We start from the raw sequence: 272,174 nt of genomic DNA on the forward strand, positions 1-272,174 counted from the left end.
CGATTGGACTCAACTTTTTAACTTGTACTAACAAATTTATACATTGGAGTTTATTGAACATATTAAATATGTGTGTGTGTTTTAGGCCAAGCATTCCTTAATAACAATATGCATTGCCCAATCACTCCATAACCAGCATTAACCACTCCCTCCACAGCGAAAACTCTTTTGCACTCAAACACCAATACACCACAAACCAATGCCACCAAAATACCCCTTTTCACCAAATTCAAATTCAGTTCAGTTTTCACATCTTTCTTTTCTTCCCTCAGCAATCCCTTGGTCCAAAAGCACCATTTTTGGGCACTCCAAAAGCTTTGAAAACTCGGGGATTTGAGCAAGTGGAGATAACAAGAGTTGGGTAGTGATTGGTTTTGGAAAAAAACTTTGATGAGTTCTTCAAGTTTTGATTTAGAAGCAGGAAAGACGAGAACTTTGTTGAATAAATGAAAGTGGGTCGGCTGAAAATTAAGGATTCAAGGGCCATTTATATCAATAAGAAGAATTCAATTTGAAAATCGATTTATCAACCAATTTAGGTAACAGCAGTGCCTCTGGAGTCTAAAGCCATGTCTTACTAGTTTTTTAACCCTTTCTTTCTTACACGAAACAGAAAAACAACAAAAAAACAGAGATAAAAACCTAAACAATCAGATTCAAAACAGCAAAACAACAGTCGATGGATTTTCAATCAGAAACAACAACAACAACAACAACAACAACAACAACAACAAACAGAGATGAAAATGGCACCCAAACAGAGATAAAGTCGATGGAATTTCAAAAACGCATGTTGCTGCAAAAATGGCACACAAATGGATGGTTTTGTATCACGAAAATGACAGAGTGCGAAGGAGAAGAGAGACATATATGTTGGTGTCTGGAAACAGCTGACAGCGGTAAAAACAAAAAATGGCAGAGTGCGATGGAAACGGGAAAACAAGGGTAGTTTAGCCCTTAACACATGGAATGAAATAATACCTAACGGGTGTGGGGGAATAACATTCCCAGGAATATTCACTGTTGGGAAATAAATATTACCTTTACTTGGGAAAGCATACTGAACCAAATATGGGTATCATTGGCCAGGAAAAAAATAATCCTACCGGGAATGTAAGATTACTCCATCCAAACGTACCCTAAAAGTGAAAAAAAATTGACTTAATCTGACATAAGTTTATTATAAAAAATTTATATATTTGAAAATAATAATAATAATAATAATAATAATAATAAATATTTATTTAATTTACTTTTCTTTTACCTATTAAAAATGAATATTTATAAAAGAAATGTTTATAGTATTCAATTTAAATTGATTGATTAATAAATATGATATTAATAATTGATAAAAGAAATGTGTATGAGATTAAATAAAAGTTATTAATTATTGTGTTTATTTAATTTTACAGTATAAATTAATAAAAAAACACATTTTACTCACAAGTATAATTAACAATTACCTTACTCAATAAACTTTAGTTGTTAAAAAAAATAAATTAACAACCTACAAAATCATGAAGTAAAAAAAAATGAATGAACCGGCTTATCTCACATCGCAATGGGCCTTGGACTGGGCAGACCCATAGTTGCAATCCTAGGGGAAAGATGGATTCTTGGACTGGGCCGGGGCGAAGGAATTGGGCCCAACAACTTCACCGTGCCCGGAACTACCCTCGGCGACAAGTTCACTTGCTCGAGTGCTTTCGATTGAAGCTCGCTCGGGTAGTCTCGGACGCACCCGATACGGGGTCCGACACCACTCGTCCACTTACACGACAGCCTATTCGCCATGTTGAACCTCGGTACTTCTCCCTTGGCACCTGCATCATTGGTGCTCATGTTACCATCTTTGTGATGGTTGTCTCTGCTTGTACATGTACTTGTCCCTCGGACACTGCCATCTTTGTCGTCGACATTGGGTTTTCGGGTTTCGTCGGGACCGGTTACTAATTCGGGTTCGGATTCTTTATCCGGGGTCTGCCCGTACGAGTTGTCATCATCAATGGAGAACCTCTGTAACACAAGCACCATGACCAACTGAGCAAGTTTATCAAATAAAAGTTTCGAAATATGCTGTTAGTCCCTGTATTTTGGTAATGTTTGAGATTTTACCTTGACATTTGTGAGATTAACGTGGTTTTCCTCAAGGAAGCTAATGAATTCCATGAAATTCTCTTCCGTTGGGTGATAGTGACCACTATATGGCCATATAGCCTGAAAAACAAAAACATTAAGGATTACATACGGACATCACATTATATGCATGCATGCATGCATGAAGTAATTTGTACCTCGAGAACCCCATCACGAGCAACTAATCTTCCGGCTGCCGTGGTGGCACCGCCGGCGAGAAAACTCGAGTGTTGGAATTTGCCCTTTCTCTTTTGACCAACATACAAGGCTCTACTTGTGCTAAGGACAAATATCCACTTGGATTCACCGGCCGTCGTATCCACCGGTGATCCGTTCTGCCTATAAACAAGCCGCCCCTTCTCAATTATTACCTCATATTCTTCCCTTTCTTTCTGCAAATCAATCATTTAAACGACATAAATATATAACCGAATATACATACATACATACATGCATACATACATATATTCAAACCTACCTGTCCAAGATAAGTGATGCATTGCTGGTGAAGCTTTTTCCTTGGACATTTGTCGAGATTCACCTCTTTCCCATCTCCAACATCCAACCTTTTCGAGATCAGAGAAGAGAATGATGAAAATCTTTCATTAGAATGCTATAAGACTGAAATTTTGAAAACTTTGAAGGGTATAATTAATGATTACCAGTAGAAGAAAGGCTGGGAGCTTTCACTCGAGAACCAAACATCATAATACATGTGTAAGTTGTGACCATATCTATGTCGTGGATCAATCTGTAAGAAATTAGAAATGTCTTGTTCTAGTTAGCAATGGAACCCTAGTTCGAGTTGCATGCAGGTAGGTAATATAGTTATAAAGAACTTACTGCTTCAAGCCAGTGTTGAAGGGCTAGTTTTTTAGCCTTTTCATCCTTAGACAACCCTTTTCCTACCTGCGATCAAGGAGGAAGACATGTGTATTAGTTGCATGCGGGTGATCCGTCGGAATAGGATCTAAAAACTGCCGAAAGATAGTTCCGACAAGAATAAAAGTGTCGGTATACGACTATTTGTTTGTAACTTGTTTGGCAAGGTACCTTTGCTGCTTTGGTCTTGGCTCTAACCCACCGTGCGGCGGCGGATTCCGGTTTCTTGACTTCGAAGAACGACACGGAGTTTTGTTTGAGCTCCGCAAGGTCTAACACCTTCCACCATAGCTCCTCGATCACCACCGCACAATCCGCGAGGTTTCTTCTAGTCCGGTAGCTCTTGTAGACCTTTTGAAGCTTCACGGCAGCCGCATCAAGCTCGGTTGCGGGTCTCGGAGAGAACAAAATCGTCGGTTCGGGTAGAGAAAGTGTAGGAATCGGCCTATGAGATAACCCAGTGGAACCTGCAGATGATGGTTTCCTTTGAACCAGACCCTTGAACGAAAGAGTCTTCTCAAGCAACATCCCATGATCATCATCACAGGTTTTCGAATAGATCACGGCCTCCGAATCCGTTCTCTTGAAACTATTCACCCGGAAAACAACCTCCCCATGTTTCGAATCTAGACTGATGTTACAGGCCAAATCAAAGAACCTGTGACTTACAATTTGTTTCCAGGCGGATTGAAGCAACGAAAGAGACAATCCCATAAGCCTTCGATCCTGCTCGTCAACATCATTCATAAACCAATTAAATCACAAGAAAAATCGAAAAACGCTGAAGCTAATGTTAAAAGGAAAAGCACTTGCAAGTTGCAAACTTATTAGCTCCAATAATTGAAGAGAAATAATCAGGTAAAACATTAAATCAATACCAAAATCTACCTGTATGCAGCCTGTTGAATAAAGTTCTCACAGAAAAAGATTAATTTCCAAAACAAAACCCTTTGGAGAAGATGATCAAATTCAGAAAGATGTTTATCCTCTGACCAAATCTTATTATATATGCACAGGGGAAGATAAGCTAATATGGAATCCAACTAATAAACCTTAAAAAATTCCCAACATTCCTGCATAGAAAGGGCAAGTAGGACTTTGAAATGTATGTATGTATATATATATATATGATGGGTATATTTCAACTGCTCTAAGGCTCATGTGGGTTAACGAGACCACGAGTGGATTTGATGAATTCAAAGGCCAGCTTTGAAAGTATTCTTTTTAAAGGGAGAAGGATACTTTACACGACACGGTTGGTCAAAGAAAGTAAGCTCTGGTGGATGTATAAAGTAAACACGAAAACGCTTTGGAATCTCAGTACACACTGGGATTTGGGAAATTTGATTGCTGTAGTTTTTGTTGTTTGTTTTCATGGCAGTCAAAGAGTGTTTGGCTCATGGCTTTGGTCATTCAAGAACGCGCCTTCTTCTTCTTCTTCTTCTGTTCTTACTGTGGTTGCACACTACTGTCGACATTAGCCATGCAAATATATATATATATATATATAGCCAATGGAGTTTTATGTCAACGCTATACTAAGCTAGAAAACGTTTTATGTCAATTTCACAAAGTCAAAATAGCGTAAGCAAAACATTTTTTTAAATAAAAATAGAAAACTTTGGGAAATTTAATTGGAGAATAAAAATAAAAAAACAAATTAATACTGTGGCACAAGGTAATAGATTTATTTATAGATATTTATAGTTTTTTATAAAATTAATAATTAGTAATATTACTTAATTAATTTTAATAGATATTAATTAATTTTAAAATTTAAATTATAATGTTATATTGTTATACATGAAATGAATCAAATTACAAAAATTATCTATAATATAGAATCTAAATTAATCAATAAATAAATTGAATATCGATAAATTATATAAAAACTTACTATTTTTAAAAGTACACGTACAAATAATTTAATTATATATAACTTAAACTGAGTTGTCAGGTTAAAAAAATTCAATAAAAGTTTATTAGAGTTTTATTATTTAATAATATTATTATTATCACGTTGAAAATATCACGAATTTGAGTATCGTAAAACATATAATAACTTATGATCCGTAGGATTTGGATATTATAAATAAATTTAAGTATTAAATAAATAAAAGTCTTAAATAAAATATAATAACTAGATGTCGTTGTTAAATAAAAACTCCAAATATATATTATTTTGTAATCACTTAAAACTAATAAAATTATTATTTTTTAAATCATTATTTGAACTTTTAATATTTGAAAAATATTTGATATTGTAGCATCTAAGACTATGATTAAGACCAAAACTTTATGCATAGCAGACATAATTGGTACGACGAAATTCCTAATCTGACTGCCCAACAAATCTGTCGACCCAAATCAAGGTGGAATTATATAATTAGTCCTTGTACTTTATATAAATTATAGATTTAATATCTATAATATTTAGCTTTCATCAAATTTAGTCTATGTACTTTCAGATTTTGGAATTTCAATATTGATCTACACGGTGTAGGAATGGTGTGACTAAATTATGTGGATTAAAATTGATAAATTATATAACACAAACTAAATCTACAATTTTTGCATAAGACGAGACTTAATAGATTTATCGATTATCTTTCGTATAAGATTAAAATTTTATTTTGAAATGTAAAAAGGAAGGGGACTAAAAAGACCAAATCAAAATATAAAGATTAAATCTATAACTTACTTATGATATAGGCACTAATAGTGAAATTCAACGACTTTTTTGTACTAGAATTGACGAACAAGTTAATGGAAAATATTTGGTTGACATGTTCTTACAAGCCGCCGTATAGAAGTCGATTAGTTGTTAAGCATAAACTACAAATGTTGGTTTGATGAACATTGAATCAATACCACTTAAGGACTTTGATTATTTTATAATTACTAATTTATTAATCGATTAATTTAGATTAAATATAATTAAAATTTATAATAAAAGTAATTATTTAAACATGATTTTCTTTAGGGTAAAATATACAAATGGTCCCTGATTATAGGGTATTATTTTATCAAGTCGCTCGATTATTATAAGTTACAAAATGATCATCGTACTATAGAGTGTTGTTTTGTTGAGTCCCTCTATTATTAAAAGTTACAAAATGATCACCCAACTGTTCATTATGTTCCAAACTCCTAATTTTTCGTTAAAGAATAGATGATATTTTGAGCTGAACGTTAGCATGTTGACCGTGATATAATAAAATCTGGTTTTAGAATTTCAAACGATTATCATACCTCAATCATCATGTTAATGTCCAGCTTAAACAACCACTAGTTTGGAACATAATGAATAGTCGAGTGACTATTTTATAACTTTTAATAGTCGAGAGACTTAACAAAGTAACATCCTACAGTCGAATGATCATTTTGTAACTTTTAATGGTTGAGGGACTTAATAAAACATTACCCTATAATCGAGTACCCCATAGTCGAGAACCATATGTTTACTTTACCCTTTTCTTTATTTATAACATTAAATTTTAAATTTCAAACATTATTTATATGACTCGGACCAATCAATAATTGATATTAACATTTTATTTAATCACAAAAAGATCGTTGTGGACATTTTTAAAATTTAAGATTAAATCTTAATGTATATATTAGTTGAATTCAAATTTATTTTAATGACTTAGTTTAATCAAATTTAATTATTTAATTTAATATTTTATAATCATTAATTTTGGTTAGATTTATAATCACAAAAATAATTTAATATTTTATAATCTCTCGTTTGTGATTTTCCTCTTTTTCTATATAATATTGAAATTCAACCCAACCAATTGCAATTTGGAATCTCTAAAATGTTTGGTGACCAAAATATTGAAAATTCCCCTCCCCCAACCAAAACAAATATTTTTTTTATTTTATCAAATTAAATTATTTTAGGGTTTAAAGTAAGGATGGTTATAGGTCGGATCAAATCAAATTAGATTTTGATCGGCCCAAATTCAATTTTAGATTTTTTTTCTATTCATCTATCATCTAATTTGATTTAGATTTAAGAAGGTTTTACGCAATTCAAAATCTAGTCTGATTTTTGAGTAAAAATCTACATTCGACTGACTCAACACACACATGCGCACACACGCGCGTTAAGTATATAACTGATATGATACCTAACTATTCGTAATTCCCTTAAATTGAGCTAAGACTACTGAAGATATTAAGAAAATGAATATTCGATTGATCATATTTAAATATCTTTTAAATTTATAAATTTAATACGTATTTTTATACGAATGTTTTGGAAGGGAATAATCGAAGGCAGTCTAAAAGTGAAGCATTGTAATCAGAGGAAGAGTTATGGTGATTGTAATCGTAGATGAAGAGGGTGAGAGCGACGAAAGAAAGGATGATGACAATGATTATGAGATAAATAAAAAAGAAGATAAGAAGAGGCGACGACAATGAGAGGAGGGAGAATGAAAGTTGGGAAATGAGAAAAGGTGAGGATGACAAAAGAGAGGATGATGACAACAACAGTGAGGGAAGTAATGAAGGAGATGGGGAGAGATAACGACTTTGAGATGGGGAGAAAGAAAATGATATACGAGTATAGACACCAAATTTCATCTCATTATAATATTTAATATAAAGCATATTATATATATATTATGTGTTATATTATTTATTTATTGTTTCATTACATGTTGCAGGTCCAATAAAGGACCATTACAAGACCAAAATATCAAACGGCCCAATGGTGTTCCATTGCCCAGCAAGTGGCCCAATAGGACAAGTGAACCAGAAACCCTAACGCCCCACGCCTCTCCTCGTTCTTCATGGCAACAGGCATCGTGAGTGTGTGGGTCTCTAACCCCGAATCATCCGGCGCAAGGACCTCGTGAGCGTCACCAACAAACCCTCGTCAACAACTAAATCCCTATGATCTCGGGATTTAGTGGAAGCAAACTCCTCCGGTGAAGCTTATAAATACCTGCAAAATGAAGAACAAAAGGGGGAGAGACGGACAGTACAGTAAACCAATGGGGGGACAGGATTCACAAATCGTTAATCATCAGCAAAAATCATCAGCAGTGCTTTGCATGTATTAGAATCGGAAGAGGAGATACGAAGAATAAGAAAACTTTTCTTACTTGTACGCAGTTGTTTCTGCCCTCGGTTGCTGGAAATTCTTTGGATTCCGCCGAAGCATCGATCAAAGCATTACCCACTCTCTGATGCTTATGGGTTCTAATGCTCGTCTCTCTGCCTCTGCCTGAAGCGATGAGTAATATGATTGAAACCCATGTCCTTTGCTAATTGGAGAGCATGACACACGACTATTGCTTCAGCGGCAAAATGGAAAAGTTATTCGCCAGCATCGAAATTTACCTTTGATTACATCTAAAGGATGAGGTTTCCAATTTGTTTTGATTGCCTGACTAGGGCCTGCAAGCTTGGTTGTAGTCACGTGGAAATCATTACACTGTTCATGAATTTGGGCTTATACAAAATGACCCCTCAATTCCTGGTTTTATTATTTTAGTCCTTTCTTTGTTTTGTTTTATATTATTTCATTTTTTTCATCATTTAATTGATACTTCTTTTATATTATATATATACTATTTATTTATTTATTTATTTTTAATTTTTTATTACTTATTTTTTTGTACTATATATATTTTATATTATTTTAATTTTTTTATTTCCTTTTTGTTTTATTTCCTTTTTTAAACTAACCTACTTTTTTTCTTCGTATTATTTTTTATTTTACCATTTAACATTTTTCAACATTTTCAGTGGTAATTTCAAACGATCAAAGGTAAGCAATTCGAATCGAATATTTTAAATTTTAATTTTAATTTTTAAATTTTTGCAATTAAAGACAACCGAAAAATTAATTGGTACCGAAAGGGCGGTTCAAGGGTGCTAATCCTTCCTTGACCGTAACCGATTCCCGAACCCGACACGTTTTTGGTACAACGCAGATCATGTAAGATGGTATCCGACCCGCCTAAATTTATTTTAAAGTGGTCGGTGGCGACTCCAATTCATTTAATCCAAGTCGAAGCCCAATTCTGGGCCCAACCGAAAAGACGGTTCCGACAACGAGAAATGATGAATCGTTGGTTGATGACGACGATGAACAATGAAGAACAAATAATTTGGGGGGAAAAGTAGTGACTAACATGATATTTTTTTAATATGAACGGTTAAATTTATTAAATTATTTTATAAGGTTAAATTGATATAATGATTAAGTTTTAAGGACTAAAATGATTATTAAACCAAGTCTCATTGTACATTCATTTAATTTATAACAAAGAATGACTTGATTGTAAGAAAATTTTATTTGAGTGTCCCAATTATAACTTTTGAAACTTTCTATTCATGGCAACGAAATCTCGTACAACAATATTACCAAGAATATTTCAAACTTAACTTTTTGGCACTCGCCATTTATAAAATTTCCAATAAAATATTATATCGTAATTTAAATTTAAACATCAATATTATATATCTTTAGTAATAAATCTTTAGTAATAATAATAAATCTTATATTGTGTTTACGTTATTTCTTACGTTAATTTAGTTATAAGAATGTTATCCTAATGATTATAATGTAACGAACATTAACGTATGAGTTTACGTCACGAGTGACGTTAATCGAATTAAATAAATTATTATAAAACAATTTGAAGTTATTAAACACTAGAAATCTCTGATTAACGTAACGGATGACGTAATCTCAATTGAAGAAATTATTAATTTAATTTTAAAATTATTATAATATTATAAATTATTAAGTATAAATGGGATTTTAATATATTTTAAATATAAATTTATTTAAAATTTATATTTAATTATCAAATTATGGATATTTTATTTTTTTAAAAATATTTTAAAATTTTGATAAGAGGATAGATTTGAGTCTTGATATGGTAATGGGGATAGGATTTGGTAATGACACCCCTCTTCTTCTCACCCAAAACCCCTTTAAATTCCCATCTTTTCTCCCCCAAATCGCATCTAGGGTTTTGGATTATCATATTCTTTATAAAATCATCCTCTCTTTTTTTATTGAAATTCTTTCTTCACAATGGCAAACAATGGAGGGATTAGCTTCAACTTGTCCGGTCTCAGGGATGGTAGTAATCTCTTGCTGTTCTCAATCTTCCACTTTTCACCGCTTCACTGTTATCACTTCCCTCACTGTTTTTTGGGTTTCTATTTTTGGTTGCAGCACTTGACGAGGAAGCTCGAACTGGTATCGTTAGCGCTCTCAAAGTCGGTGGCTTTCGGAATTTGTTTTTTGGTTTCATTGTGTAGTTTTTGAACTTTTTTTCTCTCCAGTTTTTTATGGCTTGGCTTTGCAGGATAAGCTTCAAATGCTTGCTGGTGATGATATTATGGAGAGCCTGTCACCGGTTGTCAGGCAGCGTGTTGATGATCTTAGAGTGATCCAGGCATGTGCTAAGCGTTTACTAAGATATCATTCATGTCAATGTGCTGAATTTTGATTGGATTTACTTTGATACGCTGGAAAGTTCAATTTTCATGATATGAAGCTACTTTCGATTGTCGTCTCGATGAATTTGATTGTTGTAATCTAATTTCTATTGAATGGAATGAATTTTTTGATAGTCTTGGAATTTATTTTTTGCAGAGCCAACACGATGAATTGGAGGCTAAGTTTTTCGAGGAAAGGGCAGCTCTAGAAGCTAAATATCAGAAACTATATCAACCCTTATATGCCAAGGTCTGCATTTTGGTTCCGTTTTGGTCCATTTGGTTATTGTTGTTTTCTTACCGGACTTATTATCATACTTCTTGTAGCGATACGACATTGTGAACGGTGTTGTCGAGGTTGAAGGGACAAAAACTGAAACAGCCTCGGAGGACCAAGGAGAGGATAAGGATGCTCAAGGTTTGATCTTATTCAATCAGACACCCCACTGTAACAGCTTTTTCTTTCTATGTGGATGGTATTTAGGAAATTATGCTTTACGCAGAGAAAGGGGTGCCCGACTTTTGGCTTATTGCGATGAAGAACAATGAAGTTGTTGCTGATGAGGTGAGTTTTGGTTATACTATCTGTCGCAGTGACCTTTTATTGGGTTGCAAATACTTGGGCTTGTCTTAACATCTTTCTGTGTTTGAAATCAGATTACCGAGCGTGATGAGGAAGCTCTCACATATCTCAAGGATATCAAGTGGTCTAAGGTTGAGGAACCCAAAGGATTCAAGCTCGAGTTCTACTTCGACACCAATCCTTATTTCAAGAACATTGTGTTGACGAAAACATATCACATGGTTGATGAGAATGAACCCATTCTTGAGAAAGCCACTGGGTAAATTCTATTTTCATGTTTTTAAAAAATGTCTTATTGGATTATTCGATATCCAAGGTTATCAGGTTTCTTAATTTGTTTTACTAAAACATTTTTGCCCCTAACATGTAGGACGGAAATTGAATGGTATCCTGGAAAATGCTTAACGCAAAAGCTTCTTAAAAAGAGGCCTAAGAAGGGATCAAAGAATGGCAAGCCAATGACCAAAACTGAAGAATGCGAGAGTTTCTTCAACTTCTTCGATCCTCCAGAAGTTCCCAAGGATCATGAAATCCTTGATAAAGATACTGTATGCCCAACATCACCATATCTATATAAACTTTGGTGATTGATTAATTACTTCTGCTATTCTTATGTTTTTTTTTTACTTTCTTGCACAGGCTGAGGAGTTAAAAAATCAAATGGAACAAGATTATGACGTAGGGTGTGTCCCTTTTCAGCATATTCTAGTCATTGGCTTATTTGACAGTTTGAACTACACCCGTGCTTTTAATGAGATGTCATTAAGCATTATTACATGTAGGAATGTTATGAAATGTGCTTTTTGCAGGTCAACCATTCGATACAAGATTATTCCACATGCTGTGTCATGGTTCACAGGGGAAGCTATTCAGGGTGGTGATTTTGATTTAGATGATGACGACACCGATGAAGATGATGGGCTTTATGATGACGACGACGATGAGGAGGAAGATGAAGAAGGGTCAAAAGCACAATGGGATGAGCAGCAGGGCGAGAGGCCTCAGGAATGCAAGAAGCAGTAGAATATAATCGCTGCAATCGGTGGATCCACAGATGCGTGTCGATGTTCGTATGTGTGTTCTATTAGATGTCACAGTTAGAAGAAAAGAAGGGGCAAAGGGAGGGTTTGCACAGTTTTGACGGGCTATTCATATTTTTACAATTTTCATGTTATACCATGAACATGAATTGGCTTGAAGAACCCTTCTTGGTCTGCTTCTAGTAATGGTAGCCACAGAAGATTTTTTTTTTTTTGAAGAATGTTATAGAATTTTATCAATTATTTGATGGCCAGTCTCTTTTAAATTCTTTTTGCATATTCCCTTTGACAGAGTGCATTGTCAATTAATGTTAAAAATATTAAATCAATTTTACTTCATCTTTTAAATTATAATTTAAATATATTATTTTTAAAACCAAACTGTCATATTATATGTAATGGTAAATTACACTGTTTCTCATTGAACTTTATTATCTATTCTATATTATTTATTGTATTTTTAATTTTTTTAATTTACTTACTGAATTTTACAGATCTAATCATTTTGCTCACTTTGTCTTTAATTTTTTAACGATCTTATGACATGGCAAAAACATTAAAACGACGTCGTTTTGAATTCTATTCTTTCTCCTCATTTTCTCTCTATTTTGCAAATAAAATGATTGGTTGTCGCCGTCGAACAACACGTCGTTTTTCATTCCAGTCGTCGTTTATCGTCGTTGATGGTGGTCGTTCGGTCTCAAAATTCATGAGTTGGTTCGTATCGACTGTTTGAGTCTGAATCTGGTGGTTGCTTCATCGAAAAATGTCCCAAAATCTGTTAATCTTATTTGAAACATTTTGGCTTCCTCACTTTCAATCTATAATTCGTGAACTTCAGAGTAAGTTCCAACAAAATGGAGGTTGGATTTGGACTCAAGGTATTGATACGAAGCGACATGTGAAATTTGGGACTGAAGTACCACCATCTAAGTGGCTGGCGGTGGTATCCGACCACCTTTTGTTTTATTTTATAGTTGGGTGAGCAAAATAGGTAAGGGAGTAAAATTCAGTGAAGAACAATATAATTTACTATTTATATTTTCAATTATTTTATATTAAATAAGAAAAAACATGTCATCACAACATTAGTGAAATAACGACAGAGTGAACAAAATGATTTAATCTGTAAATTTCAATGAGTAAATTAGAAAAATTAAAAATATAATGAATAAAATAAAAGAGAGAGTAGTAACGGTGTAATTTACCTTATATTTAACTATATAATATATATATATATATATATGATATGGTTCTTGAAGTTGCAAATCTGAATTAATAATTATTTCTTCAGATTAGATCTGACTTCTGAATCAATAATTGGACAAGTTGCATGCAGTAAATTGTAATGCAATATATTTACCCAACAAATGCCCAAAAGATCTTGTGGATTCAATCTCAAAGATTGAACATGATTGGGGACTTAAAATAGTAATAGAGCATTGTTTAGGTATTTCTTTTGATTATAAATAGTTAAATGTTTGAGTAAATTATGCGTTTAGTGTCTAAACTATCAGTTTTAATCTATTTTAGTACTTAAACTTTCAATTATTTCAAAACCATACTTAAAGTTTAGTTTTTGCTTCATTTTAATACTTCATTCAAAATTTAACGTTAAGTTTTGAAAAAATTGAAAGATTAGTACTAAAACGGACCGAAACTAATAGTTTAGGTACTAAAACGAATCGAAACTGATAGTTTAGGTACTAAAACATACCGAAACTAATAGTTAAGGTACTAAACACGTTAAGTTTTTAACTGAAGATACTAAAATGAAATGAAATGAAAACGTTAAGTATGATTTTGAAAAAATTAAAAGTTTAAGTATCAAAACAAACTAAAATTGATAGTTTAGGTACTAAATATATAGTTTACCTAAATATTTAAATAAAAAATATGATAAATCATATTACTAGTCGATAAAATTTTAATGTATTTTCGTTTTGATCACCAAGTTTTTAAAACTGATATTATAATCATCAAACTTTTGATTCACTTTATTATAATTACTATCATTAGATGTCGCTAAGAAAAACTAAGGTGACACGCTAAAATCTTATTGTTCTCAAATTTCTAAGACGACAATCGTCGTAAAAGGTCAAATTTTTTATAAATGAAAAGATTACGCTCACCTGTAAGATTTAACATAATTTGATTTCAAACTGACATCGAAAAGATTTAGTTTGAAATTTAAAAATATTAGAAGATTTTTCAATAAATTCGGATAATATTTTCGACCGGAGAAACCACTAAATCTAACACCAACTGGAATAACAACTGCATGTAATCAACCTGTATCAATTTGGCAACCCTTCCATGAAGATATCATTGAAGCTATTAACCGAGTCATGGGAAGCAAATCCCAACCCGAATTCGACACCGCCTTCCTCATCTCTGCTCTCCGATATACAAACCATGGAACGACGCCCAATTGATTGAAGCATTCCGACCTCCGTCTTTCTGGGTTTCCCCCATCCGAAATCCGTATCGTATAACCCGAATTTCGGAGACGAGACGAGCAAGACGATATCCTTTTCCGTTTTGTTTTTTTCAATCGTTTTTAGCAACGACTTCGTTGCATCTTTGAATGGTTGTTTCCGAAATTCCGTGATCTCTCTCTCGATTGCGATTGCAGCTACCGGAAATCCGTTTTCGCTTAACAGCTCGCTCCTCTTTGCCGATGTTAATCGTAGTGTAAGACAGTTGCCGAAGTATGTTTGGGGTAGGTTTAGGTGGGCTCTGCAATCTGCCGGGAAATGGAAGTAAGAAAGCTCATCGGAGTGTGTTGATGATCGGTGTAGTTTGGTCAAGCAAACCCAGATGTAAGCGCATGCTACTACAAATGTCGATCCGTTCAGTTCGTTGCACTTTGTTTTCACCTCGGTTTTCAGTGACTCGATTTGAGACCGTTTGATTTTGAATGTGACCCGGAGATTGTTGAAGGAACTGTTGGGTGAAATTGTGCCTTGGAGTGTCATCCCGATGTTGTTCATCAAAAGGGGTGCTAATCCGAGAGGATCGTCGATCGAATCCCGGTCGAAAATCGGTAAATGATCGTCCGGAGCCTTTCGATTCCGATGAATGGAAGCCCATGATTTCATGAAGTGAGCAAACGTCATCCCGTCGGCTACATTATGGGAGAAGCCGACGCCTATGGAAAACCCTGCATTGGGAAACACGGTGACTTGAACCGCCATGGCTGGCTCTTGCCTGCACCCGTCAACGGACATCCTTTCAATCGCGGGTGGCTTTCGGGGTACAAGAGAAAGAAACCCATCATGGTCACGCGCATGATCACCGACCAGATGATCAAAATCCACCGACGATTCCTTAACGACAAACAAGACAGAGTCTCCCTCCGCTAAGACAATGTAAGGCATCCGAGGCGGCGGAGGGAACACGACGATGCCGGCGAAAGGAAAGAACCGCTGCAGAGTGAGCGAAAGAGATGCTTTGAGACCGGGAAGAATGTTTCCGATGAAATCGGCGGCGGAGTGTTTGGATTCGTAGAAAAACAGGCGTTGCATCCAGTTGCAATCGACTGGTATAGTGACAAGGTAAATTATATCGAAGAAGGTGAGTGAGATAGAAGTTGCCGGAACTGAGCCTGGTGGAGGAGAAACATGGCTCTCGTCTTCAACTACTTCCACTGTACTTTCTGGTAGAATCGCCATTGATGAGATTAAAAAATGCTAAAATGAGTATCTTTAATATGCGGGAAGAGTGTAGATGTGAATTCAACTAAAACTTTCATATTTAGAAGCTACAAAAATATATTAACTTTTATATTTGTTTATACGACAAGGCAGCTGAAGTTGTGGATCGGACTTAATAAAATACTTGGACAAGTGGCGACTTCATTACATTCTACATTTTATTTTATTTTTTAGGTAAATTACACATATGGTTCTTTAATTATAAGATATTATTTTATTATATCTCTCAGATGATCGTTAATTATTTAATTTTTTAATTAAGATATAATAAAATTAACTGGGACAGAGTTACTCCTGTAATAAGTTAAATTTATCAATTTTGTCACTATTGTATTTCGCATTAATTTTATCATCGAAAATATTTAATTATATCATTTTATATGTTTACCATATTAACTAACAAAACCGTTAATTTTTTTACCTTAGATAACATTACTAACATGTTTACTTGATGACATGACAATTACCAAAAAAAATATATATATATTATTTTAATTTTAAGTTGAACCAAAAATCCTAAATTTGACAAGTGGAGTAGACTTGGATTACAAATGACGTGGAGCCTTTGTATGCAATGATCCACGGGAATGTTAAGTGATTTTAGGGTGTGTTTGATTCACGGAATGTAAGATTATCAGTGTGAATAAAATATTACCAGGGAAAATGATTACTGGGTGTAGACACCCGTTTTTGTCCGGGTCTTTCCTATCTAATTTAATTTTAATTTTATTATTATTATTATTATTATTTATTATTATTATTATGTTTATTAATTACATATTACAATTTTTGTAGGCCACTAAGCCCAGATTACAGAAGGTCCATTCCCGGAGCCTAACTAGCTAAACCTAATGGCCCAGTACCCTGAACCAACCCATCAGATTAGGGTTTCAAACCCTAAAATAGATTAGGGTTTCAAACCCTAAAACAAATTAGGGTTTTAACCCTAATCCCCTAATGGCAGCCGCCGACCTAACTCATCAGCAAGCCAGCCAGCCGCCTCTGGCTATTTAGCTTCCCCAGCCTTGCGTGGTTTTCACCGGTCACTCCCGAGCCGAGTGAGCCGCCGCTGGTGAGTTCTCGAGCCACTGCCAATCTCTCCAGTTCATCCGTCATCCACAGTGACCCTCAACAGTGAGATAGCAGAGAAATCAATTAAAAATTAGAAAAATCCAAGCAAATCTAATCAAATCCAAGAGATGACGGCATGAGTATAGGGATATCATTCCCTACGAACTCAACCATCCATCAGTTAGAAGATATCAACACATGCATCAATAAAAGAAAGAAACCGAAGAAAAAAGGGGGATGGATTCGAACCACAACCAAAAAAAAAGAAAAAGAAAAAAGAGGAGTAGGAGAGGATAATACCTTCATCGGAGGAGTGCCGGAAAGCCAAGTGGTCGCCGGAGTTCAAAGCTTTCGAGAGGTATAATCTTGGATCTAGGGTTGTTAGGTGGTTTTTAGAGGAAAATGGTTTAGGTTTCTGGTAAAGGAGGGTGAGGGGATGCTTTTGGGACCATCTGGTCCCTCCGGCCGCCGCGCCAGCAGTCGTGCGTCGCTGCTTGCTACCGCAAGCTCAGCCGGGTCCCTCTCTCCGATGAGAGGAGTTTAAGAGATTTTTGAATCTCTCTCTCCTCTCTATTTTGATAAGAGATGAGAAATGGGGATGAATGGGTAAGCAAGCCCGATCTTGGGCTTATATTATTCAATCAAAACGGCGCCGTTTCATCTGGGGACCTTATGCGTGTTTTCGGATTGTGGGTTAACTACATGTTTGGTCCCCCATATTTTGTAATCTGTTTATTTAATCATTAAACGAAATTTCTAATATTCTGTTTCAGACGTGTATTTTACAATATTTGTATTTCAGTCACTAGTTTGTTTACTTTGTCATGTTTATGTATGTTTTACTTTAGTATCAATGTTTTTAGTTATTTTATTTTAGTCACTGGTAGCTTGTGTTGTGTATTTTTGTTGACATTTGAATCTGGTCATATCATTTCTAAATATTTTATTTTTAGTCACTGCTTCACTTTTGGTTTAATTATTAGTCGGTCTTAATGTTTTGTTTTAATTCATTTTAGTCCTGTATTATGTCTTTTAAATGTTTATATATCTAGCTGTTAATTTCATGTAGTTTTCATTTTGGTCATCAATTAATGATTTATGTTTATTCTATTTTGGAGTTGATATTTTATACCTTTTCATTTTGATCCCTATTTGATCACTAGTGTGCTTTGGGCAAATACTTTTGTTTTGAGCCCTGATATGTGATTTATTTCATTTTAGTCACTAATTTTATATATGGTGTATTTTCTTTGATGTTTTAATTCGGCCATGTCTTTTGTAGGATTTTTATTTTAATCATTGTTGGGCTTTTGGTTTAAGTATAGTTTGATCCTTTATCTTTCTGTTTATCTCATTTTGGTCACTAACAATATTTATGGGCTATTTTCATTTTTAACACCTGTATTATTTAATATGTGCAATTTGAACTATGGTAATTACTTCTTAGCCCTGTTAGTTTATGCTTTTACTAATTTAATCCATTATGTTTATGTATTTCTATTTTAGCCCTATTAATGTATGTTATGTCATTTTGTGGATATTTGACTTTAGACCCAATGTTTGTAATAATTTCGTTTTAGTCTCTGATTTCATATGATAGGTATTTTGGTAGATGTTCGAATTTATCCCTGATCTTTGTGAATATTTTATTTCAGTCATTTATGTATGATTTTATTGTACTGGTTATTCGGTTATTTGTATTATGTAAATAATGTTTTTAATTTCATTTAATGTAAATATTTTTATTTTGTATTTCCAATTACATTTATTCTCATTATATTTGTATCTATGTATGAAATATTTGATTTTCGATTTTATTTTCAAGAATACATATGCGTAGAATGAGCGTGGAAAGTACCACTTGGTCGAAGTGGTGTGATCCGGTACGGCATTTTAACGACATAGAAACTTGAAATAAGTTGAGTATATTTTGCTAATTAATTTGTTCAAACGATGCAATGTGTGTTATTTTAAGTGACAATTTACTTTGTTTTATGTGAATGTAAATTCCAAAATTTTTAATTTGTATTCAATTCACGTTTTTAGTTAATCAATTTATTCGTATGTAAACATTGTTTTTAGTTATATTCGATTTGTATTTTTAACATAATCAATGGTAGAATATTCTTTTTACGAATGAGAAATAGTTGAAATAGCTTTCCCGACGGAGGATTGTAAATTTCAAGATTTCTGATTGAGTTAAAGGATTTTCTTTAAATAATTCGAGGCAAATTAAATAAATCTCAATAAATAGATCATAGGTTAATTTTATATTCGATTTATCATTTCCATCATCACGACGATATGTAAGCGATACAGTACCAATTTTGGGCGCTGTGGGGGTGCTAATCCTTCCCCGCACGTAACCGACTCCCGAACCCATCAAATCGATTTTCTGGTAAACGTAGACCCCTTTTGTCTTTAAAAATGATTTTTCTTAAAATTATTTTAAAAGACGTTTTTAGGTATTCGACCTGCCTAATCTAAAGATCGATGGCGACTCTTTTCAATTTTATTCAAATCAATTCAAAATCACCAAATTTTTCCAAAATAAAGTCGTAATCGTTTTTAAAATAATATTTAATTGTTTTACCTAAAAAAAATGGTTATGACAGCTTGGCGATTCTGCTGGGGACTTTTTTTTAGAGAGTCAGGCTGTATGTCGTTTACATATTGTCATCTTGGTGGAAATTATGATTTCTAGTTTTAGTTAATTTATGATCCGTTTATTGAAATTTTTAATTGTCGTTTTTTTGTCGTACTAACATTTTATTTTTGGCTTTCAGCTTTGTCAGGATTTTATCATTTTTCCTTGTTTTGTTTTCCTTTGGAGTCGAAGGTAAGTATGTTCCTCCTCACACACATCACTCGCATTGGCATAACATAAGCTCTAGACACGAGCTTCGATCCAAATTAGTTGGGGTGAGTGCTTTACTCTCGTAAGAATTTATTCTTCGTATGAGTTTTAGCAAATAACCCATGGGATACATACCTTATACCTTCGTTGGGATTTATTCCTCGTACGGGTATAAGATAGTGAATCCCCTCGAATTGAACTCGTTCCGTTGAAACCTGTAATGGGTGAGGATCGAGGGTCTGGCAGCCCAAGGGGGCACCGACATCAAGGACAATTCGAGTCCCTTTTTTCCGTTAGAACCGAAACCAAGCATATAGTGAACCGTCAAACGATCACCCTAGGTATAGTCATACCGAACCTTTGTCCGTCAGTAAGTACCCAAAATAGGTGTACACGAAAGAGGAACGATTCTAAACCTTAACCTTTTAAATTTGTAGAATATATTTTTTTTCCCAAATAAAGCATGCGAACTAGATACCATGCAGTTAGGACCAATTTCTTGAAAATAGATCATTTTGGGTAGATAGCATGTCTAGGTAGGAATGTTATTTATTGAAAGCATGTTTGGATAGATATCATAACGGGTAGGTGTCATATTCATCTCTGAATTTCGTTTTTATTTGTATCAATTATTTTACATGTACTAACTTATTTTTCTCTTTTGTTTGTGTATACTAACTTATTTCTTATCTTTTGTTTGTGTCATTTTGTCATTTGCATTGCATTGCATTGCATCATCATAATGCAAAAGTGTTGATCCGTAAGGGGATATTCGAGAGAAAATTTTCACAAGAAGAGATAAAAGTTTTCAATTAAGTGATCGCATACACGGACATGCATCGAGGGCTAAAAAGAAGTCCAGAGTACAAGAATGAGATTTTCTCGAAGATCGTGCATCATTCGAGACTGATATGATAATCCACTGATCTAAGGAGTAATCCAGCAGTAGATTCTCATCCACAATTATTCCATCGTTAACCATCAGGGAGTGAAGCACAAACTTCAGCATAGCCGAGGTATTAATGGAGTTAGTTTACAGAGCATTGAGGGGCATCGGTTCCAAGTACAAAGATCCGAGACGAAGCAGTGAGCTCGAAGATCGTGCATCATTCGATACTGAGATGATGATCCGCTGATTCAAGGAGTAATCTAGCAGTGGAGTCTTATCTACAATCATTTCATCGCTAGTTATCAAAGAGCGACACACCGACCTCACTACCACCGAGGCATTAACGGAGTAAGATTACAGAGCGCTTGAGGGGCATCGTTTTTTAGGACGAAGATCCGATATGAAGCAGTGATCCATTCCAGGCTCACCATCTAAGCGAAGACATGTCTGTAAAGTGGACTGTCTTGTAATGTGAAATTTTTTATCTCTGGTGGGAATTGTTCTACGGTATTTATCGTTGGGATCAATATTTTTGCATCTGCATTTGTATCATTGCATTTTATTCAACATTCATTTAAGCATTGTTACGTGCATTAATCATACCTTGTGGGAAACTTTGAGGAAGCGTTTCTAACTGTGCAACTGCATTCACACAGTATTGAAAATGGATGCAAAATTTGAGGAATTGAAGAAAGAGCTGAACGAGAGTTTGCAAAAGTTGCAAGCAGAGTGGGAGGTTAAAATGGAGCAGATGCAAAAGACCACCGTGGATCGTATCTTGCAAAACCAAAAAGACCTAGTTGACCAAATGGTAGCAAAGATGGCTGAGCTCAACCAAGAAAAAGGCAAAGAAAAGATTTCATTGACCCGTGAAACAGTTAAATGTGTGAAAGCACAGGCTAGTTCGTAACCAATTATCTCGCCCAACAGGATTCCTAGTCACCTAGCGACGAGAAGAGCCAAGAACGAGATCCCAGATAATTTGAAACAGTGGTGCAAAGAGACATTCCATGGAATGAGAGGACAAAACTCTCACAACGGGATGGATGCAACAGAACTAGTACTAGTTCCTAACCTGGTGCTTCCGCTCAAATTCAAGATGCCCGAGTTTGAAAAGTATAGTGGAACCAGTTGCCTTAATTCACATCTCCCGATGTTTATCCAAAGGATGACTGGATACACCAACAATGATCCGATGTTGATCCACTGCTTCCAAGATAGTTTGATGGGACCCGCTTCTAGGTGGTATAATCAACTGAGTCATACCCAAGTCCGCTCCTGGAGGGATTTGGCTAGTGCTTTTCTGGGCCAATACAAGCACGTGATTGATATGGCCCCCGATCAAACAATGCTTCAGAATATGAAGATGAAGAATTAGGAGAGTTTCCGACAATATGCTCAACGAGGGAGGGATGTCGCATCTCAAGTGCATCCACCAATGACTGAAAGAGAGTTCATCACTCTATTCATCGATACATTGAAGTCTCCATATATCGACTACATGATAGGGGTTGCCACTAAGAGTTTTTCTGACATTATCATGTATGGAGAAATGATCGAAAGAGCAGTCAAGAATGGCCAGATAGGAGGCACTAGTCATTCCGACAATGAGGAAAGAGATGATATTAACATTGAAGGATCTTATCTAGCTAATATGGGGACCAAACCTCATAAGGCATTCTGTCGCATCAATCCAATCCCAATGACATATGAAGAATTGATCCCAATGCTAGTTGAGAGGAACCTTGTGACTCCAGTTCAATCCAAACCAAGAGAGACCCCATATCCTGAAGGCCATAATATTAACGCCATATGCAGCTATCATGTTGGGAGCTCAGGGCTCCACTGAGAACTGCAAGACACTAAAGCACAAAATCCATAATATGATTTATTCAGGGGTATCCTAATACTAAGCCAGAGAAGTCATTGCATCAATCACTTGCATCCATAGAGATTGTTTTGTTTGAACTCGTTTTTGTTCTTTCTTCAATATTTGCTTAAATATTTTTAATCTTTGATGACTGAAATGATGCTACTTTCTAAGGTTAAATAATTGAACAAATTTTAATCTTTAGTTCTTTGAATATCGAATGAATTACATATTCTTTTAATTCTTCAAGAATTATAGATTTTTGACATATGGCAAGATTAGACCTATTTTATTCTGTCTAAACCCAAAATAAAATCTCTCGATTTTTTTTACCCGAAATAATTCCTGGTCACTACCAAATAACCAATTTTTGACATTCTATCTCTTTGAGACCTTGAAATATTCTTTTCGACCTTGAAACATTCCCTCTCTTTGAGACCTTGAAATATTCTTTCCACCTTGAAACACTGTATTTATTTTTTTGACACAAAAGTCATACCCATACCTTTCTTTGAGCCAATAAAGTCACCATCGTCTTCTTAGACGTAAAACCAACATTTTCTACCAATAAAACCTACAGACATTGAGTACAAGATGTTCACTTGAACATAAACCTTCCTACAAAGAAGACACAGTGTGGGGCATCTCGCATCAATTTTATGAAGACGAGCATGAGCAATTGAGACATGTTGAGAGCAAGAAGCGAAGAGAAAAAATGCAATTCATTCAAAATAATTCTATCATGCATTAATTATTGTTTTCATTTAAATAAAAATTAATCCTGAAAATCTATCCCCCTGGGGATACCTCTTCTGCAAGGACTGCTGTGTATGAGATGATGAACGGCTTTCTTTCTTTATCCCTTCACAAAAGGAGAAAATATATCCCTTGTGTCCCCTTTGAGCCTGAATGATATTTTCTTTTGATTCAACCCTAACCAAGGATCACCCTCCACACTGGGGGTCAATGTGAAGGAAATCTGAGTGAAGAAAATTGATCCAAATGAGATACCGAAAGGTGAACCAGACGCAGAGTGCAAAGATCAAACCAAAGAAAAAACAAAGAGCAAAGAGAAAAATCAAAGCAAAAATCAAAGAAAAAGCAAAGAACAAAAAGAGGACAAAGAACACAGACAAAGAGTCTCCTGACTCAAATGACGCATTGAGCTTCAAACCGTGAGATTAATCAAACACAATCACTCTAGAATCGCATAACTCGAAGATCATAAAACATCAAGAGAAGGACATGCGAGTAGATTCAAATTGAGCAAAACAAGATCGAAGGCCTCAGAGTTAATTGATCCTTGGTTCAAATACCCTTAAAACACATGTTGGGCCTTTTATCCCTTTCTTTCATAACCCTGAACTATGACCTACATTACGTGCCTTACAAGTCCCTTCTAATCATACATGGATTTCTAAGCGGAAGAGACTATCCTCATATTTCATCCCGCCTATCAGGATTAATATTTTACTTATAAAGATTTTCTAAAATCTTTAATGCATGATAGAAAAAAATAACAAAGGGGGGTTAAAGACGTAAAATTCTGAGTAACGTCTTGAAACCAAAGGAGGATTCGAGTTGAAAACCTGAAAGGGCGGCTCGAATATGAAGATTATTACATAGGAGACGATTGCTCAAATCTCTTGATGAGGCATCACACAACATGAATGAGAACATGAGAGTTGGGAGTCAGAGAACACTTCCAATAACTGAGTACAGAAGCTACTCCATCAGATCAGAGAACATCAAATAAATGAGAACACTATACTTTTGACCAAAATTAACCACTTGAGACTTTTTATCCTTCCTTACTTAACCATCTCTCAAAGATAGCATTGACCTTGACACTTGTCAAATAGCTATAATTTATTGAAGGATTAAAAGAGTAATTAATTCTTTGATATACAATGAACTCTTGTTTTATGATTTGTCAATTGTGAAACCTTGAAAGGAGCAATATTTTCAAAACTTTTGATTAAACATTTTTCAAAACTATTGATATTTTCAGACTTTTGAAAATAAAAGAAGAAGAAAAACATTTTTAAACAAGATAATCTCTCTGGAGGCGTATCTTGGAATTCAATAAATATCTCTCCGAAGCTCAGAACCGAAGCTGGGGCAAGAGAAAGCTAAATTTTAGGGCAAAATTTGATGGAATAAACAAATGGTCTCAGGTCAAGGTTTGTAAGAGTACACATTGGTGGAAATACGGACAAGTTAAATCAATGATAGAGTGAAAACTGCTCTCGCGATCATTCTCCTTCTAGATCGAGAAAAGTATACACATACATACATACATACATACGTACATACATACATACATACATATACATACATGATACATAAAATTTGTATCAAACATTTATCATCATGTGTATTAAAGACATTTTTCTCCTCACTTGAGGACAAATTCAATAAAAAATCAAATAAATTTCATATTGACATCTATCATAACATCCAAGATAGTTAGTCAAAAATGCATCATTCTGATCTTTTCAGGAAATAAGAGCTCGGAAATAACCAGATGTTTTCAACCTGAAAGAACAAATGCAATCCACATATTTGGCTTCCTGAAGTCAACAATCAGATCTTCTGAAGACGTTTCCTCAACATGCAGGAATCAATAGACAAACTTTGAGCTATTGAGATTATTTTCTTAAAAAAAATATAATAAATAAAGTGTCGTCTCACTAGAGATAGTTTTCTTAAAAACAAATTTTATTTTGTCTCGCTTGAGACAAATTTCTCTTTAAAACAAATTATGTCTCGCTTGAGACATTTTTCCACAAATTTTGAGAATTTTAAAACAAATTGCGTCTCGCTTGAGACATTTTTCCTTTGAGATACAAATTTTGAATCTGATTCACTAAAAACAAAATTAATCTCACCTTAGATTGTTGTTTCTTTCAAAACAAATTTCGTCTCGCTTGAGACCTTTTCCCTTTGAGATCCAAATTTCGGATTTGTTTCACATTAAACAAAGTTGATCTCACTTGAGATCGTTTCTCAAAAACAAACGTTGTCTCTCTTGAGACAATTTCTCTAAAAACAAATTTTGTCTCATTTGAGACTATATCTTAAAGCAAATTTCGTCTCGCTTGAGACATCATTTTCTCTCATAATACAAATTTCAGGTTTGTTGTACTTAAAGCAAAATTAATATCACTTGAGATTTTCAAAGCTGATTTGTCTCGCACGAGACAGTTTCCCCTTTTAACAAATCCTGAAATTGTTTTATTTGAAACAAAATAAACACTTTTGAAAACACCCTTGAGATTATTTCCATATAAACAAAATTGACAATATTTGAATCTTTTAAAACGGTTTTTTTTTGTCTCTCCTGAGACAGTTTCTCTTGAAAAAATCTTTGAGTTTGTTCCTTTTGAATAAAAATCTTGGAGTTTGTTCCTTTTGAATAAATATCTTTGAGTTGTTTCTTTTGAAAAATATTTGAGTCTATTTATTTTGAAACAAAGTTTTGTCTCTCTTGAGACAGTTTCTCTTGAAAAAATCTTTGAGTTTGTTCCTTTTGAATAAAAATCTTGGAGTTTGTTCCTTTTGAATAAATATCTTTGAGTTGTTTCTTTTGAAAAATCTTTGAGTCTATTTATTTTGAAACAAAGTTTTGTCTCTCTTGAGACAATTTCGTGAAAAATCTTTGAGTCTGAAACAAAGTTTTGTCTCTCTTGAGACAATTTTGTGAAAAAAATCTTTGAGATTGTTTCTTTTAAAAAAAAAATCTTTGAGTTTGTTTCTTTGGAAACAAAATTTTGTCTCTCTTAAGATAGTTTCTTTTGAAACAAAAATCTTTGAGTTTGTTTCTTTGGAAACAAAATTTTTTCTCTCTTAAAATAATTTCTTTTGAAAAAAATCTTTGAATCTGTTTCTCTTAAAATGAATGTTGTATCTCTTGAGACAGTTTCTCTTGAAGTAAATCTTTGAATATGTTCATTTTGAAAATCTTTGAGTTTGTTTCTCTTAACAAAATCATCTTTGAGTCTATTTCTTTAAAAACAAATGTTGTCTCTCTTGAGACAGTTTCTAATGAAAAACTAACTTTTGAGATTGTTTCATTTGAAACAAATTTGGTCTCACTTAAGATATGATTCATCTTTGAGTATGTTTCTTTTGAAACAAAATTTTATCTCTTAAAGACAATTTCTTTTGAAAAAAATCTTTGAGTTTGTTTCCTTTGAAACAAAATTTTGTCTCTCGAGACAACTTCTTTTGAAAACACCAACCTTTGAGATCGTTTTGACCATTTCTTTTAAAACTACCCACCTTTGAGATTGTTTTTATTAAAACAAATTTTGACTCCCTTGAGGCAGTTTCTCTAGAAATACAAAATCTTTGAGTTTGTTTCAATTGAAATAAAACCATTTTTTGAGTCGTTTCACTTGAAACATTGTCTCTTAAAACATTTTCTCTTAAAACAAGATCATCTTTGAGTTTGTTTCTCTGGAAACAAGGTTTTATCCCTTAAAACAGTTTCTTTTGAAGAAAAATCTGAGTCTGTTTCTTTGGAAACAAAATTTTGTCTCACTAAGATACAATTTTCTGAAAAACAAAGTTTTGTCTCTTATGACAATGTTTAAAAAAAAAAAATCATTGAATCTCTTCCTTTGGAAACGAAATTTTGTTTCTCTCGAGACAATTTCTTTTGAGAAAAATCTTTGAGTTTATTTCTTTGGAAACAAAATTTATCATCTTTGAATCTGTTTCCCTTGAAACAAACAAACATCTTTGAGATCGTTTCCCTTGAAATGAATTTTGTCTCATTTGAGACAATTTCCCATGAAACACCGATCTTTGAGAACGTTTCCCTTAAAAACAAATTTTGTCTCACTTAAGACAATTCCCTTTAAATGCCATCTTTGGGTTGTTTCCTTTGAAACGAATTTTGTCTCTTTCGAGACAGTTGCTTCTGAAAAAACTTATCTTGGAGTTTATTTCACTTGAAACAAAGCAAATATCTTTGAGATCGTTTCTCTTGAAACGAATTTTGTCTCCCTTGAGACAATTTTTATCAAAATCCAATTTTTGAGTTTGTTTCTATTGAAACACATCTTTGAGTTTGTCTCCCTTGAAATCATTATCCTTAGAGATGGCCAGTAGTCCTCATCTCATAGGAACCGTGTCATCCCCAGACCAGACCTCCTCATCACGTAGGAGCCGTGTCAACCATAGATAACCAGCAGTCCTCATCACGTAGGAACCAAGTTATCACCACTCCTAAAGATGGCCAGCCGTCCTCATCACGTAGGAACCGTGTCATCCCCTGACCAGACCTCCTCATCACGTAGGAGCCGTGTCACCCTTAGATAACCAGCCGTCCTCATCATGTAGGAACCGTGTTATCACCTTTAGATGGCCAAGAACTCTTCATCATGTATGAGCAGTGTCGTCCCCAACAACCAACATTATCCAATTTCTAAGTTTAAAAGGGAGAGAACCAGACAAAAACGTGATGTCTTGTCGTCTTTGCCCTATTCTTGTTAACACAAGAATGTGCAAAGAGGGGCAGCTGTAGACACCCGTTTTTGTCCGGGTCTTTCCTATCTAATTTAATTTTAATTTTATTATTATTATTATTATTATTATTATTATTTATTATTATTATTATGTTTATTAATTACATATTACAATTTTTGTAGGCCACTAAGCCCAGATTACAGAAGGTCCATTCCCGGAGCCCAACTAGCTAAACCTAATGGCCCAGTACCCTGAACCAAACCATCAGATTAGGGTTTCAAACCCTAAAATAGATTAGGGTTTCAAACCCTAAAACAAATTAGGGTTTTAACCCTAATCCCCTAATGGCAGCCGCCGACCTAACTCATCAGCAAGCCAGCCAGCCGCCTCTGGCTATTTAGCTTCCCCAGCCTTGCGTGGTCTTCACCGGTCACTCCCGAGCCGAGTGAGCCACCGCTGGTGAGTTCTCGAGCCACTGCCAATCTCTCCAGTTCATCTGTCATCCACAGTGACCCTCAACAGTGAGATAGCAGAGAAATCAATTAAAAATTAGAAAAATCCAAGCAAATCTAATCAAATCCAAGAGATGACGGCATGAGTATAGGGATATCATTCCCTACGAACTCAACCATCCATCAGTTAGAAGATATCAACACATGCATCAATAAAAGAAAGAAATCGAAGAAAAAAGGGGGATGGATTCGAACCACAACCAAAAAAAAAAAGAAAAAGAAAAAAGAGGAGTAGGAGAGGATAATACCTTCATCGGAGGAGTGCCGGAAAGCCAAGTGGTCGCCGGAGTTCAAAGCTTTCGAGAGGTATAATCTTGGATCTAGGGTTGTTAGGTGGTTTTTAGAGGAAAATGGTTTAGGTTTCTGGTAAAGGAGGGTGAGGGGATGCTTTTGGGACCATCTGGTCCCTCCGGCCGCCGCGCCAGCAGTCGTGCGTCGCTGCTTGCTACCGCAAGCTCAGCCGGTTCCCTCTCTCCGATGAGAGGAGTTTAAGAGATTTTTGAATCTCTCTCTCCTCTCTATTTTGATAAGAGATGAGAAATGGGGATGAATGGGTAAGCAAGCCCGATCTTGGGCTTATATTATTCAATCAAAACGGCGCCGTTTCATCTGGGGACCTTATGCGTGTTTTCGGATTGTGGGTTAACTACATGTTTGGTCCCCATTTTGTAATCTGTTTATTTAATCATTAAACGAAATTTCTAATATTCTGTTTCAGACGTGTATTTTACAATATTTGTATTTCAGTCACTAGTTTGTTTACTTTGTCATGTTTATGTATGTTTTACTTTAGTATCAATGTTTTTAGTTATTTTATTTTAGTCACTGGTAGCTTGTGTTGTGTATTTTTGTTGACATTTGAATCTGGTCATATCATTTCTAAATATTTTATTTTAGTCACTGCTTCACTTTTGGTTTAATTATTAGTCGGTCTTAATGTTTTGTTTTAATTCATTTTAGTCCTGTATTATGTCTTTTAAATGTTTATATATCTAGCTGTTAATTTCATGTAGTTTCATTTGGTCATCAATTAATGATTTATGTTTATTCTATTTTGGAGTTGATATTTTATACCTTTTCATTTTGATCCCTATTTGATCACTAGTGTGCTTTGGGCAAATACTTGTTTTGAGCCCTGATATGTGATTTATTTCATTTTAGTCACTAATTTTATATATGGTGTATTTTCTTTGATGTTTTAATTCGGCATGTCTTTTGTAGGATTTTTATTTTAATCATTGTTGGGCTTTTGGTTTAAGTATAGTTGATCCTTTATCTTTCTGTTTATCTCATTTTGGTCACTAACATATTTATGGGCTATTTTCATTTTTAACACCTATATTATTTAATATGTGCAATTTGAACTATGGTAATTACTTCTTAGCCCTGTTAGTTTATGCTTTTACTAATTTAATCCATTATGTTTATGTATTCTATTTTAGCCCTATTAATGTATGTTATGTCATTTTGTGGATATTGACTTTAGACCCAATGTTTGTAATAATTTCGTTTTAGTCTCTGATTTCATATGATAGGTATTTGGTAGATGTTCGAATTATCCCTGATCTTTGTGAATATTTTATTTCAGTCATTTATGTATGATTTTATTGTACTGGTTATTCGGTTATTTGTATTATGTAAATAATGTTTTTAATTTCATTTAATGTAAATTTTATTTTGTATTTCCAATTACATTTATTCTCATTATATTTGTATCTATGTATGAAATATTTGATTTTCGATTTATTTTCAAGAATACATATGCGTAGAATGAGCGTGGAAAGTACCACTTGGTCGAAGTGGTGTGATCCGGTACGGCATTTTAACGACATAGAAACTTGAAATAAGTGAGTATATTTTGCTAATTAATTTGTTCAAACGATGCAATGTGTGTTATTTTAAGTGACAATTTACTTGTTTTATGTGAATGTAAATTTCAAATTTTTAATTTGTATTCAATTCACGTTTTTAGTTAATCAATTTATTCGTATGTAAACATTGTTTTTAGTTATATTCGATTTGTATTTTTAACATAATCAATGGTAGAATATTCTTTTACGAATGAGAAATAGTTGAAATAGCTTTCCCGACGGAGGATTGTAAATTTCAAGATTTCTGATTGAGTTAAAGGATTTTCTTTAAATAATTCGAGGCAAATTAAAAATCTCAATAAATAGATCATAGGTTAATTTTATATCGATTTATCATTTCCATCATCACGACGATATGTAAGCGATACAGTACCAATTTTGGGCGCTGTGGGGGTGCTAATCCTTCCCCGCACGTAACCGACTCCCGAACCCATCAAATCGATTTTCTGGTAAACGTAGACCCCTTTTGTCTTTAAAAATGATTTTTCTTAAAATTATTTTAAAAGACGTTTTTAGGTATTCGACCTGCCTAATCTAAAGGTCGATGGCGACTCTTTTCAATTTTATTCAAATCAATTCAAAATCACCCATTTTTTCCAAAATAAAGTCGTAATCATTTTTAAAATAATATTTAATTGTTTTACCTAAAAAAATGGTTATGACACTGGGAATGTTGTATTTTGTGTTTGGTTGATTTAACAGGAATGTAAGATTACCGTATTTAGTTAAAGGAATAAAAGATTATTGGAATGTATATTTGACCAAATTGTTTTTATTATATATTTGTATAATATTACAAGTTGTAAAATATTTATATATTTTCTTAAAAAAATTAAATTCATAATATTTATATTTTTTTACAAAATTAAAAATATAAAAAAGGGTTAATGAAAGGGTAAAATTTATTTTAACCTCTGAACTTCATATAAAATTTTAATTATAGATTTTTTTGTAAATCTAAAATAATTTAAGGATAAATTTGTAATTTAACCTTCGTATAATTTTTATTATTCAATGACAGAAGAAGGATATTTTTGAAAAAAAATAAAAATTTAAGGGCATTTTAGTCCAAAAAGCCGGTAATGTTACAATACCTAATAGAAGGGAGGTAATGACATTCCCGATAATATACCCCAAAAAATCCACTATTGGTAATAAAACATTACCGGGAATGACATTCCCGACCAAACCAAACGGGGAATGTGGATTCCATTCCCGGGGAATCCCACATTCCCCCATCCAAACGCCCCCTTAGGGATTAAGAAAAAAAGTCAGAGATCGTGTAATAGGTGACTCAAAATTAAAATTATATATATATATTTATAATTATAACGTTAGTAAATTATCTGAGGTGAAAATAGTTGGCGTCCATGTCAACATAAATTTTAACGGTTATGTTATTAAACATGGTAAACAGTATAAAATGATGCAATTAAACAACTTCGATGGTAAAATTGATGTGAAAATACGGTATCAACGAAATTAATAAATTTGGCCTACTACAGGGGCAACTATGGCGTTTAAACTTGATAAAATTTGATTTCATAATCTTAAAGGATTATTATATCTCGGTCAATATATTAACGTTTAGCTCAAATAATCATTAATTTTTTAACAAAAACCCGAATTTATAACATAATGAATAGGTGAGTGACTATTTTAATAATTTTGAATAGCCGATGGACTTAACAAAATAACTCTTTATAATTAGAGGACTATTTGTAACTTTTAAAAATAGATAAACTCAATAAAATAATGTCCAATAATCAGGAATCATTTATATATTTTATCCTTTATTTTTAATTAATAGTATTTTTTTAAAAAAAATGAATTATTTTACCTGCTTTCAATAGTACGTTATTTCTTTTATTGATATTAATTGGACTTTTTTTCTTTATATTTGGTTGGATGTGTAATTTCAACAACCATATCAATATTTAAAAAGAGGACCAAATCTTATAAACAAAGTCAAAAGTTATCACTAATGGAAACGAAGATATATATCATAAAGGTTTAAATATATAAAGAATGTGTAATGTATGTCCGTTTTTCAAATTTGATGTCTAATATTTTATTTCGTAAATTAATAGTATAATATTTTTTTAAAAATAAAATATAATCAAACTTAATTAGAGAGTTTAAGATATATTCTTTTAGCATCTTATTGGATGCAATAAAAATAAATATAAGAGAAAAAAAATTAAATAATATGATAACAACAAAATTAATCTTAAGAAATTTATTTAAAAAAATAAGATTAATATATTTATATAATAAATATATAAAATATAAATCATTGACTATCGAATCATCTTTTAATATTAATAATATAAAACGATAAAGGGTAAATTACATCATTTCTCACAGAACTATATTTTCTGGTCTATTTTAATCATTGAACTATATTTTTGTCATATTTTACTTACTGAACTTTTGAATTGTTCATATTTTTATCACTATGAATTATTCTATTATTATTTTTTGTATGAGATGATATATATTTTTAATTTATATAAAATAATTTAAAATATAAAATAAAAACATAAGGTGGCCGGACACCACCGTCGGCCGCTGTCAATCGTCGTATATTGTGGTCGTTCGATCTCAAATTTCATGGGTCGCTTTGTCTGACATTGTGAGTCCGAATCCGAACTCTATTTTGTCGAAACTTGCTCGAAAGTCCACGAATTAGAGATTGAAAGTTAGGAATTCAAAATGTTTTAATCAAGATTCATGGGTTTTGGGACATTTTCCGGTGAAACAACAACTAGATTCGGACTCAGTGGTGGAGAAGAACCGACCCATGAAATTTAAGACCGAACGGTCACCATTTAAGGCGACGGTGGCATCCACCACCTTTTTTCTCTATTTTATATTAAATAATAAAAAATATAACGTCATACAAAAAATAATAAAATAATTCATAATGATTAAAACAAGATCAATTCGAAAGTTCATTGAGTAAATTAGAAAAATTAAAAGTATATTGAGTAAAATAGGAGAAAGAGTATTGTTAAATGAGAAATGATGTAATTTTCCCAAAAAATAAATTAGTAAATTTTACCGCGAAATGCACATTAATCGGTGCCGACACAAAAATCACATAGATATATGAAAAAAAGACATACAATACGACACAGATTTTTTCTGTTCTTTGGTTTGGACGTTAAGAAATTACAGATTGCGGCTTCGATGTAGGCCCCAAATTCTCCACATGCATCTTGTTTCTATTCAATAGGTAAGAGAATCATTGCTGTTCTTTCAAGAAAAGCTAAAGGGCCCAAAAAATGGTTCCTTTTTCTGTAACGAACCTCGATTCATTCTAAGTTGCCAAGAGAGCTAATGAAAATGACAATCTCATCTTATCCCTCAAACTTCCATTAAAGAACACATTTAGTTTACCCCTCTGTTTGCATTTATACCTCACTTTCATAATAAAGTTCATACCTTCAGCAGCTTCATGGCAATCTTGCTAACATTACAGGGTTTCAAGATCTGAACTTTTATCTCTCTTTTTTTTTCGTTTTTTAGTTGAACCCAAAGATGGGTTTCCAGATTTGGAAAATGGGTTTTTGTTTTGGTTTATTAAGCTGCAGCTTGCTTTTGGTAAGCTCACAAGCTGCTAAAGGAGATGATGATGATGATGATGATGATGATGCTGTTGAAGGAACTGTTTATATTGATGGGAAAGCTCCCATTGGCACAATAGATGATGATTTTGTGTGTGCTACTTTGGATTGCTGGCCTCCTGAGAAATGTGATTATGGGACATGCAGTTGGGGTCTTGCTGGTCTGCTCAATCTGGTTAGCCACTCACTCCTTTTGGTCTTATTTTCTGGGGAATCTGGGGTTCTGCTACTAAACAAGAACTTGCATTTCCTACTTTAATGATGCATTTGATACTTTAACCACTGCATGTCATAGAATACCACGCCAGTTATCAAGCTGCAGTCCGAGGATTCTCATTGCTTTAAGAGCAAACATGGCAGGCAAGTCGCTTTTCTTTGATGGGGTTCCATTGTCTAAGAGTGTTCAAGAGATGTCTGTGAATGGTGATTAGCCACCCCCAGAATTTCATGTCAAAGATAGCAGTTCAGGAGGCACGGATTCTTCCCATCTTTCGTCGACCGTCTATGTTCCGATCATCGATCTCAGTGTTCTGCTGTCTTCGAAAGATGAACTCGAAAAACTCAAATTGGCTCTCGAATCAGGAGGGTGTTTCCAGGTTCTATACTCTCTTAAAAACTAAGATTAGTTGTTCCCATTTACTAGATATCTTCTCTTGAAATTGTGTTGTGTGTCAGGCTATTGGCCATGGGATGTCGAGTTCATTTATCGACGACATCCGTCGAGTTGCAAAACAATTTTTCGGACTCCCACAGGAAGAGAAGCTGAAATACTCCAGAGAAGCTAACGGAGTCGAGGGTTATGCCACGATCTGGTGGTCTCAGACAAGCAAGTTCTTGACTGGAAAGCTTGTTCCTCAAGGTATTACCTGAAAACCAAAGAAAGCTCAATCTCTGGCCTGAAAAGCCAGATACTTTCAGGTACAAGAACAAAGAAGCTTGAAAATTGTGATAATTTATACTTTTATGAACTGTAAGCTGAATTGAGTTCTTGCAGAGAGTTCTTGCATGAATATTCCATCAAACTAAAGCAAATGATGGATCTTCTATTTAAGGCCATGGCAAAATCACTTGACTTAGAAGAGAGTAGCTTCTCGGGTCAGTTCGGAGGCAACCAGGCAATGCAAGTGAGGTTCAACTTCTATCCACCTTGTTCAAATCCGGACGAAGTTCTCGGTGTCAAGCCTCATTCGGATAGATCTGGCGTGGCGGTCTTATTGCAAGACAAAGAAGTCGAAGGCCTTCAAATTGTCAAAGATGAGAGAAGGATCACAGTTCCTGTCATTCCCCATGCTCTTGTTGTCAACCTTGGTGACCAAATGCAGGTAAAGTATTGAAGTTTGTGTCACATAACTCTGCATATCCAAAAATATGACCAAAGAAGTACTCGAATTTGTCTGATATGAATCAATCGATGCAGATAATGAGTAACGGGGTATTCAAGAGCCCGGTGAACAGGGTGGTCACAAACACGGACAAGCTGAGGATATCCGTGGCAATGTTTAATGTGGTGGAGCCCGAGAATGAGATAGGACCTGTGGAAGCCTTGATAGATGATAACAGGCCAAGATCATACAGGAATGTGAAAAATTATGCTTCTTTCAACTATGAGTGCTTTCAGAAAGGCACAGTGGCACTTGAGGAAGTAAAATTTCATGCATAGGATCATGCAAGGATTAAAGCTCTTCACTAGATTCTGATGCATCCCTTTGTGAAGTACCTTCATCTGCAAGAATGCTATATAGCAAGTTTTAGCGTACTGTCGTCTTGTTTCGAATATAATTTCATCAAGGCTTATTTGCTTATGAATATCCAGAATCTGAAAAATAAAGTTATAACTGCTACTAGAGGTTGAGGCAATGGTGATTACTAATCCATTAGCTAAATCAGTTCAGTAGATCTCTCTTATTATTATAATCACAATGAAACGTGGAACATTGTTTTGTACAGCTCCTACCATCAACAAAATGGAGTGCCATAAAAAGTTGCAGAAATATAAACGATACAACAATCGCCATCTCCCTTCCAAAGAATAAATAGAAAATCAAAGCAAATCGCTACCAACAATAACCTCCAAGAATGGGATAACTCGGAATCCGGTAATCAAATAAAGTCGACAAAATTTTGAGCGAAACATCGCATTCCTGGGGCTACCGCTCGATTGGAATGAGATCACCGTCGTTTATTTCATTATTATGATCCGTCACCAATACTTCTTCTGACAATTCTTCTTGTCCTAATGTTCTGTATCTCAGTGCTTGTGTTCGTTTCCTAGTCTACGATTTCCTTCTATTTATTCAGAAACAGAACCTCTTGTAGGGGCATCATTCGCTCCCACAGAGTTCATTTGAAATAAATTAACAATAGAAAATGAATCTTGACTTTTGCAGCTACAATGGCATGCATGAAGGCTGGCAGACCTCTCGTTCCACAGTCAGCAGCAGGAGACTCGAGTAAAATCCTTCACGAGAAAAAGTAACATTGCCAAATCAGTATCAGAATGATATAACAAAAATATAGAAACATGCATACACATTGTATCCATCAGAATGATGCTAATTAAAAGCGGGGAGACAAGAAGAGATGAAGATTAATGGGGCTGAATTTGTTTCTTTTAGCGACACAGAGTATAGCCGAGAACAACAAACCAGAATCGACTGCAATGCTGCATAAAATATTTGCTTCCTGGTAAAAATCTATTATTTGCTAAGTTTACAACAAAGGGAAAAGGTTACACATTACAAGTATATGGAATGCAAATAGTTGCAGCAGTTACATATTACAATTTACAAGCGTAACATTTATCAATAGACACAAAAGCTTTGATAATTGATATCAGAAATTTTCGCTTCAAAAGCCTTTTGATCTTTTGGAAATGGGATAGATATTGAAATAGCCAATTGAATAAAGAGAGATTAACCATATAACTTACGGATAAAACAAAAACATGGAGCTAGCCGATTTTAACACTCTCTGGAGTAGATGAAAGTGCACCATTTTGCTTTACTGATTTCTCCTGCAATACCTTGAGCTTCTCCGAATTTCCAAACAGTTCCTTTCGAAGAACACCATGCAATCTACCAAAGAGCTGCTTCTTTAATGACTCAAAGGAAAAATCCATTCTCTCAAGCTGTTCCATTGCGTTTACATTGTACATGAACAACCCATAATAAAGATCGAAGCTATCTCCAGATGTATTCTCCACCAACTTCAACAAAGTCTCATAACCTTTGGTGTTAATTGGTGTCGAGCACAATTCTAGCTTCTCCAAAACCCTGCCCATAGTGTGGGTAATGAACTGAGAACCTGCTGCATGCCGGTCATGTTCAGCACAAGTCATCTCCACCATTTGGCATCCTTCTCAGGCAAAAATATCAAGGAAGCTGTTGCACCGAGCTATTTGCCTTTCATCATTTCCAATCCTCACCTTATCAAAAGCAAAAGGAAGCCCATTCCATCCATTTTTACCACTTTCAGGTCCAAACATGGGGTGTGTACATAGAATATCAAACTCAGGCGGTAAATTTTTGAATAAACAAATTCATTGGAAACTCTTTCACTGATAGTACATCAACAAACAGAGTACTTCTCTTCAATCTCTGAGAGGGCATCGACTTGAGAACTTTTTCAGTCGAAAGAATCGAGGTACAAAGAAGAACAACTTCTGGATGCTCTTCACACAGGTCATTAGCATCAGAAAAGAAAGAAACACCCAACTTCTCAGCTGCATCTCGGTAATCAGTTCGAGAATAGGCTAAAACTGAGTGACCCTGGCAAACCATAGTCTTCGCAAGGAACTGGCCAAAGTTTCCAAATCCAACAATCGCAATCTTTAGCTTTGAACTGTCATCAACACTTTCGGATATCTTTCCTTTGAATTCATAAGGTAAAAAATCTTGAGATCTGAAAGTTGCAGTAAAAGCCAGTAAATATATTATACAACTTACATCACAAGAATTCCCCACTTTCTCCCAAGCAGTTTTCACTCTTTTTTCATTTGGCATAGCTTTGCTAGTAAGACAAATATAATATCAAACCCTATACTGCATAATAATTGAACATTCAACAACAAACATTAATCATAAGGAAATTATGCCTATTGACCAATAAAAAATTACAAACATTCTATACTGATCGAAGGTGAATATAAGAAATCATAATGAATTTAGAATCTTTCTTCGTTTTATAGGCTGTTTACTATATCTGTTTAAATCTTAAATGTGTAGTATTTAGTTAGAAGTAGATGTTAAATAATTCTAACGTTTAGTGGTTGGAGTAAACATGGCTTTTAAGAGTACTCGTTATTAACGTTGTCAAGGGCAAAAGCACACTAGGGCATTTAAACCCTTATATTGCTTCAGGCGCAAGGAGCAAGTGAAGTAAAGTGCAACATATATATATATATATCATAATGTAATTTTTTATTGGTCAATAGGCATAATTTCCTTATGATTAATGTTTGTTATTGATTGTTCAATCATAATTTCCTTATGATATATATATATATATATATGTTGCACTTTACTTGACTTGCGCCTTGCGCTTGAAGCAATATAAGGGTTTAAATGCCCTAGAGTGTCTTGCACCCTTGACAACGTTAATAACGAGTACTCTTAAAGCTATGTTTAGGCCCACCACTAAACGTTAAAATTATTTAACATCTACTTCTAACTAATTCTACACATTTAAGATTTAAACAGATATAATAAACAGCCTGAAAAACGAAGAAAGATTCTAAATTCATTATGATTTCGTATATTCACCTTCGATAGATACAGAAACTCTTCAGTCTTTTAAAGCTAAATGAATATCTACCATCCCATTCATGCCATGCATGTTGAATTGAACCAACAACTAAAGAAACAAAAGTGAAATCCAAGAAATACCTCAAAGCAATTGAGCTTAAAGCTGATGATGCACCATTTGGGTAACTACTATAATTGAGATTCTTTACCTTCTCTCCTTGCTCAAACAACTGTTTCCTCACAACCTGATGCAGCCTGCCAAAAAGCTCATTCCTCAAACCATCAAAGGCCAAATCCAGCCTCTCCACCATCTACAAAGCACTCTTATTATACAAAAAACAACCCGTAATACAAATCAAAGCTATCCCCACAAGTATTCTCGATCAAATTCAACAAAGCCTCGTAACCCTTTGTGTTGATCGGGGTTGGCTCCAATCCCAACATGTTCAGCACTCTCCCGACCGTGTGTGTCATGAACTGAGAGCCCGCCGCAAACCTGTCGTGTTCCTGGCAGCTCATTTCCACCATCCTACACCCTTCACTTTGGAATATTCCAAGAAACTGTTCACATCTTTGAACACTGGAGGATTCGCTCCCGATTCTGACCTTCTCGTAGACAAAGAAGAGGTCTTTCCAGCTTTGTCGCGCGCTCTGCGGTCCGAACATGGGATGAGAACAAATGATATCGAAATCGGAAGGCAAGACGTCGAGAAGCAGATTCTTAGCCAACTCCTTGACGGATAAAACATAGACGAACAATGTGGAGCGTTTCAGTCTTTGTAAAGGAAGAGTATTTAGAACCCGTTCGGTGGATATAATCGAAGTACAGAGGAGAATAACTTCTGGGTGTTGCTCACATAAGTCGTGTGGGTTCGAGAAGAAGTAAACACCCATTTTTTTAGCTGTATGGGAATTGTCCGATCTCGAGTGGGCTAAAACTTTGTGTCCTTGAGAAACAAGAGTTTTAGCAAGGAATTGGCCGTAGTTTCCGAAACCAATGATGGCAATCTTGAGGGAGGAAACGGGTCGGGCACCGGATGGGTCGGATTCGGATACGGGAACGGTGGAGCAGCATTTGACACGGAATGGATCAGCTGAGTGGATAAGTATGGGTCTTGCAGGTCTTTTTGGAAGGAAACAGAGAGGTTGAAGAAGAGGCGAAGAAGAAGAAGAAGAAGGAGAAAGGAGGGAAAGAGAAGGTTTGGAAATGGAAGGATGGAGATGAAGAAGAGAAGTCATGGCTGCAGTTTGCTGCACGCGCCACCAAGGAGGAATCGGCAACCGCGAAAAATGGGGCTGAGAATCGAGGGGTGGATTTGGCCCTTCGGAGTTTGGGTAATCGAAAACGGCTATCTGCGTTTTGGTATTTAAAGCGGTGCCGTTTTAGCGGCCCTAAAGGAAAAAAAAACTGTTTTGCTTTTCAAAAGCTAATGAAATCCGGTAGGTGAAAAGCGAGACAAAGTTACTGGGAATTAAATATTAGGTAAATTTACAGAAATGGTACACATTTAAATTTTGTTAGGCAAATAAGTAAATAACATTAAAAAAGTTTAATTATTTAAACCCTAAACCCTAAAGCATAACTTATAACCTCTAAAGTATAAACCTTAAACTCAACTTAGGGTTTATAATTTAAGGTTTTACGTTAGGGGTAAGGTTAAAATTTCGTAATCGAGCAATTTCAAGGTTAATTTTTTACGAAAATACGATAGAAACAAAAATAATAATTTGGGTTTATTACAGGGATAAATGTGACCCTTAAGTCTTATATCTAATCACTTGAAAAAACATAATCTTTAAACATCGTGAGATTTGAAAATCTTATGATCAAAACCTGTTGAGTTTGAGCTGTTAACAATTGATTTAAATACTTGAGATTCCAATGTCCAAAATGTTCTTGGATTACCGTATTGATATGCGTCTGATCTAATTAGAGACCTATCTTTAACAACTCAAAATCAATAAGTTTCGACTACAAAATTCTCGAATCTTATATTATTTAGATATTTTAATTTTAAATTATACCAATATTAAAAAATTTACTCAAAAGGCTACAAAAACAAGAGATGTCTAAGGAAAAATATCATAATATAAGATTAAAAAAAGACACTAAGGGTCTGTTTGTTTACCTGTAATTGGTTTTCTGGAAAATGAATTACTAGAATTTGAATTACTGGAATTTGAATTCTGGAAAATAAATTACATTTCTGGAAAACGTTTTCCGGAAAATGTTTTCCTAAAAATGTTTTCCGTAAAATGAATTACATTTTTCTGAAAAAACATTGGAAAACGTTTTATGATGTTTGGAATATGTTATTTAATTTTTTTTCACTAGTTATAAATTATAAATTATTATTTATTTAAACATCCAAATATTTTAGTGAAATAAAAATATTATAAATTATATTAATTATTTATTAAAGTAATAGTGTTATATTATATTTTAAAAATATTAATTAGTATATTTTAAATATATTTATAAAAATATTATTAGATTATTATATTAAATATATAAATAATATTATTCATTATTAAATATATAAAAATATTATATATTTATTAAAATAAAAATATAATATCTTATATTATATTATTATAATATAATTGATTATTTTATTATAATATTAAAAATATAATATTATATTATTATAAATGTTAATAAATATATTTTAAATATTTTGATGAAAATTATATTAAAATATTTTATTAATATTAAATTCATAAAATAAAATTATTTTGAGTATTTATTCTTTGAAGTGAAAATTTTGTAAAATGACTTACGAAAAATCAAACAGTAAGTCAATTTCTAGAAAACACAAAGGAAATTATGTTGATCAGGAAAATGTTTTACGTTGACCAATCAGTTTTCCTCCAATCAAATACAGGAAAACATTTTTCGGAAAACGAATTACGTAAAACAACACGAGAAAACATTTTTCAGAAAACAAATTACATGAAATAAATACGAGATTTGGGATAAAACCAATTCCGTAATTCATTTTACGGCAAACAAACAGACCCTAACGTGCCTTTTGAAAAGCACAACGTATGTGGACGGTGGAGCGCTTTTGTCAAAAGATTTTATTTTCTCAAATAATTTGTTTTAGGTCAATTTTTAAAGTCATAAAAAAATTGTTATTTTTAAATGTTTCGGATTCAAATATCAACGATTACATTAAGAGTGATTAAATGTTTATTGTCAAATGATTAAAAATATTTAAAACAAATATTATTTTATAATCGTTTTAACTTAATAAAAAATATTTTAAATAGATATTATTCTAATAATATAGCCAAATTAGCAAGGGTTAATTTTGTAATTGAATAGCTTTCCAAGTGAGGCCATGCAACACTAGTTCCACTACCGCACGATATTAGACTTGGAAGTTACATAAAAATACACATACAGCCTTAATTACGTGTGTGATTAACCATCTAATTTAATGGAGTATTAGCACATAACATTAGCATTACGTATTGAAACCCCAATACTAACATCATGAAAATTTACTATTATTATTATTATTATTATTATTATCACGGATAAAGTACACAAATGGTCCCCTAACAATAGGGTATTGCTTTATTTAATACTTTAACTTTTAAAAGTTACAAAATGATCTCCCGACTATAGGATACTTATTTATTAAGTCTTTCGACTTTTAAAAGTTACAAAATGGACCTTCGGCTATAGAGTATTTCTTTATTAAGTTATTCGACTATTAAAAGTTACAAAATAATTACCCGACTGTTCGTTATGTTTCAAAGTCATCTTTTTCCATTAAAAAATTAAAGTTGTCTAATCTGGATGTTAGTATGATGACTGAGATATGATAGTTATTTGAGATTTTAGGATCATATTTTACCATATCATTGTCAGCATGTTAATGTTCGGCTCAAGATATCGTCAATTTTTTAACGAAAAATGACTAGTTTGGAACATAATAAATAGTCGAGTGACCATTTTGTATCTTTTAATAGTCAATGGACTCAACAAAGTAATATTATATAGTCAGATGATCATTGTGTAACTTTTAAAAGTTAAAAGATTTAATAAAGTAATACCCATAACTAAGAGACCATTTGTGTACTTTACCCTCTCATTATTAACTCTCTTTTTTTATACCAACCCCCACACAATCGCAGAACACGATTCTCGTATGAAAGTATGCTTTAGAATTCAACTTGAGTTACGTGACCTAACAACCCTCTAAACCTAGTTACTCAATTACCTCACGAGGCTCGCAACTTTTGACTTTTTTATTAAACATGGAATCATTAAGAGATGGAATGTATCTAGAGGTCACGTATTAAAACAGACTAAAGTTGATAATTTTGGTATTAGATAAATTTTTATCGGTTTAATATTAAAATGAAATGAAAATTAAATGTTAGATATAATTTTGAAAAATTAAAAGTTTAGGTCTTAAAATAGACTAAAACCGATAGTTTATATACTAAAAATTAAATGTTAGATATAATTTTGAAAAAAATTAAAGTTGATAGTTTGAGGAAGGTTTGAAGGTCTGATCATATTTTTTAAATGTTTTAAATCATTATATAATCAAAATATTTTTATTGATTATTCAATTTCGTAATCTTAAAATTTTAATATAATTTTCTGAATTTGTACCTCTTGAATTATGTAATTTCGTACCTTTTTAAATTTTTAATATAACTTATTAAGTTTATATATATCTCACATGAAATTTTATATTTATCCTTGAATGTATCTAACCATGGTTATCAAAATCGGATCGGACAAGCCGGTTGAACCGGTTGAACCGTGAACCGGTGGCCTATCCGGTCCGGTTACCTCACAAAACCGGTCTGACAATGAACCGGCTGAAAACCGGCAAAACCGGTTTGAACCGCCGGTTCACTTTTTTTCTTTTAAAAAAATTAAACCAAACGACGCCGTTTGTTCAACGAGCCAAGTCAAATTCGAGTATTGTTGAGCTCGACTTGAACTCGAAAACTTTAAAAGTAAGCTTAACTCGACTCAAAAACTCACGAGCTAAAAATTATCAAGTTCAACTCGAACTCGAAATATAATATTAAAACTTGAACTCGAAAAGGCTCGAACTCAAAAAAAAATTAGAAGTTCGATTGAAGCCTAAAATTTGAGCTCAATTGAAGCGAAATAATATTTCGCTCTGTGCTCACCAAAAGGCTTTATGATTTTGAATGTCAAATTAATCTCTATTATTTATAGAAGTAAGTTGGGATGCTCTTCAGCTCTTATATGTTTCTTAGCCATGTGAGATTATTTTGTTCTCATATTTTTACTCTTTAAAATTTTGGGATGCTCTTCTATGTTTCTTAGCCATGTGAGATTATTTAAAAAAAATAAACCAAATGACATCATTTGTTATAATTTTTTAAGCCCTAATTTTATTTTTTTGATTATAGTTATATAATTATATTTATTATTTAATATGTTTTACCTTAAATATTATGTTGTAGTTGATTTGAATCATTTTGTTTCACTTGATTTTATGGTTTTTAATTTATATATGTTATGACTTGTGATATTTTTATACCTTTTAATATTGTAAACTTAAAAAAATTGTTACATATATATTAATATTGCTTTGAATATTATGTAAAATTAAAAAAATATTATTTTATATAAAATCCGGTTCAACCGCGGTTGAACCAGTGAATCAATATCTTCACCGGTTCAATGTCCGGTCCGACTTTAAAAATATTGATCTAAACAAAATAGATCATTGAGTGTTGGGTATTAAGGCCATCTCCAACCCTCATCTCTATTGTACATCATCTCTATATCTACTATAAAGATGAAACAATAATTCATCTTCAGCACTATCTCCAACACTATCTTTACATATAATAAAAAAACCAAAATCAGAAAAATTAGAGAAAAAAAGTAGTGCAGCTACAGTACAACGCCAGTTGTAGCGTGAACTGTAGTTGTCGCCACAATGCAGCTATAAAGTGGCGATAGGTTGGAGCATAGAATCATTTCCAAAGTTGAGATTTTTGCCTCTCCAGCGATGCGCTGGAGATGGCTTAAGCGGAAGAGAAAATAACTTCAGTGACCAAAAATCCCAGATAATATATGATTTTGACCAATTTTTTTTGGATTTACGAAAATGACCAACAAAATCGCAATGCGATCTCTAATTCGCATTGCGATCTCCACTATCGCAAATTCGCGTTGCATTTTGCGTTGCGATAGTTGAAAATCGCGTTGCAATTTTCCATTTCGTGTTGCGACAGTTGAAAATCGCGTTGCGATTTTCCATTTCGCGTTGCGATAGTTGAAAATCGCGTTGCGATTTTCCATTTCGCGTTGCGATAGTCTACAATGCCGTTGCGATTTTCCAAATTCGTTGCGATAGTTAAAAAAAAGATTTTGTTTCTTAAGAATTTTCTCTAAAAAGATAGTATCCGCGCGGACGTGTCAAAGACACGTATTACCACTACCACTACCACTACCACGACCACGACCACGACCACGACCACGACCACGACCACGACCACGACCACGACCACGACCACGACCCCGACCCGACCCGAGACGGACGGCGGCGGCGGCGCGCGAGAGTCCCCCTTGTTCTCTATCACTCAACAAGGAAGTGGGAAAGCCAAGCCTTAAATACCATTCCCAATAGTGTTTCCAATACTATGTGGGATTTGAGCATTACCAACACTTGTTCCCAATACTATGTGGGATTGAGCCTTAAATAGTGATATTATTTTTGAATGTTTTGCTTAAAATTGCAATAATAGCGATTGATTGTAGATTGACTTTTAATTATGACATATTTAATCGTATAATACTAATGCAATTGGTTGCTGATTCAGTTGTTTTAAGGTGCATGATTGTTAATTGTTTCCTGAATAATCACATTGTATTGGAAACAAGTGTTGGTAATGCTCAATCCCACATAGTATTGGAAACACTATTGGGAATGGTATTTAAGGCTTGACTTTCCCACTTCCTTGTTGAGTGATAGAGAACAAGGGGGACTCTCGCGCGCCGCCGTCGTCCGTCTCAGGTCGTGGCCGTGGTCGTGGTAATACGTGTCTTCGACACGTCCGCGCGGATATTATCTTTTTAGAGAAAATTCTTAAGAAACAAAATCTTTTTTTTTTAACTATCGCAACGAATTTGGAAAATCGCAACGACAACTGTAGACTATCGCAACGCGAACTGGAAAATCGCAACGCGATTTTCAACTATCGCAACGCGATTTTCAATTATCGCAACGCGAAATGCAACGCGAATTTGCGATAGTGGAGATCACAATGCGAATTAGAGATCGCATTGCGATTTTGTTGGTCATTTTCGCAAATCCAAAAAAAGTTGATCAAAATCGTATATTATCTGGGATTTTTGGTCACTGAGGTTATTTTCTCTAAGCGGAATTATGATGCAATATGATAGGGTATGCAGGATTTTTCGAGGTCGTTCTGCATGTTGTCTGGGTCTAGTAGGCACTTTTGAGGGTGTTCATTCGGTTAAAATCGAACCGAACCGAAATACCCTTAACTGAATTAACTGATTTTTTTATTTAATCGTTAACTAAACCGAACTTTTTTATAAAAGTATTAACTGAACCGAATAAATTTCGATTAACTCGATTAATTTTCGAATTAACCGATTTTTTTTATAATTTTTGAATTTAATATTTTTTAATTAAAAAAACAATTTATCATATTAAACATACAAAATACTTCATCCGTCATCTTTAAACCCCATTATTCTATGCTAAAAAGCATGTTAAAAACTCAAGGTTGAATCTTGTCTCACCAGTAGCTTTATATACATATAAAAATTTTACTTTAAAAAATAATTTTAACATTTTGATCGATAAAGCGTGCGTGACATGCACCATAAACTAAAAAGTTGCACCAGAAAGACATAGAAGAACCCACTTGTCAGGCTGCCATCGAAGTTGATAAAAACAAAGCTGAAACCAAGAACAAGAGAAATGATAATAATTTACACTAACAGTGTTGCCTCACCCATGTTATGCCTACGCGTGAAACAATATTTAAGTGGGGGCATCATATTATGGGGGTGAAAAAAATATTAAAAAATATTTAAGGGTTAATTCGATTAATTAATCGATTTTGAATCGAATTAACCGTTAATCGAATATCTAAAAAAATATTAATCGTTAATCGACCGAATTAATCGAACTAATTCGATTCGGTCGATTAACCGAATTAGTTCGAAAATTAGAAGACCCCTAGGCACTGTGGTTCAGATATGTAGGAAAAAAACACAAGGTGTAAGATGTTTGTCCCATTGTTATCTCCACTATCCCGATGAGTAAATTAAAAAATTAAAATCTAATGATAAAATAAAATTAAAAAATTGAATGATGAAATTTATAATTTAATATTAATTTTATAAAAGATTCTATAATAGTTTAGTATAATTTAATATTAATGCCTAATATAAAAATAAGTGTATAAATTACTCAAAATTAATTTTGGTGTTTAAAGATTTTTTTGTTTAGAAATAGGTGTATAGTGTTTTATATGTTAGAATTTTAAGTGTTTACCGTTAAAAAAAACCGCTAATTATATATATTATGTTTATATATTTTTTAATTTTTTTAATAAAATATTATTTATAAATATTTTTACAAAAATCTTAATATAACACGTGTTACTTAACAATTTTTTAATGATAGAAACCTACCAGTGTAACGGAAAAAATATTAAGTATTTATTTCTAAATAAATTTTTTTAATTATCAATAATTAATGTCGTAAAAGTTTTTTTAAATGATTTATCTCGTCGAATATATAACCTAGGATCAATGGCGAAATTATCCAATACCATGCAGGCACGTGTAAAGTCTCTCCCAATCACAACCAATTTCTCTTAGCACCACGCAAACCACCGCGAGTGACGACAAAGCGATTGGCCTCTAACGTACGCCACCTCTGCCCATACTAATTCAACTAACGTACGCCTCCCAACTCGATCCAATTATTAAGCGAAGACAACAAAATTTCCCATCACTGAGTCCTCACCTCCAAAGGTACTTTCTCTTCTTTTTTATCTCTTTTATTATTATTATTATTATTTTTTAATCAAATGTTGGCGCTTTGAATTCGTTCTTGTTTCCAATCTCCTTTTTTTTGGTGATCTTTTCTGATATGGTGTTTTCTTTTAATTGCATTCGTGTGATTCAACCTAGTAGATATCGTATAGATTCAGAAATTTATTAATGAGATCTTTTTCGTGTCTCAACGATGGAATGGAAATAACACCGTATCAGTACTTATCTGTTCATGTATGTTGCGATGGTTTGCTTTTGATTGTATTTTGAGATGATATTCTTCTTTTCAAAGTGCATGTGGCAGTTTTTTTGTTTTTTATGCTGAATATTATTAGGTTATATGTGAAATGAAGATAAGATCTATGTTAGATGGATCTGTTAGTGGGATCTTTGAACATTGAAGTTGATGGTTTGAACTTCGACATCGGTCATATGTTAGTGGGATCTTCCTTATCTAACAATCAAAGTTCGATGATGCAGAGATGTTAGCATTGGTTGTCTTTATGTAGCATTATCTCCTATTAGAATAATTTTGAGTTTACTCTCTCTCATTTGATGGTTTTGTTTCTTGTGTTGTCCACTGTTTGATTGGAACTATGTTGAAATTTTTATGTGATAATGCTCACTCTTTGTAGATTGTATCTTGTATTTAAATCTAAATTGGTGTTTAATCTTGGTTGCAGTGAATCACATGGTTGTTGGTTGATTTCTCAAGAGTCATAGCAGGGGTCACTAAGATGAAGTCTTTGCTGTTTCAACTCATATTGACTTCCTTTGTTCTCTTGAACTCTGACAACAATGTGAATGCCGGTGTCACTAGTGACTTCATTAGGAAGGAATATCCATCGGAAGACATCCCGCTTGATAATGAAGTATTTGCAGTTCCAACAGGACATAATGCACCACAACAAGTAAGACCTTTTATTTTATTAACTTCACTTTTTCGCCTAGCTACACAATGTTCATAGGCATATGCACTTGTCAGTCCTATTTTTGTTATCAATGATCGTTATCAGTGCTTGGATAAGAACTATATTATGCGACAATGAAGACAATATTTCTAAGTATCAAGTTGTTTCATATTCCCTTCTGAGAATACTAGGGAACTTCCATTTAGGAAAAAATAGGTGAACACATTTTTGGAACATGCAAATACTTGATACTATTCTATGCATTATATCTGTCAAATTTATGTTGTTTGCTGAAAACTAATTAAATCTGCCCTTTTGAAGCATGTTTTCCAATTGCACAGCATCTTATCGTCTATTCATTGTTGGCTTCTATGACAAACCGTTACCAACATATACATAAGATGTTATTTAAACTATAGGTTCATATGACACAAGGGGACTATGAAGGAAAAGCGGTAATTATCTCATGGGTCACTGCTGATGAACCTGAGGCCAGCAAAGTACAATATGGGACGTCAAAGGGAAAATCTGAATTTATTGCAGAGGGGAAGACGACAAACTACACCCTTTATAAATACAAATCTGGCTATATTCATCATGTTCTTGTTGATAATCTTGAGGTAATACAGAATGGCTTATCTTCTTCAACGTAGTTGCCTGTTTTCATTAGAAGCCTATTCTACGTACTCCTAATATGGATTGTATTTGACTTTGAGTTCAGCTTTGTTTGAAGTTGTAATTGGCGCTTTATCTGAATCATGATGGGCACAAACTGGTTGCTTAACCATTTTATTTGCTTTTCTCAGTATGATACCAAGTACTATTACAAGATCGGGACTGGTCATTCGGCAAGAGAATTTTGGTTTCAAACACCTCCAAAAATCGGTCCAGATGTTCCTTACAAATTTGGAATCATTGGTGGGTGTTTTCCTCTGTAATCTAAACCGATGTTGGAATATTTTCTGTTACGTTAACCAAAGCTGTTCTGATGCTAGACAAGTTCCTGGTTTCAATTGAATGCCAGAGTTTATTCCTTTGGTCATATTAGAATCACTAATAATAGTACTATTTCAATTGAACCGCTGTTTACCGCTTAACCAAGTTCATCTCGTCTATCAACCATGTTTTACAACTTTTCTAGTGTTTCTCATGCATTGCAGAAAGATTCAACTCAATTAACATTAACCAGATCAGACTTTCTGTGCTTTCTGGATGCCATGTCTTTTCATTAACTCATATTGATGTGTTCCCTTTATATTTTTTTTCCTTTTTTTCTCATATTTATTTTGATTTAATTGAATACGTTACAGGTGATTTGGGTCAGACATATAATTCACTGTCCACCCTTGAGCATTACATGGAGAGTGGGGCAGAGACTGTCTTGTTTGTAGGAGATCTTGCTTATGCTGATAGATATGAGTATAATGATGTTGGTATAAGATGGGATTCATGGGGTCGCTTTGTGGAGAGAAGTACTGCATATCAGCCATGGATCTGGTCTGCTGGGAATCATGAAATAGAATACTTTCCTTACATGGTAAAATTATTGATCAAGCATTGCTATCACATTATTGCTCAAGGCATATGATACTTTTCTATACTATAAACTTTATTCCTTTTTCCCCTACTTGGGACGCACCCACTTGATGTGGCATAGCTGAAAATATTTGTTATTTGTTTTCGATGTTTACAAAAGCTACGAAACTGTATAAACTCACTCTTTTCAGCAGAACATTTAGAGTTATCTAGTTTAGTGCTTAACATTCTCAATTCTGGAAACATCTGCAGGATGAAGTTGTTCCTTTTAAGTCCTATCTCGAACGGTACCCTACACCTCATTTGGCTTGTAAAAGTAGCAGTCCTATGTGGTATGCAGTTAGACGTGCGTCTGCCCATATAATTGTGCTATCCAGCTACTCTCCATTTGGTACCTTTTTTTCACTTAAACTATTTTTATTCATCCTAATTAGCTATTTCCTATTGAGCATCCTTCGGCTTCTATTCTCGGAACTAATTTCACCTCGAACTTTTCCTTTTTCTTCTCGTCATTATATATCTTACCCTGAACTTGTTTTCAACTTGAATAGTGAAATACACACCTCAATGGGAGTGGCTTAGTGAAGAATTAAAGAGGGTTGACCGTGAGAAGACTCCTTGGCTCATTATCCTTATGCATATTCCTATCTACAACAGTAACGATGCTCATTTCATGGAGGGTGAAAGTATGCGAGCAGTTTTTGAAGAATGGTTCGTTCACCACAAAGTTGATGTAGTCTTTGCCGGTCATGTCCATGCATATGAAAGATCTGTATGGTTCTTTCCTTATCATTTCGCTTCCTTTTTTGTTAAGCACCACATTTTGGACTATCTGAAATGATGCAATTGGCTAAATGATAATTAGAGGCATCTATACTGAACTCTGCCATGCATAATATGTATGGGTCTATTTCGTTACCATTATTTATTTATTTTTATGAATTTGCAGTTCCGAATCTCAAATATAAGGTACAATGTATCAGACGGTGACCGTTACCCAGTACCAGACAAATCAGCTCCGGTTTACATCACTGTTGGAGATGGTGGAAATCAAGAAGGTCTAGCAGGAAGGTTAGTCTGAAGGCATGTCTAGCAAGAACATCAATGCCAATTCGCTACTAGTTTACAATTAAATCCGTAAGAACTTACACTAGTTAATGACTTGAGAAAATGTTTTTTTATGGTTCTGCAGCTTCAGAGATCCTCAACCAGAGTATTCTGCATTCCGAGAAGCCAGTTATGGTCATTCGACGCTGGAGATTCGAAATAGGACACATGCTTTGTACCATTGGAACCGCAATGATGATGGGAAAAAAGTGCCCACTGACTCGTTTGTATTACACAATCAGTACTGGTGAGAGTAACTAACCATCTCTTGCTCCAGTTTTGATGATGGGAAAAATCTAGTCTTTTAGCAATACTTATGTTTACATATTGTAGGGTTTTGGTCACAAATTTTGGCTCATGCTTATTGATGGGTTTGATGCATTTTTCTAACATTTGCATGATATTACCATGCAATGTATTGGATATGTTGAAGGAGAGTTTGATTCACTTCAAAAATGAGGTTGAACTGAATGGTTTTCTCGCAGGTCAAGCAGTCCGAGACGAAGAAAACTGAAGAAGATTCATTCGAGCAGCGCGCTTGGGTGGATTGCTTCTTACTAAGAAGAAGATGAAATTTCAACCAGAGCGGAATGAATCTGGTTGAGGAGACGAAAATGCCGACATTAATCAAATTGATTAAGCAAAGATGCTAATTACTTACAGGATGCTTTTACTTGCAGTGATCCTTTTCTTCTGATGAATGCTTGGAAATGAACACTTCAAATGGATCTTGAATTGTATGTTGTATCAAAATCTTTAGCATCATCACTGTTTGTGAATTGGGAACTGTTTTCTCTCTTTTTCTTCTGCTACACCCACATCTCCAGAACTGCAAAATAGTCCTTGGAAAAAAATATCAAAGAATAGATCCATGATATCGAAAAGGAAAGAATGGTCCCTCAATAAACAATATCTTTTTCGTTAAATTATAAATTACAAAATGATCTCTCAACTAAAAAAATTTACATTATTGAGTCATCTACTATTAAAAGTTACATTTACATCATCCGACGATTCATTTTATTCAAAATTTGTTTATTTTTGTTAAAAATAACCTCCAAATTTGTTTATTTTTGTTAAAAATAACTATAAGAGTTGTATGTAAGGATGGGCATGAGACATGAACCCGACAGATTTCGACTCCCGATCGAGTTGAGTTTTTTAAAAGAAATTCACGATCGGGTCGTATTTTTTAAGGATGATGTTCGGATCAGGTCGAATTTAAATTTAGGATGAAAAATATCCGACCCAAAAAAAATATAATTTTACTTGATATATTTAAGAATAATTATAATAATACCCCTTAATGTATTATTTGTTTCCAATTAAATCATTATTTTTATCGAATAAAAATAATATTTCTTATTATTTCGGATCAGATCAGATTAGATTCAGATTTTATTAATCGGGTCAGGTTCACGTCAGGTGGAGGGTATATATTTTTCGAGTCCGGCCCATCCATAGTTGTATGTACGTTAATCAACATGTGAACATACTAGTCAGTAGATTAACATTCAATTCAGATTACCATCTAAATCAAAGAATAGATCCATGATATCAAAAGGAAAGAATGGTGACCTACAATGATATTCAAAGGTGGATAGACAAAACAAAACCGGTGTTCATGGCGAGTCCCTATTTTCTCATGTAAAACTACCTCGTTTGTTCCAATCGGTAAAGTATCCCAAATTCAAACTTTACACGAATCATACGGTGCCTAAAATAAATTTATATACGGTTTTATGTACTAGGTGGTACCGGAGATCTTCTGCGGAGGAATGGTTCACCGGTACGAGATACAGAATATGGCCAAACCATTGAATTGGAATGAACTAGCAGCTTTGGCATACCTGAATTGCAAACTCGAATTTGCAAGGCCAAACCCGTCCTTGGGATCACTTAGGAATCGCGGAAAATGGGCTGCGGCATCCATTTAAGGTGCAGATTCAATTTTCCAGACTTAGCTCCCTCTAGCTGGAAGGTATCTTTGTATTCCCCTTCCAATATGACCCTAGTCAATGTCAAAATGCACCTCCCCATGTAGTCCTTCAAGATTGAAAACCAAAAAATTATTTAAGCATTTCTTACCATTGAACTTTAAAACGGACGAAACTGATGCAAACTAGGGGAAACAATGAAGATGGATCCTCCCACCATGTAACCTTCAACCCTATGTAACTGAAGGAAGTAGCTTAAAACTTCTTATTTTCTTGTCTAATTTGGAAACCGAACAGAATTAATATCAACTGTAAAGAAGACGATTTACCATTCCATAAGGGAAAAAAACAATTTACCTTCCCAAAAGTGTCATGGTCATAGACTTCAAGGATTAGCATATCATGCAACCCATCCTCTACAACGAAGTCAAACGTTTGATTCCAAACAGGATTCAAGCTGTCATTCACAACCTGACGGAGAAAACGACTTTAAAATTGACCATGAAATAGACAAAATAAATTAATAATGATAAAAACACCCTAAGGCAATCAAAATCTTACCCTAGTTTTGTTTTTTGCCTCTGATTTCTTCAATGTGAGCACAACATAGGGATCGGCCTTTCCCATTAAATCTGCAACAGGCAAATCTTCAGCAGATATCACTGTGACAGACAGTACTCCTCTAATAATAACCTCTTTTTTCTTATTTATGGCTGCTTCCTCATTTTCAATTGCATCTGTTCCATTTGCTCCACTTTTAATAACCTTCTCCAGGGAGGTCATTGAAACGTCAGAGGTAAAGGGGTTTGTAAAACCATTCTCCATGCCAATGGGACAATACAAGAGCTCCAAGTGCACCTAAAAAAACAACAAAACAATTTTAAGCAAAACATGAATATCGCCATTTCATACAAATAAAGCAACCCTTTTGGAGAATAAACAACATGATAAAAAGAACATAAGAAATAACTTAAAGAGTGAGAGAATGCGTACAACTTGGGGCCAACACATGCTGGTATAATCTGGTTTGGAACCAAGCCTTTCCATAGCATAGGTTCATGGGCTGGCTTTCTTGTTTTAGACAGGTAAGTACCCTTTCTCATTTTAAGAATTGGGGTTATAATCTTTATAAAACTATGCTAATTCTATGATGAGTGAGAAGTTATTGTAGATCGTATCGCCTTGACCTGCAGCTCTTCTAAAGTGGTTGGAGGATAATTTAGAGAAGATTCTTACGGTAAGGAAGTATGCTAAATGGCATACTGAGTTGGGTTGAATCATTGCATACCAAGGGTAGGACTTCTAAGGCTATCTTGCCAGGAAGAGCTTCGACAGGCATACCTTTACTACATTTGAAGAGAAGGGAACTAAGGAAATTTTGTTGTAATGTTGACAATATCTCGAGTTCCATAACATTTTCTGCATAAATTAGGCTGGATGACATTTTTAACATGGTTGAATCCCAGCAAAAGAATTCATGGAATAATGGGTTTCTTGGATAATGCAACGTTAGCTATCCCGAAAAGAAGAAAGGTGCATGAGAGAGAGGATATCGACTTTCAAAAAAGTGAGCTACCAAAGAAATTTTTTGCTAGATGTTAAAAGTATCCTTATATTAACCGTTCCAAAAGGAATTAGCACGTGTTAAATTGAAAGAAGGATATTCAAATTATTGTAGTTACCCTTGCATATACAACCCTGAAAAAAAACCTACTATGCATTCATCACAGTTTGAAAGAGTAAACAGATACCCTAGAAAATAATTACACATGAGTTTGATGAAAACATATATCAAGGCCAACGATGCACGACTCTTACTATATAACTAAAGGAAGTTACTCGATCTACTCACCTGCCCCCTGTACTTAGTATCTCTCTGGATCTCCAAGTCTTTAACCAGATTCAACCAGACATCCTTCACTTTACCAGGTTCAAGGTCCCTCAAAAGTACTTGAGCACATCCAATGAACTCAGATGCCTGAACTCCCTCATCATCATAGATTCTTACCACCAAGTGCTGAGTTGTGGCATCCTCAATAATAAATTCATAGTGCTCATTCCAAATAGGATTCAACTCATTGTTCTGCAGTTAAAACACAAATTTCTTTAAAACTGACTGGAGAAGTTTTTGAAACAGTTTTTCTTTTTCTTATGGAAGGAACAAAGAGGAAATAGAGAAGGCGAGGAAAACTTACGATTGTTTTACTTTTCTTTGTTTTGCTGGGTAAAGGACGCACATATAATACAGCATAGGGATCTGATTTCCCAATAATATCTTTGTTTGTCAAGTCCCGAGCCTGGACAAGCTTCACCTCTAGAATTCCAACTGGCTTTAACTCCAAATCACTGTAAATTGAAAGACATTAACTTCTTTTACCATCAGCTGTTTCACTGCTTAAGTATTCAGAGCGAGTGAATGACGCCACATCCTAAATATATCAACCACAGGTACTCACATCTTGTCTTTGGGATACACAAAGTATCTATGTTCAAGTGAAAGTACATTGGCATTACCAAGTCACCTCTCTTTAAAAAACAGTTTCAGATAAAATTCAGTAAAGTACTATGTTTTTGTTCGGATTCTTTAGCCTGACAGACGGGAGCAAAGCTCTTCATACCCTGTCCATATTCTTGGCCTAAGACCCTAGTTCCTTCTTTTCGATATTGCTCTATGTCATTATCCATTGAGAAAAAGGAGAGGAAAAGGACATACCTATAATCACCAGGCAAAATGGGTACAATTTTTCTCACAGGCCACGTGATAGAATCTTCAATAGCATCTCGTATCGTGCTCTGCATGGGAAACAATAGTACGCTAATCTCTTCAACATATGATCAACACTTTCCATCTCACAAAGTTCAATGACCACCACGTACCACAATCCATCATTATGTGAATCGCAAACACCACAAACCTCAATTCTAACTTGTATGCAAGCTATAAACACATTTAAAATTTAACGGAGGTTGTATTAATCATCTCATTGCTCACATAATGCTGCTAAAGGTAGCACGAGGTTTCAACTTTCAACTTTAAAAACGAAGTTTTAAGTCTCAAAATTCTCAGCAGCTCTCTCTCTAACTTATTTCAGCCACCATACTTCTGCCCTCTCTCATGACTTCAGTTTTCCGGATTAAGTGATTAGCAATGTTCCTCCATGTACTCAAAAGAACCCTTTACAATTTCATAACATGTCGAAGAAAATTACAAACTAAATCTCCAAGATGCACTGTTATGCTGAGCAGAAAACTAAAAGTAAATATCTCAAACTAAAATCTAAATTTCTCTCCAAAAGAAAAATGGTTTGTCTGTGGAAACAATGACGCAAAAATTAAGAACATAAGAAGAATCGGCAAAGTTGATTGATACAGTACAAAAAAAACTGAAGTAGTAAGGGTAATCCATTGTCAAAATTTGCACAAACCTCAATAGCATCAGAAAGTCCTGGAATAGTTGATATGTCACCACCAATGACTTTCAGGGTGAAATCCATTTGTTTCTGCAAGACAAAAATGCACATTAACCTAGTTACTATCAGAAAAGCGCATATGTCAGGGGCCTGTGTCTAGTGTACATGTGATGAACCTAAGTGATCACAAACCGAGCTAAATGATAAAATTAAATCCATTTGGATATCAGGGATATTATCTTCGACTGAAGCTACTAGTATTCATTAGTTTTTACTGAGATTTTACACACAACAATCTTTTTATTCCTATTTAGCAACCAAATCATGCAACAAAAAGGACACTAGAAACCACAGTGAAATCTGTCAGTTTTAAGTGTTAAAAGGAAACCAACATAATTATTTATCACAGGCTTATATCTTAGCTACTACAATTGATTTGGTAAGTGCTATCACCTTAATTAAAAACTTCAATAAATAGCAAAATAGAAGAAAATAAATTCATCCGCTCATCAGATTCCTTTTTCTCTTTGAACCAAAAATATTGCTACACATAAATATTATATGCTTTGACTGATACTGCCCTGGAACATTGTAATCCACAATGTATATAAGTACACTTGAATCTCAATCTCATTTCTTTCTGTTTCTACAACTTTTTCCATGGTAAGCATGTGTGCTAACACACATTAACTTGCAACATTGGAAGAAAATAACAAACCTTTTTTCTCAGAGAATAAGAAACAGCTCCAAAGCAAGGGAACTCATTCACCAGGGGCTTAAATATCAGCCTGAAAACTCCGGTGAATCCAATATCTTTCACCTAAGCCAAAGGAGAAAGGAATTACACATCATCAACTATCACTATGGAGAAAAAGCTTAACAAGTTGAGACACGAAGTTATATTAAATCCATTGCAAAGCGACATTTAGACAACAAGAAGGGAAAAAAATTGGTTTTCAACATTCATGTTGTTTACAAGTATAGTTTCTTATACAAAGTCAAAATGGTGGAACAGCCACATATAACAAAATTATGATGAAATATAGATCTAGGCAGGTAATTTGGCATTAACTAATCTAATATCTATAAGCCTGCTGCATGAAGTTTTTGAAAATTCCATCATACAAATTTTGCTAGATTGTATGCATAAATGATTTAGTTTCAATGTTGACTTCATTTCTTTGCTTTACCAGCCTTCAAACCTTGTTGGGATTGTGTGTCAAGACACTACCTAATCAACATGGTGTGCGAGAATGCCAGTATTGTCGGCATAAATGATGGTCAAAGAAAATTTGTGCTTGGTCATCATATTTTTTAATGATCAAACTCTTTTGATAACTACCCAGCAAATCCTCAGGACCTCAAGCATCCAAAGTTTCAATATCACTATTCAGTAAAACTACACCTTTAATCACATTTACAACCCTTAAACAATGTTGGCAAGCTGGAAGTTCGCCAGCAGAACATGTAGAACGATTTTGCAAAACAAGCATGAAATGAGCAAATTAGGCCGGATGATACCTGCACAGGCAGCGATACCCCAAGATAAGTCTTGATATCTAGTATTATACTTGAATTTGCATCCCACTGCATTTCCAACTCCATCGTAACACTATCAGCTTCATCTTCAATAATACTTACTCCTAAAAAATGACATTGCTTCATAAGGTTATCCAAAATTCTAAAGATTGAACCAAATTTTATAATCATTCACTCGAAAGCTCGCCCGAAAAAGTATCATTTTGTAAAATAAAAAGTTCATTTCGTTCATACCCAGCCTCATTTTGGGTTTTTAGAAGAAAAATAAAAAAATAATAATAATTTATAAGTCTGGTTGGATTCGTTTTTTTTCAAAGAAAGGAATATGAAATTAAAATAAAATAAGCTTCATGAATAACAATATACAATATTTAACTGTTAATATAGAACAATTATGTTTGGTTAATTACTGGCCTTCCATTTAAATTTAAAATGAAAACCAAAATTTTCAAATGAAGTCAAAATTATTTCCACAAACTAACCAGTAAACTGAGGTGCAACAGTGCCAAGAGTAAACCTAGAAAACTTTAAAGAAGACAATACGATCGGCCTATATTGTTCAAGCACCGGCTCCACCGAAGTCTTTATCAGATCAGAAGCTGCCTATAACACCAAAATTTCAACAAAATTTCTAAATGAAAAAAGAAGAAGAAATCAATTTGTTCTTCAGTTCCTCTGTTGATCCACCGAACAAAGCTTTTTACCTCATTAACGTAAGGCCATATCTTAGTAAGGTGCTGATTAAGCCATGTCAACTTCTGACGTTGCGAGAATACAACCCAAGATGGATAGAACTCTGCCGGCAAGATCTTTTTGGAATCCTCCACTGTCATTCTTGCAAAAGCAGCCACCGTAGTCGCCTGTAGCCAAAATGAAAATTTAGAGAGAAAAAAATCGATAAGGACGAAGGAGAAGGAAATAAAAAAAGAACTAACGAGCTCATTTCGAAGCTTGGATCGGGAGTTCTCGTTCCGAACAAAGAGAACGATTATAGCAAGGCCGACGATTAGCCCAGTCACAAGTCCGACGACAAATCCCATTTCCCGATACAGAGAATCGATTACTGTTAAGATCGGGATTCAAAAGGAGAAAAGAAAATCAGCAACAAAAGCAGAAAGGCGTGAGAAGGACAAAAACAGAAAGGTTAATTTAGTTTGAAGATTACACAGGGTAAAAAAGGCATCAGAGGTCCCTATATTTTTTAAAAATATTAATGTGGCCATAGTATTATTTTTTCCTCTCAATGTGGCCCTTCAACTCAGAAAATAAACTCAATGCGACCTTTTGATCAACGCTTTTCATAGTTAACCGTTACAGTGCTGATGTGATAGTTCACGGTGCTGACGTGACAATCTATTGGTTTGTTTCTTAAGTTTAAGAGTCACATTGAAAGAAAAATAATACGATGACTATATTGATTTTTTCTCTCTCAAAAGTACATAGACCTCTAATGTTTTTTGTCTTAAATGAATAAATAAAAGAGAAAATAACCTCAGTGACAAAAAATGTCTTATAATATACGATTTTAACTAATTTTTTTTGTATTTGCCAAAATGACCAACTAAATAGCAATGCGATCGATAATTCGCAACGCGATCTCCAGTATCGCAAATCAGTTTCCAGATTCGCAACGCGATAGTCCAAGTTCGCGTTACGATTTATTCCAAGTTCGTTGCGATAGTCGAAGTTCGCGTTGCGATTTATTCTAAATTCGTTGCGATAGTCCAAAATCGCAACGACTGGTGGTATTGCATTTGTTTCTTAAGAATTTTCTCTAAAAAAGATAATATTCGCGCAGACGTGTCGAAGACACGTATTACCACGACCACGACCACGATCACGACCACGACCCGAGACGAGACGGCGGCGGCGGCAGCGACTCGCGAGAGTCCCCCTTGTTCTCTATCACTCAACAAGGAAGTGGGAAAGCCAAGCATTAAATATCATTCCCAATAGTGTTTCCAATACTATGTGGGATTGAGCATTACCAACACTTGTTCCTAATACTATGTGGGATTGAGCCTTAAATAGTGATATTATTTGTGAATTATAGTTAATGACTTTAGTATTTGTGGTTCGTTTAGTTTTCATGCAATTCTAATTTATTTTCAATTGATTGTAATTGCACGATAACAATTTTTTTTATTATCGCGAGTGATGCAATTTTTTTTGAATGTTTTGCTTAAAATTGCAATAATCGCGATTGATTGTAGATTGACTTTTAATTATGACATATTTAATCGTATAATACTAATGCAATTGGTTGTTGATTTAGTTGTTTTAAGGTGCTTGATTGTTAATTGTTTCCTGAATAATCACATAGTATTGGAAACAAGTGTTGGTAATGCTCAATCCCACATAGTATTGGAAACACTATTGAGAATGGTATTTAAGACTTGGCTTTTCCACTTACTTGTTGAGTGATAGAGAATAAGGGGGACTCTCGCGCGTCTCGGGTCGGGTCGGGTCGTGGTCGTGGTCGTGATAATACGTGTCTTCGACACGTCCGCACGAATACTATATTTTTAGAGAAAAATCTTAAGAAACAAATGTAATACCACCAGTCATTGCGATTTTGGACTATCGCGGCGAATTTGGAATAAATCGCAACGCGAACTTGGACTATCGCAACAAATTTGGAAACTGATTTGCGATACCGGAGATCGCGTTGCGAATTATCGATCGCATTGCGATTTAGTTGGTCATTTTGGCAAATGCAAAAAAAGTTGGTTAAAATCGTATATTATAAGGCATTTTTGGTCACTGAGGTTATTTTCTCTAAATAAAAATAGTATTAAGATATTACTTTATTGAATCTCATAGCAATTAAAAGTTACAAAATAGTCTCTCGATTATAAAAAATTACTTTGTTGAGTCCATCGACTATTAAAAGTTATAAAATGATCACTCGATTATTCATTACGTTCTAAACTCATCCTTTCCATTAAAAAATTAAAGGTCATCTGAGTTAGAAGGTAACATGCTGATTGAGATATGATAGTCATTTGAGATTATGAGATCAAATTTTACCATATTTCAGTTAGCAAGTTAACATATAACTTAGAGCCTTAGATTGCCGTCGAATGTTTAATAGAAAATAACGAGTTTGAAACATAATGAATAATCTTGTGATTATTTTATAATTTTTAATAATCAATGGAGTCAAAAGAATAATTCTCTATAGTTAGAGGATTATTTAATAAATTTTAATGGTTCATGAACCTAATAAAATAATATTCCGGTGATCATTTATGTATTTTATCCATAAAAATATATTAAGAATATTTAATGAGATTATTAAGGCGGGTGGCGAGAAGAGAAGCGAAAGGTCGTTGACGAAAGGCACTTTTGGGATATAGCAAATGTTTTGGACACGTAGGATCTGGATTTTTCTATGGTGGGGTCCCCGTCGGCCTCGTGTCCTAAAGATTTCCTTTAAAGCGAGGAGAATCGACACGTTGCGAACGTCCAATCATATTCGTACTTGTACAACTTTTGTTAATGTACGAATTTGAATTATATATATATATATATATCTTTCACATTCTTATTTAATTACTTAAGTTTAAATTTTTTTAATTTGATCATTAAACTTTCAAATTATTTTTGTTTTGGTCACTATACTGTTCAATATTTGATGGTGTTACGACATGCCAACCTACATCGAAACAGTAACATTGTGGATCTCTACATAAAATTAAATTCAATCCAAATGATGATTTTTTTGAATAAATTGATTGTTTTATTATCCAAGAGAGCAGCCCTCACGTTACTACAAAGAATAACATATACCAGTTAAAACAACAACAACCCCTCCCCTTAAGGAGAATGGATGCCCAAGCTATACAAAGAGAACTATTAATCACATCCTGGTCAGTAGAAGACCTATGAACTCTCAACCTAATTATCTCTTTAATGAAATCAACAATATCCCTAACACTCCTATTAACCTCTCAAAATTGTCTATGGTTTTGTTCCTCCCAAATGCAGTAGATATAAGCACATCAAGCCAGCTTCAAAATGTAAACAATGAAGGACATACCTTTTAAGTAGGTAATTGCTCAACTAAGCTCCTCTTCCCAGCTTCCCACCGTCCTCTGAATCCTGCAAAGTCTAAGGACAACCTCTTAAACCCTATTAACAAAGAAACACTCAAAGAATAAATGATTATGAGCTTCCAGACTCCTCTTGTGATACCCTAAAATTTTGGTTAGTGACCATAAAGTAAATTTAAAAGTTTAGTGGCAAAATATAAGATTGGGAAAATTTTAAGTACCTAAATGGTAATTTCCCAAAAAAATTTATTCTATAAATGGATAGTTTATTCTTGAAAGTGAGGTTTTTATTGAAATCAGATTCTTGATCCGGAATTGGTGTTAAAAACTAGAAAGTGTTAAAGTCAGGTAAAAATTCTGTAAATCGGATCGAATAGAAATTTTGAGAAAATTCGAACGATGATAAATTAAACTTAGAAATATTATTTCAGCGTTTTAAAATGATGAAAAATAATATGGAGTATTGGATTTGAGAAATAATTTTCATGTTCAATTTGGACTGTTGGATGAAAAATGGCAAGATTGAAATTTTGGAAAAGTTGCATGGGCAAAGTTGTAAATGGAAAATTAATTTGTTTATATTTGACTTTATAAAGATGATAAGGGTTATGTGACTTTATATGGATGTAATTATCAAGTTTCATTAATAGTAAAATTGTCATTTCTCATTAAATGAATATTATATTCATTTAAGCTTAAATACATGATAAATTAACATGAAATTAACTAAAATTTAATGAAAACATAGTCCTTTTTCTCCTCCATTACGTGGCCTTCATAACCTAGGTAAGAGAATTTTTATTTTTCATTTTAAGCCAATTTATTAGGTTTTTGGATTAAGACGTGAAATAGAAAATTATTATATTTGATGAGTTCTATCATTTCATACCATTATTGCATGCTAATCTTGTTTGAGTTCAAAGATCCCAAATTCTAGGGTTTATGATCATATTAGGGTTTATGGAATTAATGTTGAATTTTAAGGTTTTTGAGGTTGTAGAATCATTTCCAAGCTTGTTTGATGATTAAATCATGATCAAACCTCCTAGAAATGCATTTGGCAGTTTCGGTTTAACCCTAAAAATTTGGGGAAGTTGTGATTGATGAAATTTGATTAGGGCTTTGATTATAAAGATTTTGTAAGGTTCAATAGAGGTTGATTTCATGCTCGAATCGAATCAAAACCAAGTGAAATCATGGAACCCTAGACTTGTACTATTCATCCTTGGCTTTTGAGGATGATAAAAATTATGTAGGGCTGGAAATGGTGTAGGACGTATTCTATAAGCCTTAGAAAAAATAAGGAACCATTTTGTAATTTTATGAAAGTTGGGAGACATATTCGATAATTATGGAAATCTATGGAATCTATGTGTAATGGTTCAATAGTTGACGTACTATGCTGAAATTAATGATAGAGTGTTGAAATTGATGTTAGCATGTGAAATTGGATCATTTTGGAAACTTGGTAAGTTTGGTGAGTAGTTTGAGAAGTTTGGAGGGTTTAAATGTAATTATGTAATTGTTAATGTACTAGATTGATTATGTTGATTCGATGCTGGAATTTTCAATAATGAATTTGAATTGAGCAAAGAGTAAAAGACCATTTCGAATGAAACAAAAAAGTTGAGATGAATTCTAAAAGAATTCATAATTTATGGTTAAAAATGCAAAGTTGAAAATGTTATGTGAAGTTTGATGAATTTAGATAAAAAGGGACTTGAATGGTCAATTTAAAGTGTTATGTTCAACAATTATGTTATGACATGGAATTAGTATCGAATGAGCATCGAAAGAATTTTTAGGAAATTATTTTCTATTGTGTGCCTATATTAGTAAGATTCTAACATGTGGTTTGAATTTGTAAATGTTTGTAATGATGCCCATTTAGATTGTGTGCTTGAAATCAAGACCAATCAATATCAAAGCTAAGGAAAAGCTTAAGGATTGAATGTAAATTTCTAAGGAAGATTTACAAGTTAAGGACACCAAATGAGTCTTAATTGTTATGTGTTTTATGGTTCATGCATGTTTGTTCATTTGGTGAGCTAATATAATTAGCGAATAAGCTGGAAATGTAAATTTGTGAAATTTGCCCAAAATTGTGATCGGAATAGTAAGTTTAGAAAATCATTGGAAATTATAAAGAAATAATTAGAGGATAAATCTTACACCGTTGGATACGTATATCAGTCTTGTTTTGTTTAAAACAAACAAATATTAAATCCGATGACTATATAAAATAATATGAATTTTTAATCGAGGATAGGTCAGAAAATAGGGTAGAAGATTCTGCTCAAAACAACTTCTGTAAGTCATTCTGAAAATTCATTATAAATTGTACAAATTAAACTAGAAGAAGTGCCTTATATTTTTAGATTTGTATTCAACTCCAGTTTTCAGTGGTATAAACAGAATAATTTTTAAGTGTGCATATTAATACAAAATAATATTTATTTAAAAGTAGTGCAAACTGTCATAGTAGTAATTTACGATAAATTTTGTAACCGAAGTAATCGAAAGAGAAGGAATAAACCTAGAGCTTAGTGAAACTTATATTTTGGACATAAAAATAAAGTGTCAAAATGAGTGCATTATTTATTTAAGTTATATCTCACTGAGGAAGACTTGTGATAAGTCAACATCGGATGACTTAAAAGAAAAGTTTGAATTAAATTATGGGATATTTCAATACTGATTAACGAAATGATTTATGATATATTTGGATATAAAATATCCAATATGTTTTTATATGATATTTTATTAAAATATATTTGAATGAAAATTCTAAAATGATTTTTGAGCAAGAACGGCTCAAAATATGTTATGTAATATATGTATTTTTAATTATGGATGATTTCGGGTATGAACTGCCTAATGCATTGGTTTTGATAAATTATATTGAAAAATGTTACTGATTGAAAATTTTGAATTATAAATGATATGAATTTAAAGTAAAGCCCATTGTATGTTGCATTGAGGGTCGTAGGTACAATTGACATGTCATGAGGTGACTGATTTTGATTCTGATCTGGTATATTTGCTACATCAGGCACACACATTTGACTCACATACCTTGCATTCTCATAAATATACATTTGGTTGTGAATCTGAAAGTAAAGTTATGAATCTGAAAATAAAGGTTCTGAAATATATCTGAATGAAAAGAATATGACATGATTATTATGTTTGATATTGATTATCATGGTTTTGACAAAATCACGAGATGATGATTTTCAGGTTTCTGATGAGGAATAACGACTTGAATAAGTCGATTTGAGTATTTAATGATTTTATTTAAATTCAAGTTTAAAGTTTTAAATTATTATAATATTATTAAGTTGTTTTATATATGATATTACTTTGGTTTGTTTATAATGTCTCACTAAGTGTATACTTAGCGTGTGATGATTTTCAAGCGTAAGTAAAGAAGAGCAAACGAAGTAAGGAGTTGAGCTTGGCATCAATCAACCAAGAATATTACATGTATCAATAATGACATCTCATTATTTTAATTTACTAGATGACATATATGCGAATAAGATATGCATGCTATATATAGTTATGAATATAAATATGAATCTAAGATATGTGAGTAAAAAATATATTTTTATCATAATAATAAACATTTTAAATTATATGATTATCGACAATTTGTTTTATGATAGGGAACAATATATAACTATCTAGTTAATGCCTAAAATTGTTATTGATTTTGGTGATCTAAATATTATATTATGATTTTAAGTGACTAATTTATTATATTGAAATGATTAAATTGGATAAGTTTTAAAGAAACAAATTTGTATCGATTTTTCAACTATAAAATGTCTGTAAATATTATGTGACATCTTTGACTCATATTCGGGTACATATACGAGTTAAGGGTATTCACCCTACCACAGATTTTGCAATCATCCTCAACATTAATCCCCATACTCTTCAAACGAACAACAGTTGGAAGCTTATCAAGGATTTACATCCATGCAATGAGAGAATGCTTAGGTATATTCATAGAAAAACAAATAGGCTTATTTCATCCAACTTTCAGCTTCTTATCCCTTATCTCATTCCACAATCAACGTGCAGAAACCTTAGACCCAACAACAGGATTATCCAGCAAAGGCCTAGCCTCCCCCCCTCAACTTCAGAATCTTCCTCAACACCCAGCTACAAGAGGAATTATTCTTCACTTGCCAGAAGCCCCTACCTTTAAAAACATACACCCTTACCCGAGTAACCCATAAGGAACCCTCAGAAGCAAGCAAAATTTTCATAAAAAAATAACACTTAAGCTTTATTCCAGCAAGCCAGATTCTTCACTCCTAAATATCTCTTAGCCTTGGGAACTCAAATACTAGCCTAATTCATCCTAGCACCCTTGGCAGACACATCACTTCCTTCTAGAAAAACCTAGAAATGAGCTACTCAACTTTCCTTTTCACAGATACAGACAAAACTAACTGCCTACACCAAAAATTGACTATACAATTTTCGAGTTACCAAAGGAACTTCTAAATACCTAACAGAAAGCCTCCAAGCTTTAAACCCGATAACATCATAAACAAAATCCACCAAAGCGTTAGACATACCAACAACAAAAATTTATGTCTCGGAAACATCAACTCTAAGACCAGAAAACTCATAGAATTGCTCCAAAACATTTTTGACCTTAAAACACACTACAAGAAATTTCTATTATTGTGACAAAATTAATTTCATCACTATTAATAGTTTTTTTGTGACAAAATAAATAATTATCGCATTAAATTAAAAAAATATATACAATTCTGAAAAAAACTAAAATTGTCATAATAATTTGTCACAAGTAACAAACATATGTAATATATGGTAACAAAATAAATTTTATTACAATTTTTTGTCACAAATGTTTCCCTCCAATTTTTTTGTGCCAAATTAAGATCATATAGTGACAAGTTTTGTAACTAAAAGTTTTCGTAATTATGACAGAAAATTTGTCACAACAAATAATGAGATTTATATTTGTTGCGACAAATTTTGTTTGTAATTATATATTTTAATTATAGTGACAAAATGTATAGTCATAAATGATTATCTCCAATTTTTGGTACAAAAACAAAATCATATAGTGACACGTTTTGTAACTATAAGCTATAATTATTGTTACGAAAAAAATTGTCAAAACAAATAATGAGATTCAAATTTTTAGTGAAAAAAATGTTTGTAGTTATATATTTTAATTATAGTGACAAAATATATTGTCATAAAGATTTACCTTCACATTTTTTGGCGCAAAAAAAGTCATATAGTGACAAATTTTGTAACGATAATTATTGATAATTATTACAAAAATCATTGTTACAAAAATAATGATATTCACATTTTTGTGACAAATTATATTTATAGTTATAAATTTTAATTATAGTGATAACATATATTGTCATAACTAGTTTTCTCCACTTTTTTGTTCCAAAATATTGACAAGTTTTGCAATTATAGTTTATAGTTATAGTTATAGAAAATGATCATATCAAATAATAAAATTCAAGTTTTTTTGTAATCAATTATTTTTGTAGTTATATAATTTAATCATTATGAAAAAATATAATATCAGAAATATTTCTCCCTATTTTATGGTGTCAAAAATGTTATATAGTGACAAGTTTTCTAACTATATATTATAGTTATTGTTATAAAAACATTATCACAATAAAAATTTCATGTTTTTTTAATTAATAAAATATTAAAGTTCTTTTTATGAAAAAATATATTTGTATTTATTAAAGTGGATGTATCTTGAGCTCTTGGCCTCGAATTATGATTCTATCATTCATTCTACCTCATTTTAAATTGAGTGAAATTCATTGAAAGAGAATTTTGATTTAGAAGATGATTCGATTCACTCGAATTTACAATATAATGGTATACATGAAGATAATAGTGCATGGGTAAAAATGAACAAATGCAAAATACAGTGAAAATGTAAAAATAGTTAGCAATATTCAAGGACTAAATTAAAATAAATATAAACATGCTTGTCAAATGAAGAAAATATTGCATGGCACAAAGGACTAAAATGAACAAATTTAGAAGTAGCATGCTCTAATTGAAAAGAAACAAATACATGTTTAAAACTAATACTAAGGACTAAATTGAGTCAAGCAAAAATGTCATGGCCGAAGTGCAAAGAAAATAACCACAGAAGATAAATAGACATGCACAAGGGATGAAAATGAACAATTACAAAGTTAAAAGTCAAAAATCATATGGAATTAACTAGAATAGGGTCCAAATTATAAATTTTAAGTTAAATATAGACTCTGGTGATTTTTTTTGAATAAAATTCAAAATACAAGGTTCATAAACTAAGGAAATGAAATGTTTACTGCCAAATTTGGCATTACATTATCTATGCAATAAACTTTTAATTACTTCAATTACAGTATTAAATCCTGATTTTGATTTTTATTATATAGCATGGTCGTTAAAATTAAAAAATGTATGATGATATAGACAAAACAACATCGTTTTAATTCGACTATTAATGCTCAAAATGACGTTATTTTAAGTGTTGAACCTTAAAAGTGTATCAAATTTGTCACTAAATTTTGAACGATTCACTTTTAGTCATTATACTTTTTCAGCCGTCATTGTCATTGTACTTTTTCAATTGTCACTGTCATTGAATCATCATCACCTATCACTGGTCGTCAATCATAATATCAATATCTAAACATTCGTATATCACTCTTCTTTCTTTTTTAAAGATCGATTTTTCATAAAATCCACTTAAGGTCGACGAAATTAAACAAAAAAAATCCACAACTTTAAGGGATTTGATTGAAGCATTATTTGAAGAAGACGAATATACCTTAAAACTAGTTTAAATCAAAGTATTAACATGTCAAACTTTTAGATAAATTTTCGTTAATTTTAAATAAATTTCAAAAAATCAATCCGACTGAAAGAAAGATATAAATAGTGAACATTTTGAAATATGAAAACATTTGTGCTAATGCTAGGCCTAGCGTTAATGGCTACAAAATTAATTCATTAGCAGGCTAGTGATTCATGATATGCATGTTCCGGTTGGGTCGAGTTTTTGGCTAACATGATTCAACCCGAAAATATATATAGTCTTCGCTTGAAACTTAATTCGAGTCGAGTTTAGGGATGGTTTCACTCGACTCAAACATGATTTGATTTTCTGAGATAAAATCTGAATCCGACCAAACACGAAATAAATATATTCATAAAAAATATTATTTTTCAATAAAAATAAGGATATAATTTAAAATAATAATATATAGAGAGTTATTATTGTAATTATCCCTAAATATATAAGGTAAATCTATATTATTTTTTGGGTTGAGTCATATATTTTTCTTCCTAAACTCGAACCTGACCCAACTCGAACCATTTTTTTTTAAAAAAAAACCTGACCCAATCAGGTCAAGTCGGATTGGAATCCATCGGATTTGGTCCCGTGCCCATCCCTATTAGTGATCAACTAAACTATCATCGGGCGTAAGGGCAAGAGTGATGGGCACAGGACTCGAACCCGATGGATTCCAACCCGAACGGGTCATATTTTTTTTAGAGGATATGTTTGGGTCAAGTTCGGGTGTATAATGAAAAATACCCAACTCAAAAAAATTAAATTTATTTTATATATTTAAAGATAATTACAATAATAACCTTTTATATATTTTTTCAATTAGATCACTACTTTTATTGAATAAAACTAATATATATATATATATATATATATATATATATATATATATATATATATATATTTCGAGTAGAATCGGGTTTGAGTTTTATATTAAAAAGTCGGATCAAATTCGAATCGAGTAAAATCACCTTTAAACTATGGTCAAGTAGGATTTCGGGTAGATGGTATATATTTTCGATTCGGGTCAGTTTAACCAAAAACCCGAACTGAAACCAACGCATGGCCATTCCTAGGTAAAGACCGAGTAAAAGAGTATTCCATTGTGCTTAGAAATGTATGAGTTTGAAAGAAAAGGTATTAAAGCTCATATTTAAGTCTACTATCTTTTATCTTATTCGGCTTTCCCAACTCCACCTAAGCAATCAAATGAACCAAACTAAAAGTACTTTGGAGTAGACTTTATTATTCGATTTTAACTGAATTAAAATTTAATACGATCAATCAAGTGAGTAATTAGATGTTAGATCAATTAATGATTAAAAATTACTCTCACACTCCTAACATCTATGGTGCTCGAATTCGAGTCTTCAAAAATAACAACAATTTATTTATCACAGTGGCCACTTAGTTCATGCAACAATTAAGATCTTTTAAAATTCAATTATTGATTAATTTTATTCTAAATCAATTTATTAATCTAAAATATTAAATATTATATATATATATATATAATAAACTCATTAAAAATTAAAACTCAATTATTTTTTAACCATATATCAATTAAACTTTCAATACCCGATTATCATATGTCCACAAAACATTACGGCTGGGAATGCCTGCCCATAATCAAGTATCCCCAAATTATGGATAAATTTCAAAATTACTCCTTATACTTCAATATGGTTTCAATTGAATCCTCAAAGCACAGTTCCAGTTAGATCTTTCCCTCATTCTAAGCCATGGTTATACATGTCAACTTGGATTTGCCATCAAAATCAATAGAATTGTTTTGAAGTCCAGGACTTAATTTAGAGTTTGACTCATAATTTAGGGACATCTGATGAATTTAACCCATGAAATAAAAGAAATGGCAGAACCTGTTGATGGAAATGGGAAAAAGCTCCAGTTTATTTTCCGTAACATTCAACTGATATTAATGTGGTCATAAGGTGAAGGTGAAAATAAAAGAAGAATAATGTAGATAATATATAGGTTCGAGCAAAACTTGATTCGACTTGTTTCGTCAACAAACCTAGACCAAAGAAGGTACTAAAAGTGAACCGCCAATTATAATCTATGGTTCAAATGGTTCTTTAAACATGGATTAAGAGAGCTCAGCACTAGCATTTGCCTTGTTCAACATTTGTTGATCACATAGGCTAAATGCATAGTGGCGTTGTTGAGTTCCTTGATCCTTTGACTTAGGATTAGTCGGTTCATTTGTTGACGGGGGCAGGGAAAAAATATAACTCAGCGATATAGTGTCACCTTGACGTGGTGGAAGTCATCGGTTAGTTATATCTACAAATTCCGAGTACAACCACGCAACCAAAGAATCCTTCTAGTGTGCATCTGTACTACCTGAAAAACCTATTGAGTTGAATGTTACCCAAGAAGAGCATCTAATTACTTAAGTGTGATCATCACACTACAAGGACAAGCATGTGACTGTAGCTCCCAACCGTGCTCCTGCCTTCTTGTAAACTATCTACGGTTCTCAGAACACTCAGACTCGGGTTCTTTTCGCCATCCTGATCCCTAAAACATGCGACTTAGCAAAGACTTGTCTCAATCACACAAGTGAAAAAATGTAATGGATAATCCCTCACCTGGCAGTGATGGCAAGCAGCAAATTGCACCAGAAAGTAAGGCTCAACCTAGCCTAACCTAATGTCAATAAGTAAAATGTGCCATCCAGTGGCTAACTTAAGAAGCATTCAATTCAACAAAGTTCTTGTACAAATATGCTAAAATCGATCCGTGCACGTTAAGGAGACAAGGAACATGAAATCTAGAAGCTGGATATATATAGTTCATGATCAACACTTCACTCTATGACAGCTAGGGGTATATATTTCACTACATTTCATAGTTTCAAATAGCTAATTAATTTGTCTAAAATACCTATAATTCTTTTCCTCTTTCATTTGTTTCCTGAGCTTTGTGCAAGTAGAAACCTACAAATCATTCCACATATGTTGAGAAGGTAAACATTCCTCATATGGCTCTCAACTGATCAAAAATTATTTATTAAAATGTTCGAGTAATTAGATGTGTCATCAGAATTAGATCATCCAACTATTAGATATCAATCATGTTAAAAAAATTATTTACATTTCACTCTCGGCTGCACTCCAAAAATGCAACTCGTGGTAAGCATTTAAATTTTACAAGCAAAACTACTAGAAAATAAAAATTGCGGGAGATTCACTAATACGCTCAAAAGACCACTAATTTTGAAGGACAGACTAAAATTTAAACTATCGTTTACAAACCTGACCCGTTTCTTCTATTATTAGTCGATGACCCTGGTTGCCAGCAAAATTGTTCATCTTCTGAGTTGCCTCCAAATGTTGCCTTACGTTTTCTCACTGCTGCCCCAAAATTGTGATCTTCACTTTCCATGAAGCACTTTCTTGAAGATGAGCCAAAGTGGTCATTAACAGTCCTCTCCGGGGAAAAACGGAAGCCTTTACTCGTTTGTTGAAAATCATCATTAAGTTTGCCCCCACAGCTTGGACTGACATCTTTGGCTTCACAAATTGAAGAAACTTGCATACAAGGGTCAGAAAATAGACCCAACCGCAAGGACAAATCACATTCTTTTGCAAATGACTTCTCGTGGTAGTGCCCGATGTGTTGTCCAATTCTCTTACTACCAACATCGACATCAGAAGGAAAAAAATTCTGCAAAGAACCCCTTTCAGCTGGCTCTAAAATAGATGTACCAATAGGTCTCCCAACAATTATCGTATCAGGCACTATATTTTCCTGAACCGGGCAACCTGTCTGGGACTCTGCATTTTGATAGTCAACTCCATAGTAAAGGGGGTAAACTTGACCCAAGCTCGGTGGGAAGTTAGTTTCTGTCCTCATCAATTGGTCATGGTCAGATGGACAATTTTCAGATAGAAATTGATAACCATGGCGGTTAGTTTGTGAAACCGAAACATTTGAATTCACGTTGGTTGTTATTCTTGCAAATTGACTGCCAGACTGAACCGGTGATAACTGAGAACACCGTTCCTCACTGCTTTTATCCAAAATACTAGGCGCTGCAGGAACAGGTTCGGGTGCTCTTGGCGTAAGATAAGTCCTAGGATTACAGAGTCTTTGGCTCCTTGAAGCTCTCACTGGATAGCACCCTAGATTAAGGGCAGCTAAAACAACATATGTACTACAATCTTTCAGTCCAACTGGTTATTGAAACTAGTTCCAATTTGAAAAGTTCATAAAGTTGCAGCTAATGTATATCGAAATGAGACAAACCGTTTATTAACAATAAACTCAATCCAAAAATATCCCAGAGTAGAACATGTACAATCCAAAAAGAAAAATCCAATAGTACCTTCAACACAAGGTGGCAAAAGCTCTCCTGTTTCGGTGCTCTCATCTCGACGGATAATCGTGTTGATGGCATCGTTAACACGGTCCCATAGGGTTTCCGGGTTCGTGTATTCACCCTAAAAACAACATTAAGAGAAGAGCAAAATTAAGTTCAAAAGTAAATACAGATAAAAGAAGGAAAAAAAATATCCACAAAACCGAAAAGAGAAAAGAACCTCATAATTGGCTTTGGAATACATAATCTCCTCGGCTTTGACGATGACAGTAATTATCTTATCTTGCCATTCCTTGTTCTTCTTAGTAGCCGTGCTATGAGTTCCCATAGCTAGCCTAAAAGTCAAACACATGGCGGGCATGGAATTAAACCACCAAAAAAGACCAAGTAATGCTGCTTAAAATGTAACGAGATTAAAGACCCTGAACCTTAAAATCTGCTGAATGATGGAACCTCTCATGGGTTGGTGTCTATCGCAATGCCAAGCTCTTCTTACACACTCGTAAGGTCTAGGGCCTGGCCTTGGCATCTTTGATCTCTCTTCTTCAATGGTAAAAATAAAAGAAAAATCTTGAACGGTAAAACAAGAGAGAAAGGGGAATGAGGAGAAAATTTGAAGCTTACCCAGAAGAAAGTATTGAAAAATGGCACTTTTACATGGAAAAGATTACCATTGTTTACACACTTCACTCAGCTTTGGGGTCATCATTTTGCAGTATAATAAAGGTTTATTTATAATTAATATCCTGTAATTATTTTTAGATTGACGGTTAAAAATATGTTTTTTAAACTTTGTAAATTGTTTTTTTACTTATTTAAAAAAAGTTGTTTTATGTTTGTTTCCCTGGAAAATTAGAAGAAAAGGAAATTAATGAATGTCACGTGACAAGTATTTATTGAATAATTTAATTAGCAGATTATTTAAAAATGAAAATAAAATATTTTTGGGTAAAGTATATAAATAGTCTTTGAACTCTTACGGCGCTTGCTTTTTGGTCATTCAATTTTTGAAACTTGTAATACAGTCATCAAACTTTTAGTTCGTTTTTATTTTGGTCCCGGTCGTTACCTTCCGTTAGTGTTTGATGATGTGGCACTTAATTGTCGTTAAAGCCCTTTCTTCTTCTTCTTCTTCTTCTTCTACTTTTCACAGACTGTATAAACAATCCACTTGTGGTCGGTGTTGCTCAACGTGTCGCGATCTTCTTCAATCGTTATGCATTTCATCGGGCCGGTGTGACCGGTTAGGATCGAGAGGCACATGTGGATGACGCCTTCTTCCCGCCTTCAGACGTATATGCTCTTATCAACGGAGCTGGTGAACACCAAGTTCCCGACGACAACCATGCAAAGAACAGCCATTTTATGGCCCCTTCAAACCCCACAGTGCAATAGGTATCTGCTCATGGCCAACGTCGTCACATCATTCTCTTGCTTCAACAACATTTGAACATTGAATGTTTTGTTCATTTCTCTAGAAACTCTCTATTCCAGGCCTTGACCGTCCTGTCGACGGAGTCGGTGAACACGACGTAATTGAAACCAACGACGACAAAGTTTATAGCGTCGTCATGAGCGTCTTCGACGAACTCCAAGCACTTGAAATTGGATATCCACCATACTTTCATGGTTTTATCCCATGAACCTGGATATAATAACCAGAATTCTTCATTCAAGCTCAAGAACGAAACAACATAGAAATGCTTGATCCGAAGAACACTTTTTTTCCTGAACTTCAACGTAGTTCTTCAGTTTAAAGGAGCCTTTGAGGAAATCGATGAAATTCGAGAAACTCTCGTGTCTTCTAATCACACTAGGGTTTGACGACAAAACTTTCCAGCAATGGATTTTACCGTCTTGATGATCGGTGAATACCAGATCATCCAACACGATAATGGCTTTTACCAACCCAATTTTAGTTTTGAAACCCGAAAACTCCTTCAAGTTCTTCCAGACGCGGATGGTCTTGTTATCGGTGCAGGTGTATAACACATCATCGAAGGCATCCAATGAATAAATATGGCCTTCTTCTTTGACGATAAATTCGATGAGTCCCATTTGGCCGAAATTGTTCTCGAGCACAGAAGAATAAAGGAAATGTCATGGAGAAGGTTGGATCCACGACAACGACATCATGCGAGGAGGAGAACCCTCGCTACTGGTCGAGGTGATGATGGAATACCTCAGACTGGCCATTGAAGCACTGCTTTCACGATGTGAGGAGTCGTTGTCTTCCTCGCCAACGCCGTTGTTTATTGGAAACGAATCGTGGTGTTGATGGAATACCTCAGATTACTTGGTCAGCCACGGTTTGTGAAATGTTGAAGAAGAAGAATAAGGGGCTTTAACGGCAGTTAAGTGTCACGACATGGACTAAAATGAAAACGAAAAAAAAATTGATGACCATATTGCAAGTTTCAAAAGTTGAGTGACCAAAATACAAGTATCCTAAACTCAATGACTATTTATATACTTTACCTTTTTTTAATACATCTATAATAGAAGGGGTATGGAGTTGTGAATAAAAAAAAGGCAAGTGTTGCGAGTCACCATTAACTATGTTGTCATCCCTCTCTTCATTTATTTCTTCAAAATCCCATACCTTGTTGGTTAATTTAATTATGAATAAGATTTTACCCATTAAAGGGTACTATTTTATTAAGTACCACAATTATAAAAAGTTATAAAATGGTCCTCCGACTATATAGTGTTGTTTTGTTGAGTCAATCGATTATCAAAAGTTACAAAACGATCACCCAACTATTCATTATGTTTCAAATTCGTCCGTTTCTGTTAAAAAATCGACGGTATTTTAAACTTTACATTAACTTGTTGATTTTGATATGATAAAATTTAATCCAAGAATCTCAAACAACTATCACATCTCAGTCATCATCTTAATGTTCGTCTTAGACAATCGTCAATTTTTTTAATGCAAAAGGACAAGTGTAAAACATAATGAATAGTCGAGTGATCATTTTGTAACTTTTGATAGTCAAATGACTCAACAAAATAACATTCTATAGTCGGATGATCATTTTATAACTTTTAATAGTCAGAGGTACTCGACCAGTACCTCAAGAAATAACAACGATTCTTTTATCACTGAAGTCGCTAGATTCGTCCAGGTAACTTAAAATTTTAAATCCGAACGTTGCATTCATACATTTAATTCAATAATTAACACATGATATCTTTATTCGAAAAACAAATACTCAAAAGAGTATACTAAATGAATTCATATAAAGTACATGTCTTGTTGGGTCCAAGATTAGCAAAACATTGAATCAAAAGCCTAATGAATTTCTTTAAAGTTGAAAAAACTCAGAGTCCGGGCTTGTTGAGTGAAAGGGCAAAGGGCAGTGACACTGACAGCAAGTAGTTGAGTGAATTTAAGTGGAAATTCTCCATTAATATGTCAGACTAATTTATGGAAAAACAAAATCGGAAATATTATAAAAAACATAATATTTTTGGTATAACATAATTTAAAATATTAATTTTTTTAATATTTTTGATTGAACAACAAAATATTATAAAGAAATTAATATTATAAGTAGTGTTAAACCGAAAATGTTATATTTTTTTATAATATTTTCAATCACACATAATCTTTACCGTTCTTTAACGTTAAATTATATTGTCGTTCATCAGACTCACCTATAAGAATGGCCTAACATATTAGCTTTTAGGGTAAGCATTTATACTTTCAAAAAAAAAAATCAAAAATATCATTATCAATTTTGATCTATTTTAATACTTATACTTTTAATTTTTTTCAAAATCATACTTAAAGTTTAATTTTTATTTCATTTTAGTACTACCGTTCAAATTTCAACGTTAGATTTTGAAAAAAAAATTAAAAGTTTAGATATTAAAACGGACCAAAACTAATAGTTTAGATACTAAATATGTTAAAATTTTAATAGCGAGATACTAAAATGAAAAAGCTAAACATTAGATATAAATTTAAAAAAATTAAAAATTTAAATACTAAATTAAATCAAAACTGATAGTTTAAATACTAAATGATCAATTTACCCTATCTTTTATCACGTCCCTAACATTTTGGTTTCCCCGCAGTTTTGTCAACTTCCCACTATTTGAATATTGATGTGCAAAAGTGAGGCAGTTCTTGACCTTTTCTCCATTTTTGGCACACACTATTTATATGTTTGTTATTTTGGTACCACATAATGAATGGTATGAAGAGATGAGCATAGAATTTTATGTTAGGGGACGGATTTTAACTTATAAAACTCTAGGACGACGAATTTTTTTTAATAAAATATACATAAAAGAATCTAAAAACATATAATAATTTTAAATTTTTAAGAAACGATCGCTCTCACCAGTCCCTCCTAGATACATCCATGATGGTAACCAATAAGCTCCATTAACCTAAAATACAAACTTGACACTCCACAAGGGAGCCCGGTAGGGTCAACATAAGGGGAAAAAATGGAAAGTCGGTTCAAACAGTGGTTGTCAGTCTGATTTCGATTTGAATACAACTTGACTCTTCAATAATTCATTCATCAGAAAATTAAAAAATAAGGAAAAAATGGTATTAAATAATTAATAGTTTTCTACCGCCAAGGTTCCTACATTTACACCAAAACCCTGAATAATGGAACCCTATCAAACACTAAATGGTCTGCAAAAAAAAAAAGGACCTCTTTGTAATTGTAATTTTAACATGGGACCAGCCAGCATGCACCAGATGTAATGTATCGTTTCTAAGGTCTAAGGGAGTACCTGCACATGGACTCGTCACCTCTGGGGTGCTTCTGAACCGGTTGCCCCGGATGTGGTACTTGGTCCTGCACCATTTTCGGCTGGAGGAGAGGTGCCCCATTTTCCTTCCGACTCCAAAGGCTCGACGATTTGGACTCCGCCGTCTGTTAGTCCCAATGCGAATTGATTCGGGTCGGACGGATGTGCCGCAATGACGAGTGGATAAACTCTCAAGCTGTTCAGGTGTGCGTTGTTAGAAACTTCGTTGAAAAACTAGCCACCCGTATCAGATGGAATTGGGAACTGATTTTTGTGATGAACTCATAAAATGTACCTTGGATTGGGAGGTAAATATGCAGCGGGACTAATTCGACATCTCAATCTGAGTGACGAAGCAGTAAGAACACCGACACCTCCATCTTCGAAGCTCACATATATCATTTGGCTGTCACAGGAGTATGTTGCATGGGTTATGGGACCGCTTGCTTCTCTAGGGACCCACTAGTTGAGAAAACAATTCCAGAAACAATATCAATAACCTTATAGAATGTTAGAATTAAACACCAAATAACATAATAGGTTCTATTGACAAATAGCAGTATACGGCAGCAAAGCGATTTCTAAAAGGTCAAATTCGGCATTGCCAGTACACTCCTTAGTCCTTACCACATGCATGAAAAAATTCGGAAGCAAATACCTCGTGAAGTGGAATTGAATTCAACATAAATTTAGGCTATAATAATCTAGGAAAAATAAAATTAGACGGCAAGTAAGCTTGGCACCTGCTTTAGGCATTCTAGTTTTGGTGCTTCAAATATTGCTATCTGTGATTCATGAACTGCCAGCAAATGTATCTGATCTTGGTGAAACTGAACACGAGTCTCAGCATGAGGTGATGCTGCCCGACCATTGGGTATTTGCAAGAACTTACTAGTTTGCTTTTCCCATCCGTCTGTGCTCCATACACAGAGCTGTAGAGAAAAACAAATGTAGAATAATTAGCACACATAAATGGGAAATTAATTCCATAACAAGTGACTAAAAATCATTTTATAAGATATGACAATACGTGGTAAGTCCTATCAAATTAGACGCGGTGATTAATATGATAACGAATCATCAAACCATGTAAGAAGAACCCCACATAAACATAATAAATTAATATTTTTTTACAAGCATAAATTCAAGTATTCCCTAGCCAAGCTTTCGATAAGGTACTTATCAAGATTAGCTCAGAATAAGCCAATGACTTCAAACTTCAGCTTTAATCATATCTCAAAGTATCAGGTATTCTAGCTTTTTCATAATGGGTTGTTAAACTGCTTTAGGATACAAGAAACATGCGTGGGAAAGCACTGATATTGTACCTGACTGTCGGCTCCAGAAGATACAAGCACGTTCAGAGTATGAGAGAAGGCAAGACCTGTTATTCTTTTCTGATGACCTTTTAACTTTGTTTTCACCTGTAAAAATAAAGCACATAGTTAATAAAAAATTCCCACTTATTTATCAACAACCATAAAAGTTTCAAGTCGATAAAAAGGACCTCATCCACCCGAACATTGTAAATTTGGATCGATGAATCATCCATGCCTATGGCAATGATATTATTGTCCTGAGGATGAAATGCAAGAAATGTAGCTGCTGGTGGTGGGGGCATGAACGTTGTCATTGTCTGCATATTAAGAAAGCACAAAGAAAAAAATACGAAATTAAATCCTACAAACTAAAGATCCTCAAAAAAAAAACTCAGTTTCAACCTGAAATTCTAACTAATAAAATACTCGATATTTTAATAAAAATTCCTTAAACTTCAGGGCTATAACGAAAGCTTATCCTTTTAAATGGCATATCTACATAAAAATTCAGAGCTTTCCTAAAAGTGTAGTCATGTCCAAAGAATGAAACAAGTGGAGAAAGGACCAACCTTAAATGTCATCATATTGAAGAGTGAGATTTTACCCCCTGATGCCGACATCACATAAGAATCATTCTTCGAAAGCGCAAAGCATGGAACAGCATCTTCAGGATTTGTATCACATATATCATTAGTCATTAATATTCCACTGGAAGGTTGCCATAATTGGGGTGCTACACTAGTTGTGGCCTACAAAAGACAGGACTGAGTTAATACCTAGCTTAAAATAACATTTAAAAAATTAAAAAATAATAATAAAAGTGGCATTAGGAAACCAAGCATGCAACATAGCAAAGAGTGGTTGTTAAAGAAATTAAAACACCTTCCAGGTTGAATTGCGATCACTCCTTGGCCATTTCCAGAGCTTGTGGACAGCATTAGATGCTAATGCCAATATGGCAACCCCAGAATTTGTATATATTAGTCTAGAAACCTGAAGTCAAACAAAAAAAATGATTATATACTTTTTCTGTTAGTTTTTAAATATATCTTATCAACAAATAATCGTTAAAGTTCAAATCACTAAACTGGCTAAAGACGACAATAGTCTCAGAGTATTTTAAGCGTCCACATTACTAAATAGAGCATTTCTTATGTTGATTATCATACTCTACACATAGAGTATAATCACAGCCATAGATAATCCGAACCGCTAATATTTCTATTGATATCTTAGGTCCCCAATTGTTAGCATAACCTGAAAAACACAATACTTGTCTACCACACAGCAGACAATAACATTTTTCATGAACAGCTGATTTTAGAAGGGAAACAAAAAAAGCGGTATTCAGGCACAATTATTACAACAGTTCTATAAAGTTATGCAGACAAACTGAGCTTTACCCTCATTGCTGTCAAACTATCAGGAAGCCTCAACGTGCGGCACTGCGATGGTTCATTGATTTCTGTAAGTTTCCATATCCTAGATTTTTCCACCGACTCATCTGTAATTCTGGGCTTTACATCAGCCAAAATTCGAGCATCATTATTCTGGAAAGAGACGGAACAAAAAAGGTCAGATCACAACAGATCGTAAATCTTTATCATGCATAAATTACAATCAAAAGATAATGTAGATTTCTGCCAAAAGCATTGGGGTATGATTATAAGAGGTAATTCACCGTTCCAACTATCGCAGCTACTGGAGCAGCCCGATCACCCATTGTTGTTACAATAGTTGTGTTGTTAGAGCCAAATGGACCAATATTAGGTGCCTGTTACAAAAATCAAGCACTTAGGAAACATATGAATATAGAATATATATATATATACATAAATGACAGTATAGTTGTATGTAAGTGTATGTTTTACCTTTACTATAGCAGCAGGAGCAACTCTAGAAGCATCAAGTGAACGATTCTCCACTGTCCGTAGCAACCTAACCCCATCTGAATTTGCTAGAATTTTAACTCCATTATCATCAGTTGAAACAGCTAACAATGTTCCTTCCTTGTTAAATCTAATGCAAGGGGAAGGCTGCAGTTTGTTATAAACGAAAAAAGTTAGTAGGGATAGCAAGCATCAAACAGCCTAACATGAAATAAGGCATAAGCTTATGTACCGGTAATCCACCATCAGCTGGAGTACTTGTTAATAGATTAAGATTGTCCATGTCCCAGAATTTGACAGTGAACTCATCACCAGCAGCCAAGAACCTATTCTTTGTCGTATCAAATTGAACAACTCCCACAGATCGCTTTCCGAGACCAAAATATGACCGCTTGACAGCTCCTTCACTTTCATTCCATTCAACCAAGAATGATTCCCCTTCTTTGTTAGTCCCACATGAGAACAACCTAAAAGTGGTCAATATAAATTAAAAGATTGCACTATTAATGAACAGAAAGATAGGAACCCCAAAAGGACCAGAATTATAGAATACAAATAAGGCATATGAACCTTGTTCCATCAGCACTGTATGCCATTGTTGAAGATGACTGACTAGGTGCATTATAGTCAACTCTTGAACCCATATTATCATACAACCATGCCTTTATTTTCCCATCAGTTGCTGTTGAGAAAATGAACTGAAAAACAAAAGAAAATGGAAGTCTTTAAGCATAACAGTAAAATAAACATGCAACTTACAAGATACCAATGATTAAAAATATATACTCTAATAATAATAATAAATAAATAAATAACATCACCAAAAGAAAAGGTACATAAATTCTTAATGAAAAAAAAAAAACTCAAGACGGGAGTTCGTGGTTCTATAGTTGAAAGAAATACTGCACCAAGTCCTAAACAGATTGTTCCATACTAGCTCAATATCCCAATATCTAAAATCTTCTTGTCATGTCCTATATTAATCTCCAGAGAAGATTTCTCTCAAATTATAATTTTCACACTGCCATTTATTTGAATATGACTTATGCAGAAAGAAGTGGTCATTGAAGGTAAAACTACAGCATTTACTAACATAAACAGCAGTTTTCATGATAGAGCTCAAGCAAGAAAATGTCACAAAGGAAGTTCTAGAACCTTGTAAGCCAAGCCACTCCAAAACAAGAAATCAAGGGAAAACTAAAAGCAGAATTGGAGTAAACATGACTCAGATGTCCAACGGTTGTGTTTTGGCATTAAATGCATAATTATCTAATTCTATGCATTCAATTTATTAAAATTCTGTGAATAAACTGGTTAAAACTTTCGAACTTAGTTTCCTAAACAAATAATTGGTTCTTTCCATAATCTACTTTTCCCTGACTGTTGAAATGGAAAAGAAATCTACAACACAAAGGAACATACGAGTATCAGTCTCCATGCTATTGTTTGTTACCTGAATATTTTCCTTGTGATGAGGGCATATAGAATAGACAGGTGCTTCATGACCCTCAAAAGTATGCAATTTAGCCCCAGAGACCGTGTCCCAAACCTACAAGATAGGAGACTGTTAGAAAGCGATATCAAACAGAAAAATAAAATGAGAGAGAGAGAGAGAGAAGACAAGCAACCTTAATAACTCTGTCCTCGCCACAAGTGATAACACACAATTGTTTGTTTGGGTAGGAAAATGCAAGATCATTAACACTTCCAACATGAGCCTCAATCTAAGATACAAAATAATTTAGTGAATATAATTAGGTCAAAAGCAAGGAAAAAAATCAGCTTAACACTAGATGAACCTAATTGAATTGACCAATCACACAAACCTCTAAGCGGTTACGTAGATCATCACCGCCATGGTAGGAGTATATGTGCACAATATGCTTGGAGTATGCAACACCTGAAAACAGGAGAAAAACTCAAATCTGGTGTTCAGTTTAGATAAATAACCTCTAGTACAGGAGTAGACTATCAGAAGTCCAATTACTATAGCTACAAGAACTACCAAAAAGAGCTCCATTGGGGCTCCACACCACACGGTTGACTGAGACTGAATAATCATTTGCCAAAGATGTCTGTGAGAATCAGAAGGCTAACATTAATTCAACTTTAAGATGCACTGAATAACAACTTCATGTTCAATAAATCTAGTTAGCAGTGAAACAAATCAATACCTGCAGAGGCATTGAACATGTTGAATGGTCCCAAACCCTAAATGTTTTATGAGCTATCCTTTCACCACTACCTACTTCCCACACCATGACATCACCAATGCTTGTTCCCACTGAATTTATAAAACAAAATACAGAGAACACAATTAGAACACAAATGAAAGAGTAGTCAAACCAGAATATGAAAACCTGCTCAATTCAGAGGAAAAGAAGTCTAATTATATGCCAGTGGGTTGGCTCACCAAGAAGTAGAATTTGTTGCACTGGATGAAAATCCATGCTCCTGACAGCAGACCCCTGACTTAGAGTCATAACAACAGTCTTGGGCAAGTCATCAGGAGTGTAAGAACTCTGACCATGGGTCTGGCCGGCAAATGGAACAGGCAAAATATTTACTGACAGATTATTGACCTGATGAATGAGCAGCTGATCAAGTACTCTTCATTATGAATATCATTTCAAAGAAAACAAGATAGATGATCTACACTACAAGATGCCAAGATGGAAGAGAACTCATGGTTCCCAGACTACCAGTCAGAAGCCTAATGGCAAAGAGACCTTCAAAGTGATATACAAGACGAATAAAACTCACAAAATTGTAAAAACTGTATATTTACCTTTATTCTCTTTTCAAGAGATATAGAGAAATCAATTGCAAGATGGCAGAAAAGTAAAGATATTTAAGAATGGCACTCAAAGACCAAACAAAGCAAATAAAATTTTTCGTTTTGCCTCAATGACACTGCTATACTACATTTCCTTCATTACCCACCATCTAGGTCGCAAAGGGGAAGCAGCGCAAGCCTTTTTCTATTAATTAACACAGATTTTAGAGTTAGTGATAAAATGGTTTATACAAATATAAATCGCTAACTTCATGAATTAATTAATGTCCTCTAAACCTCAATAAATGTGCATCACTAGCATCTTAAAGCAATACTATTTGACGGATATGGGAAATAAATATGCATATGTTACACAGAGGTTATGAGGTAACTCTAATTATAAACACGAACAAAGGGTATTATTAGTAAGCGATACCTCCTCTGGTATTCCGAAGGGCCTTGATCTCTTCAAAACATGTTCAGAATCTGCTGACTGATAGTCCAGAGCAGGGTTATTAGTTGGAGGAGTTCTAGGGCGTTTCAAGATTGCAGCTACCATGTGAAAGAAATATAGCAGGTAAGATGATAATCCATCAAGATACACATTTAACTAACAGAACTCAGCATATCCTAAAATGTTCATGCTCTAGAGAATTCTCAGTGTTTCTTGGTTTTATATCTTAATAACATGTTAGCAAAAAGTATATCTTTACCTAACAGGTTTCATGCAGTGTGTCCTGTTTGAGGCCACATATTTATTTCTAGATACAAATACAGCTTCACATCTATCCCCCCACATAAATGTTGCACTTACTAAAACAAAAACACTTTGAACTCAACAAAAAGATTCTGTAAATAACCACCTGCATTGTTAGGTGCAGCAAGTCCTAATGGTCCAGCAGAACCCACGGGGTGAGGCATAGGAGTTGGGTTAGCCATCCATCCCACAAGAGAGGTTGGAAGTGCAGCAGGTGTGTGCTGAAAGGGCTGCAAATACATGTATATGAAATCAAAGGAAATACTCACTCCAGAAACAGCTTAATTACTTATGACTTCTATTAACTTACACCATGAGCACCCAGTGGAGGAAAACCCCCTGCTTTTGGAACAGTACTCATTAAAGGATTAGTGACAGGGGATGGAGCTCGAGCATCATTTGTTTGTCCACAACTGTGGTCTACAAATAGGGTTTTTATATCCGGATTAGACCTTGGATTCTTACAAAGCTGATGCTGCCAGTTCAAACTGCATTATAATGACAATAAATAACTGTTAGGAAAATCACAAAAGGAACAAAGGAAGAATCAACTATAGAATCTACACAAGAATATTAGACCTCTGATTTATTAGCGTCCGCAATCTTGAATTCTTCAAGGTAGGAAACTGAAGCTTATCACGGAAAAGGGGATTAGCCTCTATTAACTTCTTTAATTCAGCAAGCATTATACCCCTAGCAGATTTTGTGTCTCCATATTTTGATAGTTGCTCATTTTCTCTGTGTATTAGCATAAACCATAAAATCTCATGAAGACATGTATAAAGGAGTCAAAAGTAATGCCACATTAGACAAGAATAAGCTGAGAACTAATATTTAATTCCTACCTGAAGTTGTCCAATGTCAACAGATGTGTAATTTCCTTAAAAAGTTCCTCATTAAATGCGGAAAACACTTTTAGGTCCTTAACTAAAATCTCCACGGCTTTGGTGCGATCCCTCCTGCATTTATTTTTGGGAAAATTCAGATGAGCTTACAATCATTCCCTTTATATGGCAATTAATTAACTTCCATATTTGATAAACCAACTCACAAGACCCGTCAAAAATAATGTTTAAGGAAAGAGCTTACTTGTCAAGAGCTTCAAGGTACTTCTGTTTTCGAAGCTCGAAGAAAATTTTCATGGAATATCTATTATCATCAACTTTTGTAAACCCTGAAAGATACTTCTCCACTTCATCCCATTCTCCATTTGTCACCATTTCCTCGAAATATCTCAAATTGAAGAAAAACCCTGACTCTTGTTCCAATCTATTAAAATATTAATCAACAAATACACAACATATATATGCATCGACACATTAATAAATTCAATTTGAAGTCAGGAAAAAGAATTTCAGTTATTAAAGAATACTTGTGAACAGTGTTTTTAAATTTCTCCTCCTCAAGGAATTGAAGTATAAGGAACACAAGTTCTCTGCTAAGCGAGGACATGATTGTAATTCTGTAAAGAGAAATCAACGAGACAATTAAAACACAAAGAGATCTGGGCTTCTCAGAATCAATTATACTTCAAAAAAAATAACCCCAAAAAACCCTAAACAAATTACAGTCCCACATCATAAAACTCAACAACTCGATAATATTATCCAAAACAAAAATAAAAAGCTACAAGAAAGCTACAGAAACGAAAATGAAAAATTACCCGATTAAGTGTACAGATCGGGATAAATTTTTGGAGAAATCGAAGAGAACGGCAGGTCACTGCTTTCTCTTTTTCTTCGTTTTTTTTAAGAGCTCTCTCTCTCTCTCTCTCCCCCCTTCTTCTTCGTTGCTGTTTCTGGTGAAGTATTTATACAGAGGAAGAAATAGGTTCGGATTTGAACGATAAAAGGAAAAATGAAAAGGAAAATAGCAAACAAACAAACAAAAATTAATTAAATAAATTACTTTAAATGTGCCAACATCAGACAAATTAATTAAATACCGTGAACGACACGATATGAGATGAGAATTTGATCTATTGATATGAATGATAAGTTGACTAGGTCGGATTGATAGAAAATTCTACCTAAAACTTTAAATTCCTATTAAATTTGAATTTATCCGAAAAATATGAGATATTATTACAATTATTTTTAAATATATAAGATAAAATTATATTTTTTGGGACGAATATTTTTCACCTTAAACCTAAACTCAACCAGATCCAAAAATAACTTTAAAAAACCCGACCCGGTCCGATCTGAACTTTATTTTTTTTAAATCGACCAAATCGAGTCGGGTCGAGTCAAAATCCGTCAGGTTCAGGTCTCATGTTCATCCCTATGCATAATAATTATTATTATTAACAATTTAGGATGATCATAATTGATATTATTTATCGTAAAGACTTTTAATTATTTAACAATTAATGTTTAAATTTTACGGGCGTTGATTCCCGAATCTGAAACTTCTAGAGATAATAATTATCTCTTAACCACTAAAATCGTTTGGTTGTTGTATAATTATTAAATTTAAATTATATCATCAATTGATTCTTAAGTAATATTTTCACGTTATTACTATATATATTATAATGTTTTTAATTTATCAACAATCAGTTGGTTTATTGGGATGAGACCCTAAATCACTTAAATAAGATCATATATTTGAATCGTTATATTTATTAATAGAGTAAATTAAGTTGGAAGGATTACTCTTACCTCTGAAGTACCCGATTTGAATTAGTAGATCAATAGATCAGATACACGTAATTATACTAAAAAATAATTCTTTTAATTTAGTTTTAATTTTATTAATATTTTCAAACTTAATAATACTCCGTATGTTATTAATCTTTTGAAACTTAATGAAAACTGTCCCAATAAACAATTATTTAATTATAAAATTATTTATTTTTAATTTTATGCGTTTTTTCAATTGTTGAGATAAAATTCATATTTGTAAGCACATATATATAATCTGCAATGTTATTATAAAGTATGACACAAAATTAAATAACTAATTATGTTATACGTGTTATATGTATCAAAGTGTATGTAATCAAAATGTAGATATCATAAGTTGTATTTATATTTTGATGAGGGATAAAATTATAAATACTTAAAAGATTGACTTAATATTCAATCTTTATAAAGACTAAAGAGGTAATGATCCCCAATAAATATATTAACTTGTACTACTCTTATCCCTATGAGAGTTTTACAGCAAAAATAAACATATTTTCTTGGAAGATCACAACGAAAGAAAGGCTCAAAGATTTTAAATCATCAATTAATTCGGATGCGGTTTCGTAAATCTAATTTTTTATTCTTAATCATTTATTAATTTTTCGTGTTTATTATGATTTGCTGATTTATTACGAGTTACATTGGTCAACTTTCTTTTTCACGTGCCTTGAAATTTTAGATTTATATAATAAATTGTAATTAATTATTTTTTATCAAATAAAATATGATTTTTAATTGCTAAAATATATGCTGATTTTTGGTATTAAATGTTTGCTCTAAAAAAATTATCCAAATAAGACATGCATGCAACTCACATGACGAGCGAGTACGTAGAACTCTTACCACACTAGAGCGCGTGAAGGACAATGAGAGAACTTTCGAGGGACACACGAATAGAATGGCAGAAAAATAGTAAAAAATGGAATGTTTTTTTCCTCTCAAAGTTTTAAATTAAGTGAGATATATATCGCGAGATGAGAGATTTTAAATTTTGTCCGATACATATTTTTTCCTCTTTCTCTTCAAAATCTCACCAATTTCTCTTGATGAACAAAAAAACAAAAACAAGCGCACGTCAATTCATTGTGACGCACAATTTTTTTTCTAAGAAAGTGATTTTTCTTATGGGTAAATTATATATTTAGGCATCCATGTATTCTCTAGTTTTTGTTTTGGTCACTTAATTGTATTTTTTTAAAAAGTTATATATGATAGTATGTTTCATTTTTGTTTTAGTCCCTCGTCGTTAGGTTTGTTCATTGACTTAATGAAAATAGTGATGTGATATAATATAACAATAGTTTTAGTCTTACAAAACTTACTCTTTTTTATCTTTTTTACCTATGGTTTCTAGGGTTTTGATTTTAGTTCTTAATAAAAGTTTAAGGTTTCAAGGAATTTTAGGCATGAATATTTAAGGTTTTAATTTGGGATTTTAAATCGATTTCAGGATTTTGATTGGTGGCTACACGATATAGGGGCTTGGGTTCAGTCAGAGGAGGTGTGCATGTTTAGTCGAGTTGTGGCGTACAATGAGGGGTTGTTGGGGTTCAAGTTGTTTGAAGGTACCGTGATTTAAAACCCTGATTGAGATAGCTTCGGCAATGGCATCATATGCCATCGACATTCTAATTTGATTGAGCACCGTATTCTAATGTCTTTCGAATTGCACATTCTTTTGTTTTGTTGCATTGCTAGCATGTTTTGTGTAATGGTAAAATATTATGTAATTTAGAACGTAGAACATAGTTCAGTTGGTTTATGCTATCATTTTTATGAGTTGGTATAGAGAAAGCTTCGAGCTTGAATCCTGACACCTGCAATCTTTCCTTTTTATCGTTTAAAACCGGTAGGTTAGCTCAGTTGGCTCACAAAACACAACCACTGGTAGAGTGATATGAGACCAAGATAACAATCAATTCAACTCGTATAACACAACGATGGGTGGAAGTGAACCTCCGAAGCGACGCTACAGATCTCCTAGTACACCTTTTATCCCATTTGATCAGGATCGATGCCGGCATGAAATTGCCAGAATGATCATCATGCATGAGTACCCTCTTCACATGGTTGAGCATCCTGGTTTCTTAGCTTTTGTTCAAAATCTTCAGCCTCGGTTCGATAAAATGAGTTTCAACACCGTTCAAGGGGATTGTGTGGCAACTTACCTGAGGGAAAAGCAAAGCCTCATGAAGTTTATTGAGGGTGTTCCTGGACGATTTTGTCTTACACTGGACATGTGGAGTTCAAATCAAACGCTTGGTGATGTGTTTATTACCGGACACTTCGTTGATATGGAGTGGAAGCTGCACAGGCGGGTTTTCAATGTCATAATGGAACCGTATCCGGATTCCCATTCTGCTCTAAGTCATGCCGTTACTGCTTGCCTTTCAGACTGGAGTTTGGAAGGCAAGTTATTTTCCCTCACCTTCGATCATCCACTAAGTGAAGCCGGGCGGGAAAATCTTAGACCTTTACTGTGCGTTACGAATGCCCTTATTCTTAATGGTCAGCTGCTAATTGGAAATTGTATAGCTCATACTATAAGCAGCATGGCAAAGGTTGTTCTTGGAGCCGGGCAAGGGATCATCAAGTAAATCCGTGATAGCGTAAAGTACGTGAAGATGTCAGAATCCCACAAGGAAAAATTCGTTCAAGTAAAAACACAGCTTCAGGTGCCCAGTGAAAAGAGCCTGTTTCTTGATGATCAAACTCGGTGGAACACAACATACCAAATGCTTGCAGCTGCTTCTGAATTGAAGGAACTATTCGATTGCCTGGATACTTATGATCCAGATTTTAAGCTAGCCCCATCAATGGAAGACTGGAAGCTGGCTGAGACTTTATGCAGATTCATGAAATCTCTCTTCGATGCAGCCAGCATCCTTACAGCTACAACTCAACCTACTGCAATCACATTCTTTCATGAAGTGTGGAGGATACACACGGACTTGTGTCGTTCTATCACGAGTGAGGATCCCTTTATCAGCAACCTTGCGAAATCAATGCATGAAAAGATATATTTTAATTTATTTTTTTATTTTTTATTAAAAATATATTTTTATTTATCTGAAGTTTTATAAAACTAAATTCATCCTAAAATTTTATAATCTCAAGTCGGTCGCAAATAAAATCTTATGTACGTGCATCAATTAAGCGGTTCTTCTTTCTTCTCTCAAACGAAAGGGCAGTCAGGTCTTTCCATGGTATTCCACACGCTTAAACAGCTATCAACTCCAACTACTTCAACAACATACAGCCATCTCTCTGTCACTTTCAGCTCTGCTGTTTCTTGTGAAGTTCTTTCCTTTTCGATCCTTTTTTAGGGTTTTAGATGTTTTTGCTCTCTGGGTTTGTTTCATTTTATGATTCAGTGAATTGGGTCGTTGCAATTATTTTGACTGATTATGGTTTCTGGGTTTTGAAGGGTTTGAATTTCTCTGTTAGTACTGTTCCAACCATGTTTTTTGTTGTTTTCTTCACACACACACACACACATACACATTGAGAATGGCTGCCTCGGTGTTTAGCCTACTTCTCTTTGTGCAATCATCAAGACTTTTTGCCTCCGGGATCGAAGGGAAATCGACGATATGCGGGGCTGATCGCATAGCATACTCGAATTCGGACAGCCATGAAGTGTTTTGTTTGAACGACAATCTAGTAGATAGGGTTTTGTTCTGTAAGGTCCTGCAGTTGCACTATGAAGATCACTGTGTGTTGGAAGGCTATACCGGCGCTGACTGTGGTTTTGACGTTTCCTTAGGTGACACGCTTCGTTTGAAGTTTCTAATATTTAGCTATGAAATTAATCAAATAGTATGAGTAAATTTCTTAGCTTTTGGCAGCTGATTTATCGACCGGAAGAGGACGGAAGTTATTGCACGAGCCAAAGAAAGATGAGATACCCGACAATAACCTGGAAGGGAGCAATAATCGAAAACTTTCGGTCTCGACTAAAGTAGGGATGGCAGCAGCTGCTGGAGTACTTCTAACCTGTGTTTTCATCTGCCACCGTCTTTACAGGAAAAAGAAAGCAGCTGACCAAACTGTTCTTTCCGAGGAAGTAAATACAAGTGAGCGTTACATTACCTTGGCTGTATAATGTGTTCATCCTGTTTTGGTTTCAAGTTATGAATGCACGGTTCCGTTTTCGCAGTTGATTCAGCTGGCCCTTCCGAAACGAGTGTTCGTTCCCTTCCTGAGAAGGTTCCGGCCAGCCCACTTAGGGTACCACCTAGTCCTTCAAGATTCTCGACGCCTCAGTCTCCTCAACTCAACAGACTTCCGGCCAGCCCACTTAGGGTACCACCTAGTCCTTCAAGATTCTCGATGTCTCAGTCTCCTCAACTCAACAGACTTCCGGCCAGCCCACTTAGGGTACCACCTAGTCCTTCAAGATTCTCGACGTCTCAGTCTCCTCAACTCAACAGACTTCCGGCCAGCCCACTTAGGGTACCACCTAGTCCTTCAAGATTCTCGACGTCTGAGTCTCCTCAACTCAACAGACTTGGGTCAGTGCATCTCAGTATGACACAGGTGACCAGAGCTACCCATAATTTCTCACCTGCACTAAAGATAGGCGAAGGAGGGTTCGGAACTGTTTACAAGGCCCAGCTTGATTCTGGCCAGGTGGTTGCGATTAAACGAGCAAAAAAGGTAAGTAAATCTGCTCATGTTGATCTTTTTCCGGCAACTTTTGCCCCAATGTTAAGAGTATCTTTGAAGCTTGTTTCCTGTTTTGTTGTCTAGGAACATTTTGAGAATCTGCAAACAAAATTCAGCAGTGAAGTTGAACTTCTATCCAAGATCGATCATAGGAACCTTGTGAAGCTACTCGGTTACATCGATCAAGGAAAGGAACGGCTTATCATTACGGAGTATGCACCAAATGGTACTCTAAGAGATCATTTGGATGGTAAATTCCCTTCCCAATGTAACTACCCAAATTTCCGGTAGACAATATTGATGAAGGCTTAAAAATATATATTTTGCTGGTAATCCTGGCAGGTCAGAATGGAAAAATCCTTGATTTCAATCAGCGTCTTGAAATTGCCATTGATGTTGCTCATGGCCTTACGTATCTCCATCTCTATGCAGGTAAACACACTGGTCTACAGTTTTTTTTTCTTCAAGACTATGCCTTCTCATAATGAGTTTTATCATGAACCAGAGAAGCAAATTATTCATCGGGATGTGAAGTCATCCAACATTCTTCTGACAGAAAGCATGAGAGCAAAAGTGGCTGATTTTGGGTTCGCAAGAGTTGGCCCGATGGACTCGGATCGAACTCATATTTCAACCAAAGTGAAAGGAACAGTTGGTTACCTTGATCCTGAGTACATGAGAACCTATCAACTCACAACCAAAAGTGATGTGTACTCTTTTGGGGTTTTACTTGTGGAAATTCTGACCGGCCGCCGTCCCGTGGAGCTTAGGAGACCGGTTGAAGAGCGTGTGACGCCTAGATGGGTAAGCTTTCCCTTTTTTCTCTTGTTTGTGATTGTTTCGGTAGGAGCACATGGAGTAGACATATTAGAGTCTAGCTAGTCCCAAGTTCACTGGTTTTTCTCATGTTTACGAAATAAGATTCTCATGCAAGGTAGTGAAGTTGGGTACTTGGGGTTTAAGTCACCCAAGGCCTAAGATATTCTGTCTTCAAAAACAATAACTCGGTGTTTGCACCTCGGAATTCATGGTTTTGGTGTCCAAACAGGCATTCCAGAAGTATAATGAAGGACAAGTAGTGGAGCTGGTGGATCCAAAGGTGGAAGAAGTTGTAGATGCAGTAATATTAAGGAAGATATTTGCCTTGGCATTTCAATGCGCAGCACCCATTAGAAATGACCGTCCGGAGATGAAATCCGTGGGAGAACAGTTATGGGTGATTAGAGCCGACTACGTTAAAACTTCGAGGCTAGGGTGAAACACAACATAATCCATCCTTTGGATTTAATCACTCTTGTATTATGTTATTGTTACATTTGGAAAAACCTTTAACCTCGATCAGGGAAATAAGTATTATACCGTGCTAGCAGTAATTACTACTTTATTAATGCTTGCATGCAAGAGACTAAATCAAAGAGTCGATAAAATTTTGACATACCTCGAATTCTACAGTAAGGGCAAAATACAGATTGCAGTAGTTCGTTCAATGTGATTCCCCCGCCGGATCTGAGTAGTCTTCGCCAATCACAAATGGAGGGAATCATCCTACAACTTAGTGCAGTTTGATTATAAGAGTACAAGACCATTTACAGTTCTAGTTTCAAGGGTAAGCCCCATACACAACGACCGAACATGATCGCCGCCGCCACCTATAATATTTTCAATAAACGGGGCAATTGAAGCCTCAATCTTTTCCACCTACTCCTTACCAACAATGGATGCAAACCGAATATGTGTTCCGGCATGAAATCGTGCCTTGTTAATATGCCCACCACAGGTGCTCTCTGCAGCCACATCAGCCATTTGAATAATGCAATTAGTAACAAGGGTTAAAATGATATCTAAAATGAAAACAGACGACATACAGAAAGGAAAGAAACTGATGGGGAAAAGAAGGATTGGAAGTTATGGTTGGATTAACTAGCACGGCCAAAGAAGTCCATGAAACTTTGAAATCCGAATGCAGAAACATGAAGAATCAGACAAAGAATGACGAAAAAAGTTTAAGGCAAATGCATATGATTGACAATGTTTCTTACGTTGGAGATCTTGGGTATGACGAGTAGGTGCCGCAGACCAACTTCACGGAAAAGCACGAGGGCCTTAGCTAGTGACATTGTCTCCACAACTGTATATGGTGAAGCGTTGGTAAAAGGGTGTAGATCCAGGAACATCTCCATCTCCTCATCAGTTAATTCAATGTCTTCTATCTTGTCAACGTTACCTAATCCCCTCTTTGCAAAATCATCTGCCGAAAAATGCTTAAAGGCATCACTGACACCTAACCGCATAGGGGTGGACAAGAATGCTTTCTTCTTTAGCAATGCAATAAGATGAGAACGGAGTATAGAACCATATAAAACCGAGGATTCAGAATCTGGAGATGTATCTATAACAGGGAACCCATGATGCCTTGTGGTTTTAAGGATGTGTACTATATTTCCGACCTTCTCGATTCCATGAAACAGCTGAAGTGGGCCAGAGACAACATCGGCAACAGTCAGCTGCCTCATATAAGGTTCAGCATGAGTTTCCAGGTAAGGAAAACCTTTTACTTTCATAATAAGGTCGTAAATGCTGCAGTTAAAAGCATCAGCTACAGTCTTGGAAATAAGGAGAACAATCATTATCAGCGGCAACAATAATAGGTTATTGGTCAATTCCAGAATTATAACACACAAGGAGACAGTCATCCTCATAGATCCACCAAGAAATGAAGCCGCGCCAAGCACTGCATAGAGACTGTGACTAAGATTTGTATGAGAACCAAGTAACATTCCAATGAAGCGCCCATAAGATGCACCAGTTACTATCACAGGTACAAATAGACCTGCCGGAGCAACAATCCCGTAGCTTAAAATACTAAGAATGAAGCAGGTGACGAAAAATATGAGCATAGATGAGAGCTGAAACTCAGAGTCAGTATCCTTGCTCAAAAGATTTCTGATCGCATCATCATTTGTGTTGAAAATGAGACTTGCAAGATCATTGTAGTGACCATGAGGGCATTGAAATCTCTTATAGTTACCGGATCGACCTATCGTGGGACAGGCTTCAGCTGCATCCAAGGGGCATGGTTGGCAAGATGCAAGCCATGGTAATCCAAAAAGCAGAACCGATGTGAAAATTGAGATTGTGCATGCAATAAAAATTTGATAAATAATGCCTTTCCTGAGATGAGAAAAAAGAGGGGTAATAAGCAAGGAGAAAAACCGGGTAAACTATATTATGCCAGACTCTGAAAATGGTAATTGGTGCAAACAACACAAATCTGAAAAATAGAACTTACTCGTAAATGAAATTGTAAACTCGGAGAACCCTGATTAAAAGGAAATTATACAAACTTCCTAATATGCCGCCAATTACTCCAAGAACAAGAACAGGAGGAACATCAGCTAGGTGATATGAAATATTTGCTGAATAGGCGTCGAACATTATCAAACCCCCTTTACCAAATAGCCCACATTTTCCACTAAAACAAACATCAATTAGGGCTCGAAGTATAATTGCAACTACAGCAGTTGTAAAGAAAGATCTCCAAAGAAGGGCACTTCTCCACCTGTAGAACAAAACCAGATAATATCTTAAGATGCCAACTTTTGGCTGTTTAGTCTTGTCAAAAGGACACCATGAACACCCTGTCCATGATGAGTAAAAGGCAGGCTGAACGAAGCTATTGCCTAATACAAATCTGTTTTTCGTTAAACAATAAAAAGAGAGAAAATGAGACGAACGTGAAACCGTAAAAGATATCAACTAAGAGCCCTATGCAGTAAACCCAGTACACTGATGAAAGGATGGTTAATAATATATCAAAATGGTGCTCCAAATGGATGTATCAATTCACGTACCAAGATGCCATTTCTTCAAGAGCAAACAGAACGCCTCCAACTGGGGCACTGAAAGCAGCAGCAATTCCAGCTGCCGATCCACATGTTACAAGATCTCGTCGGTCTCTGTCATTCTTAAAGAAACGAAGCCACTTCCATGTCAAACCATATTTTCTCGATCCACCCTGTCCAAACAATGATGCAATGCCTGAACCTATATGCACCATAGGCCCTGCCTTCCCAACCACCAGAGATGAAGACACTGCAGAAATGCTTCCCACAATCTGCACATTTAACACAATTATCAATCTCTACACTATGGAAGAAATGGAAAAGAAATATGAGTGGCTGTTCCTCCTTAATTCACAAAAAAGTAGGGGGATCATTCCCAATATAAATGTTGAACTCTGAAAGCACAGAAACCTATAATTCGATAACTAGATAGGTATCAACTCGATTTACTAGAATCAACAAACACAAACGTATTATAAAAATTTAGGGAAAAAGAGCTCTTCACTCTGCATCAAGCTCAACATCACAAAGGATCTTCTATACAGTAACAATTCATCGTTTGTAATTAAATTTTAAAAAAGATTAAGCAAATAACTACCTTAACCACTAAAGTTCGTGGTGAAAATATATCCGGAGCATCGACACCGTTCAAGTAAGCCTTCACTTCCGGTATACCTGAACCGGCAGCCGCTGGAGAAATAAAAGCAGTTATGATGGCGGCAAAGAGAGTTAGGACCAGATTTGATACAGAAAACACTGTAAATGCCATCCCGTACCTGCACATATAAATAAAGTAAAGGTTTATTTCAAAATTATTAGTATTTTTTAAAAGCGGGACAATAGTGGAGTATGTAAGAATTTCTAGCTGATAAAGTAGTTCGAATATTTGGCGCAAATTAGTTCGAATATATGAAATTCAACAGTTATTCAAAAAAAAAATTTGAATGAAGTGACCTTCCATCCAACATCATGTTTGAAGTGACGACGAATTTAACGCCGGCGATATTCTCAACGGCGAGATTATTGAAGAAACCAACGAGACTGACGAAACCGCCGATCAAGAAACAGAGGAGCCATTTCATGAAAATATATTGAAATTTCTGGATCTTGCCACGCGTCCTCCAGTCCTGTTTGAAGAAATCATTCTCCGCAATCCTTTAAACAAGAGAGCAACACCGAACCGATTTATATAAAAAAATTCAGCTGAAAAAGAAAAGAAAAATTATGTAAAATAAAAAGAGAGAGAAGTTTACTCGTAGTCAAGGCTTTCTATAGGGCAGACGTTGGCGCCAACGATGGCGACCTGAGAGGTGGAATTAATGGATCGTTGCTGGTGAGAGAGCAAAGAAACGGTGAGTGACTCATAGTCTTGGCTTTGGGTTTGGATTTGGTACGGTGGTGCATTCTCTGACATGGTCTCAAACGGCGCGGGGTTTTGGGGTTGCCGGTGGAGCTTCGGCGGAGACGTGGACCGGTACAGATCGACAGAGGAGTAAGAGGAGTCGAAGATAGAAGATAGAAGATAGAAGATAGAAGAATGAAGAATATCTGTTTATGAATTATTAAAATAAAGAATTGAAACATCTGGGGCCCAGCAGACTGTGGTGGACAAATGGCCAGGCACCTATGCCTGTTAATACAGACTGGAATTCAGCTGCTACTTCTCTATCCTTGTCAGCTTTCACTACAAAACAGATTCAGGTATCTCTAGACCCAGCAAATCACACGGCAGTGGCCGTGAATGGTGGCGGCGCTTCTAGCAACGATTAGACTAACGGTGGCCGGTGGGTTCTTTTAGATAATGCCGTACCATCCTGTACTAAATGATAGTATTATACATTTTTAAAATTATTTTATTTAAAATATTTTATTAAAATAATCAATAATAATATTTATATTTTTATGTTTATATGTTTTAATTTTTTATTCATATTAAAATAAATTTATCAATTATCTTTCAAAGATAATTCTATTAATTTTTTCAGTTAAATATATCTCCTAAAATTATATATATAATCAATATAAGACATAAATTATAGGACAAAGGAAGTGTAAGAAATGTTAGATTGTTGTTCTTTCAATAAGAATATAAACATGGATAGAGCTATTTATATAAAAAAAATTAAGGATTTAATAAATATATAAATTAAATATTAAATAAAAATTAGTTGACCCTTATTCCCATATGTAATGAGATAAGAGGAGGTAAGATAATAGGCTACCCCCAATTGATAGCAGTTTCCATAAGAGACCTCCGAATTATGAAATGCCATTCGTGTGACTCGATCATACGACCCCAAGATTAAAAACCTTGTGCTCTACCAACTAAATTGGATGATCATTTAAATATTAAATATATTATTTAATTAATATTTAAATTAAAAAATATAAATATTATACTAAATATATATATAAGACATCATACTCAAAGATGATAATAAGTTGGGTTAAGTTAATTCTTTTTATTGATTTGAATCTAAGTTGAGAATTATACTCTTAACACTAAATTTGATTTGGGTCTAAAAAAGTTTTGCTGACTCGAAATTCTATCTGAATTTTAAGATAAAAATCTGATTCAATTCGATCTAATTTGAGTATAAAAATATCTTATTTTTATTTAATTATTTCTAATCGAGACCAATTATTTAAAATTTTAATCTCTTTTCATGACCACTTGATAAAAAGGTTGATCTTTATAATTATATGAGTTCTAGTTTAAAAATTTTAATAAAAAAAAGTATTAAGTGAAAGAGAAATAATAGAATAAGGAGACATTTGTTTGATATCATCGATGATAAAGAAAGGGATGTGAAAAGAGATCAACCAGAACACGTCTGTGTGGTTGCTAGTGCCAAAGGGATAGATCAGAAAATGGTAGGGTTTAGATGATTAGGGTAATAATAGGTGGCGAATTTAGAAAATTTTTTAAAGGTAGACATAAATTTTAGGGTGGATACTCTGAATAAAATAGATAAAATAACTTCAGTGACCAAAAATGTCTTATAATATACGATTTTAATCAATTTTTTTGGATTTGTCAAAATGACCAACTAAATCGCAATGCAATCGATAATTCGCAACACGATCTCCGGTATCGCAATTTCTAAATTCACAACGTGAACTTCGACTATCGCATTGCGATTTACATATTCGCATTGCGATAGTCCAAGTTCGCGTTGCGATTTATTCCAAATTCGTTGCGATTGATTTATTCCAAGTTCGCGTTGCGATTTATTCCAAATTCGTTGCGATAGTCCAAAATCGCAACGACGGTATTGTATTTGTTTCTTAAGAATTTTATCTAACAAGATAATATTCGCGCGAACGTGTCGAAGACACATATTACCACGACCACGACCACGAGACGGCGGCGGCGGCGGCGCGCGAGAGTCCCCCTTGTTCTCTATCACTCAACAAGGAAGTGAAAAAGCCAAGCCTTAAATACCATTCCCAATAGTGTTTCTAATACTATGTGGGATTGAGCATTACCAACACTTGTTCCCAATATTATGTGGGATTGAGCCTTAAATAGTGATATTATTTTTGAATGTTTTTCTTAAAATTGCAATAATCGCGATTGATTGTAGATTGACATTTAATTATGACATATTTAATCGTATAATACTAATGCAATTGGTTGCTGATTCAGTTGTTTTAAGGTGCATGATTGTTAATTGTTTCCTGAATAATCACATTGTATTGGAAACAAGTGTTGGTAATGCTCAATCCCACATAGTATTGGAAACACTATTGGGAATGGTATTTAAGGCTTGGCTTTCCCACTTCCTTGTTGAGTGATAGAGAACAAGGGGGACTCTCGCGCGCCGCCGCCGTCCGTCTCAGGTCGTGGCCGTGGTCGTGGTAATACGTGTCTTCGACACGTCCGCACGAATACTATCTTTTTAGAGAAAATTCTTAAGAAACGAATGCAATACAACCAGTCGTTGTGATTTACATATTCGCATTGCGATAATCCAAGTTCGCATTGCGATAGTCGACTATCGCATTGCGATTTATATATTCGCATTGCGATAGCCGACTATCGCATTGCGATTTACATATTCGCATTGCGATAGTCCAAGTTCGTATTGCGATAGTCCAAGTTCGTATTGTGAATCTGGAAACTTATTTGCGATACCGGAGATCGCATTGCGAATTATCGATCGCATTGCGATTTAGTTGGTCATTTTGGCAAATCCAAAAAAAATTGGTTAAAATCGTATATTATAAGGCATTTTTGGTCACTGAGGTTATTTTCATAAACCACTAATATAAGGATATTTAGATTTTAGGGTAGATGCCAAATCCTACATCTGCCATTAGGGATTAGTATAAGTCGGGTTGGGTTTTTGGTCCACTTGACCTGAGAACAAGAAGTCTTCCGCCCGAGAGCCGACCCGACCCGACCAAAACAAGTTTTCACACGACCCGAACCCAACCCGATATATAACTTAAAAACTCAACCCGACCCGAAATAATAAAAAATTATTTTTATTCAATAAAAATAATGACTTAATTAAAAAATAATATATATAGGGATATTATTGTAATTATTCTTAAATATATAAGGTAAAATTATATATTTTTTTCGGATCGAGTATTTTCACCCTAAACTGACCCGACCCGAACATCACATTTAAAAAAAATCGACCGATCTGATTTTTTTTAAAGAATCCGACCCGATCGAATCGGGTCGAGTCTCATGCCCATCCCTATCCGCCACCAATAATAGTGACACTACTTATTAATATGGATTAGGGTTGCTAAGTACTATAGCTCAAAAAGTACTTTATTTTGACTCCATTAAATTTATTTCAGTCACTATTATTATCAAAATACGTAGAATTAAAAGAGTAAAGTACATAAATGATCTCTTAAATATATAATATTGTTTTGTTAATTTTTTTATTATTAAAAATTATAACATGACCTTCTGATTATAGGACGTCGTTTTGTTTAGTCTATTAACTATTAAAAGTTATAAAAATGATCGTTTAACTATTTATATGTTTCAAACTCGTCATTTTTCGTTAAAATTGATGATAGCCTAAGTTGGACGTTAACATATTGATTGGGATATGATAGTTATTTGATATCATATTTTAACATATCACATACATCATGTTAACGCCAAACTCATAATACCGTTATTTTTTTAACATAAAATGACGAGTTTAAAATATTTAAATAGTCGAATGGTCGTTTTATAACTTTTAATAGTCATGTGACTCAACAAAGCAATGCACTATAGTCAAGAGATCGTTTTGTAACTTTTAATAATCGGAAAACTTAACAAAGTAATATCTTATTGTCATGAGACCATTTGTGTACTTTACTCAAATTAAAAATATATTTTTTAATTACTTGATATTGATGATTCATAAAAAAATTATTGGAGTATCACTATTCCATTCACCGTTATAATTTAAGATAAACTACACGTTCAATATTTTAATTATTATTTTTTGTTCTGTTTTAATCATTCAATTATTTTTAAATCATATTTATTGTTACGTTTTGATTTAATTTAAATTACTTGATATTAAAAAAACTAATAGAAATACCGATTTGATATTTTTAAATAAAAATAAAAATAATATAATATTAATTTATATTGACACGTTAACATCACCGCTAATTCATATACTAAAAAGTGTAGTTTATCCTCCAAACTGCTAACGGTATATGGATGGTTATCATAAGCTGTTGGATTCAGCCTCAACAAGCCCAATATGCAACATGTTGCATGCCCAATATATTTATAGTCTTTGAAGTCTCTAAAATAATATAAGTATCTAAATATTATTATTTTTATTTAATATTTTTTTATTAAAATAGGTGCCAAATGTTATGTTTTGTTTTATTTTTAAGTTGGACTTTAAAAATTATTATCCTCTATAAATGATTTCTTTAAATTCTATAATTTTTTATTTAAATAGACAATTATAAATAAATGTAAATTATTTTGAAATGAGATTCTGATTTTAAAGTGAAATATATGAATTTACATGACCAAAATATTTGTAATTATTTTTTTTGAAACTTATTATTTTTATTTTCTCAAAAACATGAAAATGAAGAGAGAGAACTTGAATTTGAGACTAATTTAATTAAAATAATATCTTAACCGTTTTTATTAAATCGCATGAATTTTATTTAAAGAAATAACGTGCGTAATACGTGTTAGTATACATATTTACACGAACACATATTGATCAAATGATAAAGTGATATATATATATATTGTATTCAATCATTTAATAAGTACATGTTTATAAATTATATTTAAACACTTTAAGAAATTTATATATCGTTAAAAATATATAAACTTGTATTATTATTATTATTAGTTTTATGGGTAAGCTACCATTTAGTACTTAAACTATTAATTTTGGTTCATTTTAGTACCTAAACTTTTAATTTTTTCAAAATCATATTTAAAATTTAGTTTTTGTTTCATTTTAGTAAGATACCTTTAAAAACTTTAGTTTTTATTTCATTTTAGTACCAAGTTCAAAATTTAACGTTAAATTTTAAAAAATTGAAAGTTTAGGTATTAATATCAAACATATCCAAAATTGATAATTTAGGTACTAAGCGCATTAAGTTTTTAACGATAGATATTAAAATGAAACAAAAACTAAATTTTAGACATGATTTAAAAAACACTAAAAATTTAGTTACAAAAAACGAACTAAAACTGATAGTTTAGATAATAAATAAATAGTTTTCCTTAGTTTTATTTAGGGTAAAGTACATAAATAATCTGTAAACTTTTAGGGCATTTGCAATCTAATCACTCAACATTTGAAACTTGCAATACAATCATCGAGCTTTTAGTTCGTTTTCAATAAGGTATATGTCATTATCTCTCATTCATTTTTACTGACGTGACACTTAATTCCCATTAACGATATGACGTGACATCTTCTTCTTCTTCTTTCTTCCATTAAAGCAACTTCTTTCACTCTTTTACTTGTTTTCCATCTCTCCTTCCATTAACTCCTTTACCATCTCCATCAACACTTCTTATTTCATGAACCCTAACGCATATCTCAAGTAAAGGGCAAAGAGTAACTACTTTGAGCGTGTTTTTGAAGAAGTGAAAACTTGAGATAAGGGAAGAAACGATTTGGTTTGATTCAGTTTTTGAAGTGAAGTAAAAGAAAATGTGGGCTCTTATTAAAATGGTGGGTTACAGTGTTTTTTAATTTGTTATTTTACTTTTTGTAGAACTTAAACATCAGTGTTAAAAAGCATATAGATTATAAAATCAAGGTTCGTGAAATGAGAAGGGTTAATGAAGATGGTGAAAGAGCATATAGATTATAAAATCAAGGTTCGTGAAATGAGAAGGGTTTTTGAAGATGGTGAAAGAATTCATGGAAGAGAGATAGAAAAAACAAGCAAGTAAAAGAGTTAAATAAGTTGCTTTAATGGAAGAAGAAGAAAAATAAGAAGAAGCTATAACGTTAGAGAATTAACTAGAGTTAAGTGACATGTCAACAAAACTAACGGGAGGTAACGACAGGAATCTTATTGAAAACGAATTAAAAGATTCAAAAGTTGAGTGACTAAAATACAAACACCTTAAAAGTTCATAAACTATTTATATACTTTACCCTTTCATTTAACCAAGGTTGGATCTAACAGGATATTCCATTATAGGTCCAACAATTTCGACAAGCAACCCATAATATAACATTTTGCCCATGTCTGTCACCACTAATTTAAGCAACCCAAACTTTATTTTCACTCTCAAAATTATTTAATCTAATATTTATGAAAACTTTAAGACATGACTATTTGAATCTCAAATATTGAAAATTCCATTTCCTTTTTCATCATCATCTTCTTCCTCGCAGCTTCAACTAAAAACAATCCCATTTAAAACTTGGAAAAAAAAAGAAAATCCGTGTTTCAATGGCGTCTCTGACCCCAATTTCCCAATCCCATTCCTTTCTTAAAAGACCCAACCTTAAAACTCCTCCACCTCCCAATTTCTCTTCCAGTTTTATCATCAAGGATTTCCCATCTTCCAAGACTCCGTCTCTTAAACTTCCCATGAGGGTTTCTAGGAACGTCGTCGTATCGTCCACGACGGTGGAGAAGCCCAGGAAGAGGTACCCCGGAGAGGCTAAAGGTTTCGTGGAGGAGATTAGGTTAGTGGCCATGAAATTGCAAAGGAAGGAGAGAAGGAAGTAAAACAGCCTGAAGAACGTACCGTTAAGGTATGGGAGCCTTGTTGAAATTGTTTGGTGCAAGTTGCAGCAAAATTAATGCACCGAAAAAGTAGCTAGAAATTATTGATTTTTTAATAATGTTAAAATCTCACATTTAGTTATTATATTTTAGAGTATTTTTAAGATTAGTCTTTAAGTTTTAATTATAAATATCCTAGTTCTTTTAACTTCAAAACCATCCCAAAACATTATAGTTTTATTCTAATATTAGAGAATTTAGAGAGTTTCTTTAAAGTTGTTTTCTCATTTTTATCAAGAGAGAATTATCATTTTTTTCCCTTGGTATATCGAGAGAAATTGTAATTCTTATTTTCTCATAGTGAAATTCTTCTACCGTTGCCCATGATTTTTACCCTATATTATTTAGGGGGTTTCTATGTAAATTTATTTTGTGTCACTTTTATCTTCATTTTTATTTTTCTAAATTATCAGTTGTAATTTTACTTTGTTTGATAACCGTATTCCGCAACAATCCTACCGTTGATGGCTACTTTGTTTTCAGCTATACTTTTGGAAATTTGTAATTTATTTTAGAATCAAATCATCTTCGAGAAGATGGGTTTATTAAGGGAGAATAAGATTAGACTGAAGCTTGAAGTTTTTTATATGATGATATTTAGATGTTGTTATAGGATACCGTTGATGGGAACAATTTTTTGTCGTCCGTAGTTGGTGGTTCACCCTTGTAGTTGATTGGATTTTTTTTTGTCTCGTCGATCGTTGTCGGTTCATCCTTTTAGATTCCGGATTAAGCGAAGATCTATAGTAGGTGAGATGATGATCGTTGATCATTGTTTTTAGAAAGATAAAGGCATAAGGGACGGCGAAGGATTCAAATAGCCCTTCACTTGAAAACCGAAGCACTTTACCATTAACACAGATGATTGAATTGTAGCTGTTTAATCCTCGAAATGGATGCCTTTAAAAGTATCAGTGGTTTTTACTTTGTGTTAAACTCGGAGTTTCGTATGCTTTGTAAATTGTATTGCACCAACTAGTTCCTAGCTTTGCTCATATGTATAAGCTTTTATGTGCTTCTTGAGTGTGATGTTTAATGGTTTTACGATACTGCTAGAAAAAGTAAAGTGATAAGCCTGGTCTGGTCTGGTTCAGATGCTGAATTCAGAAACACTGGATTGGAAAGGTCGGAGAAGTTGGCGATGGATTTACAGTGGTTCAAAGAGCAAGGCTATGCCATTCCCGAACCATCTTCTCCCGGTGTTACATATTCCGAGTATCTTAAAGAATTATCCGAGAAGGATCCACAAGCATTCATATGCCATTTCTACAACATTTATTTTGCACACTCGGCTGGTGGCCGGATGATTGGGAAGAAGGTAAACACAATATTAGCTTCAAATGTGCCCATTTGGGTCAGTTCATGCATTTCACCAGCTTTTATCTAGCGGATATCCCATAGCCATAGCCATAATTGTAACATGTTGAATGCATACACTTGTAACATGTTAAACACAATATTAGCTTCAAATGTGTATCGAAAAGTAAATTTCTTGATCCTTATCTACACTTTCTAGAATTAAACTCATGTCGTTTTGCTTCGATCTATCCCTTTCAGTTACCCATTTGAGTTGCTTCATGCATTTCACCAGCTTCTATCTAGTGGATATCCCATAGCCATAGCCATAGCCATAGCCATAGCCATACTTGTAACATGTTGAATGCATACACTTCCCTCGATACCTCTGCTCCTAAAATGTCCTCACTTAGATAGGTATTAACTTGATTTACGAGATCGAGCACTCGAGCTCATTCAACCCCACTCTTTCTACCAGGTAGCTGAGAAGATACTTGACAACAAGGAGTTGGAATTTTACAAATGGGATGGTGACCTTTCCCAATTGTTACAAAACGTGAGGGACAAGCTGAACAAAGTAGCTGGGGTAATATTCATTGTATGATTGCAGAACTCTCTTGAAAACACCATCTCCATTCCGTTTCTTTACGACTAATACTGATTTCATGTTCTTCATCGTCGCTACCGAAGAGCTGGACTAGGGAGGAGAAGAACCATTGCTTGGAAGAAACCGAGAAATCGTTCAAATATTCAGGGGAGATTCTTAGATTGATACTGTCATAGGTATGCCAAGCATAACTGGCATAGTATGTTCGTGTTAATCGAATCTGGAATTGTTATGGGATTTCAAGTCAAATACTCAACACTGTGGACTGAACTTGTAAACATATTTATCAACTTTTACTCCCATTCCTTGATTTTTTTCTTCTTCTAATACTGTTCAGCTACTTGTAAAGTTCCTTTTATATTATATTATATTATATTATATTATATTATATTATATTATATTATATTATATTATATTATATTATATTATATATATTATATTATATATATTATATTATATTATATTATTATATTATATTATATTATATTATATTATATTATATTATATTATATTATATTATATTATATTATATTATATTATATTATATTATATTATATTATATTGATGAATACTGATTTAGGTTCAATATTTCATATGGACGAATGTTAGTTTAGGTATTATGAGGTGAAATTTTGTCATTAGTCACTGTACTATCCATAAATTATAAATTTAGTTTTTATTTTTCAATTGAGTTAATTGTGTCACATGTCCTCAAATTATGATCCTCATTCTATATTGGTCTATAAACTTTTGAACATTTTCATTTCATCCTTAAATTATGACTTCCATTCTAAATTAGTCTTCAAGCTTTTGAATGTTCTAATTTCATTCCTAAAACGTGACTCCAAATTTTTTAATCTTCCAATATCATTTCTAAATTCATTCAAATATGTAATTAGTTTTAGCCATAGTTTAGTTTAATCTTTTTCAAATATATAATAATATATCTTGGCTAACACATTAACCAGGTATGTGATTAGTATATATTGATAGTTTGGAATGAAATTGAAATATTCAAAACATTAAGGACCAGTTTTAAACGAGAGTTATAATTTGAAGATGAAATTGGAACATTCAAAAGTTTACGGATCAATTTAGAAAAGGTCACATATAGCATTATTACAATATTAAAATTATGAATCTTCTTATAGTTAACAAGAGCGCCTGTAGCTCAGTGGATAGAGCGTCTGTTTCCTAAGCAGAAGGTCGTAGGTTCGACCCCTATCTGGCGCGATTTCTTTTATTTTGTTGCTTTGTTCATATTTTTTCTGTCACACTGCATTTGGCGTTTTAGCATCTATATTTTTTTGGCTGACTAATTAATGTGGCTACATCAATGTGGAAAACTTGGTCCCCATCTTCTATTTCTACGAGTTTTAGGCCTCACAAATCACACGTGATTTTTTGATTGCATGAGCCAACTACCTTACTATGTTGGAAGCGTAGGTGGACACTCGAGTAATTTTTAACTCGAAATATTATTGATACGAGACAAAATATGTTACAACGATGTTACCCCAATATTATAATACTACATCACTAGTTGCGTCTAGTTTACAAATACAACCTATATATTCTAAGTTTTGCTAAGCTTCACCCTCTATCTCTAATAGCTTTGTTAAACTATCTCTCATTCTTTGCTTTTCTAAGTTTTTCCTCATATTCCTTCTCTCTTTAATAGCTTTGCTAAGCTATTAATCATTATGACTTTTCTAAGCCTTCATTTTTCTCTCTTTGCATTACATTTAAAGCTTATCTACACACATATTTATAGGTGTAGTAACCGACTTATTTTCAGCTCTGTGGATACTTCTCAATTTCTCTCTGCCTCCTTAATACTTGCTTGCCTTAATTAAATTTCATGCAATCTTGATTTTTTAAAGTCCATTCTTATTTGATAAGAATTGTTTGCTACTAACATTTGGTGTTGCCACGTTTTTTTACTTAATTATTAAGCATGCACTTTGCTTAATAATTAAGCATATTCTTTTAACAATTTTTTTTTTGACTTTTAATATTTAGAAATCAAGTTTGATTTCTAACACTCCCCCTCAAACTTGATTTTCCATTCTAAGCTTTTCTTTAAGTCGGTTGAATATATCTGCTATCAATGGTTTTGTGAAAATATCTGCTAATTGATCTTCAGTTCTGCAGTCAATTAGCTCCACAATTTTGTTTTTCGCATGCTCTCGTATAAAATGATACTTTGTATCGATATGCTTGCTTCGGCTATGGGAGACTAGATTCTTGGCAAGGGAAATTGTAGACTTGTTGTCGACATAAATTGTGATTGGTTCTTCTTGTGCCAAATTTAGCCCGCTCAAAATATTCCTTAACCACATTGCTTGGCAAGTGCACGCTGCTGCGGCTATATATTCTGCTTTGCTTTTTTGACACCTTGTAGAGATTTTTGCAAAATCTCTCATGCTTGTTTTACGGTCTTCGCATCAGAATTTTTTTTCAAAGGTAGATTCTTCTACTCCTTGAAAAATAAAGAACAACGCTCTTTTATCTTTTTTTGAGAATTCCTTTAATACCTTCTTTTCTTCATTGGTCAGGACTGCTTCTGCTACTGCATTTTCAAGCTCGGTGTAACCATTCTCGATGATATCCCAAAAATCTTGGGAGCCTAGTAACATCTTCATTTGAATGTTCCAGTTGTCATAATTTGTCTTTTTCAATCTCGGGATTTGTGGTTGAATCATGTTGGCCATCTTCTCCATCACGTTAAACTCGAACCAAGCTCTGATACCACTTGTTGGAAGCGTAGGTGGGCACTCGAGTAATTTTTAATTCGAACTATTATTGATACGAGGCAAAATACGTTATAACTACGTTACCCCAATATTACAATACTACAACACTAGCTGCGACTAGTTTACAAACACAACATCGCTATTCTAAGTTTTGCTAAGCTTCACCCTCTCTCTCTAATAGCTTTGTTAAGCTATCTCTCATTCTTTGCTTTTCTAAGCTTTTCCTCATATTCCTTCTCTCTTTAATAGTTTTGCTAAGCAATTAATCATTATGGCTTTTCTAAGCCTTCATTTTTCTCTCTTTACATTACATTTAAAGCTTATCTACACACATATTTATAGGTGTAGTAACCGACTTATTTTCAGCTATGTGGATGCTTCTCAATTTCTCTCTGCCGCCTTAATACTTGCTTGCCTTAATTAAATTCCATGCAATCTTGACTTTTCAAAGTCCATTCTTATTTGATAAGAATTGCTTGCTACTAACATTTGGTGTTGCCACGTTTTTTTCCTTAATTAAAGAAATTGTTATGAGATTCGGGGTAAATGTGATGCTGAGTAAAATTCATGGTTGAAGAATACTAGATCTCGAGTGCATGACCAATGTCAATTTCCTTGAAGCTAGTCTTCTTAATTCATCGAACTGAGGATTCTTGGGTGGAACAAAATGAAGTCATGCATGGCTAGGACCTTTTCTTTGGTTAAGCAAAGCAAAGCATTAGTTTGTTTATTTCGATGTTGTTGATTGTCTGGAGATTAGGACCTTTCTAAATATATGATCGAACCTGCATTCTGGTCTGTGAACAAGGCTGCGTTATAGTTGCACGAGTTTTGCACCGGTTTGCAAGCAATCTTTTAACGCCTCCCCTGTTCAGTGTTTGCTTCTTGACTATCGAAATAATTATCTCTTGATTGATCTTGTTCTTTAAAATAATGAATGCACAGCATGGTCTGCTGTTAATATGCTATTGTCTTCCCATCTTTCAAAGTTATATTCCGGAAAATTATTGATTGAAACAGATCTAGCTGGTGGATTAGCTTATACTGATAACCTATTATCAGCTGCACCTGTGGTCTACTTGGGGTTGCTTCTGTTGTTCCTGGTATCAATAACTAGAAATAGTTTACGTCATTGAGAAGAATCGAAATTGCCACCATCAGAAGAGCTTTAATCCTTTGATGAAATACAAAGCAGTTTATAAGATACCATTCTGATGAGATACACTAATCTCTGGCTTGTAGATCTATATCATTTTAGTTTCCATTTCGATATTTTAGCAGAAACCAGCTGACAGTTTGTTCTTGTAGACTACTCGAGTTAGATTTGTCTTCGATGACAAGTCACTGGTTAGTCCATTCTTGTATACTTCCTTCATTGTTGCGGATTTGGCGCTAGAATTCTCCACTTACGCATATGTGAACGGCGACGTTTGTGATTTTAGGAGGTGAAAGTAGGGGACCAGCTTCCGGATTCAGGTGAAAAATGTCTTTGTGGGTGGCAAAAACCGTTGGAAGTAAGACACCTTTCCAATTTCGATCCAAGTTCGAAAATGGTAAGCCACTTACCTATCTATTTTACCACAGGTACTCAACATTTGTGAATTGGGAACTTTGGTGGCCAAGTTTCCCCATTCTGGTGTATTTTAAGGAGACTCAGACAAAGCCTGAAGGACAGGTTCACTTTTTCCCAGTCATTTTTGTAAGTGTATCTTACTCATCTCTCTCGTGTCCGCGTATTTGGTTTTGACAAAACTCGAGAGACGAAAGAATACCTTTCTGTTACTCGAATATTATAAGCTGTAAATACATGTTAATACAATCCTTGATCTGTGATTATTTTTTCTTTGAATATATTCTTACAACTAGAACGGAAAACAACTCTACGACGACGTAATGGTAGAAAGAGCCTATCCTTCGAAAACTAGCGGTCCAAAATAATCGAGAAGATTTGGACTTATATGATGAGAGATTCCGAGATCAAACTTCAAAAGCATAAGGTTTGAGTTAGTCCCAATTCCAACAGGCAAATCTTGTAATGATTTTTACACTAATGTCTTAAACCTTGCTACTGCAGGTTAAAGCTTGCCATGCCTGTCATTTATTTGAAGCATCACGAAGTCTAGAATGCACCTGGTCTTCATCATCAGATCTATCATATACTAGTTCACAATTTGTACTGTATTCAACTATAAAAGAGAATGGTAACTGAAAGTGAGGCTCTCTCAGTACAACTCTATCATAAACATGAGGAAATGTGTACTTGGATAAACTGCATCCACTGTGGGCTGAGAGATGGCAAGCCAAAGAACAGATTTGCAGTTAGGTTGTCATCGACGGAAAATTTTGTGGTACTTGCATTAATTCTTGGTGCAGTGAGCATCTGTACCATGCAGGGTGCAATGAGTAAACCCAGACTACTTAAAGTCCCTTATCTCTTTCGCCGTAGTGTTACTTGCTTGCAACAGCCGTTCGTCTTCCTCGTAGATTAGATAGGGGGCTTCGCCTTTTTTCCGGGACAATAACTTTTCGGCTCCCTTCATTACATGATACTCCCATCCCTGAACATCGATTTTAAGTAGAAGCACTGGCTCTGACTCCGGGATTACTTCATCCAGAAGGATGGACCTCACTTGGACTGCTATTTCTTCATTGGACTTGAATGCCAGCTTCGCACCGACGGCAGAAACGGCACTGTTGTCAAGCCGGCCAACCAACTGGAGAAAAACGCAAAGGTTTTCACATGAGAAGCAAAAAGGAATGATAATACAGTAAAAGAAGGAAGCAGTATATGAGAATGGATAAACAATAAATCCAAACGACAAAATGACGACAACAGATAATCTATAAGGCAAAACCATATCAATTATCTTTTTTCTCTCAACCCAAATCCCCAAAGCTTACCATGTAACCTGCTCTCTCATTCGTCCATCAAAATTTACTAAGATTCGTAGAAAAGTGACTAGCAATTGTGAAATCATAATCAAATTATCACACCGGTTTATCTTCAAGCAATGAGCACAACGTCTGCATAATCGAAATTGAGGCTCTCAGTACCTAGGAACATCCAAGTTTGATCTTCTACTATCCTGAAACTATGACCCCCCCCCCCTTTGTACCAAAAGAGAAGAATCCAAGTTTTAGTATCCCAAAATTCCATTCTAAATTGAATTCATGAGCAATTGTCATTGATGATCTCAACCCAAGAGAGTTTATCTGGCCCTCACCAGCTATTGGATATAATCGATAGTAAGCTAACCATTGACTTGAAACATAAGGTAAAAAAATAAGGCAAGTTCTATAGGTAAAGACCGGAACAGGATTCATTGAGAGCAGCTGAAGCACCTAACCTACAAAGGAAAGGGCAGTTGCACAAGGAACAAAATGGAACTGTTCTCCATCCCAAATATCACATGGAACAACCAGGAGGTTCCTCATTTTCATAGAGCAGTTTTTTCCAAATAGTTTGGTTGATTACAAGGTAATATATGTTAAGAATTTTTATTAGCCAATGATAACTTTATACACACCCTGCAGCTACTTGAACCCGGATCCTCAATAGGTTCCATTTTCATAGAGCCTTAAGAACTCAAAATGCAGCAAATGAAAATTGTTTCCAAAGTATCAAACTTGCAAACAAGTTCAACAGTTTCACTAAGTTCCCATTTTTAACACCTCATAAGCCACCTCTATACTATCGTTCAGTTAACAAACATAAATATACATTATTTTGCTAAGCATAAATTAACACTAAATTATAAGCTCACTAATCTCAAAGCTTGGTGCATCAAATCGGCCTAAAGAAAGCCATGAATTAGAAGACTCGTACTTTATGGAAAGTAATATTTCCATTACGATCAGATGCGGCTGCTTCAAAAACAGTAATAAAATCCTCAATCCTATTAAACCAAATCCCATCACAGATCCTCTGCAAATTCTCCAGAACCGGCTCAAAAGCCAACACCCTGAACCCCATAACAGCTGCCGCGAAACTCGCCATCCCGACATTGGCCCCGACATCGACGAAAAACCCATCTTTGTTTTTCCCTTCCAGAAATTCCTGAACGGTGGCCGATATGTCAGGCTTGCGAAAGGGCTTACCTTTAAGAAGTCTCACGATGTTCTTATGAGGCTTGTCGGGGAGGGAACCTAAATCAGCTAGGGAGTAAATGAAAGGGTGTTTGAGATTTTCTACGTTGTTTGCAATGATGGGATGGGCTTGCGGTGAGTTACGGCAGTTAAAAGGAGGGATTGGGAAATTCTGGGCATATTTTTGGGCGCTATAAGAGGGAGTTGTGGGGATAAAGGTGGGGTTTTTAGGGGAAAGCAGAGAGAAACAGAGGTAGACGAAGAGGGTGAGAAGGAGGAGAGGAAGGAGGGTTTTGGGTGAGAGGAACTTCTGGGCTTTGCTGCTTTCTCTTTTCCATGCATTTGCCATGGGGATTTAGTAACTTTCTCTTCAATGCATTTTCCAGGAAAATTGTGGAGTTCGATAGATCGGATCTTTGGAACTGGGGAAAATCTAGCCTGGGCTTGTGAGCTTTTGGGTAAAGGTATTAACTCTTGTCTTGCTGCAGTAACATAGAAAAAAAAGGGTAAAATTACATTTAGTACTTATACTAGTAGTTTTGATCTATTTTAATACATTTTTTTAATTAATTTGGAGTAAATACAAGACAATATCTATTTAAATATAACTATCAACAATTGACATTGAACACTCAAATTCCTACATTTCTGGTACTCGAATTTGGGACCTCAAAGAATAACAACAATAGCTAAGGTTTATTTATTTTATTTTATTTTAGTATCCCACCATTAAAGTCTAGTATATAAACTACAAATTTTGATCCATTTTAGTACATAAACTTTTAATTTTTTCAAAACTTAACGTTAAATTTTGAACGAGAAAAACTAAAGTTTTTAACAGAGGGTACTAAAATGAAACACAAAGTAAATTTAAGGCATGATTTTGAAAAAATTGAAAGTGTAGGTACTAAAATAGACCAAAACATGTTTTAGGTACTAAACGTGTAATTTACCCTAGAAAAAAATTAGCCATGGAAATCGGAAAAAGAAAAGAGAATTTGGAAACGTTACTATGCTCTTCCTCTCTGGGGTTGCATTTTTCACATTCTACATTCCCTTGATTTCCATTTCTTTCATGATTCATCACACAAATTCAGGAGCAAATAAATGTAACTTCTTTGCTTCTGTTTTGTTTATCTTTGAAGCTTCCCAGAAATCATCAATCAAGCTCTTTAAACTCTTCTTTTTCTCTCTTGTAATGGCCAATCAACTCAACTTTAAAGTGCAGTTTCAGTTCATTACAAGGGACCATTTATGCAAATGGTGAGTTTTCATAACATCTTTAAATCTTCGAGATTAAATGCAAATGCTCTGACGTTGTTCTTTCTGAATCCATTTGCAGGCAACTTGTTTTGCCTTCATTGTTCTGAATCTTCTGAGATGTCTTGGATTTTGGTGCTGTCGGAGGTGGAACTGCTGATAGTTCTGAGGTAAATTCACTTCGTTTTAGTTCAGTTTTCACCCCAAATGAGAGTTCGAGTTCAACATGTTCATTTAATCATTTGTTTCAGGCATTTTCGAAGGCATGGAGTTTGGTATGTAGCAGGGAGGTTGAAGATGGTTAGTTCCAGAGAACCAAACGTTCTTGTTGCATCCACTCACTTTTAATGGTCCATGCAAAGCTAAAGAGATCAAGTTTCATGTATGGCCAAAATGAACATTTTCCCAGTTTTTTTCCCTGTAAAAGACGATGTGATTCTTACTGTAACTTATCAGATAATGGGGAGAATAATATCTCCGATTTCACCCCAGACATGGGAGGGATTCGATCGGGGACGATGGCTAATGTTTAACCGAGTTTCAGGGTTCGAAATCAAAGGTCGAAGCGAGATTGACGGACGAGGCTGGGGTTGGTGGAACCAATCATGCAGATATCATCCACACCTGGTAGTACTCTTTCAGTTGTGTCATCTCCTGAAGCAAAGTTCGTTTTCTGATTCGCACCAACAGTAAGTAGATTTCTGGATTTTCATTACGCTTCTCAACACCAGTGAAGCAATAAGATGATTCCTGAAGTTCAGCTCCCGTGTTTGATGCATTCGCAGGCGATGATTTTCGAGTCCTACCAAACCAGCAGTCTCAGCCAGGTTCGACTAATTAATAGTTCTCAAACGCATGTCCTGAAAAGAGGAACCAACGATTTTATCGTCGACAACGTGGTGATAACAGCTCCGGACACCAGCCCCAACACCGATAGAATTCATATCAGTTCAGCTAGCAATATATTCATCAGAAACAGTATAATTGGAACGTATAACAATCTTTTCATGCCAATACATGAGTTGTTTTACATAGTTCTTAAAAAGTTCATATCCGATGAAAAATCGAATCACTTTCCTCAACAGGGGACGATTGTGTCTCGATCGGAGATCACACTACTAATATCCATATCTCTCATGTAAAGTGTGAACCTGGCCATGGAATAAGGTGAAGCTTTTATATTATGAGATTTGAGCATTTAATCCCTTGGAACATGGGGATTGTCCTAGGATTTTTCAACTTTCTACTCACGTGGCTGCACATCTACTGTCGAGCAACGTAGTTTTCAAAGCACTTGTGACTCTACTGATATGTTTTTCTCTATTTTTTCTCTGTTAAAAAAAACAGCATTGGAAGCTTAGGAAGAGCAGGAAACTTCGTGCAAGTGCGGAACATTCGCGTAAACACGGTATCCTTCAAAGGAACCACGAATGGAGCTCGAATCAAGACATGGCAGGTAACTAAACACAACTCTCAAGTATGTCTGTATTGCTATCTTGTAATATTGACTGAAAGTTCTTGCAAGGTTGGGAAAGGTTATGTTCGAGGAGTTACATTCGAGAATCTATCCTTCGAGTCGGTGAAAAACCCGATAATCAGAGATCAAAACTACTGCAATGTTAGGGGTGCTTGCCGGGAACTGGTAATTCGAACGAGCCCTCGGGTCATTTTCGAACAAATTCAGAGATGAAAACTTACCAAAAGAGAACCGATTTTATGTTAGGAAACTAGTGTTAAGATAAGGGACGTGGTTTACAAGAATCTACGGGGAACATCAAGTACTGAAGTCATTACACTGAACTGCAGCCTGTCGGTTTCGTGCACCGGACTGTTACTGCAATCTGTGTTGCTTAAGTCTGCACTAACCGGGAAGAATGTTCTTGTTGCATTAATGCTCATGGTGCAACCATCGGAGTTGTTCAACTGGCTCCTTGCTTCCAAGATTTTGACCATTGAAGGGCCAGTTTTAAGGGTTTTTTTCCCGTTGTTTTATCATGTAATCCATCAACGATAGCAATTGATTTTGAAACTTGGGAAGAACTTCAAATAAACTCGAGAAAAATCTCGAACCATTTTCTACATCTAATTATATTGCTATGTTATGCTGTTTCTTCTTTAGCAGGAACATCAACAATGGCTTGTTTTGGTCCTTTCTAGGAGCGAATTCTCCTGGATTTGGCTTGTACATTTTGGCACACAGAAGAAATGACCCCAAGTTTATGAGGCTTAAAACAGCCAATCATGACCATCATTGATCCTACGAGCCAGCCAATCACGACCAGCTTTCATTCCGGTAACTTCCCTCGCTATTTCGACTAGCATAGTGCGTTCGACACCGATAATTTGCAATCCTAGAGTAGCCTAGCACTTGTCCTCACAAGAGGAGCCATTAACAATGGTGTCCATTTGAATGGCAGGTTTGAGTTTCCTGCGCTTGAAACAAGGAACAGAACAAAATTTATGACCCCCAAAACGGCTAAAAGTCCATAGAAGCAATCAAGCCTGCCATGGTTTATGTTATCAGCCAGCCAGCCATGGTCATCATTGCTGCTTCTCGTTACACTTTTCACCACCGCTACCAATAAACTGCTGACGAAGAAACCGAGCGATAACGTCGAGAGGAACAGACCAGTGCTCATGGTTTTCATCCCTTTGGGAGATTGCGTGATGAAGAAGTCAAGCTGGCCTGTGTAACTGAAAGCCTCACCAGCACCCACTAGGAAGAACTGTGGGATCAACAAGAAGTCAAAAACACAATCACAGGCAGGGTTCCGGTATTTGCATCGACCAATCGAGCCACTGCCAGTCTTTTCACCTCGGCTATCGCTGCAGCAGCCATTCCTAAAGTTGACAGTACTAAGCCTATGGCCATTCTCTGTAGGTGGCTGAAACCTGGTTTCCCTTTCAATTTCTTCCAAAATGGCATAACGAGATGATCGTAAACAGCCAGAGTGATCAAAATCGCTGCCACGAAGAAGACAGTGAGGGAACCAGCAGGGATTTGGAAACTTCTAATTGATCTTTCCATGGTGGAGGCTTGCTCAACCGAGAAGGTCATCATTTGTGCGTATGTGGTCCAAAATATGATGGTCGTGGCCGATATGGGAAGAAGCCCCACCATCATTTTCACTTCCTCAACTCTTGTGACCGAGCAAAGTTTCCAAGGATTCGGACCATATCTCTCAAAATCCCCTTCCCCAACAATGGCAGCCTTGTCCAAGAACCTATAATTCAGAAACCGTGAATGAAGCAAGGCCAACAAATCGTGTGAACAAAGAAAAACCGATTCGAAAACTCACCGGAATCGATCTGTATGAAGAATTCTCGACATTTTAATAATGTCTTCGTATAACAATTCAACACTGTAAGGCACTTCCATCTTCCTCTTATTCATTGCAGCAACAAGAACTTGGAAGATCTGAACTATTGGACTCCCCAAGCTTTTCTTATACCTGTATCTTTTGGTCCCAGATAAAAATATCAAGACGGCTACAAACATCGAAACCGAGCAAATTCCATAAGCTCAGCTTCGACCAACTTCATCTTGTATGTAAACAAGCACCGTGACAGCCATCAAGGTTCCATTATTGATGAAGAAGAAGAACCTGTTGAAAAAATAAGCCATCTGGGACCTCTCCTTCTCATCCTTTTCATCAAATTGATCGGTTCCGAAACCCGAAACACTTGATTTCAGACCACCAGTGCCTAGTTCAATTACATATATAGTCAGGTACAAAATTCCCATCTGAAATCCATTGGCCGGTTTGCATGCATGGGGAGCAGCAGATCTATTGCATGGTGCTGGGCGTAACTGTGGCAGCTTTGTAGCCGATGCTATGTGCCAGTCCCCTAAATCACCATAACATCATCACAGTCAAAAACTGAACAAATTAAGGATCGAAATCAACATTTTTGTTCGATTCTTTTTATGTTTATCGAAACTTTAAACTCCCACCAGTGGTTGTATAAGGGAAAATATAGCAATTGTCATGTATCGTCCGAGGAATGAATCAGCAAGGAAACCACCGAGCAAACACAAGAGGAAAGATGTGCCCATGGTTGAAAGCCTCCCGCAAATCTCAATCCCTGTGAAAATGGTTTCGACTCGATTTACTTCATTTACAATATAAAGATTCGAACCTAACAGAGTCATAGTCTAATTGATGTTAGTAAAAAGTGCATATATAATAATGTTGTAAAGGTGAAGTCATGTAATATGATGGTCTCAATAAGTAATTTCATGTATGAATGGCCCTACATATAGTATCATCCTTGTCCCATACTCCAAAAAGAAAATGACGTGAATTTATCACCATTGTTTTGTAAGTATCTATGAATTGCAGTTCTGATGGGTCCCACACATGTTACTCAAATTCTTGTTGGTGCTGAATTTACTTGAAAACTTAAGTTCATGTGAAAACCAGCTCAAGAAATGAACAAACAAACCTAGAATGAGTGCAGCCGGAATCCAACCACCGGTATTCGATCTGTCAGCCGGGAAACCCTTGTAGTCCAACGCATCCGCCACCGTCAAACTCATCTTCCCTTCCTGATAAAAGGAAAAAAAACCACCAACAAAGTATTTCAGAAAGAATTGAATCAAACAATCATGTTTATAAAACAAAGGAGAACAATGGGTTGTCAGCCATTATCATACTATATATATAGTCATGGAAACTCAAACTGACCGATTTTCTGAATGTTTCAACAGCTGAAGAAACGACCACAACAATGATGAAAAAGTAACTTCAACTCCAAACTTGGAAGTGTTGGAGAGTGGAGACTAGTTTCCCATTGAATAGGCAAGTTTGGAAGTTAAAACACCTATGAAGTGACCCTCCACAAAGTAAATAGGACAGATTATTGGTCTTGTTCTTGTTGGTGGATGGCTCTAAACCATTGATATTGTTGGCAGATATGTTTATATAGGGAAATTTCTAAAGGCGATGGTGATTGAAGACGGTACAAGAGGAGAAATGGAATCTGTAACATGCAGGATTTAGGAGTTTGTGAAGGTGGTGAACCACAGCACCGTGGCCATACGCTTTGTTTAGTGCGTTCTATACCCCACATCCCATGAAAACCTCACCGCCTGCACTATATGACGATAATGTCATACAAGAGAGGCCTACAAGGAGATAAAGCAAAGGCTTACCTGTTGATGTTTGACCCCTTTTTTTGACATATAAAGACTGTTGCAATAGATATATTTTACAGGCAAAGCGTCAGTTCTTTATGCTTTTTGAGTGTCGATTTTGATTAAAGAAGTGCTGCCGACTTACTTAATTGAGAGAAGACTCATCATGAAAAGCTTACAGGTGTTGGATCCCAGAAGTTTCCTTACCAAAAGTGTCTCTTTTTTCTTCTTGTTCACATTTTTGTATCATCTCAATTGCAGGTAATCTTCATAGATATTAATCATGGATAAGTCCATGTGCAGAGGCAATCAAACAAAGTGTCCTAAATCACACGTAAGGGGTGATAATAATCACAGAAACGCTTACAATGCAGCCTGCACACGTAGCAGCACATGCAGTACTCGAAAACCGATTCAATCAGACCACTTGGTTCATGAAAAAAGACTCCCATAGGGCCCCTTCTCTGTTCACCCTCTTCCGTTCGCCTGTTAAAAATTCGTTATTTTAATGGTTAAATAGCATCGACACCGCTTTATTAAGAGCCGGAATCTTGTCTCTTTCTCTGGTTATAAGAAGCAGCATGTGAAATCTTAAACTGTATCCAAAAGGCTTAATGTTCAGGCCTCAAAATTAACCTCCAAGAAGTTGAAACACATCATTTTGGTCTCTAGTCTTGCATGAAATTTTAGCTGCATTCTCAAATGACACGATCATATATGATTTAGTGGGCAGTAACTATTTCTCGCCGATAGTGACAAGTTTTTTTTTAATAATCTAAGGTGATTACAAGGTAAATTTACTCTAACCCAGAATTTCAAAAGAAAATACCGTTCGCTTTAACCATTGAGTCCACTAGATGGATTCAGTAGCACGTTTTTGTCAGCTGTGCTGTGGCACTTTGATATTGTACCGATGGCTGGTGTTGTTGGGACCAATGAGAGCCACAAGCTGAGAATAGCATGGTGTTGTTATCCAAAAAAGGCAGAAGAAGCTTGGTGAGAAGAAATGCCTCTCAGCCTCTAATCTTCTTCACCAGTTGCACACACACTGACATCATCATCATCACACAAATATCAAACGAGAGTGAAGTAGCTGTTGTATTAGGTGGTGCCACAGAGTGTGTGTATTTGTTAGCGTGTACGTATCAAAATGGAAGGATGTGGGGTAATTTTATGCAGAAGTGACAGTTTATCCCCAAATGTTTAGGAGGTGTTTTATATCAAGGATTGTGGCCGGGAATCTCATTCTCGGTAATGTTTTATTATTAATAGTAGATTTTTTTTGGTATATTACCAGGAATGTCATTACCTCCATTCCCTTAGGTATTATAATATTACCGGCGTTTTGGACTAAAATGCCCTTAAATTTTTATTTTTTTCAAAAATATCATTCATCTGTCATTGAATAATAAAAATTCTACGAAGGTTAAATTATAAATTTATCCTTAAATTATTTTAGATTTACAAAAAAAAAAATCTATAATTAAAATTTTATATAAAGTTCAATGGTTAAAAAAAATTTACCCTTTCATTAAACCTTTTTTATATTTTTAATTTTGTAAAAAGAAATTATATAAATATTATGAATTTAATTTTTTAAAGAAAATAATATATAAATATTTTACAATTTGTAATATTATACAAATATATAATAAGGACTATTTGGTCAAATATACATTCCAATAATCTTTTATTCATTTAACCAAACACGGTAATCTTACATTCTGCTAAACCAACCAAACACAAACTATTCCCTGATAATATTTTATTCCCACTGGTAATCTTATATTCTGTAAACCAAACGAGAGTGATTTGTTTTATGAGCATGTAAGGTTGAAAGAGCAGCAAAATGAAAAAAAGGGTCCCCCAGTCCCAAACCCCAACCACATTTCAGACCTGGTCCCAAAGAACATGAATAAAGAAACAGAGACGACAAAACGATCTCCCATCAACGTGAGCTGCAGGATTCGAACCTGCGCGGGCAGAGCCCACATGATTTCTAGTCATGCCCGATAACCACTCCGGCACGCCCACCAGGTTGAGACAATCGTCATGCTCAAACTATGCCTATTTTAGACATAATTTGAGATGAATAAGACTCATCTCTAGTCATGCTCGATAACCACTCCGGCACGTTACACTTTTTTTATAGGTAAATTGCATCATTCGTCACTCAATTATCTTCTCATTCCTATTTTGGTCACTCAAGTTTAATTTTTTTAATTTAATTACTTAACTTTTAAATTACTCCTAATTTAATCACTCTAATTTTCAAATTTATTTTTTATTTTTAATTATATCTTAATAAAATAATAATAAAAAATATCATGTCTCAAAACTATTAATAAAATAAATTAGAGTATTAAAATAGGAGCAATTTAAAAGTTGAGTAGTTAAATTGAAAATTTTTAAACTTTAATATTAAAATAGGAGTGAAAATAATTGAGTGATAAATAATATAATTTTACCCATAAAAATGTAGTCGATAAGTTTTAAAGACGATGTACTAAAATAAAATAAAAACTAAACACTAAACATAATTTTAAAAAAATTAAAAATTGAAGTACTAAAATAAATCAAAACTGATAATTTAAATACATGTTATACAATATCTATATAACTTTAATTCTTATTTTAACAATAACCTTTTTTTATAATGTAGTCTTTTAACTTTACATTTTATTTAATCCGAATTTTTATTATAAACAAATTTTACAAATTCTTTTTCCACGTATCAACATTTTGTACCCACGATATTCTCTTTAATAAAGAAAAATTATAAATATATTTTATAATATTAAATGATATTTAATTTATTAAATAACATTATAACATAAAAAAATATAAATATTTATATTTATATATATATATAAAGCCAATCCATATTGTCATCTTACATAAGTGAATTCGATCAAAAATTTGACTCAAATTTCTTAAAATTGACTCGAGACTAAAAAACTTATCATTTATCGACTCTAAATTTTGAGTTGACTCGATCAAATATTTCACCCTAGAGACGGACAACACCAAGAATCATCTAAAGTGGGAAATTCTTCAGCCAATAACCTTTCTCCAACAAAATTTTGCAAAAACAATTTCTTAATCCCATTGTAATGCAATTGCTTGTGTGTGTGTGACATAACAGAACATAAAAACATATGAACTGGCTACATTAAAAGACACAACTTTATCAGTTTCCTCAATTCATAGGAAAACATAAAAGACACAACAATCACATTTACGGTCAAATTATAAATTAGATGTTCACTTGTGGCACACCTTCATCAGTCAAAGCCTCTAAAGGACCGACAACCACAATCCGAGAGGCCCGTCGCACCGAAAATGAGTTTTCATAAGATTCTCTAGATCAAGAGCTTCTCGATAGCATCCTACATTACACAAACGAAAAAAAAACATAAGATGCAGAAGCATATTCAGCCCCAAAGGGTGCAAAATATCATAAACTTTGCAAGGTAACATGTTGTACTAGAAGGCCAAGTACCTTGAGTTGTTGTATTTGGGATTTCAATTGGCTTCCTTCGTTTGTTGTGACAGAACATGAAATTACAGGTCTTGTGACCCCACATGCTCGTCCAAGTGCTTTCTTTGAAGGAACAAACACATAGGGGACATTCTGCAAAAAAAAAATCAAATACAAACTTAACTATTGTGCTCAAAATCTAGGCGATGAATCAAGGTGTTGTAGCAAAGATTTTGGACATGGTATCTGCCCCCATTATTATGTGAGGTACACAATTCCAATGGCAAAATCCACGAGATAATGTTCTCTAAATTTTTATTTCACGGTATAATGCTTTGGAAATATTATTTGTTGAGATAGTGTGAATTCTACAGTGAAGCTGTAGTGCATGGCGACCTACGGCTTCACTGTAGAATTCACACTATCTCAGCAAATAATATGTCCAAAGCATTATATCGTGAAATAAAAATTTAGAGAGCATTATCTCGTTGATTTTGCCCAATTCCAATAGTGCAGAGCAAAGAAAATAAGCTAAATTCCGCGTTTAGTACCTAAACTAATCTGTTTTAGTACTAAACTTTCATTTTTTTCAAAAACATACATGACGTTCAGTTTTTATTTTATTTTAATACCCTTAAACCATTTTAGTTCCTAAACTTTCAAAACTCATGGGGTAGTCAAATGAAACAAAAACTAAAATTTAAGTATGGATTTGAAAATTTTGAAAGTTTAAGTACTAAAACGGACTAAAACTGATAGTTTAAATACTAAATCCGTAACTTAAACAAGAAAATATACATATTCCATAACGCAATTACCTTATCTTCAGCAAGCAAAGGAAGGTGGAGCAAAATCTCAAGGGGCTCGGTATCCGCAGCCATCACAACGAACTCTGAGATACCTCTGTTTAGGGTCTTGGTAGCTGAATCCCAAACAAACTCAATCAAAAAAGAAAAAGAAACAAAGAAGAAGATCAAGAGAAATAAAACCCATATCGGAAACGATAACAATGATTACAATAATCCAAAAAAAATATGGAAATGGATATTGTTTACTAACCTTCATTAGCTCCCTTTTTGAGCTGCTTGTAGTTGGCAGCTTGTTGAACAAGATCTAAAATCGTTGTTGTCAACTGAGCATCGGCTAGTGGGTATGCTTTGGGGTTCACAGGTTCTCCAGTCTACAAAAAATACCAGAGCCAATTGTAAGATATAATGCATAGATAAAACTACACGAGATTAAAGAAAGAGAGAACCATTATCATTCTTCTTTTTGAGAAAACAGAGGAAAAAGAGTAAACTAGGGTTTTTGCTCGATATATTAAAAATTGGCTCTAGGGTTTACGAGGGAAATTACGCAGATCTCTTATATTAATAGATAGAGTAAACTAAGCATTTAGTATCTAAACTTTTAATTATTTCAAAATCATAACAAATATTTAGTTTTTGTTTTATTTTAGTATCTCACCGGTAAAACTTTAGCTTTTGTTTTATTTTAATGTCCATGTTCTCGTGTTCAATATCTAAACTATCAGTTTTGATCCGTTTTAGTACCTAAACTTTTAATTTTTTTCAAACATTAACGTTAAATTTTGAACATAGATACTAAAATGACACAAAAACTAAAATTTTTAACGATATGTACTAAAATGAAATAAAAACTAAGTTTTAGGTATTATTTTGATAAAATTAAAAGTTTAGATATTAAAACGATCAAAATTGATAATTTAAGTTTTAAATGTATAATTTACCCTAATAGATGTTGCAACTCAAATTGAGTCCAACAATTATGAGTAGGGATTGGCATGGATCGGTTCGAATCGGGTTTTCGACCAACCTGACCCAACCCAAAAAATAGATCTTCTCTATCTGATCCAAGTTTAGAGTGACTTTCACCCGACCTGAAACCTGAATCTTATTTTTTAAGTGAAACTCGAATCCGATATGACCCGAAATAAATATATTTATAAAAAATATTAATTTTATTCGATAAAATAAAGATATAATTGAAAAATAATATGAAGATGAGTATTTTTACAATTATCTTTAAATATATAAAATAAAATAATATTATTTTTTAGATTAGAGCGAATATTTTTCACCCAAACTCCGAAATTAATCCGGCTCACTTTTATTCTAAAAACTTAATCCAACACGAACCCAAATTGTTTTAGAAAAATCAAACCCGATCGATCGAATAAGATCGAAATCCGCCGATTTCGGATCGCGTGCCTATCCCTGGGGATGAGCCTGGTACCCGAAGGTCAAGTCAAACACTCAAATTCCAAACTCATTCCTTTCTTTTTATTGTTTATTTTTCAATTCCATTCTTAATTTGCAGGGCGTTTCGTGAAGATCATCAATGGGTTGGCTTGAAGAAAACATGAAATCCACTCAAATTAGACATTCTCTCTCAAGCCATTAGCCTCGGCGCGTTTCCCCTTTCCTCTCAATTTCTCGAAACATTTAATAAAAAGGCTGGCTTTTTTTAGTTAAATCGTGTTAAGGAATGATTGTTTCATTGGCGCTGATGATGTGGAAAGGATTGATTTGCATTACCGGGAGCAAGTCGCCGGTCGTGGTTGTACTATCAGGGAGCATGGAACCTGGTTTCCAACGAGTGAGTCATTTTTTACATGCATTTTCTCCTTCTTTTTTCATTTAATTTTGATTAGTGATAGGTAAAGAATCTAATGTAAATTTGAATACTTTTGAAATGCAGGGAGATATCTTGTTCCTATACATGAATAAGGATCCTATTCGCACGGGACAAATCGTCGTCTTCAATGACGTACATCGTATACAAATTATACACCTGTTTTTTTCAACTATTTTCATGTTTGAAGCTTGTTTTGCTAATTCATATTTTCTTGTCTATACCGAGTAGGGGCCTGATATTCCGATTGTTCATCGGGTGATCGAGGTTAGATCCTGTTGAGATTTTATGTTTGGTTCTTTACTCTGCCTGTTTGCTTGTTTAAATGCAGAACAAAACTACATTAGTTCGGCTCGAGTGTGAGTGTTGGATACGAGTCCAACACGGATATGTTTAGTACTTAAATTATCAGTTTTTAATCCATTTTTGTATCTAAACTTTCAATTTTTTCAAAACCATACCAAATATTTAGTTTCTATTTCGTTTCAATACTCAATAGTTAAAATCTTAACGAGTTTAATACCTAAATTATTAATTTTGGTCCGATTTAGTAGCCAAACTTTCAATTTTTTCAAACACTTAATTTTCTTTAGGAAATTCAAAACTTAATGATAATTTTTTAAATAGGGTACTAAAATGAAACAAAACTAAATTTTATAATTAAAAAAATTATGTATAAAACAGACCAAAACTAAGTTAAATACTACGCACAAAATTTACCCATTTATATCAAAAGAATTTTAAATTTTGTAAATTATATTGTTAGTCACTGGGTTTTAGAATGCTTGTACTTTAGTCACTAAGCTTTTAAAAATTACATTACAGTCATTAAACTTTTAATTCACCTTCGTTAGTCACTGTTGTTAAAAAAAATACCAATATGCCATGTTAAAATACACTTAAAAGATCATAATTTTCTAAATTGACAGTCTTCACAAAGGTGGTTTCTAATGAACAAAGTGATCATTGATCCATCCTAATAGTAAGAAGATTTCATTTGACAAGAATCGTAACATAATTCGAGTTATTAACTACTACATGTAAAGTAGGTTAATCATGATCATCTTCAATATATGAAGCCATGATTCACACTTCGAATTTCACAATACCAACATCGCATCGTGTTTGAGAAAACAGAAGCCAAAAGAATCAGGTAACAAAACTGAATATTGAAAAGGAAGCATATAAAAGAAATTAATTATCATCCTAGCACAATCAAGAAAACTCAACACCTACAATGTAGAAGAAACCAAATTAGCTTAACCATATAGTGGCAATAAGAACTGACCACCAGAAAGTAACGAACTTCTTTCAGAGTCTCAACCCTGCACTTCTCCATCCACAACATCTCTTTCTTCAGCAGAAGCTGCCATTAATTCATCAAAGTTCTTCGTCTTCCCCAACAATATCTCAATCTGAGAAAGAACATAAAAGCATATCAATCAACACTAGATGCTAAAATGACAAACCGTGACATTACAGTGCCAATGACGTTATGCCTTTATGGTTAAATAAGCACCAATACCACAAAGTTCAGTGCATGAAAATTCTAATACTGAATTTTTCTATATCACTTCAGATTTTAACTTGGAGTGAACAAATGTATCTCAGCTTGCAAATATGTTTTTGAAAAACCACGGTTCATCCAGATGGAGGCACTGGGAGCTATTGAATTGATTTACCTTTGCTTTTTGGACAGGCCGCCCTCTCACGTCCTCCTTGTCAACTGTTGAGGTCATGATCTCTGCAAAGGTGCAAGTTGATTACGTAATTATCGGGACTTGATGACCATATTAACACATTTTTTAAAAAATATATAAACAAAAGAAAAAGGGAAGATATCTTACTCTTCTCAACAGCTAAGCCATGTTTTTCAGAATTTCAGCAATTGTAACAACAGTTGCAATAGCTGCACATTCAAAAAGACAAAAAAGAACGAGTTACTACAATTATCAAAACTTAGCATACAAAATTGACCATAATTTAGTATCTGTTCAGAATCTTTCCTAGCCACTGACAACGAGCACGCACCCTGCAGACACAACTAGTCAAACCTCGGAACCTCTAGAGAGAACAACACTCCATTTTATCACCAAGGCCACTCAAAGGGTTCATAATTAGCAAGTTAAAATGCTAAAATCACAGCTTCAAATTCAATTTTGGAGCAGCAGTACAAAAATCTAAAGATCAAACAACTACAGCAAGTAAAAATCATTACATTAACTCCCCCTCCCATATCCGTTCCTTTAGAAACTAAGCTATCAATGCGTCAAAACAAAAGTTGTGATGAGAAGACAAAAACAAACATAAATTCATATCTGAGAATAATTCTTTAATTATAAGATCTGAAAAAGTAGAAAAATGATACTAAAAGTAATGAAAACATAGAGCTGAAGAAGTAAAAGTACCCATGCCAAGGGCAGATAGCCCCACTTCATTGTGCTGTTGCATATACCTCTGCAAATAAAAACAAAAAAGGGTGTATCAGATACTGATTTAATTTAATGCATGAACAAAGAAATAAACCCTATGTTGCAAAATAATGATAGAAACTAATACCCAGAAATTCAGAAAGCGGCAAATACAGAAATAATCGGAAAACTGAAAAAGGAAAAACCTTGGCGAGATTAACATAGAAGAACAAGGGTTTTTTGGTATTTGAGACTTGAATCCGGTTCTTCTTATAGGAATCGGCGGTCAAATTGATGCTGTTGACACCTTGGATGATTTCTTCCATTTTGGGATTCCGCGATTAAAACCCTAACTTTCAAAATCTCTGTCTTTGACTCCTCGAATAGGATGAAATCTGCAGAGTAACAGTCAAGTGACACAAATCAATAGGAGTTTTTCCGAGCTCTGTTTTAAATTTGGTCGAATAGGCTGGTAATCACTGGCTAGGGTTTATCACTTTCTTTGTACAGACTTTTAAGGGAAAACTATATTCATGGCCACTACATTTTAATAGGTATTCACTTTGGTCATTAATGTTTCAAATATTATACAACTAAATTGATGATGTAACATATTAACAAAAACAATAATATCTAATTTATACCTAAACTATAATTATAACCAAAGTTTTGATTTAATCTTTAAACATTTTTTAATTATAATTTTAAAAAACGAGAAAAAAAACTTTCATATTCTACATAATATTTAGTTTAGATCTTTGATCTTTTAATATTGTATTATTTAAGGGTAAACTACACATATAGTTACTAAACTACTAGTTTTGGTACTTAGTACATAAACTTTTAATTTTAAAAATCATAACTAATGTTAGTTTTTGTTCATTTAATACCCACCATTAAAAATTAACATTTTTAGTGCCTAGACTATTAATTTTGGTCCTTTTTAGTACTTAAACTTTCAAATTTCTTAAAACTTAACGTTAAATTTTGAGCAGGAGTACTAAAATGAAATAAAAACTAAAATTTACATATGGTCTTAAAAAATTGAAAGTTTAGGTATTAAATCAAACTAAAACTGATGGTTTGGGTTATCGTTTCAATTGAAAGAAAGGATTCAATTTTTTAATGTAAATTTTATCTTTATTTTTCTTTAAATCTAAGACTAAAATATATAGTTTGTAAAAAGTTAAATTTGTTATTATATCAAATATGACCTTTTTTTTAGAATTTTTAAGTTTAAAATTATAGTAAAAAAATATGTTCAAGGATTAAATTGAAGTTTTAGTTATTGTTTATGTAGAACTTATATTTTTAAGTAATATGTTTGAAAAAGAGAAAATAACCTCAGTGACCAAAAATCCCAGATAATATACGATTTTGACCAACTTTTTTTGGATTTGCGAAAATGACCAACAAAATCGCAATGCGATCTCTTATTCGCATTGCGATCTCCACTATCGCAATTCGCGTTGCATTTCGCGTTGCGATAGTTGAAAATCGCGTTGCGATTTTCCATTTCGCGTTGCGATAGTTGAAAATCGCGTTGCGATTTTCCATTTCGCGTTGCGATAGTTGAAAATCGCAATTCGCGTTGCGATTTTCCATTTCGTGTTGCGATAGTTGAAATTCGCGTTTCGATTTTCCATTTCGCGTTGCGATAGTTGAAAATCGCGTTGCGATTTTCCATTTCGCGTTGCGATAGTCTACAGTCGCGTTGCGATTTTCCATTTCGCGTTGCGATAGTTGAAATTCGCGTAGCGATTTTCCATTTGCGATAGTCTACAGTTGTCGTTGCGATTTTCCAAATTCGTTGTGATAGTTAAAAAAAAAGATTTTGTTTCTTAAGAATTTTCTCTAAAAAGATAGTATCCGCGCGGACGTGTCGAAGACGTATGACCACGACCACGACCACCACGACACGACCCGACCGACCCGACCCGACGAGACGGACGGCGGCGGCAGCGCGCGAGAGTCCCCCTTGTTCTCTATCACTCAACAAGGAAGTGGGAAAGCCAAGCCTTAAATACCATTCCCAATAGTGTTTCCAATACTATGTGGGATTTGAGCATTACCAACACTTGTTCCCAATACTATGTGGGATTGAGCCTTAAATAGTGATATTATTTTTGAATGTTTTGCTTAAAATTGCAATAATCGCGATTGATTGTAGATTGACTTTTAATTATGACATATTTAATCGTATAATACTAATGTAATTGGTTGTTGATTCAGTTGTTTTAAGGTGCATGATTGTTAATTGTTTCCTGAATAATCACATTGTATTGGAAACAAGTATTGGTAATGCTCAATCCCACATTATATTGGAAACACTATTGGGAATGGTATTTAAGGCTTGGCTTTCCCACTTCCTTGTTGAGTGATAGAGAACAAGGGGGACCCTCGCGCACCGTCGCCGCCGTCCGTCTCGGGTCGTGGTCGTGGTCGTGTGGTCGTGGTCGTGGTCGTGGTCGTGGTCGTGGTCGTGGTCGTGGTAATACGTGTCTTCGACACGTCCGCGCGTATACTATCTTTTTAGAGAAATTTCTTAAGAAACAAAATCTTTTTTTTTCAACGAATTTGGAAAATCGCCACGACAACTGTAGACTATCGCAACGCGAAATGGAAAATCGCAACGCGAAATGCAATGCGAATTTGTGATGATGGAGATCGCGTTGCGATTTCAAAAATGGAAAATCGCAACGCGATCTCTAACTATCGCAACGCGAAATGGAAAAACTCAACGCGATTTTCAACTATCGCAATGCGAAATGCAACGTGAATTTGCGATAGTGGAGATCGCAATGCGAATTAGAGATCGCATTGCGATTTTGTTGGTCATTTTCGCAAATCCAAAAAAAGTTGGTCAAAATCGTATATTATCTAAGATTTTTGGTCACTGAGGTTATTTTCTCTTTGAAAAATTTAATTTCAAGAATGAAAAAAGGGGAGCTTTAATATTTTCCTAATAATTCTTTTTTTTATTAAATGTTTTAATAAGGAGGGGTTTTTTGTCAAAAACTATTTTTTAAAGGTTTTGATGGGAGATTGTAGAACTTATATTTTTGATATAACAAATAACGGAAAAATGTTTGTTGGACTAAATTGAATTTATTCAAAGTTTTCAAAAATAATTCAAAGTCCAATCAAAACCTTAAAATGAGTATTTTGACCAGAAGTTTCAAAACTTCTACAAGTGTTTCGAAACTTGAAGTTTCGAAACTTTCCAAGACAGTTTCCCAAAAAGTTTTAATACTTTTCAAGAGTTTCGAAACTATCTTAAGAGTTCCGAAACTTTCCTTAAAGTTTCAAAACTTTTGTGTGCAAAAAGTCTTCCAACAGCGTCAAACCTTCCCAAACAGCTAGAAACGATTAGTAATTAATTACAACATATAAAAATAAGTTCAAGACACTTGAAGAAGGTGAACAATACCTATCAAAGCAATCAAACACAAGAGAAAAATTCTTTAATCTTATTTTTCTTTCTTTTGTAAGTATTAGTGTTTTAGTGAGCTTAAACTTTGTAAACATCTTCCTTTTTAGAAGTTTTATTGTTTACAGTTCTTTTCTTTTGTAAAGGGGTTTAGTTCTAGCTAAGCATTTGAAAAGTTAGAGAGTTTGTAAATGTTATATTTTTATCATTGAAAAAGAAAGAACAAATTAGTAGATTTGTTAGAAAATCCTAAGTGAAGAGCTTAGGTAGTAGATGTAGAATTCATTGAGATAGTTGAACCACTATAAATCAGTGTGCAAATTTTCTTATCTTTATATTCCTTAATCTCTATACTTCAAAAAGTCAATTAACCCCATCTTGGCATATTTTCAGTTGATCGATCGAGGCTAACCGTTTAAAGGCCAATTTAGATATTAGCATTTTCTGTTAACGTTTCTATTCATCAAACAACAAAATAACCATTTTGTGATTTATTAATAATTTTAAGGACACGAACCAAGTGACTTCTAGGGTAAATGAATAGTTATTATTCTTTGAGGGCCCGGGTTCAAGCACCATAGATGGCAGAGGTGTGAGCTTTCAATGTTGAAAGGTTGAGAGTTTATCTTTGAACATATATTGCCTTGTATTTACCCTAGATTAATCAATAATAATAATTTTAAGGGTAAACTACGTATTTAGAACTTTTAATTTTTTCAAAATCATACTTAAAGTTTAATTTTTGTTTCATTTTAATGCCCTGCTGTTAAAAACTTAACACGTTTAATACTTAAACTATCAGTTTTGGTCCGTTTTAGTACTTAAACTTTTTTTTCCCCAAAACTTAATATTAAATTTTAAATGGGTACTAAAATGAAACAAGAGCTAAACTTTAAGTATAGTTTTGAAAAATTGAAAGTTAGTTATCAAAACATATTAAAATTGATAGTTAGATATCAAATCAGACAAAAATTGATAGTTTAGATACTAAACATGTTATTTACCCTTATTTTAATGACCATAACTTAAATATAATATCACTAGAACTTTAATGAATGTGAGGTGTAGATTACCCTACTGTTTTTTTATTAATCTAAGGTAAATATAAGACAATATTTGTTTTAAGATAACTCTTTACTACCTTTTGACATTGAACATTCACACTCTTGACATATATAATACTCGAACTTAGATCTTCAAGGAATAACAATTCTTTTACTACAGAGGCCAATTGGTTTAATTATGAGGCCCTCAATTTTTTTTAGAAAAACTCAATATGACCCTTAAATTTAGAAAAATATTAACTCTTCGATTGACGGAATCGAACGATGACCGTCACGCGCACGGAGGAACCCAATTCTCTTTTAGAAGTGAATACATGGAACAAATACGCCTTAGCAAAAAAAGATACATTTGAAACATATCTTGAAAAGCCTTCAACCATGTCGAAAAATATGTGCCTTAATGGTGAAAGAGCTGAAGAACAAGTGAGCAAGCTTTTTCAACTTTCTACATTTTAACAAGCAGTGTATTATAAAAATGTTTGTAACCCTCGCACTAATCTCCATTTCATACCTTTCAGTGTGTATCCGAATCCTTCAACATCGACATGCACCTACTACGATGGATTTTCCGAGAGTTACCGATAGGCATGAGGAAACAAAATTTACAGTCATCATGCTTGGAGAACCTGGCAGTGAACAATGTGGCTCTTCAGCCGGTTCCGGCCGGCGAGGCTAGACCAAAGGTTCGTAAACAAAGTCTTGAATTGACCCTTCCCTGCTATAGTTTCCCATAAATGTTCAACAGTGGCTCCCCTCAGATCATCGGATTTCAAAACATCGACCAGAGATACGCTCATATTATTCCGAATGATGCAGAGTTTACCGTTGAGTGGAAAGAGAGCTGCTGCTTCCAAAGCTCGAGAATTCCCCAAATGTATCCTACCGTCAATATGCTTACTCCAAGAATCAGTCACTTCGTCGTAAACCCTCAGCTTACAACCATCCTTACACTCCAAAGCATAAAGATGACCGCTTAAAGAAGTACAAGGGTTCCGCCAGCCTGCAACCATCCCGTTAAAGACGGGTTGCCAACTATTGGTTTCGGGTTGGTAGACTTCACTCATCACCTGTTGGTGAGATCCAAGCCCCTTCAAGAACCACTTCCCCTCGTATACAACCCCAATGAAGGGCAGCATTGCCGTGCTCATATCTGAAATATAAGACCATCTATTCTTGCTGGGATCATATACCTCGGCAGACCTCAATGACCGATGTACCCCTTCGTTCTCGCCACCAGCAACATACAAGCAATTGTTTATAACACATGAACCAAAGAAATGTCTTCGACGAAGCATATCTGGGGCACGGTGCCATTTGTTTGTCCTGGCACTGTAAAATATGACTCGTCGCATTGATCCCTTTAAGGGATCCTTACCACCGAATAGATAAAGGTGACAACCACTGAGGACAGCACATCCGAAGCCAAGGGCTTCGGAATATTCCTTGGGGACAGGAGGGAGTGGCTGCCAGAGCTGGTATACGGGATCAAAGGCATGCCAAGAAATTTTTCCATCTCGATCTCTGTTAATAATGTATATCCATTCTTCTGCAATTCCAAGGTTCTTACGGAGTGAATAAAAGAAGTTACCAGACAAAAGTCTATACCATCTTTTGCAGACCAGGCGGAGCTTACTGTGCTCAACTCGTGGGACACGTATTAGGCAAGCAATAGCGAGATCATCGGGGAGTCCAGGGAGCAGAGGAGATTGATAACGGCTCCTATCACCGCGTGTTGGCTTGCTCCTTGTTGGATGAATAGATGGTTTAATATCAGGTCGGAGACACATCTTTGTACCGGGTACATATCTTTTCGCTCCAGAAACAGTCTTGAACCCCGCATCTACTCTACATAAACAAGCCGTTGAATCAACCTGTCCAGAAACAGTCTTGAACCCCAATATTATAATACTACATCACTAGTTGCGTCTAGTTTACAAATACAACCTATATATTCTAAGTTTTGCTAAGCTTCACCCTCTATCTCTAATAGCTTTGTTAAACTATCTCTCATTCTTTGCTTTTCTAAGTTTTTCCTCATATTCCTTCTCTCTTTAATAGCTTTGCTAAGCTATTAATCATTATGACTTTTCTAAGCCTTCATTTTTCTCTCTTTGCATTACATTTAAAGCTTATCTACACACATATTTATAGGTGTAGTAACCGACTTATTTTCAGCTCTGTGGATACTTCTCAATTTCTCTCTGCCTCCTTAATACTTGCTTGCCTTAATTAAATTTCATGCAATCTTGATTTTTTAAAGTCCATTCTTATTTGATAAGAATTGTTTGCTACTAACATTTGGTGTTGCCACGTTTTTTTACTTAATTATTAAGCATGCACTTTGCTTAATAATTAAGCATATTCTTTTAACAATTTTTTTTTTGACTTTTAATATTTAGAAATCAAGTTTGATTTCTAACACTCCCCCTCAAACTTGATTTTCCATTCTAAGCTTTTCTTTAAGTCGGTTGAATATATCTGCTATCAATGGTTTTGTGAAAATATCTGCTAATTGATCTTCAGTTCTGCAGTCAATTAGCTCCACAATTTTGTTTTTCGCATGCTCTCGTATAAAATGATACTTTGTATCGATATGCTTGCTTCGGCTATGGGAGACTAGATTCTTGGCAAGGGAAATTGTAGACTTGTTGTCGACATAAATTGTGATTGGTTCTTCTTGTGCCAAATTTAGCCCGCTCAAAATATTCCTTAACCACATTGCTTGGCAAGTGCACGCTGCTGCGGCTATATATTCTGCTTTGCTTTTTTGACACCTTGTAGAGATTTTTGCAAAATCTCTCATGCTTGTTTTACGGTCTTCGCATCAGAATTTTTTTTCAAAGGTAGATTCTTCTACTCCTTGAAAAATAAAGAACAACGCTCTTTTATCTTTTTTTGAGAATTCCTTTAATACCTTCTTTTCTTCATTGGTCAGGACTGCTTCTGCTACTGCATTTTCAAGCTCGGTGTAACCATTCTCGATGATATCCCAAAAATCTTGGGAGCCTAGTAACATCTTCATTTGAATGTTCCAGTTGTCATAATTTGTCTTTTTCAATCTCGGGATTTGTGGTTGAATCATGTTGGCCATCTTCTCCATCACGTTAAACTCGAACCAAGCTCTGATACCACTTGTTGGAAGCGTAGGTGGGCACTCGAGTAATTTTTAATTCGAACTATTATTGATACGAGGCAAAATACGTTATAACTACGTTACCCCAATATTACAATACTACAACACTAGCTGCGACTAGTTTACAAACACAACATCGCTATTCTAAGTTTTGCTAAGCTTCACCCTCTCTCTCTAATAGCTTTGTTAAGCTATCTCTCATTCTTTGCTTTTCTAAGCTTTTCCTCATATTCCTTCTCTCTTTAATAGTTTTGCTAAGCAATTAATCATTATGGCTTTTCTAAGCCTTCATTTTTCTCTCTTTACATTACATTTAAAGCTTATCTACACACATATTTATAGGTGTAGTAACCGACTTATTTTCAGCTATGTGGATGCTTCTCAATTTCTCTCTGCCGCCTTAATACTTGCTTGCCTTAATTAAATTCCATGCAATCTTGACTTTTCAAAGTCCATTCTTATTTGATAAGAATTGCTTGCTACTAACATTTGGTGTTGCCACGTTTTTTTCCTTAATTAAAGAAATTGTTATGAGATTCGGGGTAAATGTGATGCTGATGTGAGTAAAATTCATGGTTGAAGAATACTAGATCTCGAGTGCATGACCAATGTCAATTTCCTTGAAGCTAGTCTTCTTAATTCATCGAACTGAGGATTCTTGGGTGGAACAAAATGAAGTCATGCATGGCTAGGACCTTTTCTTTGGTTAAGCAAAGCAAAGCATTAGTTTGTTTATTTCGATGTTGTTGATTGTCTGGAGATTAGGACCTTTCTAAATATATATGATCGAACCTGCATTCTGGTCTGTGAACAAGGCTGCGTTTATAGTTGCACGAGTTTTGCACCGGTTTGCAAGCAATCTTTTAACGCCTCCCCTGTTCAGTGTTTGCTTCTTGACTATCGAAATAATTATCTCTTGATTGATCTTGTTCTTTAAAATAATGAATGCACAGCATGGTCTGCTGTTAATATGCTATTGTCTTCCCATCTTTCAAAGTTATATTCCGGAAAATTATTGATTGAAACAGATCTAGCTGGTGGATTAGCTTATACTGATAACCTATTATCAGCTGCACCTGTGGTCTACTTGGGGTTGCTTCTGTTGTTCCTGGTATCAATAACTAGAAATAGTTTACGTCATTGAGAAGAATCGAAATTGCCACCATCAGAAGAGCTTTAATCCTTTGATGAAATACAAAGCAGTTTATAAGATACCATTCTGATGAGATACACTAATCTCTGGCTTGTAGATCTATATCATTTTAGTTTCCATTTCGATATTTTAGCAGAAACCAGCTGACAGTTTGTTCTTGTAGACTACTCGAGTTAGATTTGTCTTCGATGACAAGTCACTGGTTAGTCCATTCTTGTATACTTCCTTCATTGTTGCGGATTTGGCGCTAGAATTTCTCCACTTACGCATATGTGAACGGCGACGTTTGTGATTTTAGGAGGTGAAAGTAGGGGACCAGCTTCCGGATTCAGGTGAAAATGTCTTTGTGGGTGGCAAAAACCGTTGGAAGTAAGACACCTTTCCAATTTCGATCCAAGTTCGAAAATGGTAAGCCACTTACCTATCTATTTTACCACAGGTACTCAACATTTGTGAATTGGGAACTTTGGTGGCCAAGTTTCCCCATTCTGGTGTATTTTAAGGAGACTCAGACAAAGCCTGAAGGACAGGTTCACTTTTTCCCAGTCATTTTTGTAAGTGTATCTTACTCATCTCTCTCGTGTCCGCGTATTTGGTTTTGACAAAACTCGAGAGACGAAAGAATACCTTTCTGTTACTCGAATATTATAAGCTGTAAATACATGTTAATACAATCCTTGATCTGTGATTATTTTTTCTTTGAATATATTCTTACAACTAGAACGGAAAACAACTCTACGACGTAATGGTAGAAAGAGCCTATCCTTCGAAAACTAGCGGTCCAAAATAATCGAGAAGATTTGGACTTATATGATGAGAGATTCCGAGATCAAACTTCAAAAGCATAAGGTTTGAGTTAGTCCCAATTCCAACAGGCAAATCTTGTAATGATTTTTACACTAATGTCTTAAACCTTGCTACTGCAGGTTAAAGCTTGCCATGCCTGTCATTTATTTGAAGCATCACGAAGTCTAGAATGCACCTGGTCTTCATCATCAGATCTATCATATACTAGTTCACAATTTGTACTGTATTCAACTATAAAAAGAGAATGGTAACTGAAAGTGAGGCTCTCTCAGTACAACTCTATCATAAACATGAGGAAATGTGTACTTGGATAAACTGCATCCACTGTGGGCTGAGAGATGGCAAGCCAAAGAACAGATTTGCAGTTAGGTTGTCATCGACGGAAAATTTTGTGGTACTTGCATTAATTCTTGGTGCAGTGAGCATCTGTACCATGCAGGGTGCAATGAGTATAACCCAGACTACTTAGGAAGTCCCTTATCTCTTTCGCCGTAGTGTTACTTGCTTGCAACAGCCGTTCGTCTTCCTCGTAGATTAGATAGGGGGCTTCGCCTTTTTTCCGGGACAATAACTTTTCGGCTCCCTTCATTACATGATACTCCCATCCCTGAACATCGATTTTAAGTAGAAGCACTGGCTCTGACTCCGGGATTACTTCATCCAGAAGGATGGACCTCACTTGGACTGCTATTTCTTCATTGGACTTGAATGCCAGCTTCGCACCGACGGCAGAAACGGCACTGTTGTCAAGCCGGCCAACCAACTGGAGAAAAACGCAAAGGTTTTCACATGAGAAGCAAAAAGGAATGATAATACAGTAAAAGAAGGAAGCAGTATATGAGAATGGATAAACAATAAATCCAAACGACAAAATGACGACAACAGATAATCTATAAGGCAAAACCATATCAATTATCTTTTTTTCTCTCAACCCAAATCCCCAAAGCTTACCATGTAACCTGCTCTCTCATTCGTCCATCAAAATTTACTAAGATTCGTAGAAAAGTGACTAGCAATTGTGAAATCATAATCAAATTATCACACCGGTTTATCTTCAAGCAATGAGCACAACGTCTGCATAATCGAAATTGAGGCTCTCAGTACCTAGGAACATCCAAGTTTGATCTTCTACTATCCTGAAACTATGACCCCCCCCCCTTTGTACCAAAAGAGAAGAATCCAAGTTTTAGTATCCCAAAATTCCATTCTAAATTGAATTCATGAGCAATTGTCATTGATGATCTCAACCCAAGAGAGTTTATCTGGCCCTCACCAGCTATTGGATATAATCGATAGTAAGCTAACCATTGACTTGAAACATAAGGTAAAAAAATAAGGCAAGTTCTATAGGTAAAGACCGGAACAGGATTCATTGAGAGCAGCTGAAGCACCTAACCTACAAAGGAAAGGGCAGTTGCACAAGGAACAAAATGGAACTGTTCTCCATCCCAAATATCACATGGAACAACCAGGAGGTTCCTCATTTTCATAGAGCAGTTTTTTCCAAATAGTTTGGTTGATTACAAGGTAATATATGTTAAGAATTTTTTATTAGCCAATGATAACTTTATACACACCCTGCAGCTACTTGAACCCGGATCCTCAATAGGTTCCATTTTCATAGAGCCTTAAGAACTCAAAATGCAGCAAATGAAAATTGTTTCCAAAGTATCAAACTTGCAAACAAGTTCAACAGTTTCACTAAGTTCCCATTTTTAACACCTCATAAGCCACCTCTATACTATCGTTCAGTTAACAAACATAAATATACATTATTTTGCTAAGCATAAATTAACACTAAATTATAAGCTCACTAATCTCAAAGCTTGGTGCATCAAATCGGCCTAAAGAAAGCCATGAATTAGAAGACTCGTACTTTATGGAAAGTAATATTTCCATTACGATCAGATGCGGCTGCTTCAAAAACAGTAATAAAATCCTCAATCCTATTAAACCAAATCCCATCACAGATCCTCTGCAAATTCTCCAGAACCGGCTCAAAAGCCAACACCCTGAACCCCATAACAGCTGCCGCGAAACTCGCCATCCCGACATTGGCCCCGACATCGACGAAAAACCCATCTTTGTTTTTCCCTTCCAGAAATTCCTGAACGGTGGCCGATATGTCAGGCTTGCGAAAGGGCTTACCTTTAAGAAGTCTCACGATGTTCTTATGAGGCTTGTCGGGGAGGGAACCTAAATCAGCTAGGGAGTAAATGAAAGGGTGTTTGAGATTTTCTACGTTGTTTGCAATGATGGGATGGGCTTGCGGTGAGTTACGGCAGTTAAAAGGAGGGATTGGGAAATTCTGGGCATATTTTTGGGCGCTATAAGAGGGAGTTGTGGGGATAAAGGTGGGGTTTTTAGGGGAAAGCAGAGAGAAACAGAGGTAGACGAAGAGGGTGAGAAGGAGGAGAGGAAGGAGGGTTTTGGGTGAGAGGAACTTCTGGGCTTTGCTGCTTTCTCTTTTCCATGCATTTGCCATGGGGATTTAGTAACTTTCTCTTCAATGCATTTTCCAGGAAAATTGTGGAGTTCGATAGATCGGATCTTTGGAACTGGGGAAAATCTAGCCTGGGCTTGTGAGCTTTTGGGTAAAGGTATTAACTCTTGTCTTGCTGCAGTAACATAGAAAAAAGGGTAAAATTACATTTAGTACTTATACTAGTAGTTTTGATCCATTTTAATACATTTTTTTAATTATTTTGGAGTAAATACAAGACAATATCTATTCAAATATAACTATCAACAATTGACATTGAACACTCAAATTCCTACATTTCTGGTACTCGAATTTGGGACCTCAAAGAATAACAACAATAGCTAAGGTTTATTTATTTTATTTTATTTTAGTATCCCACCATTAAAGTCTAGTATATAAACTACCAATTTTGATCCATTTTAGTACATAAACTTTTAATTTTTTCAAAACTTAACGTTAAATTTTGAACGAGAAAAACTAAAGTTTTTAACAGAGGGTACTAAAATGAAACACAAAGTAAATTTAAGGCATGATTTTGAAAAAATTGAAAGTGTAGGTACTAAAATAGACCAAAACATGTTTTAGGTACTAAACGTGTAATTTACCCTAGAAAAAAATTAGCCATGGAAATCGGAAAAAAAAAAGAGAATTTGGAAACGTTACTATGCTCTTCCTCTCTGGGGTTGCATTTTTCACATTCTACATTCCCTTGATTTCCATTTCTTTCATGATTCATCACACAAATTCAGGAGCAAATAAATGTAACTTCTTTGCTTCTGTTTTGTTTATCTTTGAAGCTTCCCAGAAATCATCAATCAAGCTCTTTAAACTCTTCTTTTTCTCTCTTGTAATGGCCAATCAACTCAACTTTAAAGTGCAGTTTCAGTTCATTACAAGGGACCATTTATGCAAATGGTGAGTTTTCATAACATCTTTAAATCTTCGAGATTAAATGCAAATGCTCTGACGTTGTTCTTTCTGAATCCATTTGCAGGCAACTTGTTTTGCCTTCATTGTTCTGAATCTTCTGAGATGTCTTGGATTTTGGTGCTGTCGGAGGTGGAACTGCTGATAGTTCTGAGGTAAATTCACTTCGTTTTAGTTCAGTTTTCACCCCAAATGAGAGTTCGAGTTCAACATGTTCATTTAATCATTTGTTTCAGGCATTTTCGAAGGCATGGAGTTTGGTATGTAGCAGGGAGGTTGAAGATGGTTAGTTCCAGAGAACCAAACGTTCTTGTTGCATCCACTCACTTTTAATGGTCCATGCAAAGCTAAAGAGATCAAGTTTCATGTATGGCCAAAATGAACATTTTCCCAGTTTTTTTCCCTGTAAAAGACGATGTGATTCTTACTGTAACTTATCAGATAATGGGGAGAATAATATCTCCGATTTCACCCCAGACATGGGAGGGATTCGATCGGGGACGATGGCTAATGTTTAACCGAGTTTCAGGGTTCGAAATCAAAGGTCGAAGCGAGATTGACGGACGAGGCTGGGGTTGGTGGAACCAATCATGCAGATATCATCCACACCTGGTAGTACCAGTTGTGTCATCTCCTGAAGCAAAGTTCGTTTTCTGATTCGCACCAACAGTAAGTAGATTTCTGGATTTTCATTACGCTTCTCAACACCAGTGAAGCAATAAGATGATTCCTGAAGTTCAGCTCCCGTGTTTGATGCATTCGCAGGCGATGATTTTCGAGTCCTACCAAACCAGCAGTCTCAGCCAGGTTCGAGAAGATACTAATTTTTTACCCATATTATTATTATTATTATTATTATTATTATTATTATCATTATTATTATTATTATTAAATATATATTAAATAAATCTATATAAATAAATAATTACAGACCAATTACAACTGGACCGGCCCAGTTACAAACAAACCAGAACCGATCCAGATTAAACCAGAAACCCTAAACATCTGGGGTTTCAGTTAGGGTTTCCTAACCCTAATTTCCTCAGCCGCCATCTTCAATTCCAGCCGTTGGATCTGGTTTGATCCAACGGTCCACAGTTTGCCAGAGGAAACCCTAGGGTATCTATACCCTAGGGACACGTCCCAGCGCCGCCGCTGCTGCTTCCAGAAGCCTTCACCGCCACACCAACGTTCCAGCCTCCACCACGTCTACCGAAGAGTCCAGAAGGCTGGCCGTAGCCGCACACGTCTCCCCCAAACGGTGAGTCACCACTGGGAGTCCGGTGACTCACCAAAGAGCATTCTTCGGACCGGTCTGAGACGAACACTGGTGATGGCTATAAAGCCATCACCCCATATGCAAGCAGAAAAACCAGAGACAGAGGGAGAGATACAAAGAAACAGAAAAGAAAGAAAAGAAAAAGAAAGAAGAGAAACTTACTGTCATCGGAGAACCCCAACCGCCACCGGATCTCGCCAGAACCTTCGAAACGCCGAAGGTATTTTTGTAGATTCGCTCCTATTAGGAGCTTTTTAAGGGAAAAGAACACCGGGACCGTCCTAAGGACGGTCCGATCTATCTATTAGGGTGAAAATAAATTTTTCCGGCCACCAAATGCGGTGGCCGGCGGTTGCATTCACGGCGGCACACGGTGGCCGACCGGTGATCGGCTTCCCTCCGATGAGGGAAGCTAGAGAGAAGGCAGAGAAATTTGTTCTCTCTCAGTTAGAGAGAGAACAGAAATGAAAAAATGAAGGCTGGCCCTTCGGGCCAGCCGGTTTTGGACCATATATAGTCCTTCCCGAACGACGTCGTTTTGGGAAGGACTATGCGCGTAATTATAGAATAGTTAAACCACGTCCGCAGTCATCCCAATTTGTAAACTTTACATTTTAGTCACTAAATCAAATTTATAATCCTTTTAATTTGGTTCTTTAATTTTAATTTTATTCATTTTAGTCCTTTATATTAAAATAATATATTTAGGATAAATAACAGATTTAAACCCTTAATTTTAATAAATAATATTTTAATCCTTAGTTTATATTTTTAATTTATTTTATTATAATATCCGAATTTTAGATAATTTTATTTTAGTCACTAAATAAATAAAATAAAGAAATAGCATGTTTAATCCCTAATACTTTGATTAATATTGAATTAAGTTTTTAATTTTACTATAATTTAGTCATTTAATTTATAAGTTTTCATTTATTTTATTGCTTTTAAAATATATTGTTTTAGTGGTATTTTTATTGTTTTAATTTTATTTGTTTATATTTTTAAATATTTTTATGTATTCATAAATATATATATAATAAATCTGGAATAAATTTTTTAATGTTTATTTTTAATATCAAAGAAAAGGACAGTCTTAATACAACTGGATGTCCTATTCTGATATTTTTTAAACAATATTATTTAAATTAATATTTATCAATATCAAAGAAAAGAGCTGTCTTAAGGCACCTAGAAGTTCTTTTATGATATTTTAAATAAATAAATATTTTTTTATATATAATTTTGAAATAATAGGATTATAAATTAAATATATTTTTGAATTTTTATAATTTTAATAATAGAGACAATTTATAATTAAAAAGTACCAATTTTGGGCGTTGTAGGGGTGCTAATCCTTCCCTAAACGTAACCGACCACGAATCCCTTTTTATTATTAAGAACGAATTTTTGGTTATAAAACGCAGATCAGTTCATTTTTTTTAATTGATGTTTTTTTAAAAAAAAACTCTTTTAAAAGAAAATTTTTTAGGTATTCGACCTACCTGATCCAAAAGGTCGATGGCGACTCACAAATTATTTTCAAAATTATTTATTCACATCAATTTCCCCGCCAAAAATAATATTTCGTGCCCGGACGAAAACCGGTTACGACAGCTTGGCGACTCTGCTGGGGATCGGTCAAACTTTTAAAAATCAATTATAAATTGTCTCTATTAATTAAAAATTAAAAGTTAATATATTTAATTTTTAATTCTTTCTTTTCAAAATTTTTATATTTGCTTATTATTTTGATAATATTTGTATGTTTTATTTTATTTGTAAGTATTTTATTTCATTATTTATTTTTCTGTCAAAGGTTTGAGCATTTCTCCTCACACACAACACTTGCATTGCATAACATAAAGCTCTATAATTGAGTTGTCCCTTTTAAGTGGGAGTGAAAGCGACGTCTTCGTGAGAATTTATTCTCCGTGTCAGACCTAGCAAGTAACTTCCGGGGTTCATATGCTCTATGTCTTCGTGAGAATTTATTCTCCGTGTCAGGCATAGAGAAATGTATCCCCTCGAATTGAACTCGATACACTTTAGTCTGTGATGGACTAGTATTGAGGGTTAGCAACCCAAGGGGGCACTAACAAAGACAATTCGGGTACCTTGATTCTTAGATTTGAAACCCTGCATATAAAGAACCTTAGAAACTCTTCCGATCAGAAGTCATGCCGAAATTTTGTCCAAAATAGGTGTACACACAGGAGAAATGAATTCTGACTTTCCTGTTAATTTATTGTTTAAATTACATGTTTATTTAAATTATTTAAATTCAGAAAAGCATGTTTAAATAAAGAATATTTATGTAAATGTTATTATTGAATTTTTTATTATGTAAACTAATTTATTTTCTTGTTGTGTGTTCTTTATTTTTCTGTTTGCATATCATCATACAGGATAAAAGACATTGATCCTTGTGTTAATTGTCTCATTGGAAAGCCTTCATCCATGGATAAAAAGGGTTCAAATCAAGTAATTCTAAACTCAGAAGTAAGACAGTGGGCTGAGAATTTACAAAGACAAGAAGGAGACAGTCTGCAGGATGATTATGTATCTGACTTGGCCAGTTATGCTTCAATTTCACTAAAAAGAAATGATATGCAAGATTTGCGAAGCATTTGGGAAAGTTGGGATTCAAACAAAAAATTGCAGTTTTATCAGACTTACGGAGACATCCCATATTTGCTCTATGTAGAAGTTGATGATGAATTATTCCGAGCCCTAATTCAATTCTGGAATCCAGGGTACAATTGCTTCACTCTCAATAAGGAAGACTTGGTCCCTACTATTGAAGAATACACAACTTTGCTACATATCGAAGGGGCTTTGGATAATCGAATCTATTCAAAGTCAATTAAAACTCAACCCTTTCGAGTTAAATTAGCAAAGATTGCTGGGGTACGAGAAGAATGGGTGGTATCCCGTACAAAACAAAAAGGCGAAAGTGAAGGCATTGCTTGGACCAACATTAAAGAACTTATTCAGAGTCATCCAGATATTAAAGTACGATTCGATTTATTTGCTCTGGGTATATATGGTATGGTCATCTTCCCAAAAGTATTGGGATATGTTGAAGCTGCAGTGGTAGATTTGTTTGAACAGCTACCGAAAAAGATTAATCCTGCTTCTGCAATCCTAGCAGAGACCTTCAGATCGTTAAATGCTTGTAGAAGGCTAGGAGGTGGACGATTCTCAGGATGTACCCAGTTGTTATATGTTTGGATCCGTAGTCATTTCTGGAGGACAGAAAAAGTTTCATACCGACGCTTTAATACGGATTACTCACCATTAAAAGAATTTCTAGAGCAGGAATGGCCGAAAGAAATTAAGAAAGATATGTGGATTAATGCCTTTCGAAATCTGCAAAGCAATGACATTGTTTGGCGAGCCCCGTGGCAAATACAAAGGGAATTCATTTACAAATGTGGAAATTACAACTGGATAATGTTGCTCGGATTATGGGGAGGAATTGGATATGCACCACTTCTGGTCATAAGACAGTATGAAGGTCGTCAATTTGTACCTGTTACTGCTGGATTACAGTCATCTGAGTTCGCATTCCACAACAAAAATTATAAAAGAAGTATCATGGAAGCCGTTACAGCTTGGAAAACAACTTTTTGTATCCGAGCTAAAGCAGCAAAAGAAATGTTAACTCCTGATTATGAAGAATGGAGATCTGTCAGAAAAAATGAAAATATTCCTCTACCAGATCAAAATGAGGATATCTCTATGGAAGATCGCATTAAGGTGGTCCCGTCAGAGATTGAAATCTTGAGAGCTGAGTTTGAAGCAGAAAGAAAAGGCTGGTCGAAAGAATTAGAGCAAATGAGACAAGATAAAGCTATGTTGGGGGTTGACATTGAATTTCATTCATCACAATGTGCAATGTTGAGAAAAGATAAAGAAAAAGGTGAGGATGAGTACAGAGCCTTACAGAAAAATTACCAGGAGTTATATAAATCCCGGAAAGCATCAGGATCAAGCCAAGCAACAATACAGATGAATAAAGAGTTGAACATCGAGAAAAGACGAGTTGAAGATTTGAAAGGAAAGAATAGCCGTCTACTCAAAAACCTTGAGAAAGGAAAACAAAAAATGGAAGATTTTGAGGTTGACAGAAGAGAGCGAATTATAAAACACAAGGCTGAGCATCGCGAGATCATGAATGAAATACAAAGAGAAAGAGATCGAGCCAAAGATTTAGAAGAAATGAAGAATGACATTTTGAATAAGTTTGAAGGTGAGAAAAATAGCATGTTCAAGGGATTTGAATCTGAAATGAACCAGTTGATTGCTGAACTTGAAGTCAGAGGCCAAAAGATGGAAGAATCCAATATTGAAAAGGAAAAATGGGAATTAGAAAGAAAAAATTTCAACACCAGACTTGAGGTAGAACAAGAAGTGGCTAGCAATTGGATGCGAAGATGCAGAAACAAAGATGTTCAAATCCAGAAGCTTAATCAAAGAACGCAAGAAGCACGAACAAAACTGGAAGAAGATCTGGATCAGTCTAGAAACAAAAACTCAGAGTTTAATGCTTACATTTTGCAACTTGAAGAATCATTGTTTCAAGAAAAGGTTCGTCTAGGACCTAATGATCTCAAAGAAAGTAATGAAGAAAATGCTTCATTGCGAAGACGCATTAGAGATCTTGAAAAAAATTCTGCACAATTGTCAAGTCAGGATCACTGAGTTAGAGCAGACTCTTGAAGGAACAAATGAACAATGGCAAAAGTCAACTGAGTTCTATGTCGAAAGAAGTGAAGAAAGAAGCAATATGGTGTTCGAGGCCATGGTACAAATGAGCGAAGTTGCTAGATATGTTGGGGAACTAGCTGTTGAAGCCAAAATAATTGAGCATCATGTTGATCCAGTTTCTAAGTGCGGAAAGAAGATGTCATGGTTAATGAAAGAAATTATAGAGCTTAATAGGAAAGCTACGCCTTATCTGTAGTTATGAACTATTATAAAGAAACTTTTGTATGCCGATGAAAGTTGTTCTATGACAGTTAACTTTTTGGGATCAATGTTTTTACATACATGCATTTTGCATACATTCATCATTCATTTCATAATTTTCGCTATGAATTATTATTTATTAAGTTAAAATTCATTAATTAAAATTTGAAAAAATAATATTAAAAGATTTTTCAATCGCAGTTACTCTGGCCAAAAGAGAAATACTACATCACTACGGTACTAGACAAGCTACTAAGAGAATTATGGAGGATAAAATACAGCGTATTGAGGAACAACATCATAAAGAACAAGAAGAAATGAGAATGAAGTTGGAAAAAATTGAAGCTAGTATTGCAAATTCACAAGACAGTATGATGAAGAAAATAGAGGATATGTTTAAAAGGCAGGCTATTATTGGAAAAATGCCTGAAAATCCTGTATCTTTTGATCAAGAATCTATGTATCCTCTAGGTTTTCCACCAGAACCAATTTATCATTCTGGTACTACACCTATACAAATCAATGCTCGTACATCTGCATTACAAGAAGTCAAACCACATGAAGATCAACAAGTGGATCCTGCATCTTCAAGCAAAAATCCGCTTATATCCGATGTGAAAATAGGGGATCTTAATACTGAGCATTTGATCCCAGATTTGAATGAGCTGAATGAGAAACAAAAAGTAAATGAAGAGCTGACCAGACAGATCAAGAGCTTAGAAGAACGAGTGAAATCTGTGGAAATAACTGAATCATTCTATGGGTTTGACGCTAGTGAGTTGAGTTTGGTTCCAGACCTAATCCTTCCCATCAAGTTCAAAGCTCCTGAATTTGATAAATATGATGGTACTACATGCCCTTCATCCCACATTACTATGTTTTGTCGAAGAATGGCAGGATATGTGAAGGACGAGAAATTGTTAATTCACTGCTTCCAGGATAGTTTGACAGGACCGGCTTTAAAATGGTATACTCAATTGACCAAAGCCAGCATTAGATCCTGGAAAGATTTGGCTAAAGCATTTTTAGAGCAGTATCGCCATGTAACAGACATGGTTCCTGATAGATGGACTCTCCAAAATTTGGAGAAAAAGAATAATGAAACATTCAGACAGTATGCCCAGAGATGGCGTGACACTGCGGCTCAAGTTCAACCACCTTTGTCAGAAAAAGAGGCCACAGTAATATTTGTTCATACATTGAAGGCTCCTTATTTAAATCATCTAATGGGAAATGCAACCAGAAATTTTGCAGATTTAGTCATTTCTGGAGAACTAATTGAAAATGTATTGAAAAGCGGCAAGATTGAATCGAATGATGGGTCTAGTTCCAAAAGACCTACATACCGGAAAAAGGAGAATGAAGTCAACAATGCAAATTCTTACAGCAAAGATTCATCGAAAAGTGTTACAATAACCCAGCCAAGGGTTAAGAAAGAGGAAACAAACACTAATCGAGCAGATTCTAGAGGATCTCGAAAAGAAAATGAAAGGTTGTCTTTTACACCATTAAAAGTATCATATGCGGAGATCTATGATTCGCTGTTAAAAGCAGATGTTATACGGCCTTATCCCTTGGTTCCCATGCAACCACCATTCCCTCCTTGGTATGATACAAAGGCACACTGTGTTTATCATGAAGGAATTACGGGTCATTCCATTGAAAACTGTTTAGCATTCAAAAGGGTGGTTCAAAATTTGATCAACACTGGGAAGTTGGAATTCAATACATCATCTGCATCAAATCATCCATTACCAAATCATGGAAATAAAAACGTGAATGCAATTCAGGAAGAGAACAGAAAGAAAGCAAAAACTGACATTTCTGAAATTAAATCGCCGTTTGTTTGGGTATTCCAACAACTCTCTTTAGCCGGTATAATTCCACAACAATTCAGGCCAAAGCAGAATGAAGGCAAGAATTATTGTGAATATCATCAGGAGCAAGGGCATAAAATTCAACTATGTCCTGAGTTTAGGGATTTGGTGCAAAAATTGATGAACAACAGAGAAATAGAATTCTTTGAAGAAGAACCAGAAAAAAAAGAAGATGATGTTTGCTCATCAGAGGATTCTAAACCAAGTCAAAGAATAAATGATCCTGTGATCATTAATGTGAAATCATCTACGGCGGTTCCTGCACCAATAAGGCCGAAAGTAGTTATCACCACTCCTCTACCATTTCCATATAAAGATACCCGCAGGGTACCTTGGAATTATACTACCAATGTTTCAATGGTAGGAGGATCTGTTTCTCTAGAAAAACCAAAAGAGAAAATACTGAGTTTGGGTACAACATCGACGTCTGAAGCAGTGAGCGAGGTCGGTTTCTTTACAAGAAGTGGGAGATGTTACTCTCCCGAAACATCCAATGCTTCAGAACAAGTGAAAGCCAAAGGAAAAGCCATGGCAATACCTCAGAAGGTATTTGATGATGAATCCTCTCCAACATACAATGAGCCTGTGACAGAAAAACAAGCTCAAGAATTTTTGAAATTTTTGAAACACAGTGAGTATAGTGTGGTTGAACAATTACACAAACAACAAGCGAGAATTTCTATTCTTGATCTCTTGATGAATTCAGAGGCACATAGAAATGCTTTGATGAAAATTCTCAATCAAACATTCATCCCTGAAGATATATCCCTCAATAAACTTGACAGAATTGTGGGACATATAGCCGCTGACAATTACATAACGTTCACAGATGATGAAATACCGGAAGGCGGAATGGGGTCAGTAAAAGCTTTGAACATCACGACACATTGTCATGGTCATGTGTTGCCAGGAGTATTGATTGACAATGGATCCGCTCTCAACTTGATGCCTCTAGTCACACTTCAAAGAATACCTCTGGATCAATCACACATGAAGAGTTATCAGAATATAGTGCGAGCATTTGATGGTACTAAAAAAGAAGTGCTTGGAAAAATGGATATACCGTTGTTAATCGACCCAGTCGTGTACAATATTGACTTTGTGGTGATGGACATCCATCCCATATATAATTGTTTATTAGGGAGGCCATGGATTCATTCAGCAGGAGCCGTTCCTTCTTCATTACATCAGAAATTGAAATTTGTTGTTGATGGACAACTAATATGTGTTAGTGCTGAAGAAGAAATCATTGCGTCTGTAACAAGCGATGTTCCATATATCGACACCAATGATGAGGCTCTTGAATGCTCTTTTCGAGCTCTTGAATTTGTAAATGCAACCTTTATTGCAGAAGGAAGCAAAATTCCATATCCCAGATTGTCTGATTGCACCAAGATGACGGTACAACAAACTTTAGGCATTGGAGCTAAAGCTGGGAGAGGTCTAGGAAAGAATCTTCAAGGGATTTCAGTTCCTATCAGTATAAAGATGAAAAAGACCGTTTTGGGCTAGGGTTTAAGCCCAATCTTCAGCAAAAGAACAAAGAGATGAAAAGAAGATGTGAAGACAGAAAGGCAAAATTGAAAGGGGGAGAAATCCTTTGGAAATACATGTCTTTCCCACAGTTGAAGACAACATTCAGATCAGGGGGAACAATTAATGTGGAACAGCAGCTTGTTGAAGCCTTTAAAGAAGAAAAGTTGACGAAAGATCAAGACATAGTTGAAGAAGCTATGAATGGATTATTTATCAACATGATCATGAATGACAACAAAACTGGCCAATACTTGGATAGGATTCGACCATGTCTTCCTGGAGAAACACTCACCAATTGGACCACTGAAGATCTTCCTATAGTTTTTAATATTAATGCAGAGTAATATTCAGAACTAATCTTTATGTTTAGCTCAAAAATATGAAAACTTTTTGTTATCTTGTAAAAGAAATTATGTTAAATATAAGAAATTTTCTTTAAAATTTTCATATGGCAATCATTCTTTACATTTTCTTACATTTTTACATTTATTTAGTTCATAAATTTACTATATTCTTTCGGAAATATGTCCGACTTAAATTTGCAGGTTTCACCATGTTAATAGCATGTTTATTCCTAAATTTAATCCAGTGATAAATTTAGAGCAGCCCATATGTCTGGAAGAAATCAATGGGTGTGAGGATGAACTGGAATGTGATGTTCCTACTGAACTATTAAGATTGGTAGAAAAAGAAGACAAACAAATTCTACCCCACAAAGAAGAGGTTGAGATTGTGAATTTGGGAACAGATGAAGAAATGAAAGAGGTGAAAATTGGTACTACTCTGACAATCCAGATAAAACAAGAATTGATAAATCTCCTTCAAGAGTTCAAAGATATCTTTGCCTGGTCTTATCAAGATATGCCTGGTTTGAGCACAGATATAGTGATACACAAGCTTCCAATCAACCCAGAATATAAACCGGTCCAACAAAAGCTCAGACGAATGAGGCCAGAAATGTTGTTGCAAATCAAAGAAGAAGTGATGAAACAGATCAATGCAGGTTTCCTACAGGCAGCTAAATACCCAGAATGGGTAGCCAACATTGTTCCCGTACCAAAGAAAAATGGGAAAGTTCGAATGTGTGTGGATTACAGAGATCTCAACAAAGCTAGTCCGAAAGATAGCTTTCCCTTACCCCACATAGACACATTGGTGGACAATACTGCAGGGCATGCATGGTTTTCATTTATGGATGGCTTTTCAGGATATAATCAGATAAAAATGAATCCTGAAGACATGGAAAAAACAACATTTATAACCATGTGGGGCACATTCTGTTATAAAGTGATGCCATTTGGATTGAAAAATGCAGGGGCAACGTATCAAAGAGCCATGGTAACTTTGTTTCATGACATGATGCATAAAGAGATTGAAGTATATGTAGATGACATGATTGCCAAATCTCGAACTGAAGAAGAACATATTCAAAATCTGAGAAAGCTTTTCCAGAGATTGAGGAAATATCAATTAAAGCTCAACCCCGCAAAATGCACTTTTGGGGTAACTTCCGGGAAGCTTTTGGGATTTGTGGTCAGCAAAAAAGGAATCGAGATTGATCCAGATAAAGTCAAAGCAATTCAAGATCTTCCACCACCCAATACAAAAAAAGAAGTTCGAGGCTTTTTGGGAAGATTAAATTATATATCTCGGTTCATTTCTCAATTAACTGACAAATGTGATCCAATGTTCAAATTACTTCGAAAGAACAACCCTGAAGTCTGGAATGAAGAATGTCAAGAAGCTTTGGATATTATTAAGAAATACTTATCCAATGCTCCAATTTTAGTATCACCAATGCCTGATAGACCATTAATTCTCTACTTGACGGTCTTCGAAAATTCGATGGGATGTGTACTAGGACAACATGATGAATCTGGAAGAAAAGAAAAAGCTATTTATTATCTGAGCAAGAAATTTACTGATTGTGAAATTCGATATCCACCAATACAAAAATTATGTTGTGCCTTGGTGTGGACTACTCGAAGACTCAGACAATATATGTTATACCATACTACTTGGTTGATATCAAAACTTGATCCTTTGAAATTCTTAATGGAATCACCAGCTTTGACAGGCAGAATGGCTAGATGACAGATGTTATTATCTGAGTTTGATATTATATATGTCAACCAAAAAGCGATAAAAGGAAGTGTCATAGCTGATTTTCTGGCCAGTCGTGTATCAAATGATTATCAGCCTTTGAACTTCAATTTTCCCGATGAAGATTTGTTGTGCATATCCATGAATGAAGAAGTCAGAACAAATGATGAATTTGCAACTTGGAAGCTTTATTTTGACGGAGCATCTAATGCTTTGGGACGAGGAATCGGGGCAGTGTTGATTTCTCCAGAAAATGTTTATTATCCCTTTACAAGTAGACTGGAGTTCTTTTGCACCAATAACATGGCGGAATATGAAGCTTGTGTCATGGGATTGAAAGCAGCTATAGAATGAAAAATCAAATTTCTCAAGATATATGGAGATTCATCTTTGGTGGTGTATCAATTGCGAGGAGAATGGGAAACAAAAGATCCCAAATTGTTGGAATACAGAAATTTTACCCTTGAATTAGTGAAGGAATTTGAGAAAGTTACCTTCAATTATCTCCCTCGAGAAGAAAATCAAATGGCAGATGCTTTGGCTACATTAGCTGCTATGTTTCAAGCAACTAAGAAGGTTGATATGATGCCAATCAAAATGCAAGTATATGAAATTCCTGCACATTGTTATAGTGTGGAAGAAGAGGTAGATGGTAAACCATGGTATCATGATATTCTGCAATATATCAAAAATCAAAGTTATCCACCAAATGCATCGGAAATTGATAAAAGAACTTTGAGAAGAATGGCTGCTGGATATTTTCTTGATGGAGAGATTATGTATAGAAGAAGCAATGATCAAATGCTATTGAGATGTTTAAATACCAGCGAAGCTCGAAACGTCATTGAAGAAGTACACAGTGGAATATGTGGAACACATGCAAATGGTCTTTCCATGGCCAGAAAAATAATGAGATATGGATACTATTGGGCTACTATGTACACAGATTGCATTGATTATGCAAGGAAATGTCATAAATGCCAGATATATGCAGACAAGATTCATGTACCCCCATCTCCTTTACATGTAATGACAGCACCCTGGCCATTTTCTATGTGGGGAATAGATGTCATTGGAGCAATCACACCAAAAGCATCGAATGGACATTGTTTCATCCTTGTGGCAATTGATTATTTTACCAAATGGGTTGAAGCTGCTTCATATACCAATATTAAGAGGTCCACAGTCTGCAAATTCATAAAGAAAGAAATAGTTTGCCGGTATGGCCTACCAGAAAGGATCATTACAGATAATGCTCTGAACCTGAACAACAAAATGATGACTGAACTTTGTGCACAGTTTAAGATCAAACATGCAAACTCAGTGGCATATCGTCCAAAGATGAATGGGGCAGTTGAAGCAGCAAATAAGAATATCAAGAGAATCATTACAAAGACCACTGAAACTTACAAAGATTGGCACGAGAAGTTACCTTTTGCTTTATATGCATACCGAACTACTGTTCGAACATCTACTGGGGCAACACCGTTTTCTTTAGTCTATGGGATGGAAGCAGTATTACCAATTGAAGTTGAGATTCCATCGCTTCGAATATTGAGAGAAATAAAATTGGATGAATCTGAATGGATCCAAGCTAGATTTGATCAATTGAACCTTATTGAGGAGAAAAGATTGAAAGCTATTTGCCATGGACAGATGTATCAAAAACGGATGATGAAGTCTTATGACAAAAAAGTACATCCAAGAGAATTCCAAGAGGGTGATCTAGTACTAAAAAAGATTTTGCCTATACATAAAGATTTCCGTGGGAAATGGATGCCTAATTGGGAAGGGCCATACGTGGTGAAAAAGGCCTTTTCCGGAGGAGCATTGATCTTGGCAGAAATGGATGGAAAAATTCTGAGAAATCCAATAAACTCAGATTCTGTCAAGAAATATTATGCTTGAAGAAAAGAAAGAAAAAGAAAAAAAAAGAAAAAAAAGAAAAAAAAGAAAAAAAGAGAAAAAGAAGAAAAAAAAGGGGGTCAAGGTGAAAACCCGCAAAGGGCATCTTGTAACCAAAGGAAGGATTTGAGTTGAAAACCTGAAAAGGCGGCTCAAATGCAGGTTGATATTAGGCATCTGGCAATTGAACCCTCTTAAGATTTTGACAGTTTGGAAGAAACTTCACATCTACAAGCATTTCGACAACGTTTGAGATCTTCCAGACAAAAGCTTACATCATTACTCTAAATTGTATCAACTTGATTAATTTAGAAATACTTATGCTTATAATTTGTTGAGACATTTGAATTTTTATTATTCTTATGCTTGCCAAAATTTTGAATACAATTCTATTTATTTCAAGTTCAATTTATTTGAGAGTCAATTTATTTTTGGAAATTCAATTTAGTCTTTTCTATTGAATTAACATAATTTTGAAATAGTTTAAAGATTTCTGAATATCACTTTATGTTAATACTTTTAAATACATGGAATACAAAGTAGGCAAATCATCACTAGCTTAAAGCCATGAACATCAAGATTGTTACACGGGATGTTACCGACAACAAGGTCGAATCCGCCAAATTTACTCATCAATTGTTCCAACCGATCACCATTCAGTTCTTGCACATCTATTTTCAAAGATATACTAAGACAGTAGAAGGCGATCGTTGCAGCACTGATTATAGCAAAAAGAAACAAGATATTGATATCACTAGGAGACATGTCTCTAAACAGATCCTTGTGTATAGTTTTTAAGGAAACCTAGAAGCATTTCCACCTCATTAGGTTCAAGTGGAGCAACTTTATTCCTTCCAACCCATACTAGATTCCATTCTCAGCACTCATCAAGAACATACTTCTGGACACTTGAAGGTGGCTCATTGTCATAAGCTTCAAGAGCATTACAGATCCTTTCTGTCAATTTGGCACTTCCTGTACATGTTTATAAACAGTTTAACTTTATTCTTGGATCCCATGAAAGCCATCATTTCTTTGTCAATGGAAAAGCATCAGCACATGGAGGAAGCAGAATAAGAGAAACTCTGTTTTTAATTGGCAGAATTATATAGCCCTTTTCAGTGTAATAGCATGGAAATGCTTCGAATCTACAAATTCTGGCTCTACATCAAATAAGCATTATGATATCCTAGTCCAAACAATTAAATGAAAGATAAATTTGCCAATAGCATCTTCTGGAAGTGTTCTTTGAGTTATCTGATCTGGTTTGGCAGAACCAATCATTGAGTTTGGAAGATGAATGTGTTCATAGCATCTTCTGGAAGTGTTCTTTGAGTTATCTGATCTGGTTGGACAGAACAATCATTGAGTTTGGAAGATGAATGTGTTCATAGCATCTTCTGGAAGTGTTCTTTGAGTTATCTGATCTAGTTGGACAGAACAATCATTGAGTTTGGAAGATGAATGTGTTCATAGCATCTTCTGGAAGTGTTCTTTGAGTTATCTGATCTGGTTGGACAGAACAATCATTGAGTTTGGAAGATGAATGTGTTCATAGCATCTTCTGGAAGTGTTCTTTGAGTTATCTGATCTGGTTTGGCAGAACCAATCAGTGAATTTAGAAGATGAATTTGCCAATAGCATCTTCTGGAAGTGTTCTTTGAGTTATCTGATCTGGTTTGGCAGAACCAATCAGTGAATTTAGAAGATGAATTTGCCAATAGCATCTTCTGGAAGTGTTCTTTGAGTTATCTGATCTGGTTTGGCAGAACCAATCATTGAATTCAGAACATGAATGTGTTCATAGCATCTTCTGGAAGTGTTCTTTGAGTTATCTGATCTGATTCAGTAGGAACCCCAGAACCGATCGTTGGAATTGAAAGATGAACTGCATGATCATCTTCATTAAGAATCTTATTTTCAAGTTTCTTCTGCTTTTTCCTTTTCAAAAATCATAGCCCAAGTTTTGCCTTTGCTTGTAATTGGGATCATTGCATAATGACTTCCTATCTTTTACTAAAAGAAGTACATCAGCAGCCTTAGTCATACTATTGAGTTTATTCTCCTCATCAGAATCAGAATTCAAGATTTCTCGGTATTAAAAGAACTACCGATATCTGTGAAATCATCTTGAAAGGTCACTTCATAATCAGATGAGTTGTTATCAGAATCAACATGTTGCCTGAATGCAAGCTTTTCAAGAGTTTATACTATTGAGTTTTATTCTCAAGAGGTTTTGTGACATTATATCTACATCTACATTTGTCAAAGATGATAGATTCTTTGATTTGAAGAAGACAGATATATTGGGTTTTTACAATTGAAGAAATACTCAATTCACCAGTCTAAAATCAAACAACTTAATATTCATGCATCATATTTAGGCATTTGCAAAAATAGATGCATTTTCATTCATTTTTATTCTTGTTGAATTTCTAACAGGAATTTCAAAGATTTTAGCAAAGATTCAAATCTATCATTTGAAAGATCAGCTTTTCCAGAGAAAGTTCATAATGAGAAGAACTCATCTGAAGAAGGAAGAAGAAGTTCATAATGAGAAGAATTTGTTCAACCTTTTACCTGAATTCATCAAATTGATGGATTATCTTTTCCAGAGAAAGTTCATAATGAGAAGAACTCATCTGAAGAAGGAAGAAGAAGTTCATAATGAGAAGAATTTGTTCAACCTTTTACCTGAATCCATCAAATTGATGGATTATCTTTTCCAGAGAAGTTCATAATGAGAAGAACTCATCTGAAGAAGGAAGAAGAAGTTCATAATGAGAAGAACTTGTTCAACCTTTTACCTGAATCCATCATTTGATGGATCAGCTTTTCCAGAGAAAGTTCATAAATGAGAAGAACTCATCTGAAGAAGGAAGAAGAAGTTCATAATGAGAAGAATTTGTTCAACCTTTTTTCTGAATTCATCAAATTGATGGATTATCTTTTCCAGAGAAAGTTCATAATGAGAAGAACTCATCTGAAGAAGGAAGAAGAAGTTCATAATGAGAAGAATTTGTTCAACCTTTTTTTCTGAATTCATCAAATTGATGGATTATCTTTTCCAGAGAAGGTTCATAATGAGAAGAACTCATCTGAAGAAGGAAGAAGAAGTTCATAATGAGAAGAACTTGTTCAATCTTTTGCTTGAATTCATCATTGGATGGATCAACATTGCCAGGTAGAGTTCATAATGAGAAGAACTCGTCATCTGAAGAAGGAAGAAGAAGTTCATAATGAGAAGAACTTGTTCAATCTTTTGCTTGAATTCATCATTTGATGGATCATCATCCCCAGCAGAAAGTTCATAATGAGAAGAACTCATCTGAAGAAAGAGAAGAATTTATTCAATATCTCCATTATAATCAAGTGAAGCCAAATGGATAAAAAATTTTATTATCTTTTCATCTTTGCCCTATTCTTGTTAACACAAGAATGAGCAAAGAGGGGCAGCTGAAGATACTAATTTTTTACCCATATTATTATTATTATTATTATTATTATTATTATTATTATTATTATTATTATTATTATTAAATATATATTAAATAAATCTATATAAATAAATAATTACAGACCAATTACAACTGGACCGACCCAGTTACAAACAAACCAGAACCGGTCCAGATTAAACCAGAAACCCTAAACATCTGGGGTTCCAGTTAGGGTTTCCTAACCCTAATTTCCTCAGCCGCCATCTTCAATTCCAGCCGTTGGATCTGGTTTGATCCAACGGTCCACAGTTTGCCAGAGGAAACCCTAGGGTATCTATACCCTAGGGACACGTCCCAGCGCCGCCGTTGCTGCTTCCAGAAGCCTTCACCGCCACACCAACGTTCCAGCCTCCACCACGTCTACCGAAGAGTCCAGAAGGCTGGCCGTAGCCGCACACGTCTCCCCCAAACGGTGAGTCACCACTGGGAGTCCGGTGACTCACCAAAGAGCATTCTTCGGACCGGTCTGAGATGAACACCGGTGATGGCTATAAAGCCATCACCCCATCTGCAAGCAGAAAAACCAGAGACAGAGGGAGAGATACAAAGAAACAGAAAAGAAAGAAAAGAAAAAGAAAGAAGAGAAACTTACTGTCATCGGAGAACCCCAACCGCCACCGGATCTCGCCAGAACCTTCGAAACGCCGAAGGTATTTTTGTAGATTCGCTCCTATTAGGAGCTTTTTAAGGGAAAAGAACACCGGGACCGTCCTTAGGACGGTCCGATCTATCTATTAGGGTGAAAATAAATTTTTCCGGCCACCAAATGCGGTGGCCGGCGGTTGCATTCACGGCGGCACACGGTGGCCGACCGGTGACCGGCTTCCCTCCGATGAGGGAAGCTAGAGAGAAGGCAGAGAAATTTGTTCTCTCTCAGTTAGAGAGAGAACAGAAATGAAAAAATGAAGGCTGGCCCTTCGGGCCAGCCGGTTTTGGACCATATATAGTCCTTCCCGAACGACGTCGTTTTGGGAAGGACTATGCGCGTAATTATAGAATAGTTAAACCACGTCCGCAGTCATCCCAATTTGTAAACTTTACATTTTAGTCACTAAATCAAATTTATAATCCTTTTAATTTGGTTCTTTAATTTTAATTTTATTCATTTTAGTCCTTTATATTAAAATAATATATTTAGGATAAATAACAGATTTAAACCCTTAATTTTAATAAATAATATTTTAATCCTTAGTTTATATTTTTAATTTATTTTATTATAATATCCGAATTTTAGATAATTTTATTTTAGTCACTAAATAAATAAAATAAAGAAATAGCATGTTTAATCCCTAATACTTTGATTAATATTGAATTAAGTTTTTAATTTTACTATAATTTAGTCATTTAATTTATAAGTTTTCATTTATTTTATTGCTTTTAAAATATTGTTTTAGTGGTATTTTTATTGTTTTAATTTTATTTGTTTATATTTTTAAATATTTTTATGTATTCATAAATATATATATAATAAATCTGGAATAAATTTTTTAATGTTTATTTTTAATATCAAAGAAAAGGACAGTCTTAATACAACTGGATGTCCTATTCTGATATTTTTTAAACAATATTATTTAAATTAATATTTATCAATATCAAAGAAAAGAGCTGTCTTAAGGCACCTAGAAGTTCTTTTCTGATATTTTAAATAAATAAATATTTTTTTATATATAATTTTGAAATAATAGGATTATAAATTAAATATATTTTTGAATTTTTATAATTTTAATAATAGAGACAATTTATAATTAAAAAGTACCAATTTTGGGCGTTGTAGGGGTGCTAATCCTTCCCTAAACGTAACCGACCACGAATCCCTTTTTATTATTAAGAACGAATTTTTGGTTATAAAACGCAGATCAGTTCATTTTTTTTAATTGATGTTTTTTTTAAAAAAAACTCTTTTAAAAGAAAAATTTTTAGGTATTCGACCTACCTGATCCAAAAGGTCGATGGCGACTCACAAATTATTTTCAAAATTATTTATTCACATCAATTTCCCCGCCAAAAATAATATTTCGTGCCCGGACGAAAACCGATTACGACAAATAGTTCTCAAACGCATGTCCTGAAAAGAGGAACCAACGATTTTATCATCGACAACGTGGTGATAACAGCTCCGGACACCAGCCCCAACACCGATAGAATTCATATCAGTTCAGCTAGCAATATATTCATCAGAAACAGTATAATTGGAACGTATAACAATCTTTTCATGCCAATACATGAGTTGTTTTACATAGTTCTTAAAAAGTTCATATCCGATGAAAAATCAAATCACTTTCCTCAACAGGGGACGATTGTGTCTCGGAGATCACACTACTAATATCCATATCTCTCATGTAAAGTGTGAACCTGGCCATGGAATAAGGTGAAGCTTTTATATTATGAGATTTGAGCATTTAATCCCTTGGAACATGGTGATTGTTCTAGGATTTTTCAACTTTCTACTCACGTGGCTGCACATCTACTGTCGAGCAACGTAGTTTTCAAAGCACTTGTGACTCTACTGATATGTTTTTCTCTATTTTTTCTCTGTTAAAAAAAACAGCATTGGAAGCTTAGGAAGAGCAGGAAACTTCGTGCAAGTGCGGAACATTCGCGTAAACACGGTATCCTTCAAAGGAACTACGAATGGAGCTCGAATCAAGACATGGCAGGTAACTAAACACAACTCTCAAGTATGTCTGTATTGCTATCTTGTAATATTGACTGCAAGTTCTTGCAAGGTTGGGAAAGGTTATGTTCGAGGAGTTACATTCGAGAATCTATCCTTCGAGTCGGTGAAAAACCCGATAATCAGAGATCAAAACTACTGCAATGTTAGGGGTGCTTGCCGGGAACTGGTAATTCGAACGAGCCCTCGGGTCATTTTCGAACAAATTCAGAGATGAAAACTTACCAAAAGAGAACCGATTTTATGTTAGGAAACTGGTGTTAAGATAAGGGACGTGGTTTACAAGAATCTACGGGGAACATCAAGTACTGAAGTCATTACACTGAACTGCAGCCGGTCGGTTTCGTGCACCGGACTGTTACTGCAATCTGTGTTGCTTAAGTCTGCACTAACCGGGAAGAATGTTCTTGTTGCATTAATGCTCATGGTGCAACCATCGGAGTCGTTCAACTGGCTCCTTGCTTCCAAGATTTTGACCATTGAAGGGCCAGTTTTAAGGGTTTTTTCCCCGTTGTTTTATCATGTAATCCATCAACGATAGCAATTGATTTTGAAACTTGGGAAGAACTTCAAATAAACTCGAGAAAAATCTCGAACCATTTTCTACATCTAATTATATTGCTATGTTATGCTGTTTCTTCTTTAGCAGGAACATCAACAATGGCTTGTTTTGGTCCTTTCTAGGAGCGAATTCTCCTGGATTTGGCTTGTACATTTTGGCACACAGAAGAAATGACCCCAAGTTTATGAGGCTTAAAACAGCCAATCATGACCATCATTGATCCTACGAGCCAGCCAATCACGACCAGCTTTCATTCCGATAACTTCCCTCGCTATTTCGACTAGCATAGTGTGTTCGACACCGATAATTTGCAATCCTAGAGTAGCCTAGCACTTGTCCTCACAAGAGGAGCCATTAACAATGGTGTCCATTTGAATGGCAGGTTTGAGTTTCCTGCGCTTGAAACAAGGAACAGAACAAAATTTATGACCCCCAAAACGGCTAAAAGTCCATAGAAGCAATCAAGCCTGACATGGTTTATGTTATCAGCCAGCCAGCCATGGTCACCATTGCTGCTTCTCGTTACACTTTTCACCACCGCTACCAATAAACTGCTGACGAAGAAACCGAGCGATAACGTCGAGAGGAACAGACCAGTGCTCATGGTTTTCATCCCTTTGGGAGATTGCGTGATGAAGAAGTCAAGCTGGCCTGTGTAACTGAAAGCCTCACCAGCACCCACTAGGAAGAACTGTGGGATCAACAAGAAGTCAAGAACACAATCACAGGCAGGGTTCCGGTATTTGCATCGACCAATCGAGCCACTGCCAGTCTTTTCACCTCGGCTATCGCTGCAGCAGCCATTCCTAAAGTTGACAGTACTAAGCCTATGGCCATTCTCTGTAGGTGGCTGAAACCTGGTTTCCCTTTCAATTTCTTCCAAAATGGCATAACGAGACGATCGTAAACAGCCAGAGTGATCAAAATCGCTGCCACGAAGAAGACAGTGAGGGAACCAGCAGGGATTTGGAAACTTCTAATTGATCTTTCCATGGTGGAGGCTTGCTCAACCGAGAAGGTCATCATTTGTGCTTATGTGGTCCAAAATATGATGGTCGTGGCCGATATGGGAAGAAGCCCCACCATCATTTTCACTTCCTCAACTCTTGTGACCGAGCAAAGTTTCCAAGGATTCGGACCATATCTCTCAAAATCCCCTTCCCCAACAATGGCAGCCTTGTCCAAGAACCTATAATTCAGAAACCGTGAATGAAGCAAGGCCAACAAATCGTGTGAACAAAGAAAAACCGATTCGAAAACTCACCGGAATCGATCTGTATGAAGAATTCTCGACATTTTAATAATGTCTTCGTATAACAATTCAACACTGTAAGGCACTTCCATCTTCCTCTTATTCATTGCAGCAACAAGAACTTGGAAGATCTGAACTATTGGACTCCCCAAGCTTTTCTTATACCTGTATCTTTTGGTCCCAGATAAAAATATCAAGACGGCTACAAACATCGAAACCGAGGACCAACTTCATCTTGTATGTAAACAAGCACCGTGACAGCCATCAAGGTTCCATTATTGATGAAGAAGAAGAACCTGTTGAAAAAATAAGCCATCTGGGACCTCTCCTTCTCATCCTTTTCATCGAATTGATCTGTTCCGAAACCCGAAACACTTGATTTCAGACCACCAGTGCCTAGTTCAATTACATATAGAGTCAGGTACAAAATTCCCATCTGAAATCCATTGGCCGGTTTGCATGCATGGGGAGCAGCAGATCTATTGCATGGTGCTGGGCGTAACTGTGGCAGCTTTGTAGCCGATGCTATGTGCCAGTCCCCTAAATCACCATAACATCATCACAGTCAAAAACTGAACAAATTAAGGATCGAAATCAACATTTTTGTTCGATTCTTTTTATGTTTATCGAAACTTTAAACTCCCACCAGTGGTTGTATAAGGGAAAATATAGCAATTGTCATGTATCGTCCGAGGAATGAATCAGCAAGGAAACCACCGAGCAAACACAAGAGGAAAGATGTGCCCATGGTTGAAAGCCTCCCGCAAATCTCAATCCCTGTGAAAATGGTTTCGACTCGATTTACAATATAAAGATTCGAACCTAACAGAGTCATAGTCTAATTGATGTTAGTAAAAAGTGCATATATAATAATGTTGTAAAGGTGAAGTCATGTAATATGGTGGTCTCAATAAGTAAATTCATGTATGAATGGCCCTACATATAGTATCTTCCTTGTCCCATACTCCAAAAAGAAAATGAAATGAATTTTATCACCATTGTTTTGTAAGTATCTATGAATTGCAGTTCTGATGGGTCCCATACATGTTACTCAAATTCTTGTTGGTGCTGAATTTACTTGCAAACTTAAGTTCATGTGAAAACCAGATCAAGAAATGAACAAACAAACCTAGAATGAGTGCAGCCGGAATCCAACCACCGGTTTTCGATCTGTCAGCCGGGAAACCCTTGTAGTCCACCGCATCCGCCACCGTCAAACTCTGTTAGTGTATGTAAATGCATGGTATATAAGTTCACATGAACTGTGCATGATGGTTGTGCAGCTGAGAATTGATTCACTGCAGCTGATCAGTTGAAGTAGTTAGTTTGTTGAGTTAGTTACATCATCAGTTATAGCTATAGTATTAGCTATAAATACTCCCCTTGAGAGTTGTAATACACACGCATGATATAATGAATTTCAGAAGATTCATTTCTCTCGTTTACTTTCTTTCTTGTTTTTCATAGATTAGACATTTGTTTATAATCTTTACATGGTATCAGTTGCCAAAACGGTCCTGCAGTTTCTGTTTGCCTCTTTTCTTGGAGGTTCTTGGAGGTTCTTGCCCTTCTTTGACAATGGTGAACTTGCAACAAGCTGATGTTCAGTCTCCGGTGAATACCACAGTTACCTCAACGTCATATGGCTCTTCAGTCTCGTCCAGTGTGCAACATATACCCAAACAAGATGTCATAAAGCTTACCGAGTCAACATACCTTCTTTGGAAGCATCAGGTGACCCTTATAATTGATGGCTATGGGTTGATGGCTTACATCTCTGGTGATAATCCTGCTCCATCTCAGTTTGTTACAAATGAGTCTGGGCAGCTTGAGGAAAATCCAGTGTATCCTGTGCATAGGCAACAAGACAAGTTGCTTGCCTCGTGGTTGTTGACAACGGTTAGCATGGAGGTTTTGCCACATCTTATGGGGCTCACATCCTCTCGCACAATCTGGAATACAGTTTCAAGATTGTTTGGAGTTCGTTCTAGTGCCAAGATTTCTTCTCTCAGACACAGCTTGCACTCTCAGAGGAAAGCTGGCTTGACTGTGAGTGATTATTTAGCCAAGATCAAGACAATCTGTGATTTGTTGAATGATGTAGGTTGTGTTGTACCTGAACAAGAACAAGTAAGTGTGATTCTTGCTGGGTTGTCAATGGAATTTGAGTCCATTATTGCTATAGCATCTCGTGATGTAGTGTCACTGGATAGTCTCACTGAAATGCTCCTGGATTGTGAGGCTAGACAGAAAGTTTTTTTAAGCGATGGTATTACTGCGAATATGGTTGTGCAGCCAAAAGAAGAGAAAGGGACAAGGTCTCAGGCTGTCACTGAAACAGATGTAACAGAAAAGCAGTTTTATTCAGGAGGTCAACAGGGAAGTCAGCATGGAGGCTATCGTGGTCGTGGCAGAGGAAGGTTTAACAATTCAAATAGACCACAATGTCAGTTGTGTGGAAAGTTTGGGCACATTGTTCAGCGGTGTTATCGTCGTTTTGATCGAGATTTCACTGGAGTTGGCAGTGAAGATCAGTCTGCTGAGCAATGGAAGAAACCAGCTGAACAGATAGTTCCTGTGAATGGACATGGGTATAGTCACACGTTGCAATCTCCTGTCTTATACTATCCATCTACCTTCATGCCTGGTATGCCTTATGCTTTGACTCGTCCAGGACTGCCTTACTCCTCGAGTCAGGTAATGAATACCTTCCCTGGTGACTGTGGAACTCTTCCTGCAAAAACAGAAGGACAAGAGTCATTTGTTCATACTGCACCTACAGCTTTTGTATCCACTGTGCCTAGTATGCCAGCAGCTCACAGTGCTCCAAACCACTCCAATGCTCTGTGGTATCGAGACACTGGTGCCACTCATCACGTATCAAATGATCTTGTACCCTTCAATTCAGGTGTGTCATACAAAGGTAACAACACTCTTTTAATGGGAAATGGTGAAGGAATTAAAATTGATCATGTTGGTCAAGGCTTTCTGTCTTCTAGTCTTAGACCTCTGGTGTTACAGAATATGCTACATGTCCCACACATTAAGAAGAAGTTGTTGTCAGTATCTCAATTCACTCGTGATAACAATGTGTTTATTGAGTTTCACCCTTTTGAGTGCTTGGTGAAGGATGCACAGACTCGGAACATTCTGCTGAGAGGGAAGCTCACACATGAAGGTTTATACCAGCTGCTACCGTATGAAGAAAAGAAATCTTGTTGCATGGTGAATAATGTGACCAAGGCTTCAAACAGTCTGGAACTTTGGCATAGGCGCTTAGGACACTCCTGTGAGAAGACTGTCAAGAATGTTATGAAAATGTGTAATATTTGTAGTAGTGAAAACAAATTGAACAATGTTTGTTCTGCATGTTTACAAGGCAAGGCTCACAAGCTACCTTTTTGTAATTCGTTGACTGAATACAAAGAAATTTTTCAGCTGGTTGTGTCTGATGTGTGGGGACCTACTCCTGTAGTTTCGACTGAAGGTTACATATATTATGTATCATTTGTTGATGTGTTCAGCAGACATACCTGGGTGTATCTAATCAGAAAGAAATCTGAAGTTAGCTAATGCTTTCTTAATCTTGTAAAGATAGCAGAGGTTCAGTTTGGGAAGAAAATCAAAGCATTGCAGAGTGATGGTGGAGGTGAGTATCAGGCCCTGAAGAGTTGGTTTTTTACCAATGGTGTACAGCATCGAATCTCATGTCCCATCACGTCAGAACAGAATGGGAAGGCTGAACGAAAACATCGCCACATTGTTGAGATGGGACTAGCCATGTTGGCTCAAGCATCACTGCCGATAAAGTTCTGGAGTCATGCCTTTACTATGGCAATATATATCATAAATAGACTACCTTCTGAGGTCATTTCAGGCAAGACCCCGTTTGAGGTTCTCTATCAGAAAGCTCCTGACTACTCTGGAATGAGAGTGTTTGGGTGTGCTTGCTTTCCCTTCTTGAGACCATTTAATCAACATAAATTGGATTTTCGATCAAGGCAGTGTGTGTTTCTCGGGCCCAGCACTTCACATCATGGGTACAAATGTCTAGACGATAATGGCAGAGTTTTTGTATCTCGACATGTGAGGTTTGACGAACAAGTATTTCCTTTTGATAAGAATCAATTTGTGTGCAGGTGCCATAGACAAGAAATTGTCACTACTGGACAATTGCCTATATTATATAATAAGTGTGGAGCCACACTGCTTGGAAATCATCATAATGCACATCGGGTTGGAGCCATCTCGTCTTCTGCATATAATGATAACCTTGGGACCACACCGCTTGGAGCTATACAAGACAATGCTCATGAGACCACGCCGCTTGGAGCTATGCGAGGTGTTGTGCATGAACATGGGGCCACACCACTTGAATTAATAACCGTTCACCATGATGCGCATGATGGTGCGCAAAGTCCAAGTAATAATGCCCTTGGCGTGGTGCCCACTCGTGTTGAGACTTCAAGAAATGCATGCGTTGAAGAGTTAAATAGTTATGCTCATGGTGCGCCAAATTCAAATGTGCATGGGCTCCAAGGAAGTGCTCGTGGGGTCCAAGGCAATTCTCGTGTGGCAATTGTATATAAAAGGAGGAGTAATGCGCCTAATATAGTTAATGGAGGTTGTGTTGGCAATGCACATGGGGTCCAAGAAAACTATGAAGCAACTTTAAATAATGATAATGCGCCTATAACGAACAATGGTGTGTATGTGGTTCAAGGAGATTCTCGTGGTGCACATGTGGTCCAAGGAGATAGGAGTGCGGCAAACATAAATAATGGAAATAATAGTGGAAGTTATAATGGTGGCAACCCAACTTTTCGAGATAATGGTGCGCAAATTTCAAGCTATGGGACCGCCTCCCATGATAATGACGATAGTGCGAGCAATGGGACCATGCCGAATGTTGAAAGGAGCGCGAGCAAAGTTCAATTAAATATTAATGCGCATGATGGTGGCTCATTTGTTGAGTTGGCAAATTCACGTGGTGCACATAATTCAAGTCCTTTTGAGTTGGAAAATGCACATGGTGATGGGGCCATGCCGAATATTGAATGTGGTGGGGGCTCACATGGCAATCAAGGTACGGCAAACATTAATAATGAGAGTATTTTTAATGGTTGTTCACATGGAATCCAAGAAAGTCTCGATAATGGCAATTCTGGGAGTAGTTGTCGTGCACATGGGATCCATGAAGAGAATCACGATGATAGCAATTATCGTTGCAGTTCACGTGAGGTTCAAGAAGAAAATGGTACAACAGAGCCGTGCATTGAAGTTCAACAAAATGTGGAGAGTGGTGTACCACAAACAATCTCTAATGTTCATCCCATGATGACTAGGAGTAAGCATGGAATCTGGAAACCAAAAGTTTATAACGTTGCAGGTTCAGATCGAGAACCATCAAATATCACAGAGGCCTTGATGAGTCCTCATTGGAAAGAAGCTGCACAAGCCGAGTATGATGCCCTGGTAAGGAATGGCACGTGGACACTAGTTCCTCTTCCCAGAGATAGGAAGGCAGTGAACTGTAAATGGATCTTTCGAGTAAAGAGAAATGCTGATGGCTCGATTTCAAGGTACAAAGCACGCTTGGTGGCGAAAGGTTTTCTTCAAAAACCAGGGATCGATTTTGATGAAGTCTTCAGCCCGGTGGTTAAGCCTGCAACGATCAGGGTAATCATTTCCTTGGCATTGTCACGGGGGTGGAAGCTGAGACAGGTTGATGTCAATAATGCTTTTTTGAACGGGTTGCTCACTGAAGAAGTGTATATGTCTCAACCACCAGGGTATGAGCAAGGCAGTGGTGAGCTGGTGTGTAAGCTACACAAGGCAATTTATGGGCTGAAACAAGCACCGAGGGCCTGGTTTGAGCGACTGAAGGCATACCTGCAGTCTGAAGGTTTTTGCCTAGCTAAGTCGGATGCCTCTCTTTATGTTCGAAAGACCTCGGATAGCTTGGTGTACTTACTGGTGTACGTTGATGATATCATCTTAACAGGGGATAAAGAGGTGGTTGTTCAAAGTGTTATAGACAGACTGAATGCTCAGTTTTCGTTGAAGGATCTTGGACCATTGCACTTTTTCCTAGGAGTGGAAGTCAGTTATGAAGGTGGTGATGTTGTTTTGAGTCAACAAAAGTATATCCAAGACCTTTTACAGAAACATGGTTTTGGTGAAGTGAAAAGTCTGCCCACCCCTATGGTTTCTAACATAAAGCTGTCAGCCAAGGAAGGAACACCACTTGAAGATGCTGCACAATACAGAAGCATCGTAGGTGCTCTGCAGTACATCGTGATCACTCGACCTGATGTGGTATTTGCTGTGAACAGGGTGTGTCAATTTATGCAAGCCCCACTGGATGTTCATTTTCTGGCAGTCAAGCGAATACTTCGCTACCTACAAGGCACCATTGATTTTGGACTGCGTTTTACACCCTCCTCGAGAATGGCTCTGACTGGTTTTGTAGATGCCAATTGAGGTTCGGATGTTGATGATAGACGGTCAACCTCAGGGTTCTGTATATATTTTTGTGGGAACCTGGTCTCGTGGAGCTCTAGAAAGCAACAGGTTGTTGCACGTTCAACTGCTGAGGCTGAATACAGGAGTGTGGCTTGTGCAGCTGCTGAGATGGTGTGGCTTCAATCTTTGTTGGGGGAATTGCATGTAGTTTCACATGGCAATGCCACATTGCGGTGTGATAATACAAGTGCAGTTGCTGTATGTGTTAATCCTGTACTGCATTCCAAGTTCAAACATGTTGAGCTGGACTTGTTTTTTGTTCGAGAAATGGTGGCTATGAGACAGCTACAAGTGCATGAAGTTCCTGCAGTTGAGCAGGTTGTTGATGTGCTGACCAAGCCTTTATCAGCCCCTTGGTTTCTCAAACACAGACAAAGGTTGCTGGTGGTGCAACTTAAGAGCAGATCAGATTGAGTCTGAAGCAGGTTTGAAGTTGAAGGTTGCAAGGGGAATGTTAGTGTATGTAAATGCATGGTATATAAGTTCACGTGAACTGTGCATGATGGTTGTGCAGCTGAGAATTGATTTACTGCAGCTGATCAGTTGAAGTAGTTAGTTTGTTGAGTTAGTTACATCATCAGTTATAGCTATAGTATTAGCTATAAATACTCCCCTTGAGAGTTGTAATACACACGCATGATATAATGAATTTCAAAAAATTCATTTCTCTCGTTTACTTTCTTTCTTGTTTTTCATAGATTAGACATTTGTTTATAATCTTTACAAACTCATCTTCCCTTCCTGTTAAAAGGAAGAAAAAAAACCACCAACAAAGTATTTCAGAAAGCATTGAATCAAACAATCATGTTTATAAAACAAAGGAGAACAATGGGTTGTCAGCCATTATCACACTATATATATAGTCATGGAAACTCAAACTGACCCATTTTCTGAATGTTTCAACAGCTGAAGAAACGAGCTCAACAATGATGAAAAAGTATCTTCAACTCCAAACTTGGAAGTGTTGGAGAGTGGAGACTAGTTTCCCATTTTATAGGCAAGTTTGGAAGTTAAAACACCTATGAAGTGACCCTCCACAAAGTAAATAGGACAGATTATTGGTCTTGTTCTTGTTGGTGGATGGCTCTAAACCATTGATATTGTTGGCAGATATGTTTATATAGGGAAATTTCTAAAGACGATGGTGATTGAAGACGGTACAAGAGGAGAAATGGAATCTGTAACATGCAGGATTTGGGAGTTTGTGAAGGTGGTGAACCACAGCACCGTGGCCATACGCTTTGTTTAGTGCGTTCTATACCCCACATCCCATGAAAACCTCACCGCCTGCACTATATGACGATAATGTCATACAAGAGAGGCCTACAAGGAGATAAAGCAAAGGCTTACCTGTTGATGTTTGACCCCTTTTTTTGACATATAAAGACTGTTGCAATAGATATATTTTACAGGAAAAGTGGCAGTTCTTTATGCTTTTCCAGTGTCGATTTTGATTAAAGCAGTGCTGCCGACTTACTTAATTGAGAGAAGATTCATCATGAAAGCTTACAGGTGTTGGATCCCAGAAGTTTCCTTACCAAAAGTGTCTCTTTTTTCTTCTTGTTCACATTTTTGTATCATCTCAATTGCAGGTAATCTTCATAGATATTAATCATGGATAAGTCCATGTGCAGAAGCAATCAAACAAAATGTCCTAAAATCACACGTAAGGGGGTGATAATAATCACAGGAAAACGCTTACAATGCAGCCTGCACACGTAGCAGCACATGCAGTACTCGAAAACCGATTCAAATCAGACCACTTGGTTCATGAAAAAAGACTCCCATAGGGCCCCTTCTCTGTTCACCCTCTTCCGTTCGCCTGTTAAAAACTCGTTATTTTAATGGTTAAATAGCATCGACACCGCTTTATTAAGAGCCGGAATCTTGTCTCTTTCTCTAGTTATAAGAAGCAGCATGTGAAATCTTAAACTGTATCCAACAGGCTTAATGTTCAGGCCTCAAAATTAACCTCCAAGAAGTTGAAACGCATCATTTTGGTCTCTAGTCTTGCATGAAATTTTAGCTGCATTCTCAAATGACACGATCATATATGATTTAGTGGGCAGTAACTATTTCTCGCCGATAGTGACAAGTTTTTTTTATAATAATCTAAGGTGATTACAAGGTAAATTTACTCTAACCCAGAATTTCAAAAGAAAATACCGTTCGCTTTAACCATTGACTCCACTAGATGGATTCAGTAGCACGTTTTTGTCAGCTGTGCTGTGGCACTTTGATATTGTACCGATGGCTGGTGTTGTTGGGACCAATGAGAGCCACAAGCTGAGAATAACATGTTGTTGCTATCCAAAAAAGGCAGAAGAAGCTTGGTGAGAAGAAATGCCTCTCAGCCTCTAATCTTCTTCACCAGTTGCACACACACTGACATCATCATCATCACACAAATATCAAAACGAGAGTGAAGTAGCTGTTGTATTAGGTGGTGCCACAGAGTGTGTGTATTTGTTAGCGTGTACGTATCAAAATGGAAGGATGTGGGGTAATTTTATGCAGAAGTGACAGTTTATCCCCAAATGTTTAGGAGGCGTTTTATATCAAGGATTGTGACATTCCCATGTTTGGTGGGCCGGGAATCTCATTCCCGGTAATGTTTTATTATCAATAGTAGATTTTTTTGGGTATATTACCGGGAATGTCATTACCTCCATTTCCTTAGGTATTATAACATTACCGGCGTTTTGGACTAAAATGCCCTTAAATTTTTATTTTTTTCAAAAATATCATTCTTCTGTCATTGAATAATAAAAATTCTATTAAGGTTAAATTATAAATTTATCCTTAAATTATTTTAGATTTACAAAAAAATAATCTATAATTAAAATTTTATATGAAGTTCAGTGGTTAAAAATTTTTTACCCTTTCATTAAACCTTTTTTATATTTTTAATTTTGTAAAAAGAAATTATATAAATATTATGAATTTAATTTTTTAAAGAAAATATATAAATATTTTACGATTTGTAATATTATACAAATATATAATAAGGACTATTTGGTCAAATATACATTCCAATTATCTTTTATTCATTTAACCAAACACGGTAATCTTACATTCTGCTAAACCAACCAAACACAAACTATTCCCTGATAATCTTTTATTCCCACTGGTAATCTTATATTCTGGAAACCAAAGAGAGTGATTTGTTTTATGAGCATGTAAGGTTGAAAGAGCAGCAAAATGAAAAAAAGGGTCCCCCAGTCCCAAACCCCAACCACATTTCAGACCTGGTCCCAAAGAACATGAATAAAGAAACAGAGACGACAAAACGATCTCCCATCAACGTGAGCGGCAGGATTCGAACCTGCGCGGGCAGAGCCCACATGATTTCTAGTCATGCCCGATAACCACTCCGGCACGCCCACCAGGTTGAGACAATCGTCATGCTCAAACTATGCCTATTTAGACATAATTTGAGATGAATAAGACTCATTTCCATTCAAACAAATTAAACATAAGGATTTAAATATATATATAAGGCTAAATTCTGAATTTAGTACTTAAAATATTTTATTTTGTTTTAGCATCTCATCGTTTTAACGAGTAATTTGCACGTTACACTTTTTTTATAGGTAAATTGCATCATTCGTCACTCAATTATCTTCTCATTCCTATTTTGGTCACTCAAGTTTAATTTTTTTAATTTAATTACTTAACTTTTAAATTATTCCTAATTTAATCACTCTAATTTTCAAATTTATTTTTTATTTTTAATTATATCTTAATAAAATAATAATAAAAAATATCATGTCTCAAAACTATTAATAAAATAAATTAGAGTATTAAAATAGGAGCAATTTAAAAGTTGAGTAGTTAAATTGAAAAATTTTAAACTTTAATATTAAAATAGGAGTGAGAAAATAATTAAGTGATAAATAATATAATTTTACCCATAAAAATGTAGTCGTTAAGTTTTAAAGAAGATGTACTAAAATAAAACAAAAAACTAAACACTAAGCATAATTTTGAAAAAATTAAAAATTGAAATACTAAAATGAATCAAAACTGATAATTTAAATACATGTTATACAATATCTATATAACTTCAATTCTTATTTTAACAATTACCTTTTTTATAATGTAGTCTTTTAACTTTACATTTTATTTAATCCGAATTTTTATTATAAACAAATTTTACAAATTCTTTTTTCACGTATCAACATTTTGTACCCACGATATTCTCTTTAATAAAGAAAAATTATAAATATATTTTATAATATTAAATGATATTTAATTTATTAAATAACATTATAACATAAAAAATATATAAATAAATATATATATATATATATATAAAGTCAATCCATATTATCATCTTACATAAGTGAATTCGATCAAAATTTTGACTCAAATTTCATAAAATTGACTCAAGACTCAAAAACTTATCACTTATCGACTGTAAATTTTGAGTTGACTCAATCAAATATTCACCCTAGAGACAGACAACATCAAGAATCATCTACAGTGGGAAATTCTTCAGCCAAAAGCCTTTCTCGTTCAAAATTTTGCAAAAACAATTTCTCAATCCCATTGTAATGCAATTGCTTGTGTGTGTGTGTATGACATAACAGAGCAAAAAAAACATATTGAACTGGCTACATTAAAAGACATTACTTTATCAGCTTTCTCAATTCATAGGAAAACATAAAAGACACAACAATCACATTTATGGTCAAATTATAAATGAGATGTTCACTTGTGGCACACCTTCATCAGTCAAAGCCTCTAAAGGACCGACAACCACAATCCGAGAGGCCCGTCGCACCGAAAATGAGTTTTCATAAGATTCTCTAGATCAAGAGCTTCTCGATAGCATCCTACATTACACAAACGAAAAAAAACATAAGATGCAGAAGCATATTCAGCCCCAAAGGGTGTAAAATATCATAAACTTTGCAAGGTAACATGTTGTACTAGAAGGCCAAGTACCTTGAGTTGTTGTATTTGGGATTTCAATTGGCTTCCTTCGTTTGTTGTGACAGAACATGAAATTAGAGGTCTTGTGACCCCACATGCTCGTCCAAGTGCTTTCTTTGAAGGAACAAACACATAGGGGACATTCTGCAAAAAAAATCAAATACAAACTTAACTATTGTGCTCAAAATCTAGGCGATGAATCAAGGTGTTGTAGCAAAGATTTTGGTTCTACGATGAACTTTACATTGAGAAATCAAGATGGTGCATTATAGGAACAATCAACATTAAACAGAGTGGATAACCTTAAGTTAAAGATGCTTCAAATTCACAGCTAGTGAGTACACCATTGATTTGAAGCAATGGGACTGGACACTCCAAAAGACAATTATTCAAATCCTAAACCCTGACCCGAAAGCAAAGAAAATGGTAGCACAGAACAGCACATACCAATCATAGGTACTAAACAAAAAGGGAGAAAACTCCAAAACTGTTGAAGATCACATGCCCTTATATAGTCATGCAACTTGTAAGTTACAGTCGAGTTTGGCAATTAGAAGCAAGTGTGCAGCTTGACATGGTAGCTGCCCCCATTATTATGTGAGGTACACAATTTCAATAGTGCAGAGCAAAGAAAATAAGCTAAACTCCACGTTTAGTACCTAAACTAATCTGTTTTAGTATTAAACTTTCATTTTTTTCAAAAACATACATGACGTTCAGTTTTTATTTTATTTTAATACCCTTAAACCATTTTAGTTCCTAAACTTTCAAAACTCATGGGGAAGTAAAATGAAACAAGAACTAAAATTTAAGTATGGATTTGAAAATTTTGAAAATTTAAGTACTAAAACGGACTAAAACTGATAGTTTAAATACTAAATCCGTAACTTAACGCAGAATCTCAAGGGGCTCGGTATCCGCAACCATCACAACGAACTCCGAGATACCTCTGTTCAGGGTCTTGGTAGCTGAATCCCAAACAAACCCAATCAAAAAAGAAAAAGAAACAAAGAAGAAGATCAAGAGAAAGAAAACCCATATCGGAAACGATAACAATGATTACAATAAACCAAAAAAATATGGAAATGGATATTGTTTACTAACCTTCATTAGCTCCCTTTTTGAGCTGGTTGTAGTTGGCAGCTTGTTCAACAAGATCTAAAATCGTTGTTGTCAACTGAGCATCGGCTAGTGGGTATGCTTTGGGGTTTACAGGTTCTCCAGTATGCAAAAATATCAGAGCCAATTGTAAGATATAATGCAAGATAAAACTACACGAGATTAAAGAAAGAGAGAACCATTACCATTTTTCTCTTTGAGAAAACAGAGGAAAACGAGTAAACTAGGGTTTTTGTTCAATATATTAAAAGAGAAAATAACCTCAGTGACCAAAAATCCCATATAATATACGATTTTAACCAACTTTTTCCGGATTTGCCAAAATGACCAACAAAATTGCAATGCGATCGCTAATTCGCAACGCGATCTCCATTATCGCAAATTCGCGTTGCATTTCGCGCTGCGATAGTTGAAAATCGCATTGCGATGGTCTACAGTGTCGTTGCGATTTTCACAATTCGCAATGCGAATAAGTAAATCGCAACGCGAATTGGGAAAATCGTAATGCGATACTGACTATCGCAATGCGATAATACAAATCGCAACGAGATACTTACTTTCGCAACGCGATACTGACTTTCGCAACGCGATAATACATAATCGCAATGCGATTTTCAAAGCGCCATTAGTATCCTGGCCAAGTATTTTTTTTTTAAATTCCAAACACGAATATTAATATATTGGAACACTGAACCGTCCACAGTATATCCCGTAATCGCAACTCATAACCTAAAACTAAAATCACAACTCAGTCTCATCTCCATCTCTCACTCTCTCACTCTCTATCAGAAAGCTCCTGACTACTCTGGAATGAGAGTGTTTGGGTGTGCTTGCTTTCCCTTCTTGAGACCATTTAATCAACATAAATTGGATTTTCGATCAAGGCAGTGTGTGTTTCTCGGGCCCAGCACTTCACATCATGGGTACAAATGTCTAGACGATAATGGCAGAGTTTTTGTATCTCGACATGTGAGGTTTGACGAACAAGTATTTCCTTTTGATAAGAATCAATTTGTGTGCAGGTGCCATAGACAAGAAATTGTCACTACTGGACAATTGCCTATATTATATAATAAGTGTGGAGCCACACTGCTTGGAAATCATCATAATGCACATCGGGTTGGAGCCATCTCGTCTTCTGCATATAGTGATAACCTTGGGACCACACCGCTTGGAGCTATACAAGACAATGCTCATGAGACCACGCCGCTTGGAGCTATGCGAGGTGTTGTGCATGAACATGGGGCCACACCACTTGAATTAATAACCGTTCACCATGATGCGCATGATGGTGCGCAAAGTCCAAGTAATAATGCCCTTGGCGTGGTGCCCACTCGTGTTGAGACTTCAAGAAATGCATGCGTTGAAGAGTTAAATAGTTATGCTCATGGTGCGCCAAATTCAAATGTGCATGGGCTCCAAGGAAGTGCTCGTGGGGTCCAAGGCAATTCTCGTGTGGCAATTGTATATAAAAGGAGGAGTAATGCGCCTAATATAGTTAATGGAGGTTGTGTTGGCAATGCACATGGGGTCCAAGAAAACTATGAAGCAACTTTAAATAATGATAATGCGCCTATAACGAACAATGGTGTGTATGTGGTTCAAGGAGATTCTCGTGGTGCACATGTGGTCCAAGGAGATAGGAGTGCGGCAAACATAAATAATGGAAATAATAGTGGAAGTTATAATGGTGGCAACCCAACTTTTCGAGATAATGGTGCGCAAATTTCAAGCTATGGGACCGCCTCCCATGATAATGACGATAGTGCGAGCAATGGGACCATGCCGAATGTTGAAAGGAGCGCGAGCAAAGTTCAATTAAATATTAATGCGCATGATGGTGGCTCATTTGTTGAGTTGGCAAATTCACGTGGTGCACATAATTCAAGTCCTTTTGAGTTGGAAAATGCACATGGTGATGGGGCCATGCCGAATATTGAATGTGGTGGGGGCTCACATGGCAATCAAGGTACGGCAAACATTAATAATGAGAGTATTTTTAATGGTTGTTCACATGGAATCCAAGAAAGTCTCGATAATGGCAATTCTGGGAGTAGTTGTCGTGCACATGGGATCCATGAAGAGAATCACGATGATAGCAATTATCGTTGCAGTTCACGTGAGGTTCAAGAAGAAAATGGTACAACAGAGCCGTGCATTGAAGTTCAACAAAATGTGGAGAGTGGTGTACCACAAACAATCTCTAATGTTCATCCCATGATGACTAGGAGTAAGCATGGAATCTGGAAACCAAAAGTTTATAACGTTGCAGGTTCAGATCGAGAACCATCAAATATCACAGAGGCCTTGATGAGTCCTCATTGGAAAGAAGCTGCACAAGCCGAGTATGATGCCCTGGTAAGGAATGGCACGTGGACACTAGTTCCTCTTCCCAGAGATAGGAAGGCAGTGAACTGTAAATGGATCTTTCGAGTAAAGAGAAATGCTGATGGCTCGATTTCAAGGTACAAAGCACGCTTGGTGGCGAAAGGTTTTCTTCAAAAACCAGGGATCGATTTTGATGAAGTCTTCAGCCCGGTGGTTAAGCCTGCAACGATCAGGGTAATCATTTCCTTGGCATTGTCACGGGGGTGGAAGCTGAGACAGGTTGATGTCAATAATGCTTTTTTGAACGGGTTGCTCACTGAAGAAGTGTATATGTCTCAACCACCAGGGTATGAGCAAGGCAGTGGTGAGCTGGTGTGTAAGCTACACAAGGCAATTTATGGGCTGAAACAAGCACCGAGGGCCTGGTTTGAGCGACTGAAGGCATACCTGCAGTCTGAAGGTTTTTGCCTAGCTAAGTCGGATGCCTCTCTTTATGTTCGAAAGACCTCGGATAGCTTGGTGTACTTACTGGTGTACGTTGATGATATCATCTTAACAGGGGATAAAGAGGTGGTTGTTCAAAGTGTTATAGACAGACTGAATGCTCAGTTTTCGTTGAAGGATCTTGGACCATTGCACTTTTTCCTAGGAGTGGAAGTCAGTTATGAAGGTGGTGATGTTGTTTTGAGTCAACAAAAGTATATCCAAGACCTTTTACAGAAACATGGTTTTGGTGAAGTGAAAAGTCTGCCCACCCCTATGGTTTCTAACATAAAGCTGTCAGCCAAGGAAGGAACACCACTTGAAGATGCTGCACAATACAGAAGCATCGTAGGTGCTCTGCAGTACATCGTGATCACTCGACCTGATGTGGTATTTGCTGTGAACAGGGTGTGTCAATTTATGCAAGCCCCACTGGATGTTCATTTTCTGGCAGTCAAGCGAATACTTCGCTACCTACAAGGCACCATTGATTTTGGACTGCGTTTTACACCCTCCTCGAGAATGGCTCTGACTGGTTTTGTAGATGCCAATTGAGGTTCGGATGTTGATGATAGACGGTCAACCTCAGGGTTCTGTATATATTTTTGTGGGAACCTGGTCTCGTGGAGCTCTAGAAAGCAACAGGTTGTTGCACGTTCAACTGCTGAGGCTGAATACAGGAGTGTGGCTTGTGCAGCTGCTGAGATGGTGTGGCTTCAATCTTTGTTGGGGGAATTGCATGTAGTTTCACATGGCAATGCCACATTGCGGTGTGATAATACAAGTGCAGTTGCTGTATGTGTTAATCCTGTACTGCATTCCAAGTTCAAACATGTTGAGCTGGACTTGTTTTTTGTTCGAGAAATGGTGGCTATGAGACAGCTACAAGTGCATGAAGTTCCTGCAGTTGAGCAGGTTGTTGATGTGCTGACCAAGCCTTTATCAGCCCCTTGGTTTCTCAAACACAGACAAAGGTTGCTGGTGGTGCAACTTAAGAGCAGATCAGATTGAGTCTGAAGCAGGTTTGAAGTTGAAGGTTGCAAGGGGAATGTTAGTGTATGTAAATGCATGGTATATAAGTTCACGTGAACTGTGCATGATGGTTGTGCAGCTGAGAATTGATTTACTGCAGCTGATCAGTTGAAGTAGTTAGTTTGTTGAGTTAGTTACATCATCAGTTATAGCTATAGTATTAGCTATAAATACTCCCCTTGAGAGTTGTAATACACACGCATGATATAATGAATTTCAAAAAATTCATTTCTCTCGTTTACTTTCTTTCTTGTTTTTCATAGATTAGACATTTGTTTATAATCTTTACAAACTCATCTTCCCTTCCTGTTAAAAGGAAGAAAAAAAACCACCAACAAAGTATTTCAGAAAGCATTGAATCAAACAATCATGTTTATAAAACAAAGGAGAACAATGGGTTGTCAGCCATTATCACACTATATATATAGTCATGGAAACTCAAACTGACCCATTTTCTGAATGTTTCAACAGCTGAAGAAACGAGCTCAACAATGATGAAAAGTATCTTCAACTCCAAACTTGGAAGTGTTGGAGAGTGGAGACTAGTTTCCCATTTTATAGGCAAGTTTGGAAGTTAAAACACCTATGAAGTGACCCTCCACAAAGTAAATAGGACAGATTATTGGTCTTGTTCTTGTTGGTGGATGGCTCTAAACCATTGATATTGTTGGCAGATATGTTTATAGGGAAATTTCTAAAGACGATGGTGATTGAAGACGGTACAAGAGGAGAAATGGAATCTGTAACATGCAGGATTTGGGAGTTTGTGAAGGTGGTGAACCACAGCACCGTGGCCATACGCTTTGTTTAGTGCGTTCTATACCCCACATCCCATGAAAACCTCACCGCCTGCACTATATGACGATAATGTCATACAAGAGAGGCCTACAAGGAGATAAAGCAAAGGCTTACCTGTTGATGTTTGACCCCTTTTTTTGACATATAAAGACTGTTGCAATAGATATATTTTACAGGAAAAGTGGCAGTTCTTTATGCTTTTCCAGTGTCGATTTTGATTAAAGCAGTGCTGCCGACTTACTTAATTGAGAGAAGATTCATCATGAAAGCTTACAGGTGTTGGATCCCAGAAGTTTCCTTACCAAAAGTGTCTCTTTTTTCTTCTTGTTCACATTTTTGTATCATCTCAATTGCAGGTAATCTTCATAGATATTAATCATGGATAAGTCCATGTGCAGAAGCAATCAAACAAAATGTCCTAAAATCACACGTAAGGGGGTGATAATAATCACAGGAAAACGCTTACAACGCAGCCTGCACACGTAGCAGCACATGCAGTACTCGAAAACCGATTCAAATCAGACCACTTGGTTCATGAAAAAAGACTCCCATAGGGCCCCTTCTCTGTTCACCCTCTTCCGTTCGCCTGTTAAAAACTCGTTATTTTAATGGTTAAATAGCATCGACACCGCTTTATTAAGAGCCGGAATCTTGTCTCTTTCTCTAGTTATAAGAAGCAGCATGTGAAATCTTAAACTGTATCCAACAGGCTTAATGTTCAGGCCTCAAAATTAACCTCCAAGAAGTTGAAACGCATCATTTTGGTCTCTAGTCTTGCATGAAATTTTAGCTGCATTCTCAAATGACACGATCATATATGATTTAGTGGGCAGTAACTATTTCTCGCCGATAGTGACAAGTTTTTTTTTAATAATCTAAGATGATTACAAGGTAAATTTACTCGAACCCAGAATTTCAAAAGAAAATACCGTTCGCTTTAACAATTGAGTCCACTAGATGGATTCAGAAGCACGTTTTTGTCAGCTGTGCTGTGGCACTTTGATATTGTACCGATGGCTGGTGTTGTTGGGACCAATGAGAGCCACAAGCTGAGAATAGCATGTTGTTGCTATCCAAAAAAGGCAGAAGAAGCTTGGTGAGAAGAAATGCCTCTCAGCCTCTAATCTTCTTCACCAGTTGCACACACACTGACATCATCATCATCACACAAATATCAAAACGAGAGTGAAGTAGCTGTTGTATTAGGTGGTGCCACAGAGTGTGTGTATTTGTTAGCGTGTACGTATCAAAATGGGAGGATGTGGGGTAATTTTATGCAGAAGTGACAGTTTATCCCCCCAAATGTTTAGGGGGTGAATGGTTCAAGGATTGTGGGATTCTCATGTGATGGGAATCTCACATTCCCATATTTGATTGGCCGGGAATCTCATTCCCGGTAATGTTTTATTATCAATAGTAGATTTTTTTTGGGTATATTACCGGGAATGTCATTACCTCCCTTCCCTTAGGTATTATAACATTACCGGCGTTTTGGACTAAAATGCCCTTAAATTTTTATTTTTTTCAAAAATATCATTCTTCTGTCATTGAATAATAAAAATTCTACGAAGGTTAAATTATAAATTTATCCTTAAATTATTTTAGATTTACAAAATAAAATCTATAATTAAAATTTTATATGAAGTTCAGTGGTTAAAAAAATTTTACCCTTTCATTAAACCTTTTTTATATTTTTAATTTTGTAAAAAGAAATTATATAAATATTATGAATTTAATTTTTTAAAGAAAATATATAAATATTTTACAATTTGTAATATTATACAAATATATAATAACTATTTGGTCAATATACATTCCAATAATCTTTTATTCATTTAACCAAACACGGTAATCTTACATTCTGCTAAACCAACCAAACACAAATTATTCCTTGATAATCTTTTATTCCCACTGATAATCTTATATTCTGTAAACCAAACGAGAGTGATTTGTTTTATGAGCATGTAAGGTTGAAAGAGCAGCAAAATGAAAAAAAGGGTCCCCCAGTCCCAAACCCCAACCACATTTCAGACCTGGTCCCAAAGAACATGAATAAAGAAACAGAGACGACAAAACGATCTCCCATCAACGTGAGCGCCAGGATTCGAACCTGCGCGGGCAGAGCCCACATGATTTCTAGTCTTGCCCGATAACCACTCCGGCACGCCCACCAGGTTGAGACAATCGTCATGCTCAAACTATCCCTATTTTAGACATAATTTGAGATGAATAAGACTCATTTCCATTCAAACAAATTAAACATAAGGATTTAAATATATATATAAGGCTAAATTCTGAATTTAGTACTTAAAATATTTTATTTTGTTTTAGCATCTCATCGTTTTAACGAGTGATTTGCACGTTACACTTTTTTTATAGGTAAATTGCATCATTCGTCACTCAATTATCTTCTCATTCCTATTTTGGTCACTCAAGTTTAATTTTTTTAATTTAATTACTTAACTTTTAAATTATTCCTAATTTAATCACTCTAATTTTCAAATTTATTTTTTTATTTTTAATTATATCTTAATAAAATAATAATAAAAAATATCATGTCTCAAAACTATTAATAAAATAAATTAGAGTATTAAAATAGGAGCAATTTAAAAGTTGAGTAGTTAAATTGAAATTTTTTAAACTTTAATATTAAAATAGGAGTGAGAAAATAATTAAGTGATAAATAATATAATTTTACCCATAAAAATGTAGTCGTTAAGTTTTAAAGAAGATGTACTAAAATAAAACAAAAAACTAAACACTAAGCATAATTTTGAAAAAATTAAAAATTGAAATACTAAAATGAATAAAAAACTGATAATTTAAATACATGTTATACAATATCTATATAACTTCAATTCTTATTTTAACAATTACCTTTTTTATAATGTAGTCTTTTAACTTTACATTTTATTTAATCCGAATTTTTATTATAAACAAATTTTACAAATTCTTTTTCCACGTATCAACATTTTGTACCCACAATATTCTCTTTAATAAAGAAAAATTATAAATATATTTTATAATATTAAATGATATTTAATTTATTAAATAACATTATAACATAAAAAATATAAATATTTATATTTATATATATAAAGCCAATCCATATTGTCATCTTACATAAGTGAATTCGATCAAAAATTCGACTCAAATTTCTTAAAATTGACTCGAGACTAAAAAACTTATCATTTATCGACTCTAAATTTTGAGTTGACTCGATCAAATATTCACCCTAGAGACAGACAACACCAAGAATCATCTAAAGTGGGAAATTCTTCAGCCAATAACCTTTCTCCAACAAAATTTTGCAAAAACAATTTCTTAATCCCATTGTAATGCAATTGCTTGTGTGTGTGTGACATAACAGAACATAAAAAAACATATTGAACTGGCTACATTAAAAGACACAACTTTATCAGTTTTCTCAATTCATAAGAAAACATAAAAGACACAACAATCACATTTACGGTCAAATTATAAATTAGATGTTCACTTGTGGCACACCTTCATCAGTCAAAGGCTCTAAAAGACCGACAACCACAATTCGAGAGGCCCGTCGCACCGAAAATGAGTTTTCATAAGATTCTCTAGATCAAGAGCTTCTCGATAGCATCCTACATTACACAAACGAAAAAAAACATAAGAGGCATGTAACACCCCCAACCCGTATCCGACCCGGATACGAGTCCGAAGTGTCACATTGACTTTTCAAACCTTGACTCTTAAGAAAAATCCCGGGAAATTTAAAACTTTATTTAAAACAAAATACAGACTTTATCAGAGTGCTCGTACTTAATGACTTATTACATGCCAACACTTTATACATAACCAAAAACATACTTTATCAAATATTTCTGATCTGATCTTTTGGTAAGGAAAACTGACCTGTCTTGCTCCGCATCACTCCTTACTCTTCTCGAAACCTACGTGTGAAACAATCACACGCTAAGTCGAAGACTTAGTGAGGCATAACCACTTATAATGCACTTTAAAACCTATATTGATACATGTATGGGTTGTTCTATCATGTTACAGCAAGTTCATGCATTTTTCATATCGTATAAAATCATATCAGATTAATTGCAGTAAATACATGCATACACATAATTCATCATTAACAGTTTATCATATAATCACATACTATTTCAATCAAACACTATACACACACAACATCATATCATTTCTATAGCATTTATCATACCACTAACTTATATTGGTTCATATCTCTGGATTAGCCCATGTACATATGTGAGAACTATCGATATGTGAGTCTATAGAGGTTGTGCACTATGCTGTCACCACAGCTCGTATAAATGCACCGAAGTGCCCCGTAGAATTGCACCGAAGTGCCCGTAGAATTGCACCGTAGTGCCCGTAGAATGATGTCCATAAGGACCACGTAGAATTCCTTAAGAATCATATACATATACTATGGATCAAGTATGTGTCTTTCAAGACTTCACACAGGTTCCAAAGGATATACATATGTCCTAAAGAACCGAATAAACCCTCGACTCTTGGCATGCCAACTATACCCCTAGCTCTCATGACACATAACATGGGCGTTATCATTTATTTCATTTCAAATATACACATAAACTTGTAATTCACTTTCACATATCACGTATCACATAGCTTCTTTTCATATGATCACATAGTTACGTAGTTCACTTACCCGTAGATCATTTCCATATAATTCACATGTCACATATGTCATGTTTTCATATAATTTCTATCATTTCTCACCCAATCACCTTTATTCATATAAACATACTTATCATATCTTGTTCACATAAGATCATATACTTCATATAATATCGAAACACCTAGAACACTTTCACGTAGCTTATAGTCATAAGTTTTGTCTCGTACCATATACTTGTTTTCACATATATATTTCCTATCAATTCTTATACCATCACATAATTCCTTTAACATACATAACATATCATGTAACATTATAATAGAAATACTTATAAGTCATATCACTTAAAGCACATATACTTATAGTCACATTGCTTATATCTTAATCGTATGCCTTCTCTTAAACATATATATTCACATGTTCAGGTAATTCACCATTTCATCACATAATTGGGTATTCATATAACTCATTTCATTTCATTTCATATCTATCTATATATATATATCCTCAAGATTATCCTAATATAAATCATATAGCACTCTTATATTTCGTATTCATCTAGGGCAGACTTATAAACATATCTCACTTCTATTATTTCTATATATAATCTAATCTGTTACTTAATTCAATTTCTTATAGCTCTTATAATCTTCTCATATAACTTCACAAATTTCTATCATTCAACCCATGTGTTATAGTTTTATTTAAACCTATGACTCTTTCCCATCTAGCTTATCTTATACGTTCATCTTATCATTTATGTTCAAATCCCCTAGTTGGTGTACTATTTTCACTTCATCCTATAGATCAATATTATCCAGTTTATTTCACTTATCATGTAAAAATATAATTATATTTTACTATGATCACATAGTTTATATCTCATACTTTGCTTTCTCATGTTCACCTATATCATGTCATATGGCTCATATCTTTCTCATGCAGTCACATAGTTCAGTTTCACATATGTATATATATATATATACCTTATATAGCACATACTTCTCATAACATTACATTCAAAAGCATGTCAACACATATATTCATGCATACATACAATTCATGTCATTCATATACGTATAATCATATATTCATGCATTCTAACATAGGAAATAGACTTGTCGCAAGTCTTGTTTCCATTTAGCACCATCAACTAACTAATATGCACTCACCTGGCCTCACTAGCCAATTCCAATCTCTTATCTTTCCCTTGATCGATCTTACTTGCCAAACGTTCCGGAATTTCTTTATGCGTAGAATCTACATAAATGTACATTTCGTGACAATCATTAGATACCTACACCTTTTAATTGGATACTAGCAACTTAAACGAACTTATTAAACCCATATTCCCAATTTTCCTTTAGGGGGAATCGGTTCCCCCCTATGGGGGTATCGGTTCCCCCATGACATACTGGAAATTCTTGTTCGTTTGAAGGGGTATCGGTTCCCCTTGAATGGGTACCGATTCCCCTTGCCCAGAAATCATATTTTGAGCTCGAAAATCCTTCATTTTCAGCTCAACACATCATACTTCATTCCCTTTAATATTCCTAACTTTCATACACATACTTAAACTCATTTCTACTCCATAATCCCTTCTTTAAACTCAAAATTCTATCTTCCATATAAGATTCAAAAATCATACCAAATTTCCAATGTGTTCTAATTCCAATTCTAACACTTCCTACCTCTTAATTTAATCCTTGACAAGTCAAATTCAACTTCACAATCTATTAACTCCTTCCATATCAAAAATTCACTTAAAAACTCATTTTTCTTAATTTCTCATAACTTGTTAATCTTTGAGGTTTAAGCCCCCTAAAGCTTTCCTTAATCTTTCTTAAAATCCCAAGAATCAAAACAAGCTTTAAAACGAAAGAATTAACCAACTAAAGACTCACTTACCTTATACCAAGCTTCACGGTGGAGAGGAGGAAGAAGAAGACTGAAGAATGCTCTGGACTCTTCTTCATACGTGCTTATTACCCTTAAAAAAAATTATAAAAAATCTTTCTGGTCAAATGACCATAATACCCTTAATTTCCTTTAATAATTACCAAATAACCTTCAATATATATTCAAATAATCATTGAATTCTTTCATTCTTCTACTTTAGTCACCAAATTCTGAAACTTTACAATTTGGTCACTAACCCGATATTGCGGATGTTACAAGGCAGAAGCATATTCAGCCCCAAAGGGTGCAAAATATCATAAACTTTACAAGGTGACATGTTGTACTAGAAGGCCAAGTACCTTGAGTTGTTGTATTTGGGATTTCAATTGGCTTCCTTCGTTTGTTGTGACAGAACATGAAATTACAGGTCTTGTGACCCCACATGCTCGTCCAAGTGCTTTCTTTGAAGGAACAAACACACAGGGGACATTCTGCAAAAAAAAATCAAATACAAACTTAACTATTGTGCTCAAAATCTAGGCGATGAATCAAGGTGTTGTAGCAAAGATTTTGGACATGGTGCTAGATCAAGGTGCTAGATCAAATATTTTTCACCTTTAACTCTTAACCTAATCCGACTCACTTTTACTCTAAAAACTTAATCCAACACGAACCCAAATTGCTTTAAAAAAATCAAACCCGATCGATCGAAACAGATCAGAATCCGCCAATTTTGGATCGCGTGCCTATCCCTGGATATGAGCCTGAATGTAGGTACCCGAAGGTCAAGTCAAACACTCAAATTCCAAACTCATTCCTCTCTTTTTATTGTTTATTTTTCAATTCCATTCTTAATTTGCAGGGCGTTTCGTGAAGATCATCAATGGGTTGGCTTGAAGAAAACATGAAATCCACTCAAATTATACATTCTCTCTCAAGCCATTAGCCTCGGCGCGTTTCCCCTTTCCTCTCAATTTCTCGAAACATTTAATAAAAAGGCTGGCTTTTTTTAGTTAAATCGTGTTAAGGAATGATTGTTTCATTGGCGCTGATGATGTGGAAAGGATTGATTTGCATTACCGGGAGCAAGTCGCCGGTCGTGGTTGTACTATCAGGGAGCATGGAACCTGGTTTCCAACGAGTGAGTCATTTTTTACATGCATTTTCTCCTTTTTCATTTAATTTTGATTAGTGATAGGTAAAGAATCTAATGTAAATTTGAATACTTTTGAAATGCAGGGAGATATCTTGTTCCTATACATGAATAAGGATCCTATTCGCACGGGACAAATCGTCGTCTTCAATGACGTACATCGTATACAAATTATACACCTGTTTTTTTCAACTATTTTCATGTTTGAAGCTTGTTTTGCTAATTCATATTTTCTTGTCTATACCGAGTAGGGGCCTGATATTCCGATTGTTCATCGGGTGATCGAGGTTAGATCCTGTTGAGATTTTATGTTTGGTTCTTTACTCTGCCTGTTTGCTTGTTTAAATGCAGAACAAAACTACATTAGTTCGGCTCGAGTGTGAGTGTTGGATACGAGTCCAACACGGATATGTTTAGTACTTAAATTATCAGTTTTTAATCCATTTTTGTATCTAAACTTTCAATTTTTTCAAAACCATACCAAATATTTAGTTTCTATTTCGTTTCAATACTCAAATAGTTAAAATCTTAACGAGTTTAATACCTAAATTATTAATTTTGGTCCGATTTAGTAGCCAAACTTTCAATTTTTTCAAACACTTAATTTTTCTTTAGGAAATTCAAAACTTAATGATAATTTTTTAAATAGGGTACTAAAATGAAACAAAAACTAAATTTTACGTATAATTAAAAAAATTATGTATAAAAACAGACCAAAACTAAGTTAAATACTACGCACAAAATTTACCCATTTATATCAAAAGAATTTTAAATTTTGTATAAATTATATTGTTAGTCACTGGGTTTTAGAATGCTTGTACTTTAGTCACTAAGCTTTTAAAAATTACATTACAGTCATTAAACTTTTAATTCACCTTCGTTAGTCACTGTTGTTAAAAAAAATACCAATATGCCATGTTAAAATACACTTAAAAGATCATAATTTTCTAAATTGACAGTCTTCACAAAGGTTGGTTTTCTAATGAACAAAGTGATCATTGATCCATCCTAATAGTAAGAAGATTTCATTTGACAAGAATCGTAACATAATTCGAGTTATTAACTACTACATGTAAAGTAGGTTAAATCATGATCATCTTCAATATATGAAGCCATGATTCACACTTCGAATTTCACAATACCAACATCGCATCGATGTGTTTGAGAAAACAGAAGCCAAAAGAATCAGGTAACAAAACTGAATATTGAAAAGGAAGCATATAAAAGAAATTAATTATCATCCTAGCACAATCAAGAAAACTCAACACCTACAATGTAGAAGAAACCAAATTAGCTTAACCATATAGTGGCAATAAGAACTGACCACCAGAAAGTAACGAACTTCTTTCAGAGTCTCAACCCTGCACTTCTCCATCCACAACATCTCTTTCTTCAGCAGAAGCTGCCATTAATTCATCAAAGTTCTCCGTCTTCCCCAACAATATCTCAATCTGAGAAAGAACATAAAAGCATATCAATCAACACTAGATGCTAAAAATGACAAACCGTGACATTACAGTGCCAATGACGTTATGCCTTAATGGTTAAATAAGCACCAATACCACAAAGTTCAGTGCATGAAAATTCTAATACTGAATTTTTCTATATCACTTCAGATTTTAACTTGGAGTGAACAAATGTATCTCAGCTTGCAAATATGTTTTTTGAAAAACCACGGTTCATCCAGATGGAGGCACTGGGAGCTATTGAATTGATTTACCTTTGCTTTTTGGACAGGCCGCCCTCTCACGTCCTCCTTCATGTCAACTGTTGAGGTCATGATCTCTGCAAAGGTGCAAGCTGATTATCGTAATTATCGGGACTTGATGACCATATTAACACATTTTTTAAAAAAATATATAAACAAAAGAAAAAGTGGAAGATATCTTACTCTTCTCAACAGCTAAGCCATTGTTTTTCAGAATTTCAGCAATTGTAACAACAGTTGCAATAGCTGCACATTCAAAAAGACAAAAAAGAACGAGTTACTACAATTATCAAAACTTAGCATACAAAATTGACCATAATTTAGTATCTGTTCAGAATCTTTCCTCGCCACTGACATCGAGCACGCACCCCTGCAGACACAACTAGTCAAACCTCGGAACCTCTAGAGAGAACAACACTCCATTTTATCACCAAGGCCACTCAAAGGGTTCATAATTAGCAAGTTAAAATGCTAAAATCACAGCTTCAAATTCAATTTTGTGGAGCAGCAGTACAAAAATCTAAAGATCAAACAACTACAGCAAGTAAAAATCATTACATTAACTCCCCCTCCCATATCCGTTCCTTTAGAAACTAAGCTATCAATGCGTCAAAACAAAAGTTGTGATGAGAAGACAAAAACAAACATAAATTCATATCTGAGAATAATTCTTTAATTATAAGATCTGAAAAAGTAGAAAAATGATACTAAAAGTAATGAAAACATAGAGCTGAAGAAGTAAAAGTACCCATGCCAAGGGCAGATAGCTCCACTTCATTGTGCTGTTGCATATACCTCTGCAAATAAAAACAAAAAAGGGTGTATCAGATACTGATTTAATTTAATGCATGAACAAAGAAATAAACCCTATGTTGCAAAATAATGATAGAAACTAATACCCAGAAATTCAGAAAGCGGCAAATACAGAAATAATCGGAAAACTGAAAAAGGAAAAACCTTGGCGAGATTAACATAGAAGAACAAGGGTTTTTTGGTATTTGAGACTTGAATCCGGTTCTTCTTATAGGAATCGGCGGTCAAATTGATGCTGTTGACACCTTGGATGATTTCTTCCATTTTGGGATTCCGCGATTAAAACCCTAACTTTCAAAATCTCTGTCTTTGACTCCTCGAATAGGATGAAATCTGCAGAGTAACAGTCAAGTGACACAAATCAATAGGAGTTTTTCCGAGCTCTGTTTTAAATTTGGTCGAATAGGCTGGTAATCACTGGCTAGGGTTTATCACTTTCTTTGTACAGACTTTAAAGGGAAAACTATACTTATGGCCACTACATTTTAATAGGTATTCACTTTGCTCATTAATTTTTCAAATATTATACAACTAAATTGATGATGTAACATATTAACAAAAAATAATAATATCTAATTTATACCTAAACTATAATTATAACCAAAGTTTTGATTTAATCTTTAAACATTTATTAATTATAATTTTAAAAAACGAGAAAAAAAACTTTCATATTCTACATAATATTTAGTTTAGATCTTTAATCTTTTAATATTGTATTATTTAAGGGTAAACTACACATATAGTTACTAAACTACTAGTTTTGGTCTACTTTAGTACATAAACTTTTAATTTTTAAAAATTATAACTAATGTTTAGTTTTTGTTTCATTTTAATACCCACCATTAAAAATTAACATTTTTAGTACCTAGACTATTAATTTTGGTCCTTTTTAGTACCTAAACTTTCAAATTTCTTAAAACTTAATGTTAAATTTTGAGCAGGAGTACTAAAATTTACATATGGTCTTAAAAAATTGAAAGTTTAGGTATTAAATCAAACTAAAACTGATGGTTTGGGTTATCGTTTCAATTGAAAGAAAGGATTCAATTTTTTAATGTGAATTTTATCTTTATTTTTCTTTAAATCTAAGACTAAAATATATAGTTTGTAAAAAGTTAAATTTGTTATTATATCAATTATGACCTTTTTTTAGAATTTTTAAGTTTAAAATTATAGTAAAAAAATATGTTCAAGGATTAAATTGAAGTTTTAGTTATTGTTTATGTAGAACTTATATTTTTAAGTAATATGTTTGAAATATTTAATTTCAAGAATGAAAAAAGTGGAGCTTTAATATTTTCCTAATAATTCTTTTTTTTATTAAATGTTTTAATAAGGAGGGGTTTTTTGTCAAAAACTATTTTTCAAAGGTTTTGATGGGAGATTGTATAACTTATATTTTTGATATAACAAATAAGGGGAAAATGTTTGTTAGACTAAATTGAATTTATTCAAAGTTTTCAAAAATAATTCAAAGTCCAATCAAAACCTTAAAATGAGTATTTTGACCAGAAGTTTCAAAACCTAAACAAGTGTTTCGAAACTTCTACAAGTGTTTTGAAACTTTCCAATACAATTTCCCAAAAAGTTTCAATACTTTTCAAGAGTTTCGAAACTATCTCAAGAGTTCCGAAACTTTCCCTAAAGTTTCAAAACTTTTGTGTGCAGAAAGTCTTCCAACCGCTTCAAACCTTCCCAAGCATCTAAAAACGACTAGTGATTAATTCCAACATATAAAAACAAATTCAAGACACTTAAAGAAGGTGAACAACACCTATCAAAGCAATCAAACATAAGAGAAAAATTCTTTAATCTTATTTTTCTTTCTTTTGTAAGTATTAGTGTTTTAGTGAGCTTAAACTTTGTAAACATCTTCCTTTTTAGAAGTTTTATTGTTTACAGTTCTTTTCTTTTGTAAAGGAGCTTTAATTCTAGCTAAGCATTTGAAAAGCTAGAGAGTTTGTAAATGTTATATTTTTATCATTGAAAAAGAAAGAACAAATTAGTAGATTTGTTAGAAAATCCCAAGTGAGGAGCTTAGGTAGTGGTTGTAGACTTCATTGAGAGAGTTGAACCACTATAAATCATTGTGCAAATTTTCTTATCTTTAAATTTCTTATTCTCTAAACTTCAAAAAGCCAATTCACCCCCTCTTGGCATATTTTTGGTTGATCGATCGAAGCTAACAGTTTAAAGGTCAATTTAGATATTAGCATTTTCTGTTAACGTTTCTATTCATAAAACAACAAAATAATCATTTTGTGATTTATTAATAATTTTAAGGGCACGAACCAAGTGACCTCTAGGGTAAAGGAATAGTTATTATTCTTTGAGGGCCAAGGTTCGAGCACCATAGATGCCAGAGGTGTGAGCTTTCAATGTCGAAAGGTTGAGAGTTTACCCTAGATTAATAAAAAAAATAATTTTAAGGGTAAACTACGTATTTAGAACTTTCAATTTTTTAAAAATTCATACTTAAAGTTTGATTTTTGTTCATTTTAATGCACAGCCGTTAAAAACTTAACGTGTTTAATACATAAACTACTAATTTTAGTTTATTTTAGTATCTAAACTTTCTGTTTTTTTTTTTCCAAAACTTAACATTAAATTTTAAATGGAATATTAAAATGAAACAAAAACTTAACTTTAAGTATGATTTTAAAAAATTGAAAGTTAAATATCAAAACGGACCAAAACTAATAGTTTATGTATTAAACGTGTCATTTACCCTAATTTTAATGACCTTAACATAACTTTTGAAACTTTAGTAAGTAAAATATAATCTCACTAGAACTTTAATGAATGTGGGGGTGTAGTTTACCCTACTGTTTTTTGTAATCTAAAGTAAATAAAAAATAATATATGTTTAAAGATAACCCTCAACCACCTTTTAACATTGAATATTCACACTCATAGTATATATATAGTGCTCGATCCCCGATCTTCAAGAAATAACAATAATTCTTTTACCACGGAGATCACTTGATTCGTACGACTGTTAACTACAAAGAAAAAGTTGTAATATACCGAGTCAGGACACAATTCAAAATTGGTTTAATTATATACGAGGCCCTCAAATTTTTGTAGAAAAACTCAATATGACCCTTAAATTTAAAAAAAAAGATTAACCTAACTCTTTGATTGACGGAATCGAACGATGACCGTCACGCGCACGGAGGAACCCAATTCTCTTTTAGAAGTGAATACATGGAACAAATACGCCTTAGCAAAAAAAAGATACATTTGAAACATATCTTGAAAAGCCTTCAGCCATGTCGAAAAATATGTGCTTTAATGGTGAAAGTGCTGAAGAACAAGTGAGCAAGCTTTTTCAACTTTCTACATTTTAACAAGCAGTGTATTATAAAAATGTTTGTAACCCTCGCACTAATCTCCATTTCATACCTTTCAGTGTGTATCCGAATCCTTCGACATCGACAGGCACCTACTACGATGGATTTTCCGAGAGTTACCGATAGGCATGAGGAAACAAAATTTACAGTCATCATGCTTGGAGAACCTGGCAGTGAACAATGTGGCTCTTCAGCCGGTTCCGGCCGGCGAGGCTAGACCAAAGGTTCGTAAACAAAGTCTTGAATTGACCCTTCCCTGCTATAGTTTCCCATAAATGTTCAACAGTGGCTCCCCTCAGATCGTCGGATTTCAAAACGTCGACCAGAGATACGCTCATATTATTCCGAATGATGCAGAGTTTACCGTTGAGTGGAACGAGAGCTGCTGCTTCCAAAGCTCGAGAATTCCCCAAATGTATCCTACCGTCAATATGCTTACTCCAAGAATCAGTTACTTCGTCGTAAACCCTCAGCTTACAACCATCCTTGCACTCCAAAGCATAAAGATGACCGCTTAAAGAAGTACAAGGGTTCCGCCAGCCTGCAACCATCCCGTTAAAGACGGGGTACCAACTATCAGTTTCGGGTTGGTAGACTTCACTCATCACCTGTTGGTGAGATCCGAGCCCCTTCAAGAACCACTTCCCATCGTATACAACCCCAATGAAGGGCACCATTGCCGTGCTCATATCTGAAATATAAGACCATCTATTCTTGCTGGGATCATATACCTCGGCAGACCTCAATGACCGATGTACCCCTTCGTTCTCGCCACCAGCAACATACAAGCAATTGTTTATAACACATGAACCAAAGAAATGTCTTCGACGAAGCATATCTGGGGCACGGTGCCATTTGTTTGTCCTGGCACTGTAAAAATATGACTCGTCGCATTGATCCCTTTAAGGGATCCTTACCACCGAATAGATAAAGGTGACAACCACTGAGGACAGCACATCCGAAGCCAAGGGCTTCGGAATATTCCTTGGGGACAGGAGGGAGTGGCTGCCAGAGCTGGTATACGGGATCAAAGGCATGCCAAGAAATTTTTCCATCTCGATCTCTGTTAATAATGTATATCCATTCTTCTGCAATTCCAAGGTTCTTACGGAGTGAATAAAAGAAGTTACCAGACAAAAGTCTATACCATCTTTTGCAGACCAGGCGGAGCTTTCTGTGCTCAACTCGTGGGACACGTATTAGGCAAGCAATAGCGAGATCATCGGGGAGTCCAGGGAGCAGAGGAGATTGATAACGGCTCCTATCACCGCGTGTTGGCTTGCTCCTTGTTGGATGAATAGATGGTTTAATATCAGGTCGGAGACACATCTTTGTACCGGGTACATATCTTTTCGCTCCAGAAACAGTCTTGAACCCCGCATCTACTCTACATAAACAAGCCGTTGAATCAACCTGTCAAGAACATTCACAATTGATGAAGATTTTCTTTTACATTTTGTTTTTCCCTTTATACTTTCTTATCACAGTAACATGAAGCTGGTAAGATGCACTAGGCTGATAGCAACATCGACAACGACGACGATATCATCAATTTATGATAATATACAACAGTTCTAGCATGCACAAATACAATCTAAAGTGATGTTGAACTCTGTTTTCTTTAATCATTATAAAAGGGGGAAAAACAGTTGCAAGATCCAAGTAACAAACCGAACCATTAGGGAGTGAGCTAGCATCAAAATAGAGAACCAAAAACAATTCCACCGATACTCAAAGAACACGAGCCTCGAGCGGAAGCAGGATGTATTGAAAGCTCTTCAATTGAGAGCCACATGAATAGAATAAGACAATTAACTACACAAGCTTGAACCCCACAAAAGCGAGCAACAAAATTTGATAGAAAGCTCCTAAACACAAATGATATGCTGAAAGATAACATAACAGATTTCAACTTTAAAGCTAGTAACGAACTTTCGAAACTAATTCCACTCAATCCTTAAGGCATCTATTACTCAGCTCTTTGGTTTCACATTTTAAGAACTTGCCATCCTCAAGATCAAAAATGGAAGCTTTTAAGTTTCGAATTTGACAAAGCAATGAAAGATCCCACAAACATGTTTTCTATATGTTTCCAATGTTATTATGATCATCGCTTCGTCCAAGCACAAGCTAGCATAGTCAGACAACATGCCTTCAATAAGATAGCAAACGAGTCTACCGGATAATAAATTATCGACGGAGACTTAGGCTAAGAATCGTCGAACCATCAAATAACAACAGTTTAGTACAATCAATCCCAACAGTCTTAGAGAGAGCTAAGTTTCAAGCCTCTGACAAATTCGACGTCCATGTAGTTTGATAAATTGAAAAACTGAATGCAGAACGAATTGGACCACCTAGAAAGACAATAGAGTGGCAGATACGAGTATATTTTCATGGTTGATCGTGAAGGATAGAGCTGTTGAAATGCAAGCATGAGCAATTATCACCAAAAACACCATTAAAATAGCGTTTCTTCAAACAGATAATAAGCAGGAATGAGTTAATTAGCTTACCAATGGAGGTTGAATCATTCTATCCATGCTTTTCCTAGCTGAATAACTTGTAAAAAAAAACCAAATTTCACACAGAATCAAGCCCTATCTCTCAGTCATCGTTCTTCGACCCAACAAACATAAACTACAAATCACAAATTTCACTTTCGTCATCATTCAACATACAAAATTCTCCATTTTCAAAACGAAAAGCTCAGATATCTACACAGAACAAGAAACCAGAGTCAGCTTAAAAATGATCAGAATTTGCAGTATGAAGCGAGCTCAAAGCTGAAATTTCTTTTCAAAAACCAAACAAACCCAGCATATGAAACAAAAAATCCAGATACAAAAACCCCATAAAACAACCAGCCATGGTCTCAAAAGGGAGAAAACAGAAACCCCAGAATCTTAAAACCAAAGAAATGGCGAAAGAGAAGAAGAAGAAAAAAACTTAAAATGCGAGACAGCACGAAAAATGGGGGCAAAGAGAGCACTGAAAGAGGAGAAAGAGTCCCATTAAAATGCCTATCAGTGGAGTTGAGGGCCCATCTACCCTCAACTGCACAACCTACCAAGCAAAAGAGTTGATTCAACAGAGGAGAGAGACGAATATAAAAGATCAAAAGAAAGAAGAAAAAAAAAAGCAAACCTAAAAAAAACTTTGAAAGGCGGAGAGAAAGATGAGGCTTGAATGATGACACTTTGGTGGTGATGGTTTTGTTTTTGTGGGAAGAAGAAATGTAGAAACTTTAATGGCAAAATCGCATAAATATGAAAATATAGCTGTCGCCTTTGCCTGTTGTTGAAGAATCAACAAGCCCCACCTTTCTAGTTTTGGGACAAAGATTCAAAAACAAAACTAGAAAGGGTAAACTATGAGTTTAGTACCTAAACTATCAATTTAGTTCATTTTAGTACCATACCATTAAAAATTTAACGGACGAGCTCACCGGTCGCCGTGTCTATAGCCGTTGATCATTGCATCCATCGGCCAATGAAGCCCAAACTTTTTAGCCCACACCCTTTTGACCTCATTAACGTGATTCCGGCCTCCGTTTCACCATAAAATGTCTCGATCTTCCCAAATCAACGATGTACTCTTCGACTTCTACATCCTCTTATCTTCGTCGTCAACGTCCGATGGGCCTGAAACTGGACAATGTTGGTCAACTAATTATTCTCTTGTGGTCCACCATTCGGATTGATCTTCCTTCCATCGGAACTATGCTCCGTCAGCCCATCCATTAAGTTTTTAACGACAAAGTAATAAAATGAAATGAAAACTAAAATTTAAGTATGATTTTGAAAAAAATTAAATTTAAGTATTAAATGAGTAATTTACGGCAATAAAAGAACACTGTTCTCACACATCTTCCTCATCCAATTAGTTGTTTATAAACTACATAAAATTGACTACACATCTCCACAGATGAGCATTTGGTCATTTTATATTATTTTCCCACCTTCCAATTAAAAAAAATCTAAGTCCGACTCCGACTCTTTAACCAACATTATCCGTCATTGACCAATATTAGTGTAAGTCATTCGCTATTAATATGATCTAAGTCCACCATAAGTTTATGCAAAAGGTATCTTCATGGTTCTTTTTCTCCCCTTCAATAACTGCCCATGCAACTAGAAACTGATTATTTTCGTCTTTACCAACAGCCACGAGTAGTATTCCTGCGCAACAGATTTAAGAAAGTATCCACATCAACCGGAATTAACGGAGTGGTTCATCCCAGATGGAAGGTCAAGTATTGTGAGTAAAGGTAAAAGAAAGAAAAGTATGATTCACGTCGCCAAATGGGAGAAGCAATGCATTGGACAAAAGAGCATATAGATCCTTAATGAAAGGGAAAGGTCGTTGCCCTATCCATTACGCCTTGTAACTGTTGAATCTTCATTTTTCTACTTACAATAATGATAGGCATTGTGGACTTTAAGGTCTCCATCTCATAATTTTCCTCTCTAAACAAAACATCATAGTCGGATTCGGTTGACTAAAAATAATATGGGTAAACTACGTATTTAATACCTAAACTATTAGTTTTGATCTATTTTAGTACTTAAACTTTTAATGTTTTTCAAAAATTAACATTAAATTTTGAACGAGGTACTGAAATGAAACAAAAATTAATTTTTTTAATAGTGAGGTACTAAAATAAAACAAAAACTAAACTTTAGGTATGTTTAAAAAAATATTAAATTCGTAATTTACCCAAATATTATATTTTTTGTTATAAATTTGCGAGTGAAAATAAACAAATCTAGATTAATAAAAATATATATATCACATATAAAAGATGTTACTTTTTATTTCTATGCATGAGAAAATAAAAGCATTCTATCTAAAATAAATCTCAAAATTGGGTGTATATGTATCTCAAAATTATGAATATCATTACATTATTTTAGGTGTAATGTCAAAAAAAATTCTCCAAACATTTAATTAAATATTTTTTAAAATTTTTATGAAATATTTTGACCTATCGTTTCATTTTATAATAAAAATATCCCTAATATTTAATTAAATAGTCATTTTAGCTCTTATTTTTTTTCATGAAACATTTTCACCGTCAAACATTCTATTTTAGAGCAAAAAGTCTCATATTTTAGAACATTTATCGTTTGTTTACTAATAATTTTCATCCATTGAGAACTTTTTTATTAAAAATGAAATGTTAAGGGTCAAAGTGCTCCAAAAAGAATAAGAACTAAAATGACTACTTAATCAAACACCGAGAATATCTTTTAGGGTAAACTATGCATTCAGTACCTAAACTATCAGTTTTGGTCTATTTTAGCACCTAAACTTTCAAATATTTAAAACCATACCTAATATTTAGCTTTTGCTTTATTTTAGTATCTCATATTTATAACTTAACGCGATTAGTACCTAAACTATCAGTTTTGATCTGTTTTAGTATCTAAACTTTCATTTTTTCCCCAAAAAATTAATGTTAAATTTTGAACAAGGTACTAAAATGAAATAAAAACTAAACTTTAAGTACGGTTTTGAAAAAATTGAAAGTAGGTATTAAAATAGACCAAAACTGATAATTTAGATATTAAACGCATAATTTACCCTCTTTTTTTTTATCATTGTACCATTATTTTATCCCTTGAAGTTTGAACATTGCACTTGGTATATATAATGGCCATGTACCTGAACAGTTTGACCTAACTGAGGCTTGCATGACAGTGGCATAATGGGGAAAATATGTTCCATGACGCATAAAAAAGCAAAAGAGGAAAAGGGAAAAGGAAAGAAAAGCAAAGTTTGAAAGAATATGTTACACCACTTGGTTCAAAGTAAAATCTGGCTGCTGTTGTTTTATGCATGTATGAAAATGAATGTATTTGGATTTGATTGAGGTTATGGCTTGCAACCCGTGTCGGATCTAGAAATATTTTGTAGGGTGGGCACATATGTTTTAGTAACGAAAAAAATTCATATGGAATAGACAAATAATATTCAGGGTGAACACATTTAGTAAAATGAACAACTAACATAAAAATACTCGTATTCCAGGGTGGACATGTGCCCACCCTAGGTTCAATATAAATCCGCCACTGCTTACAACTAAATTTGTTGATCTTCGGACGTAAGATTTTATGTTAGGGGATGAATTTGAACTTTTAAAATTTTAAGTGGATGAACTTAAAAATCGAGTCAAACTTTGAATTCAACAAAATTTTCTTAAATCAAATTAGATGACAGGTGAAAGAGCGTTATACTCAAATCAGGATTGAGTGGGTCAAAAACTCAAACCGACCCGACCTATGATTATTTTTAATTGTAAGATGAAAATGCATAAAATGAAAATATCTTAAATATGGTTGGTATAGTACATTTTATATCCGAGATTTATAAATAAACTGGCGATGTAACTGTTTAAAGGAAATATTCAAAGCACTAAGGTTAAGAATTATAATGTTGTTGGAATGCTTTATTTGGCTTTATGGATCGTCCGAGACGTGAGATGTTGAAAGACATACCCTTCCCTGTTTGGGGAACAAAACATGGTTTGAATGTCTTTTTTAAGTCGCAACTAAAGTTATTTTTCCTCTCGTTTAATTTTTAACTCAGAAAATAAATTTAATGTGAATTTTTAATTAATATTTTTTCATCATTGATCATTACAATGCTAGCGTGACTATTTACGATGATGACACGACGTTTCACGATGTTGACCTGACATTTTATATGCTATGTTTGAGTTATTAATTTAGTTCATCTACCATGTTATTAACCATAATTGATTGTTATGTCAATATCGTGGACCGCCACGTCAATACAATAAACTACCACATCGTCATCATAACGGTCCACGACGAAAAATATGGGTTAAAGGGAACATTGAGTTTATTTTCGGAATTGAATGGTCATATTAAGAAATAAAATAACACGAATGTCACATTGATTTTTTCTTCTTAAAAAATATAGAGATATAATGATGTTTTTTGCCTTAATTTTTCTTAACATTTACAGTACGTAATTTAAAATATTAATTTTCTTAATATTTTCGGTTGAAGTAAAAATGTTACATTCTTTATAATAATGCGATTAAAATTATTTTTTTAAAAAGAAATTATTTTTTTAATTTTATCTCCCATATAATATTCAAATACAAATGAAAAAACAAAAATACAATGAGTGGGGATAAAGTGAGTACAGAATTATGCTCAGCACAGTTCATATATATATATATATATTATATAAGTTATTATATAATAACTTATGATAAAATTAAGCATAATGATAAAAAATATATTATACTCATAATTAAAGAATTTAAGTTTAAATATAAAACATAAATATTATTTCTCACATAAAACATAATTTTCTATCGTTGATGTGTTGTTTATCTTTTTTCTTTTTCGTCTTTGGGTCGACAACAACATCAACTTTAATGTTGGTTGTTGATCGTCGGTATTCTTTATCGCGTCTATATTTTCTTTTGTTTTTTGATTTCAATAAGTCTACGTGTATGACACGTTTTCATATGCCTGTATGATACGTTTTATTCTGTCTTTTGGCATATTTTTCTGTCGTTTGATCTTTTTTTAAGCGTTGATTTGATATCGCCACGACTAATTAAGATGATGCTCATCTGATATCTTGTTGATCTTCCCTGTTTTGTACCCTTTTATTAGATTTGGATACCCAATTTGCGTTCGTGAATAGTTTTTCACGCCGTTTGAGTCTAATTTGCGGTTTGCCAATGGTCTTTCAATAGTTTGATCCCTTATTATGGTTCGTTTACCAATCCAATTAGATCTGTTTGTACCTATCTTTGTTCGAGTTTCTTGGTTAGGTTTTTAATCTTCTTTGTATGACACTTATTTGATCTTAAGTTGTTAATTTTATTTCAATGATTATAGGAAAATGTCCTAATTATGTGTTTAATTTATGATTATGATTGTAAATCTTATTGTAATTTGAGATATTTTCTACTTTGAATAAAATTAGTTGCTTCTATAAAAAAAAGTACACAAATGGTCCCTTAACTATAGGTTACTGCTTTAATAATTCTCTTTACTATTAAAAGTTACAAAATAATCCTTTGACTATAGAGTGTTGATTTTGTTGAGTCTCTTGACTATCAAAAGTTACAAAATGCTCGCACGACTATTCATTATGTTTCAAACTTGTAATTTTCTGCTAAAAATTGACAGTTGTCTAAGCTGGACGTTAACATGATGAATGAGATGTGATAGTCATTTGAGATTCTAGGATCATATTTTATCATATCTCAAACATCACGTTAACGTCTAGCTTAGACAATTGTCAAATTTTAATATAAAATGACGAGTTTAGAACATAATGAATAGTCAGGTGACCATTTTGTAACTTTTGATTATCGAGGAACTTATTAAAGCAATACTCTAGTCGGGGGACCATTCTTATACTTTACCCAAAAAATAAAACATAAATGTTAACGGAAAAGACTATATTTATCATAAATCATAGCTAAACCAATTCCATTAAGATATTAAAGCTATGACAGGAAATTCATATTTATTATAAAATTCAGCGAAACACATGCTATTATGTAGCTTGTGCTCCCCTACACCATTCTCTCTCTTTATTTCTTTAAAAAAATGAAAATATATAATTAAAAGAAAGAAAAAAGGAAAAATTAAAAAATATATATAATTATTCACATATGCCTTATCTCATATTTCATTTACATATGATGAAGGCTTACGTTTGTTGAAAGTGCTTTTCTTGGGCGGTTTGCCAAGGCCACAGAAGCCACAGCCGGAAACCTCGGGAGAAGGCGGATCGATGACGGTCGATGCCGCCTCCACCATCCGTTGCATATGTGCATTGCCTCCGTCGGACCCGCTGCGTCTCATCATAGTGTCCGTTCCTCGATTTCTTTGAGCGTTACGCTTCATTAGGTCCAGGTCCCCTGATAGAAACTTGTCGTTCCATGTTAACCCGGACGAACCTTGCCTCCGGAACGACGTCGTCGACCTCTGTAATTTTGTCTCCATGATCTCGTTTTTTTCAATGAATGTGGTTGTTTTCACAGATTAATGATTTTGGGGATCATGCTGTTGTGTGTACATACGTGGTGTAACGAGAGGAAATGCCAGGCAAACGATGGGTTATTATTACCGTTCCATGCCATTTGCAGCCGTTGCGGACATATAATCGGATTTGATATATTTTTATAGCAAATTTAGAAAAAAAAAATACAAGAGAAAAATAAAATAAAAATACAATTAGATTATATTTTCCACTTTTCTTTTTATACTTAATTTAGATAATTACTATCGGGATGCGTTTGATTCATATAATGTAAGATTACCTTTGGAATAAGATTATCGGAATATAACATTATTCTGAGAATGTTATATTATCATATTTGATTTGCTTAACATGAATATAAGATTACAATATTTGGTTGGAGGAATTTAAGATTACTTGGATGTATATTTTACCAAATTATCCTTGTGATATATATATTTTTTAACAAGTAAAACTTTAATATTAAATTATAAATATTTATATAAAATTTTATAAAAATATTTTAATTATTACACTATCTAAGTTTAAATAAAAAAATACATTAAATGAGAACAAGAAACCACCACAATATTCAGTAAAGCAGGCAAAACCATGCTCAAAATAACCAACACACCCACTCCAACAACTGATGGCAGGGTAGTCGGTCATCATTTCATCGGTACAGGCCTTTGAAATGTATCATTTTACATTGTATGTCTCACTACAAATATTATTTTGATACCCCGATTTAGTGTTCTTTCAACAAACAATTTATTGCACAAAATTTATGTTAAAACCATCCTTGAATGCATGCCTCTCTATCATTCAAAATTTGTAGATCATTTGTTCGGTGTATCCGAGTTCTTGAGTATGCCTCTTAGCTGTGCATGTCAAGGAGGGTAAGTTTAGATACCAAAATTAGGATAACAATTAGGAATGGAGTAAAAAAAAAAACCAAACGTTTATTACCTCTCCTTGCGAAAAGTCTTTAGCCTTACCACCAGATATGTGTTCCATCATACCGGGTGGACCGCATACCTGCACAAACACATTGTTTAAGTGGGTGGATCTATTGAATGTTTATCAGTTGGATTGCTTAAGCGGGTGCTTTAAACTTGCAAAATGAAATCCTGGGATTATGGTCATTTTCCAAAGCCATGACCAGGTCTTCAACAACAAAAGTATCAGAATGTCAAGCACGGGTTGAGCTCTAAAATTCAAGAACATGACTACCTAAACAATGGTTCATTTAGACTAGTGTCGGAAAGGAGTTGGGATAACACATTGAAAGGTCAAGAACATGCATGATGTATGCTTATGAAAACTAACCCCACTTACAGTCTGCTCCTTGAGCCACTTAAATGGTACCCTCGGTTAGGTCTTAGTTTCACAATACCTCTTGTTTAAGGAAGCAAAAAACAAAATAAAAGCTTGAGCGTGCGTTTTGGGTTGTTTTAATTTTTTTTTCTATCTTTACAAATGGAGTAAAAAAATACTAGGCTTCTCGTTGCTGAATATGGATATCAGTACTTTGCCACGATTGAGCAAGAAACAGCAAAAGGGAACAAAAATGTATTTACAATTTTTTGAGGATGAAGCAGTGTTAAAGAAAAAAGGTTGAGAAACTTACAAGGATAAGAGTATCTTCAGCAGGAGAAGGTAAGCCTTTAGTGACCATATCCTTTGAAATGTACCCAGCACCTCCTTTCCAAGTTTTTGTTGGATTGTCTACAGTGTAGAATACCTGAGAAGAATGAAAAACGGAGAGAAGTAAAAGGAAAGAAGGAAGTTACTATTTGAACATGTTAAAAGTCGAGTAATTCACTGTAAAAACTTATCTTTATCCTGTAGGATTTATTACATATTTATACACGGACTGTAATCTTAACTTAGGAAACTCTTGAACTAGGAAAGTAACTAATTCTAGGGAAAGATACAATCCCTTAAAGTTAGGGATTATAACTATTAAAAGAATATTCACATAATCCTACATAATATTTCTAATTTAGAACTCTGTTTTCTGACAGAACAAAACATTTACCCATAGATAAACTATTTCATCATGAAAGAGTTCATACCTTAAGATTTGGTGGCTAGCAGCAAGTATATCAAGCTTCTGCTTGAGAAGTATATCATCAGGGGAGACATTGGCATAAAGAAGTGACACCTGATTGAATAAAAGTACAAACCACACTCATATATTATCCAAAACAAGCACTAAACAAATGGCATTCGACATAAAGCCGAAAGTTACGGTCGCAAATTTACAAATCAGAAAAGCGTACCTGAGTTTTGTCATCAGGGTTCTTCAGTATAGCCTCAATCACCTGAAGCATTGGAGTTATGCCCGTCCCACCTGCAATCTGGAACAACAGAACATAATTGAGTGCAAATGAAGATCATACTTCTTCAATAACCTTGGAAATTATGATACAGTAGTAATGATAACTAATACTATTCGGAACAATTAGCAAATGATTTGCCTAAACATGCAAAAATCAAAAGTGCACAAGTGATAATTGTAGAGAACACAAAATTAGGCATTGGATGAATTTTAGACATTAATTGTAAAGAACACAAGACATGCCATCAGCTATATAGCTGACATCAGGTTAAAAAGGAAAGTATATATATAAAATGTATTTCGAAAAACTGAATCTTTCAGCATAAAGTGTATTGATTCAATAGGGGTTATTGCTTCTTCTTTTTGTGGGGAAAAAAGTTAACAGGAAACTAGAAAACTAGATCTGACCATGCCAATGTGTTTCTTCATATTGGGAGAGTATCTAAGCTTTTCAATGGGCCTGAAAGTGATAAAAATATTCGATGTAAGATGGTTTTCAGCAAGATCTCTATAAAACTAGAATATATTGATATGTACCCTTTCACTTCAACTACATCGCCTGGTTTTAAGCTAGCAAAATGCGGACTCATTTTTCCTTCTGGATAAACCTGAAAATTTTAGTTCAAGTTGTGAAACACAATTCAACGTGTTCCATTGCATACATGAGGCATGTACACCTCCAAAGTGTAAGAATGAAAGAGAAAAAAAGAAGTTAAGGTATTTATCACTTCATACCTTCACTAACAAGTCAAAGTAGCCCTTAGCATCTGGGTCTGATATAGGAGTATACCTGATAATTCAAGTTATTGTAAAGCATATTTATGAATCAATATCTATTAAATTGAAGAACAAGTAGGCCGAAACATAATTTTGTATGCAAAAATAGTCAACTTAATCTTTTGTCTTCTGCATCAATGAATTTGGTGAAGAAATAGGCATAACAGGTTTAGTTTTGTTTAGAATGCCACAAGAAATTTTAATTTTAAACCATGCTAGGCTTGCACTACACCCAAGCTTCTCCACCTAACCGATTTAAAAGTTTTCAGCTATTTCCTTTGTTGATTAAAAGGATTACTTTAATAAAACTCCAGATAAGTAGTAACATCCATTATATGAATACTTGAAAATAAGCAATCATAAAGGTAATTTCGGTTTAAAAAAAACAGATGCAATAATCCCAGGATTTGGGGTATTTTCCTCTTTCTTATTTTGAAAATTTATGTAGACCGCTATAAATGTTACTGATTAGAAACTTTCATCTATTTCAATCTTATTCAAGACCTTATTTAGAAGTTTTCCCTCGCAGGAAAAAGATATTTACCACAACAAAAGTAAACTGAAATATGTAAGAAAATGAAATTGCACCATGGAATACAAGTAAAATAACCTAAAAATTTTAAATTAATAACAAATCACCATTTAGAATAATGTCCTTGAAAAGGGAGGTCCAAGTCAAACCACTAATGAGTTTAATAAGTAGTCTTACGGTCTTATGACATATTTGGTTTTCCTTCAGCATCTTGTCCTAATGGAGCCCTGCAGCAACAATAATGCATCATCATAGTGATGTATAGGCAGACTACTTCTTAATCTCATTTAGTAACTCCTCTTAAAGCAAGTTTCAAAATCGCTCACAAAAATAATGTTTCTCGTAAGCAATAAAGCACCTCTGCTTATATTCGAACATACCTTGTAAGGATGCACGAAGCAACATCCAAACCCAACTTTCATTGGGATCAAATGAAAACCTGCCAATTTTTGAAGAAAGTTAATAACAAAGGTACATGTTGCAGGACTGCTGGATGAGGAATTTAACAATGCAAAAGTTTAAGTTGTGATGCTGAATTTAAATTTAGATGAACAAGTTCTCTTTCAAGTTAGTGTCATATATATATATATATATATATATATATATATATTTGCTCTCAATAAGCAGGAAACAGTAGTTTTCTTGGTCTGGCAAAAATTCAATGAGAGAGATCCCAAAGATATTTAACTGCAAACAGAGGGTAGAACTTAAATTTTATCTACTTTTGTTCATAAAAGGTTCACACAAATGACCATGTCACTAATATAGCATAAATCAATCCATATATGAAACTGTTAATTAAAAGACAACTACCTGAACAAGTGAGTGTTATGACTAACTCTTGCAGTATCTTGCAACTTAAATTCAAGCCACTTATCAGGCTTCAAAGCTGCAAATCCCAAAACAAATATTCCGAGTTAAATACAACATAAAAAGGATAAAAAGAAACTGAAGCAATACATTATCATCTCTGCAACCACTTTCAGCATCATGATCGACTAATATTCGCCCTGGGGAGGGCTGAGGGCATGGGATTCATGAGGTAAACAGTTCAACAAAGTTGTGGAATTCAGTCATCTAATAATGATATAGTCTTCTAAAATTATGCTTACCAGCTTTTGGACCCGTTTCTTCATTGATTTGATCTAGATGAACCTGATCAGAAAGAATAACAAAACAATTACTAAATTTGGAATGTACAGAGTGCGTCAAAAAGTGGTAACACAAAAATGCTAAAAACTCAAACGAACTCGTATATGTAGGCCACATACAAATAGGTGAGCTTTTAAACATCAAATTTCTCAAGAAGACCAAATCACCTAGGTAACCTTTTCTGATTGAAAATTCAAAGCCCATAATAAGTATCAACATCCAACGCTCATTTCTACATCATAGCCTCCATATAACGCAACTTAAAAAAAATCCTATCTACACATTTCACCATTTACATAGCACATCAAAATGCAACCACAAGTAACCATTTCGATAATCAGAATCCCTTCGATTCCCAATCATCCCGCGTGCAACAAAGATCAAATGAGGTATATCCAATCCCTTCGATTTACTGAAAAACTCACCAAATTTGAATCGGAGAAGTAGTAAGTGCCCATCCCACCGGCAACGGCGGCGATGACCGCGAAGTGAAATCCAGCAAAACCCGACTTCGGTTGACTTACGAATGCGTGTTTAGAGCAGCAGGGAAGCTGTGGAGAGTCTCCTAAAGAAGGTAGCGGCCATTTTCGATCTTTTCAGCGCGGCGATCAAAGAACAATTGCCGAATTTTTTACGAGGGGAGGGTTTTAGGATTTTATATAGTGCGTAAAACAGCTTCGAAAAATTTCCAGTTTGCGGGAAGGAGGAATGATCTGGCGCTTGAGGTTGTTCGTTCGTAACGTGTTCATAACTATATGGTGCCACGTGTTTTTATATTGGGCTTTCAAACTGCTTCTACAAAAGCCCAAACTCAAGAGTCAATATTGTACTTTTTTTGCTTAAATCAAAGGCATAATGTCAAAACTAAAATAGTTGATCTAGTAAGATGAGACACTAAGTCCTTTAAGAAAGATCAGAGGTTTGAATTATGACGTTTACGAATGGAATAAACTGGGTTGAGAGGGTCGCCCTCTCTCTGCAATACCAGATCTAGATTAGTCGGTCAATAAATAAATAGAAGTGATTAATTTTAAAAAAAGGCATAATGCCAAAATTAGTCCTCCACATTTATAAAACTGGTCATTTTCTTTTATTTTATTTTTGGAGTATTTTGGCTCAACGTTTTATTTTAGGTCAAAAAGTCTTCTAACGTTAACAGAATAATCATTTTGTCATTTATTCTTTTTATTAGGGTATTTTATCTCTCAACGTTTCATTTTAGGTTAAAAAAATTCTATTTGAAGCGTTGATGCGTTAACTAATGATTTTCATCTGTAAACGAATTTTTGTCCCAAAGTGAAACGTTAGGGCCAAAATACTTAAAAATAAAATAAAAAAAAAAATCATTTTGATAAACGTTGAAATATGTTTTTGGTATTATGTCTAAATGTTAAGCATATTTAAAACATATACTTAAATATGTCAACTTGGATAATGTATTAAAAAATAATCCTATTAAATTTTAACGGTAGTCAATTTTTTGTTTACATGATAAATTTAAATTCTCCAAGTAATATAAGATCCAAATTGTTCGTTATTAAATTTAGGGTAAATTACACATTCAGTATCTAAACTATTAGTTTTGATCTATTTTAGTATTTAAACATTCATTTTTTTTCAAAATCATACTTAAAATTAGTTATTGTTTCATTTTAGTACCCACCGTTAAAAATTTAATGCGTTTAGTATCTAAACTATCAATTTTGGTCCTTTTTAGTACCTAAACTTTCAATTTATTTAAAATTTAACATTAAATTTTTAACAGTAGTACTAAAATGAAACAAACAACTAAACATTAGGTATGATTTAAAAAAATTGAAAGTTTAGGTACTAAAATGAAAAAAATTATAGTTTAGGTACTAAAGATGTAGTTTACCCTAAATTTTAATTAAGAAATTTTAAAATAAAAGGGTAAACTATAAGTTTAGTGTTTAAACTATCAGATTTTGTATGTTTTGTACCTAAAATTTAGTTTTATCTTATTTTAATACATTGCCATTAAAAACTTAATAGATTTAACACCTAAGATATTAGTTTTGGTCCGTGTAGAACCTAAACTATCAATTTGTTTTAAACTTAACGTTAAGTTTTTAATGAGCAGTAAAATGAAACAAAAACTAAAATATATATGGTTTTAAAAAATTAAAAATTATATACTAAAACAAACTAAGATTAATAATTTAAATACTAATACGTAATTTACCATACATAATCATTATTTCTAAATCATAAATTCCATTAAACACTTTTTGTAATTACAATTATTTTATAATATTTTCGTACCCACGCTATTACAATAGAACCTTTATACAATGAAAGAGGTTGTGCACTATTTAGAAATTAAAAATAGGAGTCCAAACTGTAATACTCTATTCTAAGAAAATTTGAGCATGCAATATATATATATATATATATATATATATATATATATTTATTATTATATTATCAAATTTAATTAATTTATTTTTTAAAATAATGGGTGTACAATAATTTATAAAGCCACGTATATCCATCCTGTGTGCAAGTGCAGGTAATGGCGTGGATACACCCGCCGCTATATCAGTCGATGCAGTTGCCTCCACCATAGCAGCAGCAGCAGCCGCCGCCGCAGGAAACAAAGAACAGTTGAAGAAGACCGACACGGGCGTGGCACCGGTCAACATCTGCGCAATGCGTAGAGGCTGCTGGGAAGAACGAACGTGATCATCTTGCTTCGTTGTGAGTTCCGCCGTTAATGTTCGTTTCACCTGATGAAACATGACTCTCACGGCTGCAGCAGCTACAGCTAGGATCTTCGTAATTTTATATATATTTTAATAAAAAATTCCCATATTTTTAACATTGAGCGGAACGGAGTGGCTCTGACATGAAACAAAGGGCGAAAGGAAGAAGATGATTGGATATCTATGCATTTAAAAGGAAAGAGCATCTGGTTCTTATCTTCTTACTCTTTATGTATAGTTCTACGTATTTGATGCTTAAAGTGATCTTAAATTATTGCTCCAAAAGAAGAAAAAAGAAAGAAACTCATGAAAACATAGTATTTTCCATGAATTTTTTATGAAACAAGGCTTTCATGTACCAAGAAACCTTTCTTTTTAGTGTCAGTGCTCAGTTACATGGGGAAAAAACTGACTCAGCGACATTGCAGAACAATCTTGTCATCAATTCCTAGGCATCCCCTGAAAATTCGAAAAAAATTAAGAAGAAAATGTCAGGAACAATGGGATTATGTTGGAGTTTGTTCGTTAATTGCCAAGATTTTCTTACCAAAGTCCCTTGGTGTCTTGCATTTGAAGCACTCCAGCCTGCTAGCATAGTTGTGGATCCACACCCATATCTGTGTGCACAAAATTTGCAGCCACGATTAACGTTTGGGGAGTGGGAAAATGAAGGAAAATATCAAGGGATTCATCAACAGAGACAATGCAGCTTTTCTGTTGCAAAACTCACCTAGTGCACATCCAATCACCAGTTTTCCACCCTGGGGGAACACTGCTTTCCGACCCCATCATACTATAACCTCCGTAATCGTTCTTAATGGTACCGCATCGATAACAGTTTGTTCGGCTAGCGTAGTTGTGAGCTCCACAACTCAGGGCAGTACAATACCAGTCGCCGCCATAACTTCGGTCCGGTTGTACAAGTAAGTCGATACATCGGGACCGCCGTACTTCGGGTACCCGCAGCGTTGGCAGGCTTCTCTCTTTTTGAAATTCTGGTGTTGGCATGCTGCACACATCCAATCTCCTCCAGACCAGCTCATTTCTTTTTAACTATATTCTACATACCAGGAAAAAATGAAATCAGCCCAGATTTTCATTAAAGCCTATGATAATTTCTGAAGAACACAAACATTTTAAAGGCAGAAAATAATTAACCTCTTGAAAACAAAAGGCCTGCAACTTTGATTTACTAAGTTCTTAGTGCAATTGTGCGATTCTGGTGTTTGGGGTGGAAGGGCCTATATATACATCATTTGTGGGGCCGTGGATGTTGCTTTGTCAACTATTTTTTTGTCTATAGGAAATATAGCTTAGCATTAATGCATGTTTTCAAATCACATGGTCCTATACATGCATGCATGCATGCATTCCAAATAGAATAACATAACTTGCCCCCTATAGCTCTTTATGTGATTCCCTATCATTATTGGTGTAAAACAATGTGGAACATTATTCTCTTCTCATCCATATTGCTACTAGCAACCAGGTGTTATGAGGGGATGTTATCTGGATACAGAGGCTGCTTCAACACGTCGCCGGAATCGTTCCTCCCACGTGCAAAGATGACGTATTCGTCCACGTGTGAAGATACATCGTGCTGACATGGACGGACACGTCATCAGATGCTAGAATGATTGTGGGTGGGGGGAGTTTGTGATCCAGCTAGCCAGATACACCTTCCTTGAGAAGGGTTAAGAAAAATGATGAAAATTTATGCTTCTTATTTGCATTTGGAATTTATTCTTTACAAATGCATATCCATTGCAAAACTTCCCTTTCGTTCCATGTTTCGTTTCCCTTTACCTGCAATAATTCAAAAGTCTTTGCAAGATTCACATTAATGGGACTCCTAGTGTAAGAGGAACAGATGTATGCATTCAATAAATAAATAAATAAATATAGTATTCGTTGACATAGTATCAGAAGTCTCTATACTTTAAAAAAAATCAATGTGTCTCTTGTATTATTTTTTCTTCCAATGTGACCTCCCAACTCAGAAAATAAACATAATGCGATCATTTGACCAACGTTTTTCGTCGTTAACTATTATGTTGCTGATGTGGCAATTCATGGTACTGATAAACCAAGGGACAGTAGGTGGGAGCAGTTGCCTCTGAAAATTTAAAATTGTCATATATTTTAGATTTTGTCTGTGTATTTTCTATTGAAAATTTATTTTCGTCCTCCTAGAATTTTAGTTCGCCCCTTAACATAAAATCATTCGTCCGTCCCTGGATGTGACGGTCCATGTTGCTGGCCTAGCAACCACAATGGTTGATAACGTGACGGATGACATGATAAATGGGCTAAATTAGTAACTCAAACATGACAGACGGGCTACCAAGTTAACATTGTGGACCGTCATGTTAATACTGTAAACTTCCACGTCAGCACCGTAACAGTCAACGATAGAAAATGTTGGTAAAAAAATCACATTAAACTTATTTTCCGAGTTGAAAGATCACGTTAGTAGATCTTGCTTATATATATACTTTTTTTCATAATATATTTTTATTTGAATATTGTATTTTAGTACCTACTTATATATCTCCCATATGTATCTTGCACCCTGACGCGTGTGGAATGTTCTGCTTCAGAATATGTCTGCGGCGAACCAACGCTGGAAGATTGATGGGTTTAGCTACTTATTATCCCCTATAATTTTATGCAATATTATACTTTTATATTTCTTTTCATATATTCGTGTTTGATATTTATATTTTATATATTTCTAATAAAAGTTTAAAATAATATATATATATATATATATATATATATATATATGATATTCGTCTTTGAATTATTTCGAATACAAAAGCATGCAGTGTGGTGAGCTGCATTACTTGACCGGCGGTAAAGTGTGTTTCAGTATTGGTACTGCCAAGATCCCTAAAGGCATGCCTTTTGCATGCAGCACGCCGAAGAAAGGCGTGCCAAAGGTATTGTCGTAATGGGAAATCAAGTTGACGTACAAACAATCACCCTTCCTTATTCCTTAACCACACTTGGCTTCATTCACGAATACATGAATTAGATTTAGACTTTCGAGTTAAATCGTATCGAATATTATACCTCTTCTGGATCTTCTCCGCAAGTTGTGCTTTCGTTGTTCCTTTTCAATTTTTCGAAGTCTTCTGAGGAACTCTACCGCTAATCGATAATCATTCTCTATGTGGATCGGAACTATTATCTATCGACATTATTACGTAATTTGTTAGAATCAAATCTATTATCTATCGGTTAAATCTATTTGACTTGTCAACCTACAAATAATCGTAGTGACTCTCACTCTTGACACCGCACTAAAGATTAATATATAAGTCATTGTTTGCGACTCTAAAAGGATCGGAACTTTCACCCCGTATCGTTTTCTTCAAGTCACTGAACTACCGACCGTAATTCTCCATTAAACAAAAAAAATGAAATTTCTATAACTATCACGACCACAATCCTCTCAACAAACATAGAATATGTTTTGACAAAAAAAAAATAGTTAATGACATCGGGCTTCTTCAAATTATGACAATCATTCTAAATTGATTCTTAAATTTTTAAATATTTTAATTTGATCACTAAATTATGACTATCATTCTAAATTTGTCCTTAAACTTTTAAATATTTCAGTTTATCCCTAAAGTATGATATTTATTATAAATTGATCCTTAAACTTTTTGAAAATTTCAATTTCCCAAATATATGTATATACTAATCACGTACATTGTTAATAAAATCGCTAGGCCATTTATATTATTATGTTTGAGAAAAAATTAGGTTGAACCAATTACATATTTGGAAATTTGGGGATGAAATTGGAAGATTCAATAGTTTGGGGACCAATTTTGAATGAGAATCATAGTTTGGGTATAAAATTGGAATTTTCAAAAGTTTAAGGATTAATTTAGAACGATAATCTTAGGTTGAGGATGAAATTAAAATATTCAAAAGTTTAAGGATCATTTTAGAATGAGGGTAATAATTTAAGGACATGTGATGCAAATAACTCGAAAAATAATAAACCATGGTTCACCCTAGCCATGGACAAGTCTTCATGGGATCTTTATTATCTTTATAAATTTCTCATTTCAAAGATTACAAACCACTTCTAATGTCCCATCTTGGCCTCATTGAACATGCCCTATGCTAGTTTAAGTCCACCGGCCAATAGAATATACTTCAACTTAAAATGTTTTTATGACCCAATTTGCAAGGTAAACCCCTCTCAAACTATATTACATAAAAATTAGTTGATCCTATTCTCATATGTAATGAGGGGAAGGTAAGATAGTAAGCTGCCCCCAATGCCAGGTGAGAGAAACTTCCGTAGAAGACCTCCGGTAGTTAAAATTATGAATTAACCACCGTGAGACTCGATCCCACGACCACAAGGTTAAGAGCCTTGCGCTCTACCAACTGAGCTAGACGGGCAACATATTCAACACCAAATGGGGCATAAATGCTTGATTGTTTAACAAATACATGTTTGATAAGAAGGAATCCTATAAAAAATGACCATTTCTTACCAGACAAGGTGAATATTCCTTTCAAGACAGGTCTATCTCCCCCCTCAATAATACTAGAGAGAATCTACATCCAATTAGGGGGTTAGCCGTTGCTTTTGAGCCTCGGATATTCTCTTCCATCTTTCGAGTGAATTGAGATTTTCTGTAATCGAATTCGGAACATCATTGGTTCGTTGACCCTTGTATAAGATGATTGACATTATCGTCTCGAAAAGTTTCGACTTTTCGATACTTGTTACGTGGCTATTATCCTTGGGGTTTCGAAGTGAGAAAATGACCTTGTGGCCCAGCATCTAACCGAGTTGGCACCAATATTGTACCGGATTAGCTAGTCGTTGTCGGACCATGTGGTGTAATCGTTGCACTGGACTCGGGTTCGTATTTCCCCCCCTTGATGGTGTTGTGGAATGAGCCACGGGTGCTTGGAAAATGTCTTCAATTTCATCATGGACATGAAGGTAAATGGATGGCCTTATGATGAGGCCCAATAAATGTATGACAATCGGTTAGTACCCAATGATGCAGTCAACATAGGGATGACAAACGAACCGTGCGGGTACGATACCCCTTCCTCTATTCTTATACAGTTCGTTTGAGAATGATTATGGAGTCATATTGGATTATAGTGTAAAGTACACAATGGTTTTCATGGTAGGAGGTTGTTTTATTAAATTTTTCGATTATACAAAGTTATAAATTGGTCCTCTAATTATAGATGTTTTTTGTTGAATTTTAACTATTAAAAGTTACAAATAGTCATTTTGACTATTCATTGTTCTAAACCATCTTTTTTGGGTTAAAAAATTGATGGTAGTTTAAGTTGGGGGTCAATTTGTTGACTGAGATATGATATAACATAATCATAGAATCTAAAACTATCATATCTCGGTCAGTAGGTTAACGTAACTTAAACTGTCGTCATTTTTTTAACGAAAAATGACAAGTCTAATACACAATGAATAGTCGGATGACAGTTTTGTAACTTTTAACAATCGAGGGACTTAATAAAGCAACATCCATAGTCAAGGGATCATTTTATAATTTTTAATAGTTGAGGGACTCAATAAAGAAATACCCTATAACCAATGGACCGTTTGTGTACTTTACCCAAGATTATATTGGAAATAGGAATAAAATCTTGAGCTTAATGATAACATATTTTATAATTAATATTTTTTATTTTTCTCTTTTAGAAAATTCGTAATATAAATAGCTGAAACTCCAATTACATAATCCCACGCGATGAAGTTCTCACTATATTTACCGCTCAACATTTCCCTTAGTTTTCGCCATTCTCACGGCGTTTTCATGGCGGAGCACCGCCGTAGCTCAGACACACGAACGGTTTCTTCGTTGCCTTTTCTCCATTCAAACGATTCATCTTCGATTTCTAAGCTCATTTACACTCGGAACGATCGTCCCTATTCATCGGTTTTGGAATCTTCGATTCAGAATCTGAGGTTCAACACAGCGGCGACACCGAAGCCACTACTTATCGTTACACCCTCCGATGCTTCCCATATTCAAGCAACGATTCACTGTTCGAAAATGAATGGTTTGCAAGTAAGAACTCGAAGCGGCGGCCATGATTTCGAGGGTCTTTCTTATGTTTCCGAAGCACCGTTGTTCTCATTGATTTGGTTAATCTCCGATTGGTCACACGACGTCGAAAACTGCGTCGCATGGGTTCAATCCGGTGCAACAGTAGGTGAACTGTATTACAAAATCAATGAGAAGAGTAAAACCTTTGCTTTTCCGGCCGCTTCCTGCCATACCGTCGGCATCGGTGGCTATATAAGCGGCGGAGGCTACGGTCCATTCTTCAGAAAAATACGGTCTAGCCGTTGACAACGTTATCGACGCTCACGTGATCGACGCAAACGGAAGAATCCTTGATCGAAAATCCATGGGAGAAGATTTGTTCTGGGCGATCCGAGGAGGCGCCGGAGGGAACTTCGGAATTGTCTCCGAATGGAAACTAAAGCTAGTTCCGGTTCCACCGACCGTCACCTTCTTCTACGTAACGAAAACCATGGAACAAAGAACAGCTCAACTGATACAACAATGGCAGTTCATCGCACACAAGTCCCCAAAGATATAATCTCCATCGTCAAATCTCAAAGGTAAACGAAACAATACAAGTTTCTTTCACCGGAATGTTTCTCGGAAAAGTTGAAGAACTCATCTCCCACATGGAATCAAAATTCCCAGAACTCGGATTAACGAAACAAAATTGCCTTGAAACAACCTGGATTCAAGGACTCTACAGGGCCAATTCCCAAACGATTCATTGAATATCTGTCACAGGACCGCGGCCAAAAGAGAAATGTTCAAAGTCAAATCAGATTGTCAAGAACCCATGCCAGAATCTGTATTCCATGAACTTGGCCAAAGTTCTTCAACGAAGAATTAGGACGATACGGTTCGCTTCTTCTTGTACCTTATGGAGGTATAATGGATGAGATACCAGAAACCAGACTCCATTTCCACACAGAGCTGGTAACCTGTACAAAATCGTGTACTATATCGGTCGAGAAGAAGACGAAAATCTGGTTTTCAAGGTACATAGATTGGATGAAGAGATTTTACGATAACATGACTCCATATGTATCGAAATCTCCGAGAGGAGTATGCGAATTACAGGGATTTGGATCTTGGGGTTAATAACAGGTCGGGGAAAACGAGTTATGCAGAAGCTAGGTTTGGGGTTTGAAGTACTTCAAGAACAATTTCGAAAGGTTGGTGAAGGTGACATTGGGGATCCTCAGAACTTCTTCAACCATGAACAAAGCATACCGTCTCTTTCATCTTTGTAGATGAAGGAGAGTTTACTATGGGATCTTAAATTTAAATAAAACCTTTGATGTTTACTTGTACAAAAAGTTACAAAGAAAAAATTATTATGGACACACATATATACATATATATATATATATATATTAAATTGGTCCTTAAATTTTTAAATATTCTAATTCATCTCTAAAATACCCTCATTTTAAATTAGTCCTTAATCTTTTGAATATTCCTCTTTCTAGAAAGGTACCCAAAGTTTTGAATATTCCAATTTGATCTCATATTCATCCATCTATATAATTAGCCTCAACCATAATTTAATCTAAGTTTTTTTCAAACATATAATAATATAATGTGGCCTATCGATTTTATTAACAATGGATGTGATTAGTATATAGGTATAGTTTGGGATGAAATTGGAATGTTCAACTAGTTTGGGGCCAATTTAGAATGAAGATTATAGTTTGAGATGAAATCGAAATGTTTAAAACTTTGAGGACTAATTTAAATTAATATTAATAGTCTATGGATGAAATTAGAACATTAAAAGTTAAGGACCAATTAAAAATGAAGGTCATACTTTAAATACATATGATGCAATTACTCTAAAAAAAATTACAAGAAGGATTATTTGGACATATATATATATATATATATATTATAATCATTTGTATCATAACTTAATTTACATAAAAACAAATTCAAGTTTTATAAATTTTACTTGATTCAAGAAAAATAATTAAAAAAATAATAAAATAAATGACTCAACTATTTAATTCAATCGAATACCCATCTTATCGGGTAAATTATGCGTTTAGTACCTAAATTTAATTTTTTTTCAAAATCATATTTAACGTTTAATTTTCATTTCATTTTTATACCCGTCGTCAAGAACTTAACGCTCTTAGTACTACTTAAACTATTAGTTTTTATCCATTTTAAAACCTAAACTTTAATTTTTTTTTTCTTCAAAACTTGTCGTTAAATTTTGAACGGGTATTAAATGAACAAAAACTAAAGTTTTTAACTGCAGGTACTAAAATGAAACAAAAATAAATTTTAAGTATGATATTGAAAAAATTGAAAGTTTAGGTACAAACCGACAAAAACTGATAATTTAAGTAATAAATTCATAATTCACCCATAATAATATTCCAAATTAACTACAAAAAAGTTTGAACAAAGGAGCTCTTGTTCTCATGTTCCATCACAGAATTCAAGCAAGGTCCATGCCATGGCCAATAATCAAAGCAAAATACACCAAGAGAAACTAACAATCCAGGTATGCAGATTATTCACTATACCATAACCACCTCCCAATTATGCAAAAACATTTTTTTCAGATTACATCCACGAGGCCGATTAACCCGCGAGTCCCAGTTTCGATGTGAACCAAGCGCAGACCTCGTCCATCTCCTCCGGGATCGTATAGTGGCCAAGCCTACATTGTTCATCGGACTCCGATAAAGTCGAGTTGTTGAAAATATACGAAAACAGGAAAGCTTTTCTGTTAGAATATGAAAATATGTACCCATTGTAGGATTTGAAGGTCGAGTTCTGAAATCCATTTGAACTTAGTGCCTGAGAAGATTTCTCACCAAATTTATATGGAACCACTTCATCTCCTGCAACCCAATCATGAAATCGTGACTAAAACGAGGGACAACTGATCGGTAACACGATCTAACCGCCGAACTAAATTAGCTAATTACCTAGTGTCTTAAATATGACCCAAAACCAGGTAAGGCCCTCGTATAAACTGAATGAACACAACATTAAGCTAGCAGTGGAAATACGGTGCTAGTACTGTTACTTGTACATTGATCCCTATGAAGCACTATTGTAGGTTACATCACTAGTTTTCGGGATTGCTTTCGAAACTATAAATACCTGACACCGTATCGGGCACGATCCCATGATAGCGTAAAGAAGGTGATATAAATACCTTTTCCATGGCATAGCAAAACGGGCAACGATGCAGCACGTCTTGCAGCTTCCTCATGTCCTCCCATTTTGCTTTTCAAAGTCCTACAAAAAAATAAGTTACAAAAAATAAACTAGACGAATTGCGGGGAAGCATAAGGTCATACGAGAAGGTGCAATGTCGGAGACCAACTTTGAGCACGGAAGCCATCCGCTAAGTCCTACAACTGCGCTCAAGTTGGCAGGATACGGATTGCCATTTCCATATTTTCCATGAATAAAACAGGTTGCGGAGTACAAAGCGGTGGCTGCACCCATACTGAAACCTCCAATACCAAGTTTAACTGTAATTGGGAAACGCTGCGATTAGAACAATGTCGAAAACAATTACAATAACTAAAACTTCCATGGCTAAAACCGAAAGATCAATGCAACATTGCATTGCCTGTAAGCCAAACTAATCAAGCAGCAACTTACTTAGCATCATAAAATCTAATAAAAGAGGTGCGAGGAAACATACTGTCAGCAGGCTCAGTTGACAACAAATTTGCAACATGTGCTGCAGCAGCATCCAAACCCTCTACATCATCCGCAGCATCTTCCGAAAGGTCTCCCACATCGAACCCTGATGAATGTCGTATTTCGAAGGACCGCCATCAAAGACAAAGGTCGAAGAGAGCAAAATTTAATTCGTCTAGTTCCCTTCATAAGCGATTGCATCAGTACAGAATTTTACAAATATACTTACAAGCAGTTGACGGAAAGCCACCAAATAAAGTTATTGGTCGAGTAGGTGCAGTTGGGCATATCCATTTAATCTGCACCAAAGAATCACAAGCACGAAAAATTATGATGTTATCAAGAAGAAACGAATCTATTAATTAATTGATGGAATATATTCTCCAAAACATCTTTGGCTACAATAATCATCCTTACATTCTGAAGAGGGAGGGTCTCCAAGAGCTGGGACCAGCTGACAACAAAACGAAACGATACATGGGGATGAGTATATATGTAAAAGACATCAAGCACTTTCTTTTTCACATCCTAGAGATTACAGATTATGAAGATAGGGAGACACGATAACTCGAGCAGAACCAATATAGTTTATAGGATGAAAAGATTCGCTGAAGACATTTATTAACATCTGAAGATATGAAACAGTGAAACATGAAGATGCAGTAACTTGCAATTTGAAGACTAGAACCACTTGGAAATCAACAGGTATTCATTTATTATCAGTGCAAATCGTAGTTTTGCACAAGCCTTATCGGCAAAAAGCAGCAATTCAAGACGAAAGCATAAAACAGATATGGATGAAAGAGGTTCTTTTGCATGCAAACAGTGCTATAATACAAGAACACAAATCGCATGGAGAAAGGAAACACCGTCTCATTAATATGCAAGATTACTAGACTAACAGAAAGGAAACACCTCAAACTTTCCGAAAGGAAGATAAACATAACATATTGAAGGTAATCACTTTGTCACTGCAAATAATAATCCATAGAAATAGTATCATGGCCCCAAGGGGCCAAATGATTTCTTGCTTCATCCAAAACAGACTGAAAAAGCAAGACACGGATGTTAAGCACATCTTAAATTCTAGGGACTATAGTAAACGGACGCAAGCTATCATCATTTTCCTTAAAAGATCTGCAAAATTGTTGAAGATAAGAACTAGAAATGATAATTCAACGCATAGAATCTATAAAACAGAATATACATGATATTTTGTCCTAAAATTGACAGTTAAGGAGAGATGAGGAATCCGAACGTTAAATCATCTTCTTTTCCTCGGGAAAACTAATTCAAATTACTGAAGGTATTGACAAATTAATCTCAAATTTATTAACAGAAAACTAGAATTAGAATCATAGAAAGCAATGGAAAGTTTATAATACCTTGAACCATTATCACCAAGGCCATGTAACCAAACTACGGTTGCTTCGTGCCTACCTTTGGGCCTAACCACATGGGTTTTTCCAAATTCAAATACCCCCCTTCTACCACCTGAAATTCGACAGGGCACAGTTATAATTAAACAAGAGGAGGCAAAACAGGCTTGTGAATATGTAGAAAATCTAATTCGCTCAACATAAACGGTAGATACCAATCTACCATGCCTACAACGACGAACCAATCGAATCAATTGCCTTGCAGACAATGTCAATACTTACACAAGCTTGCTGGTGAGCTATGATTACAGACATTACCCCTGTGAATAAAATGGAGCAAAGCAGATAAACTAACCAGAACCAACAGAAGAACCTGTGAAGCTCATATTATCCGACCGGAGTGGCACCAACTAGGCACTGATCCTGGAACGAAAGATATTTATTCAACATCTAGTGTCAGTTTAGCAAAGTGATTAATTTGCACTGCATTGAACTATAATAACAGAATCTACGGACAACAAAATCTTGTTTTAAAATGGGCAAATTACAACAAATCCATCATAGATTTTCTATCTGATCCTGATTACATATCTTTCAAAACCCTTGATGAAAATGGGGTTTGGCATCTAAATAAATGATGATATCCATTGCACATAATGAAACAGAAACAAAAACCTTAGCTGAAAATTCATAGGAAACTAAGATTATCAATAAGAATAAACCCCAAGATGGGAAAAGAATGAAACTTTAAAGGTCAGCTATTTTTAGGATTAACTGGTTGCAAAAATTAGAAAATTTAACTCCAAAAATTTCCCAAAATAAAAAGATGAAACTTTCAAAGAGAAGAGATCAAAAGGGAAGAAGGGGTTTCGAGTTTTAGGCAGTTTACCTTTCCACTGATACGGGATTTGAAGACTCCAATAGCAAAGCTTTAGACACCACCTAGGGGGGAAAAGATCTCTTCTTTGGTCCCAGTCCGAAGGCCAATTTTCTCCGATAATTTTGTTTGTAACTATTGGTGGGTAAATTCTCTATTTCATCCCTGAATTTGTTTTACTCTTATTTTGGTAAGTAAAGCTTAAACATTTAAATTTACTCATCGAACTTTGGTTTACTCTTATTTAGATCACTCGAGTGTTAAATCATAAATAAAACGATGACATCTAGTAACTTTCTATTTTTTATTTTATCTTTTTCATATCAGTGTTACAATTATTATTCTTTGATGTCTTCTCCAATCATTCAGATATCGACAAACATGTTTCATTGTCTCTACTACTCTATCAATTATATTTTATCTAATCACTTTAGAACCCATAAATCTCCCCAAAATTTAAATCTTGTGAACTTCAAGCCTCTTATTTGTAATATTCACCGATCAGTATGGAATCGAAATATACAACTCGCTTTCTTCTTCTCCGCCATTCACACTGTTGAGATTTAGAGGAAGATGCTTCATCATAGTGAAATTAAAGGGAATTCGAAACTAATTGTTTTTCACACACACAAAAATCTAACATTTAACGGTAGAGTGATCAAAATAAAGTAAATAAAAATCTTAAATATTAACTTTAAATTTTAGTGTCCAGAAAAAATGAGATAATAATTGAGTGATAAAATTTATAATTTAATCCAATTATTTTAAGTTTAGTTCTTCTCTGAAGTAAGGTTTGTCACATTATTTTTTTTTAGATTAAAATTTAATTTTAAAAGTTTAAATAAACTTTACTCTTTGTTTCTTTTAAAAAGCATTTAAGACAAATTTATTCATGTATTTAATTTATATTATCAACAAGATAGCATCGACAAAGTCGAATAACAACTTGATGACCATACCACATCAACGGATAAATCAAACGGAATCCGACAACTACAATGCTGATATTAACATACTTAACCACCTGCAACACTATGACATGTTGAAAATAAATTAAATCATGCATAAAGTTTATTTTTTACTATATTTTAATATTATGTTGTTAATTTTTGTTTTATTTTAACATCTCCTTCAAAATTTAACGTTAAATTTGAAAAAAATAAAACATTTAAGTACTAAAACGAATCAGAACTGATAATTTAGGTATAAACGTGTTAATTTTTTTAACGACGGAATACCAAAATGAAATAAAAACTAAACATTAAGTATAATTTTGAAAAAAAAAATTAAGTATTGAAACAAATAAAAATTAATAATTTAAATACTAAATGCGTAATTTATCCTTAAAAATAACACTATAACACATTGGGAAGAACACTAGAAAACCAATTTCTCGCAGGTAAGTGCAAAATTCGAGAGGATAAAGAGGAAGACAGGGTTGAATGTGAGACAATAAAAGATTCTCATAATTACAAGATTTTTTTTTCACGTATGTGTTATAGATATAATTATTTGAATTTAAATTCTTTAAAAAAAACATAACATTATCTTTTACCACTTACACCACTTAATGAATTCAGAGAACATATGCAAGGCCAACAGAGATGGTCTACAAGAGAAGACCGACCAAAAGGCGAACAAAACTAAGAAGCTAAACGGCATTTAGAACTTAGAAGGTATGCCAGAAGGACAAAAGGCAAAATCAAGCTGTGCACAACAGAAAAAGAGTAAATTATGTGTTTAATACCTAAACTGTTAATTTTGATCTGTTATATAAACTAAACTTTTAATTTTTCAAAATCATACCTAAGTTTATTTTTTGTTTCATTGCAATACTCGCCGTTAAAAACTTTAGTTTTTGTTTTATTATAGTACCCCATTCAAAATTTAATGTTAAATGTTAAATTTTTTGAAAGTTTAGGTACTAAAACGGACCAAAATTGATAGTTTAGGTATTAAACGGATTAAGTTTTTAACGACGGGTACTAAAATGAAATAAAAACTAAACTTTACGTATAGTTTTTGAAAAAATTAAAGTTTTGATATTAAAACTGACCAAACTGATAATTGGATACTAAATTCGTAGTTTATCCTAGAAAGAAAGAAGGAAAAAACTTAGTGCCGGCTAATCTGTCAACGGTAGTTGGGCTTATGATTCTTGCTTGTTTCTTGTCATTGTCACTAATAATCTTCCCACATAAAGCATCATTATGAACCTTGAGTACCTTGTTTTCGAGTTTTAACTTCGCGTTCCTCCTCCAACAGCCGTGGCACATCACTCTTAAGACGGCGCTCTTCCTTAATGAAGCGTTTTTCAGCCTTCAGCGTCTCGTTTTCGAGACGTAACGGATCAGCCTGCAATCAAAGCAACAGAGTAAAAGAATCTATACCAACACATGTACTTTAAAATGAGGATCTATACAACCTTATACCGAAGCCCAAATGGAATCAGTAATAACTATCATGAAATGCCAAGTAACAAATATGCAGTGATTTCTGCTGGGAACTAACAATTGTAGCAGTGGGTGTGATGTGATATGAAAAAGAAAAATATGCAATGTTGTAGGGTTACATTGTTTTGCTTAACCTTCAACTTTCTATATCCATTTTGTTCTCCCAGGCTGAACAAGGTAAAAAAAAAATTGATTACTTACACTATCTTAACTTTTGGATAAATTACGTGTTTAGTATATAAACTATCAGTTTTGGTCCGTTTTAGTACCTATACTTCAATTTTCAAATCATACCTAAAGTTAACTTTTGTTTCATTTTAGTACATGTTTCAAAATTTAACATTAAATTTTGAAGGGAAAAAACCAAAGTTAGGTACTGAAACGGATCAAACTAATAGTTTTAGATACTAAACACGTGAAGTTTTTAACGACGGATACTAAAATGAAACAAAAACTAAACATTATACTTGGTTTTGAAAAAATTAAAAGTTTAGGTATTAAAACGGATCAAAATTGATAGTTTATGTACTAAAAGCGTAGTTTACACTAACTTATTTAACCCGTTAAACTATGTTAATGGTTGCTTCTAAGATGGTTAGGCACCTATTTCAAACAAAAAAACACTTTAGGCAGCTAAAATATAGAAAAGGGTCACTTATTTTTTAATTAAGCTAAACTAAAAAAAAATACATTCATATGAAGAGCAACGAGAAAAGAGACATACAAGATACTGTGCAAGTGTTTCCAAAAGAACATTTTGTTTGTCATGGTTGTGCTTGAGCTGCAAAAGATCACTCCGCAGCTGATCAATCATTGCTGCTTGCTTTGTCAAGGTTTGATTCATTGAAGCATTATCCTTTCAATGACTGATTCTTCCTTTAAAGAATCATTTTCTCTAGCAAGGTTCTCCAAATTCAATTGCATTTGCACTTTGTTATTCTGTTTCCAAAGGAAAAGGAACATCATTAACTACACATCAATAGGAACAAAATCTTCATATGCATTGGGATTCCGCTTTTATTTAAATCTTCCTCTTATATTCTAACATTTTAAAACTGTGAATTTAGAACAGAATCAAAAAAGGCAAAATCCCAGAATGAAATTGAATCCTTTTCCCAAGGCATAATCCAAATTCTTTCAAGGGAAATGAGGCAAGAGACATCAGAAATAGGGCTGTAAATGAAAAACCGCACAGTTTGCAAGTTATTCAAGTTCAACTCACTCAACACTCGAATCGACGGGACTCGAGTTTTTAAAGAGTCGAAACGAACTAATTGATACCCTACTCGAAAAGAAATATATTAAATTTTAAATTAAATAATTAATAATATTAATATTTATATGTTTTTAAAATACAATATAAGGTTTTCATGTACTTAATGTTTATGTTCAAGTTTGAATTCGAGTTCGAGCTTCAATCAAACTAAGTCTGAGAATGTTTCGAATTCAAGTTCTTTCGAGCTCGAGTCGAAACTTCAGTTTTTTATTTTGAATTCGAGTCGAACTTGGTAATTTTAATCTGACCAATTTTCGAGTCAAGTCAAGCTTAGCTTTGAACTTTTCAGGTGGAGTGAAACTCGACCCGACTCATTTACAGCCACATTGAGATAGTATCCTAACCTTCACTCTTTCGCGATATGCCTGGTCAATTAGCCTTTTCCTCTCATTTCGATCAGTTACAGATAAATTCGATTGGCTTTTTCTCAAAGCTCTGGAACCAAAAGTGTTTGGAGACAGAGATGCTGGACTGTGCTGCTTCCATTAGTCTGGTTCAGGGAACACCACTGCTTCTCCGGGATGATTGTGTTGGTATTAAAGATCCTTGATTCCATGCTTGTAGCTGAAAAAAAAAGTTTGAAATCAAACCAAATTTGAATACAACCAAAATCTCTGAAACCTATCCAAACACTACAATTTCAGTATTCTAGCCATAAACCGGCGAGGTATCTTGATGAATTATCAGAAAAATTGAAGATCATTAAGTCAACGAAGCAATCTAAAACATATGAAGAAGAAGAAAAAACAAATGAAAATCTTACATTTTGTTCAACGTGATAAGATGAATCGGAGAGCAACTGGCTCCAAAAGTGATCCATGGAACGTATCGTCTCGTCAACAAAAAAAAATAGATAGATCGAAATACGAGTGCCGTATTTAAAGCGAGAGAGTGGTGACTTGCGACCTCGCCGTATGTTGTGTCGATGGCGTCGTTGACTTGCGATACATCGTGCATATAGCGTTGAATCGCGCGATTTTCTTTCGTGATCGGACCTTGGGGAAGAAGAAAGCTCTGGAGATTCCGTTTGACTGATCGACTAAAATTGAGATGCCATGGCCAATCCCACATTATCAAATCTGCTGGGCTTGGGCTGGTATTTAACTCTTATATGTTGCGCTTTAATTTGATTGTTTTCTAAATACAATAATGAGGCCGAAGTCAGTTTATACATTAAGCCCACATAAAGAAGATTATTAGAATCACGGAGTGATGAGAAATTATTTTCTATTCGGTTCACCACGTCATCTAGGGATGGGCATGATATTCGAACTTGACGGGTTCCCATCTAATCGGGTCAGTTTTTTATTAAAAATCGATTTCGGGTTCGGGTCGGTTCGGGTTTAGGGTAAAAAATCCAACCGACCCGAAAAAATATAATTTTACTTATATATTTAGGAATAATTAATAATAAATCTCTATATATTATTATTTTTTTCAATTAAGTCACTTTTTTTATTTAATAAAAATAATATTTTTTATTATTTCAGATTAGTTTTTTAAGTTATATATCGGGTCGGGTCGGGTCGGGTGGAATCTTGTTTTGGTCGGTCGGGTCGGGTCGGATCTCGGGTGGAGGATTTCTTGTTCTCGGGTCGGGTCCGGTGGACCAAAAAACCGATTCAGGCCCATCCCTAACGTCATCTATGGTTTCAGTGAATCATATTTATTAATTTTAAACAATTTCTAAATAATTGTCAACTCCTTAATTACACGTAAGAAAGAGGTGAAGGTTCACCTTAAAAAAATGAGATGAAAAAATGTTATTAGTTGGTACCACAAATAACTTGGTGAGCCGGATCCATCTAATAATTTTTCCGAAGTAAGAGTAAGAAAAGAGTTGTAGATTAATGTTTGAAAACTTAGATGGAAATTAGTTTCCCGTTTATTTTTTTATCGAAATTTCAAGTTCAATATCTCATCTTTAAAAATTTTAATACACAATTTTTATATCAGAAAGAAAAAAAATGACGTCATAAAATTTATTCACATCGATAAGATACATCTTATCAAACATGTTTTGAGAAAAAGATAATGACCTCATGACAAGTGATGCTCGAATAATTCTTTAACAATTTATTTTTACGCTAATCATTCTAGTGGGTGAAACAAAAAAGATAGATAATTACGATGATGACTTCTAACAAGAACATCACAAAATCGAATAAGGGAGAATGTCACTTATTAAAAAAGATGAAGGCATAAATTTCATATCAAAAAAGAAAAGAAAAATATTTTTTTGAATAACTTCTATCTAGGATGACGAAGGTTGAAAATTTTAACCACGTGTTTCAGAGATTGTTGAAAAAAAACCTCTTAAAATTTATAAATAATTAAGATACATATTCCGTCAATATATCTTTTGAGTATAAAATAATGATTTAAAATAATTAATAAATTATTTAAAATCATCCATAATATTTAAATTTCAAAATGACTTCCAATTTAACATAAAACGCTATTTTTCTCATTATTTTTCCTAAATAAATTAAAAAAAGAAGAGAGAGAGAGAGAGAGAGAGAGTACAGAATGAACACAATAAGATTGGAACAGGCAATCACAACCACAACAAAGGTATTCTTAGGCAGTTGGTAACTTGGCATAGAAAGCCTACCATATTATTCCTTGTATTATACTCAATTTTCCATTATTCTTCTTCTCCAAAATAATCAAAAAATAAAAAAAATAAATAAAATAAAAATTAAATCTTTAAAACGCCATATATACTAATTTCTCCTCAATCAAAATTTCATATGAACAAATTAAATTCTTAAGCACTGAGAAACGGAAAATAATCTTCTTTTTTGTGTTTCTCTCTTCAATCCTCCACCAAAGGTTAGTGTTCGTCCTCAATTTTTGATGATTTGAAGTATTCATTTTATTTTCATTGTATATTTCTGATTCTGATTGTGAAGAACTTTCGTTTTTGTTTGATTTGCTGCTTTATGTCCTTTTTTTCCTTTTGTAATTGTTGTTATTTTTCCCCCTTCTGTTTGGCTACCGAGAAAATGTGGATACGTAGGCAGAAAGGAAGAAAGGTGGTTGAATGTGTTTATTGATTTTTTTATTGTTCTTAATTCTGATTTTGAAGGTAGGAAGAGTTTGAACTTAGCAGATCACTTTAAATTTTCCCCGGAAATTTTGATTTCCTTTTTCCTGCATTTTCTTGCGCACCAAACAGACTCCTGACTGTTTTGTTTTGTTTATTTACTTTAGACTAATTTTACAAGTATGAATAACGCTCTCATTAGATCTTTTTGTTGTTCTTTTTCGTTTAAAATGTTTTTTTCCCATAATTCAAAGCATGAATAACGTTCGCTAGATATTTTGATTGTATTCGTGTTTTGTTTAGTGTTTAATTTTTTTATGAACTAATCATCTCATTCATTTGTCAACGTCTTTTGCAGTCAAATAGGGATCATGAGATTCAAGAAAGGGACCAAAGTAGAAGTCTTGAGCAGAAAAGAGGTGCCATCGGGCTCCTGGCATTGTGCTGAAATAATCAGTGGCAATGGCCACAACTACAAAGTTAGATATGAAGGTTATTCCGATGCAACTAACGAGACGATCATGGAGAGGGTATCTAGGAAAGCTATTAGACCTTGTCCTCCTGCACCAGCAGTTTCATATAATTGGGTTCCTGGTGATATTGTTGAGGTTTTTGACAACTTTTCTTGGAAGATGGCAACAGTTTTAGCGATTTTGGAGAAAAAGTACATTTTCGTTAGGTTGCTTGGATCATCTCTGGAATTTAAGGTCAGTAAATTTGATGTCCGTGTGAGACAATCATGGCAAGACAATGAATGGGTTGTGATCGGAAAGGTACTTCCTATCTTAATCTATGTTCCTCCTGCATTTGAAAATTTTAAGTTTTCAAAGCTATTTCAGCATTCACTTTTTTCCAGTTGAATGAATTTATGTTATACAAGGTTTTTATATACTCATGTTCATCTTTAGTTTCCAAATGTATTTCATGTTTTTGTAAGTTGGAGTTAGCTTGAATATTCTCATTTGTCTAATCTAAATGGCATCCCTTCATTTGGTCAGTAATCATTCTTGATCTAAGTACCATCTATATTTCTATTAAGTTATGACAAATGTGATGTCATATGTTTGGTTCTTGTTCCACAAGCCAAGATATTCATTTATTATTTATGTCTACATGCAGGGTTCTGGCAGTTGTGAACATGTGAAACACGGTGAAAACTCCACTCTTAGATACAACCAAAAGTCTAGCACCCAATTTCAAAATACCATTAGAAGGACAAATAGGTATGTGAAGGATGAATGTGTTCCTGTTAACACGAAGGTTAATTACCAAGATTCTGTTATTGCTTCCTCAAAAACTCTAAAGAGAGGATGCTACTCTCATGTTGAAGCTCATGCTGCTGGTAGACAGAAGCTTAGAGCAGTTGAGAGAAATAAAAGATTGTACCGACTGGTTGTTGCAAATCCATCCATTCTTGAACAGGTAGATGCTGTTGCTTTCCCAAGAGATATGTTGGGTGAAACATACATACATGCTTCTCTTAACAGCAGAACGGGGTTGTCCGAAGTGCATGGAGACAGGAGAAGACCAAATGGTGCTGTTGGATGTTATTTTGCTGAGCATTTAGAAACGAATGACGCTGATAATGTTACATGCTCTGTTGGTAGTTGTAGTGTGAGTAGTAAAATTTCTATAGGTTACCTCATATTGTTCCTACAGGTCCTATTGAAGTTGATGATGGTGAATGGAGTGATGCTGAGTCTTTTTGTCCAAGGGGAGACAAGGAAGGAATTGTCCTCCTACAAAAGAAGAACTAGCTGCCAAGATCCATAAGATAGAGTTACATGCCTATCGTTGCATTTTGGAGGCCTTGTATGCATCAGGGACTTTAAGTTGGGAACAAGAAACTTTAGTGACAAATCTTCGTCTTTCACTTCATATATCTAATGATGAGCACTTGATGGAGCTAAGAAACTTAGTTTCCGCTGATAGCAGCATTCCTATAAGATAACATGGAGTGTCTGTGCCCCCCCCCCCCTTTTGTTTCTTCCCTTAGAATTAGACTTGGATAAATAATTACACTGGTGGCTACCTCAATTGTATCAAGCTTGATGAAATATGCTATCAATTTTCCTCATTTACATATAGAGCATATAGTGATATTTTGAAATGAAGGTAACACAACAGAAACTGAAGACCGTTAAATGTTTCTGAGATAAGCATTGTGTATCAGTTCTTCCATCCTTTCTTCTCTCCCTCATTTGTACATTTACTTTAGCAAACAGAACTTTGAGAAATAGCATATCGGGAATTTTCCAACAATTGAGCAGATATCAAGAATGCATTTTTCTGATTGTTCTCTTCTGTATATTTCTTGCACAACTGAAGTATTTATGTTTTTCTTGATATTTGATTTGATTATGAAGGAAATATGTGTCAAGCTTTCATATCGATGTCAATGCTCTCAGGGTATAATACTCTGTTTAAAAAATAATCGTTCTCGGGTTGAGGTAATTGATGCTTCCCCCTGTATTTTCCACGGCAGAGGAGGCTTAGACACTTCCTGCTAAATGCATGAACTCTGAAGATGATTTCTGGGTTTGGCACCTTTCTCTTGCTTTTCAACAGTGAGGAAATTATTTCGAGGAACTAATTTCATTAGTATGCGGCTCACTGGATTCTTCTATTTCAGGTCTCATGTGAGCCCTAGGTATCTGTGTTCCTGAAGGATGTAAGATCCGAATCTTGTGGGTGCCATGGGATGACCTAATATCTGGAATTCTCCAAAAGGTTTTATTTTGGATCTTTTTATAAGCTTATAAATGATGTGTTGTGACACTCTGCTGGGCCATGCATGTTTCACTTTGTTTGCTGCAAAGTAATCTTGCTGAGATCTCTACTTCTCGTGCATTCTGTATCTTCATTTCATAATTTAACGTTTTCGTTTCTGCTTGTTGATAATGGATGGACTGAAATTTTTAACAGGATCGGTAATGATCTTGCATGCATCGGATAAAAATCGAAAAGACATCTTTTTTGAGCATAATGGCCACATGACATCTCTTTGTTCAAGCCATTTGAATGGCTGTAAAATAGAAATGTATTAGCTGATCTGTGAAGGTAGCTCCTTGTGTGCAGTTTTTGCCTGTTAAGCCCGAGTCTGCTTTTCGATTTCTCGAAACAATGTTAGAAGATCCTATTGTTTCTATCCAGATAGGATATTTATCAGGCATGACCGAAATCATTACTAGAGTTATTTGTTTCACAATCGAATAAGCATGTTGTCTGTTCATTAACATGCACAAGGAAAATTGAATGCGACACGGTAGCATTTCCCAGTAGCTGTTTTCCTTAGGTGGCGTTTGGTTGGATGGAATCCCTTGGAATTGGTGGGAATTGGAATCCAATTCCACCACTTTCCCATGTTTGGTTCAAGTTTTTCAAGAGAATTGGAATCTCTGATGGAATTCAATTCCATCAAATGAGGGAAAGTGAATTCCATCCAAAAATGGATGGAATTCAATTCCCTTGTTGGAGGGAATTGAAATTTGATCATACTACTCTCATCAATCCTTTGGTAACTTATTCATATTGAATAAAATATTTTTTTTATTATTTCGGGTCGGGGGTTTCTAGTTCATATATTCGGGTCGGGTCAGGTCGAGTGAAACTTTATTTGGTCATGTCGGATCGGGTTTTTTTAAGTGTGATATTCGGGTCGGGTCGGGTTCGGGTTTAGGGTGAAAAAAAAACCGGACCGACCCAAAAATATATAATTCAGGTCGGGTCGAATTAAGTCACTATTTTTATTAAATAGAAATATTTTTGGTATATTTTTTCTAACTAATTAACATACTCCGATTGGAATGTATTGAAACATTGCTCTATCTTTTGGTAACTTATTAACATATTTTGATTGCGATGATTTTAACTTCTAATGTTCATTAGCATGATTTTTATAATTTATTGAAATGAATAATCAATCAATAAAATGAAAATTTAATATTTTTTATTTTTTATATATATTACTATGTAAGTTGTAAAATAAACTAAAATAAAGCAAAAAAGAAGAAGGGAAATTTTGTCATTTTAAATTACTGAAATCAAATTCATCTGTATGTGAATCAAACAGAATATGGAATTGGATTCCAATTCTTACAGATTTCAATTACAGATTATAATTCCTTCACAGATTTCAATTCTCCTATAAACATTCCAGCAAACCAAACGTCACCTTAGATAAATGCATCACTGTCTACTGAATTATTCCCTTTTTTACCATGGAAATTGTTTACAAGGGAGTTTCTCATCATAAGTCATCATTTAGCTTACGGTAACGACGTCGTCTTACTGTAATAAAACTAATTACAATCGATACATTCTGTAGGGTTACATAGCATTCAAAACTTGTGTCCATTGTTCATCTTGCCATGGAGTATTGCTTGTATTCGAACATATATTGATTGAGATGTGATAAAATCTGATCAAAGAATCTGAAATAATTATACAACTCAACGGTTCTAGGATCATATTTTATCAAATCTTAGTCAGCAGGATAACGTTCAACTCAGAATGACTTCAATTTTTTAACAAAAAAAATGAGTTTTGAACATATAAATAGTTGAGTGACCATTTTGCAACTTTTATAGTCTATAACTCAACAAAACATTGTCCTAAAATCGAGGACCATTTAGTAGCCTTTAATTATCGGAGACTCAATAAACAATATTATATTCGATAACCGTTTGCGTAGTTTACTTCAAATTATTATATGTATATTTAAGTTTTGTGTTGTTTTCAATTCTCATAAGTATAGTTAGGCCTATAAATGAATCGAACAAACACGAACGACAATGTGTTCATGTTCGTTCATTTAACTTTAATCGATAAATGAACGAACACGAACAACTACTGATTTTGTTCCTAATGATATAAAATTATATAGATTTCATATTAACATTTATAGTTAAAATACATGATTTTGTGTTCTAACTCTGATACCCTTTGGATGAACTGTCTCCAACTTCAATCTTGTATTAAGATTATAAACATTAGATATGAAATACTAATATTAAAAAACCATACTACACTTTCAATCTTGTATAACAAACTAAATGATTTAATTAATACTCGGTTCGAAAAGCTAACGAGGAATTTGACAAAAAATATATATTAAAATTTTATTTTTAAAAAATTAATTTATTAATAACATTAATTTTTATGTTTAATATTTAAAAAAATATAGTAAAAAATTTTCTTCTACTTAAGGTTCATGTTCAATTTGAATTTGATGTTAAAATCTGAATTTGAGCTTCAATCGAGTTAAGTTTAAGATTTTTCTTTTAATTTGACTTTGACGAGCTTTTTCGAGTTTCAATTCATGATTTCGAGTTCCAACCTAAAAGTCTTAGACTCACGAGTTTTCAAGTCGAACCGTCTTCATTTTAGAGTTTTCAAATCAGATCCACAATACTCGAGCTCGATTACAACCCTAAGCACCACCATCGATATAAATATCCAGTTAATTGAACTTTGACAGAGCCATCATTGGCGAATAGTGATCTGTGGGACAGAAATTTAAGAACACGTGAAGGGACAGTAGGGTTTGAGCTCTTAATAATTAAGGTTTTGAATATCGGTTTAGGGTTTAAGAAATTGATCAGAACCCTCAGGTATAACAACCTTGAAAATTATTCTTGACCCTTTGTATGAACCGTCCCGTACATTCAATTTCGTGTTAACATTATAAAATTAGATATGAAATATGTGGACGTGGAAATTGAAGAACAAGTGAATGGACAGTAGGGTTTTGAGTTCGTAATAATTAGGGTTTTGAATGTTGGTTTAGGGTTCAAGAAAATAAGGATCATTGTACTATTAATTAATAGATCTATCGTACTTATAGGTGTATTCGGTTCGGTTCAGTTCGATTTTTTACAAAAAATTGAATCGAATCGAAATAAACAGATTTTCATATTTAAACCGAAATCGAATAGTTAAAAACCCGAAAAAAACCGAAACCGATTTTTTCGGTTTCGGTTCGATTTTTTAACGGTTCAAGTTTTCAATTCGATTCGATTTTTCAGTTTTTCAATAAAAAAAATCACTTGAAACTATTTTTTTTACAAAAATTGCCTATTCGGTTCAATAGAACAAATGAATTCCATATAAAAAATCCGAACCGAACCGAATAAAAAAATAAAACTTTTAAATCGAACCGAAAACCGAACTATTTAAAGCCAAACCAAACCGAACCATTTTACTCGACTCGTGTCGATTTTCGATTTTCTCAGTTTCGTTGCTCAACCCTAATCGTACTTGGTCCATAAGTACTTATAACTCGGCTCTAACAAATTATTAAACGGTCCAATTCACACTTTGATATAAACAACTTTCAAAATTATCTACCTTCAAATCAATTTAAGTAAAATATTATTCAAAACTATAAATTCAATTTTTGTTTTACTTTAATCATTATTTAGAATTTAATGATAAGTTTTAAAAATATTAAAAATTTAATATTAACGGAAAATATAATAACTTAAGTACTAAACGAGTTATGTTTATACCAATAAGGTACAAAAATTTAATTAAAAAATATTAAATATAATTTTAAAAACTAAGTTTTGATATGTACTATAAAGTACTAAATGCATAGTTAGTACTATTTAAAATAGGAACATTTCAAATACAGTTTTCGAGATCGACAGGCATAACGAAGAGAATGAAAAATCAGAGCAAATGGAAATTCCAATTTCTTTTCAAGAAAATCTCGTAATGCATCTACTTGAGGAGGCAAAATCCAAAACACCGACAATAAGCATAAAAGTCAAAACCAACCATCCAAGATCCACCGTCCGTAACAACAATTATATTCGAAAATTTCTAAAATGGAGCTCAAAACATCAACCCCTATTTCTTCCCACTTGATAAACACAAATCCAACTGAGCTAAAAATGAAAAATGCAGGCACAAGCACTGAAATCACCTCTATTCGAATGCGTCATCGTCATCTGGAAGAGGCTGACTGGCTGCCGCTGCAAGCTCAGCCTCATGCCTACACAAACCAATCAATCAACACAAGTGTTAACCAATGCCTCCTAATCCAGGTTAACCAAAAGATAAAACCGAAAAACAAGTATCACGAGGATTATCTCATACTGTTGCTGGGCAGCCAAGTCAATGTGAACTTCAGGAGGAGCAAGAGCAGGCGACTCAACAAAATGAAGATTGGGGTCACTGAAATCATCAAGACGTTATCGATATTAGGCATCGAACAAATCATCAACATTACAACATTAATTATGTGGTAAATGCAATTTCATATTACCCGGCGAGCTTCCTAGCAAGGTACAAGAAAGGCTTCTCAAAATATAGTTGCTCTTGGCAGAAATTCATAGTATTGCAGGTTCTTCTTCCTATGGAATGTGACCTGCTTTGCTTTGACCTGCCTGTTCTTTACATCAACCTTGTTACGCAGAGAACAATAGGAATATTCTCACACACCCTGTATTAGCAAAATAGAACTTTTAACATAAGCCTGTACACATAAGCCTAAACAGGTGAAGATTGTCAATCCCAAACACCTGCAAAGATCACGATGCCATGTAGGAACATTCTTGTACGTCAACCGGGCAGTAACATCAAACATAATAATGGCACATTGCCCATGGATGCTGCAACACAAGATAAAAAATAGTAAGAAAATCACTCACAATGCAAATAAGCTTAACATACGCTGAACAAAACAAAATGGTCATGAAAGTTACGGCATAAGCCAACGATACAGAGACTAAACATGCACGCCAAAACCTAGCTACAAATAAGACATCATAAAGTTTATACAATAACACTAAAAAGACATTCATCTGGCATTACTCATCAATGATGGAAGACCACTTAACAATTAATCAAAAAGTTGCAGAATTCATAAAATTACTTACTAGTAACCATCTCGAGACCACCCAAACTTTTCTTGACCAGCAGTATCCAGCAATAAAACGGATTTCCCACAGTTAGTGAAGAAGTCCAATGGGTGAACCTCCACACCAATGGTTGCTGCATATTCAAGATGATAAAACGCCCAAGTAACATTTATATCAAGGCACTCAATTTGCTCAAGCAGTACCAAAAACAAAACAAAGCTTTTAAAAACACTTACGCTCGTATTTCTTTTCAAACTCTCCAGTTAGATGCCTCTTCACGAAAGTGGTCTTTCCTGGCACCAATCACAAAAAGTTAGAGCAATTCCAAAACAATGAGAAATTATTTACTTAGATTCTAAACTGAAACAAAAGTGAATATTATAGATATATATTCAAGAAACAACATTTATTAATTATTAAAATGTATACAGATTAAAAAAAACATGGAAATGAAAAGGTATAATGATACTCATTTTCTCTTAAATATATCTTTTAATTCAAAATCCCAGCTATTAGCATCAAATCATAACAGTTCGAACCGACGATGACGAGCAAAACATTGTAAATCGAATCTGCATGAAAAAGGAAATGAAATTACCAGTTCCTCATCGCCGACGATGACGAGCTTGAAGCTCGGATAATCAACAGTTTGCTGATTAGGCAAGCTGCGCAAATCAACAACAAAAAACAAAAATCAAGATCTATCTCGAAACTAAAAACTGCATATTACAGTCAAGATACTGAAACAACAATGAGATAAAAGCAATAATTAAGAGAGAGATCGAAGATTTCACCATCGATCGCTGAGCAACAAAGAGAGGAGAAATGAATCTGCAAATCTTGCGTTTGTCGGCGAAATAAGAGGGATCGGAGCGCGAGTGAATTTGGAGACGGCGATGGGCGTGTGTGTTTTTATAAGATGAGGGCTTTTGTGGAGTCTAAAAGCTCGGTCTTAGCCTTAGGCCCCGGCTTTAAATTGACGCAACTCTCTGTGCCGTTGGATTGGATTAATCTCCACCGTTTTCTATCATCTAATCCTCTCCGCCGTCCGATCATTTCTCCCTGGGGTCCACTTCCATTATGCCGCGCTAATACATTTTTTTATTTAGATTTTCAAGGAACAGATGGCAATTTAGTAAATATCATTTTGGCATTTATAAAAGAAAAACGTACGTTTTGCTAGCTCCAGCTTAATTTCAAAGCAGTTTAAAGTCCTTTTATTATTATTTTCCCCTTACTTTTTTTATTAACGGTAAATTAACGTTTCTCACTGAACTTTAATCTTTTCTTATTTTCTTCACCAACTTTCAATTGACCATTTTATTCATTGAATTTTACAGATTAAATCATTTTGCTCACTCTACCGTTAACAATTTAACGGTGTTACGACATGACATAAGCATCAAAATGGTTTCGTTTTGAAAAAAAAAATATACTACAAAACGACGTCGTTTCGGTGTATAAAATAGGAGAGAGATAATTTAGTGACTCATGGTGTAATTTACCTTTCCTTTTTCTTCATTTTCTCTTCGTCAACACCATGTTTTTTTGTTCAACCGTCCAAACCGCTCTATAGATGGTGGGTCGTTCGGTCCCAAACTTCATTGGTCGGTTCGTCTCGACCCATGAGTCCGAATATGGGGTTGTTTCACCGGAAAATATCCAAAACCCGGAATTTGGACTAAACGTTTGGTTTTCCTCACTTTTAATCTCAAATTCGTAGACTTCGAAGTAAATTCTGAAAAATGAAGGTCGAATTCAGACTCAATGTGTCTAGTCGAAAGACCCATCCCATTTTAGGACCGAATGACCACCATCTACGACGATCGACGGTGACCAACGGTGACATGGACGCCTTCTTTTTTTCTTAATTGTTTTATATTAAATAAAAAAATGACATGCCATCAATTGTTAGAAAGAAAACAGTTGAGTGAGCAAAATGATTTGATTGTAAGTTCAGTGATTAAATTGATCAATTTGAAAGTTAGGTGAGGAAAATAGGTAAGAGAATATAGTTCAGTAGGAAAGGTGTAATTTACCCTTTTATTAATATGGGTAAGTATAAGGCAATATCTGTTCAAAGATAATTCTCAACTATTTAACATTGAACGCTCAAAGCCAAACATTCCTGATGCCCAAATTCATGATCTTAAGGCGAGCTCAATTTGTGCTCCTCTTAGTTATTTTATTAATATATGTAATTGAAAACATTAAATATTTTGGACAATTACACATTTAGCACCTAAACTTCAATTTCGGTATGTTTTAATATTTAAACTTTTATTTTTTTCAAAATCTTACCTAAAGTTTAGTTTGTTTTGTTTTAATACTCCACCATTAAAACTTTAGTTTTTGTTTTATTTTAGTACCCCATTCAAATTTAACGTTAAATTTTGAAAAAAAATTAAAGCTTAGGTACTAACTGGACCAAAACTAATAATTTAGGTACTCAGCATGTTAAGTTTTTAATGATAGATACTAAAATGAAATGAAAACTAAATGTTAGGTATGGTTTGAAAAAATTGAAAGTTTAGGTACTAAAACAGATTAAAACGAATAGTTTAGATACTACATATGCAGTTTACTCATGATTTTTTAAATACTATAGAATTCTTACAGTATAATATATGCTATTTCTTAAGGAACATTCTACAACACTCGATGAGTACCAGTAATCACCACTAACAATGAGCATATTAATTTAATTTATAAAAAAATAAAATCCTAAAAGGCTCAACTTATAATTATAATTAATTAAAAATTTAAAAATAAAATTATTTAAAATAAAAGATAATTATATCAGTGACTACCTAATTATTGTCCCTTTTTTATTTTGACCATCATTTTAAAATTTTATCAAAATAAATCACTCAATTATTTAAATGCATTTAATTAAATCATTTTTCGTTAATATTTAATGGAGAAACTGACGTGACAATCAAAACATTTGATAAATATGTTTTTCTTCACTGTTACATATATATTCTATCAATGTAATATTAATTTTAATAAATTAAAACAAACTTAACTCACAAATCAAATGATGTCACGCGTCACTGAAATTTACCATTTACATGTAAACTTTTTTTATTCCATTTGTGTTCCAATTGAAATACATAACTTTGTATTAATTTTAGAATTTAAAATTGCTTCAATAAATTTATTCAAAAAATATTATAAAACAATTATTAGGAAATATAACTTGAATTAGTTATATTTGTAAATTGTAGGAATCATGGAACTTTGCGAGCTTATCATTGGACATTTTTTTCATTACAGTAATTTAAATTGAATTAAAGTAAATTTTAAAATATTAAATTAAGTTTGAAAACGTGTAAACCAATTAAATGAATAAATGAAATATCAAAATGATATAAATGAAATAATAATTATGTACAAATTTTTGTTATCGAAAAACATTAATTATATGTACAGTAATTTTGGTTTATTGATTTTTTTTCAGTGATGTTTTATTGTGATGATAAATTTTAATTTGCGACGTGATACACCATTTGATTTGAGGATTAAATTTATTTTTATTAAAATTAAGATCAAATTTATAAAATATATAATTAAGAGTTAAATGATTAATGAAATGTCAAAAATAATGGTGAAAATGAAAAATGACAATAGTTTGGCGGTCACTATTGTAATTTACTGTTTATTTTAAATAATTTACTATTAATTTTTTATAAATTAAATTAATAGTGATCATTAGTACTCATTGAGCGTGATAGACTCATCTATTTCTTAATTATTGATAATATACATAATCTACAAACGTAATTGTTTGAACCTAAAATTTATAAATCGAAAATTAATTTTTTTAATAATCTGAAATAAATACAAGATAATATCTCTTCGAAGCTGACTCTCAACATTAAATGCTCGCACCCCTCACATCTATGGTGCTTGAACCCGAATCTTTAAAAATAACAACAATTCTTTTACCACGAAGATCACTTGATTCGTATTTTTAAAAGATTTAAACAATTAAAAGTTATATATTGTAATTTTTATAATAATTAGTATTAATTTGTTATTTAATCTGTATCAAAATAATAAAATATATTAGGAATATGATCTTTCTAATTCTAATTGTACCACAAATTTATATGATTAATTGACTCAATATTATCGGCCCTAAAACAGCCGATCGAACTGTGGGCGGAAAAAATATAAGTCAGGCGAGAATTTCTTTATGCTATTCGATCTTTTCATCTGGATCACGGCTAAACTCGCCATACTCTCTTCCGGCTGAACGTATATCTCCTCCCAGACATCTCTAAATAGTTTATTCAAACTCCTCCATGGCCACCCCTTCTGATAACTCTAATTCGTAAGTCTTTTCAATAATTCGTCAATTTTCCATATATTTTGTTGGCTATTTGTCGACAATCTTTCGTTTTTTTGTTTTGAATTCTCGCAGTAGGTTCTTAATAATTCTATTTCAATACGTATTCGCAGGGAAGTTGTTTATAGGAGGCAAAACAAAGGACCCCCTTTCAAGTTCCTAGTTCCTTTAGTTTATGCCCCTGTTCTCCCTTTAAGTAAGTCTAGAATCTCTCTTATTTCCCCCCACTCGGGTGATTTTGATCTCTGGGTTTCTTTTCTCAGATGTTAATTTTGTATGGGTTGTTTTTTTTTTTCGTGTTTCAGTTCGACTTTCTTTGAGGAAGAACCCGGTTTTAAGGGATCGGCTGTTTACTATTGTGTTGGCTTGGGCTTTTGTTCACGGTTCTTATTTAGTGTATCCTCATTCTATCAAACTTATTTGTTTTACTTACTATACCTGATTGTTGATTCTATGTTTTCTTTTTTCCTCTGAATCATTGGTGCTTAAATAATGCATTGGTAAATGTTGCATCTGGATGTAGGGTGAATATTCAATCGAGTCTATTCAAACAATTTTGAATTAGTGAGTTGACGAGTCCTGATTTATAACCCAAACTTTATTTGAATCTTTTTGAGTGAGTCGAGTTTATGAAATTTGAGTCGAGTATAGTGGTGTGTTCAAGTTTTTATTTATAATGGTATGGTACTAATTGATTCTAATTTTAAAAAATTTAATCATATTCATATATATATATATATATTTCTTCATACTTTTTTCATGTGATTATATATATCATGCAAAGTTGAGGAAGTCGACATGAACTTGAAAACCAATCCATGAATTTCCAAAAGCTTTGAGTTATTCAAGTCTTATTTTATAACTCAAATTTTATACAAAAATTTTGAGTCGAGTTTTGCTCACCCCGACCTATATGTTTGGCCCACTAGGTCTTGCATCCTCCAGTTTTAAATGGTTGGCTTTGACATGTCATTCAATGATTTCTATATGCAACTTATTTGCAATAGCATTGAACGATACATGTGTCTGTACAATGCATGATGCTGCTGTTGCCCCCGAGAGATTGATTCATTTGATTGCAAGGAATTGATGGATGCATATAAGCAAGATTAAGTATTATTTGGATTCTTTTTGGTTTTAAATTAAAACCACAGTGCATTTGTTTCTGAAATGTTTTAAACTGAAAAAATGGTTTCTTTAAGCTCTAATTCTCAGCATCGATTCTATATTCTGTCAGATCCAATTGTTAAGAATGCCATTTCTTCTGATTATATTAAGGAGTCATGTTTTTGGCCAAGCCTGTAGGGGGTAGATGTGTATGAAGAGGTATAATAAGATTATATTTTCTCAATATTTATAATGAAAATAACCACAAGTAATCTAAATGGTAAGATTCATACCTTATGTATGTTTTATGTATACTCCAATTATTTGTTCTTTTCTACTTAATATCCCGGAATTCAATACTATGTTGTTTTGGTAATCATGCTTCTCTATATGTATGTTTGTCCTAATTTCTAGAAACACTTGTAGATATCGTCTTGTTGTTATGTTCCTAGTTCTCTGCTTTGTTTTCCTTAATGAGTTTTCAGGTCAGATCTATACGATGCTGAGAGCAAGTGAACATGCAGAGAGTTTGGCTTGAGGAACTGATTTTTATCCCTTTAATAAGTATTCATATTTTGTGGCATAGAACAAGTTGAGTATTGTATTCTTCTCATTCCCTCTATTGAGGAATGATAATTGTGTCTCGCAGTTATAATTCATTTCGGGAGTTAATTTAGATTTTGAGGAGAAATAAGATAGGGTGATGAGCCTGCTTGTTAAACTCGAGATCGATCTGCAGGTCACACATACACATTCAGAGTTGTTTTGATGTTCTGAAGTAAAACACAGCCATCCATACATTATGCATTACTGATCTGCATCATTGTCGAGTATTTATTTTGTATCATGTGCACGAAAATTTTGGGGTTTGGGCGGAGTTCGAGTGTGTTGATCTGAAGAAAAGGAGACGGGGATCAAGTGGCTGGGTTAGTTGTGTGTTGGAACATAGTGTTAAAGTGCTCTTGGCACGATTCTTGGTTTCGTTTTCAGTAGTTCTTTCACTCGATTTTCATGTTTAGAAAAAAAAATTGCGACCACTTGGATTTGTTGGTTTTTAAGAGAAACCCTTGGAGATTTCAAAGGGGCATGCTTTGGCAACCCTGTTTCTGCACTTTCCCCTTTCGTGAGCAAAGTACCCATAGGAACCTTGAATGGACAAAGAAAGAGATGCACACTTGGGGATTGACAATTTAACTCGATTCGATAGGATCGAATTATTTAAAAAAAAAACAGCGATTGGATTTTTTAAGTGTAAGGTCTGGTCAAGTTTACGTGGAGGGTAAAAAATTTCGACTTGACTCAAGAATAATAATGACGTATCGGTAGTCATCATACGGAGTTGCCTCGCCTTATCTTCCGTGAATCGACCCGGAGGAAACCTTGCTCTCGTCGATTTTTGACCCCCCTTTCCAATTCGCCTCGTCTTGTTTTCCTCAGCTCGTTATCGGAATCAATGTAATCGGGATCGGATGATACACCAAACAGCGGCACAAACCACCAGGTCGAGGAAGACGACACGGTAACATAATGCTATGACTTGGCAAAATAATATCAACTTTGGCTGGGCTATACCAAGACTCTCAAACAATTCAGGATGTTTAATTGGAAGCTCGATAGCCTACAAACCGAAAAGTGGGTGTAAAAATTTACACCAATCCACGACGGAAAAACAGGATTAATAGTTTGCATAATCTACAATTACGGATTACTTGTGAACCATTCTTGAGCGAGTTTGAACGGATGTGGGTTCGGTCATTTATAGCGGACACAGAGAGCGCTGCCATAGCTATATAGCGGGTGATGTCGCGGTCGTCGACCGTTATTTAAATCCATGTTAAACTTAACTTGTTTAATACCTAAATTATCATTTTTGGTCCATTTTAATACTTAAACTTAAAAAAAATCAAACCTAACGTTAAATTTTAAACGGGTACTGAAATAAAAAAAACTAAACTTTAGGTATAATTTTGAAAAAATTGAAAGTTTAGATACTAAAATGGATCAAAACTAATAGTTTAGGTATTAATGTGTAATTACCCTAATATTTTCAATAATTAACATTTGTATTAGAGTTAGGTTTCTAGTTTAAGAAAAATAATTTATTTATTAAAAACATAGAAGTCTTATCTTTAAAAAAAATAGGATCAATTTGTTAAAAATGTAAACAGTGAGGGCTAAATTTATGATTTTACCCGGTAAGATTTACCAAGATCGTAAATTTAAAGAACGGCAGGGCTACTTCAGTAAAGGTGTGTTTTTTCCTTGCGAGTTCATCTTCGATTCGAATATATAAAGTACTTTCAGTTTCTTATCTCCGAGTCCAGACCGCAAGCATTAACCTTTAGCCTTCAAACCAAATTCTCTGTTTTCTTTCTCCATTAATCTTTGATTTTCTCGGTTTATTCTTCTTTCTCTGGAGCGGGAAGATGTCCGGGAAAGGCGCCAAAGGTTTGACCACCGGCAAAACCCTCGCTTCCTACAAGGACAAGGACAAGAAGAAACCCATCTCTCGTTCTTCTCGAGCTGGTCTCCAGGTACTTTTTCTTTTCCCTTTTCACTATCCTTGTGATTTTTTTATCCGGGTTTTTTGTCTGGTCTCCAGGATTAGTGCTTGAACTTGAGTGTATGAATGGGTCTTTAATTACATGGTGTCTTAAGCATGTTTAGAAGAAACAATTTATGGTAGTTTAGAAATAAAACTGGCTCAAAAGGCTGTATATCTGTTGTGATTTCGTTGCTTAGGATGCAGATCGAATTGATATCGGAAATCAGGATGTTTGGATTCGAATACTAGGTCCTATATGTCTCAGCTGTGTTGGTTGTGTTTGTGAATCACTGCTTTGGGTATAGCTAGAGGTTGGAGCTTTACATGTTATTGTATCTCGTTGTTGAATTTTTTGTATGATGTTGTAACCTGCAGTCCCGTGGGTCGTATCCATCGTCTGCTTAAGCAAAGGACCACGGCACACGGGAGAGTAGAGACGGCTGCGGTTTATTCTGCTGCTATCCTGGAATATTTGACTGCCGAGGTGTTGGAGTTGGCCGGAAACGCGAGCAAGGATCTGAAGGTGAAACGTATTACCCCCAGACACCTGCATTGCGATCCGTGGTGATGAGGAACTCGATACCTGATTAAGGGAACCATTGCGTGGCGGTGTGATCCCTCATATCCACAAGTCACTCATCAACAGTCATCCAAGGATAGACTGATGCTTCATTGCTTGCAGGGATTTGCCATGCCAATATCTCAGCTGCATTTTTAGCTGTGAGGTTTAAACTTAAAAACAATAGGCTGAAGCTTAAAATAGCGTTTTATGCGTTAGTTATGTTGAAACTTAGGTCGAGACCGGTATTTTCTTTTTCGTTTTCGCAGACAATAGTGGCATTGTTTTACAGATTGACTGAACTTGTTGCTTTTGAATAGTTAACATATTGAACTAGCTTTAAGGTCATTGATGTGGTATAATATTAGATGTTATCTCGTATGATCGAATCGCTTGTCCTGCAGACTATTCTTGCATTTTCTTCCTGCTCTTATGTGCATGAAGATCAAATTTTAGACCATATCACAAGCCTCACTATGCAAAAGAAAATTGTTCTAGTGTCTCGATAACTCAAATCAATGCATCGCCTAATTTTGTTACATGCATTGTTGCATTCGAGTCCGGAATCGAATGTTACTTGCCATGTCCTGTCCCCCCTTTCCTAATCCTACCCTTAGCTTCCGTATACGCCGATTCGTGCAAAAGTGAACTTAGATTGTTGCCTGCCTAACGGTAAGGATTGTTCTGATGGTTCCGTGTGCCGTTCCGATAGCTGCAGATTCTTCTCGGTTCATCCAAAACACCTCTTCCACCAGCATGATCAGGTTAAAATTTGCTCATAATTAAGCGTCGTCATAAGTATAGTTTATCCTTTCTCTCCCCCATAGCCTTTGAAAACGCTGCCTTATTTGTCATTCAAATCACTCTGAAGAGCGAACTTTCCTTCCTCTCGTTTTGTTAGGGTAAATTACGTATTTAGTACCTAATCATCAGTTTTAATCTAATTTAATATCTAAACTTTCAATTTTTTTAAAATCATACTAACGTTTAATTTTCATTTCATTATAGTACTCCGTTAAAATTTAACATGTTTAGCATATAAACTATCGATTTTGGTTTGTTTAGTACTTAATTTTTTTAAAAAAATATTGTAAATTTTTGAACTGGTATTAAAATGAAATAAAAAATAAATTTTAATGGTGAGATACTAAAATGAAATAAAATTAACTTTAGATATAATTTTTAACAAATTAAAAATTTAGGTATTAAAACGAGTCAAAATTAATAATTAGATACTAAACATGTAATTTACCCTTTTTCATTGCGATGGGAAAATTCTGACTCCATATCTGTCCTTCTCGCCAGTATTACCAAATAAAAAACGCGGATTTTGCTTTAAGGTCTTTCAAAATCATTCCAAGATCCCTGATTCATCTTGTCGGTGACTATGTTTCGAAATTATTCATCTTTTAAATCTGTCCCCCCCCCCTTTAATTACTTTTAGATCAATACCATATCTCGTTTCTCTTTATTTTGTCATAATTCCGACTTATGCATCTTCCATATCTCAATTTTGCTTAAGATCTACTGATTTTAGCTTCTGGGTGTCTGCTAGTAAGGGGAAATGTCGACAATTAGATTGATTCCACTAAACAATACTATGCTACGAGCAGTTGGTCGTTGGTTATGCACTATGTCAAGTTTACTCGCTGTTATCAACAAATTTGCAATAACCAAATTCAACTACCCAGGCTTATTAACTGCATTACAGTACTTGACTTCTGCTTTAGGGGTCTGGGTTTGGGGAAGTTGGGTTTTTACACCATGACCCTTTCACTTTGGATGTTGCCAAGAAGTTTTTGCTGCTGCTATTGTGTTTTACCTTGCAATCTTCACGAACACCAATCTTTTGCTCCATGCCAATGTCGATACTTCATAGTGTTAGATCCTTGACACCCTTTGGTGCCATAGCCGATACGACCTTTAGGCGGCAGCCCTGCCGTCGAAGCTAACGTTTATGTCTTTGTTGATCATTCTGGGTGGTGCTGTTGGCTGTGGCCACCGATTCGGCGTTTACGATCTCCGCCTATTCGTGGGCGGTTGCTTATTTGGTTACCATTACTACTGAGATGGTTTATTAAGCATATGATGAATCTTGGGTTGAACACTTGGGGTTTTGTCTGTACAACAACTTGTTATCGTTGATGATGGCGCCGGGACCGATACAGAGATGTGTTACTGCTTTGAGAGCCAATGCAGGGATTGGTTCGAACCTGTGTCGTTCACTGCGGTGTTTTGTCGTGTTTGTTCGGTTTGCTCATAAGTTTCTTGGATTTGCAGCTAGGAGGGCGATCTCCGCTACGGCATTTACCGTGACGGTGTGTTAGTAAGTTCCTCACGGTTGTGATCAATGTGTTGATTTGGGATAAGCATGCCACTCCTTTCGGTTTGGTTTGCCTCCTCTTCACGCTGGCGGGAGGGATTCTTTCAACAGTCGTTACTGGACTGCCTCGTGAACCAACTGCATCTAAGCAGACTGGTGATGAGGATGAGAACGATGATGTGGAAGATGATCAAGGTAAGAGTGTATCTGGTAAACATGTTTCTGTATGAGAAGTATTGTTTCTTATGTTTCATGGTTTGGCCACTAAGAAAAGACTCTTGGGATTCATGATCTAGTCTCCCATTTTTAGAATTTAAACATGCTTAGTTCTTAGCCCTTTAGCACTCGTGATATATGAATCACTATGTTTCGAGTTCGGTATTGACTATATTGTGGCATTCTTTTGTTGCTTTATGTACTACTGGTGGCAAGTTTTTTTAATCAATGGGTTGTGGCTCATTCGAATTGAGGAATTTGCATTCTTGTTTCTTCTTTACTGTTCCTTATAGATGTTCTGGAGACCTTGATTTAAATATTGATGTTGCCATCAGCTATAGGCTATCGGGTCATAGGTTGAACTCCGGATTTATAGTGCGTCTTATGGCTCGAATTGAGGTATGTTTAATTGCCGTACGATAGTGAAGAAGGCAGTGAGTCTTGATATTAACCGATGTTTGATCAGCATCTCCCAACAAACAAACTCCGTTGGTCGGAGATTGCAGTATTGGACTCGAATTTTGACACAAGTAAAGATTCTAAAGAAGCTTGCTTACCTTGGAATAAGTAAAACCCTATGCTCCCTTAAGTAGATAACATCTGCAGATACGCACTGATGAACACTTTCATTGATTATCATTTCATGCTGCACTTGATAGTTTATGTTTGGTGATAATAGATCTGCAAAGCCGAATTCTATTTTCGTTGCCGGGACAGAAAATAGCAAAACAAGTTTTTCTCGTTTCTCGAGTAAGACATTTGAAGGAGCTGAGGGGGAAACATCCCTTGCCTGTTTTGCTTAGATCTGCCCCGGCAATGGCCATAGGCCATGTTGAGCAGTATTTGTAGTTCGAACTCGCTTCATCAACACGTCTAACCTGCATATTCATGTTTTGACATCCTTCTCACCTGTGCTCCTGGCTCAATCTTCTACCGCGATTCTTCTTCGTTTCAGCGGCCTCGAGGACCTCTTTAACTCAGGTTAGTCTCGAGACACTCTTGGAACACAATCTAACCGCTGCCATATCCCGAAAACCGATCAACCATCATTGATTTGAACCCCTGAGACCCACCTATCCTAGGTTAGCTCTACATGAAACATAGACCATGCATGCTGTTACATCAACAAGCGACCCGTTTTGCTGCACAGGTCCAAATTAAGCACCATATCTTTTGTCTGTTCGTTATTGTCGTTAAAAGACCCGATTTCCACTTGATCTAACAAAAGACAAACTTCACGATCAAACCAGGTTAAAAAAATGGTGACTCACCTCTCTCACACGACAATCAAATACGTCGATTTCCAATCAAATTATTTCAATGTGTTTTTCAACGATCCCACGCCGTCATTTGTCACACCATGACGCTATCCGCATGGAATTCCTTGCTGGACACCTTGTCCTTTTTCCATTAAAATATACGTGTATATACAATCATCATCATCATGTGTTTGAAGCAAAACTAGTCTTCTGTTTTAAACCCTTTGAAGATCAAATTATGGTGCTGGGAAAAGAAACATGGATGGATGTCAAATTCAGTCACCACAACACCACCCTCAGCTTCTGTCTCCTTCCTTCTGAACTCATAAACATCCTTCTCCTTTGCTTGCCGAAATCATTCGGATGAAGTTAGTCAACAAGTTCCTTGTTATCATATATCTGACGGGACTTTATCCAGCAGTGCAACCCGCGATCGAGGTTGGCCGCTTGGTTGTTCGTCTACAAGAAGCGTTGGCGTCACGACGCCGCATCCAGCTTTTCGGACCAATCCACCGTTTGTTCAAGGTTTGCATCGATGATTTGATGAAACAAGTTCTTTTTTACCCGGGTGAGGATGTTTACTTATTGACAGCGGTGGAATATCTTCTTGTTTGCTTCGAATAATCAAAGGTAGTTATGCCGTTAAATTGATTAGCAAGGCGGTTAAGAAGATCCCCCCATGCCCGTTAGGTCCACGTGGCACTTCTATGTGGAGAAGATCCGGGATGAAGCTAGTACTGGAACCATCGGGTTCGGGTCATTTCTGGTTTTGTTCGTCGAGTTAGTGGAGAACACTCCATTGTGTTCGATATAGTTCCGAGACCGAAAATGGCACAGAGAAGCAAGGGAGTCAAATGGGAACATCCCGCGAATGATTTAGATTCATTCGACTCGAAAATTTTAAATTTTCCACTTGATTTGAGCTTGACTCAAAAAAAATCTATTTCTTGCACTTAATCCGATTTTTTGAGGTAAAACCCGAATTCAATCCGCCTCGACCCGAAATAATATATTTATTAAAAATATTATTTTTATTCAATAATAACAGGGATTTAATTGAAAGAAAATAATATATAGAGAGTTATTATTGCTATTATCCCTAAATATATAAGGTAAAATTATAAATTTTTGGGTCGATACGGGTCAAGTATTTTTTACCCTAAATCGGATCTGACCCGAATATAACTTTAAAAAATGACCTGACTTGACTTCAAAATTTATAAAAAAAAACCAACCCGATCGATTCGGATCGGGTCGAAACCTATTGGTTCGAGTACCATGTTCCTAGTTCTGAGTCCACTCGATATCATATTATTTCTAGTATGATATTTTATATTTTGACCCTTAAATAAGATGTTAGAAGTAAAGATTAACACAATCATATAGACATGGATGAACAATTTTATAAGTTCAAGTTCGTCTCCTAAAAATTTTATAGGTTCAAGCTTGCTCCTCCTAATATATAATCATGTGTCCGTTCCTGCATATAGACCCGTGTCCTAATACTCGAACTAAATGTCAATCTGAAAGGTATCTAAGGAAGCCCCAACTTCCAGTTCCATCTTCATCAACGCCACAAGAGGTTAACAAATCTGTCGATTCATTTTCCAAGTACCCCAAACAAAGCTATTACTCCATGCATGCGCAAAACAATTGCTGAGGGGGCAAAATCCTCTGGTGTAATTAGGGATGGATAGAGGGGAGTGGGGGCAGTCGTCCTCCTAAAAATTTAAAATTACCATATTTTAGCAATTTTCATTATCTTCTATTGAAAATATGTTTTCGTTCTCAGAATTTTATAAATTCAAGTTCGTCCCTGAAATTTTAAACGTTCAACCTCGTTCCCTAACATAAAATCTTGTGACGTCACTAGTTACAATCGTTCATCATGAACAAAGAAGCGTCCAAATCCAATAAAAAGAAGGCATAAAAACAAATCTATATCAGTGGACGTTATCATTTGACACTGTAATTACACTTTTTCTATTTTTCCAGGCCTGCAGTTTCCTAGATGAAGATAGTTTTCATGGGCAAGCCAAGACCACAGAGTTTGATAATTATTGTTAGTTGTTTTCACACGAAAGACATCTAAGAGTAAAGTAATTATGTTCCATAAAACAATTTATGATGAGATGATTGTGGTTTAAACGTAAAAGGTAACTTTTGGCCTATAATTGATTCAATTTATCACTTCGTCCATATCGTATTTCGCATCAATTTAATCCTCGAAGTTGCTCAATTGCATCATTTTATACTCTATCCTAACTTAAAACTCTAAATTATAAACCCTAAACCCTAAACCATAACCCCATACCTCTAAACAATAAATCATAACCTATTTTAGGGATTATAATTAGGATTTTAAGTTCGGGATAAGATATAGAATGATGCAATTAAACAACTTTAGGACTAAATTGATGCGAACTACGTAGGACAAAATGATAAATTGGGTCTACTACAGGGGTAAATGTGATATTTAAACTTGGTTTAAATTAAGATTTAGGGTTCAAATCCTAAATTAAGGATGTTATCAATATGATAGTAAGACTACCGTTAAAATTTATCTTTGAGATGTGTATGGTTTAAATTAGGGTTTAGGGTTTGAACCCTAAACGAAGATGTTAGTGTTAATCATCGTGGTAGTGAGATTATGATTCAAATTTTTAGTGTTAACTTCATGAATAGGTAAAGATGTTTATGGTTTAAATTAGGGTTTAAGACTCTAACCTTGATAAGATTAGAAATTAATAATAAACTCGAACATAAGTTAACGAAAGAATCAAGATTTTCATACGAAAATAGTACATGACCCGATTTCTAAAAGTAAGTATAGAGACTAAATGTTAAATTTATATAGCACAGGGGTCCATGGTATATTTAAAAATACACCACATATATGGGAATTAGGGATGGACATTGCCGGGTTTAGGGCCACTTCACCCTACCCGATTTTTTTTTAAATAAAACATAAACTCAAACCGACCCGAAATAAATAATATTTATAAAAATATTATTTTTATTCAACAAAATATGATCTATTAAAAATAATAATATATAGTGTTATTATTGTAATTATCCATGAATATATGAGATAATTGTTTATTATTTTCAGGTCTGGTCGGGACGGGTCAGGTGTTTTTCACCCTAAACCCGATCCGAATATATTTTCTGAAAAATCCAACCCGAACTCATTTGTTTTAAAAAAAATCCAACTTGATCGGGTTGGAACCCATCTGATTCAAGTCCCCTACCTATACCTAATAGGAATAGGATATACTAACATTGTGTAAAATTCTTTAGTTTAACACGTACAATAATTAATTTTATTTTAACTTTTTTGGTGCCCTTTGATTTTCAAGGTTTGTCTTGATTAATCCGAACGATGGGTCATACATCTAGTCTGGTAACTGAGTCCCAACGAGAATTATCTACATACAAGAATTCGAATTCAAACTACTGACGATATCAAGTATTTATCACTTGAATCATTTTGTTAATAATTTTATTTTAATTTTAGTCACCTACCTAGATTCATTGGGTTATTTTGTGTAAAAGCATGATTTTACACATGCCGGGGGTAAATGGTCATTAGGGAGGAAAAGAAGATAAGGTAGATAGTCATCATCATGGTACAATAAATGTAGCCATTTGGGCTGTAAAATCAGGTGAGAAGAAGTAGAATAAATTACCCTTTCCTATCTGATAAACTCCATTAATGTCGGTTTAAGAACCCAGTGGAGGGACCATTAATAATTGATATTAGTTGCCCTATATGGCTCGGGTTCCATCTTCATCTACCTTTAATGATTTAGGTTCAATTAAGGATGAATGGTTAAACTAATTGGATCAAAACAATTTAACTAGACTCGTTAATTTTTAAAATAATACAATAATGGGTAAAGTACACAATGGTCCTCGACTATATGGTACTATTTTATTAAGTTCATCGACTATTAAAGTACAAAATGATCATTCGACTATAGAGTGTTATTTTGTTGAGTCCTTGACTATTAAGGGTTACAAAATGGTCACCGACTATTCATTTATTAAATCTTCTTTTTTATTTAAAATGATGGTGTTAAATCTGATCTCAGAATCTCAAACGACTATTATATCTCAGTCGTCATGCTAATGTTCAGCTTAGACAATCGCTAATTTTTAACATAAAATGAGGACTTAGAACATAATGATAGTCGGTGACCATTTTGTAACTTTAATAATCGAGTGACTCAACAAAGTAACAATATATAGTCGGAGAATCATTTTGTAACTTTTAATAGTTGAGGAACTTAATAAATAATACCTTATAGTCGGGGATTATTTGTGTACTTTACCCTATAATAATATTCATCATGTTCATAAACACAATTACTCGAACTCGAATCTTCTAAATGGAATCACGAGACATCTAATTTCTACCATATTTTTGGACTTTTTTTATTAATATAGAGTGATTATAGGATATATTTTCTAAAAAATATTTAATATTTACCGATAACGTTCAAGCATTCTACAACGAGGATGTATTTTAGACATTTTAATCTCATAAGGGACAAGAAAAGAACATGTAATGTTCAGAAAGTCACGCGTGGGGATGGGCATGGTATTTGAATTCGATTCCATCATATGGATTTTTTAAAAAAGAGGGTGAGTCGGGTCGATTTTTTTAGGTTATGTTCAATTCAGGTCAAGTTCAGATTTAGGGTGAAAAATACTTGACCCGACCCAAAAATTTTACCTTATATATTTAGGGATAAATACAATAATGACCTTATATATATTATTTTTTTCAATCAAATCTCTATTTTTATTGAATAAAAATATTTTTCAATAAATATATTATTTCGGATCGGTCGGGTTAAATTCATATCTTATCTAAAAAAGGGGGTTGATTTGGATTAAGTTAAAGATGTATATTTTTAAGATAAGTTTCAAATAAGATGGAGTATATATCATTTTCGGGTCAAGTTTAATAGACAATAAATCCGTTTCGATACACGCGCGCGCGCGCACACACACACACACACACGCACACGCGCACACGCGCGCCGCGCGCACGCCGCACGCGCACGCAAACGCACACACACACACACGCACACACGCACGCACACGCACACGCGCACACGCACACGCACACACACACGCACACGCACACGCACACGCGACACACACGCACACGACACACGCACACACACACCACACACACACGCACACACACGCGCACGCACACACACACGCACACACGCACACCACACGCACGCACCACGACAGCACGCACACACACACGCACACACACACACACACGCACACGCACACGCACCGCACACACACACGCACAAACACGCACACACACGCACACACGCACACGCACACGCGCGCACACACACACGCACACGCACACACACACACGCACCACGGACGCACGCACGCACGCAGCACGCACGCACGCACGCAGCACGCACGCACGCACGCACACACACGCACACGCACACACACCACGCACGCACGCACGCACGCACGCACGCACGCAGCACGCCGCACGCACGCACGCACGCACGCACGCACGCACACGCGCACGCACGCACGCACGCACGCACGCACGCACGCACGCAGCACGCACGCACGCACACGCACGCATAAATACATATGAATTATATATATATATATATATATATATAGATTTTAGAACGAATGTTATTAATATAGTGACCGTATAAATCCATATGAATTATATTATATATAATATATATATATATATATATATATATATAGATTTTAGAACGAATGTTATCGTATCAATGAATTGATTCAAGTGGTAAGTAACTTGATTAAGTAGATTTGAGTGATTTCTTGTAAATGTAAAAAGTCCCTATTAAAAAACTCACGGCCAAAATTAAATGTTCAAATGTACGACTCGAATCGGTCCGAATTAACCAACCAAATAAAAAATCTATAATCATTGAAGTTATTACGTTGTCAGTCAATACAATAATGTCTAAATGTATTACTTTAAATTCAAATCATTTTGAATTAATGAAATTTTGACACAGTCAATTGTAGCTTATACTTTTATGTAACAAATTCACGTTGATAAATTGAATTTAGGGTAAATTATGAATTTAGTACCTAAACTATTAATTGATTCGTTTTAGTACTTAAACTTTCATTTTTTTTCAAAATCATATATATGTTTAGTTTTTGTTTCATTTTAGTACCTCACCTTTAAAAATTTAATGCGTTTAGTACCTCCTTTAAAAATTTAATGCGTTTAGTACCTAAAATTACTTTGGTCCATTTTGGTACTTGAACTTTCAATTTGTTTCAAAACATAATGTTAAATTTTTAATAGGGTATTAAAATAAAGTAAAAATTAAACGTTAGACAAATTTTGAAAAACTAAAAGTTTATGTACTAAACGGATTAAAACTGATAGTTTAGTTACTAAATATGCACGCACGCACGCACGCACGCACGCACGCACGCAGCACGCACGCACGCACGCACGCACGCACGCACGCACGCACGCACGCACGCACGCACGCACGCACGCACGCACGCACGCACGCACGCACGCACGCACGCACGCACGCACGCACGCACGCACGCACGCACGCACGCACGCACGCACGCCGCACGCACGCACGCACGCACGCACGCACGCACGCACGCACACACACATAATACATATGATTATATATATATATATTATATATATATATATATATATATATATATATATAGATTTTAGAACGAATGTTATTAATATAGTATGACCGTATAAATCCATATGAATTATATATATATATATATATATATATATATATATATAGATTTTAGAACGAATGTTATCGTATCAATGAATTGATTCAAGTGGTAAGTAACTTGATTAAGTAGATTTTGAGTGATTTCTTGTAAATGTAAAAAGTCCCTATTAAAAAACTCACCGGCCAAAATTAAATGTTCAAATGTACGACTCGAATCGGTCCGAATTAACCAACCAAATAAAGAAATCTATAATCATTGAAGTTATTACGTTGTCAGTCAAATACAATAATGTCTAAATGTTATTACTTTAAAATTCAAATAATTTTGAATTAATGAAATTTTGACACAGTCAATTGTAGCTTATACTTTTATGTAACAAATTCACGTTGATAAATTGAATTTAGGGTAAATTATGAATTTAGTACCTAAACTATTAATTTGATTCGTTTTAGTACTTAAACTTTCATTTTTTTTCAAAATCATATATAATGTTTAGTTTTTGTTTCATTTTAGTACCTCACCTTTAAAAATTTAATGCGTTTAGTACCTCACCTTTAAAAATTTAATGCGTTTAGTACCTAAAAATTACTTTTGGTCCATTTTGGTACTTGAACTTTCAATTTGTTTCAAAACATAATGTTAAATTTTTAATAGGGTATTAAAATAAAGTAAAAATTAAACGTTAGACATAATTTTGAAAAAACTAAAAGTTTATGTACTAAAACGGATTAAAACTGATAGTTTAGTTACTAAATACATAATTTACCCTTGAATTTAATATATATATATATATATATATATATATATATATATATAATCCAAAATGAATTATTGGGAGAGTTAAAATAATTTAAAATGTTAATGGGAGAGTCAAAATTGACAGCTCTAGAACCAAAGACTGGATGTGTGGTTACTGCGACCATTTTCAACTATAAATTAAATACAATCATTTGGCAATATAGATGCATATTTGCATATGGAACCAACAATAGGATGGAGTTTTTAGATTAAATTTTCGACTCCCTAGCTGGTTTTCACTTCCAATAAAATCAAAATAAAAAAATTAGCGTCATCCTTGTATTATTTTTTTCGTAACGTAAATCTCTAATTCAAAAAATAATTCAATGTGATATTTTAACTAATATTTTTCATCATTAACCAATATTAATGTAAGTATTTCGTCATTAGACTGTTCTGAGTTAACCATAAGTTTATGCAAAAATCATCTCCATGATTTTTTCCTTTTCCTTCAATAACTCCACATGCAACCGAAAACTGGTTATTTCCGCCTCTACTAACCGCTACAAGCAATACTCCATTTGTGACAGATTTGAGAAAACATCCACGTCAAAAGAAATTAATAGTCATTGTCAATGACAAAAAAACCATCGATCAAAGTATGACATTAGATTTTTTTTAGTTGAAGGTTGCATCAAAACAAAAAATAATATTAGGACCACATTGATTCTTTTTAAAAATACAAGACACAAGATTTACATTGGAAGCGACGACAACGTTTGTTTAATAGGACAGGGCACGGGAGTTACAAATTAAAGTCCAGTCCATAAGTTCATGGAACTGCTCAACCTAAAAAAACAACTCAAATTCCCATTAACCAACCCTATAAAATTTATTTCAAAGGAAATTCAAGAAATAAAAATTAAAACCCAAATTTCAAAAATGAGAAGAAAAATCACAAATTTTGGAGCAAATTACACTTTGTGCGCAATAGGCTAAGGCCGGGTTCTTGATTCTGTGGGCGGGGTATGACCACCGGAACCCTTTGAAGGATGATCGGACGATTGTCTCAATCCGTCGTCGGTTTCGCCTCTATTCATATCTTCAATCATACGTAACACTTCCGGCATGGCGGGTCTTTGATTGGGCACGGTAGATACACAAGTCATTGCAATTTGCAACAGTTGCACCATTTCCTCTTCAATGCTATGATGTCTCATTAATTCGACATCGAAAACCTCCGCGGTCCATTCCTCTCTAACCACCGATTGGACCCATCGAGGAAGATCGATCCCTTCTTCCCCTAACGATGCTTGATTAGGTGCCCTGCCGGTCAATAACTCGAGCAATAAAACTCCGAAGCTATAAACATCGGACTGGAACGTAACTTTGTGAGTTTCTACTATTTCGGGTGCACGGTAGCCTGCGAAGCGACTAGGCGGAGTGGTGTTGCCGAAGAGCGGGTAGAGACCGAAGTCGGAGATGCAAGCTTCGTGATCAGACCGGAGAAGAACGTTGGAGGACTTAATGTTGCCATGGACCAGTTTTCCTGAAACGTGAAGGTGTGCTAGGCCTCTAGCCGCGGTTAACGCTATCATCATCCGGTTCTCCCAGTCTAATGGAGTTCGGCCCGAGCCTCGGCTTCCTGCAATAACCGTGTCATAACGATTTTTAAGGTCGACCTAAACTATAATCATATATATTTTAATGTCTACGGTATTCGTAACCGCGACACTATAATCACATCCGTAAAGTACATCGGGATTTAGTATGATGCATGCATGCATGAGATGAAACAGAGAAGCTTACCGTGAAGCAGAGCAGATAAGCTTCCGTCACGCATGAGATCGTAAACGAGCAATTTCTCGTCTTTGGAGTAATAAAAGGCTCTCAAAGGGACCAGATTTTCGTGCTTGATTTTGCCCACCATTTCCATCTGCATTTCGAACTCTCTCTGGCTGACCGCCACGTCTTTCAGCCGTTTGACAGCCACCGTCATCCCCTCTTCCAGCACCGCCTTGTACGACGTCCCGACGCTGCCTTTTCCCAACACTTCCGCCGATGCTCTCAATAAATCCTCCAAATCGAAGCTGTAAACTCCGCCTTCAAAGAACACTAGCTTGTTCCTTTCCCCTTCCATCGATGATCCCGTTATTTCATCTTTCGAAGACGAAGTCCCCGCCTCCGCCGGCGGAACATCCCGTGTTGTCACCGGAGCTGACGGCTTCGAGTCCTTCGCCGGCCTCCGTTTCCGTTTACGGAGGCATAGAATGAGGAATAAAAGTAACAATAACGCTGCAAACGCAGAACCTGCCGCAATGCCAATAATGGCGCCAGTGGAAAGTCTCCTGGAGTTTCTACCGGAGGTTGTGGGTGGAATGAGCTCGGACGGAGACGGCGCCGGAGGAGGGAAGAATGGGTTACACGGCGGCAGTGGGCCTCCACAAAGAGCAAGGTTTCCGGCAAATGAAAATACGGGGAATTGAGATAACGACTCGGGAATTGAACCGTTGAGGTTGTTATTAGCTACACTGAAATCATTCAATCCATCGGAGTCGATGCTGGGGAGAGACCCGGAGAAGGTGTTGTTTTGCAAGAAGAGTCGGGTCAGTTGAGTTAAACTGTTGACGGCGAAAGGGATGGGACCGGTGAAATTGTTGGAAGAAAGATCGAGCCGCACCAACCGAGTTAAACGAGTCACACTAGGTGGGAACGAGCCGGTGAACTTATTACCTTGCAAGTAAAGGCTACGGAGGAGAGTCAAGTTGGAGAAGTCGGCCGGAATCTCACCGGATAAACGGTTCGCTCGTAGACTCAAAACCCGAAGTTGGCTCAACCGACCGATTGTGTTAGGTGGAATAGAACCGACGAGACCCACACCCGGGAGACGAAGAGTGAAGACGGAAGACCGGTTTCCGTCGCATTTGACGCCGACCCAGTCGCAGGCCGAAGTCGATGAGTTCCATTGAACCCGGTTCTCGTGTTTGATTTCTGAAAGGAAAGCAAGGAGAGCTTGCTTGTCTTGAACCGGTTCGGAGTTTACTCCAAATATTAGTATCAGAACAGAAACTAGAAAAACAGGGACAAAATTTACTATCATTTTGGTCTTTTGAGTAGTAAAATGGAGCGCTATTTAGCCGTTGTTTCGGCCGGCGGCGGGCAAGGACCGGTTTGGGCTAAACTTAGGATGATTTTCCGGCGAGAACCCATAAAAGAAAGAGAAATCGGAGAGTGAGGGAAGGGGAAGCTTTCTAAGGTATCACGAGTTTACAAAGGTTAAAACTGAGTTGAAAATTGAAATACTGCGATGGGAAGCCTTTTATTTATTTTTTTAATTATTATTGTAATGTTTTCTTATTAATATATACCTCTACAACGTCGAATTATAATTATAAAATAATTGTTATTCACAATTTTTAATTAATTAAGAATAAATGTGTATGTATTTTATAAATATAGAATTTTAAATATAATTTAAAAAACATACTTTTTTCTACCATTGGATCGTTTAATGAGTTTATTATTTTAATATATAATTTTTAAGGGTAAATTATGCTTTAGTACCTAAATTATTAATTTTGGTATGTTTTAGTACTTAAACTTTTAATATTTTCAAAATTACACCTAAAGTTTAGTTTTTGTTTCATTTTAATACATTGCAGTTAAAATTTTAATTTTTGTTTCGTTTTAGTACATTCGCTCAAATTTAACGTTAAGTTTATAAAATTTTGAAAATTTAGATACTAAAACAGGCTAAAACGCTTTAAGTTTTTAATAGCATGATATTAAAATAAAATAAAAATTAAATATCATGTATGATATTGAAAAAATTAAAAGTTTAAATACTAAAATATATCAAAACTGATAATTTATATATTAAATATGTATTTTACCTTTTTTTAAACATTAAATGTTGAATTATAATAGTTTGATGAGTAGAACTCATCAACTTAGTGACTAAAATGGTTATTCTCTCCACAAATTTTGTAATTAAGTAATTATATTTATGGACGTGTACTTTATCAATTACTAAAATAAAATTAAAATATATATTATCTTATAATCATTTGTATCGACAAGAAAAAAAAGTTTGGTAATTAAAATAATGTTCCTCTTCATTAACAGGTTGTTTCAAGTGGTAAACAACTTGATTTTGTTTAAGCAAATCTCGAGTCCTTGTGAATGTAGAAAATCTCCACTAAGAGACTCACATACCAAAATTATATGTGTGATATGAGTCCGTCCAGATTAGTTAAGATAAGTTTTGGAAATAAAAAAACAACAAAATAATAATAATGCTTCTATATCCGGTGCTTTTGTTTCGAACGCGCGAACGTATGCGCGTTGATTTGTGAAATTGGATTATGGGCTTTGCGCTTGCTTCGGATTGCTCCATGTGAGAGCGTGAGTGATTATAGTGATGTGAAGGGTACGTGGGTTCTGGCAGTATCCGCTTTGGCTTAAAGTGTGCGTTAGCGTATCATTGTAAAGGAAGTGGATTCCACGCATATACAGAGCGTGGTGGGGAATACGTCGACTTTTCTTTTTATCATCGGCCATTTCCCATGGGCAGTGAAGACTTTGATCGTATTGGATAGGCCCGGAAAGTGTGGGCCACTATTTACTACCGTTGATGGTGATTCCTCACACAAAGAGGTCAGGGTTCGATCGAGCTGAAAATAATTTAGAGTTATTTAAGTTAATAAGTCTTATTTTATAATTTGAAGTTCGTTTGAAATTTTTAAAATCGAGTCAAGTCGAGTGAATTTCTATTTTAATTTAATTGTAAATATTTATAATATTATAATATTATTTATGTCAATTTAATATATTTTTATAACTATATACAATATATACATGATTATATATATATCATACAGAGTCAATTGACTTTATTCCAATTTAAAAATAAATTCACTAATTACTAAAAAATTTGAGTTATTTGAGTTGTACTTTAAAATTCGATTTGAATTATTCGAGTTGTACTTTATAATTCAATTTAAACTTTAAATTTTCAAGTTGAGTTTATAAAACTATAGCTCGAGCTTAATTCAAGACGAATTTTTTCAAATCAAATTGAATAAAACATAATATTATTATTAGAAATATTAATAAATATATTTTAAATAGTTTAATAATTAATATTTGATTAAAATGATATTAAAATATTTTATTAATATTAAATTCATAAAATAAAATTATTTTGAGTATTTATTCTTTGAAGTGAAAAGTTTGGAAAATGACTTACGGAAAATCAGACCGTAAGTCATTTTTCAGAAAACACAAAGGAAATTATGTTGACCAGGAAAATGTTTTACGCTGACCAACCAATTTTCCTCCAACCAAACACTAGAAAATATTTTTCGAAAAACGAATTACGTGAAATAAACACGAGATTTCGAGGAAAACCAATTCAATAATTGATTTCCCGCAAACAAATTGACCCTTATTGGTACTATTAACTGTGAGCCGTTTGATTGATGTAAAAAAAAAAACTTCGATATGATAGTTTATTGTTGTTATGAATGTTTGATTTTGTGTTTTAGTGTCTTATTGTTAAATCGGTACTTTAAATTAATATTTTTTAAAATTGATATTTGAATTATTTTATCTTAAAATTTATGATTAATCATGGATAATTTTTTTTATTAAGTTAAGGTAATTACACAGTAATATCTATTCTAAACACTTTTAATAATTTGAGAATGAACGCTCAATTATCCATACAGTCATCAATACTCAAACTCATAACTTATAAAAACAACAACAATTCTTTTAATTAAAAAGATAAATTAATTCGTGTTTTCACGAAACTTTTAAATCCGTGCAATGAATTATTATTCATGTTCACAAAATTACAAAAAGTTACACTAAAAGTGACATTGGAACATTTAAAATTGATTTGAAATGTATATCAAAGGAGAGTGTGAAAGTCAAAATATCAATGAGAATGCTACGGTCGTACCAATCACTTTAAATTTGTTTGAATTATTATAGTAGTTACCAATAAAGTGGTGCAAATTTTGAATTTTAGGACCAACTGGGCAACTGAAATACAACCTAGTTTGACATTGTATCATCTATCATGGGAAGACATTACATGCACACATATTATAATTTTATGTTAGATGACAGATTTCTAAATTTTAAAAATAATAGATTTATAAAATTTTAAGGATAAAATAAAAGTTTAACAATATATATATATATATATATATATATATATATAAATTTAAAATATATGATCATCTTAATTTTTTAAGGTGGATGTCTCCATCCACCCCTCTTAATCCATCTATGATATTGACTGTCATTGAATTAGGGATGACAAATGAACGGGGCGAAACGGATGCAGATACCCATTCTCTCATCCTCATACCCAATCTAATATTTTTCGTATATACCACTTACCTATAACCCACGACATGTATTTTAAATCCACATTTGTCCATGTATGTATATTCTCAAATTCATCCCACACTTACTATATGCCTAAAAATCCATCACTTATTTCGTACCTTCCAATACCCACTTGACAACAACCTCACGTATTAAGAATTTTATAATTTAAGAAACTGATTCTAAAGATCGAGAATATGAGATAGGAGAAAGGGTAGTCTTGAGATTTGGTTAAATGCTTATACTCTAAAAATGTTAAAATTTATATAATAGTCTTTGAAATTTATAATGGTCTATAATTTATATGGTTGATAATTAGTGGGCGGGTGAATACGGGAGGAGAAAGGTGTTAAACCTAGCACCTACCTACTATCCATGATGGATGTGACTTTTTTACATCCGCACTTATTTATTACCCACTAAACTTATACTCACCCAATATAACTTAAAATGAATATAGTGCAAAATCTACAAAATTATACCATCTATCATCAACGCACGCAATAATAATTAGAGAAAATAACTTCAGTGACCGAAAATACCTTATAATATACGATTTTAACCAGTTTTTTTTGGATTTGCGAAAATGACCAACAAATTCGCAACGCGATCTCGAATTCGTAATGCGAACTCTAATTTTGCAACACATGTTCTAAAATCGCAACATAGTTTCCAAAATAGCGTTGCGATAATATTGTTTACCTATATCGGTAATTAGCGTTGCGAATTTGAAAATCGTGTTGCGATAACACTGTTTACCTACATCAATAATTAGCGTTGCGAATTTGAAAATCGCGTTGCGATAGTACTGTTTACCTACATCGGTAATTAGCGTTGTGATTTTGGAAAATCGCGTTGCGATAACACTGTTTACCTCTATCGGTAATTAGCTTTGCGAATTTGTAAATTGTGTTGCGATAGTACTGTTTACCTATATCAGTAATTAGCGTTGCGAATTTGAAAATCGCGTTGCGATAGTACTGTTTACCTATATCGGCAATTAGCGTTGCGAATTTGTAAATCGCGTTGTGATAGTACTGTTTACCTATATCGGTAATTAGAGTTGCGAAGTTGAAAATCTCGTTGCGATAGTACTGTTCACCTATATCAGTAATTAGCGTTGCGAATTTGAAAATCTCGTTGCGAATTTGAAAATCTCATTGCGAATTTGAAAACCGCGTTGCGATAGTACTGTTTACCTACATCGATAATCAGCGTTGCGAATTTGGAAAATAGCGTTGCGATTTTGGAAAACCCTGGTTGTGATTTACATATTATCATTGCGATTTACATATTCGCGTTGCGATTTTAGAATCTGTGTTACAAAATTTGAGATCGCGTTGTAAATTTATTAGTCATTTTCACAAATCCAAAAAAAATTAATTAAAATCGTATATTATAATATATTTTCGATCACTAAAGTTATTCTCTAATAATTATACTGCCAGCACCATACTTTTTTCCTGGGAGAATGCATGACTTTTTGCCGCATCATTCCCCACTTGTTTTCGTGCCACTCGGCTTCATTCAAATACTTTGACATATCAACAAGTAAGATATAAGAATCCCACTACAGAAGATCTTACACATGCTGTCCACTACGCTGTTGAACACGTCAACAGTTATATATTTTTACTGCTCGAGCATGTAAATTTGCACGTGCAGGTCACTCTATTTTCAAATACTTATTGGTACTATTAACTGTGAGCCGTTTGATTGATATAAAAAAAACTACGATATGATAGTTTATGGTTGACTATGAAAGTTTGATTTTGTGTTTTAGTGCCTTGTTGTTAAATCGGTACTTTAAATTAATATTTTTTTTAAAATTGATATTTGAGTTATTTTATCTTAAATTTATGCTTCAACATGAGTAAATTTTTTTTATTAAGTCATGGTGATTATAAAGTAATATATATTTTGAATACTCTTAATAATTTGACAATAAACGCTCGATCACTTATATAATCGGCGATGCTAGAACCCATAACTTATAAAAACAACAATAATTATTTTAATTATAAAAATAATTTAATTCGTGTTTTCACGAAACTTTTAAATACGTGTAATGGGTTATTAATCATTTCACAAAATTACAAAAAGTTACACTAAAAGTGACATTGGAACATTTAAAATTGATTTGAAATGTATATCAAAGGAAAGTGTTAGAAGTCAAAATATCAATGAGAACGCTACGGTCGTACCATTCACTTTAAATTTGTTTGAATTATTATACTGGTTAGCAATAAAGTAGTGCAAAATTTGAATTTTACGACCAACTAGGCAACTCAAATAAAACCTAGTTTGACATTGTATCGTCTATCATGGGTCGTCTATCATGGGAAGACATCACATGCACACATATTATAATTTTATGTTAGAGTAATGATTTCTAAAATTTTAAAAAAATAATAGATTTATAAAATTTTAAGGTTAAAAAATAAAATTTTAACAATATATATATATATATATATATATATATATATATAATTTAAAATATATGATCATTTTAATTTTTCAAGGTGGATACATCCACTCCTCTTAATCCATCCATGATATTGACTATTATTGAATTAAGGATGACAAATGAACGGGGCGAAACGGATGCAGATACCCCTTCTCTCATCCTCATACCCAATCTAATATTTTTCGTATCTACCACTTACCTATAACCCACGACATGTAAAATTTTTAAATCCACATTTGTCCATGTATGTATATTCTCAAATTCATCCCACACTTACTACATGCCTAAAAATCCATCACTTATTTCGTACCTTCCAATACCCACTTGACAACAACCTCACGTATTAAGAATTTTATAATTTAAGAAACTGATTCTAAAGATCGAGAATATGAGATAGGAGAAAGGGTAGTCTTGAGATTTGGTTAAATGCTTATACTCTAAAAATGTTAAAATTTACATAATAGTCTTTGAAATTTATAATGGTCTAGAATTTATATGGTTGATAATTAGTGGGCGGGTGAATACGTGAGGAGTAAGGTGTTAAACCTAGCACCTACCTACTATCCATGATGGATGTGACTTTTTTACATCTGCACTTATTCATTACCCATTAAACTTATACTCACCCAATATAACTTAAAATGAATACAATGCAAAATCTACAAAATTATACCATCTATCATCAACGCACGCAATAATAATTAGAGAAAATAACTTCAGTGACCGAAAATGCCTTATAATATACGATTTTAACCAAATTTTTTTGGATTTGCGAAAATGACCAACAAATTCGCAACGCGATCTCGAATTCACAATGCGAACTCTAATTTTGTAACACATGTTCCAAAATCGCAACATAGTTTCCAAAATAGCGTTGCGATAATATTGTTTACCTATATCGGTAATTAGCGTTGCAAATTTGAAAATCGTGTTGCGATAACACTGTTTACCTACATCAATAATTAGCGTTACGAATTTGAAAATCGCGTTTCGATAGTATTGTTTACCTACATCGGTAATTAGCGTTGCGATTTTGGAAAATCGCGTTAAGATAATACTGTTTACCTCTATCGGTAAGTAGCTTTGCGAATTTGTAAATTGTGTTGCGATAGTACTATTTACCTATGTCGGCAATTAGCGTTGCGAATTTGAAAATCTCGTTGCGAATTTGTAAATCGAGTTGCGATAGTACTGTTTACCTATATCGGTAATTAGAGTTGCGAAGTTGAAAATCTCGTTGCGAAGTTGAAAATCTCGTTGCGAATTTGTAAATCGCGTTGCGATAGTACTGTTTACCTATATCAGTAATTAGCGTTGCGAATTTGAAAATCGCGTTGCGATAGTACTGTTTACCTACATCGGTAATCATCGTAGCGAATTTAGAAAATTGCGTTGCGATTTTGGAAAACCGCATTGTGATTTACATATTCGCGTTGTAATTTTGGAACTTGTGTTACGAAATTTGAGATCGCGTTACAAATTTCTTCGTCATTTTCACAAATCCAAAAAAATTAATTAAAATCATATATTATAATATATTTTCGATCAGTTATTTTCTCTAATAATTATACTGTCAGCACCATACTTTTTTCCTGGGAGAATGCATGACTTTTTGCCGCATCATTCCCCACTTGTTTTCGTTCCACTTGGCTTCATTCAAATACTTTGACATATCAACAAGTAAGATATAAGAATCCCACTACAGAAGATCTTACACATGCTGTCCACTACGCTGTTGAACACGTCAACAGTTATATATTTTTACTGCTCGAGCATGTAAATTTGCACGTGCAGGTCACTCTATTTTCAACTTCGATTATCCAAAACAACACAAGATGCCATGTATAACAAATCAGGGGTAGAAGAAAAAGTGGGCACATTTATGCTTGTGAGTTGTGACGCTGTAAATCCTTCCTTTCGGCCTTTACCATGTCGGAGTTATGCAATGCAACCTTGAGTTGGCAGCATAATTAGATCCTCGAATTCGACTGCTCGGTCGAACAAAGGTCGGGAGTTTGTGGATAATCGATCGATTTACCGATATTGAAGTGACCCGAAGGGCCCTGGTCTTCTCTTCGGCTGTTGCTGGCCATCCATGTTTGCTTTACGCCCAACCGAGTCTTGCACTAAACACATGGGGACCTTTAGCCTTTTGGTTTCTAAGCTTCTTTTGCACTACTTATCCCCCCGATACATGGTTCTACGTTTTTAGATTACCTAACACCTTCTCTTACACGGACCATTGTTGCCGATACTGTGTTCAGCAAACTCGTCATGCTCACATGGTGAATTTCTGAGGAAATTATTTTTAAACAGACACATGTCTGTGGACGTTGTGGGGCTTAATTGTTTAATATATGAGTAAACTATGTGAATAGTCTCATTTGTTTTCAATCAGACCGACTTTGGTCACCGATTTAAAAATTGAGCGCGCTTAGTTCCTTATGTTATTGATCCATTCAGTTTTAGTCTTTCAGTCACTAACTCTCGTTAACCTTTTAACGGAAATATTACGTGGCAATTATTTTTTTAAAAAGTCTACGTTCTTCTTCTTGACATAGCTCTTGCACTCTTGATGGAACAAAAAAATCTCAATTCCATGGCAACCTTCTTCGGCGAACTTCGCCACCACGTCTACCCCATGCGCCTCCAGCATTTTCACCAATTCCCTCTGCTTGTCAATTAGTGGATCTCCGTCGTGGCCAGACATCAAACACCGTGGCAATTGTCCCATATTCTCCTTAAAGGACTCATCAGCCGTCATCGGATTACAAAACTCATGATCATGGTCAGTTTTATCCGACAAAACCAAGGACGCATAAGATCATGAACATGTAGAGGTAAGATTCAGTCACTGAAGAATCTCTTCTCCGATTCAACTCTTTCCACTCCACTAAGTACGACTGATTCATTATCAGCCCTATGATTTTCAGTTTTTCACCGACGAGATATCGATATCCAATGCACGTTCCATGACCTAGCCGTTTCTGGTGGTTGTACGATGTTCACTTAATGTCTAGTTTTTTAAAACTCAAATGAGACTTGTCACGTGAGCATGACGAGTTTTAAATGATATATTAAACAATTAGATTCCATGAGACTTATAGATCTGGGTCCATTTAAAATAATTTATTAGGGAATTCTTCGTGTGGGTATGGCGAATTTGCTAAATACCGTAGTATTTCCCGTAAATTCTAAAATAAATTTGAAGTAGGCTTATTGAGCCAAATAAATAATCCGAATGGATTATTGGCCCAATTTTACCATTTTTATGAATTTAACTATTTTTACATTTTTTAGGATAAACTACATTGTTAGGTTTTAAACTATAGGCTATATATAGATTTTACCACATAACTTTAAAATATTTTTAATTTAAACATTAAATTTTAATTTATAATTTCATTAAAACATTTAATCGTTAAATCGTTAGTTATATGATGACGTGAAATGTCTTTCTTATATATATATATATATATATATATATATATATATATATATCATTTACCTCAATTATATGGCAAAACTTTCGAGATAATGTTCTGGAAAAAATTAATTCACGAGATAAAGCACTCCCAAGATTAATTGCTCAAATAAGGTGAAATCCACAGTGTTGGTAGTAGGTCGCCATGCCTTCCGGGCGACCTACTAGGTCGCCATGTCTTCCCGGCGAGCTACAAGAGATTGCATGTGCCATGCACATCCCAACACGCTGGGCATCCGAGGCCATCTGACCGAGGCCATCCGACCGAGGCCATCCGAACGAGCTATGCGAGGGCATCCGAGGGCAACCGAGCGAGCTATGCGATGGAATCCGAGGGAAGCCGAGCGAGGGTAGGTCGCCCGGAGTGCATGGCGACCTACAAGGTCGCCCGGAGGGCATGGCGACCTATGTGTTGGGACGTGCATGTGCCATGCAACACGTTCATTCTCTCTGTTTGAGCAAGGGTAGGTCTCCCGGAGTGCATGGCGACCTACAAGGTCGCCCGGAGTGCATGGCGACCTACAAGGTCGCCCGGAGTGCATGGCGACCTACGGCCAACACTGTGGATTTCATCCTATTTGAGCAATTAATCTTGGGAGTGCATTAGCTCGTGAATTAATTTCTTTCAGAACATTATCTCGAAAGTTTTGCCAAATTATATAGTTTGATTAAGTAATCCCTTTGTGTGACAAAATGACTGAGTAAATGATGTGGAAAAAAATCTCAATATAATTAATCCCGGGGATTATTTCCCCATATAGGGTGAATTGCACATTACCAACCTAAAGGCGTCAGGTGTTCCACGCATCTTAAGCTAAATATAAAGATTTCACGATTATATAGCGTCTTCAGGTAAATAGAGAAGACCCAAGACGTATACGGCGTCTTCAAACCAATAATAAACCCTAGTTTATGAAATAATATTATGTGCGGGGAAGCCCCCTTTGTGTAGTGCATGAATTGCTGTCATCCACACTATGGAAAAGGACGAACGGTCAGCTGAAACAGAAGAGAAAAGCAGTGGCGGGTACAAAGGAAGAAAGCGAAAACACAAGAAAAAAGGTGAAAGAAGCTGATGCAAGTCGAGATTCGAGAAACGAAAATGGTTGCTCAACGGGGACGCAATTGAAAAGCAGGTCAGATTTTCTACTCTTCATGGCCCTCAAAGGCTGACATGAAAGGGAATGACGTAGCAGAACAAGCAACGGAGGAAGATAACTCACTACCACACAAGGAGGCTGTTTTATTTTTCCCAAACAATGCCACATGGTTTGAGCTTCATTAGAAATGCGTTTAAACTCGATTGGATTATATTTCGAGGTGAATAAAATCTCATTTCATTCGAAAAATGATTTGAAGTTTCGAAATATGATTTGTCAACTCGATGAATTTAAATTTTTATTTTTGATTAAATTTGAATCATATGATCTTTTATCATATGCCTAGATCGGGTCGGATAGAATGTGAGTTTTTACCTAAATACCAAAAAATAGATAAATTATACGTTTAATACTTAAACTATCAGTTTTAGTATCTAAACTTTTAAAATTTTAAAAAACATACTTAAAGTTTAAATTTTGTTTCATTTTAGTACTCATTCAAAAATTAAAGTTAAGTTTTGAACAAAATTGAAAGCTTAGATACTAAAATGGACCAAAATCAATAGTTTATGTACTAAATACGTTAAGATTTTAACGACGGATGTACTAAAATGAAACAAAAACTAAACGTTAGATATGATTTTAAAAAATTGATAATAGTTTATAAATTAAATGTGTAGTTTATTCTACAAAATTAGGCTGAGTTTTGGGTTGAATGGGTCCTTCCTATGGATGGCAACGGGTCGAGTTAGGGTCAGGTTTTTGATCAACCTGACCTGATCTGACCTGAAAATATATATCTCCCACCCGAATCCGACTTGACCCGAAAATTTGATACCCTACATCTGACCCACACCTTCACCTGACTTCGACCTGACTCGATTTTTTAGAGTATAAATCTGACTTGACCCAATATAAAATAAGGATCTAATTAAAAATAATATTTTAAAAAAAAATTATATTATTATCCTCGAGTCGAGTTGAAGTTTTTTCACCCTCGACTCGAATTAAACCTCACCCCTTATCAAAATCGACCTGACCCAAACTTAAATTTGTTAAAAAAAATCCTAACCTATCAGATTGGATTATGTCAAATCATCGAATTTGAATTAAATTGTCATCTCTATTAATTTCTGAACCCGAAGCAAATCATATTTTAGTAGACTAAAACTCTATTCGACCCAATCATGACCATCCATCGCTCTGTCCAATCAGATATACATCGACAAAAACCTATCACATTCACCGGCCACAATCACAAGCCAGAAGCAACAAGTTGATGGCTCGACCAGCAGCAATTTTGGACGAACCCATTCAGTGAACACATGTGGTTCCTCGGTTCACACGTCATCTGCATTTATGATTTTTGTCATCCTATTTCGGATTGGGCATATCCAGTGTGACCAATAACACATTGTTCCAAACAAGAAGGAAAACCCTTTCACTCTCGACGTATAAACCTTTTTTTTTTCTCGGCACTTTCTCTCCCACTTCATAAACCCCTACGAAAACCCTGTTTTTTACACTCAAGTGTTTAAAGATGGCGACTTTGTCTAGGTTTGTTGTCAAAGATTGTAATCTCCATAAATACGGTGCCGTATATAGAGGACCATCGTCTCTGATTTCTTCAAGAACACTACAGGCAGCTCATCTGGGTATGTATGTTTTCATTTGTGTGTTGTATTAATTGCTTGTTTTATCACATGGGTTTGGACTTTAGTTCGATTTTTCGTATGAATCTGTAGATGTTAGAGCAGGTGTTTCTTTGCCTGAAAATGGAAAAGGTTTGTCAATTCAAAGCAAGCCAAGGAGCCATGCACTGAATGAAAAATATGTTCAAGTTTGATTTTAGGGATCTCTATTGAATAAATCACTTGTTAAGTGCTTACTCATCCTGGTTTTTCTGATTTCCTGTTACTAATTTCCAGTACATTGGGTAACAAAACTTGCTCTACTTTGCTTCTAGAGAGGTTTGTTGTCTTGGTTGAAGGGTTTCTTTGGGATATGGGTAAACCCCTAA

General features: G+C 34.7%; 22 protein-coding genes, 3 long non-coding RNA genes, 4 other non-coding genes and 15 pseudogenes across 33 annotated transcripts; 18 read left to right on the plus strand and 26 right to left on the minus strand.

Annotated features, from left to right (window-relative positions):
• Positions 1 to 1,547: 1,547 nt before the first annotated feature.
• On the minus strand, positions 1,548 to 3,744 carry LOC120201409 (IQ domain-containing protein IQM1-like). The gene is made up of 7 exons (XM_039202027.1): positions 3,190 to 3,744; positions 2,980 to 3,045; positions 2,799 to 2,887; positions 2,615 to 2,702; positions 2,295 to 2,528; positions 2,116 to 2,217; positions 1,548 to 2,016 (listed from the first exon to the last, which is right to left on the minus strand). The coding sequence occupies exons 1-7, from the start codon at positions 3,730 to 3,732 to the stop codon at positions 1,552 to 1,554; spliced, it is 1,587 nt and encodes a 528-aa protein (XP_039057958.1). The 5' UTR covers positions 3,733 to 3,744; the 3' UTR covers positions 1,548 to 1,551.
• A 6,249-nt stretch (positions 3,745 to 9,993) lies between these two features.
• LOC120201421 (nucleosome assembly protein 1;2-like) lies at positions 9,994 to 12,300 on the plus strand. Of its 2 annotated transcripts, none has more exons than XM_039202041.1 (10): positions 9,994 to 10,130; positions 10,226 to 10,269; positions 10,359 to 10,448; positions 10,649 to 10,741; positions 10,819 to 10,909; positions 10,995 to 11,056; positions 11,149 to 11,333; positions 11,445 to 11,622; positions 11,714 to 11,757; positions 11,884 to 12,300. In XM_039202041.1, exons 1-10 carry the CDS (start codon positions 10,082 to 10,084, stop codon positions 12,095 to 12,097), a joined length of 1,050 nt encoding a protein of 349 aa, XP_039057972.1. In that variant the 5' UTR covers positions 9,994 to 10,081; the 3' UTR covers positions 12,098 to 12,300. The 2 variants fall into 2 exon arrangements, with proteins under 2 accessions (XP_039057972.1, XP_039057963.1); XM_039202032.1 differs by having other exon boundaries at positions 10,226 to 10,249; positions 10,336 to 10,448.
• A 2,111-nt stretch (positions 12,301 to 14,411) lies between these two features.
• LOC120183460 (coumaroyl-CoA:anthocyanidin 3-O-glucoside-6''-O-coumaroyltransferase 1-like) lies at positions 14,412 to 15,788 on the minus strand. The gene has a single exon (XM_039188170.1). The coding sequence runs from the start codon at positions 15,786 to 15,788 to the stop codon at positions 14,412 to 14,414; it is 1,377 nt and encodes a 458-aa protein (XP_039044101.1).
• Positions 15,789 to 34,293: 18,505 nt separating this feature from the next.
• Positions 34,294 to 36,362, plus strand: LOC120201444 (annotated as a pseudogene).
• Positions 36,363 to 36,860: 498 nt separating this feature from the next.
• On the minus strand, positions 36,861 to 40,040 carry LOC120201434 (annotated as a pseudogene).
• A 7,654-nt stretch (positions 40,041 to 47,694) lies between these two features.
• Positions 47,695 to 52,145, plus strand: LOC120201454 (bifunctional purple acid phosphatase 26-like). Of its 2 annotated transcripts, none has more exons than XM_039202069.1 (10): positions 47,695 to 47,774; positions 48,479 to 48,706; positions 49,126 to 49,326; positions 49,513 to 49,624; positions 50,017 to 50,243; positions 50,495 to 50,633; positions 50,794 to 51,014; positions 51,192 to 51,313; positions 51,435 to 51,596; positions 51,835 to 52,145. In XM_039202069.1, exons 2-10 carry the CDS (start codon positions 48,533 to 48,535, stop codon positions 51,908 to 51,910), a joined length of 1,434 nt encoding a protein of 477 aa, XP_039058000.1. In that variant the 5' UTR covers positions 47,695 to 47,774; positions 48,479 to 48,532; the 3' UTR covers positions 51,911 to 52,145. The 2 variants fall into 2 exon arrangements, with proteins under 2 accessions (XP_039058000.1, XP_039058003.1); XM_039202072.1 differs by lacking the exon at positions 47,695 to 47,774 and adding an exon at positions 47,947 to 47,968.
• A 1,067-nt stretch (positions 52,146 to 53,212) lies between these two features.
• On the minus strand, positions 53,213 to 59,319 carry LOC120201473 (synaptotagmin-5-like). The gene is made up of 12 exons (XM_039202078.1): positions 59,171 to 59,319; positions 58,940 to 59,095; positions 58,718 to 58,838; positions 58,218 to 58,339; positions 57,415 to 57,516; positions 56,712 to 56,786; positions 56,000 to 56,079; positions 55,482 to 55,632; positions 55,139 to 55,369; positions 53,848 to 54,144; positions 53,644 to 53,757; positions 53,213 to 53,395 (listed from the first exon to the last, which is right to left on the minus strand). The coding sequence occupies exons 1-12, from the start codon at positions 59,273 to 59,275 to the stop codon at positions 53,249 to 53,251; spliced, it is 1,701 nt and encodes a 566-aa protein (XP_039058009.1). The 5' UTR covers positions 59,276 to 59,319; the 3' UTR covers positions 53,213 to 53,248.
• A 12,684-nt stretch (positions 59,320 to 72,003) lies between these two features.
• Positions 72,004 to 74,116, minus strand: LOC120201485. The gene is made up of 5 exons (XM_039202085.1): positions 73,941 to 74,116; positions 73,733 to 73,847; positions 73,519 to 73,633; positions 72,446 to 73,330; positions 72,004 to 72,127 (listed from the first exon to the last, which is right to left on the minus strand). The coding sequence occupies exons 1-5, from the start codon at positions 74,039 to 74,041 to the stop codon at positions 72,075 to 72,077; spliced, it is 1,269 nt and encodes a 422-aa protein (XP_039058016.1). The 5' UTR covers positions 74,042 to 74,116; the 3' UTR covers positions 72,004 to 72,074.
• Positions 74,117 to 74,652: 536 nt separating this feature from the next.
• LOC120183552 lies at positions 74,653 to 75,570 on the minus strand (annotated as a pseudogene).
• Positions 75,571 to 78,097: 2,527 nt separating this feature from the next.
• On the minus strand, positions 78,098 to 86,873 carry LOC120201493 (topless-related protein 4-like). Of its 2 annotated transcripts, none has more exons than XM_039202092.1 (26): positions 86,693 to 86,873; positions 86,402 to 86,491; positions 86,119 to 86,298; positions 85,875 to 85,988; positions 85,609 to 85,767; positions 85,340 to 85,517; positions 85,136 to 85,259; positions 84,709 to 84,824; positions 83,910 to 84,078; positions 83,671 to 83,780; positions 83,502 to 83,571; positions 83,323 to 83,396; positions 83,125 to 83,220; positions 82,950 to 83,045; positions 82,067 to 82,194; positions 81,729 to 81,963; positions 81,479 to 81,643; positions 81,289 to 81,384; positions 81,011 to 81,157; positions 80,490 to 80,600; positions 80,177 to 80,356; positions 79,796 to 79,924; positions 79,617 to 79,712; positions 79,032 to 79,220; positions 78,584 to 78,750; positions 78,098 to 78,484 (listed from the first exon to the last, which is right to left on the minus strand). In XM_039202092.1, the coding sequence occupies exons 2-26, from the start codon at positions 86,479 to 86,481 to the stop codon at positions 78,286 to 78,288; spliced, it is 3,408 nt and encodes a 1,135-aa protein (XP_039058023.1). In that variant the 5' UTR covers positions 86,482 to 86,491; positions 86,693 to 86,873; the 3' UTR covers positions 78,098 to 78,285. The 2 variants fall into 2 exon arrangements, with proteins under 2 accessions (XP_039058023.1, XP_039058030.1); XM_039202099.1 differs by having other exon boundaries at positions 78,099 to 78,484; positions 81,289 to 81,381.
• A 2,749-nt stretch (positions 86,874 to 89,622) lies between these two features.
• Positions 89,623 to 90,736, plus strand: LOC120183648 (annotated as a pseudogene).
• Positions 90,737 to 91,131: 395 nt separating this feature from the next.
• On the plus strand, positions 91,132 to 93,660 carry LOC120201523 (calmodulin-binding receptor-like cytoplasmic kinase 3). Its single transcript, XM_039202122.1, has 7 exons — positions 91,132 to 91,485; positions 91,568 to 91,795; positions 91,879 to 92,378; positions 92,472 to 92,637; positions 92,730 to 92,819; positions 92,893 to 93,191; positions 93,436 to 93,660. The coding sequence occupies exons 1-7, from the start codon at positions 91,230 to 91,232 to the stop codon at positions 93,643 to 93,645; spliced, it is 1,749 nt and encodes a 582-aa protein (XP_039058053.1). The 5' UTR covers positions 91,132 to 91,229; the 3' UTR covers positions 93,646 to 93,660.
• Positions 93,661 to 93,793: 133 nt separating this feature from the next.
• LOC120201509 (putative chloride channel-like protein CLC-g) lies at positions 93,794 to 97,750 on the minus strand. Of its 2 annotated transcripts, XM_039202105.1 has the most exons (7): positions 97,483 to 97,750; positions 97,184 to 97,384; positions 96,828 to 97,005; positions 96,239 to 96,501; positions 95,677 to 95,946; positions 94,427 to 95,558; positions 93,794 to 94,171 (listed from the first exon to the last, which is right to left on the minus strand). In XM_039202105.1, exons 1-7 carry the CDS (start codon positions 97,641 to 97,643, stop codon positions 94,037 to 94,039), a joined length of 2,340 nt encoding a protein of 779 aa, XP_039058036.1. In that variant the 5' UTR covers positions 97,644 to 97,750; the 3' UTR covers positions 93,794 to 94,036. The 2 variants fall into 2 exon arrangements, with proteins under 2 accessions (XP_039058036.1, XP_039058042.1); XM_039202111.1 differs by lacking the exon at positions 97,483 to 97,750 and having other exon boundaries at positions 96,828 to 96,904; positions 97,184 to 97,327.
• A 6,402-nt stretch (positions 97,751 to 104,152) lies between these two features.
• On the plus strand, positions 104,153 to 106,585 carry LOC120183748 (heme oxygenase 1, chloroplastic-like). The gene is made up of 4 exons (XM_039188409.1): positions 104,153 to 104,391; positions 105,527 to 105,809; positions 106,266 to 106,373; positions 106,478 to 106,585. The coding sequence occupies exons 1-4, from the start codon at positions 104,153 to 104,155 to the stop codon at positions 106,568 to 106,570; spliced, it is 723 nt and encodes a 240-aa protein (XP_039044340.1). The 3' UTR covers positions 106,571 to 106,585.
• Positions 106,586 to 107,554: 969 nt separating this feature from the next.
• On the plus strand, positions 107,555 to 107,627 carry TRNAR-CCU. Its single transcript has one exon. It is a non-coding gene; the product is annotated as a tRNA-Arg (tRNA).
• A 2,855-nt stretch (positions 107,628 to 110,482) lies between these two features.
• Positions 110,483 to 111,306, plus strand: LOC120201546. The gene is made up of 5 exons (XR_005523658.1): positions 110,483 to 110,497; positions 110,593 to 110,664; positions 110,735 to 110,849; positions 111,017 to 111,147; positions 111,225 to 111,306. It is a non-coding gene; the product is annotated as an uncharacterized LOC120201546 (long non-coding RNA).
• Positions 111,307 to 111,564: 258 nt separating this feature from the next.
• On the minus strand, positions 111,565 to 113,697 carry LOC120201534. The gene is made up of 2 exons (XM_039202129.1): positions 112,977 to 113,697; positions 111,565 to 111,864 (listed from the first exon to the last, which is right to left on the minus strand). The coding sequence occupies exons 1-2, from the start codon at positions 113,583 to 113,585 to the stop codon at positions 111,565 to 111,567; spliced, it is 909 nt and encodes a 302-aa protein (XP_039058060.1). The 5' UTR covers positions 113,586 to 113,697.
• On the plus strand, positions 113,610 to 116,452 carry LOC120183847 (annotated as a pseudogene).
• A 104-nt stretch (positions 116,453 to 116,556) lies between these two features.
• LOC120201553 lies at positions 116,557 to 119,053 on the minus strand (annotated as a pseudogene).
• A 2,532-nt stretch (positions 119,054 to 121,585) lies between these two features.
• Positions 121,586 to 121,667, minus strand: TRNAS-AGA. Its single transcript has one exon. It is a non-coding gene; the product is annotated as a tRNA-Ser (tRNA).
• A 1,224-nt stretch (positions 121,668 to 122,891) lies between these two features.
• On the minus strand, positions 122,892 to 124,424 carry LOC120201580 (NHP2-like protein 1). The gene is made up of 5 exons (XM_039202173.1): positions 124,370 to 124,424; positions 124,174 to 124,294; positions 123,933 to 124,036; positions 123,136 to 123,267; positions 122,892 to 123,022 (listed from the first exon to the last, which is right to left on the minus strand). The coding sequence occupies exons 1-5, from the start codon at positions 124,376 to 124,378 to the stop codon at positions 122,996 to 122,998; spliced, it is 393 nt and encodes a 130-aa protein (XP_039058104.1). The 5' UTR covers positions 124,379 to 124,424; the 3' UTR covers positions 122,892 to 122,995.
• Positions 124,425 to 125,475: 1,051 nt separating this feature from the next.
• LOC120183948 lies at positions 125,476 to 126,051 on the plus strand (annotated as a pseudogene).
• Positions 126,052 to 127,616: 1,565 nt separating this feature from the next.
• On the minus strand, positions 127,617 to 128,633 carry LOC120201591 (uncharacterized protein At2g34160-like). Its single transcript, XM_039202180.1, has 3 exons — positions 128,387 to 128,633; positions 128,178 to 128,226; positions 127,617 to 127,678 (listed from the first exon to the last, which is right to left on the minus strand). The coding sequence occupies exons 1-3, from the start codon at positions 128,504 to 128,506 to the stop codon at positions 127,629 to 127,631; spliced, it is 219 nt and encodes a 72-aa protein (XP_039058111.1). The 5' UTR covers positions 128,507 to 128,633; the 3' UTR covers positions 127,617 to 127,628.
• Positions 128,634 to 133,227: 4,594 nt separating this feature from the next.
• LOC120184048 (F-box/kelch-repeat protein At1g55270-like) lies at positions 133,228 to 135,765 on the minus strand. Its single transcript, XM_039188645.1, has 2 exons — positions 135,589 to 135,765; positions 133,228 to 134,545 (listed from the first exon to the last, which is right to left on the minus strand). The coding sequence occupies exons 1-2, from the start codon at positions 135,763 to 135,765 to the stop codon at positions 133,286 to 133,288; spliced, it is 1,437 nt and encodes a 478-aa protein (XP_039044576.1). The 3' UTR covers positions 133,228 to 133,285.
• Positions 135,766 to 137,075: 1,310 nt separating this feature from the next.
• LOC120201599 lies at positions 137,076 to 137,968 on the plus strand. The gene is made up of 5 exons (XR_005523660.1): positions 137,076 to 137,162; positions 137,259 to 137,329; positions 137,400 to 137,514; positions 137,682 to 137,809; positions 137,887 to 137,968. It is a non-coding gene; the product is annotated as an uncharacterized LOC120201599 (long non-coding RNA).
• A 41-nt stretch (positions 137,969 to 138,009) lies between these two features.
• LOC120201574 lies at positions 138,010 to 140,366 on the minus strand. The gene is made up of 2 exons (XM_039202162.1): positions 139,644 to 140,366; positions 138,010 to 138,530 (listed from the first exon to the last, which is right to left on the minus strand). The coding sequence occupies exons 1-2, from the start codon at positions 140,250 to 140,252 to the stop codon at positions 138,171 to 138,173; spliced, it is 969 nt and encodes a 322-aa protein (XP_039058093.1). The 5' UTR covers positions 140,253 to 140,366; the 3' UTR covers positions 138,010 to 138,170.
• On the plus strand, positions 140,277 to 161,504 carry LOC120184148 (annotated as a pseudogene).
• A 167-nt stretch (positions 161,505 to 161,671) lies between these two features.
• LOC120201564 lies at positions 161,672 to 170,145 on the minus strand (annotated as a pseudogene).
• A 2,519-nt stretch (positions 170,146 to 172,664) lies between these two features.
• On the minus strand, positions 172,665 to 172,746 carry TRNAS-AGA. The gene has a single exon. It is a non-coding gene; the product is annotated as a tRNA-Ser (tRNA).
• A 9,401-nt stretch (positions 172,747 to 182,147) lies between these two features.
• Positions 182,148 to 182,229, minus strand: TRNAS-AGA. The gene has a single exon. It is a non-coding gene; the product is annotated as a tRNA-Ser (tRNA).
• A 5,259-nt stretch (positions 182,230 to 187,488) lies between these two features.
• LOC120184247 lies at positions 187,489 to 188,060 on the plus strand (annotated as a pseudogene).
• Positions 188,061 to 188,894: 834 nt separating this feature from the next.
• Positions 188,895 to 190,638, minus strand: LOC120193902 (uncharacterized protein At2g34160-like). Its single transcript, XM_039196356.1, has 5 exons — positions 190,424 to 190,638; positions 190,215 to 190,263; positions 189,650 to 189,712; positions 189,479 to 189,543; positions 188,895 to 189,209 (listed from the first exon to the last, which is right to left on the minus strand). Exons 1-5 carry the CDS (start codon positions 190,541 to 190,543, stop codon positions 189,114 to 189,116), a joined length of 393 nt encoding a protein of 130 aa, XP_039052287.1. The 5' UTR covers positions 190,544 to 190,638; the 3' UTR covers positions 188,895 to 189,113.
• A 2,917-nt stretch (positions 190,639 to 193,555) lies between these two features.
• Positions 193,556 to 196,969, minus strand: LOC120201607 (annotated as a pseudogene).
• Positions 196,970 to 202,313: 5,344 nt separating this feature from the next.
• On the minus strand, positions 202,314 to 202,707 carry LOC120184343 (uncharacterized protein At1g15400-like). Its single transcript, XM_039188864.1, has one exon. It carries the CDS (start codon positions 202,635 to 202,637, stop codon positions 202,314 to 202,316), a length of 324 nt encoding a protein of 107 aa, XP_039044795.1. The 5' UTR covers positions 202,638 to 202,707.
• Positions 202,708 to 203,217: 510 nt separating this feature from the next.
• LOC120201629 lies at positions 203,218 to 208,058 on the minus strand (annotated as a pseudogene).
• Positions 205,612 to 223,086, plus strand: LOC120201681. The gene is made up of 3 exons (XR_005523661.1): positions 205,612 to 205,805; positions 214,167 to 214,171; positions 223,076 to 223,086. It is a non-coding gene; the product is annotated as an uncharacterized LOC120201681 (long non-coding RNA).
• On the minus strand, positions 210,573 to 211,385 carry LOC120201649. The gene is made up of 4 exons (XM_039202224.1): positions 211,340 to 211,385; positions 210,912 to 211,241; positions 210,729 to 210,798; positions 210,573 to 210,640 (listed from the first exon to the last, which is right to left on the minus strand). Exons 2-4 carry the CDS (start codon positions 211,187 to 211,189, stop codon positions 210,623 to 210,625), a joined length of 366 nt encoding a protein of 121 aa, XP_039058155.1. The 5' UTR covers positions 211,190 to 211,241; positions 211,340 to 211,385; the 3' UTR covers positions 210,573 to 210,622.
• On the minus strand, positions 218,674 to 221,717 carry LOC120201639 (acyl-protein thioesterase 2-like). Its single transcript, XM_039202214.1, has 9 exons — positions 221,674 to 221,717; positions 221,325 to 221,433; positions 220,357 to 220,393; positions 220,169 to 220,238; positions 219,941 to 220,045; positions 219,614 to 219,764; positions 219,443 to 219,525; positions 219,029 to 219,122; positions 218,674 to 218,938 (listed from the first exon to the last, which is right to left on the minus strand). Exons 1-9 carry the CDS (start codon positions 221,702 to 221,704, stop codon positions 218,860 to 218,862), a joined length of 759 nt encoding a protein of 252 aa, XP_039058145.1. The 5' UTR covers positions 221,705 to 221,717; the 3' UTR covers positions 218,674 to 218,859.
• A 5,514-nt stretch (positions 223,087 to 228,600) lies between the features above and the next one.
• On the plus strand, positions 228,601 to 231,222 carry LOC120201618. The gene is made up of 3 exons (XM_039202198.1): positions 228,601 to 228,759; positions 229,332 to 229,746; positions 230,093 to 231,222. Exons 2-3 carry the CDS (start codon positions 229,345 to 229,347, stop codon positions 230,744 to 230,746), a joined length of 1,056 nt encoding a protein of 351 aa, XP_039058129.1. The 5' UTR covers positions 228,601 to 228,759; positions 229,332 to 229,344; the 3' UTR covers positions 230,747 to 231,222.
• Positions 231,223 to 235,707: 4,485 nt separating this feature from the next.
• LOC120184440 lies at positions 235,708 to 238,360 on the minus strand (annotated as a pseudogene).
• A 2,623-nt stretch (positions 238,361 to 240,983) lies between these two features.
• LOC120194006 lies at positions 240,984 to 243,104 on the plus strand. Its single transcript, XM_039196431.1, has 4 exons — positions 240,984 to 241,177; positions 241,306 to 241,388; positions 241,498 to 241,588; positions 242,785 to 243,104. Exons 1-4 carry the CDS (start codon positions 241,149 to 241,151, stop codon positions 242,813 to 242,815), a joined length of 234 nt encoding a protein of 77 aa, XP_039052362.1. The 5' UTR covers positions 240,984 to 241,148; the 3' UTR covers positions 242,816 to 243,104.
• A 1,526-nt stretch (positions 243,105 to 244,630) lies between these two features.
• Positions 244,631 to 245,509, plus strand: LOC120184541 (annotated as a pseudogene).
• A 1,257-nt stretch (positions 245,510 to 246,766) lies between these two features.
• On the plus strand, positions 246,767 to 247,992 carry LOC120194093 (annotated as a pseudogene).
• Positions 247,993 to 257,521: 9,529 nt separating this feature from the next.
• On the minus strand, positions 257,522 to 259,958 carry LOC120201687 (probable inactive receptor kinase At2g26730). The gene is made up of 2 exons (XM_039202256.1): positions 258,514 to 259,958; positions 257,522 to 258,349 (listed from the first exon to the last, which is right to left on the minus strand). Exons 1-2 carry the CDS (start codon positions 259,802 to 259,804, stop codon positions 257,700 to 257,702), a joined length of 1,941 nt encoding a protein of 646 aa, XP_039058187.1. The 5' UTR covers positions 259,805 to 259,958; the 3' UTR covers positions 257,522 to 257,699.
• Between the last annotated feature and the right edge of the window lie 12,216 nt (positions 259,959 to 272,174).

Source organism: Hibiscus syriacus, unplaced genomic scaffold (assembly GCF_006381635.1).
Source record: "Hibiscus syriacus cultivar Baekdansim isolate YM2019G1 unplaced genomic scaffold, ASM638163v2 tig00000340_pilon, whole genome shotgun sequence".
NCBI lineage: Eukaryota > Viridiplantae > Streptophyta > Magnoliopsida > Malvales > Malvaceae > Hibiscus > Hibiscus syriacus.

Bases quoted from the DNA above. Each gene is read 5' to 3' on its own strand.
- LOC120201409 (XM_039202027.1), bottom strand. From the start codon at position 3,732: ATGGGATTGTCTCTTTCGTTGCTTCAATCCGCCTGGAAACAAATTGTA. The intron at 3,046-3,189 runs GTACCTTGCCAA...CCTTGATCGCAG, and splicing joins CCAAGACCAAAGCAGCAAAG to GTAGGAAAAGGGTTGTCTAA. The intron at 2,529-2,614 runs GTAGGTTTGAAT...ATTGATTTGCAG, and splicing joins GCATCACTTATCTTGGACAG to AAAGAAAGGGAAGAATATGA.
- LOC120201421 (XM_039202032.1), top strand. From the start codon at position 10,082: ATGGCAAACAATGGAGGGATTAGCTTCAACTTGTCCGGTCTCAGGGAT. The intron at 10,250-10,335 runs GTATCGTTAGCG...TTTTCTCTCCAG, and splicing joins TGACGAGGAAGCTCGAACTG to TTTTTTATGGCTTGGCTTTG. The intron at 11,758-11,883 runs GTGTGTCCCTTT...TGCTTTTTGCAG, and splicing joins GAACAAGATTATGACGTAGG to GTCAACCATTCGATACAAGA.
- LOC120183460 (XM_039188170.1), bottom strand. From the start codon at position 15,788: ATGGCGATTCTACCAGAAAGTACAGTGGAAGTAGTTGAAGACGAGAGC.
- LOC120201454 (XM_039202069.1), top strand. From the start codon at position 48,533: ATGAAGTCTTTGCTGTTTCAACTCATATTGACTTCCTTTGTTCTCTTG. The intron at 48,707-49,125 runs GTAAGACCTTTT...TTTAAACTATAG, and splicing joins GACATAATGCACCACAACAA to GTTCATATGACACAAGGGGA. The intron at 50,634-50,793 runs GTACCTTTTTTT...CAACTTGAATAG, and splicing joins ATCCAGCTACTCTCCATTTG to TGAAATACACACCTCAATGG.
- LOC120201473 (XM_039202078.1), bottom strand. From the start codon at position 59,275: ATGGGATTTGTCGTCGGACTTGTGACTGGGCTAATCGTCGGCCTTGCT. The intron at 59,096-59,170 runs GTTAGTTCTTTT...TTTTGGCTACAG, and splicing joins CCAAGCTTCGAAATGAGCTC to GCGACTACGGTGGCTGCTTT. The intron at 55,633-55,999 runs GTATGTCCTTTT...TTCAATTTACAG, and splicing joins ATTTTGCCTGGTGATTATAG to TGATTTGGAGTTAAAGCCAG.
- LOC120201485 (XM_039202085.1), bottom strand. From the start codon at position 74,041: ATGCCAAGGCCAGGCCCTAGACCTTACGAGTGTGTAAGAAGAGCTTGG. The intron at 73,848-73,940 runs GTTCAGGGTCTT...TTTGACTTTTAG, and splicing joins ATCATTCAGCAGATTTTAAG to GCTAGCTATGGGAACTCATA. The intron at 73,634-73,732 runs GTTCTTTTCTCT...TGTTGTTTTTAG, and splicing joins ATTCCAAAGCCAATTATGAG to GGTGAATACACGAACCCGGA.
- LOC120201493 (XM_039202092.1), bottom strand. From the start codon at position 86,481: ATGTCCTCGCTTAGCAGAGAACTTGTGTTCCTTATACTTCAATTCCTT. The intron at 82,195-82,949 runs GTAACAAACAAT...TTTGTTTTTCAG, and splicing joins ATCACAAGGAAAATATTCAG to TTCATTTTCTCAACAGCAAC. The intron at 81,964-82,066 runs GTTCATATGCCT...GACCACTTTTAG, and splicing joins TACAGTGCTGATGGAACAAG to GTTGTTCTCATGTGGGACTA.
- LOC120201523 (XM_039202122.1), top strand. From the start codon at position 91,230: ATGGCTGCCTCGGTGTTTAGCCTACTTCTCTTTGTGCAATCATCAAGA. The intron at 92,638-92,729 runs GTAAATTCCCTT...TAATCCTGGCAG, and splicing joins TCTAAGAGATCATTTGGATG to GTCAGAATGGAAAAATCCTT. The intron at 92,820-92,892 runs GTAAACACACTG...ATCATGAACCAG, and splicing joins GTATCTCCATCTCTATGCAG to AGAAGCAAATTATTCATCGG.
- LOC120201509 (XM_039202105.1), bottom strand. From the start codon at position 97,643: ATGTCAGAGAATGCACCACCGTACCAAATCCAAACCCAAAGCCAAGAC. The intron at 97,006-97,183 runs GTCACTTCATTC...TTATATGTGCAG, and splicing joins AACATGATGTTGGATGGAAG to GTACGGGATGGCATTTACAG. The intron at 95,559-95,676 runs GTAAGTTCTATT...TTCTCATCTCAG, and splicing joins GTTTACAATTTCATTTACGA to GAAAGGCATTATTTATCAAA.
- LOC120183748 (XM_039188409.1), top strand. From the start codon at position 104,153: ATGGCGTCTCTGACCCCAATTTCCCAATCCCATTCCTTTCTTAAAAGA. The intron at 105,810-106,265 runs GTAAACACAATA...TCTTTCTACCAG, and splicing joins GCCGGATGATTGGGAAGAAG to GTAGCTGAGAAGATACTTGA. The intron at 106,374-106,477 runs GTAATATTCATT...TCGCTACCGAAG, and splicing joins AGCTGAACAAAGTAGCTGGG to AGCTGGACTAGGGAGGAGAA.
- LOC120201534 (XM_039202129.1), bottom strand. From the start codon at position 113,585: ATGGCAAATGCATGGAAAAGAGAAAGCAGCAAAGCCCAGAAGTTCCTC. The intron at 111,865-112,976 runs GTACGAGTCTTC...GTTTTTCTCCAG, and splicing joins GAAATATTACTTTCCATAAA to TTGGTTGGCCGGCTTGACAA.
- LOC120201580 (XM_039202173.1), bottom strand. The intron at 124,037-124,173 runs GTTAGTAAACAA...TTTGGGATTCAG, and splicing joins CAAAAAGGGAGCTAATGAAG to CTACCAAGACCCTAAACAGA. The intron at 123,268-123,932 runs GTAATTGCGTTA...TTTTTTTTGCAG, and splicing joins CTTTGCTTGCTGAAGATAAG to AATGTCCCCTATGTGTTTGT.
- LOC120201591 (XM_039202180.1), bottom strand. From the start codon at position 128,506: ATGGAAGAAATCATCCAAGGTGTCAACAGCATCAATTTGACCGCCGAT. The intron at 128,227-128,386 runs GTTTTTCCTTTT...TTTTATTTGCAG, and splicing joins TCTATGTTAATCTCGCCAAG to AGGTATATGCAACAGCACAA. The intron at 127,679-128,177 runs GTACTTTTACTT...TTGAATGTGCAG, and splicing joins GCTATCTGCCCTTGGCATGG to CTATTGCAACTGTTGTTACA.
- LOC120184048 (XM_039188645.1), bottom strand. From the start codon at position 135,765: ATGGCCAACATGATTCAACCACAAATCCCGAGATTGAAAAAGACAAAT. The intron at 134,546-135,588 runs GTATTAAAGGAA...GTTTCTGGACAG, and splicing joins TGACCAATGAAGAAAAGAAG to GTTGATTCAACGGCTTGTTT.
- LOC120201574 (XM_039202162.1), bottom strand. From the start codon at position 140,252: ATGGCAAATGCATGGAAAAGAGAAAGCAGCAAAGCCCAGAAGTTCCTC. The intron at 138,531-139,643 runs GTACGAGTCTTC...GTTTTTCTCCAG, and splicing joins GAAATATTACTTTCCATAAA to TTGGTTGGCCGGCTTGACAA.
- LOC120193902 (XM_039196356.1), bottom strand. From the start codon at position 190,543: ATGGAAGAAATCATCCAAGGTGTCAACAGCATCAATTTGACCGCCGAT. The intron at 190,264-190,423 runs GTTTTTCCTTTT...TTTTATTTGCAG, and splicing joins TCTATGTTAATCTCGCCAAG to AGGTATATGCAACAGCACAA. The intron at 189,713-190,214 runs GTACTTTTACTT...TTGAATGTGCAG, and splicing joins GCTATCTGCCCTTGGCATGG to CTATTGCAACTGTTGTTACA.
- LOC120184343 (XM_039188864.1), bottom strand. From the start codon at position 202,637: ATGGAGACAAAATTACAGAGGTCGACGACGTCGTTCCGGAGGCAAGGT.
- LOC120201649 (XM_039202224.1), bottom strand. From the start codon at position 211,189: ATGCCAACACCAGAATTTCAAAAAGAGAGAAGCCTGCCAACGCTGCGG. The intron at 210,799-210,911 runs GTGAGTTTTGCA...TTGTGCACACAG, and splicing joins GGTGATTGGATGTGCACTAG to ATATGGGTGTGGATCCACAA.
- LOC120201639 (XM_039202214.1), bottom strand. From the start codon at position 221,704: ATGAGCTTCACAGGTTCTTCTGTTGGTTCTG. The intron at 220,394-221,324 runs GTATTATAAACT...TTTTGTTGTCAG, and splicing joins CTTGGTGATAATGGTTCAAG to CTGGTCCCAGCTCTTGGAGA. The intron at 218,939-219,028 runs GTACATATTTTC...TGAACAATGTAG, and splicing joins ACCTTCAAATCCTACAATGG to GCTTGGCCACTATACGATCC.
- LOC120201618 (XM_039202198.1), top strand. From the start codon at position 229,345: ATGAGATTCAAGAAAGGGACCAAAGTAGAAGTCTTGAGCAGAAAAGAG. The intron at 229,747-230,092 runs GTACTTCCTATC...GTCTACATGCAG, and splicing joins AATGGGTTGTGATCGGAAAG to GGTTCTGGCAGTTGTGAACA.
- LOC120194006 (XM_039196431.1), top strand. From the start codon at position 241,149: ATGGCCACCCCTTCTGATAACTCTAATTC. The intron at 241,389-241,497 runs GTAAGTCTAGAA...TTCGTGTTTCAG, and splicing joins TGCCCCTGTTCTCCCTTTAA to TTCGACTTTCTTTGAGGAAG. The intron at 241,589-242,784 runs GTATCCTCATTC...ATGAGTTTTCAG, and splicing joins GTTCACGGTTCTTATTTAGT to GTCAGATCTATACGATGCTG.
- LOC120201687 (XM_039202256.1), bottom strand. From the start codon at position 259,804: ATGATAGTAAATTTTGTCCCTGTTTTTCTAGTTTCTGTTCTGATACTA. The intron at 258,350-258,513 runs GTAAGCTTCTCT...CGGTTATTGCAG, and splicing joins CTTATCTGCTCTGCTTCACG to GAAGCCGAGGCTCGGGCCGA.